This window comes from Nicrophorus vespilloides, unplaced genomic scaffold, assembly GCF_001412225.1.
Source record: "Nicrophorus vespilloides isolate i.1.1-1 unplaced genomic scaffold, Nicve_v1.0, whole genome shotgun sequence".
Lineage (NCBI taxonomy): Eukaryota > Metazoa > Arthropoda > Insecta > Coleoptera > Silphidae > Nicrophorus > Nicrophorus vespilloides.
The window spans coordinates 88332-376689 of record NW_017095699.1 but is presented as its reverse complement, the minus strand read 5'-3'; the positions used below and the strand labels follow the sequence as shown (position 1 = coordinate 376689).

General features: G+C 30.9%; 5 protein-coding genes across 5 annotated transcripts in view; 3 read left to right on the top strand and 2 right to left on the bottom strand.

The window, feature by feature from the left end:
* The first annotated feature begins 61376 nt into the window (after positions 1-61376).
* On the top strand, positions 61377-62378 carry LOC108560239 (achaete-scute complex protein T3-like). Its single transcript, XM_017917702.1, has one exon. The coding sequence runs from the start codon at positions 61377-61379 to the stop codon at positions 62376-62378; it is 1002 nt and encodes a 333-aa protein (XP_017773191.1).
* Positions 62379-77768: 15390 nt separating this feature from the next.
* LOC108560445 (cytochrome P450 4g15-like) lies at positions 77769-80408 on the top strand. The gene is made up of 7 exons (XM_017917999.1): positions 77769-77860; positions 77928-78132; positions 78189-78295; positions 78356-78446; positions 78772-78954; positions 79012-79908; positions 79972-80408. Exons 2-7 carry the CDS (start codon positions 77931-77933, stop codon positions 80139-80141), a joined length of 1650 nt encoding a protein of 549 aa, XP_017773488.1. The 5' UTR covers positions 77769-77860; positions 77928-77930; the 3' UTR covers positions 80142-80408.
* An 11657-nt stretch (positions 80409-92065) lies between these two features.
* Positions 92066-153846, top strand: LOC108560300 (cholecystokinin receptor-like). Its single transcript, XM_017917786.1, has 6 exons — positions 92066-92086; positions 92679-92893; positions 94644-94809; positions 152233-152430; positions 152876-153052; positions 153220-153846. Exons 2-6 carry the CDS (start codon positions 92708-92710, stop codon positions 153729-153731), a joined length of 1239 nt encoding a protein of 412 aa, XP_017773275.1. The 5' UTR covers positions 92066-92086; positions 92679-92707; the 3' UTR covers positions 153732-153846.
* Positions 153847-159501: 5655 nt separating this feature from the next.
* LOC108560283 (cholecystokinin receptor-like) lies at positions 159502-268309 on the bottom strand. The gene is made up of 10 exons (XM_017917761.1): positions 268185-268309; positions 226436-226677; positions 201807-201921; positions 172651-172851; positions 171633-171806; positions 170795-170976; positions 170149-170364; positions 169847-170082; positions 169636-169778; positions 159502-160741 (listed from the first exon to the last, which is right to left on the bottom strand). The coding sequence occupies exons 2-10, from the start codon at positions 226673-226675 to the stop codon at positions 160707-160709; spliced, it is 1542 nt and encodes a 513-aa protein (XP_017773250.1). The 5' UTR covers positions 226676-226677; positions 268185-268309; the 3' UTR covers positions 159502-160706.
* An 18322-nt stretch (positions 268310-286631) lies between these two features.
* LOC108560259 (synembryn-A) overlaps positions 286632-288358 on the bottom strand; it is a 2267-nt gene continuing 540 nt past the window's right edge. The window contains exons 3-8 of the mRNA XM_017917725.1: positions 288195-288358; positions 287979-288147; positions 287574-287921; positions 287278-287521; positions 286998-287218; positions 286632-286944 (exon numbers count right to left, since the gene is read on the bottom strand). The exon at positions 288195-288358 is cut by the window's right edge and continues 67 nt beyond it. Coding sequence (XP_017773214.1) covers positions 286771-286944; positions 286998-287218; positions 287278-287521; positions 287574-287921; positions 287979-288147; positions 288195-288358 — 1320 coding nt within the window. The 3' untranslated portion in view covers positions 286632-286770. The remainder of the gene's footprint in view (positions 286945-286997; positions 287219-287277; positions 287522-287573; positions 287922-287978; positions 288148-288194) is intronic.

The following is a 288358-nucleotide window of genomic DNA, read 5'->3' as shown; positions in this document are numbered from 1 at the left end:
GTAAAGGATAATAAAAAAAGAAGAAAATTAAGTTGTTCCATTAAAAAGGAAGTGTAGTTCCTGGTAAAAGTGAATTCAGTAATAAACAAGAACATCTTCTATAAAAGAAACGAGAAAAAAACATCACTAGAAAGAAAATTAGTACGATGAAGTTAAAGGAAAAAACATTTTATTTTGTTCAGAGATCGTATGTGTGTGTCTGTTTGCTCTAGTATACCCCAATTAAAAACGAGCGAAGATAATTTATGGTTATTAAATTTATAAAAAAAAGGATGCAGTTGAAGAGTGGACAAGACGAGGAGTAGAGTCCATAAAATAGCCGTATAAAACACAATTTAATTACGTTTCAGGGAGCTTCCAAACTTTTAACATTCTCTCACTACTCGAACCAAATTTGTCACCTGATAGTTAAATAAAATATATATAAAATGAATGGAGGAAGGAAAAAGGAGTACACCTATTCTTTGTCGTCCTAGTTGTTTTTCTTTTTTTTTTTCACTAATTAGTGCTGAAATTTCCTATAAAATATTTTGACATTAACGGCGACCTTTCGTTTGACGACATCATTAAAAATACCATGACTTGCTTTACCCGCATCATTACAGCTAAAATGCCTTTAAATCAAGAAACTAGAACGCATGGAAAGCACAAGGAAAGAGGAATGAAATAAAGACCGGCGACGACGGCGGCCACATAAAATGACCTCCTGGATGAAAAGAATTTCATTCTTAAAAACCTCTTTAATTACATCGAACAGTCTACTATCCTTCATTCATATAAGACTTTAGAAACATTAATTTCATTATACTTAACCATTTATTTACTTATATATTGTTATAATCAATAATAATTATGAAATTATCCAACATTTTTACTAACTTATTCAATATAGAAAACACATAAAAAAATGACTAGTTTTATTTAAAATAATTTTAGAAACAGGATGAGAATTGTATTTAAAATTTAAAAAAAATGTTAATTATTCATTCCAATGCAATAATTTCCTTAATAATATATGCCAGAATATCAAATTTGTTAGAATAAATGAGGTTTTCTATTATTACAAATGAAATACTATTCATCTATTATTATTTTTTTAATTATTATTCAGGAATGTCTTATTGTGAATCCTTTCTATACGAATTGATGAAACTGATGAAGTAATCTTATTGAAGACCAGAAAAAATCATTAGTCGCAATTAACCGGAATGTTAAAAAATCTGAAATGGAATTGGAGTCCCTGCAGTTTCCGAAAAAGCTTTCCTGTGGATTTTACATCTATCGGAAAGCTCATTAGGATCGCGGCCTCAACCATCATTTAGCAAACGTCCGGAGGCTTCTTATCCATCGCCGAAGACGAAAATGGAAGATTGCGAAAGATGCTAATGAATGGTGACTCGGGTAAATTTATTATAATTTATTTATTAATTTTCTCGATGTTGTAAATTAATTTTTCAATGTTGCATTGTTCGTTTCTTCTCCTCTCCTTCTCTGATGCGTATGGTTGATGCTCGTTTGCCACAAAAGGCACACGCGATCGACGTTGCGCCGATGACTCCGGCAAAATTGATGGCATAACAATCAATATGCGTATAAATCAATATTAATGGACGAAGGAAAAACGTCTCAATTAAAACTGAATATAAACTCGTCGGAGATGTTTAACTTCGTGATTTATCTTTAAGGGCCGTGAATAATGTTGCAGCTTCTTAGGTTCCACTTGTTTGCTTAGGTAAATTCGACGATTGGAATGGAAAAGGAAGAGAGCCGGCCGGTATGATTATAAATGCATTTGGTACTGGTTCTCTCATTTCGTTTTGGTCCTTATCCTCGCTCGCTTTTGTGTTTTGACAAACGGCCGAATTATCCAATGAGGTTTGCGGCCGCGGCATAGGCTTTAACGAGGATATAAACGGTGATTTTCACTGCTAATTTTGTAGAACGTCGTAAATCCATAGGGCCAAACGAGACCGCAAAAATGTGTCCATATTTTTATATATATGGTTGTAGTACCTACCGCAAGTCGGGCCTGCTCCACCCCAACAAAAAGATTTGTGCGAGAGGAGACTCCTCTCTGCCTTTAGGTTTTATTTTAACGGACGTCGACGCTGATTAGTTAAGGGATGTTTTATGCCACTTCGGGCTCCACTAATAAGAACTCATGTATATTCATAATCGTTCCGATATCTTCATTACTGGGAACCGAAAGGTGGAGGTGGAGAAGGTAAAGAGAAACAGAAAGAAAAAAAAAGAAGAAAGAGTCGCGTCTTCTCAAGCTTCGAAGGTACGATGAAGAGGTGCGCCCGATTACGGAATTGGAATCGGAATCGGCTCCGAAGGTCATTTGGAATAATATAATTTCGGGTACCATCAGTGTCAGATTTATAATGGCAATAGTTGTAAAGCACTTTGGTTTATGGTGTTGTGCCTCATTTGGCCGCAATTATGGAATTTTATTCCTTTATTGCAACGCCCTTTACCTCTTTCATCTCGCTAACGAGATTATTAAATTACATTAACTTCTTTTGTGCGAGAGCGAACGTTGTAAACAGGTGGATATAACGAACTTCAGAAAACACTCCTACATACAACCTACTTAATTAAATATATCTTTAATAAACTACAATATTCATTCCACAATTCGAAAAATCAATTTCTTAACTAAAATTTGTAAAATTTCAGTTTTATTCAAATTTCAAACAAATTCCAACATAATATTTTCATGAAAAAATCGAAACGCAAAGATCATAGTAGGTTAATTGGTTCCGCCAATATCCTGGACTGTTCAAAACGACAATTTAAATAAAATGTGAAATCATTTAATTACTCTATTATTACTTTCAAAAAGAAACAATTTGTTTTTAAATACTGTAAATAATATTCTTATTTTTTTACATAATTGTATATATTTTTAATTGATTGAATGTTGTACTTTCCTTAAATTTGTTTTTCCAATGTTTTTTAATTAAAAAAAACATTTATTATCCAATTTGCATGAGAATACCAAATGGTATTCTTCAACTTTCTTAATGCTTCTTAGGTTGTTTTTTCTTCCTTTGGATTTCAGCGTTTTATAATTATTGGAATAGATTTAGATTGTTAAATATTTGATTTTTGTATTTGAAAATGTTACTTATATCATAATTATTATATATTTTTTGAGTTATAATATTTATTTAAAAATGTTATTACAAAAAATACTTATTTACACAAAATGTAATTATTTACACAAATTACAGAGAAAAAAGTGTCTTATAATAAATTTTTCTGTTCTAAATAAAAATATAGCTTTATAAAAGAAAACATTTATTTTTAAATTTGATTGATAATACTACAAAAAATATTATTATTTTTTACATAATTTTAAATATTCTTAATTAATCGAATATTGTACTTTCTTTATATTTGATTTTTGTAGTATTTTTAATTTAAAAAATATGTATTATCTAATTTGCTTGAGAATACTGGTATTCTTAAAATCTTCAACTTTCTTAATGTTTCTAAGGTTGTTTTTTTCTTTGGATTTGAGCGTTTTATAATTGCGGAATTCGATTTCACCTGTATTGTGAAACGAGAATTGTGTCCTTCCACAGGGCTTCTACAGCTGAGGGACATTTAAAAATTTAAAAGTCCGAAGAATGAACTGAGTTCCATGAAAACCTTGCATGGTTTTGTGCAATTCGAGTGTAAAAACGCTACAATAGCAATGGCCAAAGTCAAAAGAATTATTTTTCCGTTGTGCTCCATATGAAAAACTCAATTTCGGAACGGGGCACATTCAAAAGTCTTTAGAATGTCTTTAAGGGCTGCGAAACCGTCCGATGCGGTCAGCTGAGAAGGGAGAAGACAACCGTCGCACACGCTCTCTCACACACACACACATCCGGCATGGGTAGTGTAAAGGAAAAAAGGAAAAGGCGAAAAAGGAACACAAAATTGTTATTTATTTATGCACCGAAAAATCAATTTTTATTGCGGCCCTACTTTTGTTTCCTTCCCTCAGGCGTGGGACGCCGTCAAAGGAGACGCCCCGACTCCTTCAAACGCTTAATCTAAAAGCGTTTATCGTATTTAGATAAACCGCGGTTATAAAAACCCGAGAAGAAAAGGCAAGTACCAAAAGGACAAACAACAAAAAAGATATTACTGGGCAAGAGCTGAGTAAAAGGATATTAAACGAAAAAATCATAATGTGCCGATGCTTCGATCTGATTACGGTCGGAATTTAATCTCGCTACCGCTGATTAAAGCCCACGAAGGCGTCCATCGATATTCAGCCGTGGCTCGACGAAAATCTGTTGAGCTTAATTAGTTCACTTCACGCGATACCCATAAAATGAAGGGAATGCACAATGCCTTCAAACCTTTAATTAGGAAAACAATTAAAACCACTCTCGTTACGGGTGGAATAGCGTTTATTCTTCGGCTACTTAGAAAATGCATACTTATTTATATTGCAATGCTTCTGCCTACACAATTCCTCCATTAGACAATGATCTATTCAATAGCTGCAATTCCGGTACGAATACTATTGTGGTTTTAATTAAATCTTACTCGTATGGAATCTGCCTCTTTCTTTGTACCTTCTGACCATGTTTCAAGCATTGTTTTGTACCAGCTATAACATTGTAAAAGGCAATGAGAATTGAATTCCTTATGACAATTATATTTTACTTCTACTTTGCACTATAAGGATTATATTGAATTGCTACATTCATCACTACACAAAAATATCCTGTTTATTACATAATTTGATATAAACAATCTACAAATTGTGGAAAAAGAAATGTAAACAAATTATGTCAAAACTTCTTTTTATTCCTTCTTATAATAACTTAGAAACTCCACAAAAATATCCTTAAAATCTATAAATATATGTGCATAAATACAATTATTTTAAATTATCAATAGTTTTGTAGGGAAATATTGTATATTATCATTTTTATAATTCAATAATATAATACAAAAATCTTTTATAAGAGTTTCACAAAACACTGAATTTTCTTAGAAAATGTTCAACAATATAAAAAAAGAAAGGAATAAGTTTTAAATATGTTAAAAATTATATATAAATATCCCAAAACAAATTTATTTTAAATGTGCAAGTCAAATCAATTACACAAATTCACCCATTACTAAAATATTGTAACAAATTTTCTTGGAAGATTTTTTGTACAAACTATACAATGAGTAAAATAAACAATGTTCCTCTGAGAATCTGATACTCTGTTCAAATTTTCTAGAAATATAGTGTTATTTTTTTGCTGTCTAGGTGCGTTCCCTTTTCCGGTCATGCTTTAAGTGGAAAACCACTTCAACGTAGGCGGTGGGAACACTCGAAATTTGCGCGACGAATTGGATTTTGCATAGCGGAAAGAGGAAATCAAGCAAGCAAAACACACAGAAATGCCGCAGTATAAACATTAAGACTATTGCATGGTTAATTGATCCTCCGTTTAAATGTGAAGAAAATTTGCATCGCTGATTGACAATTAGTCGAGAGTGAAACGGTTTCAGTTTCCATCAAGTTGCAAAAATAGAACTATAATATTTCTCAAATGTTTTTCTTGTATTTTTTTTTCCTACAAGTTAATTTCGAGTATTTTAAAGTATTGTCTCCGGTTTTTGCCCAACTTTGGTCATTACCACTAAATAGACCGTTTTTAATTAAATGTTAAACTATTAACAAGACAAATTCAAAACAAACGATTATTTTGATATACGTGGTTAAATTTTGAAATAAATTGAACAATTCCTTCAATTGAGTAAATATTTATATTGAAAGTTGATTTGCATGCATAATTTTATAATTAAAAGATCTTTACAATATTTCTGTTTTTTGAAAAAATATTTTATACTAATGTGATGTAATTTTGCTACATTATTTTTTACATTTTATTAAGAAAACATTAAAATTGTCGATTTGGAAAAAAATAAAGATTATAGGTGTTTTGCAATTGAATTCAAAAATCAAATCTAGAATGCAAATATTGAATCAAAATGTTTAATAAATTCATGCATAGGTAATCCTTTGTGATGAGGTAGAAGTCACTATGACAAAATTGTTTAGAATGTTGAAGTTTGCTTATTATAAAAATTATTAGAGGATAGTCTTGAATAGATGTAGATTATTGCTTTTGTTAAAGAATTATCCAAAGTTATAATATTTATTACAAAAAAAATAGTCATTTACACAAAATATTTACAGATAAATAAATCACTAAATAAAAATATAGCTTTTATTTGGTGAATATTTGTTGTTATAAAATATGTTCTGTGATGTTTTGAAATGTATGTAATATGTTTCATGAAAATCTAGTATTTCATTATATCTTTGTAGTGTGCGATAAGGATTATGCGATGTTGTGTGATACTTTTCTAAGGAAATTACGTGTGAATGGAAGTTTTCTGGATTGCAGTCGGCGTGCTATATAATATACATACAACAAGTCATTTCACAAGTTCCGAGATTTGCATGGCACCGCAAAGTGAAAAATGATTAGGGCATCAATGGTTCATTTATAAGGCGGCAGGGATTTATCTAAATTGTATCTGTCAACGTTATCGAGCAGTTCTCTTGATAAACATTCTGCTAGAACGTGCCAACGTTTGCCATCCTTATGCCCATTTGCAGACGTGAAACTAACCGCCTCCGGTTTTTGTAAGTGTAAAGGCAGGAAGTGAAGTTGGAGATAATGAGGACGAAGGAAAAGGAACTCGCGTGCCATTGTCAACATCGTCGTAGGGAACAATTAAAGGTACACGAGAAGAGAATGAGAGGATGCCCTTTGTCGCAACTGCAGGACACGTTCTCCATTCACTTCACAATGGCAAAACACGAATAAACGCACCACCCCCGTAATTATTGTCCGACCTAACATTTTCGAAGAACGATTATTGTATCCGTTTGTTTTCTGCCGACGGATGGGCGTTTGCATTACCTAACACCCTTTTGTCAACGTTGCACAATATGCGCCATAATTCACACCCCTGCTGTATACAACATACATTTCCATACGTTATTCACTTCTATCTTCTAAACGGCTAGCTTGTTGATTCCCCATGATCGATTCCTTTAAGGCAATCAAAGAAAATGCGGAGATTTCTTGTAAGACACGCAGATTGATTTTGGTCTCCTTGCGGTTTCCTCTCAACTCAGGAGTAGTGCTTTATTGTACTATTGGTGATTTGTTGAATGCATTATTGTGCGTGAATGGGGACAAGGTGTCACCTCATCATTCTCTTTGGTGCTAGAGGGACGGACGAGCCACAATGAGGCTCACGCCTCGATGTCAATGAATGCAATTAGGGTTCCATTCTTGCCTACGATGTTTCCATAGAAAGAAACTCTTGCAAAAAAAGAGAAGAATAAGAGAAAGAATGAAGAAAAGTATTTCGGGAAAAATGCAAGTAGTGTCCATTCATGGATTAATGAGGGAATAACGAGTAGTTGAAAAGCGGGTCATTTTTCCTTATGGACTCCGGTTAATTAATGATGGAATTATTAACTTGCAACAAACCAGCAACGGTTGATCTGCGGCATAAACAAATAAATAAAGCTACTTCGACCCGTAATGTTATACAACGTTAATTAACTTCTTTTTTTTATTCTTTCTACTCCGTCCGAGTTTCATTCTACTCCCATTCTTGTTTCGTAAATCTCTCGGTGAGATCACGAATTTATTAAAGATCCGAAATTAATTAAAGCCACCAACCTCAACACCTTTCGTATTATAAATATGTTATCTCTCAATATTCGTATGTGCTCTTCCAGCCACCCTTCCTTTCCACCGACATCCTTTCTCCGGTTGTCCTTTTTTTTTCATTGCTCCTGAAAATCGATCGATCAGGAACTGTTTAATGAAGTAACGGGTCTTGCGGGAGAACAACCGGCGTCCATTATGGTGTAATTAAGCATTCCGCGATATAATCTCCCTCGGGCCAATAAGAATTAAATTCAAATTTCCTGATGGGGTAATTTACCACCCTAAAGGACCCTCTTATCAGATCCGTTTACAAGAATCATCGCAGGAAATGATGGGCACGGCAATTTCTCTCATCGAATGTTGATTTTTTTTCTTCTTCTTTCTCTTCCGTTCCTCGGCAACCAAATAACAGTGTGTTTGGTCCCCTCTTTTGTTTTTCCGCCATCAATGAAATTGTTAATTCCGAAAAGTGCTCCGTATAATCTGCGCTCTCGCAGCAGCCAACTCGGTAATTATTCCCATAAAGCCCCGTGTTTTACATACTCGAAGTTTTTTTCTCGGTGCCCGGGTTTCCGTGTAAACGCACGTAATGTGTTTACAAATTGTAGTAAGTAACCTTACAATTACTTTTAATTGAAAATGCGCCTTTTTCCCCGAGACGCTTCGCGTTTACGCGTACGTAATTTGCGTAAGTAATTGCGGAACAGATGATGATGGGATCCGACCAATGTGTGTTGGCGCTCGGGATTCGAGCAAGAGGAGCATTAACTGTAAATTTGGGCGAAAAAGGGTGGACAGGAAGGACAGGTATTGGAAGAGTGCGCTAAGGAAGGAAGGTGAAAGAGTGAGAGAGTGCAGATTGCATCGTTTATGGTAATTGTGAAACAATTAAGGACTAGATTCCTGAGGCGCGATAATTTCCCGATCGTTCTTTATAGATTTAGGTCCTCCACTTGGTTTATTGCTCTGACCTGGCGTTAGATTTATTATAATCGCGCGATCCGGATCCATTGAATTTACATGAAATTGCCCACCCTAAACACGTGCGGGTGGGCAGGTGTGAGTTGCAGTGCTCTATGCCAGAAACACCCATGACCATCATCATCGGACTCCCTCATATTCACACATGACCGTACCATGATGTACAATACAGCTGACCACAGAGACCAACAAAAACCGCATCGATGGTAATCTAATCGCGGATATGTATCGCAAAAAAGCAATACCTGGGACCTTGGGCGTACCGAAACCAATTCTTAATCACGTCGACGATTTCATTTTTCTGACAGCCATGGTGTCCCATCTCACCGCAGCTACGATTCTAAGAAGCCGATCAATTAATGAAATTTAGGTCCTTCCTCGCTGTTTGCTCTCCCCTCGTTTACTTAATCTTGTTTATCGATTCGATATGGACATATTCACATTTTTTTTTTCATATATAGCAACTATTTGAATACCTTTATATTTGTGTTTGTGTGGATGTTTTTAATCATAAAATCCTAGATAGGAAGTTGCACAGCTGCCCAAACACCATCCATACAGAAGGGCCTTATTCTGCTTGTATCACTCATAACCTTGCTCACTCAGAATATCTAATTACACAACATTCATTGCATCTTCAAAATCATTCTTGAAATACTTCGTAATTGTTTCCATTCTTCATACTTATAATATTTAGAAATTTTAATTACCATTGTCTATTCACATTCTAACTCAATATTACATTTTTTAAAGTTTATTCTTAAAGTTCTTACTTAAATACTTCAGTTCCTACTTACAAATTTTGTTACTTTTACATTTCTTATGTAATCTATTAATTGTATTTTTTTAAATTATTATAATAATAAATATATTTTCAATTGAAATTTCAAAAACGTATGTATTTGTTAACAAAAAAATCTTTATTGTATTTGAGTCAATTTAAGTAAAATATATTATTTCTCAGATGTAGAAATCTCGTATTTCTTCTTATTTTTATAGTGGTAATTGTATTTAAACTAATTATATAAAAAGCAAGACATTTCTTCATTAATAAAAAAAAGAAGTATTTCCTTCTTGTATTTGAGACAATAAGTAAATGTTTTCTCACACTGCTTTTGTTTTTGTTCATCTTCAGTTTCCAATATTTTTTTTATTCTCATTCGAACTTTTCTTCTAGCATTCATATTTTTTTCTACTGCATCAAATCGAAATGAGAAATGTTCGTTCGGGTAAATCTAACGAGCCGTAAAATCTATTGTTGAACATAGGACCGGGAACCGATCGAGGCTATACGCACGATAGAAAAAAAAATGTTACGTCTTCGAGGTAAATTCATTAATAACGATCATTAATAAGAAAATAAATGCCGCACGTTCGATTCGTGCCTGGAAGGGATGTTCACGTATGCCGACCGATAGACGGATGAAGGCTCATTGAATGATGTGCGCCCCATTAAGGGGTTAATCGTCGCCGATTATTATGGGGCGCTCTTTGTGTTTAATTAACCTCGGATAGATGTCGGCCCTTTTGCTTGCGATGCCCGCCAAATAAAAGTAGAAAGGGCCGAAAAGGGGACCACCAAATCATCATCAATACGTAATTAATATTCCTCACATTAGTCTTAATCTCATTAGCGCGTCCTCTGTCTTCGAAGAAGAAAAGTGTAAGGTCATAGTGTTAAATTAGTTTCACCCTTTTTGTTTGCATGCGTTTAAAAACAACACGCTCATTAGCTTACACAAATTAGTTCACACAAATTTGCTTTAATCATCAATATTTTTCATTAATACATTTAGATAGATATTTTTTATTAAATTCAGAAGATTTATAAACTACAAAATCAAATTCAATATAAGATAAATTTGATCTATAAATATATTAATAATATTCTTCTTTTAGGTAGTCTACACGATGCTGTTACTAAATTTAACCTAAACTAATGAAGTATATTATAACCTAGTTAACCCAAATCAGATAACTATGAAGTTTGAATGGATTTAAATTGAATTAATGTATTACCAAGCTTATGCATAGTTTAACATAGTTTAACACTTATTTAATCAAATACAGACTTAATTTGTACATTCGATTTACATTTAGACCATTTTCCTTAAAAAGTTTTTTTTCCTCACGTGCGTTCATACATTATTATGCAATGTCATTTACAGTGAAACTATATTAATTTTTTTGTTGTGTATTTTCTCTTGTAATATTACCAAAGTACTGACGAAGTTTATATCTTGATTAATACCTGCCATACCTGTATTACATTTATTTTTATATGCAGTGCGCCAATCAATAATTAAAGCAATAATAATAATAACAAAAATCAATTGAGTGGAGTCAAATCAATCTTTAATCGAGCCGCCATCTCGTTGTGGGAACATGCGCTTTCCCTTTTTGGTATTTAATAGGCGTTAATTTAATTTACCCGTGAAAGTCAATCAGCCCATTTCCCATTAATAAAGCCCGAAAACAAAAACTCTTTTCCATCGGACAGGCTATTAACCTAAGAGCAGACCCGAAGAAAGGTCGCACCGTTGTGATTATCCCCGTAAAACATACAAAGTACGGGATTTATGCGTACCCGAAATAAAAACACAACAAAATTGGTCTCGTTATCCGATTTCCTTATTACGATTGCCATTTAAGTCTCCTTTAAAGAAAAAAAGAGCCATAAAAAGCCAATAAATATTTATAAAAAATATATATTTCCATATTTGAACGGTGGTTGTGAGCGCGTGTTGCTGCTAAGTGATAATCTTCATTCTCCCCCCAAACTGCTTCGGTTTGCTTAACTTCTTAGTTTTTTTTTATATCGATAAGACCACGATATCAACAGGTTTCCTCCGCCAACGCACGCGTGTCAACAAATTACCATCCCCCTACGCCACTATCAAAATATCCATATTAGTTTTTCACTTTTTTTATCTATTTGCACGACACACCGTCGTAATTCTGGTACCGTTCAATGCCTTCGGTTGTCCCTTTTCTGGTTGTGTTTTTTCTATGCAATTATTATTTTTTTTCGTTCTAGAAAGAATGAATGGAACCGGAGTGGAGTTGTAGACGACACGCGAATTAAGGGACTGCACACTCCTAATGATAGGACTCCGGTCCGTTCTTAATGGACCATAGGACGGTAATAGGGCAAATTAAATTTTTGTCGTAACGGAAAACGAAATTATTGTTTTTCATTGATTACAGTCGCACGCCACAAGATATCGAGCGAAATTATTGTGTTTTTCCTACAATCAAACTGTCTGTTGACATAACTAAAAGTTTTCAAGAAACACCACTATTTCATTCTTTTTTTTTTTGCTTGTTTGTTTTCTCGGTAAACGCCCTCTTTCTTTGTAAATATAAGAGTCGTGCGACTTAATTACGCCTAGAGTTAATTATTGGACTTTTTTTTGCACTATAAATAACGACATTTATGTGGGACTAGTGCACTGGCTTAATTGATCTTTTAATAGCGTAGAGCACTTCTTAGACAGTTAAACGCCAATAAAATCTACGACGTTGCCAATTTAACGTCGATTTTTATGATCAGAATTACATTTAGATCTAAGCAATATAAAGGCTGCACACGTCGCGATTTTTTTTATGCATTTACTTCTACAAATTACTACATTACTTCAAAAAATGTTTAATAAATAAAATAATGGAATTATTTAAACTAAATTTAATTAAGTATATATCAAATTTAATTGTGAGTTTATAAGAAAGAAAGTAATAATTTTATTAAATAATTTTAAACGCAGTGAAATATTTACATTCCGACTAACGATGATATAAATCAATGTATGTTAGCAACTTAAGTGCAACATCCGTTCTTTAATTGAGCAATTATAATTTGCTATTCAGTGCATACAAATCAAACACAATATTCAATCTACAACTAGCAATTAAATTATATTATTGTAAAAAATAGAACAAAATTATCGAAAACATTTAACAAATATTATTTTAATTACTATTTTTGCCCTTGTTTGTCTAAGGTTAGTCTGTCCTTATTGTAATTATGTTGAACATATAAAATTAGAAATAGTTGTTTTTTCTTGCTAATTATTTTAATTCCGAAAAAGATTTGAAAGATTTTGATAGTTTTATATTATTTGTCTTATCAAAACCATTTGTTATTGACATGTTATCGTTATGTTGAAAGAAGGAAATTTTGTAAATTTTACTTTTTCTACTTAAACTGTTCATTGAAACAATGAAACTGTGGGTGTGTTCATTGAAAACAATGAAACTGTGAATATGTTCTATAAAAGTCAGTAATGATCTAATGATCATGGACTTAAAGATCTTAGCAGTGAGGCTAATGAAAAATACCCGTATTAGTCTGAATTTCGGGAAAATGCTCGACCGTACACGATGATGAATTACATTTCTAGATGATCTTATAATAAGTGTAATAAAAACGTGTCCAAAGTAAATGAAAGCCTTTTTGGTCCCGTGCTCTTGTTTTCTTGCCAGCGCCGGATCGGGGAGGGTGGGGTTCGAAATTACGGGCTTTTTGGGACAATTCATTTCGTAACCGGTGTTTATACGGCCACAAGGAATGCTATGACCCCGTCATCATAACAATTCTCCAAGACGTTTCGCAAAACTATTGTCAATGAACCGGGCGAGATGATAAAGTTTTTGTGTCGGCGTGTGTGTATGTAATTTGTCGGAAGATGACTTGGCCACGCGCATTAATGCCACCAGCTGAAGCAAGAAAAAGAAATATATAACGGAAAATTGCCCCGGGGAGGTTGGACCCCTTTCCTTCATTTCCTGAAATCATATAGTATTTGTCGTCGTAATGTCAGGTGTGAATTTAGCTTTGATGATAGCTCTTCAATACTTTCCTTTTTTTCTTGCATTAATTTTATCAATACAGAATTTTGTTATAACAAAACTTTGATCTTTTAATATTATATGACAAAGTCATATATTGTCATGAAATATTATTATTTTTAAAAATAATAGAATTATTGAATTTTATTCTATCTTTATGTCATTCTTGAATGTGTATAAAGCAAAACGTAATATGTTTTGCAATATCAGTTAATAAATCATTGTCAGTTTCATAGGACTTTGCAAATATAATTTTCAAAAACAAAGATTCACAAAATGTATAGACGTTTCCTCAAGCACTGATGGACACAACAATGCATCTTTTAAAGAAATGTGCGTCTCGCAACTTAACGTAACGCTTACATCGTGCTTTGGCGACCTGAAGAGAGAGAAAAAACCCAGTCCGTCTGTTTTCGTTGTCTTTACAAGTATTTTTAGTTTATGCGAGTTGTCAAGTGTTTACGTCCGCCGCCGCCGCCGAAGATGAAGCAAACTGCAAGAAAAAAAAACGAGAACAGAAGAAGAAGCGGCAGATAAGAGAGAAATTTATTTCCGTTGCATTTTCAGATTTCAAGAAAAACAAGTACGAAACAAATACGCTCAATATATATTTGTTGTTTTATGGAAGGAAAAACAATTACGCGATTGGATTCGGTTCGTTTTTGTAGTTGTCCGGTTTCCTCGGTTATCGTCGTTCCATCGCCGCCTCGCTGCGTTGTATAAGTTGAATTAAAATGATCCCATTAAATAAATAAATAAATTTTGGAGTCTCGTCTTTATCCGCTTCATTCAGACGATGCGAAAGAAATATCTTGATTTATCAGTAATAAATTGATTTGGTAGTATTATTTGGTATATAGAATTAGGTTGAGCTTGGGGCATCTTCAATGGAAAGGAGAGCGAGCAAAAGTAAGAAACAAATAAAGTGAAGAAAAGGATGATGATGAGGAGGAGGTGGAGGAAGGAAAGAGTAAGATGAGGATTGAATGAAGAGAGGAGAAAATCACACGGTGTATTTAATGTTGCATAATGATTTACGGCCGGTTGTGATGTACGTGGATAAATAACGTTCAACGCGAAATCAATAATTATTATTGCAACTCTGATACACGCGTCGATTTATGACCGACCGACGAACATTTAAAGATACATTTAACACTTTAATATATGCGAATGCGTTCGAGCATTTACGATTTCGCGTGGCCGATCGTGTCTTATAAATATATTTATATACGAGTTTTATTGTCTCACCGTTCCATATTAATAATCTGCGCGGTAATAACGATAATCACAATTACGGGCGAAATTCGCCGCCATCTTCATATCTCTTGTCGCGTGATTAGAACCATTGATGACCATTATTTAGTAACCCGTCGAAGTCAATTCAATAAACGAACGAACATGCTCCACATCCCATTCCCATTCCCGCTCCATCGACCGTTCCGTTCCGTTTTCATTTCTTCGATAAGTTATGGCCTCGTCGTCCGATAAAAATGTTATTTACAATTCTATAAATTCTGAATGAACCACAATACAATTCTTGCACCTAAATCAACATAAACTACAGGATATTTTAATGACATGAAATTGTTACTTTGGTCCTTGTATTTACTACAATGAATTCAAACCAGTTAACATCTTGAAGACATTACATTAATACACACTTTGCAAACGAACCAACATCAAAATAATAAATAGATTACTTAAAACATTGATACAAATGATCTCAATCGAAGACAAATTATAGATAATAAATTAGACAACTTATAACTAATAAATTAGAAGATCTAAGAACTGTAGTAATTAAGCCAAGTAACATCATATAGTCCTAATTTTCTTTATATACCATTTTATCTAATTTTGAGCAATTAATAGATAATTAATATTTTGAATAGTTTTAGCTTATTACTAATACATGATGTTAGTGATAAGTAACGATAAAATTGATTTGCATATGTTATTTTGCAAAGATGGGTCAAATATTCATTATCCTATAAGGCTATATAAAATGTATGTTAAAATATTTAGTTTGAAACATTACTTTTATATTGTATTCAATTAGTTGAGCAATACATGCAAGACATAATATTCAGGTTGGCATTTTAATATTTATGAATTTCAATTTTTTGAAGATCCCGACGTTTTTTTTTTATAAAGGTCTGATTACGCGGTTAATATAAATTTACGACGGTAAAAATTGTTTTAAGCTCCCTGAAAAATTCACATAAAATATTTAATGGACTTTCCGACGAAATCATACATTTTTATACATACGCAACACTTTTCTCTTTCTCTCTCTCTTAGACGCAATCTTTCAGTGCATCAATACTCTCTCTTCCACCCGTTCAGCGTCTCTCAAAATTGCGGTGGGAAGAGTTTTATTACTTTATTTTCCAATTAATAACTCAATTGGAGTTATCTCAAAGTCCGCGTATGAAGTAATATTTTTTTGTGGCTTGTACAAGGTTAATCGAAATGGGGCACTAATGAGAAATTAACGTGCGTTATTGAAATCGGCTGGAGATAGGGAAGAAGCGTATACTTAAAGGACGTTATTAAAATCAATTTCGGTATGGTACGACCAACGTAATGGTAACGTACCATCGCGCGTTTTAATGGAATCCAGATTGGCCTGGTCCCGATCGCTAATTATAACGAGGTTTCTAATAACAAGTGTTCCGTAATTAATAATTCTTCTCCGTTTCCCTTGGGAATCGTGGCCAGATTTCCACGAAAGATTTCGATCCCATAAAACGCCCATGGAGTGAACGCAGGAGCGACCATTAAACCTCCCCGTCGCATCATATCGTGGGTTGTATACGAAGTAACAAAGAGCATCTATCTCTTCATTACATCAGCAAACAGCTTCCATTTCGTGAGGGAAAGAGATAAAAGAAGAAAGGGGGGATTGTTTCTGACTTATTTTTTTTTGTGTTGGGTATTGATAATTTATATAAATCAAGGTCAGATCTGGATGGTACGTATCGAAAATTGGTTTGCGTTTCCTCCCGTCTTCTTCCGCTCCTCTCACCATTCTTCTTCATCTTCGAAGATCGTTCGCGTTCCAGGTTTTTCGATTTCGATTTTGCCGGGGCAGGGCTCTAATTAAGAAATAAATTGTATTTTAATTGTAATTACTCGTTCCCCGGCATCGCCGCCGCAGTGCCAATAAAATATATCACTGTCTGATTTGGTCCACGGCTATGATACCTGTAATAACAGCGGCGGAGCAGAGAGAGACCCCTGATTAAAATTTGCCAGTTTACCGATCCCCAGATTAGATAAAGGCCGTAATTAATGTTTAGCGGCCAATGCACGTGCGATCCACGGCCAAATCCGCGGTGGCCTCAACATACATCATAAAGAAACAACAAAAAACATACACACATCATTTTACCTATAGTCTTTTTATTAGTACTTCTTTATTTATCAACCTAAATAAGTATATTTTTTTCATAAACAATTTCTTCCATAAATGTGTTTTGTTGATAAATTTACTTCTGTAAGTGATCAATTTTGTTGTAGGTAATTATGTCAAAGTTGATAACTTGCAGAACATTTTAGATTGTTTTTATAACATTTGTAAGTTTGTAACAGAAGATGTGTGGTATCGGATTATACCGACTTACTAGTACTCGGTGTAAAGCTTTCCAAGAGTCTTGAAATTGGATCCGAAAGGCGCGCGTCTAAGTCCAAGAACCAAAGAAACAGAAATAAAAACTAAGAAAGAAATGAAGAAGGGAAGAGTGAGCGAGGGAGGAGGATAGAATGAGTCTAGGTGCAATTTGAACGGCACGTGCTTATCGAATCTCGAAAGTGAAGTCTTAACGCCGTTTACATTGGGCCGAGATTTTGTATATGCTATGTACTGTTGTGTTGTGCTGTGTGCAAGGAAAGCAGGAGAGAGTAAGAAAGCAATGGATAGCTAAGTAAAGGAAGAGCGAGATGGACGGTGAGGAGTAATACCCGAGCCGCGTCTACTGTTTGAAAGCGTAACCCGTAATTACTGGTAACCTACACGTGCTTCTCAGACCGAATTATTATTTCCCTAGTCGGGAGTGCTTGTGCTTTTACTCTTACGGATGGCAAACAACCGGAGCGCATTTTTTTGCACGCACGTCGAAAGGGCTCGAGCACGTCCACGTCGTCGTCCTCCTCCTCCAAAGTCGTCCGTCCATACGTTCATGTGTTCCAATTCCTCCTCACCGTTTTTCCACGGCCACTCGAGTTTATTTTCAAATTGCAAAACAAGAGAACTATGCAAGGGCACAACCGGGGCGAAAGGAAACAACAATGCCCCCTCGACACTCATTTGCTTTTCCAGCTCGCATCGAAATCAATCACTCCCGATGCTATTACTTCTCTGCTCGCTCATAGACCTTTATTGCTTTCCTGCAATGCCAATACACCGACGCTTTTTATTGTACGCTGCTTAAGTGCTTACTTACGTTGATTGAAATGCTGCTGCACACAGCTGGAGACTCCAAAGACAATACCAAATTCTTTATTCCTCATTGTTAATCAACATTAAACCATTAGAAACGCTCCTAACAGCAGCAGAACCTGAATTCAATTAACGACCTTGTCCAGTCGATACACCTCACTATTCAAATGCAGTTCATATACAAATGACAAACAAAAAATAAAGGAACAAATAGATTTTTTGTATTACACAAGTTATTAACGACTTATTGAAGTAAATATATCTGATCTTGATGTCCTTTAGCATTACACGAATATCTGCAATGTTAAATCTTTTTAATCAATGCATATTCTTAAGAGTTTGATAATAATTGTTGTCTATACAACAATTTAAAAACTCTTATTTGAATATTTTCTGACAAATTAATTACTTTAAGTTAAAAGCTACATTCCAATATAAATTAGAGATGAAATAAGTACATTATTGTAATTTAGGTAATTTTTTAATTATATTTAATTTCTAATTGTATGTGAAATATCTATGCACTACAAGTTTAAATGCAGTAACATAAATATACCAAAACCATTAAACAAGAGTAACAAATTATGTGAGTTACAGTAATTCAGTTGATTGTTAAAATTGCTACTCTGTAAGATACCAAAAAAATATACTAGTCGTTTTGCTTCTCCGGCTGTAAATATTATGGTTCACGAGGGTTGATGACCAGAGGAAAGTAAACTGAAATTAGGTAAAAGTATAAAAAAAAATCGAGAGCGATGTGGGTCTTCTTGCACGCGAAGGAAACGGTCTCGCGCGTGTATCTCCACTGATTAATGCACCACGCTCACCACTTTTCTAACATCTCCAAAATTGCTTCTGAAAAAAGAAAATAAACTAATGCACCGAAACGAACGTAAAAGAAAAGTATATAATAGTCCCATTTGATGTATTCATTTATTTCCAATTTAAATAATTACAAGTATTTATTTTGCTCGAAGATTCGTGCAAAGAAAAGCTAATATTAAAAATTTGATTTATTTCATCTATCTCAGTAATAATAGAATACATTTTTCTTAAAAAAATCTTTTAAAAGAAAAATAGATTTGAAAATAGTTTTGTGCCAAGAAATTTTAATTAATAAAGTAATATATTTTTTGTTTTAATTTTTAACCATAACTGAAAAAGATTTATTTTTTTTATGATGTTTTTTTTTTAATCGTTTAATGCCTTTGTATCGTTTGGTTATATTACAGCTGCCCTCAATTAATTACACCTCCGTTTAATTCATCAACTTATTAAGATTCCCATTATGAAAGAGTATAGTGGAGATTGAGGATCAGAGATGCGATGGATGAGCGATCGTTACGCTGATGAAATGCAGAGTAAACCGATGATGCGTACGGGAATCGCGCCTTACGAGAAACGCGCATCCGACGGGAGAAGCGGTAGCAATCTAATCAACGTTAAATATAAACAAGATCAGAAGCAGTCGCAGATCGATGAACAACACTGTTGTGCAAACATTCCGGATCGAAGATATCTATCGTGGTACCACAGGGCCCCAGTGATAGCTTCCGATAGACATCAGTAATTACATGTTACCGATCATCGCAGACACCGCAATTGCCGCCAGTCGCGGAAAGGAGTTTTGACATGGCTTCAGAGACCCACCTCGAACCTCGATCATCAAAACTTGAGCTACTTCTTGCGTGCCTTTTACAAACGTGCAGTGTTTCTTAATAATTCCTTCAAAAGAACATTCACATCTTTGAATCAATGATATAAATACTTCATTCATAACATTTCTATATCAAATAGTAATCTAACATTGTTTGTAAAAAAAAATACTCAACTAGTATAAACAATAATTTATAATACCAGCATTCAATATTGATAATACTATACAAATTTGAAATATATTATTAATAAAAAAATATGATAAAAAAAACATTTCATAATTGGTATTTAAGATATAAATGAAAAAACTGGTATTAGCTTCACAAAAATGTTTTAGATAGTTTTATTTTCTTTAATAAAAAATAAAAATATGAATCTATTTGATTTTATATTTAACAAGTTTAGTTATGTTTAGTAGATACAATTTATAACACGTTTATTTTAGACACTTGGTTTTGGTAAGAAAGTTAACACCTTAGTAAGAAGTACTAATATGAGATTTATATCTATGGAATAATACTATTTTCAAGATATGAATGTATAGTGAAAATAATATCTAACAAATGTATGAAAATCTTAGAAAAAACTGTAATGATCTTGGAAATAAATAAGTTTGAGACTAAAAAACTATATGAACAATATGCGTTACTTTGAAGATACATGATTGACGGTCAAGGAAGAGTAATCCAAGCATATACTGGTATGTTCTTCCGAAGAGTATTTTGGATACGGTGCAGAAGCCGAGCATAAAAAAGCTAATAAAAGAAGAGAAAGAGAAGACTGCGAACAAGGACTTGCTGTGCATGCGGCAGTACTGCATCAACAGCATCGGCGGCGGCTTTTCATTAAGGTGTCACGCGTGGGCGTCTCGACACCCCCGAAAGATGATATTAATTGCACACGCGGACGCGATTCTTCGCGCGCTCATCACTCATCGCGCATCGCATATTTATGTGGATATTAAAGAGCGGTGGGCGAGGAAGGCACCTGATGATGAAACCCTGATGAACAGATTAATATAATACACATTCATTTTGATTTCGCTCCGAGAAAACCCGACCCAGGTCGTTTCGAGCTCACGCAGATTTTATGGCTCCCGGGTTGAAGCCAGATGAGAAGTCACACGATACCACAAGGCCAAAGATACTTTCTGCCTCCTCTTTATACTCTCTTTCTTAAACACTGCTGCTTCATTAATGCAATTGGAACATCTCTTACAGAAACTATATAGTTCATTCTTACCTTGTATTTTGTAAGTTTACTCATTTTTAACTTCATAATGTAACTACCGTAAGATGTACCCTAATTCTAATTATACTTTTGAATATGTTTATCTTGAATTTAATACAATTTGAACATGTTTCACAATTAGTATAGTTTATTCTTATTCTGCATTTAACATCCTTATTTATTGAGTAAATTGAGTATGATAATAAGATAATAGTATTGATTATTTTTGCTTTGAATTTTACATAACGTAATAAGAAAACAGGAAGCATTGTATAATTCTTCGTATTTTATAAACGATAATATATTCATTATATTGTATTTTTCAAGTTCTGTAATTTTCAACTTCATATACTATTATGAGTCTGGTAAGAATAGGGTAAGAACTTAAATTTAACATTATTCAAATTCATTTATAAAAAAACCTTTTGTGCTTGTAAATTTAAAAAAAATCTATTGTCTCTATTTTGATTGATGCGATATGTTAAATACAAAATGATATAGTATTAATATATTTGATTTACCAACTATGATTTTGACAAGCGGTATTCTACCAGTCATTGCGTTTAGCTTTTGTTTCCGGTAGTCGCATTTGGTATCGTTTGAAATGTAGCCGTTCCTCCTTCTCTGAAGAATGATGCTCTCTCACAGACTGTCGACAATGTCGAGTTTAAATTGTGAATTAGCTGACGTTAATTGTATAGGTGGTGTAGATGGCAGCAGCGTTGGAGTGTTGCTGCTCTTAAGTGTTCTGGGAAAAGAAAGAGTTCACTTAGTATAATTACTGTTTGTCTGGCTGCGAGTGATTGACCCGAAATGTAATATTAATTAATGCGCGCCGTCTCGAATATTAATTAAAATATTAAGCGGTCGGGCGAAAACTGAGTATTGTACGTTGTATAGATAGATACAGAAATGAGAGTGAGAGAGAGAGAAGGAAAGAGATGATTTCTAAGGCTAACGCTTTGGGTGATTAGGGGTAAGGATGCATGAAAGTACAAGCAAAGCACAGCATCAGAAGGAAAGATGAATGTAAAGGAGAAACAAAAAATATATCAATTAATTCATATTCATAAATCATTTGGTCGTTCTCCGCTCCAGAATGCGTGCGTGGATGAGGAGCAGTAGTAAGTTAACTTCTCGGTTACTGTCTGTCAGTTGAAGTCCGTTCAATCATCAGTCAAATGCGGATGCAAACGAAGCTGAGATCCTTTCTCATTTTAACACAAATAAAGCAACAAAGGCGACTTCTCCAGACGGAAAGAAACGTTTATTAGTCTCATTTAACGAAACAACTGGTAATTAATCGTTGCTACATTGATTTTTTTTAGTTGAAATTATTACAAAAAAAAATATTTACAGGTAGTTTGTTTTTACTAAACATATTAATTATGTTTTTTTAAACTTAACTTTTTTATTAATACAAAATTAATATTAGAAAACAAATTATTTGAATGTAATCATATTAGACTTGATAATACCTTGTATAGTGCGGGTAAACGGTTTCGCTAATATCCAGCACTGTTTGCAACCGGATTAATAAAAAATAAACTTGACTGTATATAGGGAAAAATATCATTTATATACATAATTTCGTGTAATAACTTTGTTAAATAGTTAATCAAATCAGCATTATGCGCATTATTCAACATAATTTAAAAGACATTTTTTTATATATACAACATTTCTTTATTAATGTTATCCCCAGTCCAGTCAGTACATCTTTCTTTCAACTGCGTTTTTCTTGGATCAGCTTTCTCCGTGCTCTCATCCATTTACCATATCAAAAAAAGCTTCCTTGTTATGCAGAAAAATAATTAAATTTTAAGGCAGCTGCTCGACTCTCAACTTTTATTTATATCGTCTCGTTCCCGTGTTCTGCCCTCTGTTTCCTACATCATCTTCTTCTTCATCATCATCATCATAATCATCAACAACCCTTCGATACTTAATTCTTCACAAAAGTATTATACAACAACGTTCTTTTTTGCGAGCGAAGAATTATTTAGATTGCAATTTAATCAAATATCGTTATAATCGCACGCCGAGCAAACTAATTTCATACATGCAATTAAGTGCATTTACGATGCTCACGATCTATTAAACTGTTTGCATGCACGTCGATAAATCAAGACCATGAATAAATTCAACCACGAAATCCATCACCCATTAAATCTTCCTTATATTTTTCTTTTCTTTTTTTATTAAAATGCACATAATAAATTTAACTACTTTCTCGTTGATAGATTTATACAATCCATAAAAAAAAGAAGAAAATAATAATGCATATTCTTTTAAAAATTTACTATGGATATGACTAGGTTATTATTTATAGTCATAAACATGAAGAATCCAGATAGTTCGGACAGTTTCACGAGTGTAATCTGATAAGTGTTGAGTAACAACCGCGGGGAATCGTGTTTTGGCTGTTTAAAAGACCATTGTCGTATTTCTAATAGATTTACGAACGGCAGCTATTTTCTGTCTCGTATCAAATATCGGTTATTATTTATCGTTTTGTGAACTGTCGTCGAAACAATATTTTCCTCTGCGTGTTCTTTACATATTTTATACTTCGTTCCTCTGTTTTTTTTTGTATTATTTTAATTAATTTACGGCTACCAAGTTTCTCAAGAGTAGCTGAGAAATCTTTACTGCCCGGATCAGCATGGAGCCACCCCATGCTGTACCCTACATTCCACGTAAATTGAGAGTGGAAGGGTTGCAGCAGCAGCAGCAACAGTATAAAAAATTAATTACTTTAGAAAAAAAGCACGAAAAAAAAGGTTAACGAGAACGTCCTGCATGTGTACATAATTATGAACCGTATCATAGTTTCAAATTGAGATACAAACAAACCTTTTCAAATTAAACAATCTCACAATTAAACAATATTATTCTTATATATCAAATACAACAAAAAATATTTTTTTATAATATATTTTCATTTAAATTTACATTTTATTTACTAAATCTTTAATATTTTTTTACAATAATTTTATATTCCTAAGATGTTATTATAGTTTTATAAATAGTTTTATAAAGAATTTGATAATTATTTTTTTGTAATAGAACTGTAACTGTTCTAACGTAGCAACTGTCATCTAATCCAGTGATTCTCAAAGTGCAGGTCGCAGAAATAATGATGACAGATCAATCCTGGATGTTTTCCTACACATTCTTATTCTTCGGGGGGTCGCAGAATATTTTTAATTGTAAAAAGTTTAAGAAACGCTGATCTAATCCATGATAACAATAAGATGTTCTTAATAAATGTATTAATTTCCATTGTTACCGAAGACGTCTTTAGCTACACTTATTCCATACATAGCTTGAAGACGTTTTTAGTAACTCTGTTAAATATTATAGCAAACAAAGTCGTCCTTAGTAAATTTGGTAATGACTATAGTAACCGGAGACGTCCTTAGCAATACTTATTCGATACATATCAATAATTTAGTAACTGTATTAATATCTATAGCAACCAAAGTTCTTAGTAACTATCATCAAATCCATAACAACAATAAGGTGTCCTTAGTAAATGTGGTAATGACCATAGTAACCGGAGACGTTCTTAGCAATACTCATTTGATACATATCAATTAGTAACTTTATTAATATCCATTGTAACTAAAGTTGTTCTTAGTAACTATCATCCAATCCATAGCACTTAAAATCGTTCTTAGTAAATGTGGTAATGACCATAGTATCTAAAATATAACTAAAATCATTCAATCCATAGCAACTAAAATCGTTCTTAGTATAAGTGGTAATGACCATAGTAACCAAAGACGTCCTTAGCAACATAAATTTGATACAAAATAATAATTTAGTAACTTTATTAATATCCATAGCACCAATATTGTCCATAGGAACTATCATCCAACACATAAGAACAATAAGGCGACCGTAGTAAATGTAGCAATATCCATGATAAACAAAGACGTCCTCAGCAACACTTATGAAATACATAGCTCTAATATGTTCTCTATAGTAATTACGTTAACATCCATAGCAACCAATGCCGTCTTTAGCAAGTATCATTCAATTAATTACAACAATAAGCAGTTTTTGGCAACAGTAGTAATTTTCATACCAACAGTAAGGTGTCCTCAGTAAAGGTGGTACCTTAATAAACAAACGAAGGCGTCCGTAGCAACAGTTACTTTTTTGGAAATCAGTATGAAATTACTAATTTTTAAGAATATAAATAGTTACAAAATAAATAGGCAACCAAATTAACATCAATTGTCACTTAACAACATAATCGTTATTTCTACCATACGATTCATATAAAAAATCTTTATTTTATTTAATTTGATCAGAAACAATATTTGTAATCAATACTATAATAGTTTCAAAAGAAATTAATAATTAATTGAACTAACACATAACTATCTTGTTTTATTTCTTACACAATTTTATGTGTTATTATTATTTTACCTTTTATGATTCAACCCGTTTTATAACTCAATTAATAATTAACCTGCTTTTACGTTTAGGTTTGAGTGCGACGAAGCCACACTAATATTAATTACTCGACTCAATGAGATCGTATAATATGAATATATTAACAATCTCCTCACATAATGTCGTTTCTTTTATTTGATTGTTACTTATATATTTTTTATTATTATTCCTCTGCGTTATGCGATATGACAACGGAATAAAACTGAAGCATTAATTATTCTTTGAACGCAGCGGGTGTTTTAGTAGGTTTTTTATGACATTGTCTTATTAATTGTTTCGTAATTTATTAGCCATAAATTATCTTTCCCTGCGAAAGAGACTATATGTGTGTGTGTGAGACCGTTCGCAGGAAGTGCAATTAATTATCGATCGATCTTCTGTTTATTGGTCAAGCTTCTGTGTTGTTGCTACTTTCTTCGAGTTAAACCATCCGTGACCAAGTACAAACACAAAAAAATATATGTAATACATTTTTTTATTTCTTGTTTTCCATTAATTCTCGTGGTCAATTAACATAAATATTGTCATATGTGTCACCTTAATGACACATTTATTATCGAAGCAAATTATATACTTGTTATATTAATTAACTTTTGTGAGTTTTTATTATTTTTTTCTATATATTTTTATTTGGATTTTTTTTTCAGTATTTAACAATTTTTATTGATCCACTTTGGACTAAAGGGCTATTGATTTCTTATTTAAAGTAATTTATAATAAATTTTCTATTAAATTTCATTGTATCTAATTTAGTTATCTTGTAATGTTAAGGGAAAGAAACTCTGAATAAGTTTGTGGTGGAATAGATTTGTTTGTAATTAATGAAAGTAGAATTATTTATGTGCCACCAACATAGTTAATACCTTTTTGATTGTTACTATGGAAGGACATTAGGCGCTTCTAATTTCGTGGATTTGATAGAATTAAAAGCGAATTAGGAATATGATAGTTTTTGAATATCTCGCGCACATTTCACCCGGAGGGCGAAAGAAGCTGGAACTATCGATAAAGCAACGTCGTCCGTCGTCTGGTATAAATGGGACCTTCGGAATTCCTCGAGGACGGTCACATTCGAGCTACATAACAATGCAAACGGACTTTTCCTTTATTCCGCAAAGATACGATAATGGATCGCACAGCTTATACGTCCGAAAAACCTCTAGTTTCTCCTCCCTTCTCCCAATATAAAAGGAAAAGATCAGTAGCAGAAGAAGAAAATAAAAATAAATAAATCGCGACCGTTACCATCTTATATAACCTACGGTCCGAGTCGCTTGTCATCAATTGTGTAAAAACTTGAATTATTACAGAGTTTCCATTCTCACACGGAGAATGGTCACCTCGGATAAACTATTCATCAAAAAAAGAAATGAGAGAGATTTGAATCTCCTCCTTCTCGCTTACACACAATGCGTTAGATACGCACGCAACGTCGTGATAAATTTTTGACATTTAATGGCGTTATAAAAGTTTTGTTATATAATAACTTAATCCAGTCCCTCGAAATTATAATCCACGGTTAAGTTGCCTCGTTTTTTTATTCCATTCCCCCCGGAACCGTAATTAAAACGCGAACAGGTCTATGTGTCCGAAACTCGATGATGTATCGCCCTTGTACATCTCTCTTTTCTTGTATTCTTTTTTTATTATTTATTAACCGGTGCCCTCAAAACATGCATACGGGGTGAAGGAAAAAAAGATGAAATGTGGAACGATCCTCTCCGAATCCATGATTTATTCCTAATGCCCGGCACCCCAATTAAGGTTTCACGCGAATTATTTATGGGGCGTCCTTATTATTTTATTATGTGCCCATATTAGTAATCGCTTTACACCCATTAGTAGTGCGTGGTACTTCTACTCTACTTTTTTTATTATAATTATTATTGCCATCTCTTTTTTCTCTTAATCATGACGCGTCATGTGATGGCCGTGTAACGAAACGCAACAGATGAGAAAAACGTTAAGACATTTCGCCTTTATCTGCTTGGCTGCTCGTGCTGAAAATACCCAGTTTCCTTCTTTTAAGTAAACATTACATCCATTAATCCAACTGACTTATTTTGCAAATTAAATATATTTTGTACATTTCATACATACATTATTTTGCCACGTCGACAATTCTTTCCACACTAATTAAAACAAATTATGCAATAAATATAATCATTTATTTCCCATATTTTTTTAATTTTAATAATGTATATAATAGTAAAATATTTAATAAAAATACGTTTTCTTTATTTAATATGTAATTTATTTCATACACTTTAATAGATTTAAATTTATTTTTGTAAGCAAGTTTCAAAAAAGTTACTTGGAAATGTATTCAGTTATGTAATAGATTAAACTTGGTAAATGTACGTAATTTGGTAAAAGTGCGTAATTATTTTCATTTTATATACGCACGTTCGTGTCCATATCCATTAAGACAAGCAGTTCTGGAATTCGACAAAAGTGCACAACGTCCCAAAAGAAAGACGAAAACGTTTTGCGTACAATTAATTCGGCGCAAAATTGCCGTAATAAAGTCATAAACGTTTATTCTTTATTTTATTTTTTTGGCGAACCAGGGACATTTTCATCCTTACCCTAGCCGCGCTCCGCTTCTGATTGATGTTTATGGTCCTCTCATGGGATATCATTTGAATTTTAATTGAGACGTTTTAATGGTAATTGCGCCATAAACGGTTTGGTAATTTCGTTGGGGAGATGCAAGAGACAGAGAAAGAAGAGATGAGAGGAGAAAGTGAGTCCCACTCGGATGTATTAATTAAGGTTCCCCGCTTTAATTATTAATCGTAATTCATGAGAGAATTATCAATTGAAGCCGCGGATTAGGTATCGTAAAGTCGCCGATTAAATCGGAACGTCTTAATTATCAGAGTTTTTTGCTCTTCGGCGGTCTTACGAGATTCTTTTTGTTGGACTTCGAGGGAGGCGGCTGAGGGGTTTTTGCTGCAGAAGGGCGACCGCTCTTACAGATTTTTTATGGGAACCGCTTATTCGCAATTAATTCAAGTTTTCTGGGTCTGGTTTATTTTCTTGTGCTCTTGCTTATGCTGTTCAGTTTCTCTGTCTGTCTGTAATGTGTTTGTGTGTATATATGTATATACATATACAAGTATGCGAGTGTGTGTTTGTGTGTGTGTGCGGGGTGGGCCGTTGGTACCGGACCTAAACTAAATTATAGGCAGCACTTTAAATAAATGCCAATGTTTAACGGATTTATGCGGGGACCCGCGATTCGCTTATATATAGATATATAAGATGCCGTAGTCACTGCCAGTTCCTATAAAACAGCCCGGATTGGACATAAACAATGCTCGTTGATTAGGGAATAAATACTCAATGAACATCACCCGTGGTGGTCCATTTGATTCAGACAATTCAATTAAAGCCGGATTACGTTTGACTCGCTCCCGGCCAACTTATAACTAATTTCGCATTATTACCCCGAAAAAAAGAAGGTGAACACGAAGTTTCCGAGAGAGTAGGACAAGGGAAAAAAGTAGGGAAACTCGATTACATTCACTTCTGTCTGCGAATAAAAAACTTTTTTTAACAATCAAAAACTTCATGCAAATTCCTCATTCTTTCAAAAAATACTATTATTAAGCTAATTTTAAATTTTGTCTTATTTTCATTAAAAAGTGCTTTTTAAATTTATACTTAACCAATATTGCATAGTTGGTTTATTTTATACCAAATTTTTATCATAAAAATATATATAATTTCAAAAAAGTCAACTGATACAAAGGGCTATTGACCATAGGTCTTTCTGCCCGTATTATAATAATTTTTATTGTAATAGTAAAAAAAAAACATTTTCATTCACAACAATAATAATAAAACAAAAAAGATTAAACACTGCAAATGGTCTTTCTGGCTTAAATTATTATAATTACCCATTGAACTGAAATCTTCTATTTAATATTAGTAATTGCAAACTGAAAACTTTACATTCGTTTATACTTTACAATTATATTATTATAATTTATTTAAAATATTAGTTGTTCCAATATTCCAATAATATTTTCAGAAATACCAATAAAATGTATGGTACTAAATCGGACCAGATCGTACTAAAATCGGACTTTTATTGAAATTTTCAACTTGCAAACATTTTGCGAATTTACATACTATTATTATTTAAATAGTTATTACAAAAATCTCTATGATCGTCCTCATTTTTAAGACTATTGTCGTTATAAAATTTGGATTAATTAACTAAAATGGTTAATATAAAAACAAATCGTAAACATTTTAATAATAATATTTATTGATTAACAACAACATAAAAAAATAAAAATAAATTGAATTGTTACAAAGGGCCACTAATCATAAGTAAGAAAAAATGATTTGTACGACAAATCTATGTAATATAATAACATAGATAATTAATAATTAACTTGAAGTTTTTTCAAAACTTATTCAAGTACAATTTAAAAACTGGTTTTAACATTGGATCATTAATATTATTTAGATAATTACACTCTTATTTCCGAAGTTAAGAAATATTTATTGTGTATATAAAACGTTTGTGTTTTAAATTGTTCTTTTTCTACTAAATTTAATTATTTATTCAATATAATTATTTGAAAAGTAAATAACCATATTGTAAAAACTGTAGAACCCGCTTTTGTGCGATTTTTTTTATGCGATGGATGAAATCCAACTAATTCCAACGGCATTGGTACTATTGTAATGTTTTCTATCAGTGTGCATATATACAGCCTGTTCAAACGATTTTGTTAGTCGATTATGTATTTTGAAAATTTCTCCATATGTATAATAAGAAATTGTTTTTAAGATGTATCCATGTGTAATTTAATTATTTATTTTGTTTGGATGCACTTCATCATGTATTTCGTAAATCTTTGACGTATTTTCTATGTCCGTTTTTTTATGATGTTTCTGTAATGTATTATACAAAGTTATTTGTTATATGTAAGAATTTATGAAAATTTAGAATATTTTTTTGTGCGGTTTCTTTTATGCGGTCACTATCTACCGCACAAAAAAAATGTTTTATAGTAGTTTACTTTTTTTATATTCTATTTTTAACTATTTAACTATTTATACATTACATTAAAATAAAGAGACTAAAATTAGTTTAAAACTTAGAAATATTGGTACGCAGTCTACATTATTATTTGAAATTGTTGTGTCTACCAAAAGTTGTAAATAATTATTTAGTATATATTTTATTTTAACTTAACAATTGAGATCATGAAAATATAATAGCTTTTTATAAAAAATGAATATAATTTATATCAATATATTAAGATCATAATTATCTGAACAGTAAGTATCTTCTGATTGTATTATGATAAAATTCATGGTACGTTTATATGCCACTTAGCGGTGGTAGTTAACACTGAATTATTGTACGTGCTCGTTTTCTTATTCCTTTATACGTGCTTTTTAATATCCTCTTTGTGCGATGCGAAGAAAGGATAAATCCGGCGATTAATTAATGGGGACCCGGGTCCGAATTAAGCGCGAGTGAAATTCCGTTTTGTCCCCTCTGGGAGGACGAAAGACGTGAGAGACGAGCGACGACCGAACGATACTCGTATGCCCTATAATTGCGAACTGAATTTGCATGTAAATTTGAACCGTATGGTTCTGCATTGCGGACGAGAAATTTCAATTACGTTTTCAAATTTATTTAAAGATCCGCATAATGCGCTTATTAACGAGTTGTTGTTCCCCTTTTTTGTTCAGGGCCAAACTTTAATAACTGAATTTATAATCTAGCATAAACGCTAATGGGGAATTGCGCCAAGACATTTATTACGGTAACACGAAAATTACAACGTTCTTGTCTTCATATCTCCTTTCTTTTACACAATTAATTTACATATACATATATACATTATTATTTTTTTCAAGTTATTGAATCAACCTACTTCAAGCTTGTAATTGATAATGATTGCATTCAACGCGCGTATGAATATCTGAAAAGTATAATGAGAATGCATGTAAAAAATATCTTATCCAACTTACATTTCATAAATTGATAATAAACGAAAACATATTTTATTGCTGAAACAACATTTCATGATACCTCGAAAAACGTTATCTCTGATTACGAAGCTTTGGTATATCAACGTCCGCAAAGTCCGAAAAGTTATTCAGATCACTGAATCAATGGTTTGAAAAATGTTGATGAAGAGTATGTTAGAAATTTATTTAATGCAAAAATTTAAGGTTTCTTATGAAATAAATAAAGACTAAATTAATCATTTTTTTTAGTTAAAATGATTGTGATTTAGAAAGAACTATTATTCTTAAGCGGTTAGTATTACATGTAATTATTAGTCTAATATGTTAAAATACTTTGTATGTAAGTTTTCTACTTATTTTGTTCGAAAAAAAGCCATAGTATTTTATTTTTGACAACGAAGTTTCGCCTAAAGAAGTAATTTCGTTAATCGAGGTATGACTGTACTACATATTAATGCATTTTACTGAAGTATCTCATAACAAAAAAAACAAATCTGCATAACTCTAAGCATTTGTTATAACTTTTGTAAGCTATGCATATTTGAACTTCATTAATTTCCTCAACGTGGATATCTGATTAATTACGAAGTGGCAGAGGCAGAACTGGATTTCCTACCTTCAGCCAACGTTGTACAGGCTAGGATATGCTGCACTAGATGCGAAGATAAAGTCGAAGTAGATAAATGCTACCGTTGTGGGAGCCCCGGAGTCTCGAGGCCTTCACCAGAAGAACAAAACTTAGACAATACGGAATTAATAAACGGCCGCATACATTAACGTCCAATCAATCACTTCCAACGCATAAAGCAAAAGGTAGCAAAGAGAGAAAGAACCGCGCCTACAATTAAACGCTACCATCTCTCCAGTAATTATATCGAATCTGATCGAAGAGATCGAAACCTCTCACCGATTACGGAACGTTAATGCTGCCGCCCACCGCAAAGGGAAGAGGTAATTAGTATGTTAAGGACGTTACGAGACCGTGCATATACTTATACTCGTATTTATATGTATATATATATATATAGGTATAGGTATCTCCATCGCCGACACACGGAGTGTTATAAAATAAATAATGCATGCGCCTCGCGTACACGTGTAATTTGAATTCGATTTTAATACATATGAATGTTACATGGAATAACCCTATGCCACTACCACTTTTATCATCATCCACCTCCCCACGCACAGCTCTGATTAATATTTATTCGAGAACTCCTCAACAATAGAAAATGAAATAAAAGGGCTGACCGTTTCCGTTCGTAGGTATTAACGAACCCTTATAATGAGACTAACTGGACTGGTCACGTTGGTGCGTCTTCAAACGTCGATACTAATTGAAGATCGGACTAGTATTTACTTAAAGCAATCGCGTGGATCTAAATACTTTTTCGTTAGTTCCACCTTACAAATTGATGGACGGTCTCCGATCAATGCTCGTTTTCGGTCCAAGAAAGCCTGTAATCGTCTAATTTGTTTATAGATCTTGTTTCAATCAATTAGAAGGTACAGCCTGAAGCTCGCAAAGAGATACAAAGAAGTGCTGCTTCAGCTTCTGCTTCTTCTCCAGGTCCCCTCTAATTACGCTCCGATCGAACGCGCTTCGGGAATCGATTAATATGAATTACGGCCGAGCCGCCACCTTTTTTACATAATTAAAAAGCGTACGTGTCCATACATCCTTCCCAATTAGCGCCCTAACTAACCTAACAACAAATATATGAAGGCCAGCTGCGCACCTCTAACTTATTGAGTTACATAAAAAAAATATGAAATTAAATTGTTAACTCATTACCGAAGTATAAAGATCCCAAATGGACGCTTCTCGAAAGGTTTAATACAAAAAAAGGGTGAAGAAAAAGAGTTTACAGTTAACACTTTACACGCGTTCAACTCGCCGTAATATTTATTACCAGACCTAATCACATTTTCATATGTGATATTCATGAAATTAATGCCTTCCTTATTTACTCAAAGAGAGCGTGCGGCCGTCTCTTAAGATGTTTAATTAGTGGCGGAGGGACGAATTAGGAATAGTGGAGACCGCCGTTAATGGTATTTAATTTGGGAATCTATTATTTATTGCACTGGTCAAGGGATTACCGCTGAGGGGAAGGAATTTGTCTCCGCATCAAATGTTGTTGCTGTTGTTGTTCTTGTTGTTGTTGGTCACTATATTACCACTTGCATCTGCTTACTAAAATTTACTGGTTAAAGAATGTATCCAGCTGAAGCCAAAAATACTTATGGCGACAATTCAAATTAATAATCTAATCGAAACGATCCAAGGAAACATCATTTTTATATGTAATTAATAACTTCCAACTGGTGGATCCTCTTAGAAATAATAAATACTTCAGAAGCCTCATAGATTAGATATGTAAAATAAAAAAAGTAATGTATAGAATTATTTTAGAAACATATTTTGAAATTTATTTGCTTTATTTTTCTCGTTATAATTCAGAGCTATCAACCGAAGTAATATTTATATACTTACTTAGTGAAACTTGCAATTCTTACATTACCTTTGATTGATTATCGATAATTAATCAATAAAACGATTTTATATATAAAATAATTATAAAAAGTATTATAGTATAAGTGATAATCTTAATAGAATCTATAGAAGTAAATATTAATACAGTACATTGTAATTAGCAAAATCCCTTTTTTGAAAGTTGAAAGTTCTGTGTTCAACAAAAGGTTTAACTATAGCAAGAAATGAGTATCATGGCCCTCTTATTTATTAGGTGCCTAGTACACAAGAGATTTTTGGGACCCACAAAATCCTAGATCTTCATTTTTATCCATGAAAAACACATGAAAATTTTTATACATATAAAATATTGCTAAAATGCCAATATTTGACCAGGCATCCCCAACCTCTTACTACAGTCATGATATACTTTACAAGTGTGTAGGGCCAACGATAACCTTAGTTGAAATTTATTTTAATCTAGTTAATTACTTGTACAACGTATGTGATTTTGCACTAAATATGAATTTCATGTTTTTTTTTATATTTTCTGAAAATCCAACGCTAGATAAGTTCATACATAATTTAAGATACAATTTCCCGTTGTGTGCACAATATATTTTACTAATTAAAAATAATAATAATAATTTGAGAAATATATTTGATATCTAAAAAAAGATCTCCATTAAAAAAACTAACAATCTTATTAGTTGGAAATAATACATATTTGATAATAATGTGTCAATAATGTGCAGCACGTGTATTACGTAAGTATATGTCTTTTTTTTTCTTTATAATATTTCAATCAAGTGAAGATCGTTTAGAAAATGAACATATTTAAAGCTGTTATAAAAAAGGTAATGGGTCTGGTCAAGTTAAAATATTCCCTTTTATCTACTCACAATTTTATAACCACCCCGTGTAAAAACGGGATCGGTTTTTTGTTTTAATTAAAAGCCATAAACCGAAGTATGCGTGTGCAGCAATCAAAGAAGGATCAAGGTGCATATGTAGGGAGAAGGACGAAGGGACGAATGGAAGAAGCTCGAAAAAGAATAAGAATAACAACAGCGCAAGAAGTTTATAGGATTCAGTCGCATTTGTCTATCGGACGGATCTTGTTTTGATTCGACGTGTATAAGCAGCGCTATTAAATTTCTAATTACAGCTGAACGAAGACAGCTGTACTTAAAAATCTATAAATCTTACACTGCTCGCTCTGTAAATCATCCCATCCACGTGTCAAAGACGTATATACTCACTAATTCCATTTATTACGTGCAGTCTACTGATTCAATAGCACATCATCAATTTCGATTTTTCGTTTTATTATTTCAAATATTCCTCTACTTAATTACTACTTTTTTAATCAAGTTCATTAAAACTATATGACTTTAATCTTTTTAAATTTAGAAAAAAAAGTTAACAATAATATTACAAAAAATCAACTGCTACAAAAAACTATTAATTTTATAATTTTTATTTAATTCATAAAACTTAGAGTAGAATTAACGATTAACGAATCGTTGCGGTCCAATAAATTACATCGTAATGTAAAACTTCGTTTTCAGAGATTAAAAACAAAAAAAAAGTTCTATTTAACAGTATGAATAAAATTAGTTTTTTTGTCTTTTTTTATGAACTTCTATAATTTCATCTTAATTTTATTTCCCTTTGTTGCTAATAAGATTTTATATATTTTGCACTGAAAAACTATCATCTTCTGGATTGAATAAATTTTGTAACTATTTACGTTATTTCATAATTATTACTACTATTACTTTAACTAAATCGCAAATATTTTTCTAGATCCAAAAGTTTATATGAATTTTCTTGCAGAAAGTGTAAATATTTTTATTAATAAATAAAAAGTATCAAAATGTGATCATAAAATAAAGAAAAATATTTTTATGATATTTATACGTGTCTGGGTTCGTTAAAGTTCTTAATTATATAAAATAATGGAATGCGATGAAGCTGGAATGTTCGGATATTTACGAGACAAAAGCCGAAAATTCTTGTAAGTGAAAATTAATTACAGCCTTACCGTCGAGACGAAAGAAGAAACAAACAGATTTCGTGATTGATGTGATTTTTATTAAAACACGAATCGTAATTAATTGAATAATTAGGGGATGCGTTGTGTCGCTGTCCAAAGCGGGGAACTCTAAGCAATTAAAACTAATGTTAATTAATAACGCGAAGGATTATGAAATTATATTGAATCAGGGAGAGAAAAGGGAGGGAAAAAAACAAACCACTGTCCGGTAATAAATAGTAAGTAAATGAAGCGTGACAACGGTAAAGTAAGACAGACAGAGATGAGAGGACGTTTCGGGCTCACTCAATGTTTACGATAATGATGAGGTAAAAGGCATCATAATGCATTTGGACGCTCGTAAATTGCGTCGCGCATTTTTTTTTTTCGGTGTCCATCCTGGAAAAAAAAACGACAACAGATTTTCGGTGACTTTTTCCACGGTTCAACAGGTAAAAAAGAGTCCCTTGAGAGTGACGACGCTTATTATTTATTTACGCATAAACATTGTTTCCATAACTGATCGAGACGCCGGAGTAAATTTCATTTTTCGTTAGTTTCTTTTTGAATGAAAACTATGTGTGTGGGCCTTTTCGTTTTTTGATCATCTAAAAGGCGGTGATAAAAATCGTGTTCCCATCTAATTCCATTTGCTCTTTTTGGGGGATTCCCTCTCAAACTTAATAATAATGATGGATCGTTTGGAGGCACTGATTTACTGTTAATTAGGCGAAATTTACGTTTGTAGATTAATAATCTGAAGGCCAGGGAAGTTTGTCCGAAATGTCTTTTCGAAGATCTCGTCCGATCGGATCGCGAGATTTACTTTAGTGTTTTTTTTTTCATCTCTTTCTTCACTTTTATCTGAAGAAAATCTGCTCGAAATATGTCCGAGGTTAGTTTTGCGCTAACGAGATCAACTTCAGGGAACCGCACTATGCATGTATACTTTTGTCTCTAAAACCGATTTTGGGTTATACCAATTTGGTCAGTATTAGTAATGAACACATAAAATACCCAATAACCGATTGAATTACACAGTGGAATCTTTGTTAACGAGCATCTCGCATAACGAACATTTCGCTTAACGATCAAAATAAATTGTAAGAAAAATATCTCGCTTAACGAGCTACGTTTCGCATAACAAGTGACGATGAGAAGACCCGGATTGCGCGCATTTTAAAAATTTATGTACACATATTATGTATATTTTTGAATATGTTTCACTATACGAGTAAATATCCGGAAATTTTGAAACGGATTAAACTCGTTAAGCGAGGTTCTACTGTATCATTTATTGATACTAGTTTTGAAATTCTAACCTAAATAAATCTAATTACCAAAAGAAAGATTTGAATATCAACTATACCAATTTAGTTTGTTTACAAGAATATCATAATGCAAAATAATATAATTAAGTTTTGCAGCAATCGAATTATTATTATTTTTTATTATTGTGTTAAGGTTTTATTTTGAATTTTTTTATTGTTAAGTTTTCGATTTATAATGATATTTTTTTAAATTTCATAAGTAAAATTAGTCTCAAGATATTGTTAATATTGAAGTTAACAACCAGTAGCAATAGTTTATAATAATTACAAATGATATACAAAATTTTACGTAATTATTTTATTCACATTTACTTTGATATAATTATTACAAAGCAATATTTTTATTGTTATTAAGTAAACAATATACAAGCGGTTTCGATTAGTCCGAATTTGTTATAAAAAAAATAATGCAAACTAAATTTTATTTAACAAAATAAGAATAAATAAAATAATGTACAAACATTATGTTCTTTTTTGGGTGTTTTTGGCGGAACCGCACTATACGAGGTATTGTTGTACTTTATTAGCTAATAAATATACAAATAATATTAGAAAAACAATTAATAATTTAAACAAAATGTTTACTAACATATTTATTTATGATATAAATATACAGGTATTCCCAGACCTACGAACTCCCGTACTTACAAACAAAATACTAAAGGCTCTAACTTGTTACAGGTGATAAACAAATAACTGTCCAAACAAAAATTGATAATTTGTTTAATATAATATTTATCTGTTTTGTTGCATTTGCTTCTTTTGACGCTTTTTATTAAATAATTGTGATGACTACATTGAAAAGTATTTGTAAGTATTTTATTTATTTTAATATATTTTTATAAATTTATGCAGTATAAAAGTAAAAACCAATGAACAATTTGACTTACAAACAACTCTTTGGAACAAAACTAGTTCGTAAGTCGGGGAATACCTGAATATGTAAAATACATAAGTTTTTAAGTAATTGTAAGTAACTGTAAATGTTTAGATAAAGCATTTACTATTACTTTCCATATGAAATCAAAATACAAACAAACAATTCCATCAAATTATTCAGGAAAGAGTTTTAAATTAGGTATTGAATGGATTACTTAAAATAGAGAAAAGTTAAAAGGTAATTATTTTATTTTGGATTTATAACATAGGAAAAAATTTGATTGTGAATTTATAATTTTAATTAATAGAAATTTGTAGGAAACATGTATAAATCCAAATTAATTTAAGTTTTTAGATTATTGAATGAAACAAGAGGATTACAACAAGATTGACTCTCGATTTCATTCGCATCAAATTTGACCCATTTCAGTGGACATTTTTCTGGTTTCGCGTAAAACGACACCAGTTGAACGGTAGCAGGTGACCAAACCGCAAAGAATTAAATATTAATATTCTGTGGCCACGCGCAAATACCATACATATATTATATATACATTACTTTTTTTGCACTTTGCAAAACAAAACAAATTAATCAATGCGTGCCGTATTCAGGTACGCAGGTATTCATTAAATAAGAAGAAACAATGGTGTTCTTGGCATTCCACTGCTGTGGAAACCGGTAGGCATAAGATCTTTTTTAATAAACGATAATCTCGCAATTTTTTCCATTCCGTCCGTCCCCGGGGCAATTCCATCGCACACCATACTAAAATCATTAATGATAAAGCGCAACCAGAGGTACGTCCATCGATATTCAATCAATAATTAAAAATTTCGCATGCGACCGAGAAAACTTTCCCGTTTTACCGTTCTTTCTTTTTCAGGTACGCACCGAAAAGACGAAGGAGGATTCGCTTCGAAACGGTAACGAAATAAATATCGCGGAATAAATATATCAATGCGAGCAAATTGAATTAACGCGTAACGTCGTAACTTACGCAACCGTTTTCATTGTATTATCTTTTTAATTTATCGAAAGTGATTCGAGAGGTTTCAATTAAAAATAAAAATTAACGAACAGGCTTTTCCGTCGTATCTTCTGGAACAACAAATCCACTCGCTGTCGGCTCCAAGTAAATTAGGAGGTTGGATATCATCGAAACCCAATTTCCAGTTGCTCGCGTTCGAGACAAGAAAATAACATGTTTGTTCTTCTATTTCAGTTTCGGAAGCCTCTGTTTGTTTTCTAAGCCTAATGTTCTTCCATTTAAACCCTTAAATTCAATTCCCTCTCTAACAATCTGGAAAATACAGTTTCTTCGACAAAGTTTAAAACTTTCTCGGAAAATCTTTTTAATAAATTCATAATACTTAGAGTAGTAACGAATAGGTTGCATTCCAGTGAATTATTTCGCAATGTGAAACTTCGTTTTCAGAGGTTAAAAGCTTTTTTTCGAACAAAAAAGAGTTCTATTTAAAAGTAAGACTAAATTACTTTGTTCACATTAATTTTAAAATCAGGATAATGTTTACTAAAAGTTTGCAATGTCATTTCATCATGTTTATAAATTTACAATTTTTCAGTAGAAACATCTATAATTTCCTCTTAATTTGTATTTTGCACTGAAAAATTATCAATATCTGGATAGAATAAATTCTGTAACTATTTACGTAATTTTATAATTGTTACTAATATTAATTTTACTAAATCGCAAATATTTTACTAGATTTCTGAAAGTTGTATGTATAATTTAAAATCCTGTTAGTATTTCTGAGTTTATAAAAGCAAACAGTGAATTAAATTAGATTTAGATTTGATCTCGTTGCGTATTCTATTAGATGAGCTAGCACGAAATTAGATGTTTACATAAGGTTTTGTGAGGAGAAGAATCGTTGAGGTGTAATTATGTTGCTACCATTTATGTGGCGTTTGGTAATTATGTTTGTTAACAAACCGAACAATCGTATTATGCGTACAACGGACCGTATAATTTCCGATGCTTCCACGTTACGGCTACCATTCAGAGTGAAATTATTGTAGATGTTATTCATTAAGAAGAGAAGAAGTTCATGCGGCGATTGGTTTCTCGGTATTGCGATGCATGTGAAAGTCATGGGAGTGTCATTATTAACAGCATCACCTCTCATTCTTGTTTCAATGCAGACCTCTTCGACTTCTTCGTTTTATAATTAAAGAAAAATTGACCCCGTTCGCAGCATTCGTTGTCCATATCCACTTCAGTCTGGCGTTCAAAAAAAAATTATAAATATATATATATATTAAAATAATAATATAATAAAATGAAGACAAGATGCGACTGCTTTTCCTCCGTTCTTCCTCCACATTTCTTTTAATGTATGTAAATTTACGGCGTCGTATCGAATATTTCAGTGAGATGTTTATTGGCGTTACGATAAAGTTGTCAGCGAGGATTTTAAGGACACTAAACGCAGCGAGGACGTATCCTTTTTGTCCTTCTCCTTTATCCGCTCGTCTCTCTCGCGTCTTCTTTACCATTTTTTATTGTCATTTCGACAATGCGATATTTCTTCGGGCAGTAAAAATGTTAATAAATAAAGCGATATGCGGTCCGGCCGTGGGCGACGCAACTTCTTGGCCCACCGTTCTTCCAAACCATCCGCATTGGGTGGTTTTTCTGAAATTTAATTAAGAGATAAAATCGGATGGGCGCTGTCGAAGACATCAAAATTAACATTAAACTGCGTGTGTCGCGGCGATGACAGTCTTGAAATTGTGAAGGATGTGGTTGTCCTTCAGCGGGAAACCCTATTAGTTCCACGGGCGAAAGATGTCCCTTCGGGTTCGGGAGTCCCACGGGAGCCTTTATGACCTACCACCTACTGCACTTGGCGATTATATTAAGGGATGGAATAAATATTAGGGCCACCCATAATATTGCCGTAGTAAATATGAGGAGTTTAGCAGAAAATCTATGTAAATACAAAACAGTAGGTAGAAGTTATTAATGCAAATTTCTAATCAAACTAAATCTTTTACCCATCTATGCAAATAAATTAGGATAATTTAAGTTGTTTATTAGTTTATTCAAATATCATCAAATTTAACTTGACTTGATTTACTCAGCTACATCATAATTCGATATTTAGGATCATTATATTTATTTTGTCACTTTCCTTATACTTTCTAATTACATCAATACCTCGCATAGTGCGGCTTCGATTAGTGCGTATTTATTATAGTACGGTTTCAAAATATATAAATGATTATTTTTGGTTTATTTTTTATGAAACTAAAGTTCTTTATTAGTACGGTTTCAGAGAGTGCGGGATATTGTAGGAACCTATTACTCGCACTATTTGAGGTACATGCCAAATTTAAAATGTCCAAATTCGTTACTTTCTATTTTATACTAAAACTTATTTTCAATTATATACAATTCGTTTTTCTATATAAGAAAATTTAAAAAATCTTAATATACTAATTACATAACTTATAGCAAAGACAGTTCCGATTAATTTAACCGGCTGTGGTTGCTTTGCATTAGTTCGATGGGATTTTGAAGGCAATAAAAATAACTGTCGATTTTTAATGGATATAAATGAAAGTAGATTCGTTTTAATGATCTTCACTAACAAAATTCCTAGACTTCGTTAACAAGTAAAAGATTAAACTTCTTTTTTTTTCAATATTTAAAGGAATGATCAAACGTGTGGAACAATAGAATATTTCCTGAATTGTATCAAATAAATTTGATTAAATAAATAAAAATCAAAGTAAATGTGTTTATAATAAAAAAAATAACATATTTGTATTAGCTTTTTGTCCTTTCATAAAGGATAAATTGAAAATTAATAATTAATAGCTACTACTTTTAAAACCTCTTATAGAGAATAATTGATGATAAATTTTCATTTTTTTTTAATAAGTGCAAAAATTATCAAATTTAATTTGTCTTGATTTACTGTGGTTATTCGGGTCAATAAATTATTATTATTGTATTTAACCTTCACTTGTAATTTAATTCGAAAGTTTGAATGCAGTCACGATATTAACTGCATCAAATTCGCCAAAACTGTAATTTACAAATGTATTAAATTAAATAAATTATTTATAATGAGATCATTTTGGATGAGTAAAACCAAACAAGTATACTGCCGCATCTGTATGCATTAGTTGGCTTTGGAAGGTAATAAAACTAACTGTCGCTTTTCAATGGAAATAAATGAAAGTAGATTGGTAGTCCTGATCTTCCTTAACGAAATTCCTAGTGATGCTTCTAGTGCAGCTGTGATAGATTTCGAAACATCTTGACGGGCTCCACCAAAGGTCACTTAACATTTCGTTGCGGAGGCGCCCGAATAGAGAAGAAAAGTGTACGTTCATTAGCGCTTCGAACTATCCGAACACAAATGCGAGCCTAAGCTGCTTAGATCTACTTTAATTAATAAAACTGATCGTCGTTGTATTTGTTCTTTTTTTTTTCATTTATTTTTATTCTTCAGGAGACGCGGAGGGGAATCCCCCGGAGCATTAATTAATTGATGGACGCGTGTGTGTTGCTGCGCGCGAGCTTTTTTTCTTGATGTCCGTCCGTCTCTTTTCGTCGGACCGGTCCTTAAGCACCTGTCGAACTCGGGCTAATAATTACCGGCAACGAGAGAACACCATTATTCCTTCGATTTTCAATATTGAAAAATGCTGTACTGGAACCCACTGCGATTTAGCGAAACAGTGTCATTAAGAAGTGGATTTCTCGAATCGATGGATAAGATAAAATCGGTACCATCGATGCCAACCAACGATGGTAGCGAAAAGTAATAGTAATTGAGCTCAAAACCAGTTTCACTTGAAGAGGAAGGCCAAAAAAACTGATGATAGTTAATGATATGGATCTAAGATATCTGAAATATTTTCGAGAAAATAAACAAGTGGAATACTTGTCATCAATCTAGAGGATTGAAGTCATCAAGTAGCACTCATAGTTTCCATTTAAACTAAAGCTGTTAGAAAATACCATTGAAGTACTTTGGTCAATAGTTTTTCAAGAGCTTTTAGATAATAGCAATTGCTAGTTTAGATAATATTAGAGTATTACATACAAATTTAACCTTCCGAACGACGAGTGTGGTCCAATATATATATTTTACTTAAGTTAAGTTACATCTGTCGATTACTTTTAAGAGTAACGGTGTATATTATATATATAGAGAGAAAAAAATAATTAATCAGTAGACTTTCTGCAATTTTTTGTATATACTTTGTGACATATTGTTATTATTAAGATTTAAAATCTATTGAAAATCATCTAATATTTATATTTTAGCCCGAAAAAAACCTTTACAATTACAAGTTCAAATATTTTCAATAAACTTGTAAAGTACATAGTTTTAATAAAAGCACATCATCAATTGCAAGTACTTGCAAAGTAGTTGCATGAGAAGCATGTTTTACAAAACTCAAATAAAATAGAACTGACTGTCTTTTTTTCAATGAGAATAAATGAACGTAGATTGATAATCTTCATCTGTCTTAACTAAATTCCTAGTGGTACTTTGAACATGCTCTTTCAACAATTTGGTCTAGTTTTATTATTGATAATTAATTATCAAATTTTATCGAATGAAATTGAGACCTTTTACTTTTACTATGGTTGTTATTAATGTAGAGATGTGAGATGGAACATAATTTATTATCCGAGAGATATCGTGTAAATCTGACTAGTTCTACAACAATAGTATCAAATATCTAGTTAATCAAATCTTCAATAATTGCAAAATAAGATATGGTAATCATTGATATTTTGGATGTTACAGTGAGAAGCTCATTTTATAAAAATAGAAAATAATATAATTAGCTGTATCTTTTTCAAATAAATGAACGTAGGTTGGTAATCTTGATCTTCTCTAGCAAAATTCCAAGTGGTAAATTGAGTTACAAACATACCAACAGTTGTGATACTACTTAATTAGATATTATCAAGTATCTAGTATTGATATAATTACATCTTAAAACGCAAATACTTGCAAAATAAGGTAAAGCAGTATTGGATATTATACACATAGTGAGAAGCTTGTTTTGGAAGTCGAAGATAATAAAGATCAAGTATCTCTTTCCAATGAAAATAAATGAAAGTGATTTGGAAATCTTGATCTTTCGTAACAAAATGTCTAGTGATGATTCGAAAATATCTCTAGATTAACTATGATATCGCTTAACTAATTCCATTATGACTTATCTAATTTTCTATAGGAAAACTGAAAGTATGGTCAATTTATATTATTAATGTGGTGTTGTGGGGTAGAACTTAATTCAATATCTGAGAGATGACATATAAATCTGATTAGTTACTACAACAAACTTGTCAACTATCTAGTTTTGATACAAATATATCTTCAAATGTAAGCTTTTGCTAAACATGGTAGAGTCATAGATATTATGCACATAGTTAGAAGCTCGTTTTCAAGTCTCGAAGATAATAAAAATTAAGTGTCTCTTTTCAATGGAAATAAATGAAAGTAGTTTGGAAATCTTGATCTTCCCTAACAAAATTCCTAGTGACGATACTGCTAGACTAATCATCATACCACTTAATATGTTTTATGTTTCAATATAATAATTAACTAATTAAATTTTTACCTAGTGAAGTTGAATCTTTATACTTCCATTTAATCATATCTTTCTTTCTGCTATGGTTTATTTGTATTATTAATGCGGATATGTGGGAAGGAACATAATTCAATGTCCGAGAGAACCTCAGCTGCCGAAAATAACCGTGGTAGAAGCAAGAAATCTGATCGATTTTTTAACGAACCCTTTAGCACGCGCTTTATTTGCTCCCAGTGAGTGAGTGTGTTTGCGTTTCCTTCTTCATCTCGTTGTAGATTCTTTTTTCCTCGGCCCGTTTCAGTTTCTCGGGTTCGGTAATTATCGCCCGGTATTTTTTCCCCGGTGAACGGGGTGGGTAACCGTAATTAATGCCCTCCCAAGACGTTCTAACCGGCCGAGTAATTTTTCAAAATTTTTGACAATGTTTGTTTTCGGTCGGTCGACGCGGCGCGACTTTTTCCTCCTTCCAACGGATCACGGGTAAATTGAAAAAGCTATGGTCAAACTGCATGGGTGGAGGCGGTCCGCCACGTCCGCCCCCCGCATTTAGCCGTAGATTAAAACCGCGTTAATTAAACCGATTCCGGTGTTTGCTATTTAATTCTTCAGCGCAAGAAAATGCAAACACTGAAGCGGAGAGGAGAGGTAAAAAATGCTCTCGTTAAACGTACCTCCTTTGTAATTACATCTCATTTATTAATTTTATTGCGTACTCGACCGTGCGGCCATTTTTCCCCTTCTCACAAATGCGAAAGACAAAGATACAAGCATGACGAGTAAAGAGTGAGAAAAGGAGAGAAAGGTAGAAGCAGCAACAGCATTAAATGTTAACTGCCCACATATGATTACATAAATAATTTTAATAAAGCGCTTACGGTTAACGCAACTTTAATTTCTTTTTGCAGTTCGGTTTCTTTCCCATTTACTTTGCTTTCCCGCACCCCGCACTTTCCTCGTTATAAATGGAATAACAGAAATCGGGATTCCACGTTTTTCGTGCGGGATAATGTTTTAATAAGAAAACATGTAAAAATATACTTAATGCCGCATAACTTCGAGGAAATAATTGTCGCGCGGCCGTTTCGACTTTTAAGCCAGTAACTTTGATAATTAACCAATTTACTCGGCCAATTATATATGTGAATATGTTTATTTTAATTAACGCAATTTTGTATTCCGAAATACACGGCAACGTTTGTAAATAAATAAACAGGCAGATGTGTCGATTGTGCTCAAGAACAGTTTCGGAATGAGGAAGATTAAGCGGTTATGACTTCCAATGCTTTTGCTGCAAAATTCATATTTGCATTTCACTTCGAGCTAAAATTAAATCCACTTCTTATTATTATTTCAACCTATTACGTTTTTAAATATTCATTTTAATTATTAAATTTACGAAAACCATTTTATATAATTATTCCCAATTATTCTATATACTTTATCTACAAATATTAGCAAATAAACTGTAATATTTGCAGATATAGCAAATTTAATTTAAAAAATATTGTCCATAAATGCAGTTGAAATTATTTCTAGTAATAAACGATTTTTTAATTACATTTCAGAATCTTCAAAATCTGTATAATTTACTTGAAAAATACACAATAATTAAATGTTTGTATTTACCACATATTAATATTTTAAAATTTATTAATTCATGAATTTTAAAATATAGTTTCTATATATAAAATTTTATGTACATTTGAATGATGATTTATATAAAGACAATTATGTAAATTCAAAAATAGCAAAAAAAACATTGTTTATTGTAAATAAATGTAATTAAAATATAAAAATTGTTTGTTTTCATATATTTTGTATTGTAATTAATTGACATTTGATTTCGTTTAGTGTATAATATCCATCAAGTAATTCGAATTCAATTAAGTTAATTTCGATGGATTAATGGATTAAGTAGCCGTTTCGGTTATTTCAAAAGCGTATAACTATATAGTCTGGAACAATTAAGCGATACGAGACCAAAGCGCAGACAAGAAAAAGAAAAGCCGAGAGAAATAAACAAAGAGCTCTTCTTCACTTAATAATGTCAATGATTGAGTCAAAGAGGCACTTAAGGGCTTGGGAGCCGACAAAGTGGAGCCCATTGTGCGCCCACGCGAAAACTCATCACACATCATCTTAGTTTGGAATGGTATAAAGAAGGAAAGGATAGAAAGGTTCTGATGTGTCTTTCTCCTTCGGCGGTCTAAGAAAAATTCACATTAAAACACTAATACAATTTTTATTGAATAGTGCGTATAATGCGTTGCATGGGGCTATTTATGAAAGTGTGGTACTAATGGCGGGGGTGATGGGGGGAAGGTGAGGCAGTCCATTCCCAAGTTCCAATCCAGCTGCCAACACCTGGAATGGTACTAGCTGGGTACACTCTGCCTCCCACCCCTCTTTTTTTTTTGGCGCGAGCGCAACACAACACGCGCTACCTCATAACATTTACCAGAAAGGAAAAAAAAATGTGAAGTTACCCGCACTCAAAACAACTGCTCTCGAAGCTACGTCTATTTTCTGCTCGTGTTAAAACACAGTTTCTTTAATGCATCGCAATTGCACGACTCTCAATTGTTCGCACCGTTTAAGCTAGAGCTGAAATCATTAAATATGTTAAATTGTTGCCGTTCATTGTTCCCCATTCTAATAATATTCTCTTAATTCTTATACTTCTTAACAACGATATTAACACTGAGCATAATATAAATTGTATAAAACTCTAATTTATAGTTTACTAAATAAATAAAATTATTTTTTTTTGTATTTACAAATTAATATTGTTGTCAGATTAAAAAAGTTAATTTAATATATACTTTTGATCATTTTATCTCAAAATCTTATAACAGCGTTTTTATTATTTTGTACAAAGTTTATTGTATTACCATATTACAGATTTTAATTGGACCCGGTGGCATAGACCCATTGGACCATGTGAAACAAAGTTAATGAGCTATTGATTCAATTTGTGATTCCCGTGTAATTTATTATTTGGGGGATTTAGGTAAATTTTAAGATGTAGACACAATCAAATATATTTTGAGAACCCCCACTTGACGCAACGATCGCCAAGCTTCTGTATATTACTTATATTATTATCATTTTCTAAAAAATGTCCAAGAAAAAGGAATTACCCTTTAATTTGGTTGGTGTGTCAAGGGATGAATTTTGATAGTCCATACCATACGATATTAATTAAGTTGACGAAGTTGTTCGATCTAGAAATTTAGGAATTTCTGGCACTTCGGAGGGTTAAGAAGTTTTTTGTTTTTAATATACTTTCATTCATAAATATTCGTAGTATAGTTAATAATTTACTTTAATTTAAAAATGTATATGATACTTTAAATGTTAGAATAAATATAGCAAAAATAAAGCTGCGTTGGCTAATTTATGACTAATGTAATCCTTATTTTCATTCATAAATATATTTGTAGTAACTCTTTATTAAGATTAATTTAATTTTAAGATTTATATGATACTTTGAATATTAGTTAAGAGTAAAAAAAAGTTTTCTTACATTGTAATATATGATGGAATATCTATCTTGGATTCCGATTAAAAAATGCAATCAGAGTATAGTTGAAAAGATGTCGATGCGAGCAAGTTTATTGCATTAACCAAATAGCCATAAAACAGAATGCTGCGAGCAGCGATGAGACTTAATCGAGATTCCAAAAGGCAGAATCGAAAAAAAAAAGAGGAAAAGAAATCAAGATTGAAGTAGCAGAAGCAGCAGCATCAAGCGCAATCTTGATTTTCTTATAAAATATGTGTCCAATAACTCTCTTGGCCGTAAACTGATTAAAGCAAATTAATAAAGAAAACAAAATGTAAGGGAACCGAAGTCTCTGCCTGCCCATATAATACATTAAAAAAGGGGAGACCACGTTTCATCTAGCTGTGGTGATTAAAAAGCGCAATTGGAGCCATTAAAGTGGAGATATTAAAAGGCCCACCAAAAAATGTTATAATTAAGAGCATCGGCATTGAATTAATATTAAATGAGCAATAATAATAAAAACGGACGATCGTAACTCACTAATGATTTCGTTAAGTACAAAACGCGAGCAATAATTAGCCGCGTATAAATATAATATATAATAACGTTGGTTTTACTGTGGGAAATCGCAAAATAGTGTTCCGCTCCGAATGATGCAATTAAACGGTAAGGAAGAGGCCAATAACAATGAGATAATCTCAGAGGAAAATCAGAGATCGAGTCGACGTTTTCCTATCTCTCGAGAAGACAAGAAGGAATTCACCTCCTGACGTTAAAACACTTGTCCGACAAACGGTGAGATCGGAATCTTTGATCGGTTTTGCTCTTGGTTACGTCTGTCCTTGTAGTTGTCCTCAATGCATCTCCTTTTACTTTTCCTGGAAGACACCAAAATTGATATATCACACGGTATATTAATAGGATCAAAATCCGAAGATAGGTTTTTACTCTGGATCTTTTCTCCTTCAGCATCTTTCGTTAACGGCTCTCTGGCATCCATGTAAATACCGGTTGCGACTGTTTAAAATATCGCTGGTAATAACCCGGCAATTTCTTGGATCGTCTGCACTCTGCAAAATATCTATTATTTTACTGGTCTCTGGAGATGGGAGATCATCGATAAGCTCGGAGGTTAATCGCAATTTGCCTCGCACCAAGCGTTTTCGCGAACAAGATTAATCGAGCAGGCCATTTAATAGAATGCCACCAAACATTAATTCCATTCATATTTACATAAAACTCCGATCTCTATCTTCAGCCGCCGTCGAAGACAGGCTAGAACTAATTCCCGCATTAATTGGGAGCAGCAAAGAAGTCACCAATAACCTCTATGTATGCGAAGAATCGTGTGTGGTTCCTCCTAATTTTCGGTACATTAAACTTCATCCGTGTTTCTGATTTATGAGCTCCACGGACACTCTCTTAATTGATTAATTAATTAATTGCTGTTCCAAGACATTACCATATCCTTTCGAACCAAAAACAACAGGATTTAAGCCAAACTGTAACACATATTTTATATTTGCCTCTCTGTCCATCATTTGATTTTGTATATTTTGAAATGGAACAAATCGAAATAATTGTTGTTTTAATATAAATGATTATTTAATAACAGGGATTTTCATATTAATATTTAAATTATGTTGATAGAGACAACTCTCTTTCACATCAATTTTATAATGTTTATCAAGTTTTGAATTTCCTGTAATTCGATAATCTGATTGGAATTAATGTAAAATTAATTAAATTCTGTGGTTAACATGTTACGCAACTTTTATGTAATAAATTTTAATTGAAATACTAAAAAAAAAATTTCATAGAATTTTACCTCTACTTTCTATATGACAATCAAATTATATATAACTTTTCAATTATAAATAAATTTAAGTTTAATTTATTATTTTCAATGTAATTATACATTCAAAGGCTTCTAATGTCATCATTTCACTTATATAGTAATCTGCAAAGTTTTACTTTTGACAAAACAAAATATTTATTAAGTCAGTATAGTCATATTTTCAGTATGAGATGAATAATGATTATTTTCTTCAGAATGACTGTAGAACTTCCAAAAACGAGACATTTATGTTAATTAAAGTTACCCTTTGTCGAAATCACGTATCTCTTCAATCTTGTTTCGAATGGTCGCAGTCGAAAGTCATGGTAGTTCAAACGGAAATACGTGAATTTAATAAAGACAGTTTCTGTCAGATATAAGAAATGATAGTTTTAACAGATTGAATTAATTTGTGAAATTTATATAATATATAGAAAAGATTACGCTAGTCCGAAATATCCATAGTACGGTTTGAAAATTTCAAAACAAACTAAGTTTGAATTGACAATAAAAAAAAAAATTTAAAAGAAAATATTTTTCATTCATTTATTTTTTTGCTTCATTTATATTTCTATTAGTCCGGTTTCAAACGAAATATTGACGAAACTAATTATCCGTACTATGCGAGGAACTTCTGTATTTAACAAATCTTAAATGTTATTCTTTTGTATAATTAAATAAACATTTAAAAAAAGTTAAATATACTCTTCTAGTTTTAAATAATTATAATATTAATTTTTATATACATTTCTTGAGATTTTAAGTACTGTGATTAATAATAAGGTGAATAATTATGATTAAATATTAATTAGATCGCAGGGTGACAGATTTTGAATGAAAGTACTTGTTTGGTTCGTGCTAAAAGAGACAATAAAAAATGTGAATATGCAATGAAAAAGCATTCAGCATTCGGATCAAGTTGCGGCTGTAGTTATTATTAATGGTTGCAAGTTTAATGGAGTGGCAATAAGCGCATTAATACAATGAATCCTTCCAACGAGCAGCATACGTACTTAGAACATGCACGTACAATCCTGGCTGGCATCCCTTTGGAGCTGCATAGAAATGCTGAATGGATTTATCCGAATGTGCGTCGGCACGTGCACACGTGCGATTCGCACCCCCCACGATTTTCCGCCCCTGCCATTGTGCGTTCGGCGCGGGGTGGACCTCATTTGCTCCGCCAATGTATGGGCATCGCATCAAATGCACGGGCGAACGAAACTTTCGTGAAGGGGTGCATTCATTTAAACCTGATCCTTGCACACACAACAACAAGAATAATCATAATAGTAGTAATAATAGGTCGGCCGAGATAAAACTTAGAATTGATTAGGGCCTGAAAATCAAACAGCACGCGGATAAAGTGTGCATGTAATGGCATGTGTTTCAAGTTATACTTGTTGGATTACTGGGTGGGTCTGGTCTCTGGCATTGTAGAACCACCCTTCTTTGTGCGCTGCGCGCCCCATAATGATAGTATTCTTTATTTCGATGGGGTCTCTTTTGTGTCTTGATTATGGTTAAACTGGAACGTAAAAAAGGAGAAATGTTTAAATGGAAAGAGAGGAGAGAACGGAACGCGCACGTTGGCGAGGGATGTTAAAATAATACCGGGGGTGGAGTGCTGCTGGTCTCTTCAGAAGCATTTGAATTTCAAATGATTTGCACTTTACAACCTGATGACAATAAAAAAACGCAGCGGTTCTGAATGACGTTCCATGTGCCGACCATCGACAAACCACCGCTTTTCATATTCAAATTAGATCTTTACTAAAAAAAGTAGTTATATAACATATAATAAAAGCAATTAATTTTGTTACAACCTACCCTTATTTTATTATTATTTACTTTCAAAAATTTTATTATATTTTTATTTATAATTCAAATTTTTTATTAAAATAGATTAGTCATTAGTCAGATAATTAAAAGTATTTTTCATATTCATTTCAACTATTAGTAAGTAACAATTTTATATGTAATTGCATAAAAGTAGATAATTTTAAGAAAAATAAGTTAATCACAGTTTGTTCTTTACAATCTTAGCCGTAGATTTAGTATTACTTAGGGTTACTAGGATTTTACTAGTTAACTCATCTTAGAATAAGTTATTTTTCACCTTATGACCAAAATATTATTTATGATTTCTTATAAAATTCGGCTTAACTTACGAAGCTGAGAAATGGATTATATATTCCAATAGCTTTAATTCCAAAATTCAATAATCTAGAACTTATAAAGAAAATATAAAAAATTTAACCATAACATTTATTCTATAAATTCTTGAATAATATTAAAATAGTAAATCAATTTAAGTACAAGTAAACTAAAAGGACACTAAAACAAACAGTAAAGTTCTTATTTGACTTGCTAATGCTACGAAGTATAAACTGAACGCTTGTATTTTTTTTGTTTGCGAATCCCCTGTTGTTTTATAACTAGGGATGGAGTTTCTCTTTTCGCCGGTGTCCTTGGTCCTCCTTCCTTTTTTTCCTTGTTCTTCTTTTTTTGGCACGCACGAGTGTCGTAAACGATACCTTGTGGAAGGTCGGAGCAGAGCAGAGCGGAGAAGTTGTCCGGAGCCGGGCGATCGTATTAGGTGATGAGACGACACCCGCTGCGACCAGATAACCATCTTATTATATGCCCCTTAGTTCTTCCTAAATACCTCACCAAAACATGTACACGAAACAAAAGGATCCGTGTCTCACGGGAATTATGATGCGTCGGTGTATGTTCTTTTTTTTTACTCTCTCTCTTTCTTTGTTTTTCTTAAAGACTTTTTTCGTATTTTCCTTTAGCACACTCCCCCGCTCACCGAAACATAATTTATTAAGTAGCCCCCAAATTTAACCCCCAGTTAATATTACCTACTGGTATTAATCACCGGACCTCTGGCAATTATGATTTCGATCACTTTAGAAAGATTAAGAAGAAAAAAAAAAAACGATGCATTGATTTGTTTAAATGATAAAAGTTCTAAATGTGATTTGTTTAGGAAACAAATAATTAATTTAATTATTAAAGTTATTTAATTGTTTGTGATTATTTTAGACAAAAAAAAATCAATAATTTATTAGAAATTTCATAAAATAATATTATGATAACTTTTCTTCTATATTTTTTACATTCTAATAGAAGTTTACAATATTCATTCATTTTAATTGATTCCTAAAACAATAAAATTATTTGTTAATATCTTTAATCTGAATAATAATAATTACATTTTTGGTGATTGATTTCATGTCAATTTTATTAGTATATTTATAAAAACAAAAAAAAACAGCGCAATTATTATTTTAATTATGAAAAAAGTCAATATTATTTTTTAATTTAGTCGTAGATTTAGTATGCTTAAAACAAGTTACTTTTCACCTTGTTACCAAAATATAGTTTATGATTTTTATGGCTTACGATCATTTCAACTATGGACCGAAGTCGCAGAATTTCATTAACTTTAAGACCTTAATTCAAACTTTCAATAATCCAAATAATAAAAATTAAATTTTTGCTTTATACCAAATTAATGCAGGATTAGTTTTAAATGTAGTCATGTTTAATATTACTATTTTCTATAAATTCTTGAATAATATTAAAATAGTTAATCAATTTAAAGACAAGTAAACTTAAAGGACAGTAAAACTCGTATTTCATTTGCATATGAAGTATAAACTAAACGCTTGTTTTTTGTTTGCGAATCCTTTATTGATTTATAACACTGGATGAAGTTTTTCTTAATCTGTATATTTTCAATATTGAATGGAATATAAATTTGAACTTTTTGGGTGGTTACTATTGACTTCGAAATACATCATGTAAAATGTTTCGTAAATCAATTGGTTGTAGTTTGATGAAGAGTCTCGGAGGAAATGCTGTCGATGTTGCATCCTGCGGAGTGTTCGACAAGCAACCTGTTGGTACTTAAAAGGATGTTGGGAATGGGAGCATCCATAAATCAGAGATGGATTCACTCTCTGCATGCAAGAAAGCGAGGGTGTAGCATTCCCAACGAGTGTAAACGTCCGTCGCGACGGCACCGCAAGTAGCTCACCGTCGATTTATTGGTCGTTAAACATCCGGGGACCCACCGTTGAAAGGTTATTTGATATTTAACCAATGTCATCCCTCCTCCCTTCACGAAGAACAAATACGATTACACGACTTTAAATGCTTCCTGTTTACTGGGAACGGCGATTCCAACATCTTCACACTGGCCCAGTCCTCTAACTCGTTCAATCACCTCAACGATCTCAAGGATGAGGATCAAGTTGAGAAAAAAGAAGAGAGAATAGCCTAGCGAAAATCCTTGATTCCTATCGGATTACATGCAACATGCCCCATTCAGCAACTGGGTCAGAAAAACTCGAATTTCAGCAAAATCAAATACCTTTTATTTTATTATATTCTTTCGCTTCGACGTCTCTTCAGACATCAGTGTAAAACCGTTAGGACTCGCATTTCATTTCAGGACAAGCACGTTAAAGGCATTCCAGATTCCACGCGGAGGCCGTAAATAATTTATGTTAATAAAACAACGAGAAGACGTAGAGGATGCACATAAAAATATATCGCGTTACGTATTACCATCGGATGCTAATAACTCTGATGTATTTTCGAAGAGCTGGAGAATGTTTTGGTCCAATTTGTTGGTCCCCCATAGGGTTCGGCCGATTAAAAATACGGGAAAGCTACCACACGGGGCATCCACTAATTACTCCCATAATACAAATACTCCGGTTATTAGGGAGAAAATTATGCGTTTTTTTCCACACGAGGGTAAGAAAATATCGGAGGCAATTTGTCTTCAGATCCGGACCACCGCCGTTGCCCTAATAGTCCTCCTTTTTCTGCTCCAACACTCAAAAAAAAAACAACACACACACTTTTATATATATAGATAGAAATATATGAAGGAAATACGAGTTGATTAATTAATTTACTTCTTTTTATTTTCATTTTACTTTTACCTTTTAATTATTATTATTATTGGGTCGAGGGTTTTTAATGAGACAAATTCATTAATCCCGCGAGGTGCGGCTCACGTTTGGCTTCTTCGACTTTGTCGCGTTTCGTAATTGGATGGAGTAAGTGTCCAGAAGATGAAGAAGAAGTCGCAGAAGTTCGATGGTGTAAAACAAAAAACCGAAAACAAAACAAAAAATGAGAAGAAGAAGGATGGAGATGCAAATTTTTTTTGCGCATACCGCAATGGAATATTTAAAGAAAACCAGTAAATTCTTCCACCTGTCGAACGAGAAGTCGTCGTGTGCCGGACTCTCGATAAGGATATATTATTTCAGACTTTGGAACTTTCTTGCCTGAATATTCATGAGTTGAGATGCATACATAAACCGATACACATATATTTGCAGGTGCCCCCCGATGAATCGAGAAAAAAAGAGAGAGAAAAATATATATGAAAAAATAAGAACGTAACAAAACGAGCGCGAGAGAGACGAAGAGATAAATTACATATTTATATGAGACACCGCGCGTGCAAGAGGGATCAAAATCGGGTCTTCAATTCGTGTCCAGCTCCGACTCGGAGACATTAAACTCATAGAATGGGAATCATAAAATCGCGAATTTATTGAAACAGAAATTAATTTCGAAACATTTTACGGCGCTTCCAAAAAAATAAATTAAATAAATTACGAAAGAATGAGCGCACCGAGCAAAGAATCAATATTTGGTTGTATGTAGGTTGTTAACCAGTGAACTTAGGCAGCTTTATAACTTGAATAATCATACATTAAAAGTTTATTTTTTTTATAATTTGTTGTTGTTCTTGTCTTCCAGTATTTATTTGCAATCCATTTAAAGATACACCAAATTAATTCCAAATTAACAATTAATGAATGGGATTTATTACACGCAACCAACTTACCTTTACAGTTACGAAATACACATTACAATTATTTAAAAATCATATTAAAAGTAATTGTTAATGTTGCAAATTTATCTTTCTAGACTTCAATATATAAGTTTTTCTTATAACTATTATCAATTTATATATAGAATAGTTTCAAAAATTAAATATTTTTAATTGAAATTTGTTTTATTTGTAAGTTATTTCCACTAAGTAATTGAATTTTACAAATGTTTATTTAATATTTTCTAAATTTATGATGATATGTAAATCTTTGTTTTTTTTTTTAATTAAATTTGATTAAAGAAGAAAAATAATGAAATTAATAAACTTTTGATATTGAAAAATAAATTGATATGTAAGAATCACAGTCATTTGTTTGTCAAAATTTGGAATATATTCTTTAAACTTTTGTATAATTATGACGATTTTTAAGTAACTATTAAATTTATGATTTCCAATATTATGGAATATGAAAAATGAAGTTAGTTTATTAATTATATCTGTTTCATTATAAATTTTGCATCAAGTGAGGTAAGGTACAAAAAAAAACAGATAATGCGAAGTTCCTGTAACCGGAAAGTTAATGGTTTTCTCTTAATGGATTCAGTCTTTGTGCGAAAAAAATACACAATAACCATAAATTGATTAAGATTAACGACATACGATAAGCATTAGTAACACACATTTGTGCAGTTGCACAAATCTTACCTTACATTGATTAATTAATACCAGCACACAATTAAAGTTTGATTGTAACACACTTGTAAAAATAGATAATGAACTTTGTTTTGAAAATAATTATTGAAAGTTTAAGTTTAAAAAACTTTGATCATAGTATTTCAATAAATTGTGATTTATTTATTTAACTAATTATTGTTTCTTTTTTTCTTTGTTAACTCAACTTATACTAGTTTAGGGCTTACACATATATCTGTAAATATATATGAATGTGGATGTCTGTATGTGTGTATTGTATGTGTGTATTTGTTAGCCGGAATTTTTGAGCCCGACAAAAGAGGCTCTGGCAGTTATACAGAATAGAAAATCCAAACAATTGTTGTGCAAATCCGTCGGCTCTGTCGCGTGTCAGGGAACGTGGCGGTCTGCCAGACGTGTGGTGACCTTCCGTCTCTTTCTTCACCGCAAGGATAAACGGCGGATAGAAGAGGAGGGAACTATAGGCAGCTGAACATCTGGCCTCTGGTTCCCCCTCGTATAAAATACCTTAACTCTTATCCCTCTGCAATGCATGTATGCTATATACCTCCTTTTTAATAATACCCTTCAGGTTATAGGTGAATATTGCGACTTGTCTTTTAATTTATGGTTGCATCATCGGATAACTGTTGGGCGACGAAGGAATATTTATTATACATATATTGGCCGTCTCCGCATAGAAAAGACGTTTCCTACATCCTGAGGGTCGGAACCTTTTTTTTCTCTCATTCAATCTGTTCAATTTTTTTTTATAACATCCCTTCGTTCCCCCATTGTCTTCTCCACATTATCAGATATTAGCTCAAAGCATTATTAATAAATTATTGTAAATACAAAACATTGGTGACTTCGCAAGGTTTCTTACAAAAGTTTGTCTTCAACAATCTTAACATCTAAAGTTACTTTTATAATTATTCCTTAAATAAAGTAAAATATGACTTATGTACAACTTTAGTTAATATAATAGTTACTTTAGCAAATCCAAGAACTATCAAGTGTTTATAATTAATGAATTTGTGAGATTTGTACACAAAAGCCAACAAATCTGTGACTTCCTTTCTTGGACAATTGTGTCTGTTTAATCCAGAACTAATTGTAATCCACGCATACGTTAACCCTCTCTCCGCTCTAACAAGGAAACAGAAAAAAGCTCATTTTCGTGAGCGAGAATTAATTAAGCGCGGCGAGGGTTCGGCGTGTGCCCAAAATCCACCCCATTTACCAAACAGGCAAGAGAATAAAAAAAATAACACACACACCAAAACCCACTGCAACAGCGCAATTTAATTGAAGGGTTGCGTTTTACTACGAAAAGGGAGAAAATGAACACATCCGCATGGACACATATTTTTTTTCTATTAAAGAAATGAAATAAAATACGAAACGCATTTTTTTGCTCTTTCCGTCATTTCCGTAAAAATGGGGGATTATTCCCCTAGTTTTTCCTTTTTTTTGTAATACCCGAGCGGAAATAAAGTAACGGTTTTGCGGCCCGAAAATTTCGGGATTTCATATCGCTTATAGTTTTTTACGCACCGTCGGATTTAGTTTACACAATTTTACAAGAAAAGAGGAGAAAAAGCGAAATTTATTACCTGAATAGAAAAAGGTAGAAAAAATATATAAAGTGTTTATATAAAAAAAAGAGAGTAGAGTAGAAACTATATGGAAACAATGGTGGAGAAAAAGCTTTTAGGATATTGTTGCTTTTCTGCTGCATTGAACTTTTGGGAAAAAGTAGGAAAGAAAACAGCGCGCTGAGCAAACAACCTAGATTGAAGTTGGAAAAAAAGCAACAAGGATTATTTATTTTAAACATTAATGGATTTGTTATTTCTCTGTTAAAATTGTTGATTTTTGGTAGCATCGGTTTGTTGTTCGATCGGATCAGAAAATACAATACCTTTTCAGTACCGGTTTTTATTATATTCGTTTTCCTTTGATGATACCTTGTTTAGTTCCGTTAATACATTCATAAAATCCACTGCAATTACTGATGAGTGCCAGTGTCGGCAAAAAGCACGGCCTCCAATTACGAGTTGTTTTGGGATTGCGAATAAATTGACAATTATGTTGCAAAAAAAAACATTTTTTTTTTAAACCAATTAAAACTACTTTGTATCAGACGCAATTATTGATTTTTGATGTGTACTCGAATATATGATTTCTTTAATCGATTAGCAATTTAAAACACGTTTTAATTAAACTAATCATATGTTTTAAACCAAAAACCAAGAGAAATGTATAATTTTATTTTGTTAAAATAAACAGAACAGTCAATAAGCATTTTTCATAAATAATTAGAATTTTTCTTATATTTTATAGAATTATTGCAATAAATATTAACAAATGTAATCATAATATTCCAATTGTAAATTATTTTATCATTTATAAATCTCTTTTCCAAATATATTGCGGATTACAATGCAATTTTTCCCACATGGCTTTTTCGCACGTGAGGCCTTCCCCAACCATATGTCGAGTCTATCAAGTTTCATTTTATTTAATATCTGCCCAATTCCAATAAAGAGAAACGCACTTAAATCAGGGTTGTATTACTGGATGCTGCGTAAATCTACATCAGTGCAGAGTTTCGAATTATACCCATTTACGTACACGTTTTTAGATAATCTACGCTCATAATTGATGAGTTTTGAAAACTTTATTTTTTTTCTGCTTCCTTTGGAGTTCCGTAACCAATTAAATTAATTTACTCTAGATGTTGTGTCTACATTTTGGTGGAAATTTATGGAGGAGCAAAAATTTCGGAAATTGGTAGAAACACATGTCACGGAGGGTGAAAGCAAGCTCTGCTCTCCTTCCCTCCACGTATTAACTAAAGGAATTGGGCTAGCGGGTCGTGATGCAACGGCCCAGACAACCACTGCCGTTGCACGTAGGGATATATCAAGGGCAAGGTTTGTTTTGGGTCGATGTTCCGGAGACTGAGTACCATATGGGTCGGTGGTTTCGCTAAGGAAATATCCTGTTGATTGAAGGAAGAAGGCGCTCGCCTACACCGTGGATGCCAAATGTCGGATCAAATGCACTTTCAACTCGACTCCACATAAAAATAGAACGTCGAACCACATGTGCTATAATTGCATGGCTATACCAACCACCGTCGACATGTGGCCTATTGGAACATTGTGTTTTGCATTCCTATACAGACTTGTTATTATTCAGATATTTTTTTCCTTCAGAAATAAAGAAAGTTATTAGAAGCATGTGTCGATATGCGACACTTTCTATATCATAACAATACAAGAGAAAAAAAGTTCTCACTAAAATTAACTTTAATATAACAAAATTGCTAACTTAAAATTTAATTCAAAACTATAAAATCGATCGAAATTTATAAAAATATTTACTTATAATTACATCTAGTACTTAAAACTTACTAATTATAAAAAATGTATAAAATTCAAACAGTTCGTAAGTTTATTGCATGAAAAATAAAAAGTATTTAATTTAAAGTAAATTTGTAAGAAAATAAAATGAAGTGATTAAAAGTTACTAATTAAATGAGATAAGTGTGAAATTTCTAATTAGACTTACAAGAGTTTTAATCAACAAGAAAGATAGAGTTTTCTTGGAACACTTTCTTAATGGAAGAAATTTGTTTACCGTATCTCCTGTGTAACTGGAGACAAATTATTTACGTGCTTTTCCCATTTGTATTTTTTTATCACATTGGACCATTAACCGCAGATTAGATTTCGGAAAAATCTTAAACAAGATATGTTTTTATTCGAAAATAAATTACGCAAATTTTTTCTTATAGTGAACAAACGTACTTCATATATTATATAAATATTTATTTGAATTTTAAGCATAATTTTTATTAGATTTACCGAAAACTTTAGATTAAATTTATTTTTGTAATTGCACAAAGCATTTGTTTTAATTAGTAGTATGATTAAAATATGAGACTTTTGTCATCTTTAAATAATTTAAAATCTATAACTTATACATTTTTTTGGTGTAAAGTTATAAACATTGATTTGAATTTACAGTGTAAGTTTTTTAAATGCGTATTTTGCATTGTTAAGCTGGTTTGAAAGTCAGACGTAAGTATTAAATGCAATGAGTTTGACCCCTCTTGAAATAATGGCTGTTGCATACGAAATTGAGGTCCTTGTCTTAATAAAAGTGCGATTTATGCTGTTGCGCCTTTTTTTATTAACATATTATAGCAACTAGTTGTAAAGCGGTGTAAAAAAGGGGACGATGATTTTTATTGGAGGTTTTGTAGGAGCGAATGCGCTATTAGATTCAATGCAAAAGGGGGACAATTAAAACTCAACCCTTTAGGAGATTTGATGTAGTGGTGGTCGCGCATGTGCGAATTGGATTTGGGATTAACCCAAAGAAAAAAAAAGAAGGAGAGGAAGAGATTGGAAATGAAGGCGTTTGCAAGAGGGAGAGAGTGAGATGGATATGGGGCATGTACCGCTATGTTCCCGATTAATAAATATATTCCCCCTGACCGTGTTTGTCTAAAGGGTCCCCCCTTGTGCAAGCTGGAACAGCTGTTCCACACATACGTGGATATATTCAAAAGCTACCCCCTCTATGGGAGGGGTTTATTTGTACTGGTCTCGTGCCGTGTGTGCAAAAGTTACGTTTGAAAATTGGTAGTTCGTTTTATGTCCTGGCCGCACGCGACATAATAAGAGGAGAATAATCGCGCCAACTCTCTGTGCGAGTGAATACCGTTATCAGTTTTGTTGTTACTCTTGGATGCTTAAGGTTGAGGAAGTAATCGGATAATCAATTGAAAACATCATGTCTACTACAATCAGTGTCGTGCAATACCAAAGCTCTCCGCAGAAGATCCTGCAGCAGACGCAGAACACGCAGCGTGAGATAATTATCCTGCGGAAACAGCAGCAAGTTCTGCCGCAGGGCAAAGAGGATTTGTTGGGACGGAAGAAGTCGCGCGTCGGTCACAAGGAGGTAGCGCAGAATCCGCCGCCAATAGCCGTGGCGAGGAGAAACGCGAGAGAAAGAAATCGCGTTAAGCAGGTGAACAACGGATACGCCACTCTCAGGCAACACATCCCTAACTCTATAGCCGCAGCCTTCGAATCTAATAATGGTCGTGGTGGTAACAAGAAGTTGAGTAAAGTTGAAACTCTGAGGATGGCAGTGGAGTATATCCGAAGCCTCGAAGATATCTTAGCCGATCCTGAGAATCCCGGGAATACCTCGCTGGGATCGTCCTACAACTCATCCACACCTTCCTCACCAGCTCTGACCACCGCAAATCTCACCTACAATTATCAACTCATGTCGCCTAGCAACGACGAGGATGACTTCTCCAACAACCCCACGCCTCCCCCGACCCAGTACCATCATCATCAGCAGCGCTACCACGAGCTGAACTTCTATGATGACAGCGAGAATCTGGAGCCGCTCGACGACAATCTCCTGTCAGATCCGTCCCTAATGGACACCGACATCGAGTTGGGCAATCAAGACTTATCGCTGCTGAACACGATGCATACCACGACGGGCTCGTTATCGCCAGAAATGTACAGCGATAACTCACTTTCACCTATTTCCATCGAGCGGTCCGCAGCCGACCGACAAATGTTCATTCCTGTTGTCTTCAATGCGACGACAAACGAAGACGTCAAGATGATGAGGATCAGCCCCGCCGGTCCGATCATCAAGACCGAACCGCCCGTCCTCTCCCTGCAGAACGACACCGAAATGCCCGTCGACACCAAGGAGAACATGATCCAAGTCATGGCATGGTGGGATCAACAAGAAGTCAGGAGTTAGCTCTGCACATAACCAATGTAAGTATATCATAACATCAACACAAATTATATTAAAAATCAATCCAAAAGACGTATCTTAAGTACAGAAAACCATCAAGTATTGTAGTCGGTATTATCGTTCGAAACTAACTAAAAGAAGTGCAAATTAAATTGAAACAAAACTAGTGATTACAATATAATGATATAAAGTGTTAACAAATTTATATTTTTTTTAATAATTAAAATCGGAAACCATTATAAATGAGTATACTAAATGTTTATTTTAATAGATATAAAATTTAATCACAGATGTGGAAAAGTGCAATTAAATTTGTGATTTAGACAAAATATTTAGCTATAAAAAGTGTAATATAATTCCAAATAATAATAAAATAACCCATAAAATAAAAATAATTAAAAGTACATGATTATTTCATATGCATATTCAAAAGAATTACATTTTTAACCATTAATAATTGAAGAACCTACAGAAATTTTTATGCTAGATAATTAATTTCAAATATGTACCTCAAATTACAGATGAAATTAATAAAATAAAATATATAAATGTAAAAGTATAATTTATTATTATTTTTAAGTTAGGTTAAAATAATTAAGTTAACAATTAATATTGATTAACTTAATAATGTGCTTAGTGCAACTACAGTTAAATTTGTGACAAATTGTTTATATAATAAACTTATATAAGTATAATTTCAATAATGTAGTTAATAGACAAACAATAATAATAAGTTGATTATTAGTATGACGATGTGCGACTAGAATTATAAAGTGTTAAGTCATATCAGTTAAAAAGTGCGAGTATTATTGGATTTCACAATAGCAGTTGAACTTAGACCTGTTTGCTCATTTCAGATTCGTAATACAAAATAGGTTAATTGTGCAACGCAAATCTAAAACGTAAATGATTGAAAGTAAAGTTCGTTGCGTAAAGAAAAACATATTTACGAAATGCAATTTGAAAAGAAAAATAATCATTGTTATAGTCATAGAAGTTTCCCCTAACTTAATATATTAATAATAAAATGAGTTATTATGTGCAAGTTTCAAATCTATTACAGAATCCAGTATTGTGCATAATTTGTATTAAAAGATGCTTTAACGGCTAAATCCAGTTGTGATAAATTGAATTCACCGCTTTCAATACGATTACAGTTGGATCCAACAATTATTACCATTTTATTTGAATAAATTCGGAGTTTTAATAAATGACCATTTAAATTTGTACAAAGTTTAACAAAAGAGATGGTTATTAGAAAAGAAACTTTGTTAGATTCCAACTACGAATCACATTATCATTCAAATTATAATTGAATAATGAAAAAGGTGCTACAAAAACCGATTTTTATGTGAACAGAAACGCGTTCGAAAAGGGGGTTGAAGAATACGTAATCCGTCTGTCCTTCGTTATTCCAGTGTAACCATTAAAAAGTACGTTAAGTAGTTTTTCCACATTTCCCACAGCGGGACGCAATTAATTCATTAATCCTTTCATGAAATTATATGAAGAAAAAAAAAGAATAACGAGTTCCTTTAAGGCGAATCCAGTTTTACGGTTGCGTCGCTCATTTCCAGACGCATCCCTGACCTATTTCGCTGTTTCACGAAAACTAGTTTTCGATTAAACTCTATTTATCAATCGGAGGGTACTAAAAAGGTGAACTATGATCAAAATGAACGGTGGGAAGGAAACTAGTTTTCGGAAGATGCGTTTATTTCGTTAATTTCTTTTTTTCCTCTTCTTCTGCTCGTTCGGCTCCGTCCTTTATTTGTGGTACTTTGCGTTTCCGACTGACATTGAACTCTCGAATGACCTTAATAGGTAGGTACGGGATGAATGCGTACGCAAAGGTTATTCAAGCTAACTAGGTTCCTTTATGTTTCGTATTCTTGAGACCAGACGATCTTAAGACGCGAGCCACGGCCATTCTTTGCACTTGAATGAGGAGAACACTTGCAAAGGCAACTCCGGAAGAAAGGAACGTGTTTTTAATCAATACAATGAATGGCGTATACACATACACATCCACACATAGAGAGAGAGAAAGAGACGCACATGCACACAGAACCTTAGCCAACCTGAAAACGTTGACACGCGTCTCGTCTGCACGGGACCAGTTTCCGTTACGAGATTTTTACCAAATGACCGTTAGACTTTGCCGAAAAAATCGGAGGGTTGTCGGATTGAATTCGAAGACGGAAAGTCGCTACCTGCGAGCTTCGATCATTCATCGATCGTTCGATTGATTTGCACGCCTTGCAGGGTTCACTGAATGGTCCTTGAAGGGGTTGCTCGAGGTACAAAAATATATTTTGGCCTTTGTGCATCGCGAATGTGCGAAGGGCCGTAAATCATTTATAATTAAAATTTATTTCGATCCGCCGAAACCATTACTCAAAAGCAATCTACGAAACAAAAAAAAATGGAGCGCAACTTTAAATCATTGAAAGAAGATGATCTTGTCTGTGCGTATGAGAGGAAGAACGATAGAGGGAAAAGGGAAGCGTTGCTAATGCAAACAAATGTGGGAACAAAAAGGAGTTTCGGTAGCCAGGACAAAGCTTGTACAAGGAAGAGAAGGAAAAAAAAAAGATTTAGGAAGTAAATATTTGCGGGGTTCTTTAATTATTATTTACCTCGGTTGACAAAACGGTCGTGTCCCCATGGCGTTCCCTCTATTTGATCAGGGTATGCGTATTACACAAGACATTCAATATATATTTTTTCCCAAACAGGAAACGCGGCGAAAGCGCAAACAACAACTCCAAAAAATTTAATTCTTCTAAGATGAAGAATACCCACCGAATGCCTTCCATATGTGGCAAAATTTCTTGAGGAATCTAAGTAAAGAATGCACGAGCCATTTCCATTTCCACTCACTATAAATACCACTTGTGTTACGGGAGGGAGTCTTCTCGAAGATTACGCAACATGTTGCCCGAAACGCCATATGCGATCCGTCCCTATCAGATTTATGCGCCACAAGTGGCGAACGACGCCACATGCAAACGAATTTCCTGCATCCCGGAGGAAACAAACGAAACATCTCATCATCAATTTGTTCAGTTCTTCTTCTTGTATTTTTTTTCTTCGTTTTGTTCCCATGAAACCCAATAACAATAAAACACCGGACGATAATGATGCTTTTATCTTTACGGGATGGCGAGAATCGAGTTCACGGTGAGAATAAAACCCCTTACCTTCTTACCTAACTGAACTAACTAAAAGCTTTTATTTGGAAATCTAAAATTCGGTAGTAAATTAATAATGTTATCTTGGCGCGCGGGATAGCAGATCCTCACGCCGCACGTAAAGTTGGAAGGCAATCAATAAAGTGATTGCTCCATCCATTCCGTTGCATCGACCGCAATGTTTAGATTACAATTATCGTCCGGTTACTAATTAAGTGAAACCCTTTTCTGTTTATTCCTCCGGTGGTTGGACTACATTCCGGGGGTGGTTTTATTATCCTTCGGCTCTTGAGAGTGGGAGGTTTACATTAACACTTACCAATAAAGAGCGGGACGAGACAGGAACGTGCCAGATGTCAGGACATGTGGCTTCCTCACGCGGAAGTGCCTGAGTTATGACATAAGGACGCTAGACGCATTGCCAAAATATCTACTAGCAATGGTGATTAACGGAAAACGAAAAAAGAAAAGAAAGAAAAGATGCAGAAACGAAAACACTTTATATTTATATAAATATTGTTCGAATGGAAAGGATGTTTGTTAATGGATTTATAAAGGTGACTTCCTCGGAAGTCAATAGTATCGGTTTACAAGTTGATTTTCTATTGAAACATCCAATTCTCAAAACTTCTACTACCATAATTTTAAAACAATATTTTTCTTTCATTAAGTAAATTTCATATTTATTTTTTTTATTCATTATTAAAAAATACGATTATTTACATATTTGTATTGATCTTAATTTGAAAAAAGAAATGACAAAAAATTGAAAAAAAAGTATTTTTCTTAATTATTTCCATAATTGATTATTGACAATTATTTTTAATAAATTTGATTTAAAATAACATAATTTAAATCATTTAAAAAAATTTCAATTTATTTTATTGTCAATTAATTCTTTCCAGTTTAAAAACAAATTATAATAATTCTAAATTATCTAATAAACATTACAAATTCTAAATAATTTCTAAAATTTCAAATAAAATAAAATTAACAACAGTTAAAAAAAAATATTTTCATAATGTCGCTAAGATATGACTACAATCTGTTACACATCATAAGCTTTCATTAAATTTTTAATTCTAACACCTTCTCTTCTTTCGTTCCGAGCATTAATTTCCATTTTGATTTCATTTGGGATATATTTAAATTTCCTTTAATTTATTCTAATTATTTCCTTTAATTGATATTCTTATATTTTTTTTGTTGAGAAAGAAATTACATTAGTTTTGGTCCGCCCGTAACCACCAGCATCAGTTTTCTTTAATTAATTAAATCCAACTTCCGAACATTACATCATAAGTTACGTGTTTTCTCTTTCACATCAAAAGCACCATGAATTTCCTTCATTAAAAATTAATAATAATTTTCATTTAAATATTAGATACGTACTATAAAATTCATAATTATAAAATGGATAATATTGAAAAAAAATATAGTCAATAAATTAATTAAACAAATTATTGTTCTAAATTGATATTTTTCACAATTAATAACAAGTATATGATAAATGCTTTTGTTTTCTTAATAAGAATATAAACAATATTTAAATCTTAATAAATTGGTGTTTTAGTTGATGTCATAAATTGTCCATCAGATATAACATTTCTTAAAGATCAAAGTGATGTTATTACATGTTTTGCATCATAAATACGCCTAATGACATGTTAAAGTAAATAAATCTAATGTACTAGGTTCTAGTTTGTGATTAGGCTGTTTGTTCATGAAGTATAGGAGCTTAACGAACGTTGTTTAGATTGCTGAAAGAAAGAACGTTAGAGTGTATTCCGGATTTTTAAACAGTCCCTTCGAGACTTCGCATTTTTTTCTACACGTCTTGCTCGGTTGTTTGGGAAAAATGTTGTCATGCAAGCGTAAATAAGTTTTAATTAAACCTGGGCATAAATCTCGTCGTGGAAATGACGTGACGGTTGGTGGACTTGAGGGAAGATCCCCGACAGCCGTTCCCAAAGCGCACCACATTATGTAATGTGGAAATTATGCAAATGCGGCCGTCCCATTATTCAATGGGACCTCTCGAAAATCGGCCGATAGATGCGGCGTACCTGAATCTAAATAAAAAGAGAACAACAAGACGATCTCCCGATATTTTCTTTAAATTAAAATTCGTTATACATGCACAGCCTCCTCTTCGATCCAAATAAAGTGCTTTTCTGGGGCACGGAATAAGGGGATAAGGGTGGTTTTTGCTCCGCTCGATGGATCCCTCTCTTCATCACACGTCTCCGTGCGTATTTGTCGAAGAAACCTTGGGACGAAGAGCGAGAAGGAGCCAGGCCATTTACCTGTTATGAGCGAAAAACAAGTTCCAGGGATGTGCGTGCATTATTCATAACGTGGGAATATGTGTGAGTATCCCTGTACGGGCCATGGACGATCTTTCTCTTTTCCCCCATTCAAATCAACAACGTTCGTTACACACAAATCCGGAATTCAAACGAATGAAAAAAAAAAATATATAGAAGCCGAGAAGAAGAAAGACTGGCCCGGGACGGAACACAACTTCGGGATTTCGTTGTAATCACAATTGTCCACACGGTTGTCACAATATTTAGACCCAAACGTCAGTTTATTTCCGATAGAATTAACGCAATTCCCGATAACTCAATCATTGATTTCCACACGACATTAAAGATATAGAAAAATTTATAAAATTCCTTTACCATCGGAATTCAGGAATTCAAATATAATCGAAGATTTGAGATACTAAACATACTTTTTTAATCAGTTCCAATCTTTTCTTTTTTGTCGCCGACTTTATTAATCATTCTTCTGATTTATTTCATATATAAAATCTTACTATTTATATACTAATCTATATACTTTTTACAATTATATAGAACTGCAAATGCAACTAGATTGTAAAATTAAATACAAATATGTTTTAACTCTATTAATTACATTATTTCTTTTAACAATTAGAGTTAATTAACTTTCAATAAGATAAGCATAGGATTGAATTTATATTAACATTTTCAAACTCTCATCATTTGTATAAGTGATTGTTATTGAAATTTATAACATATTTTCAAGAGCAGAAATTATGAGAAATAAATATATGTAAATACATTTGTATTGCAAGAAATTTAATACTTAAAATTAATTAATTGTAAGATGGTCATTCATTCGAAAGCCATAAAACGAAACAGCATGTATACAAAGTGTAGAAACTGTTTTCACCTCAACTTAAATTATGTTTCCTTTTCGAGTATTTCCAGCTGAAATTACTGTTTAATTTACTTCAAGTTATTACAATGCAGCAACAACAAAATTACAACATCCTAACGTTAATCCCGTTTTTGTGCACCCACGAACCGTTGATTTATATATGACATCGCTTCTTATACACATACTTGATCCACATTCAAATTCAAATATTGTACATATATGAAGAGAAAAACGAAAACGTTAACAACAGATGAAAAGAAAGAAAGAAGAAAAACGTCAAACTATAAATCAGTGATTATGTAACCGAGCGCGATTCTCCTATTGACCTGTCACAATATTGTGACCCATGCATCAAGCTTTTCCGATAGAGTTAACACTTCTGTTAACTCAATCCTGGAGTACGTGGATAACAACGTCTTCATTTTTATGCATCGAATTTTGATTATATATTCTCTTCTTTCTCTCTCTGGCATTCATTCGTTTCCTCCATCGAATCCTTAAAGGAGCCGCGGACGTGAGGCCGGACAATTTATAGACATTACATTGTGTCACTTGATTATAAATAATAAATCTTGCTTATGAAAATGCGATGGGAAAATTCCTCGAAAGATTTTGTGAACAAAAGCACACGCACACACACATATGTTCATCATTAATATTTTTCTGTTCTGCTTGTTTTTCAGATGCACGAGAGAGCGACTTGTATTTCAGGAGGCGTCAAGGGTTGCGAAAAAATTGTGATTTACGGCATGGACGTGTCCATCAACGGTTCAACTGTTGTTAATTATTTTACTATTGCCAGTTATTATATATTACATTATATTATTATTATTTTTTTAATATTTTCGGCGAGACTAATTGAAATTGCATTTTCTTAAAACATTTCTTGAGGTATTAGAAAACATGTATTAAATATTTATTCTTTTTTATGTATATAAAAAAACAAGCTACGCTCACACTGTGCCATTATTTATTATATATTTATAGAAATTACAATTATATATTAGGATTTAAGTTTATATTATAAGTGTAAATAATTTTATGAAGAGATCTCATTATTAATTTTATATATATGCATATTATTTATTTGTGTAAACCATATTTTGTATTCGTCATTTGTATATCAGCGTTTCTCAACCTTTTAGTCACAATATGATTGTTTGTAGTTGTAGCTTATAACAAATTGTTTTGACACTTTGACGTAAGGTGACTGCTGTCATTTCGCGACCAAAAGATTGAGAAACGCTTCTTTATATTATTTGTGTCTTTTTATATTGTGTTGAATTTGTTTTTTTTTTTGAGAGAGAGACCCGAAATGACTTTTGATACTTCGGATGCCATCAGGATTCAAGGGTCATTTCGCGTGGTTCGGCTCGTTTGTCGCGTGAGTGGGTCCTTTGATTTCCATCCACATCCGGACCCACTCACGAGATCAATCGATCCGCGCGCTTCGATTGCGTAACACAATTTGCTCTTAATGATCGTGTATATAGACTGAAGAGAATCGGTGAGGACCACTCACTGAACTCCCCCATTGTGCCTTTTGTACATTACTTTCTTTCTTTATTTTCTTTATGATTATTATTATTAACAATATATTTATGTATACATAGAAAAAAAATGATCATGCTGCGTTTTTGTTGGGCTTCGCCCTTAATTACCAGAACCCTAACTCCTTTTCGCCCGCATACTGCACAGTCCTTAGGGTGAGAGACGAAAGGGAATGTTAAAAACTCTTTTTTTTTTTGGAACTCGGTGTGTGGCTAATCGAGCGTTCCGAAATCGGTAACCCCCCGCGATTTTGTGTCGTTTCGAATTTGCCACCGTATTAATTCGTACGGATTAATTAATGGCATTTTAATTAACCACTACCACATATCGCGAACCACCCTAATTAGAAGAACGAATCTTGGTTCAACAAATGGATTCATGCTGCACGCTATTTAGTTAAGCATACATCAAATAATCCGATTTTAAATGGGAATTCACGTTTCTTTAACTCAGAATTCATCAATTACAAACTTAAATATTATTCATAATAACAAAAATACATACTGTGAAATTTAAGTATTAATTATTTTAGAAAGATAATTAAAAATATTTATGCCTAAACCAAAAAAAAAATAGCAATTAGTTAATTAATGTGAAAAAAAAGGAAATGTAAGATATTTTGTTCCAAAAGAGTGATAATATTAATTTGCAGATAGAAAAATATGTCATTATATTAACGTTATATAATAAATATTCTTATTTATATTGTGTTTATTCTTGATTACGTAGATATTTCTCACTGGAGTCTTGAAAAAATGATTATAAGCGAATTTTTTATTGATTACATAACAGTTTTCATTAAATTATTTCAATATTGGAATTACATACAGTTGAATTTATCATTTAAAACACAATTAAAGAAGCAACAAATTTACTTTAGTGAAAGATTGAAAATATTTGAATTAATTACAAATAAAAAAACATCGAAATTAATAAAGTTTTTCTTAGTCCTAATTTCAAATATTTTCACCTAATTGTATGTTTACATTTAATTGTAATTCAGTCAACTGTTAATAATTTAATGATTAAAAAATAGAAATAAAAACACTACAATTAATTATTAATAAATCATAACGTTTATTTATATGCATTTACATTCGCAATGCATCAAATATTATTTATATTATTATTTAACCACACAATTTAATTACATAAGAATGCGAATAAAAACAAATATTAGTTGGGTCATTCTGGCCCATCCGTAGTACTTACATTTTTGTTTACTTTAACTTAATTAGAACTAATTTATTTTTGTATATTCTCAATTTTATTATATTTATTAATAAAGACTACGGTCGTTAACCCTTTGTTCTAAAGTTGGGGTCAATAATTATTATATTTATTTGCATGATTAAATATTTATGAAAAATTCAGATATTTTAATTTATTGAATTGCAAAAATCAATTATAGGTCACATTTCGAAATGTAAATGCATAATGTAAGACGTAAAGTAAAGAGTATAATATTTTTTTAAAACAGAAGCGGTATATTCTTTTGATGTAAGCAGTTCCATCAATTGGGCATCATCCACGGATGCGATCTCAATTGGCCTTTAAAGATCTCACGTAGTATCCAGCGGGAGGAGGATGGAAAAAAAACACAGGGCTTCGGTGGTCACCAACCCAAAACGTAATAAAATAATAACAAAACTGTAGTAGATGTTGTATAATCCATTGAGGCGTAACGTTTTTATCGGACCGTGAGGTCACCGGAGGAGGAATTGTGTCTCTCACCTGTCGTCGCCGAAGAACCGACCTCTGTTTATTGTTTAAATGTGGAAAGAAGAAGCGGAGCGTGCCGATCCATTCGACCGTTTCCGACGCGTGCATTATGATTACCATCGTTCCTTTTATTTATTTTATTTTTTTTCAATTTTCATCATTTCGATAATTCCTCACCTCATTTCATACACCGACAAACATCATAATTACATCGTTACCAATTACAAACGTTTGTAATTGGTTTCGTTTAGGACTTTATTAAAAGTTTCTCACATGACTTCATCCAAATTTTATTATTTTTGGGACATTTCACAGCTGACGTTTTTTGCGTCACTACACATATATTACGACACATTATTTAATACAACAACAAGCACATTTCTTCTAACTGCATTCTGCAGTGGACTGTTTTATTCTCATTCAATGTTTTTCAATTAAAGGTTTATATAATTGGAAATATTATAATGATTTAAGTCATTAAAAACAACAATAAAAACACAAAAATGTATTTTCTTCAAATATTTTAAAAATTTAACTTTATTAAAAGAATTTCTTACAAATAATTTGTGACAGAACACACACACCGTGCGGTTAAATTTGTTGTTTTATTGTTGTGTATAAATTTTTTTTTTTGCAATAAAAATATTATTATAGTAATTTAGTGATTTATTGCTAGATATTTTATATTAATGAGACTTTTCATACCATTAACATGTGTTTTTTGTTATTTCTTGCTATACTTGAATTTTTCTCATAATACATTTTTTATCTTAAATTTAAATTGATCTTAATGGATTTTTTAATTAAAATTAACTGTATTGTCCATTTTACTAGAATTTTAAATAAACATATCAATTTAACATTATTTGATTACAAAGTACAAAAAAATATTGTTTAAAATTATCTTTATTTTCTCTCTTTTAAGTCAAGTGTCTTTTGGTACATTTTATTTTTATGCGGTTTCAAAGACCTTGATTAGTCCGATTTTAAACAATTACCCGCACTATGCGAGGTATTACTGTATATAAATTCGGTTAAGTTGATTGCTTTTTAATAATCATACACTTGTGTATGAAACTGTTTAATTTTTGCAATAAAAAGTACTATTAGTAATACTAATTTAGTGATACTATATTAATAAATTACAAGACTTTTCGAACCTCCAACAATATTATTTTGTTATCTTGTTATACTAGAATTTTTCTCATGATCCATTTTTTAATGAAATTGAACTTATTAGTTTTTTAAATTAAAAATCACTAATTAATTTTTCTCTTTTATAGAGTCCAGTTTATTTTGATGGAGCTTATTTTTATGCGATTTTAAAGTCCTCATTTAGTCCGTTTTAAACAGTCCGCTATATTGGCTGAACCGATTACCAGCACTATTCGAGGTATTTTTGTATGTTAATTTGGTTTCTTTGATTAGTTTCTATATTAATCATTTACTTTTTATAATCCTGTATAATACACAACGAAACTTCCCATTAAATTGTGATATAAACGATACATTTTTATCTATTTTTTAGATAATTTTTATTAAATCTTATTATTAAACTTCACTATATTATCCATTTTACTGCAATTTTAATTTAAAAACATATCAATTTATTTGCAAATGAAGTGGAGAGTGATAAAGTTTGACAAGTGTTACGCGGTATTTAAGAGTCGAATGAGCAACAGAGTTATAAATCGATGTCTTGCTGTTCACACTGACAATCTATTTTCGTATAAATAGTAGATAAATTTTGTCGGAACGACGACGAACATATTATTACTTACTACACATGTATTCTGAATAAAGGAACCAATTACGTCGCCCGGGTTTTATGTAAGTCGGCATAATGATAATAACGTTTTCATAAGGTCCCAAGAGCATAATTTAGCTGTTAAGGAAAGAGTTTCAACGAGTCCGGACTTTCATTAATTCATCTCGAATGCCGACCTTAGCCGCGGGTTGGGACGGTGCCATTGTCTTACTTTATGATTATTTTCATTCAGAGCAATTGGCCATCGGGAACTTTTCAACACCGCAAGAAAGGGAAATCGACTGAGCGGCATATCCTTCACGTGTACTCATTAAAATCCATTAACATCAGGTCACTTTACTACTATTCCATATAGAACTCGCTGCGAGCTACACCTAATTTATGTATTACATGTAAATATTTACCGTTTATTTCATAGATTCTCAGGTAATTAACATTTAGATAAACACAATAAAATCATTCATTTAATACATATTATTTGAATATAAAACACTTTGTTTGTATATTTTCAAACGAACGTTATTAATTATCTGAAAAACTATGATGTAACATATATATTTTCAGATAATTAACGTTTAGAATAACACGATAAAATATGAGTTTAATATAAATAATTTAAAACTAACTATATTTTTGGGAACTATATTATTTATTTAAAAAAGAATACTTATGAGTTATGTGGACTTAATAAATACAATCAAATTATTGATTTACATGTATAATTATAAACACTTTGCATTTTGTTTTTTAAAAAGTTTGTTATGTAATAAATTTAAATATTTTACATTGTGTCACAGCTTTGTAAGCAATAAACATAACAGAATTAATAAGTTTTTTTTTTAATTATTTTTCGTTTCTACAATAAAGTAAACGTATTGATTCAAATAACATGAAGTTATGTAATTACAAAATATGTAATTTTATATATGGTTGAGAGTGGAACAAAAACGGTTTCTAGTGTGAGGACGATCCATTCTCTGCGTGTGTCCTCGATTAATGGGCCTGATTAGGAGGTTTTCTCTTAACTTTCTGGACTGCCGATCCTTATTTCTTTTCGGTCTTGTTAATAATTTACAACTTTCCGACTGCGTATCACCTGCGCAAGGTGTCCAAAGCAGCGCGTTATCCTTATTCCTTCGGACGTCACGACTGGCCACGTGCATTCCGAATTATCCACTTCCGCGCCGATTATGTCACGCATTAATTGACTTCCTATGGGGCGCGTGTCCACGGGGGTGCGTGAAAATAATCATTCGAAAAATCCAACCATCCCCAATTGCGCGCAATTTCCTGCCGCGAAACTACGAGAGCGTAAAACTCGACGTTTTTTCGTTTGTTATTCCACTACCCTCAGAAAAGGGTTTTTGTTGTTTTTTTTCGTGATTTTATTCAAAACCGTCACGGTTTCATGAAACCATTGTTTTGAAATTTCGTTTATTATTCATGTATGTTAAAATCCGTTACTTTATAGAAAAGTAAATAGGGGATTTTTGATGATATATGCATTTACTTGTAGACTACCCTTACATATACCAGAAAATCATTTAACTGTGACATCATTGACGTGACATAATTTGAAAAAAAGCATAACAATTATATAATAACTGAAAATATACATATTTAATAGTAAAATAAATACCTAGCATAGTGCGGCTTCGATTAGTGCGGATTAACGGGTTGAAAATTTCAAAATAAATTAATTGACAAAATAAAAATATATTCTAAAAAAATTGTTCACAAAATTATTTTTCTTTATATAGAAATAATCTTCTTTCCTCTTTTATTTTTTTTTTGCAGTTTATGCGGTTTTAAAGTATATTTAGTTTATTTGCTTACTTTCTTATAATTATTAATTTTTAAAAACTATTATGACATAAGAAAATTCATTCATGGAAGTAAGAAATTTTACAAATAGAAGAATTCAGTTTTATTAATAACAGGTCTAAACTAAATATCTTTAATTTACAAATTTTAATGTAAATTCGACTTAAGATTAAGACTTTATCTTCTTTAATTTTTCATGATTGAAAAAATAAATCTATTGAAAGTTTTGTATTCAATTTATAGATTTAATTTTTCTGAAAAAATATTGTATTTTTAGATGTTTGTACTGGTTTAATCGAAGCCAGTCACAAGTATAGCAATTTGATTGATATATTTCTAAAAGAAAGTCTTTTGTGATCATAAATCTATTTTGCTGTGGAAGGTGTCTGCAAACTCGACGGACCGTTACGGGTCCATGGGGAGAATTGTGATATTTAGAAGAATAAAATTAAGAGCATTAAAGCTCCCCCTCGGATGGTCGTATTGTTTGCAGATTAGTGCATCCAAAATCCGCGCGAACAAATAAACCTCCCCCAGACGAGAACGATATAAATTCTCGATTTCCGTCCACCAAATAATCAATTTTCCATCGAAGGGTTCGGAAAGTAAATAAAATCTGTGCAAACATTAGATTTTTCAAACATTACACGTTAATAAATAAAAAAAATGGAAGATTAAATATCTCGCATAGTGCGGCTTCGATCAGTACAGATTTACGGTTTGAAAATTTCAAAACAAACTAAATTTTTATTGAGTAAAATAAAAACAAACACACACCTTTTTTGTATATATAAATGGTCGATATTTCTTTTATACAGACTTGTTTCAATTTGTGCTGTTTATGTTTATGTGGTATTAAAGTCCTCGATTAGTCCGGTTTCAAACTATATTGAGGAACGAATTATTCGCACTATGCGATTGTTGTATTGAGTTTTGATTTTAGCTAGAACAATTCTGTCAATTGCGTGAATAATAGTTCTGGAACTTTTTCTATAAGTTGAGCAATTTTATATAATTTTGATAAATTTATTCTGAATGTGTGAATAACTATATTTCTGTGAATACAATTGAAACATGATGTTGTGAAAAATCAAACGTGACGTAAATTGAAATTGTGACTTGTTTAATTGGTTAAAACTTCGTTTTAAAAGTTGTCCAAGGTTAAATATTGGAATGTAATTAGAGCAAGTGATCTTCATCCACTTGGATTTTCTCTCGAAGATGACTGGTAATATTTCGAAAAAGTAAATGAAGAAAAGAAAGGTCCCTTGAAATATTGCAATTAAAATATTAACCGCGTTGCGAAAATCGAGCGAGATGAGGAGAAAAACGAGAGACACGGAGTTATTACGAGCTGTTATTGTTTATAGATGGACTTGTTTTCGGTCCACGACAGACATTTAAAAGTATTAATTGTCTGCGCTTATTAGGGGGAAGAAAAAGTGTTGACCCAGATGCGTTTTTTACTTTTTTCAAAAAAATAAAATAAATTATAATGTCGAAGTCTTAAAAGAGTTTTAGTAGCGAATAATTGAATGTAATTGCCTGCATTGCAAGAGGCCCGTGCATAATTACGGGAACGGAAAGCGACCAAAAACGGGCGAGACGAGTAACGAGCTTCAAAAAATCAATTATTTCACACTTTACTTGTAAATGCGGGTTAATTGAAAAGTTTTATTGCCAGGCCACAACAACCCGAAGCTAAGAAGAAATCAACCAATTTCCGGTGATCTCTTTCCTCTCGCGTACAACGAACACTGTGCAAATCGCCAAATTGGAACGAAGTTTACGCTTTAATTCGTTCAAATAGTTCATGAATAATTTCAAGAAATGCTTCTTGGATTTTTAAGAGCGAGATATAAAGTGTCCACGACTGTGGCGACCTCTGTTCTTGAGTGACCCAAGGTGATGCAGCATCCAGGCAACCCAATCTCCACACAATATACTCTAATCTCTAATCATTGAAATCGATGCATTTAAAAATTTGAAATTTATAACTTACTTAAAACATTGTTTTGATTTATTAAAAATGCACCATTCAATTTAAATTGCTTCCGTGATCGTGCTAGTCATGGTTTATAGAGAATGCAATGAAAAGAATAACAAATATCGGAAAAATAAAATCTACGCAGACAATCGCTCATAATTTACCATATTTTAGGACGGTATAAAGGGTGATGGTATTGGAACTGTAGATGCATTCAGTTCACACACCGCTTTGTGTGAACTAACTGAAAGTAGGTTTTTAAAGTTTAATATTTGTGAATATTCGTGAATAACCTTTTTTTCTTTTGGTTTGTGCAGAAGATGACTGCTTCGACAAAGGTATCCGCCGCTTCGGCGGATAGTAACACCATTTACTTCCTACTCTTCATCTTTGGATTTCTCTTCGTTTACACCTATGGCAGGAAATTCTTCAGGCAAATCCAGTTGGCTTCCAAAATTCCTGGACCATCCACTAAAACTATGGTCCTTACAAGTTTTAAAACCATCCACGCTGAACCCGTTGGTAAGTAAAACCATACAAGTTGAGTATGTATAGAAATTAAGTATCAACTGTTACAGATATGTACAAATTGGCTATTAAAATGAGGGAAGGTTACGATGATATCGTCAAGGCTTGGTTCGGACCTAGACTCATCATTTTCTTGTACCACCCAGCTGATGTTGAAGTAAGTATATCTTATGCAAATAAACAAATTGTGTAATAATTTACTATTTTTAATTATTAGACCATCCTCAGCAGCTCTGTACACATCGACAAGTCCACAGAATATTCCGTCTTCAAACCATGGTTTGGAAACGGATTACTTATTAGCACTGGTATATAATTTTTAATAATTAACTAATTATAATTTACTTAATGCAATTGATTGATTTAACGTCACCATAATAGTAATTAATTTTGACATTGATGTTGTTTTGACTTTTGAGCAGTGAAAATTAAAACAAATGGCAAATCACAATTTGCACAGGAAATGACTATTAAAAACGCATGAAAATGTATAGAATCATTGTTTCCTGCAAAAACAAAACAACTAAATTTATTAGATTACGTTCCAAAATAGCAAACTCATTTCTATTCAAATAAGTATTTATTTGAATTAATTATTCCATCTAATTGTCATTGGTTCGTGTGTGTAAACAGGGGCCAAATGGAAGCACCACAGGAAAATGATTGCGCCCACTTTCCATCAAAGTATCTTGAAGAACTTCATCCCGACTTTCTACCAAAACAGCTTGAAGGTTGTGGAGAAGATGAAGAAAGAAATCGGCCACACTTTCGATTGTCACGAGTACATGAGCGGAACCACCGTTGATATCCTTTTGGGTAATTACTTATATATTTGAATTAAAATTAATATGTAATGAATTCTTTGTTATATAGAAACTGCTATGGGATACAAGGAGCCACGTAGCGAAGAGACCGGTTTTAACTATGCTATGGCTGTGATGAAGCTGTGCGACATCTTGCACAGACGCCATTACAAAGTTTGGTTGAAGCCCGAGTACATTTTCCAAAAGACAAAGATGGCCATCGATCATAGCAAGTTATTGAAGGTCATCATGAATTTGACGACTCGCGTAGTGAAGAGCAAGAAGACCGAATATGTCAAGAAGATGGCAAGCGGAGATAGTTCTTTCGAGAAGGTGGAGAAGGTTGAAAAGCAGGAGGAAGATGTCGTTGAAGATTCGGGTTTCAGATACGTGCGTGATGATTTGGATGAAATCGATGATAATGATGTTGGAGAGAAGAAACGTTTGGCTTTCTTGGATCAGCTGACTGCCAATGCTCAGCGTGAAGATGTCGATTTCACTGAGAAGGAAGTTTTGGATCAAGTGAACACCATTATGTTTGAAGGTCATGACACCACCGCTGCTGGTTCCAGTTTTGCCCTGTGCTTAATGGGAATCCATAAGGACGTTCAAGAGAAAGTCCATCAGGAGATTGAGGAAATATTCCAGAAATCTGACCGTCCATGCACCTTCGCCGATACTTTGGAAATGAAGTACTTGGAGCGTGTGATCATGGAAACTTTGAGGATGTACCCACCAGTACCAATCATCGCTAGATTGTTGCAAGAAGAAGTCAAATTAAGCTCCGGTGATTACACTCTGCCAATTGGCGCCACTGTCGTCGTTGCTCAAGCACTTCTGCACAGAAGACCCGACTCTTTCCCGAACCCTGATGTCTTCAATCCTGATAACTTCTTGCCAGAGAGATGCCAGGAGAGACATTACTACAGCTACGTTCCATTCAGCGCTGGTCCAAGGAGTTGCGTTGGTATGTATTTTTAATAATTTACTATAATTGTTTGTTATTTATATTGCGTTTTGTGTAATGTAGGTAGGAAATACGCTATGCTTAAGCTGAAGGTTCTCCTCTCGACCATCGTGAGGAATTACAGAATTCATTCGGACGTGACCGAGGCTGATTTCAACCTGCAAGGTGATATTATCCTTAAGATTTCCGGAGGATTCAACATTCGTCTCGAGCCTAGAGCCAAGGTTCACTAGATGGAGCAAACGGATTTATCGAAGGAACAGACGGGGTTCGAGTCCGCACTAGCCGACCCGTCCCGCCATCTACCCCACTAACCCTCTTACTAAAACGTACTTAATTTATTCGAATTAGCGGTGATTGGATCAACCCCGTAACCCTCCAGCCCCGATTAATGTTAGCCCGAATAATTCAACTGCAAATGGAAATGAAATTGTATATATGGGAAATATATGTAGATTACCATGTTGGTTTTTAAAATAAATGAGCAATTTCGTGGCGCACATTCGAGAAGACATTCCAAAACCCGAAACTTAATTAGACATCACTAACAGACACGCACATTCCGCTTTTTATACGACTAGCAGATTTGCATCCACCGTTCGTTTTGTTTCTGATGCTGAAAAGGGGGGTGGAAATGAGGACGCATCGGGGAAGCAGGGCACGTAGCCAACTTTTCTCCGTTACGGCTTTCGAATCAGTTTTAATTTGCCATTGTTGAGAATGCAAAACAGCCGACCCACACCTCTTGCCTTGCAACGGAAGATTATTATTAACAATGACATTAATGTTGTCGGAGGTTGCTACGGCCAAGAATGTGAATAGAGGCGGTTGAAGGCGGCAAAGCGGTATTTACGGGATAAACACCACACCATTCTTGTTAACCGCCGCTCTAATGAACTTTAAGTTATTACATTATTAACCAACTATCCTTCATTATAGAGTTTCACATTCTCAGCCGTAAAAAACAAATATCTTGATTACTTAATACTTCAAATTTGTCAATAAATTTGATGATCAATTCTTCAAATTAATACTAATATGGTAATATGTAATAATGACGTAATGTATTATTTAAACATACATACAAGTTGTCAACAGGCCTGATCCGGCCTTTTACTAAATTGATCCGGCTCTGATCCATCTCATGAAAGTCGTATTGTGCATTTAAATTATCAAATTAAAATTTCCATAAAATTATAAAAATTTCACATAAAAACTACAACATAGTTTATAGATTGAGTAATCATGCAAATATTTACGCATATTACTACTAGGATTTATTTCTCAATTTATAAAAGTCATCAAGTTACATTTATCTTCATTGTTTAAAACGAAACTTTGTTGATAAATTTTCATCAAATCCAAGTTTTGTGGGATTTTATGTGAATAGATTTACATTCAAATTGATTACAAATAATATCTAAAAATAGTAAATTTTACAAAACTGCAGATTCTTATTATGAATGTAAGCTGTGTCATCACTATCCGCGTCAACTTTTTATTTTTTCTCACTTTTCCGCAGCTCTTGCTATAATTAAATATTAATAATTATGAAGAAAAGAGGGTCGAAGCGAAAGCAATGAGCCGAAATGTAATTGTTTTGTGTGACTTAAGGCCCACCGTTTCGGATGCCGAAGGATTGGTCCCGTGTATATTATTCGTATATATATATAGATGTAAGTAAGTATCCCGAGCGACGAGGGCGTCCTTTGTTTGAGAGGGACTAAAATTAAATTCCCCTTTGAATGGAAAATTCAATTCATTCAGTTCGGTTGTTGGCGAACGCCGGAGGGCGTTGTAGGAGAAATATAAGAAAAAGAAAAGAGAATTGTATATACACACTCAAAAAAAAATAAGTACATAGCTGTGTAAGAATGAGATGAGGATAAACATGGTCAGAGCATGAACAATAGCGAAATGTCAATATTGTAGTAATTCTCAACCAATTCAGTTTTCGTTTTTAAGTTTAAATAGTTTATATTTAAAATCCGTTAAAATAATAAAGTTTGCTACAGAAATGAGTATTAATTAAAAATATAGTTTCAAATAAATATCTTTTTGAAATATGTTATTATACTGGTATAAGTCCACTAGAAGCTAAAAACGTTTATATTCTTTAACAATTTTAATAATTATAATTGACTAATAAAATTTAACAGTTTTAAAAACATCACACGAATTGATTAGCGTCTGACGAAATTTTTAAATCGATTCAAACGCAAATATTGTTTGCCAAACGAATTCCGATTTCGTGTTTTTGATATTTAATTCGATAGCCGAAAGAAAATTAATTTCATTTCGAAGGGGTGGAAAAGCAGAGGCTCCTCAAAACGATCTTCGGTTCCAGAGGAAACACATCAAACTGAAGGAAAGAGAGAGAGAAAGAAAGAGAAAGAAAGAGAGAGAGCAAAAATTGGGGGTGAGAATTAATTCCACTCTATTGATGGAAAACTGATTCAATTTCGATTAAGCCCTTTCGCCCTCCTGTGCGATTTGTAAACCCCGTCGACTTATGATTGACACGCGTCGATCCATTCCGATAGTAGAAAATTGTTTTTCGCGCCAATCACCAACGTCCCCCTCCCCCACCGCCGAAAACTACAATTGCAACTTTTCACCATTTTACACCCTCCGCCAACCCCTAAACAACAGATATTAATTCTCCCTCCGGTTTGCTTCATTATCATACCCGTAATTTTATACACGACACGAGCTTCATCAATCTTCACGAACTCCGCGATTTATCAGTCGAAATAATTGCTCCCCCTCTTTGCACACATTTTATTTCCAAAGCTGAAACAAAACAAAAAACACGCATTAATGAACGTATTATGGCTTTGATTTGCGGCGATCGCAAATATTCGTTCGAATAAAAAGCCAAAAAAAAGGTACACAAAAATAAATGAACGAAAAACGCGTTAGCCATTGTTATTTTAACTCTGTTGTGTTTTTATTTGCTCCCAATGTATGAAAAAAAATAACAGAAACATAACAAAAAAACTAGCGGCGCAGCTGAACCGTAAAGTATTATTTAATTCGATTTTAATCCGTGGAAAAATTTAAACGTCGAATGGTAAATTTTTGTATGTACAAAAAATATACAATAGTAAACGTTGTGGTAATTATTATTTGAATAGACTCGTGAACAAAATGCGAATGATACTGAATACATGGATGGAATTAATATGTACTTTTGTATTGGACTGAAATTGGTTTGGTGGATGCGCCGGTTTTTGTTTTAATTTACAGATTTCAAATACTAAAATGCAATTCATGTTTTTTAATTTAAAGAGTAAATTTTATTTATTTTCCTTTATTAATCTATTAATTTAAATATAAAATAATTATATTATTTTGAATTGTTTCCATATATTCATTAAATAAAATAATTTTATACAATTAATTGATGTAAATTAATTGTAACAATTTCTATTTTATTTTCTCTTCAAAGAAAATTTTCTGATTTAAACTTTTAATTATTATAAATGAATGTACTTTTTTAATTAATTATTATATTGAAATAAAATGTTTAAAAATATTTGAAGTATAATTTATTTAAAATATAGATTTTGCATATCAAATTCTAATTTTCAATGAATTGTGTTAAAATCAATAGAAAAAATAAACTTTTGCAAGTATAATATTAGGCAGTATTATCGGTAAGCAATCGTTTCATTCAATTGGGATGTTCATGCTAGAATTAACGTAACAGGGTTGAATATATTTATCTCCAAAAGTCCCCAAACCCACTCATGTATATTTCGATAAATATATGTGTGTTTCACAACATCAACATCGTTCCATCCCTTCCAACCCTTTGATAATACCAAAGTTTATTGTCTTGCAGAGGATACGCAACTGGAGATAAACATCGTAAGTAAATCTTGCACATTAATATATATATATATATATATATCATAGTCATAGTGATTATACATAATAATCCAATTTTAAATAATAACTTCATTTCTAGGTGAAATTTTTGAAAAAAAAGATTTCCTTCTAATTTTAACTAAAAAAACGACAATAGAGTTTTTTTTTAATTTATTTTTATTTCTTATAAACATTAAGTTTTTTTTTTACAAATATACATTAAAAAATTTAATTTTGTATCGTATCATCTTGAATGTGTGTATTTTATTGATTTTCTCTAAGAAGTTCTTCACATGTAGATTCAGTTTGTTACCATATAACCTTCGAGACATAAAAATTATATTTTTGTATAAATTTTAGTATTGATTTCATCTTTGTAAGTATCTACAACAATATTGGTGTGTGAATACATTGGACTTTAAACGTTTTGCAAAATTCATCGACCTTGTGTTTTGTATCTTTATTTTTATATTTGGAGACAGTATGGTTACTTTCTCCAAAGTATTGATACCTTATTGCCAAGTTGGTGGTGCTTGTTTCAGCTATGATATGCTCCACACTTATTGCAAGTTTGATGTTTTTTTTTGCAGTCATTGTTCGATGATCATATGTCTTGTGTTTACTAATTTTTATCAAATGAACAAATAAAATACAAGAAAATTAATTTTCAGAACTTTAATATCAATAAACTTTGATATTATAAAGTATAATAAAGTTATAATTTTGTAAATTTTAAATTGTATGTGAAGCTTTAGTTTAAATCCATGGGCTAAATATATCTCAATTATATTGTGTAATAAGGCATGTTATATATAGGCTTTATAATAAAAAAAAAGAAAACAGAAGTGGTAAATAGGCAATTACAATGGTAATTATACCGTCTCAGGGCTGCGTTATCTTCTGGAAAATGTTAAAAAAAGGATGCCAGCTTATTTAACTGAGCTGCCGCCTCCATTGGTCCTCCAATTAAATAAAATGGTGCATTTATCCTCTTTTGCGTGTAGAACCTATAAGAATTGGCTCCTCTTCGAATGCCGACGTGAGGGATCGATATGGACCTAAAGATGAGAAGTTTTGCATGCTGTGTACGCACCGCACCGAAAACCTTCTCTATACACATACATGGAGCGCACAACCATTGTCATTCAAAACGTAATCATTTCCCATTTGGATCCTTTCTTACGTAAATAGAAATATGAATGGATTTCAATGCGTAATACACCCGACGCATCCATCAAATAAAACGGACGGACGAACGAAACTTTCGCGCCGACCCCGAATTAAGTAAAACGTTTAATTAATTTATGCAGGATACGGCCGCGATGGTAAGATGAGACAAGGATACAAGAGAAGAAAAAAGTGTGTATATATAGATGTGAACGTCCTTCATTAAAGAGATTTGGCATAATGGCATAATAAACTCTGATTCGGTTGGGTCTGGGTTGGGTGGCGCGAGACATGGGCTCTAAATTCTGTTGTGTCGGTTGGTTTGGCGGTAGTTTTTTTCACTACATAAACTTCAAATTAACCCTCAGACAAGAACTCCTCAGAAGGTGGAACAGTGCCGATGCCGATATTTATGCCCGCTCCGGAGGATCGCTGTGAGTTTGATTAACTAAACGTGTAAATTACGGCGGGAGGGATCGGGCCCTCGCAGCCCCTCCAGCCCTTCAAAAATTCCCGAACAGCCCCCTTACGTCCATAAATTATTCACTCTCTGCGAACGCAGAGCCCTTAAGATTTCGATAGTCCGCGCCGCTCCTATTCATTTCAAACTCTGCTAATTCATAAAATATTCAAAACCAAACCCTCATCTCTAACATTTTTTAGCTTACCCTTCTATTTTTTCGCTTCTCATATTCATCTCCGATATTCCCTTGCCACTTTTTAACAATCAGTAATTTCGGAACTGTATACATTATATAAACTATAGCATAAATCATATAATTTTGTATGAAATTTGAAGTAATTTATTATTTTGTTCAATTTTAAATCAAATTTAAAATAATATTGATTTAATACAAAAGAGATCTAAAATTCTTATACAGAATTGAAATAATTATAAAAGCAGTGGCTAAACAAAAAAGTGGATGAGTGTAATTACGAACAAAGTTCATGGACTTTTAATGGACATAAGCTTATTTGAAATTGTGGGCCCAAAATGTGAATTTTGCCTTAGTTATCAAGACTCTATTATTAAAATAAAACTTGTTCTTTGCATGATGTAGGCCCCTTTGGTCCGTGGGCCCGTATTTATTGCACTTAATGCATCCCCGATTTTTAAGCAATTTATTAACATATCTTACAAATACTTTAATTGTGTTTAATTTTATACAAAATTAAAAATGATATTGATTTTTATACAAAAAAAGTATATTTTTTAATGTAATATAAAAAGATGTTACTATAAAAGTAGTGGCAAAACAAGAAGTGAATGGGCCCTTTTGCGATCAAAGTTCATGGACTATATAATCGAATGTGTGGGACCCAGGACTTAAACTAATTTGAAATCGATGGACCCATGAAATGTGGGTCCCTTTGGTTCGTAGGGCCGTTTTAATCGCACACAATACACCCTTAATTTGAACCCTTTGATTCATTATATGGAGTCCAGGAATCTTTTTTTGAAGTCTTAGTATAATTAGAAATCAAGTGTCTATTATTATAATACAATTTGTTCTTTAGGGTTTTATGTAATAGTAACAAAACTGTTATATTCATTTCATCACATCCTCAATGTAAATAATACGTAAATAAAATGTACTATTTCCAGTGTATATACATACATTGATTAAAGTGAATGCGAATTGAAGATGTTCAATGTGTATTTTAAGTGCATGAGTAATATTCAATTCCACTTCTTACATGTGTATAAATGGTGAAACGCAATGGATTGAATTTAGTCTAGGAGCGTTACGCTATTTTATCCTGTTTCGTTGCGATATTTACGTACGGCCATTGGGTTTTATGTCGGCTCGGTCTGAAGAAATTCAAATCAACTTCGGGTCCGCTTTAAATATTTATATTTATATACGGAAATCGTTGTTTACTGATACTGCCGATGCGGTCGTAAATTCCATTCCATTCGGAAACAACAATATGTTTACTTGCAATCCCGGATGGAGTATGGAGAACTCACTCTCTATTGTACATTGCGCTAAGTCTTTATGGATGGAACGATTTGAATAAATTCCTTTTATCGGGCCGATTGCGTTTTCGGGATTCAAGCTGTTTAAGATACATTACCGGAGGCTTTTATTCATACCGATGGCTCGACGTAATGGCATCATAATTTTGATGATATTACCTAAGGATTTGCTCGAGGAATACGACACCGGTTCACATCCATTAAATTGATATAATATTACATGTATTATAACAACATCAATTACTTCAATCAATAGGTTTCAAAAATGTCGATGAAAAGGATGTTAAAATTATTGAATGATCTTCTACATTCATAGCTTTTCGGTGGAAGAATTAGAAAATCTGGTTAACAAAAATACTCCGGATTTAGAAAGAAGTGTTAAGCGAAATAACTTAGATTAAGAAAATTTTAAATGAAAGAAAAAAAAGGAGAAACAACTAACTCTAGACTTATATATACACAAGTACTATCTATGGGTCAAAATGACCTTTTTTTAAATATATAAATAAAATAGAAGAAATTATTATTCTTTTCAACAAAAACGTATTAATACTTATTATTTAATGAATGTATTTATCATCACTTAAATGTATATCATTTCTATTGCTCGAAGTAGAACAAAATGGTCTTTTGTCATAAAACGTTGCTGTTTTCTTGTCGGTCTTGGACAAACAACACCTCTTTCTTTTGTATGTAGGAATCCGTTCATTAGGTTGTGTTTTAATAGGAATTTTAACCTGCATGATATTTGCAATTTTAAAATTTTGGGAAATCTTTTGGTTGCACATTTGATCAAATATATATGGTTCACACAACGCACGTACTACTTGCTTATGAAAGATACCTAGAATTCTTCTTTCCCAATGCCGAGGATTCATATATAACTTTACTGTTGACACCAGCGATACTTAATAGATAATGAAACAAAGCCATTGCCACATTTTCCATCGAGTACATCCTCATCTGCTTTAGTCTCATTAGAGAAATGTATGATATCAGGTGTTTTTGTATACATACATTACTGATTTTCCTCGTTTTGGTACATGGTAAACCAAAATTATTCTACCTTAAAATCCAAATAATGATGATATTTCTAGAACGTATTGGGTATAAAGGGGTCACTTTGACCCGAAATAAACTCTAAAATAAAATAACTACCGCGACTGTTTTGCTTCTGCATAACAATAGAATGTGAATTTAAAAAAATATTAAGTGGGTCATTATGACCCATCCGTAGTACTTACTTAAAATGTGATTTTACTTTGTATGTAAGTTGAGTATTAATAAAAATTTTCTATGTTTGAAACTAAAAGGTTCTCATTTTCTCCTCTCATATTATTTTAAACTTTCTAAGTTAATCTATTTTTCTTTTTTTATATAAATAATATATAAAAATATCTATATCAGTAATCATTATGAAATAGAAATGATTTATTGAGTAAATCAACAATGAGATTTATACAAACAAATAATCTATTTTTCTTTTTTATATAAATAATATATAAAAATATCTATATCAGTAATCATTATGTAATAGAAATGATTTATTGAGTAAATCAACAATGAGATTTATACAAACAAATAATAATAAACAATTCCCTTTCATTTGATATTTTTTTTAAACCAAATAACTAGCTACATTAGCCTACTGGATAATGTGTTTATGTAGTCGCTATTCATGACACAGTAATTGCGTTAAAATAAAATATAATGGACACGTGCTGCTGTACAAACAACTTAAATTACAACAACAACATAAAAAACTCTGCATGTAAAGTAAATTACCATTAAATCGGACTCGTTGTTCATATATGCTATATGCAGAGACGAAGCAAATCGTTGAAACTATCTAAACTTTCATAATGTAAAACTTTCCTTGCTATAAAATAGAATTTTTCTTTCAAGAGAGATAATAGTTAATGTAAATTTATAAGCAATGAAATAGTAATGATATTTTTAAATTTTAAATAAATACGACGACCAAAATATAAAGTTTACGGGATAAAGAAAATTGCACTGCTTTAACATAAAGTAGTAAATAATTCATGTTTGCGACAGACGTAAATTTCCTTAAAAGTAAAATACGCTCCAAATTTATGCTTTATTATTTATATAATATTCGTAATAATTTTTAGTTCAAATTTAATAATAATAATAAATATTTCAGCAATAAATTACAAAATAAAAACTCAATACAGCAATAATTATTTCTGGCCTTATAAAAGTATTTTAATGAAAATAAATATTATTTAAGAAAAAAATTAGTTATTAAAGAAAAAAATAAGGATTTTTCTGTAATTATGATATTACGTAATTCTATTATTAGTTTTTTTTGTTTGAAGAAACTCTTGGATTACAATTATCGACTTGAAAGTTATGTGCGAATCGTGCGCAGAGCAATAATGAGGATGAAACTTGGAGTCGGCATATCTATTTTTATTAAAAGTGATTGAAGTTATGTAAATTCTAATAGAAAATATAATATAAATATAACTTCATTTTGTGTTATATAAATAATGAAATAATAATAAACATAAATTTTTGAAAATTACAAATTGTAGTAAAAAGTTAGATTAGTGGCTAGACAATTTGTGCAAACTCGATGCGACACTTTCGATGTTCTTCTATAAAACCTATTTTCGTCTTCTTACTGATCAAGCACAAATTTGAACCTCTGTCTCATTTCTAACTTAACACAATTTTTATGCGACTGTCGTCTGCATTTGTATTTTTGAGAGGCTTACCTCTTTTGGAATCACGTCTAAGTTGTAATAAGATTTGATAAACAAATGCAGAAGATCTTTCAACAGTTTTTGCTATTTGGTGCATATTTTGGCACTCATTTCGTAGTTTTATTACTAATTCTTGTTTTACGTTTAATTTATGTAAATACCTTTGGTTTAAGTATTACCAATAATACATAAATTTCATCCTAATCTTAAAAAAAAAACATTTTATTCCACTGTACTTATTTTATTGTCCACCTTCACAAGCTTCGCTTTAACATTCGCCGGGGAAATCTCCAAAATGTATTCAGCTACTGCGTTGCAACCATGCCATACTCTTCTCCAATAAAAATATTTGAAATAAAAGTTGCCCTAGGAAAAAAATTATTATGGTATTGAATGTCAACGAGTGTTCTTATTTTTTGTCTGACACTTTATATATAATATTTTATTTATTAGTTAGCATGCGGCTCGCGAGCTACAGTTTGTCCACTTCTGTTATAGACAATACGAACATTTTCAGTAAAGAAAACCAGAAAAAAAATGTTTATATTTGGTCTATAAATTAATACATAATTAATTTACTATTGTTTTTTTGTAATATATACTCAAGTGATAAAACTATTCACATTTATTAAACCAGTGCAAACTCTTCGCACATTCTGTTTTTCCTATGCCAATCAGCATTTTCGCTCCGCTTCGCAACTTTCCATATGAGGCGAATTACACGATAATTTTCATAACTTTACAGTTTCAAAAAAATTACGATACTCGTCGGCAGAAGTTCAGTTCGGTGCGGATGATGATGCTGCTGCTGCTGCGGTGGCGTTGCGCAACCGTCCGCGAGATAAAATTCTAGTTAAATTTAAATAATTTCGCGATTTTCATGCCGACAGACCACACTAAGTCAAGTGAAAATTGCACAGAGCTCAGTGATATCCACTCACTTTTAATTAATTTTTATGCGCACCTAGACCGAATTACGTAACGATTTACATTTGTGCTGTCATTCAGATTGATACATTCTCTGCGTGCTAAGGTAGTCTTAATTGCGCTTAGATAGTTGAGGAATTCTGTGAATTATCTAATACTGAAATACTTCAGTGATTTCAATTCAAAATATTTCTTGTGATATGTATCTGACAGTGTTGTAATTCCATACAAATTGTAAATTAACTATTGTTAATTTTTTGTGATTTCTTCAAATACTCTAGATTTCTATAAATTTAAAAAAAGTCGGGAAAAAACTATAGTCAGTTCTTTATTTATGCCTAATTTGGATAAATAACTCAAATTTGATTCAAATATCTGTCAAATAATACATTTATATTTGTTATTACTTAATACTTTATAGAAACTTTATATATAAAACCTAGACTTAAAAGAAATCATATCTATTTTAATAAAATTTATTTCATAAATATTGTATAGTATGGTTCAAGTGATTCTGAAAGTAGTAGAAAATATTTAAAAAATATTGTCTCAAATTTCAGTCAAATAATAATTGTGTCTATCACTATGACAATAGTTTTTTTTTATCAATAGATTCTAAATCAGCATAGATCTAAAAGAATAAAAATAAACTCTTCGGTTATTATAATCAATGTGATCGCAATAACCGACTTATGCTGTATTTTGTTATAGAATGTACCACGTAACGTAATGCTTTTGCCACGTATGTAATAAAATATTTGGGCATAAACATTGAACAATTCAATAACAGCCCTTGGAGGACTAGCAGAAAGAAGCGGTTGAGTGGATAGAGAGATGGTGACAAAAAAAATATAGAAAGAAGATGATAATAATAACGGCATGTGAGAACATCAAACGGTTTCTCGAGTGTGCGAATATGCGTTTTGAGCCACTCTCTTCCCCAATCCCCAGGTTTTTCCCCCGCACCACAATATTTAGTTTCTTTTTTCATCTTATTCTTCTCTTTTCAGCCCTTATTTATTTTTATGTTTTTCTGTTCTCTCCTCTTACCAAACACCTCGATCCGAAACGAGGCCTGTTTTTCAGTTCGCGCCGCATTCACAAATAAGCCCCGCGGTTGTCGAGTGATCCTCCGCTGGTTTTAGGAAGAGGCGGCCGAAACGACGACGCCGGCGACGGGATCCGCTGGAAGCGCGCTGGCGTCGCGACGCCCCGCGTCGAAAGCTTTCGATTTCAGTCGTTTGCGACGCTTTCAAACGGTCACAGTAAACTGTTGCGCGCCCAAAACATTTCAAACGCCAACTCTTTGCAAAACTTTACCGAAATATTAAATAGAATATATGAATACCAATTAATTTCAATTCAAAAGATTTATTTGATTTATATATAAATATATCATATTTGAAGTGAATTCACGTGAGTTGATATTAGTTAATATCGAGAATTATTTCACATTTTATTAGGAAATAAAATAGGAAAATAAATATTATAATTAAAGGTAATTAAAAAATAAATAAATATTTGATTGCCATAATTTTATTATAATAAAAAATGAGTAATTTAATATTGAATTTTTATTTAGTTAGAACTTTAATATAGCTTCAATGATTTCAAGTTGAGCGTTAAATTAGCAATTAATATTTGTAGTATGGACTAATTCAATTTTTATTACGTCTCGTACGGCACTTGTCTACGCGTTTAATTGAAGTTTATTTGGAGCTCGTGTGTTGAATGGCTTTTAATTTCATTCAGACGTGCTTCAATTAAGCATTATTGCTACCAAGTAAATATGTAGCCAATTACGAGGTGACAATAAACACGTTCGCGATTTCCTGCCATCCACCGACGGGGCAACATTTTTATTTTCTTGATATAATAAACCGTGTATGTCCAATTAGAAAGTTCGCGCCGAGTTATTTGAAAAATTTCACTTTCGTGGTTAATTAAGTTTTTCGCTCCCCCGATTCGCCCCCTGATATCTCAAGCGATCGCACGTCCTTTTTTTCTTCTCTTTCTTCACTTTTTTCTCATTTTCTTTCGTCGGGTTCTCTCTCATACTTTTTTTTTGTTCCTCTCACTTGGACGCGTAGCATTGGGGTGGAGATAATGTGATCTCGACATGGAGGCGAATCTGAGTTTCTTGGAGGTGTCGAATGGGACATTAAATGCTACTTCTGACGGTGACGGCCTGCTCGGAGCAGCTAGTGTTTCGCAATGGTACGAAATGGGGAAAGTGCAGATACCATTGTACACCGTGATATTCCTGCTCGCTGTCGTTGGGAACACATTAGTGATCGTCACTCTGGTATGTATGATATGTATATTAAATTAATTTCCTCTTTAGTTTTATTTTATTACAATCATAATAATTCTTTTGAAAAAAAAAATGGAAAATCGATACGCAAATGTGTATTTTAAATATAAAAAGTAACGAGGAAATCTTTGAGAAAACAACCACCAGGACGTTATTTTATATAGCTTGTTTTTCGTAGATAATGGTATGTTGATGTTCAGTAAATCTTTATTTTATGCTTTTTTTTCTCTTATTTTCTTTATTGCGGAGTACATTATTTACTATTTATCTTAGCCGACCCGAATCGATAAAGGAAACTCAAGAAACATAAACATTAAACGACACCCTATTGGAAAATCAGTAAACACTATTGAGGTTTTCTATTATTTCTAAAAATACTTTATTTTGTACAATAAATCAATTATAATTTGTTATAACATAATTAAATTGTATTTACCAACATATTTTACTTACTTTAAATTAAAATTTATCAAATACGTTTGAAAATAAAAACTGTCTAGCATAGAAATTTATGTAATTCAATTGCATTTTGAAAAAAATAGAAACAATTCAATATTGAAGTACAACATCTTTTCAATACAAATCAATATTTTTTATTTCATATTTATGTCAATTATAGTTAAATTTAATTTTATATTTGCTCATTTTTGTAAAAAATATATCAATTTAAGAACGAAATTAAAAACAATTAAAAATTACTTACATAAAGATGATGCCTTGTTTCTATTTTTTTTTCTATATGGATTTTATAAAATATTTGGAATTATTAACGATTTTTTTTTAAATAATTATGTAATTCTTATTATATTGACAAATACATTATCGAGACATCAATGGAAGCATTGATTCTGAGGTGTTTTTCTGGAAATATTAACTTGTAAACTTTCGTTTTTCAAATCATCTTACATAATTTAATCCTTAATTATTAAAAACAATATTTTTTATGTAGTTTTGTATAATATTTAGTGAATGTTATATAAGGTGTGTACTGTTAAATCGAAGGTCACGTTTGATTTATTAGGCTGAGTTTGTGGAAATGAAGTGAACCAAAAAAAATATAATGCGAGAGGCTCGTCCAGGTGTTGGTGAATAATGCAAAAGGATTCCCGATAAATCTGATTCGTATTTAATTACCCATTCCGTGTGGGACAATGTTTGCAGCGCGCCAAAAAGGGATCACGCGAAAAGTCGCGCCATATATTTCGTGATTAGGGCGCAAATAAATTGGAATACAAATATTTGCCAAATGTATTTCGCCCCTCCGAATGTTATCTTCAATCCGTCCACTCATTCATTCACAAAACCCGCCACCTCCGCTTTATTTTGCTCAATTGCGTATAATCTTTGTAGATCAAAGAAGTTTTCGAAATAGCGCATGATTTCACCACCGCCACTCTTGCTATTTTTACTGTTTTTATCTTCTTTTCCATTTCCTTCAATTCTCTGGCTCTCTTATGGAGGGTTTCAGATTATAGGTTAGTTTAACGCTTTTTGCATGCTAAGCAACTGGGATGAAAGAGATCGAGATTTAAGAATCGGTCGAAATGTTGTTATTGATTGATTACTATTATTGGGGATCATTCCTCACCCCGGAGGAATTTCGAGGGGATACGGCTGAGGTGCGTCTTCGCCGTCGCCGCAGACACCCTCAGGCCATCGTCCTCCTCGACGGATGGACGGGGTGAGGGGACCCTTTTCTATCCAATCTACATAAAAGGTTTCGCATTATCGTGTTTTGCAGGTACAGAATCAAAGGATGCGAACGATAACCAACTTATTCTTGCTGAACTTGGCCATATCTGATTTACTACTGGGCGTCCTCTGCATGCCCTTCACGCTCATCGGTGCCCTCCTGCGAGACTTTGTCTTCGGCGAAGTTATGTGCAAACTTCTGCCCTTCTTGCAAGGTATGATTTATTATTTCGCACCTTTTCTCGCGCAACATCGCCGAAAACTAATAACTCCTACAAAACAAGAAATACTTCCATGCGCTTCGCATTCTCTACCTCAGTTCAATTCCACTCCATTCCACAGCTAAACTATCTTCCTTTACACCATTTTGTTCTTGGATTTTTCTTCCTCCCAAATGCACCTTCCTGTGCTCACAAAGGGAGCTTGTATTTCAGTGCGTTACAAAGTTTCTACACTTCCACTGGCTTCCAGTTTCTTAAACACTATTTTAATCTAACTTTACTAATTATAAACCTTTATAGATACTTTTTTTACTCATTCCAAAAAAGTATACTGTGCTATATTTTTTAGATAAAATTAAGAAGTTTCACAAAACAAAATAAATTTCACACTTGAATTATTTAATGATTACATATTTACAACTTAAAATAAATTTATTTTATTTAGTAAAAGAAAAATAATAATATTAATTTTCTTGTGTTTGTTTAAAATGAAAACGTGATGTTGAAATAAATCAAGTAGGAGTAATAAAACATTGCCATAAAGCACACCATTGAGTGAAATAAAAATTATGATTAACGAGGATAATAAAAGAGAGACAAATAAAGGGTGGCCTCAAAATGGGTATCAAACAATGGAAATTCTGTGCCTCAACGAAGAAATTGCTCTTTTCTTTCCGAAACGAATGTCGTACGCATTAATGAATTGTTAGTCGGGTTTTTCGGGCCGTAAATTACTCATGGCACACGAACTTTCCCAGTCCCGAGAACCCCGAGAAGGGTTGAAGCCTCCGGCACCAAATGCAGATAAATGTATTAAGATCGACGTGGGAAAGTATCGATTGGGACATGGGAATGACTAAATATGTTGTACGTAATAATTTATGGTAAAAGTTTCCGGGAAATTTATAATTACTTTATTGAGAATCGCAGGAAATTATAAAAAAAATGAAAAGAAGTAAAAGAAATAGTAACTAAAGATCTATTAAAATGTTAAAAAAAATCCTGGTTTGACACTCACTAAATTAATTTTCTTTTTAAATATTGTTCAGAATTAATAAAAACAATAAAATATTGTTATTTATAGTAATATTTATAATTATTCCTTAGGCCAGATTATTAATTATTTATATTAGAATGTTTCTTATATATTGGATTTACATATTTTTTATTATTATAAACATATCATCGATTTTGATTTCTGAATTAGCAAGCTATAAGTACGAGGGGTCTAGGAAAAGTTTGCTAAATTAGCATTAATTCATTTGTTTCTGAAAAAACAAAAGTTATTTCTCAATTTGTTAAATTCATGTAAAATTTCAAGAAGATAGGTAAGAATGGATAGGAGAAAATGCAAGATTAGTGATGTAATTTTAGTAGAAATTACACCACCAACACGGCACAAAATTGTTTTGCCATTCTCTATGGATTTCGACGTCAACTCAATCCTATGCAAATTTTCCGAGAATGCCAAAATTTATATGCGAGTGAATGATTCAACGATTTAGAATTACGACCAAATCAAGGACATGTTCGTTTTGCCGTATATTTCTTGGAAAATTTTGAATATGGGGATTCTAGCACTTTTAGTAAAATCTTAACACATGATGAATCTTCTGGAAACCAAGCAGCGGTCACTGGTAAGGAAGGCAGAAGGCGCAAATTCCTCAAGTTAAAGCAGACATAAAAAATCAGCAACAAAAGTGATGATGTCAATTTGATTTACCAGGGTAAAAGTTGTAGCTGCTATCTCGCTCGAAACTGATCAGAGGGTAACTGCTAAGTAGTACACATAAACTTGATTACTACAAATTTTCAAAAAATTGTTGGGAAAGCAGAAAAAAATGAGAACTTCATTGCTACTTTTTCCATCACGATTCCTGGCATGAATGAAATTCGACCAGCACCTTATTCTACCGAATAGCGCCTTGTGATTTCTGGCTGTTTCCTAAATTTAAAAAAAAATGAAGTAAAGAGTCTTTAGTTGCAATGAAGAGATCATTAATTAAAAGTTGAAAAGCTACAAAAAGCTGATTTTGAGGAATGTTTCGAAAGGTGGCTCTACTGACTATAAAATGTATTGAAATAAATAGAAATTAAAAAGGGATGAAAATTAAAAATATTATAATAAAACTGTTTTTATATTGTTTTTTTTTAATATAACTTAGCTAACTTTTGATAGACCCTTCGTGTAACAGTTTTTTTTTAAATTTATTTATGCCACTAGAAATTAGATAAATTTTTAAAATCGGCAGGAAATTGCAATAATTATACTCTAGTGTATGTAATAGATAATGTAAACGAATAATATAATTCGATAATTGCTTTAAAAAAAAAATCAGAATAGGAAAACATCGCTGTCCACTTTTGCGCTTATCGTGCGGTTTAGGGTTCTGACTTTATTTTTTTTGTACACTTCGTATCTTATTTTCAGCAAAGTTCGTTGGGGTCGACGGAGCGGAGCAAAAAGAGTCGGGAGTTATTTATAATAACCTCCGAAGCAGAGAATATAAAAGCGTAGAAAGTAAAAAAAATATATATTGTACATAAATATAACTATGATGTAATGACAACGGGTATTTGGTTGTTTTGCATCATCTGGTGCGAAATGAAAATGCATAACTTTTCGGCGGAGCGATACGGTGATGGAAGGTAATTGGTTTTGCACATTTCAGCGCTGTTTTTCGGCCTGGGACGAATTTATTTGGACTTTATGCAAATCCCGTGGAAGATTGTATTCCGTGCGTGTCGGACGATAAGAGCCGTACGACACACAAAAAAATTGTATATATATATATATGTGTGTATGAGTATTGCGGAGAGGGAGAATATGAAATCGGAGACGGCTAAGGGAATTGATTGCCCGGCGCATCCACCCGAAAATAGATATTCAAATTGAGCGGAATGAAAAATGCGCTGTGTACATTACAAATTAATTTCGTGACGGTTTGCCCAGAAACAATATTCCATTAAAATTGATTGCGAGTCGAAGGGGGGATGGGTTTTAGGTAATGATTGCTGTCGCAATCGAAGAGGAAAATACCGAATGGGAATAGGAACGTTCCACTTCGAATCAGAGCACCACTCGACGAAACTATTTCCCCAGTTTATTTTTTTTTACATTTTTTTTATTATATATATATTTGCTCCTCCGCGTTTCTTATTTCCTCGCAAGAAATACCTTTTCAATATTTATACAAAACGTTACGACAAAAGGAGACTTTTACGAGCTACGAGCTGGCAATTCGAATATAAAACTGAGAAAATTTAAGGCTGATATATATATAAAATGTACGAACGCATTTTCAATCTCATTTCGAAGGGGGAAAGGTTTATTATGCGAGAGAATGGACCTGAAAATTTGTTTCATTAAACTGAATTTGGTCCATACATATCTATTCATACTACAAACAAACACGATATTTGTATTACTGCTGTAGCTATTGTCCGGATAATGAAAACCTAATTAAATTAAATTGCATATGATAAACAACTATATCACCAACATTGTTTCCAATTACTGTATGATAATAATTAATTAGAGGGGGATAATATTGTCGAATGCTGCCCGGATTCCTGATGCTGACGCTGATACTATCACGGGATTTTATGTAATAAATCACGAGCATCGTTGCAGTCACGCGGACGGAAAGACGGGAGCGAGTAGAATATTAAATTACTTGTGGCAAAAAAAATGGGATGTACAAAGATGCTGGGAAAAGGAAGAAGCGGGAAACTGCATACCGCTTTACGTAATATGCAAGCCCATGCATTTCATTAAGGTGATTAAAATAATGTACCTCATATTTTAATTAATATTAATTACGAACTAGAAAGATTCTTAAGAATTTTGTTACGTATAATCATTATCAAAGATTTTCTTCTATAACATTTTTTTAATCATTTGCTTGTTTGATTTCTTTCTAAAGATTTTAATATATTAAGATTTATAATGTCAGATTTTTAATTTAAGTATAAGATAACATAATTTGTAATCTTATTTTTGAAAGTTTTACAAAAAAATAATTAATTGAAAATGTAAACTAATTACCCAATTCAAAGATTATAATTTCATACAATTTATTTTGGTTAAAATATTTATCTAATTCTGGTCATTTAAGATAATAATTTATAAATTTCTCATTTAATTCACAATTTAGTACTTTCTTTAAAATTATTATTAATCCTTTGTACATATGTACACTATATTCAAATGATTTTTTTATTGTAATATCAGAAAAGAATAAAGTAAAATCACAGTACAACACAGTTTGTAAATATATAATAAATAAAATCTTTATTAAAAGAGTCAAAAACAAAATTTAATATTTTCATTTTAATAAAATAAAAAAATTTAACTGCTGCAAATAATAATAATTTCACTTATTTTATATAAATTATGAAGAAATTTCAACAATTTTCATTTTTGGAATTGTATTTATTTTTCATTATACCTTAGATCAGGGTTTCCCAAATTATGTTCCGCGAAAGTTAAGAGGTTTTATGTAAAATCTAGGATTACAATTATTACTAAATGAATGTTTTTCTCATATGTTTAAAATTTTATTGATTATGTGTTTTTCTTACCTATACTATAAAATAAACAAGGTGTTTCGTGAAAATTTCTAGATTTACAAACTGTTCCGTTTGAGAAAAAGTTAGGGAAACCCTGCTTTAGATTATAAATAGCAAAGCATACCATTATTTATGGTTTAGAATTTTCATAGCTTTTGTTAAAAATAAATAATAGCATATTATATGGTATGAAACGTTACCAATGTGTGTATTAATTAAGATTTAATAATTAAGCACGTCTGTATAGACGATAATAATAAGATTAAAAATTAAATTGTTGATGAATAATATGTGTACTTAATTATATGTCATAAATATGTTGATTAATATATGGAAATCCATTAGTAGTCAATTAAATGGAATGAATACTAAAAGCATTTGACTGTCATAACTTATTCAACAAAAAACTACGGGCCGGAATCGTTCGTTTTAATAATCTGGTTGAGAATAAAATTACAGCTTAAGTAAATCCGTTATTAATTTACGATTGAGTATCGTTCAGCGTTCCGGCTAAGCTCTTCCATTCGTGCACATCTCTTCCATCCACTATTTGCATATCGTTATTTGCAAATCGAAGCACAAGAAACGCAGGTATTTGCACTAGGAAAGGGGACTCCCCTAATTGAAGTTGACGCACCTCGTTCCTCTATTGTTTATCCAAGGGAAGCGCGATTAGATAAACGGAAAGGGGAGAGGGAAATCCCCGCTTGACCGGAGGTAAAACGGATCCTGGCCGGCTCTTAATAAGTCGGCGGGTCCTTTAATTCGCTGATAATTGATCTGTATAATTTGGCTCTGTAATCCAGCAATTTAGTTGCGGCCCTGGACCGGCGCAGGGCCACGTCTTAAGCAACCAAATAATTACACGACGACAGCCCCAAATCCCGAGAACCCTCGGGAAACCCTTCCAGCGCAGAAAAGAAACAAAGGATCCGGATCCGATCCACACCCACTTTGCCCTCTCGAAATATTTTGAATGCATATCCAAGGACAACATTCGTCCATTATCCTGTACTAACTCAATTCCACTCTCTCACATACAATATTTTTCGCTTAAAAAGAACCGACTTAATAATATTGTTAATATTATGTGACGCTAATGGCGGAGGTGGACTAAAAAAAACTGGAATTATATTATTACCAAAAGCCGTATCAACCGCGCGCACTTATATAATATATTTTTTCTGCTCTCGCCTCGTCTTTTTCTTATTCTTTTACACCGTGAATAATTTAGTATACAAATGAGCCTCGACGAAAATATAAATAAGCGAAAATTCTACTCTTCTCATTCTTTCACCTCTTTTGTTTTTTCCCTTCGCTTGTCTAATTCCAAAGCAACCGTAAAATTTGCCCGACGCAAATCAAATTTCTGGGCTTTACTCCCTCGCACTGCCAACAGACCCCCCAACATAATCGCCAACTTCCTTCGCGCAATTCAATAGCAAATAGCCGAACTTTCGTCCTGTCTGTTTATCATCCCACATTGTTGAAAACTTTGTAATAAGTTTTTGTGTATTTACCGAACGAAAAATATACACTTGCACACGCGATAAATCAAATATTAATAGAATCAATACGATTTCTTTGCACAATTTTTTTTTCTGCCCACTCCTCGAGCTATTTTCGTCTTCATAATATTTCTCCTGAATGGGGAAACACGGCCCGAGGTAATGTCAGTAATTAACTTGATTAAATCTAGTCTACCAAAAATAATACCAATTTCAGTTTATTTAATTATATTAATTATTAATTAGATATAGAAAATACAAACAAAAATAGTATATCTGAAAATTAGATATACTCTATTTGTTAAAAGCAAAGGCGCATTAATCGTGGGGGCGCAAGAAATTGTTTTACCTTTTTGATTTTTTGAGTTGTTTGACTCCGGTCAAGCATAAGTAGAGTGGAGTAGCTAATCTGAATAAGATCTTAAATATTAGTTATCAAATGTCATTTTAAAAATATATTTAATTAGAAATCCTAGATAGATTACAACAAAATACTAGTATGTTTTTCTAACAAATAATTACATCTATACTAATTGTCAAATTCCAGTAATCAGATACTCTCTCCGTTCCAAAATAAGTGTCTGATTTTAGTTTATTTAATGAATTATTGAAATAAGATAAATAATAATGAAACATTTTATTTATTTAAATTAAACATGTAAAAAGTGAATCTGGGATCCTACTGAAGTTTGACATTTCTGAGTATAGTTTTTGTTTGGAGCAAGTAAAATTTGGTAACAATAGTTAGTTTGGTTTTTTACGGTTAAATTATTACGGTTATCATGGCAAAAACTACCCAAAAAGTGAAAAAAAAACAAATTTGTATAGCGGCCAGCGGCAAAGAATTCTACAATCCTCCTCAAATCCTTCCATAATGATAAACTAGACTATGGTATCATCAGTACGCATTTCCATGTTCACTCAAAAACTATTAATCAAAAACATGTTATGATTCCGGATCTTTAGTAGCTAATGTGGAATCTAAGAAAATAGGAAATTCAGGAAAAAAACGTAAAAATCGGTAATTAATCTCGATTATTATTAAAGTGCGGGAAATTCCACTGTCACAAAGATCAACACTTCGTGACCTGTGTACCAAAGGATCTGTGTATGCTAGAAACTATACATCATGTCTTAAAGTACCTTCCAGTATGAGAACTAGAAGTCTAGGTTAAATGTTGAAGTACATTCATTTAGACGAAAAATGGTTTTACTTAACGAAAGTGAAAACTAACATTTATGTTGCCCCTGACGAGGAAATACCAATTCGATCTTGCAACCGCTGAAAAACTTGACAATGTTTTCATTACATTGAACTGTATGGAATTGACCATGCTTCATAAAGTAGCAACAATTACAAGTTTCTATATATGAGCATGGAAAAACTGCGTTTGCAGTGAACATTGTTACGCAATGTAGTTTGTTCCGAACCCGCAATTCAAGTAGAACATCTGGAACTTGACTTGATAAGTGGTAATTTTCAAATGTTTTCTATTTTATGTTATACTTTAGTTGTGAAAATACACGTTATGAAATTAATTAAATGTCATTTTTTTGATATAAATTTTCATATTCTATAATTAATAATGTAAAAATATATAAAGTTATACTTCCATAATAAATTTAAAATATTTATGATTGTAAATTTGCCTTGTCTGTTTTATTCCGTTTCCTTTTTACAGTCAGCTCTAGATTCCAAATATATATTTCCTTGATGGCGTAATTTATAAAATTCTTTTCCATTTCCTTTTGGTAATTATTCATATAACAAAGAAAGTCATTTCTTGTTGATAACAGTAACTAAAGTAAAAAAAAAGTTTTTATTAACTCTTAAATATTAAAGAACTGCGACAGAAGTTTCCGACGTCACAGAACTATATATTCATGTAAAACTAATGGAAAAAAGTGGAGTTTCTCCCAAGTATAAATTTGAATGAAGTTTGTGACTATGGACTGCAGGATGGAATTGCATTTCGCAGAGGAGCAATTTCGCATAATTAGAATGTAAACGAATTGGTGAGAAAGTGGAGGCATTCCATCCACTTGAAGTATGATCAGATTAAGCGGACGTATCTTTGCTGCGAATTTAAATTGCGATCGGTATCTTAAATCGTTAATTTAAAGGTTCAAATAAGATAGGTCAAGTGGATTTGGTTACGTATTTAACGCACTGTATTAACCGTACAAGATTGGATGTGTTATTAAGGGCTTCGGTATACAAAAGGCTAGAACTTAATTAACTTTGCGGCAAGTGAGTTATTCGGGAATTAGAAGATTGATGTAGGCGCACGTTGCTCATATGAGAATAATCAAATTTCCCGCCGCATATTTATTGCTGAAACTGTGCTAAACCGGGAGTCCCGAAACTTTCACAGTTAAGAACTTCGTTGACCGTACAAACTTTTTTTTTACTCTTCAGTTCTACCAAAAACGATGGCGAAATAAATACGGCAGATTTTTTTTATGAGGCACGTCGTTTATCTTTGACCGGAAAAGTTTCTGCTTTAAATATAACCACTTTATTAAAAACTTAAACTTATTTAATATCTAGGTGAAAGCTAAATCGTCGGGAATTTTGATATTCCCTTGAACGTTTATAGTATACATTTTTTTTACTTTACATAATGCTATATTATTGTAAGTAAGTTAGCTAATACGGATGTAATATAAGTAATTAATTATCCGGCGAATCCACCATATTCATATTGCATATCAGTTGCTGCAACTTACTAAAATAATTAATTATTATATAATAATATAAAATTATAATTAAACTTAGAGTATTACGTTATAATTATACAATATCCCTCGTGCGAGGTGCGATTATTGCTAGTTGAAAACTTTAACAAACGTACTAACAACTACAACTAAAAAAATCATTCAATCTATGGGTGTTTTACAATTGAGTACGAACTATTATTGTTGGAGTATTGATTTTCTAATTTCTTTTGGTATGGCGCACTAAACATCGAGATTTAACTGTGGATAATATTGTTTGGCACATATCAGGGTATCAACGTTAAATAATTTCAATGTTTGAGTTTACATTTGTACCTCAAAGCTCGATGCTGTGGTCTTCACCGGTTTCAATACTGCCTTATATATCAATATTTTATTTTACAGTGCTAGCTGCGATCTTTTTCAAAGTAACTAGTATAATTTAGTGAAAATGATTGCGTCTGTTTGGTTTTTAAGTATTTTTTTTCCATGTGAGCCGGCGATCTTACAGCATACTTAAACATTTTCCGTGTTCAGATTCTTGAATAATTTTATTGTTTATATATTATCTCTGTAGGTATATTCACGTTTTTTCTTGAAGTTGACTGGAAACCACAAACTTTCGTAACATTTGGACTTTCAACAGAGACAGGATTTTATTCATTATCCATTAACATAGCACATGGTTTATCCGTTTTGTCTTTAGGTACATCCATTTTTTTTACTTGAAGCCGATTGGAAACCACAAATTTTCTTTACGTTTGGACTTTGGACATATTATACTGTGATATCAACATAAGTGGCTACTGTGGTTTCCATGCTCTTCGGTAGATCAGATGTGTAATATAGTATTGGTTCGAAGATACTTCCCTGCAGTACATGTGATTCGATTGGGTATAGCTGTGTTACCTAGTTTTCCATCTTTCTTTGATAGAATCTATGAGATCTAGTCAATTTATGGATCTGTTCAATGGCGAAATTATGTTTTAAAATTTATTTTTCGGAATTATATTTTCTCCAGATAAAATTGAACGTAAGCCATAAGTAATTGAATTAAAAAATATTACAATCTTAACATAAAAAAAGTTACTTTACAAACAAGTTTATACAACAATAAAGGTTTATTATATAACATGATTAATTATGAACGTGTAATTATAATAGATGCATGCACTGTAATTTACATAATTATAATAACAGACAATGTAATTATATCACTGCGCTATTGGAATTAATTAAAGGTACTTAACTAATCAAATTAAACTGTAACATATAATACACAAATCCCGCGTGACATTTCAAATGTAAAATTAAAACAATTAATTGCTGCTAATTCTGCTGGCCAATTCTGTAACAAAACTAATCGAGGACTTTAAAACCGCATAAAAATAAACATCACAAAAAGAGATTATGTAAAATTATTTTGTGTACTAAATTTTTAGAATTTATTTGTATTTAGTTCAATAAAAAAAATAGTTTGTTTTTAAACTGTTAATCCGCACTAATCGAATCCGCAGTTTTACCATATTATAATTGTAGACTATTCCTTTTGAATAGTGAAATATAATTGATAAAAATATATATTCCATTTTTATTTTAATAATTACTTAAACGTTTTGTCGTGGGCCGAAGATGAAAACGCACGAATTGGGTTCTCTCTATAATCCCTTTCCCATCATTTTTTTCTTGCGTCCTGCAAGAATTCCCTTACAGGCTGACACCGAGCATGAATTATTAATATCCAGATATATACATATATACAGTTATTGGAAAAACATTAGAAAAACTTGTTTGAAAGTCTAATGGACGTTCGCGTAACACGACTTTCACTTTAGCCATAAGTGAACGCATCCAGTTTCACTCGTTGATTTTTTTTATATATACATATATTTCTGATACTCTTTGTTGTCGCCATCTCTTTTATACTAGGCAGTCGTCACAGAATAAGTAATTCTATTAATAATATCAACTATTTTTTGAGGGTGGATATAATGGTAGCAATTGGGGTAAAACTGCGTTCCCATTACTTTCTTCATGGAAAATAACGGTGGGATTAAATAAGAGGTACGGTTGTTATTGCCCTGTCGACCCAAGAAAATTGAATAACTTTGCAATTTCCTTTGGTAATTCTTTCAAGGTTAATTTTACATTTATTTTTTCTTCCACTACTGTATTATTTTATTTAACAATTTTTATTAGACTAAAGGACTTTCGACCGTAGTGTTTTATATTTATACGTTTTGCGTGTCTTTAAAAACCAGGATTTAATTAAACATTTATGGATGCAGGACAATTGCACGACATTTCCAACTACGAGTAGCAAACCAATAAAACTTTAATAATGTACTTGGTTTTTAATAACTTCAATATATAGCTTCCATCTATTGGATTATTACAATTGATTTGTCCAAAACCATTTCCATAAATGTTCAGTAAAACTATAAAACCAAATAAATAAAATCAAATTTGATAAGAGTTAATATTTTTATGTTTTATATACGTTTATAATATATTTTAATTAATTAATTAATTTATAATTCAACAAATAAAATACAGTGGAACCTCGCTTAACGAGTTTAATCCGTTCCAAAATTCTTGGATTTTTACTCGTATAGTGAAACATATTCAAAAATACACATAATATATGTACACAAGTTTCAGGGACTTCTCTTCCCATCGTCAATAGTTATGCGAAACGTCGCTCGTTAAGCGAGTCATCTTTCTTACAATTAATTTTACTCGTTAAGCGAAATATTGTATATGTATAACAATATATTCATTAACCAAAGTTAACCAACTTTCTGGTCAACCTACTAAAGTTTATGATGACCAAATCAAAGTCATAATTCAATCTCATACTTGCACAAGAGAATAGAACTGAAAATTACTTAAATGTGAACATTGAGTAAATTTTTGATTGCGGTTGACATTAAATGGATAATCTTTCCCGGTGGATAGTTACCATTATGATGATTTTTTTAAACTTATTAATTTGTAGGTTGGCTGTCGTCTTGTAGGTCAACTTCAGTAGTGTATTGATGCTCTGCGATTCCATTATTTCCTTTGACTGTGAATCTGCTGCTATCCTTAACACTGTCATTGTCCATCGACATGGCTGAAGACCCATATACTGAACCTCATTCATTTGACTCACAAAGCTCCTGGCTTGACCAGGATTCGAACCGACGCCCACGAAGTCGTGGGTAGGGCGACTTGACCAGTCGGCTATTTGCATGAATTAAAACATATTTACGTAACACAACGAATGAATATTTGCAATAATCAATTTTTAAACGAATCATCACTGGTCATGAAAAATGGATCGTCTTCATTAATATCAATCAAATAAACGAACATGATCCAAACATCATAAACCAGCACAAACCACATCGAAAGCTGAATTGCTTCAAAAACTATAATGTTATCAATTGCTTGAAAACATTAGTTGAGCTTGGTTGTGAAGTAATCTTGTATCCCCCATACAGTCCTGCAACATTAGATAACCATTTATTTCGAAGTTTGGAAAACTCTTTGAAGTTCTATGAGAACGGAATCATGAAGGAATTGAAAATATATAATTCCTTATATACAAAAAGTTATATTTCGCACTAATTTCTTGCTTGCCAACTCAATTGATTGAATTGCTGAAAGCATTTTGTCGACAGTGAAAAACAAACTAATGCATTTTGTAATTATAATAGTATATAACTAAATATTCTTGAAATAAAAAATATTTTGAATGTATTAATATTTTATATTATTTTCAAAGTCAACAGACTGTAATTAATTATGTAATTTTATGCTTGTTCTACCTATAAATATTCCAATTATTATTTTTAATTATATTGAAATGTAAAATTTAAATGCAGATAATTGAAATATGCGCTTATTAATATTAATTTATATTTTAATATAATTATTAAATTAAATATAGATGTTAGTAGGAGTAAGAAGATGAAACTTGATCGAAATAAACAACTTAAATCTGATATAATTGATCAAGCATTTAATTTCTTTGAATAAAATTTAATTATTTATTGAAGAGTAAAATATCATTTCTTTTTTTATTATTTTGAACATGAAAGTTCTTGAAAACAAGTCACTAAAAAAATGTTTAATTGAAGTTATGCGAAAAACATCTTTTTTTTTAAGAAAAATTTATTTATAAGATATTGCTTGTCAAAAAAGTCTAGGAAACACGTATCATTATTACTATCGCTAGTTTTATTACAGAAATGAATTTTCCCATCCGGAGCACCTGATTGTCGACCCGTGGCAATGTCAGAAGTTATACTAGAAGAAGAAAATAATATTAAAGAAAATAGATATGAAATTATCCAGTTTCTTCAAAAAATGGATTTACTCATGATAATTTATTGATATGATAATTTATTGAATGCAAAAAATGATGTTGTTTCAATGTAAGATTTAGAAAACCTTGTTAACAACGAAGACAAAGAATATGAAGACGAAATTAAAGAAATTCCTGCAGAACAAATGTGTTTTTTTTTAATGAAAATGAAACAAGTATTATTTTTAAGCAATCATTGTTAATTATTAAGCTAAAGAAAAAAAAATCATATTTTAAAATGTGATTAAAACTTTTGTTTTTTCGAAAAACACTTCATTTTTCATTATGAAGAAAAGTGTCTACATTCTGGCCATAGTATTTTTATCTCTTAAAATTAAGTTTCATTTAACGAAGTAATTGGAACGCATTCTATTCATTAATTGAGGTATGAATGTACTGTGAAGTTCTGGGAAACCTGAGCGGATTAAAAGGAATAATCCTTCCGCGTTTCATTAAATTTAAATGCGCGTGTACTGTTTTAATTGCTTTTCCAATGTGTTTAAAATTAGTTCATATAAATGTGTATTATTATAATTAGAATTAAAAAAATATGTCTTGTTAACAATTTATAGTACATAAATATTCAAGAGTCTAATAAATATTCGCTAAATAGGCGTTAATTCATTTGTTTCTGTAAAACTGAAGTTGTTTGTCAATTTGTTAACGATATTTCATGTTAAATTTAAAGACAATACCATCTTGAGGCATGGTTGCTTTCCATCCTAATGGAAGATAGCACAAATTATCCTTTAACAATACTATCAAAATTGTTGCTTGAATACAGTAAAATAACATCATAACGGATCATCAGTTCGGCTTTCGAGAACAGCATGGCACGGTGGAACAGGTGCATAGAGTGGTTACTGGAATCAATAAGAGTCTCGAAGAGAAATATTACTCGTTTGCCTTACTTGACATATCTGAAGCTTTCGGCACGGTTTGGCATGACGGACTGCTGTATAAAATAAGAAAGTGCTTTCCTCATGTATTACTGTATTTTTAAATCTTACTTAACAAGAAGGCAAAATTATTGAAGACCTAACCTTATTGCACTTCATTTCTTCTGGTGTTCCTCAAGGTAGCATATCCGGGCTCCTGCTGTATCTACTGTTTACTGCGTATCTACCAACATCAGATGAAGTGACTGTGGCTACCTTTGCTAATGACACTGCATGGCTTCACAAAATAACACAACAATTGATTCAGTAATGATTAACAAAAGTTTGAATAAAACAAGCTTATGCAATTTTTTTACGAATAACAAAATGCATATGGAATGAATACACCATTCCTTGTGACTATTTCCAAATGGTTTCAAAGATTCCTGACCGGACATTTTCTGTCGATACAAATGTAACTCTCATTGGTGAAGGTGATGAACTTATTTGTTTTTTTCTAGCCAACTTAGTGAAGTTTTTTTTAGAGCGCTCGTATATGTGACTCTTCATATGACTGAAGATATAAAAAGTTTAATTTCCAAAAGGCATTAATTTAATTAAATCTTATAAGGAATACTTTTTACATGCTAAATGTTATTCATTCGAAAGTTTATTGAAAGGACCGTAGAACAATATGGTATAATTAATGAATTATGGCTCCGATTAATTCTCTTTAATTAATTTTGAGATGAGGGAGACGGCGAAAACTTGCGAATCGAAATCATCTCTCCGACCAGACAGAGCGCAATTAAAAATGCCGTTTTTAAAAAGATCAATTTTATCTCACTCGACGATTTGCGTTAAAAAAAATAAACCTGAAACCGTGGGAAGCACAAAGTGTGTAGTTTAGTTAATTGTCAAATGGGGATTTTGAATTGAATCGTTTGAAATATGATTTTTTTTTGCTTGCTCGTCATTGGAGGTAAGGGATGAACCTTTGATCACGGCATACGCGATAAATAAAAGCCGTAATTGCATAAAGTGGATACGAGTTCCGATAAACCGTTTCGCCGCGGGTTACGGGCTTTGCGGCCTTATGAAAAACGACCCACCGGATTACACGTAATGACACGTAACAAATGGGGCTCTTCTTCGTCCGTCAGCCAAAATACACACATATCCTGTGAGGGAATGCGCGAAACTTTGTATCTCTTTGCTTCGGAATGTTAAGGGAAACTTTGTTTAAACTATAGCAGTTATTACATCTGCGGATGGGCGAAATAAGATGAAATACCTTTGGCTATAGGAGATGGGATAACTGTGCAAATAGCAGCCAATTCGCAGCTTCCATCACACCAAGAGCATTTATTTAATTGGATTTCTTGATATACTTTAGAGAACCAACATTGCGATGGAAGTGTTTGATAGCACCTACGCCGCAGAACAGACGCAATTACCTTGTTAATGCTGAAAAGATGTATAAAAGTATAACCAAACATTTACATTCTATAGTTGAAAAACACTGAATTTATTTAAAACTATTAGATTTTACAATATTTCTCATTTTATATAAATAAAATAATAAAAATTTAAAATAATGCATATTTGGCTAAAAATTAAAGACTTACGAACAAGTTCCGTTCCAAAGAGTTGTTCGTAAGTCAAATTTGTTCGTAAGTTGGAGGAATTTTAATAATTTCAAAATATACTTATATTACCATACTTTTTACTTTTATATATGTTAAATTCCGTATTTTATATATATTAAATTTGTAAAATTAAATTACTTACTTACAATTACTTTTCAATGTAGACATAATTATTTAATAAAACAGAAGAAAAGAAACAAATGCAACAAAACAGATAATACATTTTCCAAAAATATTGTATTTTATTCATGAAATTATCAATTTTTGTTTGGACGTTTAATTTTTTCTATCTCCATATATGTCCTTGTAACAAGTTAGAATTTTGTTTGTAAGTCGGGTGATACCTGTATTTTAGTTGACAATATTTCTTCAAAAATACATTTAACTAAAAATATTTAATAATGGAATTACAAGAAAAAACAAATATTGTAAATTCTTTGGTTGATTTTTTTTTTGGTAAAAATAAATGTTTTATATATTCGATGATAATAATATAAAATTATTTCACGAAGCATAAAGCACGAATTCGTGAAATTTTATGCAGCGATATTGAAATGTCGGGAATTTTACTGTTCGGAACATCGTCGAACGCGATATTCGAGAAATCGCAGTTAGCTTTATTGGGTTTAAACCGAATACTACAATAAATCCAATAGCTTATATCACTTTGATATCATATACAATATTATTAATAATAAAACAAATTATATGTATTTTTAGATTTATGAAAACTATTGTAGTTATCATTATTAAATTTATTATAAAAATATACAAAAAAATATTGGAAAATTTCATAAATTCTAACAAAACAAATGACTTTGTACAATATATTACGTGCATTTTCTTGTGATGAATTGGTTCAAAAACGACTAACAGAATTGTTTGAGCAGTATGTACATAAACACACTGATAGAAAACATTACAATGGCTGTTGGAATTCATATACCGCATAAAGAAGGACCGCACAAAAGTTGGTTCTACTGTATATATTTTTTTCAAAATGTTCTATTATATTTCTAATTAATTTTTTTTTTATGTAATAATGACATTGTACCAGTAACCACTAGTAATACTTGGCATAGTCTGGGTAAACGGTTCCACCAATATTCCAAACCGCACTAATTGAGAACTTTAACAAGCAACTACTACGGACAAAGAAATAAGAACACAAGTACAACCTATGGGTCAAATTAACCCGTTTATTATATATGTTAAAAATAGAACAAATTATTGAATGTTACAATAAACACATCCTGCTTGAATTCAATGAATATATGGAATTCTTCTCTCCAAATGATGAGGATTCGTATATAACTTTACTGTTGATATCAACGATATTTAATATACAATGAAATAATTATTGGCACATTTTACATCTATTTAAAGAAATGTCAGAAATATCATTTTTTGTATATACATTCGCAGTATTAGTGTGGTGCATATTGGACATCAGAATTACTAATTTTCCCCGTTTTAGTATAGGGAAAACCATACTTATTACACGTTGAAATTCAAATATTGACTTGCAATACACTCTACAATAAAATAAGTACCTTTTTGCCGCAATTGCTTTGCTTTTACTGAAAAGTGCATTAGAAAATACTAAAATAGCTAGGTCAGCACAATTAAATTAGAATAGAATGCGAATGAAAATCTGGGTCACTCTGACCCATACGTAGTACTTACGGACTAAATAAATAAGCACAAAATGAGATAAGATGACTTTATAAAAAACGATAATTTAGTGTACATTTTTTTTCAAATTAAATTTAATTTAGCTCAATTAAAATTAAGTTTGTATTGAAATTTTCAAACCACACTGATTGAAACCGTACTATGCGAGGTATACTTTGTATGTTTTAAGACAGATACGTATGGTATCAATATGCAATTATTTTGATAACTTAAAAGCATATTCAAACTCTATTAAAAAAATTACGTCAATATTTCGATATAATATAAATCAGTCGGGCAGAAAGACCTATGGTCAATAGGACTTTTTATCAGTTGATATTATTATTATAAATCATTTGGTAATGTAATTAAATTTATTGATAAAAAAAAATGCAATTTTCAATAAATATATTTATGTCAACCGCATCTTTGCATTTGCATACATTAGCAGTAATAAATTTAAGATTTCACCCAATCCTCGAAATTGAAATTGTAAGTGACTGTTTCCAATGGAATCAATAAATTAGGCATTAAGTAAAAAAAAAGAATCCTTCGGAATTCGCGCCCGGACCTAAAGTGTTAGACGATTCTTTTAATATAAAACAAAACTTTGCGCGTTATCTTAATTGGTTTCGAGAACAAATGATTTATTGTCCGTACTTTTCTGGTCGGGGAGCGGAGGCGGCTGTGGAGGCGGCTGTGAAGGGAGATCGGCGGCGACAGTTGGCTTTATGATTTTCATTATAATTCTGGAGCGTTGAGATCGCGAAGCCACGTAATAATTTATAGCGTTTTAAAATAAAACCGTCCGGCGGGGATTCCCCTTCCTCACAAACGAGTAAACTATATATGCCAGAGTAGCTCCCTCTATGCCTCCTAATGCGATTACCATAATTCAAACGGCCACATACACACATATCCATAAGGCATGAATAAACATTAGCCTGAAATATGTCCAGTATTATTTTCTAACAAAAAAAACTACAAACTATGAAAAACCTAAATAAAATTAATTTCACATGCAATTTCCTTTCGACGATGCGTTCGGGGCTCATTTGTAGTTGCCAGAATGTTAGGCAGATAGGAAATAACGAGGCGTGCAGTTTAAGTGCTGTTGCTAACTCGCTTACACTGTAATAACGATTACAAATTTCACTTATTCGTACTATTAATTAAGCAAGTTCCTTGTATCCTACATGAAACTAATCCATTCTTAATTGAGTATTATGTGTACAATTACCATTATACATAATCCAAAATTCTATGAAACTTCGAATACGCAAACTAATTTTTATTAACTCTGAAAAAAAGGACGTTTAAACTATTACAGATTTTTAACAATATGTGATAAATTTTGTCACATTTTAGAACAATCGTTATACAATTACAAAATCGATAAATACACATTAAAAATACCCTAAATATTTTGATTAATTGCAGGAGTAATGATACTAATTAGTTGAATATTTAAAGATGATAAATTCGGAGTGATCTGTTTCTAAACTCTAATAAATCCAGAAACATGTACAGTAAGACCTCGTTTAGCGATTTAGATGCGTTTTTTAAAAGAGCGCTAAACGACATAGCGTTATAAGAGGGGATTTTAACACATAGCAAATAGAAAAACGGTAATACGCGACCAAAACTAAACAAATTTTACTTTAATTTAAAGTTTTATTTATAGTAATTTTCATTACAATATATGTTTTCTATAACACAAATATTTCAACACCAAAATAAAATCGTCTAGTCATTTGTCGCTTTTTTTTCTTTCATTAAGCAAATGTTAGTAGCAGGCGTTCGCACCCAAAACTCCTCTGATTGCTTTTGCACTCTTGTCAAAATTTGGATCATTTGCTACAATTTGATCAACGATTTCGGTTATCGTTTCTAAACTTTTTCATCATCACAATAACTATTTTCGCGTTATTGAATTCCTTGTTCTGCCAGTTTTTGAAAGTCGTCGTTGGTATGAGGGCCTTACCAGAAACCCAGAGTATCTCCTTAATAACCTGCTCATCTACATCTCAAATAAATATATATTCTGGATATCAAAGCGCTACGTGTTCGTATTATATACAATTCAACGAAATGCCGCGATAATTTGAATCCGGGTAAATGTTAAGCTTTTTTAAGGTTCCCAGCAAACTGCGTTATAGCAAATCAGCGTTAATGGAGGCAGCACTAAACGAGGTTTTACTGTATATTAATCGATTGAAGCTTTATGAATTAGGAACGTTAATCCTATTCGTTTGTTTCTAGATTAAAGCGTTGCATTCAATTAAATTTTCCCGTGAGTTCATCATATGGAAATCTGCGAAACTATTAAAGTTCCTTAACAATATATAATCTACTTTGCAGTTGTGCAGCGTTCGAAGTACAGAACAAAGTGCAGTTTAAAAAGCGGATTTGGCTTAACGCAATAAAGAAGAGATCAGTGCTTGATTTATACATTTATTCCATGCAGAGGAAGTCAGATTGAGATGGATGTTGCAAGAAACGAGTAAAATAACTGCAATAATTTTTCAATAAATGCGTTACAACGCGACGCTTGAAGCTTTTTCAAGCTCAGTATCCTACAACATCCGTGCATCCTGTCCGAAGATTTATAGTGGAAATCTAGCAGTATTTCACCTAGATCTAGATATATTATACCGGAAAGTCTAAAGATAAATATCTATATAAGGAGACCGGCGGGGGATTCTAGAAAACCTATTGTTTCCTCATCGATGGCTACAAGCAAACACCAGTTTCTCCAAGATTTTCCTATCCCGTCTCTCAATTCCCTACTGCAATTGACGTCTGCCAATTCCCTTCTACGTGGTAAACGCAATCGAAATTTAACGCGACCTTTTAATGAATTGATCGAGTATTTCCAACTTGTTTTAAATTAATATTTATTTTTTTTAATTAAAGCATTCTCCAATCAAATAACGCTTTGCATCGATTGCATTTAATTTTAATTTGTTGTGATGTTAATATAAATATTAATAAATGTACGCTCGAATTAATAAAATTAATTATTTCCCTCTGATCATTTATTATCTATAGTTTAATTAGTACAAGTGTTGGGTAAAAACTAATCAATTGGTAATTTTCCACATAAATTTAGGTGAACCGTAATGTGAGACCTTTATTGATTGCCTATTTAATTCAATTATTATGTTGTAAAAAAAACAATTTTAATTAATGCAACATAATGAATATTAGTACATCAAATTTAATTATTATTAAATTATAAATTATGGAAAATAATACCAATTATTTCAAATAAATAACAAAAAAATTATAAGATTTTTGCGTCATGTCTAAATTAACGAATACGATATGTTTCGCAAAATTACTTCGTTAAGCAAATCTTCGTAGTCAGAGGTAAAAAAATACTATGGCCAGAATAGGGATATGTTTCTTCATATAGAAGAAATTTTTATTAAATACAGTCAACTTACAGTTCAAAATATGAGCTTTTAACAGTTCATAATCAGAATTATTTTCTCAAAAACAAAAATTGTAATATTTTCAATATCATTTAACTCTCCGTTATTCGCGCGGAATTTCGTAACATCATTACTCACGTGGCGTCTGAGCAACTCATTAAATATAAAGGTAGCAATTAAATTAAATAAATATATAATTGATTAGATTGAGGAAAAAATAGAACTATTACCTTTTGAGCATTTCTTTCATTCCATTGATAATTTTTGTAAAATCTATTTTTTTCGATATTTTTAATTACTAAAACTTACTCTTTTTCATAAATGGTAAAGTAATATATTATAAAACCCTTGCTCGCGTGGCGTCCGATAAACTCTGCTAAGAATATTTTGCTTCAATTACTCGAAAATGACGTGAAATGCTTTTACAAATTGTCAGTCAATATGAAGAAGGTACATAAGAAGGTACCTTCTACCTACTTTTAAAAGTTATGGTGTTTCATAGACGCGATTAATGTCATGTTTTCAACTAGAACTTCTACATTTTTGGCTTAATTTGCTTTGTTTTCTTTGCTAGAAAGATTCATTTTTAATATTCCACTGAAAAAAAAAACGACTTTATCAAAATCTATTGAGTCATTTTCTTCTTCAAATATAATTACTAGCCACATTTAGTCGAATAATAGTTATATAGAAGCTTTGTTATCAGAGGTAACATTCACCAAGGTATGTTATTAAATAATGTAAGTTGTACTAGTAATATAAATTGAATTTCAAATGGTACTAAATAACTTGTTAAGTGGTCTAAAACGTACGGATACAAATATCAAATTAGTGTAATCCGGTGCAAATTTGTAGTAGGTGAACAAGAGAAAAGCGCTAAAGATAATTACAGATTTCCCATGGAATTTATGACATGTGCTGCGGTGGAAATTTTCCATGTAATGGAACATTTGCGTTAGAGTCAGAGCAGTTAATTTCTATTATGGCAATGTGCATGCGGTCGTGGATCCGAATGCAAATTTTCATGACAGTTCTATCCGGTCTCCAGTGGTTTACGAACCTCGTTCCTATTACTACACTAATCTTAATTTGCAATTACAAATATTCATTCGATTACGACGAACGCATCCCAGCCAAATCCAAACACCCCCGCCAAAAAAAAAAACAACCCAAAAATATACATATTCGCTGTATGATCGATGAATAATGGAAGTTTTTTTTTGCGTGAGTTTTCAAACGTACTTCAAAGGACTTTAAAATAATTAGTGGTGTGCCAGCAAACAATTACCAATTTAAATCAATTTTTACAGAAAAGCTTTTTGCACGCAATGACGGATTTGCAACGTAAAACTTCATTACTGTCCAATTTTAATGTTACGAGAAAAAAATGTGAAAAGTATTTCTGAATGCAGCGTTTCCACAAACTTATATTAATAATTTCCTATGCGCTTTGACGCAACTCAGCCTGAATAAGCTGAATTCAACAACATATTTTCATTTCAAATATAACTTTACAAATCATGTTATTTATTTAAAAAAAAATGAAAAAAAAAATATTTAATCTATTTCTAATTAATATTTTAGTTAACATCTAAAATACAAGAAAAGTAGAATATTTAAATCATGTATGAATATAATTTCTTATTTATTAATTAAAAGTGATTAAAAAAATGAGAATTATAGTACAATTTCTTATATAAAATAATTAATTTTTACATATTTATATGATGTAATAACCCTAAACTTTGATGTTGAATTAATTAAATAATTATAAGCTAAACTGAACTTTAAGTAATATATATGTATTAATACTTTAATTAATAGTAATAGAGTAATAATTGAAACGAGTGAACGCTCGAGTTTCAATTACGAATTAGGCAATTATGTCATTATTAATGGTAACAACGTTTGTTTCATATTCAATCAAGTTAATCAACGCACATTTAGTAATTGTCTCATGTACCCAAACAATGAACGTGTGATTAGTATTGTTTTCATGTAATAATTAATATTAATTAATTTATATATGAAATTACCGAATTTTTCGAAGACGCACCTTTTTACATAGAAACATGTAGGAAACAAAAGGAACAATTAAAACTTCTAAGAAAGACAAGAAAACATTCCGTTTGCACTTAGAAAAATGGACTCACATTTTGGGTTATAAAGAAAAAACATTTTTTTGCAACATACAAAAATAATACTAATAAAACAAAAAGTTAACTGCTGCAAATGGATACTATAGGGTTTTCTACCAGGAATTGGTATTAAGTTTCTTATTTTTTTATTTATTTAGATATAATGATTTTTATTAGAAAATAATATATATTTGTATTAATTTAGTTTGATAATTCAATAAAAAACTACTTGTAATTAAATTATAATTAAAGGAAATTTACATTTGAATTCATGTTAACAAATGTAATTTAATCCAGTAAATAATTTAATTAAATAATTAAAAACAAAATATACAGGTACATTTCCTAATTGTAATCCAATTAGTTTTAGTAATTTCAGTTTAATATCAATTAGCATTTGGGTGACTAATTTAAATTCTATGCCGCATTACCCCCATTATACCGTTATTCAGATGCCGAAGTATTTAAGCATTTCTGTTTATGAAAATGATTTAAACCGTTATTTTGATAACTAACAAAAACAAAATATACCAAATATAAGTAAGTAGATTTTTATTTCAAAATGTCCACAATTTGATATTAGTAATAGAAAAACTAAATATAGTTAAACAAAAATATGTGTTCAAAATACGTAAGCAGATTTTTTGTAAGAAAATTTTCACATTGAAAAAAACTTTTTATGTTAATAGCAAAAATAAAGTATATTTTTATTAGAATATTTTGGCAAATTGTTATTAACCATTGAAACCATTTGTTTATTCTAGCGAACATTGAAGTGTACAAAATGTGCAGATTTTTATTTGAAAATATTAAATTATGAACTATATATTTTTATAACAAACAAAAAAGAAGTGAACTATTTACGGAATAAACGTAAAAAAATGTATATAAATCCATTGGAATTTTTGTCCCGTGTAGTTTGGGATCTCCATTCATCCATCATCTGAAATAATCTATCAATAGCAAGATGAAATAAATAAGTTGAGAAAAAATATTTTGAGGTGAAAGACGAAGGGTAGAAAATTCGACACACGACTGGTGGAAAAACATAAATAACATCCAGCATTTATTCCGATTTTTTTTCTGTCTTAACAGACTGAAACGGCTAAAAGTGTCGAATGATTAATTAGCGAAAAATGAAACAATGAATTTCTATATTTTTTTTTAAACGAAACTTTGCGATCGTATTTTTTAGAAAGAGTTGAAAAGTTTTAATTGATTAACTTCTCAGAGGATTGATGAATACATTTAATTGTAGTTACACATTCTTTTTTTATATATACATTTATTATTACAAAAAAAATGTTTTCATTTTAAGTAAAATAACGTAAGAAAGTTTTTATTCTAAGTTGGATAATATTTAACAATATGGAAAAATTGTATAACATGTTTTATTACATATAAAGTATTAATTTTTCAATACAGTAAGAAAATCTTGTAAATTTTTTTACCAAAGTTCTGAAGGCTAAAAATAAAAAATCTTCAATATTTCAAAAACAGTAAAAATCTAATAGAAAAACGAAAAAACGCTAATATAAAAAAAAACAAAATCAATTATGTAATTTAGTAGATTAATTCGTATAATGAATAGCGTAAAGTACCGTATTATGAAAATGACTAATTGTAGGTTTATCATAAGCTTTATATATTCTATAAATCTAAATCTGCGGATGATTTGTCTATGAAGTTTGGAGCATAATCCATTGAGGATATGAAACTACTGCACTTTCCGTATTAACGTTGAGCTTGCAGCGATTAAGACAAATGACGTTTTGATGAATTACATTATCGTTAGCGATGATATTAAAATTTGTAGAATTAACTTTAAAAATAAAAAAAAGGTGATATGAAAAATCTTGCATCTTGACTATAAATTATTTGATGTTTAATTTAATTAATAAAATATAATGTACATTAAAGCTGTTAAGTAATCAATAGTTGGTAAGTTTGATTGAAATGTATGTTTCATGATCTAATGTAGTTGCAGCAAAAGGGATTACTGAATTGAAGTTAAGCTTTGCTTCGATTGATGAAATACGTAATCAAGTGCGAGTCTTTTTTATCCTTTTTCAGTCCGTTTCGTTCACCGGTGAATGCGACATGAGATGTTAATCGCATCTAATAACTTCGGACAACGGTTGAACGTGACCAAAAACTGGTGAATTAAGACGTCCATGTCCTAGATTAATTCTGGTGGCATTATGATGTTCAAGTAGGGATTCCAGTCTCTCTCTCTCTCCACTCTTGATAAATCGCGCGCGGGTCTCGTGTTCGAAGGGACGCAGAGAAAAGATTAAATTGTGGCTGTTAGTGGAATCGTTGTCGGATTTTCGTTTGGAGGGTTGGTTTCACAAGTTTATGGAGAGACCGCACCGACCGTATTGTAATATAATCGATTTAGGGACCGTTAAAATTTTGCTGTTTCGTAACGTTTGAACCGCATCATCCGTTTGGGTCCTGCGGATATCCAAAATATGGGGAGCTAATTACACCCGGGACAACTTTTAACCTAGTTATGTCTATAACTTCCAAAAGCATCCCAATCCAGCCAGGTATATGTTGATACAAACGCGGACACATAATCAAAAGCCAACCATGTAAACTGAATTAGTAACGAACATCTCAAAATCATTTATTCCCACACGCTCAATCAATTATATCTATAAATCAATTTATTGGGTTTGCAAGAAAGTAATTTTGGTTTTCACAAATAAATATTTGTTTGTTTTAGGGCGACTCATAGCCGAATGGTTAAGTCGTCCTACCCACGTTTTTATTCGAATCTTCATCAAGCCAGGCCCTTTGTGAGCCCTCACGGTGCTTGCAGCAATAGGGCCATCGTTCATCACAGATGGACAGTCAAATCAATGAGGTTCTGCATATGGATCTTCAGCCAAGTCGATGGACAATGATAGGGTTAAGGATAGCGGTAACTATCCACCGGGAAAGATTATCCATATTGATGAACAGGTTGTGAATAAAATTATACTTGGACTTGTGTCCTGTTATTGGAGGTTGGTGGAGGTTTCGCATTCCCATATAGCTCTGACCTTGCACCATCATCATTACCATTTATTTCGAAGATTGTAAAACTCTTTGAATGGTAAAAATTGCACTAATCATGATAATCTGAAATTACACTTGGTTCATGTTTTTGCTGATAAGAACCAGACGTTTCATGAGCATGAAATCATGAAATTGTCATTAAAATGACAAAAGTCATCGGACAAATTTTCCTTCTCAATAAATGAATAAATGCATTACATAACTTTCATAAGCAATCGAACTTTAAACAATCGGTTGTTTATTGGTAGATAATGTAAAATACTATAAAAACCAAATATTATTAAACACAAACATAACTAACTTGTTAATAAACTTAAAATTCGTATTTACGACAACTCGACTTACGATTAATCTCACGTACGCCAAAAACGAATAATAAAACAGGCCTTGAAGGACTATTGGAACTTTGTGATGGCGCATTCCCATATAGTCAGGACTAGGAATAGTCAGGTCAGGACCTTGCACCATCATCATTACCATTGATTTCGAAGTTTGCAAAACTCTTTGAATGATAAAACTTTCACTTATTATAATGATTTGAAATCACATCTGGATCTGTTTTTTGAAGTTCTATGATCGTGAAATCATCAAGTTGCCATTGAAATGACAAAAGATCATCGTACAAATAAGAAAATTTCTTTTCCTTTCTTGCTAACATTATAAATAGTTGTTTTTACTGCTGTAATAACAACTTTCAAGAAAATTTGTTATATTATAAGTTAAAATTAATGTAATAAAAATAGATAACATGCAAAAACAGATAAATTATATTTGCTTTAGTGAAGTTACTAATATATCATTTTATATATAAATTAACTAAATTATCTGATCAATTTATATTTCTAATGAAGAAATAGTTGATTATAATTATACAATAACAATTATAAAATTTTACATCAAATTATTAAAAAAGTTGTAGTTCTTGTTATCATCATTATAACAATTAAGTAAATTACCAAATTAATATCTATTCAAAACGAGAAATAGTTACATTAATCCTTTAACATATTAGATAGAAACTACAGCTTTTACGAATAGTTAAAAAAAAGTCATAGTTGAAAGCAGACAAATTTCATTTACATTGTGAAGTTAATTATATATAAGTAAAACAGCAGACGCCAGTGCTTTAAGACCAATAAAACTGTAGCTGTTAAAATAAATAGTTACAATTTAGTTAGAGTTAAAAGGAAACAAATTGCATTTACTTTCAGTGAAATTAATAGGAAGCATCTATTTATTGTATTTATTTATATAATAAAATTAACCAAATTACCGGATTGCATTAAAACTTGGAAGTGCATTAAGGAAACTTTTTAAACGAAGTCACGTGCGCCGCGCCGTATGGAAAGAGCAAGAGGAAGGAAATCGAATCTAATGCAATTTCGAATTAAAGCAACTGCACCCTCTTCCCTACTTCATCTCGTTCGTTTCGCTTTACGAAAACTAATAAAACTTTTCTGCAGATGCACGACATTTGACGTTCAACGTAAATGCAAAACCCATTTACATGGATACACGCGCTCAATTAAATAACAAAACCTAAAACGATGTTCAACATAATCCTATTAATTCTTAATCATCTTATTTCAGCACTTCCTAATTAACTTGATAAAATATTTTTATTAATTAACAATTTTTATTTTTTTTAAATTTAAAAAGTTAAATAGTAAAAGAATATATTTTTTTTTTCATTAATTTAAATATTTTTATTCGCCTCAATTCGAATATTTCTGTCCGATAATATAATTATATGGAAAGTTTTAATATAAAACAAAGCAAATATATTTTTTGCTAAAACTTTCAAAAAAAGTATCATAAATTATTCTATGGTCATAATATTGTTTAACGTACAGAAAATTGTAAATGACCTTATCTAAAAATAAAGTTTATTTGCAAACAAGTGTAATTTTTATGCACGAAAATGTAGTATATATTTAATCGCTATAAAAATCTACATACTAAACCTTGTAGTGAGAAATGGTACAAAAAAAAACTAATAGTCTTTGCGTATACCACTTTTGGCGCATAATTTTCATTAGCCCAATCGAAACGTTATTATAGGAAACACGCAACAAACAAGAAAAAAAAACATAATTTGAATGGAAATGTTTTGATGTTGAAGCATATGTAGTAATATTGTTAATAAACAATTTCAGTTTTAATTTATTTATTAAAATGTATTAGTTAATAAATATAATTATATTTTTTATGTTGTATAATTTTATTCACAATCTGTTCATTAATGCGAACAGTAAGTAAATTTAAGATCGCGGTTGACATTAGATGGATAATCTTTACCGGTGGATAGTTACCCTTATGATGATTTTGATTGGTCTATTGCTGCAAACACCAAGAGGGCTCACAAAGGGCCTGGCTTGACCAGGATTCGAACCGGCGCCGTTTCGATCGTGGGTAAGGCGACTTAATTATTAGTCGCCCTAAATATAATATGGAAATAAAAAAAAATCATTTAGAAACTTTATTTAACTTTTATAAGCTGTTAAATTACAAGTAATATTATATTTTTATGAATGAAAATGAGTTAATTTTCCTTTTCAATTGAAACAAAAAATTCCATATAAATATTTTATAGTAGACTAATGTACAATAAAAACCCAATATAGTTAAAGACAAATTTAATCTTTCGCATTTTAGATGGATCATAACATTTTATATTATTGTACTATGTATCTTTAATAAACTTAAAATGAGGATTTACGAGATTCTCGACTTACGACTCTTGTCACTTAAGGATTATTTGTTATTACCGTAAATGAGAATAGTCGTATGTCGAAATTGTTATAAAAATAGTTTTTTTTATACCATTTATTAATTATAAATTTAAACAAAATCTCTTTTTGTACATTTTATGGTATATATGAAGTATATATGAAGTTTCAAATCCCTCGATTAGTGCGTTTTCAGAAAGTCAGAGTTATTGGCGGAACCAATTACCAGCACTATGAGAGATCTTTCGGTTATTCCATAGGTTAGTAGACATATTCTACAACATTTTTTGTATGAAAACTTACGACGAAGAGACTATTTTTTTTATGATTTATGTACATTTTATGTATAATTGAAATATATGTAATTTCTTTTGTATTTCGTGCTTTGATTTTAATCCGTTTGGACATACTGGACTAATTGAATTTCCCGCAAAACATGGATCGATGAATGGTTTAAATGTAATTAATGTGGAAATGTCGCGTGAGGTAAAGGGGGAAAACTTTATGAGCTATGAAAGAAGCTCACGCACGGCAACTCCTCGCATTATTAATGGCATAATTAAATCAGTCCTATGTTGAAGAATAAATGAATTCGTGTCTATAACACGAGTGTTTCGAAACTATTTCAGGTTGGATGAAGACGAAAGGGTGGCAATTATACGTGTTATACGGTAATGGGCGAAACGTCGGGACGGTTCAACCCACGCAAAAGAAAAACCTAAATAAATATTTGCTGGGGGTACGTGCGGGTTCGTCCTTTTAAAACTTAATGCCGAGACTTTGGGCAAGTCTAATCCATCGGCTTTAACTTATTTGACTAAAAAGTATTCCTCCGGCTTTAGTAGATAGAGTCGGTGTTGCTGCTACTACTGGTGCGGTCGAATTATATGTAGGGACGGCGCGTATAAATTTCGACCCTATTTTCTATAAGCGAAGGGCGCGAACGTGTATATATAAGAAGGGCCCTTCTCGATCCGCAGACCTCAAGGCATTCAATCGGAAAATAAGAAAACCATACTAATACATTTCCCTTCAGCGATTTTCCAACTCCTATTCTAGATGTATGCGTTTCTTTTTTCTCCTTCGTGTGCCTCTTTATCTTCTTCCACTTATTTTCTCGAAATGTCGGACACGCAAAACGAGACATCGAACCTCGCATTAAAGTCGGCTTCATTAAAGCTCCCAGATTTCGTTTTTCAATTTATATTTGCGTGAAACGCGTTGGTATTCATGAGTCGATTTATGCAAGACACACACTGTTAGCACGAAGGAAAAAAAAGGACAAGCGGGAATACGAAGTGGTAGAGCTTTGAAGGAGTTTATTAGAGATATTGAAAAGGGTCCTCCAAATTCAACCGTCCCCAAAGGATAATTAGCACTCAATTAATTATTAATCATATCCGTTTGATGATTACCCCACATCATATACACATACAACTTGTAAACACATAACATCTTCATTTCTTACGGAATTTCATTAATAAACAATTTATTAAAAATTTTCAGTACAATTATGTATGTAAAATCAATATTTTGTTTCTATGTTCATTCAAAAAAAAACTGAACTATTATTGATAAATGCATACAAAACATTATAATTAAACAGAAAATATTTTATGTTTTATTTAAAAAGTCAATTTACAAAATATGAATTAAAAATAATAAATTACGTTTCATAAATATATTATCATAAATGATACAATTTTCATAATATAAATGGTATTGTTTACAACAGTGATTTATGCAACATCGATAATGTTTTTCATTTTACCCCCGGTAAAAAGGAAACACTAAAAACATTGATAAATGTGAACGGTATAACAAAAGAGTAGAATTAAACACGGTCATTCGATACTTTAAAATATTTTGTGGGTAATAAATTGCTCGTTATTTTCAAACCACCGGTTTTGTTTCGAGCTTCATTTACCAGACGTAACATCGAAATGCTTCGTGCAAAATGGAGACGTATTTCAGCTATCTATCTGAGTTTCTACATCCAACAATGACAAATGTAGTTCAGCTTTCACAACTAGAAATCATGTGTTTAATGTAATTATAATTGATGTCGTTATTAATGACAGTAATTTTCATGTCAAATATGACAAAATATGAATTTGCATATTATCTTGTACAATATATCTTTTATCCACTAATTTTTTGGAGCATAGACCTATTTTTAAAGTATTGTCATAATATTCATTGTCAATGTTCATCTAAAGAGCCGTATGTGGCTCCGGAGCCGCGGTTTGCCGACCTCTGATGGGGGATAAATGGTGCGGTTACGCATAAGGAAATAAATTCAACACGATTATAAGTCATTAGGTAATGTTGTAGTTATTTATAATGATGTATAACATTAAAATTAAGTAACATACAGTTATAGCGGATGGGCCGCAATAAAATCTGTTTAGGGTTTTTTGCGGCCCGTGGGCCATGTGTTTGACATTTTTAATTTATACGAATCAATAATTGTATCTTTCTCCAAGATATAACAATAGTGTACATGATTGCAATTCTACTATTTTTTATCTAGATTGGAAAGGATTAATTGTGGGAGTATATTGTAGTGTCACTTGTACAAACAATATAATAGAGTAGGGAATTGGCGCTGCTTCAAACAAACAGGGTGGACGCTATAAATTATGGCAACATCTACTGATATGTGTTGATTTAGAGCCGAAGGCTGTATTTGTTTTTGTATTGTAGCTCATTTAGAATGAGCTATCAATTTCCTTTTAGACTGCAAAACACGTCGAACGCATCGGATGTAACAATTCAATGCATTATTAATAAGGTTTAGGAGGATACAGTAAATGGATAATTGAATAGTTTGCTGCAAACAGAAATAAAATAATAATAATAGAAAACTCGATTGAATTTTCCGATGGAAGCGGTATTTTCAATAATCCCTGATCGCATCTGGAATATCAACACGACGATAAAATACCGAGGAAAAAGATGCATCCGCTGTGCAAATATTTAAATATTTTTCACTCGCTTTGAGGAAAATATTTGTCTGAAAGGTTTCTTTTATTATTTGCGGTCATCCAACAAATGCATCCAATGAAAAACTTCCGGTTTTATATTAAAAAAAAATTATAATTAAAAAATCTTTTCTAATAAATCAAATAAACTAAATTTACAAAGTCAGTTGATGAAGGATAAATTCAAGTCAGTTTTTTTTTATCCTAATGTGAAAAATATTTGTCTAGTGTACGGAAAAAGATGTTTCAATGTTCCTGTTTTATTTTTATAAAATAAGTTTAGACACAAATCAAATGAAAGTTAGTTTTTTATTTTCGGAGAAATAAATTAAGTTTTTAATAAAATCGTTTTAATTAAATTGTTATAATTTGTAAAGTAAATCTTTTTGAAACTGTAGTTTTTACGATCGGTTTGTTGTAATTATTGATCCGTTTTTGGTGAGGAATAGAAAGGCCGTGGAAGGTGGGCACGTGTGGCCCCGTGCAAAATAGAAATCGCAATCAAATTAGTCGACTCGTAATTTCATTTGCTCCGATAATGGAACCACTCTCTTAAAATCCCGACCCCTTGGAGGAATCTGACAAGAATCAGCCAGGTTTCACCGACCTCGAACTCCCCGTTTCGTTCACCTGGGACCTGACAAATTATGGTAATTCGCTCATCAAACGTCTTTGCAAATACATTATTCCATTTCCATTTCATCCGAGTAGTTTTACTCAAACTTTATTTCAAATAAAAAAAAATGAAATAATGAAGAAGACACACACAATTCAAGTACAAATCACGTCTCTTTCACATGAAAAATTTGCATAGTTCTAATTCATATTCACAAAATTTAGTTCATATATAAAAAAAAACAGAAAATATTGATTATTACAAAATTCAATTCCCTAGAGAATATTATATATGAAGTTAAGAATTACATGTAGAAATATATCTTTTGATCAAAGCAATAAATAAATGATTAATTAATACATAAAAATTACATTTTTATATTATATTAGCAAAAATGGACAATTATAAATGTTCTCAAAAAACAATTGCAATATTTTGACTCATCTATAAAATATTGTTAAAATTGTGTGATTTTTATTACTAACTAAAGGGTGTCCCAAATGTACTGATTTTTTATTTTTTTTAATTGATAATAATTTTGCTTTATTGGAAAGTAGAGACATGGAGGTTTGTGTTACAAAATATCTAACAAATGTTCTGTCAAATTTCATTTGAGGTCCTCAATGGTGTGTGCTTTAACATAATCCAAATTTAACCCCAATTTTAACCCTAATTTTAAAGAAAGAAGTTTAATTTATTCAATAAATTAAACTTCTTTCTTTAAAATGTTCAGCATACTTTAAGTGAATTTTTACAATTTTTTCACCTCAATGTTTACTAATGATAAAATAATCTCTACTCAGGTTTTACCAAGAAAAAAATTACGTCAAATTTAAAATGTCACTTCATTTTGGGACACCCTTATTTGCTTTAAATTTAGATTAATTTTAATATTCAATTTGAACTATTATATAAAATTAATGAAAGATTATGTAAGTTTTCAAAATAGTTTAATTCTAATTAATACATTTATTTAAAGTAGATGATATAAAATTCCCTAGAATATACACTTAGAAGATTGGACATGTTTTAAAAGAAAATTTTGGTTAAATTTTACTATATTTATATTATTTTTTTTATGTCGTATAATTTTATTCACAGTTCGTTCATTAATGAATTACATTGACTAAATTTAATATCGCGGTTGACATTAAATGGATAATCTTTCCCGGTGGATAATTACCATTATAATGACTTAATTTTTAATTAGTTGGTTGGCTGTCGTCTTATAGGTTAACTTCAGTAGTATATTGATACTCTGCGATTCCACTATTTCCTTTCACTGTGAACTTGCTGCTATCCTTAACACTGTTATTGTCCATCGACTTGACTGAAGGTCCATTAACTTGACTGTCCATCTGTGATGAACGATGGCACTATTGTTGCAAGCACCGAGAGGGCTCACAAAGGGCCTGGCTTGACCAGGATTCGAACCGGCGCCCACAAAATCGTGGGTAGGGCGACTTAAACATTCGGCTATTAGTCGCCCTATTTATAATAAATTGATGAAATATTTATTATCATAAGTAAATAAGTAAGTAAATATTTTTTATCCAAAATTTATATTTATTTCTGAAACAATTGAATAAATCCTGCAGTTGAATATTTTATTTCAGAGATAAAATAAGTAAGAAGTGCTGGAAATATTTGTGGAAAATTTTATAAACCCAGACGAAACTATGAAAGTTTCCTAACTAATAATCTGACATCCTCGATGACAAAGTTTACGACCATGCCGAGTTCCTCCACTGAATTATTCCGTACACAGAGAAAACACATTTTTCGATTAAAAACAACGAAATACAAAAGGAGCAACTACAAAAAAAAAATATATTAAAAAAAACAACAACTAGAATATTCGAGACGACTAAAACTTCTTCAAGAACTTATTACGTAATGCATGTTTTCATGTCGCTCCGGATATGTCGATCGATAGTTGTTGTTGTTCGTTTGCTAAAAATTTCTCAATTCGCGGCTCTGCTTTTCACCCCCATTTTTCACACTGAAATAAAAAAAAATATTGTGCTCGTTCGGGCGTGGAAAATTTGAGGCCGTTAATGTATTTGACGAATAAATCTGCAGACGTTTCATCCCGACCGGAACTTTAATGAGCCGAATTTCAGACGGATTGTTTTTCGCCGCGGCGCGTTTAACATTTTCGTTGAATGAAAGAATCCAAATGGAATGAAAGAGCAATGGAAACAAGAACAACAAAATGTATATAAAGCTAAGCTAATTCGGCCACATAAATTTGGGCAATTAATTTCGACCTAAGTTGGTTTATGAAAAAAAAAGCAGACAGAAAGATATCTAGGGAATTTCCAACTTTGTGACCGAATCATCGTGGCATCAGCAGCATGATTTTTTTTTTGTAGGGTGGATGTTTTTGACTGTGATTAATTCAATTTGGTGAAACCGCTGTTATATTTCTGCTACCCACCCATTTTCGCACTCAACCTGCAAAGTGATTTGCGATTGTAATTCAAATCAAACACTTTGATTTGCCGCAGTTATTTGAAAGTGTAATTTCGATTCGAGCCAAGTATTTATTTCTGATTTTCCCAACTCGCTTTCATTCCATTTACAACTTTTATTAGTCAGTTACAAACAGAAACGTTTGCATTAAATCAAAACGTTATTAAATAAATTAATTAATAAAAAAATCGTTACTATTACAATTTTTATTAAATTCCGCTCTTATTGAAAATTTAAAATTACAACGAACAATGAAAAAAAATGAATTGAAAACGATTGGTAATCAATAAATAAATGTACATTTATAAGGTTTATCTTTCAGAATTGATTAGTGTTGATAAGTGGAATCGGATTGCTGGATGGATTAGCCATTGAAAAGTTCGATACATCTATCCAGCTTACAGAAGAGCAAACTTTTCCTTTAATACCCTTATCAGGAAGAAAAGAATGCGGAGCTAATGGTTGGTCACTATCTTAGGAAATTAACCGGCGGAATGCTGCTGGAATATCGGAACAAATCGATCGAAAAGTTCCATTTAAGCAGAATCGATTTTTTTTAGAGAGATTATTCAATTAGTTTCTTAATTATAATTAAACTTTTTCATGTAAGATATTAAAAATGTATATATGAATTTAAACATAAATAAATAATAAATATATTTTGCAAATTGCATTTGAGATTTTTTAATTGGATTGAAGAAATATATTTAAGAACCAAAATATGTTTGAAAGTTAATATCTACTTTTGATAATAATAAATAATTCTTTAAAACAAATAATTAAATTGGGAATAATTAAAAAAATGCAAAGAAAATATATACTAAATAACTTTTTATATTGGATGATTTGTTAAAACATATCTTTTGTTTTAAATATTGTTGTAATAATAATCTTTATTAGTCAGAATTGTAACCAAAGGGCTATCGACCTAAGACATTCCGCCAATTTTTGTATTTTATTTTAATTAAAAACAGACGCAGAGCTGTTTGGAGCTGTTCAAGTGAGATAAAAGAATTTTTTGCGTCGGTAAGTGACGATGGATGAATCATAGATTCATTACTACACACCTGAATGCTCCAGCGAAAGAATTTGGCTTAAATGAAGAAGTTCCGAAACTGAGGCCTATTTTGAGAGCAAAAACAAATCGTTCTACAAGAAAGTCATCGAAAAATTAAAGGAGCGTTGGAATAAAGAGTATGTTGATGAATGCATTCGAATTTTAAAAAAATATTTTTATTAGTTAGAGCGGAGACGTGTGATGTGTTATAGTCAATATAAATGCGTTAAATATGTATTTTAATATGATGCTTACAAATTACAACTATTTTGGTGAAACAGATTTAGCTTATAGTTTTTTAATATAATGTGAATGTTTAATTGTATTAAAAATATAATAGTTGAAGTTAAATCGTGTATGAAACGTAATCGGTCAATTGGCAGTGACAAGTAAGGAACTGGTAATGATGTGATGTGGATGATGATGGAGGTGGAGGTGGAAGTAATCCCCGTAGGGCATTTCGAAAGAATTCGCGTGGGAGTAATTAATCGGACGGCGGCAGCACTGCAACTTTATTAAACACGTTACCCCTATCCATCTTCCCTACCAGCGCGGAAAACACAGAATCCCGTCACTAAATTGATTTACACAGCTCCGACGACGAGTGTATCTCCAAATTCCCACCAAATTCCAACTAAAGTTGATATTTCAACTTAGAACCAAAAACTGCAAATGTTTCACTTTAATAACAGTTATTTATTTTTATTTAATAAAATTCCTGAGAAAAAAATAGATTTTTTTTACAACATTCATAATAATCCATATCAGTCGCCACACTTCCTTAACAGGCGACACTTTTATGACTTACACCCACACTTATTTTAATATATTTTTTTATATCGTATAATTTTATTCACAATCTGTTCATCAATGTGAACATTGAGTAAATTTAAATAGCTAATCTTTCCCGGTAGATAGTTACCATTATGATGATTCGATTTTAATTTGTTGATTGCCTGTCGTCTTGTAGGTTATCTTCAGTAGTATATTGATGCTCTTCGATTCCACTATTTCCTTTGACTGTGAATCTGCTGCTATCCTTAACACTGTCATTGTCCATCGACTTGGCTTAAGGTCCATATGCTGAATCTCATTCATTTGACTGTCCATCTGTGATTGCTGCAAGCACCGAGAGGGCTCACAAAGGTCCTGGCTTGACCAGGATTCGAACTGGTGCCCACGAAATCGTGGGTAAGAAGACTTAACCATTCGACTATTAGTAGTCCTTTATTTTAATATATATGATAAATATGATTCCCTACGCCAAAACCGACCATTAAAAATATTATATCAACCACTGAAAGGTCGATATTGACCACTTTGGCAACCACAACTTTATACTAAACCTATAAATAAAAATTTCATTGATAGGTGCAAATTTTTTTGTTAAAATAAATTTAGAGATTGGTAATAAACTCCATCTTCAATATTCTAAAACAGTGTTTCTCAAACTTTTTGGTCCCCTTTTGTACTTAAAAAATTGAGGGACCTCCCAGTGTATGTATAAAAACATAGAGAACCATATTATCCCGTCTGTCATCATTTTTTTTGAGAAATAGAACTGTGTTCTAAACGATACTTTAGATAAATCAGAACTTATTTCCCGTTTCCCGGGAACCAAAAAATCCGGTAAGAATAATACTCCTATATATTTACAAGATTATTATAATTTTATGTTTGTATTATTATTGCTATAATTATTAAATAAATGTAATTATAAATAAAAAGAGTAGTAAATAATATTAATTAGCAAATAAATTAATAATGTGTTTGCATTCATTTTTATAGAAATCAAGAATCAATTGATTAATATGACTGTTTCCAATCATTTTTAACAAGCACTGCGTATTCTCCCCGGACATGTGACCTACTTTTCTCTCACGTTATTACATGTGACATTTACAAGTATCAGACAGTGGTGGATAGACATCTATACTGCCTTCAGGATAGAAATAGAAGAAGCAAATCTGACCCCTACTAAATCGCAATTACGTATATACACATTTATTTTATTTCTCTTGGCCCAGACCATCTATCATATATATAGAATGTTCATCTCCAATTTACTATATCGCAACATTTTTTCCACGCGAATGTTCGTCCGGATTTTCGATAGGAGATCGAGATTTCGGGAATTCTTGGATCGATTCGGAAATGGTCCGAAGTTAAAAGCGTGCCTTTCCGCACATTATCTCCGGTAAGGAGATGAGAATGAGAACGGCAATCGGAAAAGTTTTCCAAGTGATTGATACCAATTTCGTTCTATTTCTTTTATATATATTTTTTTGGAAGAGAGAGCCTGCTTGTACTTTGGATAGTTTGTACACTCTAAAACACTTCATTTGATGAGGTACTGTTAGAGGGCGGAGAGAATTGGAATAATGAAGGCGATTCTAAGAACAGGAGACCCGGCGCTTCCACCGGATCGGTTTTATTGTTGTGTCCCGGCGTCCCTTTCATCCTGGCGACGTTTCCAACATTTATAATCGGAATAAAATCAGCAGCACGATTTTAATTAACTCCGAGAACCGGGTTGTAGTTCAAAGGGCGTTTATTCGGTGCGAGGTGAAATGTTGCATCAATAATTACCTTTCGCCGTATTTTGTTTGGGAATGGAAACGAACAAAGAAAACCAGACCTTCATTTTCTCGAAACAATAAATAAAATAATTAAATTTAATTAGCTGATTGCAAAGTAAACCAATTTTAGTTTGAAGCATTTCAATTACTCTATGCTACAAAATAAATTGCACTTTGCTGTATTTATTTGTCTCTCAATTTCATGAAAATAATTATTTATTTTACATTAATTATAAACATGCAGAAACGTAATTACAATCAATTAAACTAAATATGTTGTAACTTTTCCAATTTAATTTTAACAGGATTGTAACTTTATTGCTTTAATTAAACATTTGTATACATACATTATATATTTATGAATCTGAATATACAGATTACCTAAAGTAAGAATTAAATAATAGTAATATTTTTCTCTTCATTGATAATATATAAATTTTGTTCAAATTTCAATAATATTAATTGAATTATCAATGAAGTATTTATTTTACAATATAATATAAATAAAGTGTCTGTAGAATCTGTATATAATAAATATTTTGCACTCTCCGTTTTGTAAGAAACTAGAAATCATAGATTGAAAATATATCTCATTCAATCTGCAAAGAAATTTTGGCACATATTTAGTTTCACTAGAATGATAGCAATATAGGATCAAAGCACTAGAATTGAATACGAGCAAAACGCTACCTTTTGCACATTCCCAAATAATACACAGACATAAAGACGTATTGGCTCACATTCGCGAGTGAAAATTATCGCATTAAGTGGCCATCCATTCTACGTGACTTTGCCAATTCGTCCCTTGCTAATCCCCATCCGATGTTTAATTTCGTCCCATCCTCTATACATACCACTCTCCGCTCATTCTTGTACTCGTGCTGAACAGCATGTGTTTATACGAGGCCGGGGCATAAATATGACTTGGCACGCCGTAAATAAATCGAGGGCTGAAGTCGAAACAAAGTTTATTCATTAAATTCATGCAAATTTCCCATTGTTTTTATCCCACCGACCCAAACAGAACGTCGACGCATTACAACAGCAAAAATGAATATAATAGCCGTCTATGTTTACACGGCCCTAATACAGTCCTCTAATGCCTGGATTTCGTCGAAGGATTTTGGTGGATGCGCCGGGTACATACATAAACAATTTCAGTTATATAGAATTAAAAACGCGTTCATTCACTTTATTTTATTAATTTAATATTATTATATAATAATTTATTTTAATATATTATTTTCTTTTCTTTATATATGTTTAAATCAATAGATTTTTAAGGAAATATTTTATGAAAATTAGAATACAAATAAATAATGCATATAAATCCTATTGGAATTGCTATTACTAAGTAAATAGCTACTTTACAGTTAAATATATTCATGAGGACTTGGAAACTTTGTACTTTGAACAGAGATTTTTGTAATTTAAAGTTGTATGATAATTTTGGATGCGCTTGGAGCTATTCCTTCAGTCTAAATGCCGTGTAGTCAAAATATTTGCGCAAATGCAGCTGCGGCAAATTTACTGGGTAAATATTGTATTACCGGATTGGCGTGTGAGTTTCTGCTGGCGCACTCAAAATCAGTTTCGTCCTTTGAAATCGAGCACAAACGATGACAATGGGATACGAACGCACACGTAGAGTATATACCTATGTATAAGAATGAAAGAGAGCGAGAGAGGCAGATCAACAAGAAAATTCGGTATGAAAGGAGGCCGTACACTACATATCAAGATGGGTGTGAAAAGGATTTTGGAAAAAAAATGGAAAATAAAAACGCAGCAGAGGCAGAACACATCATTAAATTTTATTGTATTTTGCAGCCAAAACATGAAAATATTTTCATTGGGAATAATGGAATCGATAGATGCGTGTTTTGCAGATTTTTATTTCGTTGTTATTTTTTTAATGAATAATTGGAAAAACATGTTTTCTTGATAATAAATAAATATGTTATTGTAATTTACATGTGAGTTTCGTTATATTTCGTATATTTTAATAGTTTTCATTTTAATAAAATATCTATAATTATTTTACTTTTATTTTTAATAAATACAGATTCAATCCTGTTCTAGGTCGAAACTATAGGATTGGGTATTCTCGGGAAATTTAAAGATTTACATTTCCCGTCTTCCCGAGAAAAACATTACCAGGAACTAAATTTACTACACCCATAGCTTATTAAGTACTTTATTAATAATTGAATTGAATTTGTCTATTCAAAGCAAAATAAATCAATTGCTGAAAAATGTGAAATCTGTTTATAACATTTTAAAAAAGAAATTCAGATTTCTCAGATCTTATTATTTATTCTTTCCCGGGAACAAAAAAGTTCGGGAAAAGTGATCCTAATTGAAATAACGATGCAAATTCAATATTTTAACTTCAGTTTTCAACCAAAAATTGACTTGAATTGTAAATAATTAGTTAATTAATTGATTAATTTTTGACAGTATTTATTTAAATGTATTTATTCTTGGATAATCTTGAAAAATTTCATTATTCAAATATTTTAACAGAAAAGCCATTGCCACGATTATTAAAAAAAATCATATAGGATTTATTACAACCAATGGTTATAACTACCTCTTTTATTATTTTTTTTTCGTCCTTTTTGATAATGTCTATTTGTCTGTTGGAGGACAAACAGATGCGTAGCATGGCACGAGAACATAAATCTTTAATCGGCTGTAAAAATGTTTCGGTTCACTCCCTATTTTTTTTCTATGTAAATTATGAGCGGTCATAAAATGCGATTAAAACGCGTCTAGGACGTGAGTGTATCTCAACGAAAGCACACGCCCGTCTACTTCACTCCACGTCCTTCCACAGGACTTCTACCAGCAATGATAAATCGCCCACACAACGCACGATACGCCCACGCACATAAAACAGGGACTACACTAAACGCCGCGCTTTCTACCGAAACCTCTAATGCGATTTGCTTATAAATCATCCTCCTCTCTACGTACAAAATATGAACAGATAAATCAGGTTACTGTGACTTGTTTCTTTTTTTATTCTTACAGTGCATTTCATCATTTACTTGTGTGTCCACCTTTTACGGAATCCTGAAAATATTTGCAACGGAATGTGAAGGACGACAAGCAATAACTTATAAGAATTCTGATTTATTAGCAACAGAAAAAAATTCCTGATACTAAAATAATATACAATCCCAGTAATGCAGAAACTTTACAACATACATTTTCAGCGAGAAATTTAATAATAAAAAACTTTTATTGCAACAGTTACATAATTATATTAGCAAATATAACATAATAAAATAAATATTGATTGGAACAGACTAGTGTTGAAAATTTTACAAATTCCTATAAATGCATACAGTTTTATAGAGGGATTACATAAATCAATATTATATAAAATTATTTCTATTTTTATATATAGAAAATCATTTCTGTTTTGTTTTTATTACGTAATATTTAATAGGAAATAATTAATCAAGAAGGTCGTATGTTAGCAAGAAACTTAATTGAACTTTGTTGTTTGGTAAACAAGACTACTCGTGAAATCATTTTTATAAAATGTCCTGACATTTAATACTCGTCCAGAAATGCATATATATGTAAAACCGCAGGATAATCCGGCTTCAAAAAAAAAAGACGATGACAAAAATGGAATTTTATAGGAAGATATTTTCACGAGGAATGCATCAGTCGCAAAGGAGCTTTACATATTTGATGTTTATATATGTACATTACCTATTCTTTGTTGGCTTAAAGGAATTTTAAGAAAATATAAAACTTCGTAGGATTTTCTTGTTTTCATTAATACATCAAAGATATATTTTGATGTTTCTATTTGAAGTTTAAACGAAATATTTTATATTTATTTTTATTTATTATGTCAAAAAACATTTATTTTACAATATTTTTCTGCGAACATTAATGAAAGCTCATGGCGGTAAATATTTCTTTTTTTTTAACTTTCCATTGCAAGTTTTTACCATTGTTTTCTTCTTTTAATTTGTTGATTGGCTGTCGTCTTCATTACTATATTGATGCTCTGCGATTCCACTATTTCCTTTGACTGTGAATCTGCTTCTATCCTTAACACTGTCATTGTCCATCGACTTGGTTGAAGGTCCATATGCTGAACTTCATTCCATCTGTGATGAACGATGGCCCTATTGCTGCAAGCACCGAGAGGGCTCACAAAGGGCCTGACTTGACCAGTATTTGAACCTGTGCCCACTAGCACATGGGTAGGGCGACTTAACCATTCAGCTATTATTCGCCCTATTTTATAATTTGAGATATTATTTTTTAAATAACTGAAAAAAATATATTGGTTCATAAAAGCACTTATTTACTTTATAGTATTTAATCAATAAATCCAATTTGAAATTAGAATACAAATATTAACTAAATTCAGGATATCATCATTGCTCTGCAAACAAAGCGAAGTTCATCATTTGAAGTAAACTATGATCAGATGTTATACTAAAAGAAGAAAATAAAATTCAATAAAATAGAAACGAAGTTATTCACGTGGCTTGATCAACAGATTTCGAAAATGTATATATATTATGTAGAGCAGTGTTTCCCAACCTATGTAACATACATAATACGCCATACGGTTAAACTCTAAATGTGTATATTTTCAATTTGCCTTCAATTAACAATCAAATTGCCCTCATGTTGGGAGTGCACCTCACGTTGGGAAACATTGGTCTATAGCAAAAGTCTATTATAAAGATACAAGCAAAATGTTGAATAATCTGAAGATGTATTTTTTTCATAAAAAAGTTTTTATTCATAAATAACAGTAGTTTTTTGTATACAAATTTTCTCTCCATTAGTTTATACAAAAAAAATAGAGAGTCACTTAACACTTTCACATATATTTCACTCGTTTTCCCCTTCCTCTTTCCACTGTCTCTTCATATAAAGTTACAGTCGTACCTATATTTATTGCAACCAGCAGGGGTGAATTATGTCTGTATGTCGTGGCTGCTGCCGTAGAATGTGAATATATGCCACGTGATGTCCTACTCCACAGGACAAATGGCTTCGTAACATACGACTAGAATCTCCAGTAGACCTGTCACCAACCGGATAATATATTTCACTGTCTTTTGTACTTTCACGCATACGAAATCCAACGTTACGAGACAAAACTATAAATAAATTTCGGGCAGCTCATTTAAAAAAAAGAGAAGATTTTACTGTTTAAAAAAAATTGAAACATTTTCCGCTGTCATAAAAAATTCCCACTCACAAACAGCTAATAACAATGATATTCTTTATTTCGTTTTCAGTCAGAAGATTTAGCAAATGATTGCATATACAATTTATTTATTGTATATGCAATAATTTTCTGCAAACTTCCAACATTAAGTAAATTTAAGATCGCGGTTGACATTAAATAGATAATCTTTCCCGGTGGATAGTTACCAGTATGATGATTTTTAGGTTAACTTCAGTAGTATATTGATGCTCTGCGATTCCACTATTTCCTTTCACTGAGAATCTGCTGCTATCCTTAATACTGTCATTGTCCATCGACTTGGCTGAAGGTTCATATGCTGAATCTCATTCATTTCACTGTCCATCTGTGATAAACGATGGCCCTATTGCTGCAAGCACCGAGAGGGCTCACCTATTTTGACAAGGATTTGAACCTGCGCCCACTAGCTCATGGGTCGGGCGACTTAACATTCGGCTATTAGTCGCCCTTAATAATAAAAATAAAATTAAAAAAATGTCAACTGCTTTGAAGGGCTATTGACCATAAGACTTTCTGGCCTTGAAATTTTAATTAATTTAAAATATTTAATTATTAATAATAATAATATTTAATGCAACAGTAAAAAACAGATTTCATTCAAAATAATAATAATAGTAAAACAAGAAAAGTTGCTATTAACCGAAGAAGTTCTACCCTAATTATTAATCTGAACATAATACGTCGCTGAAATCTACGAAAATCACGTAAATTCTGGGTTTATAACTATTAATATTTGTTGTTTTTGTTTTGCTAATGTTTATTTGCGAATATAATTATTTAATTTAAAATACATAGTTGAAAATTCAATGAAATTTATTAAAAAATAATTATTACTCAAATTTTAAACTCAACGGAAAAAGAAAAACTTTAGTTTATATAGTCTTTTAGTGCAAATGTATATTAAAAAAAGGTTGTAATAATTCTTACTTATCCTTGCAATGTAAATTATATAACAAAGGTATTAAACTCAATCAATCGTTTTGAATTATTTTTAATAGCAACTTTTTTAATGGAAATTGTTCACTTTCAAAATTTAATACAGATAAAATTAATAAATTCATAACTTTTAAATTGAATATATAATTTTTTTGAAAATTTCATTAATTTCATTATTTATAATCATTTTTTTCAACAAATATTCTAGCATTAAACAAATCATTTTTATGTTTATTTAAGAGATAAATTCAGACAAATAGTTGACAATATAATTATTAAAAAAACACGTTTCTGTTTATAAGCATTATTTGTATCTTATTTACCTATGGAGGAAACCAGCTTAAACTTGAGAATATTTAATAATTTAATAGAAATTCTCATTCAAATACACAAAACGCTTAATACAATGTTAATAATTACTATATTATTTAAATGATATTTCGTCAATACAAAATTAAGAATATGAGAATTGATAATTGATTGTTATCAGTTCATATTTTAACGGTCTTTTCAAGTGAATTTACATTTGTAAATGAAAAATAAGCCATACAAAATCTATTCCACAGAATCAATGAAACCGAAAAGAAAAGAGCCGCACATCTTCACTGACAAATCTGTGATGAAGATATCGTTTGAAGTGCTCTATATTGGTTATGGCTTTCTTTATGTATTTATTTAATTTAATTTCGATTCGATTTGGGCGCAAGGAACACATCGTATCGATCCTTCTCACAAATTGGATTTCGTGGAACGTGTTCTCCGGACGAGACGAAACCAACAGAGACTTGCGAAGAAGACGACGGCGTGGGAATAAAAAAAGGACTGGTCGTATTCCTGCGATTGGTTGTAGCGAGTTTAATGAGTTGCATAACGGTTCGAAGCGCAAAATTTATGACTTTTTGAAACTGTAAACGGCCAATTTGCTTTTATCTCCGGTTAACAATAAATTGCTGGCGATTTATAACGTTTCGGGTCTGGACCGGTGCTGATTGATAAATCGATCGGACACATCCATGGGGATGGCGGGCAGACGGCATTGATGTCCTTTTGTTTTGGATCAAACCCTTCTTGCTTTCTCGCAAGAAGCAAGTGAGGAAAATCTGGAGATGCGCATCCTACGTTTTCGGTGCCCCACTATTATACGACGTATTCGCGGCACGCGCAATCATTTATCATTTTCTTCTCGCTCACCAGTTTCTTTCCATTTCACTCTGACTCACCTTTTTTTTCTTGTTGTTGTACTTCTTCTTTCATCCATTCCTCTCACACCGAACCCAAACACATTTTTGATGGCGGAAACCCCGCAATCATAATAAAGCAACCTTTATTAGTTTACCCTCTCGCAATTTACAACTTCATCACTGTTCCTTTAATTCCTTAACAGTAGTATATAGCAATACCTAGAATATTATAGCAATATCCCGGACTGTTTGAACTATATGAACTAAATAAAAAAAAAACTTCACTGTATGAAGGGGGAAACAATCATTGTTGTATATATAAAAATTGTGTACTATTTTTTTCACAATTTATTTCGCTTAATTAACTGGAGTGATGGAATCTGTATTATACGAGATATTTCTGAATATACATGTGAATTTAGACTTTACCAACTGGGAACAAATATAATGGCAATTCCAATATGAAGCTGATTTGCTGAAGGTAAGTATACCAAAAAAATAATTATAACCCAAAATTATTTATAAATAATTTTCAAGCAATATTGATCGAATAATAAATAAAATTGATTAAGTAGGTTCAATATTTTATCATAGTCTGCAAGATTCACATGTCGTTTAAAATGATAATATAACGTTACAAGTTATTGCACTTAAAATGTACATAAAATAAACGTAACTCTTCTTTATAACTTTACTCGTTTACTTCAAGTGGGCATCCCATAAGCAATAAACACCACACACGACCTTATTAAAAAATCTATACTATCATCCGACGCAAATGTATTCAAGCGATTACAAATACTTAATGTATCACCTACTATTAAAATGTAGATTGTTTAATTAATTTTGTAATATATATTTTTTGTAAGAAAACACCTATTTATTAGAATTCAAATAAAAATATTTGGAGAATACATTTTATAAGACCATTTCGCACTGTAGAAAATATGATATTTCATGCGAACCTTTATTATACGCGATTTATCAGATTACATATAGAAAGTATGAATCATCGACGTTCGTATTGATTTGGGTACTTGAAGTAATTCCGACGATCTTTCACGTCCTACAAAAAAAAAAGAGATTTATTCTTAACTCGGAGCGTTTTAAATCGAAATGTATTAAAATGTATTCGAATCACAGTCATAAACCAGAATCTTACATAATACAAAAAGAAAAACGGGCAGATCGAATCTTTTAAGTACCAGAATAATTAGTTTTCCATTATAAACGCTTTATTTCTTACAGTGAAAAAAAAAGTTACTGCATTGATTGTGTGTACTTTTTACATTAACGCATTTCAAACTACTTTCTAGGTATAATTAATTTTAGTGGTGATTTAAATGTAATTAAGAAATTGAGATTTTATTTTTTTTATCTATATAATTTGAGTTGGATAAGTTTAATAAGAAAATTATTTCTTGCTTATAACATCTGCAATTGTCCTCAACTGTTAGTTCACAAAGCTGGACCTTTGTGGCGGGGGGTCACGCAGAGTAAGTGTATTAAGATCTTGTTAATCCCTCATCCCTGTCCACCCATTAAACCCTCTTCAAAGTCCCGAACATATTCTCTTCTATTTACATGCTTTTGATTTTAAGATTAGTTGTTACAACCAGATAAATGGCACAACGAGACAGCCAATTTCATTCATCTCAAAATACACATTTTAATTGATGAGAATATTTGTATTCTCATTGTTTTTTTTTTCTCTCGTTTTCGGTTTTACGCGCGTTTAAATCGAATTTAACCTTTTCGTCCCAAATTTTATAGGTAATTACCACAAAATAGCCAGGCGAACTTTACGATATTGCCCGAGGGTAATAGAATTAGACCGAATTCCAATTCCCTCTGCAGCAACTATAAACTGTGGAAACGGATCCAGTTAATAGATATATCATATGTCTCTCACGTGAAGTTGAGTTTCAAATAATGTTGGATACTAATTACATCTCAATTATTCCAAACCTTTTACTAATTACATTGTTCAATTATACATTTTATTTATTTTTTTCGGCAAATATAAAGTTTATTAATATATTGAAATTGTTGTTGACTATAATAAGATTTATTGCAACAATTATATTTAATTTTTTTTATCATTTTATAAAGAAATCTAATCTACAAAGCAAAAAGAAAGAAAAACAGACAATAAGCTACAGTTTTACATTAATTGAAGAAAAAATAAAAATATATACTAGATTTTGATGCAGCGACCAAACTCTACAGAATTCTTATAAAATAAACACATATACGCAAATTAAGCTTATTTTAAATAAAATTTAGACATTACTAATACTAATTTAAAACCGATTAGGGAGGTCCTGTGGTTTAAACCGTTTCAGTCTTCGACGATGAGATTCAGTATATGTTAACTCAGTTGCAAGTTGGTTTGGATGGTCCTCCAGCCGATATTGTATTTACTGCTGAGTTCCGTTATCTCATCCTTCACAAATCTGACTTCAGTGTATTGGTGTATGTACTCGTTAATTGAGAACCAGGGAGCATTGGCAATGGCTCTGAGAATTTTTGACTGAAACCGCTGTATGACGTCAATACTTGTATTTCAAGCAGATCCTCATAGTTGTAATCCATAAGTCCATATCGGTTTTATTATCGTTTTGTATATCAAAACATTGTTTTCAGCTAAGATGCAATCCGCCAATACAATCGTTTTACTGTCAGTCCAAACTTTGTTCGATCTAGGTGCATACCAAGATACTTAGCATCATATGCCTGTGGTAGGGCACAGCCATTCAGTGTAACAGATGGACAAGTTTGTCGACGCATTGTTTATGTTACCTGCACCGACTTGGTTTCTTTAGTCTTAATTCTCCACTTTCTGAACCAGTATTCGATGTATTTAGACAACACTGTCATCAGAAAATGTGGCTATGCTGAGGAGTTGGTAGATCAGCCGTAAATATTAGATACAGTAAGGGTCCAGAAACACTTCCCTGTGGAACACCAAACAGGATTGAGCGTAGGGAAGTCATTTGATCTTTGTACTTGACCTGAAAGTTCCACAAAATCCGAACTGGTATTCCGGAATGAGATGACTATCCAACAGCTAGGGCTTCAGTCTCCGCAGCAAGATGTTTCAAAGAGTTTAGACAGGAGCGGCAGGTCTATATGAAGACGCCGCGTCCGTTGGTTTTCCAGGTTTGGCGATGAGTATAATAAAATTATATTCGTTATTCGTTGAGTTATATTCTTTTTAAGAGTAAAAGTATTATCCAAAAATGTGAGTACGTTATTTCGTAATTTAAGCACCTTTTTAAATCTTTGGTTGTTAACATTTTTTGGAAGGAAGTTCTTTAATTTTCTCATAATTTCTCTATCTTTTTTACTAGCAAGGACTTAGAAATTTTTCACTGAAAAATTCTCTCAGCGTTCATTTTCAGCGTTCTAACAAGTAATTATTAATAATTATATCTAAATTTAGTAAAAAGGTCAAATTGACCAGTTGACTTACTGGCCAATTGCGAATTTCGTTAACCGAGATGTGTGAATTATACATATTTTATGTAGTTCTCTTTAATTTCTCTCTTCTCATGAAATTACATGTACCTACTAAGATTTCAACTATCTATTATATTTTTTAATTTGTATAAATTTCATCTATCTTTATAAAATTTTGATTTCTACTTCTTAAATCAAATTAAATTTTAATATAATTATAATATAAATTATAATAAATATTATCAATTTGAAATTAAGAAATAATGACATTTCTTAAATAAATAAATCAAAAGTAATTTGTTTTATTTCAAGTTTATATTACAGATATAAATAATCACATAAAAATAATAAATCATTTTATTGTTGACTTTATGTCTTTGTCAAAGATTTGAATTTCCCGCATAAATTCCTAGGATTGCAACTGCTCTAATAAAGTACGTGCAGCTTGCAGGTGCGAAAACAGATGTGTTATTCCAAGATTTGCATGCTGAATTCGGAATGCTGTTAAATCTGAAGCAATAAAAATGAAAATTGCATCGCGTACAATCTGAAATGTTTGTCGCGTTGGTGAGATAAATTGTTATCATCTCATAAAATGAAATGAACAATTTTTTTTCCTTCTCTTCACGAGAATTTCGTGTAATAAAAACCTCAATTATTCATCCAAAATATATGTTAACTGTTACAAAGAGCTATTGACCATAGATCTTTGCGACCTGTAATTAAATATTTTAATATAGCAATTCTTATAATTGATATTTTGTATGTAAATTAGTTTTGATACATTTATCATCTAAATGTTAAGTAATGAATTTTTTATGTAATATTCATTGATTCAAATGTTCGTTCTTTTGTTACATATTTGCAATTTTAATACTGATTTCTGAGAGTAAAGTGATGGATCGTAACATTTCCGTTTTTATGCGGAGAGCATTATTATCTCAACGCACCACCAAAGATTTTTCAAATATATCTCGCTCGAGATTTATGGGTCTTTAACTAATACATAAAAACCGCAGCAGCACCCTTTTTTTTCTATCTCCTAATATTCCCGAATATCCTTAAGGATCACATTTGTCCGTGTCTCTGCTGCGGTTCGCACGCACCGTTTACTCTTTTTTATTTGTAACAGAAACCATCTCTTTTGTTTCGTAAGCGGAAATAAAAGACGAATCGATAAAATTGCTCATTACGTTGAGTAAACCGAGCGTCGGGGCTAATTGCTCTCCCATTCAATTGTAATTACGACTTCGGATCGTAAACGAAACAAGTCCAAGAAAATGGGAAAGAGAAAAAACATAAAAAACATTGTGGATACAAAAGTTGAGTTTGGGCAAGAAAGCAATTCCACGAAACAATTACAAATTTCGCGTTGTTCTTAATTCAAGTTGTAATATGCTAGCAAAAATAATAATTAATCAACTTAATTAATAGCGTAAGTTTCGAAATTACTCGGTTATAAACATACAGATTGGGCGTTTTTAATCCCTGTTAAAGAAAATATATATTTTGGAGGGTTTCCATTTTGATTGTCCGGGCATCATCATCTTTTCCTTTTTGGTCGAAGTGTAAGATAAAATGCGAGAGTTTCGACGCCCTAAATTTATTATGGGCTCGGAGGGAAAAAATGGGAAGTCTGGCGATGCTTACTTGCCGGTTGGTGAACTTCCCAAAGGAGAGCTATATTTATAACTATCGTAGATTTATGACTGGCTGGATGTAATAATACTGTGGATACTTCGGTTATTGGGAAACCTACAATAGGAAACGCGAGAAATTGTGTTCGCGGCGATACGGGTACTTGCATTATTCGTTATGAAAAATGGATTCATTGCATCACCTCTATTTCTTTGTTAAAGAGGAAATTGATTTTATCAATAGGAAACAATCTATTGAACTTCATAGGGCAACCATAGCACTTCATCATCTATAAACTGTTATTACAAACACAAAAGCCTTAAATAATTTACAGTTTTATCTGAAACATATTAAAACTAATACATTTTTTCATTTAAACTTTTCAATATACTTTTTTACTAATAAAGTTAGAAAATGTACTGCAGTAAAGTGGATTTTCAGTTACAACACATTTTGGACAAAGGGGATAATTAAAACTTTTGCGGAAAATGCTGATATTCGGATAACGAACATTTACAGAATTGTATTTTCTGAAACATGACTTTAACAGTTGTATACATAACCTTTTTGAGTGATTTTTGTCCTCTGAATTATTTTAGTTGTTTTTGTACTTTTTATATAAAAATAATTTATATTTTTTTCAATTAAATATTTAACAGGTACATATTAGGACAATTTTCTTAAATAAAGAAAAGGAAGTGAATTGTCAAGAACAATGCGCACTATAGAAACCAAACAAGAGATACTAGCCAAGATAGATGGTGAACAGAATATGTCTTATGTTGTTAGGCTATATAGCTTCTTGAACAGGTCTAGAGTGGTCAGAATCTTAGCTAAGATATAATCAATAAGACTCAAGTAGCTAAAGGAGTAACGAAAATCACATCTGAGAAACAAAGATGTGCTATCGATGTAGAGATTGCTTCAAGAGAAATTTTTGAAAAACTGAAGAAACAAACTCCACATTTGTCTCTTGATGAGGTAGATTTCAAGACTACCACTGCCAAGTTTAAATGGAGATCTGACATTAAACATGTGCTAATGTAGATAAAGAAGAAACAGAAAAATTCTTTCTCAAATTTCAAGAATTTATTACAAAATTGTTTACAAGAAATTTTTAATTTCCTTGAAACAGGTTTACTTTGGAAGCGTCATGAAAGATGAGAAAATCATTCCTGAGCTTGAACGGTCATTGAACGATCATAGAATTGTATCCAAATCTTATTGATTAATCACTTTTGAAGAACAGATTAAAGAATTCCACAAACGAACAGAAAAACAAGATAAATAAACGTAGTATTAACAATAATTGTTATTTATTTTTTTGGATTTCCTGAACGAATCAATCATATTCTCATAGAAATTTATGGTAAATCGATAATCCGATAAGTAAATAATACAGTATAAATATTTTTTCCGTTTTTCATATAAATAAATACAAAAAAGTATGAAAAGAATCATAATAATCATTCCAATTAAATAATTAATATTGACATATATTAAAGTTTATAGTTGTGAAAATTTATATTAAACTTTGAATTAAATTTATTTTCTTATTTATAAAAGACATCGCTTTAAACGTTCAGTTCTTAAAGAATTTCGCTCCATTCAAATAGAAACTTCTCCAGATCAGTTTGGCATTTCTCCAAGGTATCAAACTTCATACCATTAGGGAATCTCTCCAAGAAAAAGCGGAAGCAATGCCAATTTCAATAAGCCAAGAGCGTTAAAAATAAGTTTATCGAACATTCTCTAATAGTTTTCTATACCTGCACTTTTTCTCTTTTTTTTTTTGTATAAAACTTACAAGTATCATAAAATAATGGACTTTCCTAAATGCAATTTTAATTTGAATTTATATGACTTTTTTGAATGGAAATATTAATAGCCAGATGAAATTATTCATTCTGTTTTTATTAATTAACTTTTATGAATGAAATTGAAATATAGTTGTTATTAATAAATTTTATATAATAATGTATTTTGTAGATGCATTATTAATATTTTATGAATAGAAATGAAGGAAAAGATGGTAGAATTTGTTAAATCTATTTTGAATGACCCAAGGGATGTGACCCAATATAGTTTCCGGAATTGGACGTATAAAGAGATTTACTAGGTGTATTCAGTTATATGGAAATCTACTTTGAATAAATTTTATTTTATGCAACAATCTTCCCATTTATAACCATCATTTTATAATTTATCAAATACTTCATGAAATGCTTTTGTAAAACTTTTGTAATGTTACAATTTCTGCTTTTAAAAAAATATTACAATATAACATTCTAATTTGATTGTATATTATATGAATAAATATTGTCGTTTGTTGTGGGGTGGAATTAATGTTATGGATTTATCAAAAATTATATTTCTTGTTTATCCCGGGAAATAAACAGTGAACGACATCAATTTGTTATTGATTCTATTGAAAAGCAAAATTTTTAATATAACAGTTTTATGTAATTAAATTTTAATTTATTTTTAATTTTCTATTCATTTTGTAGTTAATATCTAATTTATCTTAGTTGTAAATAATTTAAAGAAGGCTAAAATGTGAAATATTTACAATATTCAAATGAAGTTAAATATTATTTTCCATCATCAATCCCAACCATCAATTGAGAAATAAATTGTATTTTATTTACAATTTATTTTTTATAAAAAGTAACCCTCTAACAGTGATATTGCAGTTAAGTATGTATAAAGTTTAGAACGATTTCGGTAATTAGTATTAAGATAATTCAAATTGATGAAGCGTGTAGTTGTTTCTTGTTGCACCATTAGTGTAATTTTGGTTTTCGGGATGTGCCATCAATCATTCGTAGCGGCGGAATTTTACCGCCCCCAAAGGGTTTTGCGATTAATAATCCTACCCCGACTGGAACCTCTCGCAATCTATTAATATTGTGTTATGGCGAATGTCCCGGGACGCAGAGACACCTTCTCTTCTCCTCATCGAAGAGTTCGCATTTTCATTGCCACGGGTATTATGCAAAATCTGTAAATTGCTATAGCCTGCTACGTGATGCGGAGACTCCTCCGCTTTTAAATTAATTCTTTTTCCGCGCCGCAAATGCAGTTTGCATAACAAAAACACGCGGCACGGGGGCGACAGAAGCCTTTATGCAAATAAAGTTTAATTGCTGCTGGCAGTTCGCAAGAGGCGTGTAAAAGTTTTCACTGTTTTTAGAATAATAATAAGTATAATAATTCAGTCCGAAATTTTTCATTAGCTCTGATGCGTCCTTAAAGCTGGAAAACAACTGCGAAAAGAGAGGCGTCAAATGTTTCGCTCCACATTTCCTTTTATATCGCAATAAATCCGGGCGTCTGGAACAGGAATAATAATAAAGATAAAATTAGAAAGAAAAAAAATAGAAATGGGGGTTGAAGGGTGTCTGTAATTTTGAGCTCTTATCCTCGCACTGGTTGAGGTGTATTACACCCTGCAGACCTCGACGCAAACTGCCGGAGGGGTAAGTTTTAATCGGGATGAGAATATGGAGGAACGCTGTCTTTCTTCCTTCCTGCGATAATCCAATTTCTTAATACGAAAAGAATATTGAAAATCTTTCTTGCGTGTAAGTAATTACGCACGTGTGTGTCTGGATGTTTGGTGAGGAGGAGAGGTTATTGTTGTCGTCGCGTGTCTGGAACAAGATGCGGGACATGATGAATGTCTGCGACCTGATCCAAACTCGTCTCCAAACATCTCGCACATTCATCACGAACGCACATATCCATACACATACTCTTACACACGGTCGTTATCTCCTCGGAATCACGACGACTTCGGTATTCCTCACACGTCCAACTGCAGATCTCCAGCTCCAAGTCGACCCCATTTTATTGATAACACTCGGATACACACTTCAAACACGCAAACCTTATCGTCGACTCACGACTTCACTTTCAAACTGCACAAAATACTAGACATTTACTTTCTTTCCCTCATCTCTTCACCCATCTTCTCTTTTTTTTTACTGTTATCACCATTCCATACATTTTCACAATTATTAACATCTCAATGACTAATTTGACAACATAATTACAATTAATTAAACAATTCAATAAATAGAAAACAAAAACATTCTTCGATTATTAAATTTTAAAATAATTGAAAGAGATTGTATTTACAATCTGTCAAAAGTTTTATCTTCAAATTTATAAAAAATAGTTTTCATATTATAACTATTTAATAAAATAATTTCTATTTATTTATTAAGAAATTTTTATTTGGGAAATTTAATGTTACGACAAAATAAACTAATAAATAATATTATTATTAGACTAAACTAACGACAAACGATTTCACACGACAGAAAACATGCTTTGAACGACAGAAAATGAGATTGCACGATAGAAATATTGACAGATATTTCTCTTAGCAAGAAGAAAATGTATTTGATTTGCGGCACCTTCAACCATTTCCACCTTAATTTAGTTCCTTGGTTTTCTCAAGTTTGGTTTTGGTTTAAATCAAAGAAAACAGTCGCTAGTTTTCATTATAAATCAGACGTTTGAACGTTCTATTTTGAAGTGCTAGTTCAGATATGGTCGTGCTAAAAGAAATATCAATAAATATTTCTGTCGTGTAATCTCCTTTTTTGTCGTTAATTTGCCGATAAATCCAACTCATTTATATTTTCACTATTTATGCCAAACGACTACAAATCTCTGTCCTGATATTATTTCATTTCTGTATTATATAATTATCCCTGAATAACAGTATAATTTTCAGAGGTACGGTATTTGCAATTTAAATGTAATACATGACTAAACGTAGCTATTAGATATGACACTTAAAAGTAGTTTTCATTTTATAGTGATTTTTCTCAACAATTATCATTGTTTTCGAATAATTGTGGAATTCGTTATACTGGAGCTTTTTTAACAGGAGTAACGTTAACCAAGGTATATATTAAATAATAAATTAATAAATGGGTGGTCAATAGCTATGATCTGATACGAAAAGTGATAAGTTTGAATATCACCTATAATAAAATCCAGTGTGTAGTATATAAGTACCAAAAAGGTACTTATCGATAGAAAAATAAAAGAAATAAAATTCAAACATTCTGATGATACAATAAATACACAATAAATAAATAACTAATACAATTTGCATATAATATTCAATCAATTTTTCATCGAAAATAAATTTGTGAAGGACTTTATCCATTATTCAGAAATTAATTTCCCTTATTTGTATTTCATTTAGCCAATTATGCCGCGCAAAATTGTGTACGTTGTATAACATAACATTCACATCAGTTCATTTAATTAGTGAGATCAAATTTCTATAGATTTACAGTATAAGCAATGTTAACAAATTAATTACAAATATTTAGTATTTCGCATAATTTAATGAAGTTCTCCTGATATAAAATATAGACAGTTTCATATAATTCGATATTATTAACATCTGTTATGCCTTAATAATAATTTATTTATTGAGTAAAAAATATGAAGAAACATAAATTTTAATATTAAATAAAATCAAATAATAATTGAAATACAAGCTCCGATCAGTATGAATTCACTATAGTACGGTTTGAAAAATTCAAAACTTTAATTAAACAAAATAAAAATAAATTCTAAGAAAACATTACACAAAATTATTTTTATACGTTTTGACGGTAGATAGTCAAGACTCTTTTTATGCGGTTTATTGTTATATGTATTTAGGTCCTTGATTAGTCCGGTTTCCAACAATCCATGAAATTGGAGGAACGTAGTACAGGCACTATGCGAGCTATTGCTGTATATACGTTTGTTGAGTTTATAACATTGATATATTTATTTAACACTTATTAGTATTTAATGGATCATATTATGTGCTTGTTTTTTATAATAAATTCTGTATATATTTGTTTTTAACGGTATTTATTTCTCTCAAATACAATATCATGTATACAGGTTATTTAATTTGATATTATGATATTATAATTTTAATATACCGTATTTTCTTGTTATTGTTTTTGTTAGGATAATAGTTTGCAATCCTCATACTGATCTACAATATCATCAATATTTCATTTACATTACTTATGTTACAAGCTAATATTGTAGCAATTTAATTATAAATATTATAATGAATGGGTCACCCTATTCGTGGTGAAAGGTTGAGTAATATAAGTTTCAACAATGGTTACAGGCTAACAAAAGGACTAAACCGGAATAAATCGTATGCAGAGGAAAAAAGGACAAAGTAGATTGTTTAAAGACCGAGATTTATCGGGGTTCTATATATGTTTTACGACAAAAATTCTCGCCGAAAAATTCTAATAAAATGATTTGGAACGGCATTAAAAGAGGATTTATTACTCACGTTTTCAATTCCCATGCTCCGTATGTGTGCTGGATGCGCTCCTGGAATTGAGTAAGTGTGTGAGAAAGAGAGAGAGAGAAAAATATATGGAAAATGAGGTATATAGATCGAGTGAAAGGAGGACTGGTCGTAGGGTATGTTTTCTAGTATGTAGCATCATTTTTATTATTTTTTACAGCGTGTTCCGTGTCCGTGGGAGTTTGGACGTTGGTCGCAATTTCTGTGGAGAGATATTACGCCATATGTCATCCGCTGAGGTCGCTCAGATGGCAGACCATCAGCCATGCCTACAAACTCATCATCGCCATTTGGGCGGGCAGCGTAATCTGCATGGGACCCATCGCCTTACTCAGCCAGCTGAAGCCCACAAATCAAGGTGACTCTCGAAAGCTCCATTAAACTAATACACCTACATCAGCATAATACCTACTTTATATAATGTAAATACTCTTCTAAGTATCATTTTTTAGTTGTATCACTTTTTAATGTCACGAATTTGAATTCCACTGCAGGCGCATATAATTTAAATGATCCTGTATACTTTATTAGTCATATGTTTTTCAATATTTAAAAAATAGGATCTTACAATTAATTATAAATTTTATAAATTATGCTGAAAGATTTAGTAAATTGCTGGAGTTGAATAGCCAATGACACTTCATAAAAGAGACTCAGGGGTAAACCTCAAGTGGTGGAGCGAGGGTATCTAAAATTCTTGGTGTCCAACTTCATAACGACCAATTATGCAAGAGTTAACTCACATAAATTCCTTAAACTTTACTATTAAGTTTTCAGAAGAAAATTTTCTTTATTACTCGCAGGGAATCATAAATGCAGGGAAGATTGGCACACTTTGGACTACGAGAAGGCTTTCAACATCTTCCTCGACGTGGTGTTATTGGTGGTTCCCCTCTTCGTACTAGCAGTCACTTACTCCTTAATTACAAACACGCTATGCAAAGGAATGCAGACGGAGAGAACTCTCCGAGACAGCGGAGGTAAATAATTGGTTTCCAATTAATTCGATCAATTAACAGTACATTAGACGCAGTTAATTAACAGACTGTGTATCCATTAATTATCTTGCGTGTCTCTGTTGCTCCCACGTTTTTTTTTTTTTTTACAAATTTGTTAAATGTATTTAGTTTTCTATGTCGTTTTGCAGCTGGAGGTGTAGTTGAGGTGTACATTAACATGCAGAGCACGAGCAGCAAACGGTGGAGCCGCACTTCACGAGGCACCAGCCTACGCCAATTACGCCAAAATTGGTCGCAGGATTCGACCTCTCCCATTGGCTCCCAACGCACGGGTCTCAGACGATCCAATGCCGAACGAAGCCTCACCAACAAAAAGCGCGTCATCAAAATGCTCTTCGCCGTAGTCCTGGAATTCTTCATATGTTGGACACCCCTATACGTAATCAATACGATCGTCCTCTTTGATGCGGAAATCGTGTACAACAATCTGGGATACACGGTTATAGGATACTTGCAGCTGTTGGCCTATTCATCGAGCTGCTGCAATCCCATTACATATTGCTTCATGAATTGCGGCTTCAGGAAATCCTTCATGAAATTGTTCCGGTGTCATCGGGAGGCGCAATCGAATAAAAGCCTTCTCAATGGCAGCGAATTCAATATGGATACGAAGTGCGCCATCAGGAACGAACCACTCTGACGGACCACCTTCAAATCACCTGTAAATATACAACGCTGTACATATTGAAACTTACGTGAACGAAGCGAAACGCAATTTTCAGTGTTATTCATCTCATTGCGACATCTTCAGGCCTAAATCCTTCAAAGATAATCCTAACAAATGAAGGAAATAATTCAAATTGAATAATACATGTTTAGACAATCTAGTTAAAACGCACTTCAAATTATTTCCATTTCATTTCCAAGAGAAACATATTTTTTTACACGTATACGAATAAATTCAACACTTTTATTATATAGATTATATTTTATTACTTATATAAAACCTTCAGTTGATTAAAAATACATGGAATTAGAATCATTATAAACAGAATTAAGAATCTAATTTATTTATACATAATATATATTTTGTTATATTAAATATGTACAAAAGAAGTTTTATACATTTATTTAAATAACAATTTATTTTAAAAAATCTTTTAAAATTTCAATGCTTTTCAATATAAATATAATTTAAATATGGATTTTTCCTTGATTTTCAACATTTTTTTTTAATATGAATATTATCATAAAGAAAGCTAATAGTTATTAACAAAACTAATTAAAAAATATATATTTTTTTTACTTATTTTGAAGACTTTTCATATAAAAAACATACACTTTCTTTAACAAGAAAAAACACTTAATGTAGATAATTGTAAACACTGTAAGTATCCAACGAATACAGTTTCGTTTATTTTTTTTTAATATTTATTAACCTCGGCTCTTCACTCCTCAACTTTTTCAACACTTTTATTTTCACATCTTATTATAAACTTGCTGCCTTGCTTTTTTGGCAGTATTTACATTAAGTGAAGCTGCCACATTTCCACGTTTTAAATTATGAACTAAAAAAAAGGAGTGGGCCGAGAGGAAGGTGAATGTGAGAGAGAAAAAATATATATGAAAGAAGAAGCAGAAGAGAAACCGAAACTTTTCGCAGAGGCTAAATTACTTAGTGTATATTTTCTTAATTAAGAAGTTTCCTCCTTAGTAGATTACTACAGCGGATTGTTGTTAGCAAACTTTTTTTTATATATATATTTATAAAATAATTATGCTTTCTTTTTTATTACATTTTCTTTGATTCACTTCGTTTTATATATGTAAGAAATTATTAGGGATATTTTTGTAATTAAGCTATTTTTGGAAACTTTGAATAATTTAAATTTTATACTTACTATGAAAGAAGATTTTAAATTATACAGCAACGAAAGTAACAAATTTCTGCATAAAAATTATAAAAGGAAAGTAATTACAACATGTATAATAAATATATAATCAATTTTTAAATATATAAGACTGAAGATGTTTAAATTAAATGTAAATATCAATGGAATAAAATAGTCAAATTCAAAATACGTACTAAAACTTAGAAAATAATTATTTTTTGCATTTAGTCGGTTTATTAAAACATGTAATATTTTTTATACACAGTGGATATTAAATGATTTATTTTGTCAAATATTTTATTGTAAATGTTTAAATTAAAATCAATCAAAGAAAATGAATAAATTGATTAGTTTACGTTACAAAAAATATATTTCTTTTTGCAGGGTGTCCAAAAAAAAATGTATACACAGTTTGAATAATTATAATTTTTATTCACATTTTAATTGCAAAAGTATCTACATAAAATGCATCATTTTCTATCCTACCACACAAGTTCAAAATTATTACCGTTCTAATACACTGCTGATTACGGTGGCATTCCTTCTTATTCAACTGTTAATTCTTCTGGCGTCATCGGTTTTCTAGCATAAACTTTATGTATCAGGTCCTTGAAACAGACTAGTATTCTATTCATATGGTTGGAAGATTTTTATCAAGATATACTCTTACATCACAATGATAGGTGCTTCTTCCATTCTTGAAATGTTACAACGTCTTAAGATGCAATAGACACTTGATTTGCTGATGCCAATGTCACGATTTGTTTGTCTTATTGATTTTATTGGATGTTTCGCAATAACTTTCCAGTACAATTTCTTGGCTGGTAAAGCTCGGTGATGTTCTTGGTCTTCAGGAACGTTGTCTATGAACATACTGAATTGTTGCATTCGTTTCAAACTTATCTTTTATCCAATTAGGTGGTTCTTAATGTAACTCCCTACGATATAGTCTTTGTACTTCTGCTACATTTTCATACTTTCAAATAAATTTTCTTTTTTCAAAAGTTAATATTGGTCCACTTATTATTTCCAATTAATTACAGCCGCTAAAGAAAGAAACAAATATGACATGTTAAACAGAATAAACATTTTTTTGGGACACTCTGTATTTTATGAATATGGAAAAATCTAAATATATTAATAATAATGTTTAGTCTTAATTTGGAAATTTTATATGTAAATATGGTAATAAAAAGATGTATAATAGCTGCTTAGTGTAGATATTTAAGAAATCTTAGATTAACTTCCGAAGATATTTATATATAAAACTAGTTATTAGTATTGCCTAAATGGTATAACAAACGTGAAATTTCAATATAATATCAGTGTTAAGCAACTAGATTTAGTATGAAGACTTTAATCTATAATTTACCCTTAAAATATGTTGAAATGTTAGGACGATTGTTAGGTTTGATAATATTATCAAATTATATAACAGAATTTGTTATTAATGGATTTTATTGAAAAATTTCAAAACATTTTCTATTTTTGATTAACAGTCTTTCTGATAAATATAAATATATATAAAATAATTTGGAAATGCAATCATTTAGATGATAATAAAACAACAAATTTAAAAAACATTTAATAGAAATAAAATATTTACAAAAAAGGGAAATGCATTTAGTATACAATAACATCGATAAGTAAAATTACATATTTGTGTATTATATTTAAATGTAGTTATTATATAATTATATAAGTGTGTGTTAAACAGACATAATCTTAGATTTATGTAAAGAATTACGTCTATGTACAGAAACCTTTCAATTTCACGTATAAAATAAATATTTGTCTTTACAATAACAATCAATTAACAAATAAATAATATTACACAAAAAAAAGCTTAATCTCTTATATTTTATAATATATCAAGGACGATATTCAATAGACACACTCAATCTACAATAATTTACATAATTTAATTGGACGATCATTTTTTTAAACCTAATTAGATTAAATTTTAATGTATTTATATTAATGTCTTTATTATAAAATATGGTCAAACGTATTAATTATTGATGGATGCGTCTGGCGCAAAATTTTCATTTTTTTTTTACAAGTGTTTATAGTATATTTGATTATATAATTAAAGTTTGTTTAATTATTTATTGGTAAAATGTATTTCTTTTTTAATGAATTAAATAAATGTTTGACCAGTTTTTCTTTTAAATAATGTAGCGTATCAAAAAGTATTGTAATTATTCTAACATTCACAATATCTTATTTTTTAAGTAACAATTACAAAAATAGTTATAAATAAATAAAGTACACCATTACGATTTCTGCCTTCAATATAATAAATGTATACACACGTATTTACACTGTGTCTATGAAATACAGACTAGGAAATAAGTTGCATCAATACAAGTAAATAGCGTAGTCTTTTGTCTTCTGGAAAGTAAGAAACAAAGTTGCGGAAGAATGCGAACTATTTATGCTAGTGACAGGGCCATAAAGTTGAACTTAAAGAGGCAATCTAGATACATCTTGGAATTTATCAAACCTATACGGAGAGGAGCAAGTAAGCTGTATTTATGGCAGCAAAGCTTACCGTAGATCTTGTATAATTATTAATTAAGACCGTCATCCTTGGAAATTCAGACTCTCCCCTTCTTGAAAAACGGAACCGCCAATTACAAACACTTCTTCCTTCTCCAGACTCATCTGTTCCGAGGGATGCAAATTACGGTTTGCGGGTCTTAATAAATGTATTCAATAAACCGCTCAAACGTCGACGGTTTCCAATAATGAATTTGAATAACTTCCAAGGTGATTCATCATCAAGAGCATCAGCATGAACATCTTCCGTATGCAAATGAAACAATGCGAATGATGAATGCCTCGCGCTGCCCGCATTCTTATCGTTACATAATTTCAGGCGAACGCTGACGAAGATTTAGTGAAATGCATTTCTGTTATATATTCTCACGGAATTCTTGTATGCATCGTTAATGTATATGTTTATCTGTGTGACTTGTAAATACAGCATTAGAATTGTTAAGTGTATTCCATTTTATGTGTATATTAAATTAAATAAATTAAAATATATTTGCTTATCATTCATTCCTCTTTATAAAATCAATTCCTAAAATTACTTAATTAAACATCTTCATATTATATATTTTGATTATGTAATAATATATTTATCTAATTATAAAATGCCTAATATCAATCACCAACAATTTATATTATTTTTAATATAGAAGTTACAATTTTATCAAGTTTTATAATTATTTACGTGCACTGATAAATATTTTATTAGTGCTGTAACCATAAATATTAGCATTTTATATAGATTCATTTAGAGTTGAAATGTTTCATTCTAGTCACATTTCTTACAAAGATACATTTTGAAGCCACTTTGCACGTAGCGTTTTCCCCCATGCAATTGAGTACAAATGCAATCAATAGTGATGTGTTGGAGTGTGATATGTTATAAAGAATGCACTTTTCGATTGGATCCAGTAAAATAGTACTACACATCCTATACCACAATCAATCTGAATTCGAGAAAAACGATTTACAAAAAGTAGCTTAATATTTATCTTGGATTTTTCAATTTATTCAAATGTATTTATATCAACTTTAATTCTTAAACTATTGGTTTTTATCTATAATTTAACATATTTACAAATATTATTACAGTAATTAAATATTATATTTTTTAGTTTTCTATACAATTTATTTTCTGAATTAATTAGCTTCACTCTTTACATTTATTTTTGTAAATTAAAATAATTTATTAAACATAAGCACATATAACAATACCTCGGATAATCGGTTCCATCAATATCGAGAAACTTAGTAAAATAAAAATGTAAAAAGTAAGAAAACCGATCATTTCTGTCGAAATAAATATCTTCTTAAAATTTATTTACACAATCCGGACTGATCAAAGCCGCACTATGAAAGGCATTACTGCACAAACAACAATAAACAGCACAAAAAGGTCTTGAGTATATAAATGGAATAAATCCATCACTCCGCTCCGCATTTATCGAATCTGCACTATGCGAGGTATTGTTGTACATACACATATCAGTTTTTCAACCCTTATCTAAATTAGTAAAATATTTATTTTTTTACCGCATTTTTTACAGAATTAAAATTAAATTTCAACTAAGAAATATAAAATATTCTGACAAAAAATCTTTTTGTTTTTTTACAGTTCTTACAAACTAATTTTGACTATTAATTAAAATATATAAAAATATATTTGTTTTCAGTTTTGATAGAATCATTAAAATTATATAATTTTTTTATTTACAAATGTTTATTAGCCCATAGCAGGACTAAAAGGCGATCGACCTTGTATCTGCATTAGATCAATAATTTTTAAGAATTTATTATATATTTAGCTTTAACTATTTGATATAAATCATTATATTAATAATTGAATTTATAAATAATATATATATTTTTACGTTTTTTTTACATTTACATATTTACATTAAAAATAATTGATTAAAAAAAGTATAGTTATATATTTTTGTTTTATACAGTAAAGTGTACAACGAACTTTCGCTTTTAAAGATATTTTTACAATAATGCAAAAAACTGCAAAAACCATCCGGAATATATCGAATTACGTAAGCATCCATCGATATTCGACAAATTCGCAAATTGCGTTTGGGAGCATTTCTTGGAAAGGGATACGGAAATGCAATTATTCTCTTCCGCTGAGCCGCATTTGATATTTACAAAACTGCAGGCGGCTGCAGGAATATAAGAGAAAGGAGTCCAGGTGGTAGGTAAAAACTTCGTTTGGAGCGCGAATTATATCTTCGGATGGGAAATATTTATCTGCTAGTAGTTCTCAAAAGAACTTCCATAATTCACACCTTTGAAATGATTACAAGCGAAACGTTCGACTTTCAGTTCTTTTCATATCGCCGCCGCTGGAAAACTGGAAAGTTTCTTTATGTACGAATTAAATTATGAAGCGTATTTCACGTGGCAGACGAAACTAACCCGAGAGAAGGTATTAAGCATTTCTTTTCTTCTTTTTTTTCAGTTTGTTTGTTCGTTGCGTGCAGATGGTAAATCTTGAGTTTTATTTATGTGTATTTAAAATGCGTGTTTTTTTTTTGTGTTTTTGGAGACAGTTCGAGTGGCAAATATGAGAATAGGCGTGAGAAATGGTCCCGGGACGAAGTTTCGGGGAACCCGAAGCAGATTTTATTCCTCTCATTACCGACAGCCCAGCCCCATTCCGCGCCACCCAAGAAATTTCTTATCTTAAACCCATGCCGTATAATGGAACTCCGTAATAATTTAACGCCTCCATAACACAATGCCGCCACGCTACATAATGGGTCTCGCAAGAGAACGATCTTACATAACAAATACCCTGAAAAAGGGCCCTTTAACGGGGTGCACATTTTTGTTTTATTATCGCATCGGCATTCTATATAAATCACCTTGGAAGTTAGTCCTTGCGTCCACCTTAATTACCTTGTCCTTAACAGTTACTCAATCCAATTACAAAATCTATTATCACACGTTCTCGATGATCTCGCTATGTACATATTTACATTGAATACATTGCGTTCGATTCATGTGTAAAATAAAAATTATGTTCTTTGTTTGCAGCTGATTAGGAGTACAGACTGGAATCAGTGTGGTTGGTCACCGAATTGTGAGACGCTGATCCTGAAGGATTATATCTGGTCCAGGTAATTCGGTACCTGAAGGACTCGTCGTCAGGAGCCGCTGCGATCACCTGGACTAGGCGACCGCCGCTTGTCGACGATGATCCCTGTACGTACTCCGAGCCGCTGCTAAACACGATCCTCGCCCTCCAGCACCACCACTTCTACAACCAAACCAACTGATAAACCAATAATGCCTTTACCAAACAATTGATCACATCAAACGCAGAGCACGCAGAGAGGAAGCCTTACAAGCCACAAAGGGAATCCACAAACTTGTACAGATGAACAAACAAAATAAAGAACTCATTGCTGGAACATGCATCTACACTACAAGCAAATCTCAATTACAAATAAGAAATATATGTCTAAATCAGGTATTCCCAATCTTTTCTCTACTTCTTTTTCAAACGACTCCTATATTGTAATGCACAAATATAGACACAAATCAAATTTCTGTTGGAAAATCTATTCAATAACGTCTGGAATTTTAACGACCCTTTGCAAAATTAATGACCCCATTGGAAATCCCTGGTCAAATTGAAGTTTTTTATAGTTTTCACAGCATAATTAAAATTAAAAGACAAAATTTATCAATTGAATGCACATATATATTATTACACAATATCTAATAAATTCCACATCAAATCTAGAGAAATGAAGTTATAATTGTGATTTATTATTTTCTAAATTTTAATAAATTTATGATGGTGAGACACAATTTATAGTTCTCAAAATATGGTAAAACTATTGAAACTTATTTTTTTCCCGTGCAGGAAGACCTAATGTCGGTAGCCCTTTGCAGCAGATCAATTTGGTTTTAATTTTCTTGTTTTGTTGTGTTCGTAGTATGATGATTTGTTGCAATAAATGTTATTATTCTATTAAAACTGTTTAAAAATAAGACAAATTATTATTTAATTAAAAAATATAAATTGTTTACTTAATTCCATAGGAAAAGGTCATCAAGATAAGAATAACAACTAATTATTTTTTACTAGAACATGCAAGAAAAGTAACAAATTATAATTATAAATACACATTAATTAGCTAATAAAAATAGAATATTTTACTTATCATGTGTGTAAATACTATATGATACATTTAATAATAATATAATTATCATATGAAATCGCACAAAAAGAGACTTCATTGTAAATAGTGTCCCAAAAAGAACTGATATTTTAAATTTGCCACCAAATTTTATTCTCGATAAAACCAAAGTAGAAACTTGTATTTGTTGTCATTAGTAAACATCCAAGTCCAAGATGGAAGAATTGTAAAAATTAATTTATAATGATGTGATGTGAATTGAATTGACCGCCAGGGTAATGTGACTTGACACCGTTAGACTTTTTTCTTTGAGATTACATAAAGAGTACAACAAGAAAATACTCAAAAATGAAATTTGACACAACATTGCAGCCATTTTCCAACAACTATGTAAAAATGTTATGGAAAAAATCATCAAGAGTGAACATTCAGATGTTTTGTATCACACATAAACTCCATGTCTCTACTTTCTAACACAGCAAAATATTTTCAAATAAAAAATGTGTTTTATTAAAAAAAAATATCAGTTCATTTTGGGATACCCTTTATAAAGAACAAAACTGTTCAAGTGTAAAAGTAACAATTTAGGCGGAAGAGCCTGAGATCAAACTTTCAAACCGTATTATAATAAATCTGGACTGATCAAAACCGCGCTATTCGAGGTATTGTTGTATTGTACATCTGTTAAATGATCACTGAATACCTAAAATATATGATGACATACTTTTAATGATTAATTACTAATCTAAATATATTTATTTATTTATTGATCATTGTAGATAATTGAGTAATTGAAATATTTCAACTAAATCGTAAAAGTTGTCCTGCTAAGAATGTCTAAGTTGTGTCTAAGAATGTGCTGCTTGGAGTCTTTTACTTTTTTTCTTTTTAAAAAATGTTTTCAATTTGGTTCTAAATAATCTAGTTCTTGCCTCTTTTTTATTTCATTTGGGAAGCTGTTGTATATTTTGACCCCCTTCGTAATTATGCAATTATTTAGTGCATCCGTCCAGCTTTTCTCGTTTGTGAAGTTTTTTGTTTGTTTCTTGTTTCATATGTGTAAGTCTCCACTCATATGCGGTTTTAAGACAATTTTGTATGTTTTTAATTTGTGATCTATAACTCACTTTTGTGTTTGTATTAATGTATCCCAGTGATTGCCAAACATGATTTTCTTCAGCTTTGTTTGTTCTCTCCCAATTTTGTGTGTATTTATTTGTATTTCCCCATATCACCAGTGCCTACTCTACATGTAAAAAGGGAATGATACAGTGGCGCCCTACTTCCACCCGGCAAATTCCTTACCGACTTGTACATAAAATGATGAAACAATAAAAAATTTACATAAAGTTATTAAAATAATATTTATTTTTGATTATTATTTACTTTTGACTGTTGTAATAAATATTATTATATAATATTAAATTTCAATAGCTTTTTATATTTTATTGTACAATGCATTTTATTTATTATTAATAAGTTACATATAATAGAGATTATAAATTAATTCAAATAATATCAAAGAATAAAAAAGGTTGATAATTATTTACATAATGTAAAATATTTAAATTATTTAAGTAACTCGTTCAAACTTCTCTGTACATTAGTTTTTAAGAAAATACTAATTGGAATTGCAAGGAACCCAAATGCACGCAATTAAAAATGAATCAAATATAAATCCACGGCACAGATGTTCTGTATACCAAATATCATACAGATTTCCCCCTCAAAGAAAATAAAACGTTTCCAAGATATTCCCACACAAACAATATAAGCAAATTTCATATTACCTCAAATATATAAAACAATACTCATACACTTTTATATACAAAGATTCAATATCACTATAGATTACCACAATGATTTGAATAAAATATCTTTTTTTTTTTGTTTCATATAATCAATCAATTCTTATGTATTTCAAATTATGATTAAAAAAGTTTATAAATTTGAAATTTAAAAAAAATCGATAAGAAATACAACAATTTCAAATTATAAGCGTTATAATTAATTTGTAAAAGATTTATAGCTTTAGTATCGATTTCTAATTAAGAATGTGCCAGTTCGGAAATGTATATATATAATGAGAAAGAGGGGAAAAACATAGAGAAAGGAAAACTCATTTTACAATTTAATTTGACGTTCGAATGAAAATAGAAAACCTATTTATAGTAGACTTCATTTAGCAGAATATGCAATTTGCGTTGTATTTATAATAACTTTTTAGTCTCTCCTTAAAATAGTAATTTACTTTGTTATAAGGAGATAAAAAAGAAAAGTATGATAGTAAAGGTAAATTGCTGGCGGAAAATGATTAATAGTTATTTGTAACAGTTGCTTTTTGTTGCAATAAAAGTAGTTTTAAATGATATTAAATTCATTAAAAGACAAGAATGTGTTTATTCTAAAATTCAATCATTTTGTTCTGGTTCTGTAATATTTAAAAAACAGGTCATGTTGACCCATATGTAGTACTTGTGTTTTTTTATTTGTCTGTAGTATTTGCGGGTTAAATTCAAATTGATTTTATTTTCTTTCTAATGTATATGGTTTTGAGGATGATGGAAAATATTTTATAATATAAAAGTCCGCACTGTCGTTTCTTGCTCTATCGTTCTAAAATAGAATAATATAGATTGTTTGTTATGAGTATGATCAGTTATATTTTATTTTATAGTAAATAGTGAGTTTCTAAGACTGTTAAAAACATATTAGGTGAAATAAAAAGTTCTGAGCGTTTTTCGTTAAATGGCTTTAGTGAGTCATATCTCACGATGTATACATTGTATCTTGTCAGTCTATACTGCTACTTAAAGGCGACATAACGCTTTAAAAAAGTTCTTTGACAATTTTGTGTTTAGTGAATCCAGCTGTGTGTTAGAGCGTTCCAAAATGGAGGTAAAAAAAAAGAAAATTCTATACATTATTCAGTACCACTACGATCAAGCGGAAAAGCGGAGCTGGCGGTTAAAAAATTGTGTGTTATGGACCGAATACAGTATCGAATGCAACAGCAAAGCGTTGGTTCCAATGCTTCCGTTCTGGCAATTGGACGTCGAAGATGAGACACGCTCTGGTAAGCCAATCTTCGAACATACTGATAAAATCATGGAAATCATCGAGTCGGTTTGGAATACGAGCACTTATTCCATTGCTCAGGAACTGAAGATTATCTAGTAAACCGTTTGGAACCATTTTCATAAGGCTGGTCTCAAGAAGAAGCTCGATGTATGGGACAAAACGCTCAAAACTTTTTACTTTACCTAATATAACCATCCATCCATAAATGCTCAGATATTTGGAATTTTAATATTCGATCATTTTTTATTCGAATTATTTTAACTAACCAAATGTGAGTAAATTTTTGTTAAATTTATTGTTTTATAAAACATTCTATACATAATACATGTATAAACTTTCAAGTTTTTAAAATTTAAAAAAAATCTTTAAAAAAACATATTGATTCATGAATTTTCAATTGAAAATGAGAGAGATAGTATTAATGAAATAGAATAATGAATCTAAAAAAATATAAAATCCCGGCGTATCCACCCAATGCATAGAAAATGTAGTTATTTGGAATATTCCATAATTATTTTACCAAACCAAATTTAAATTAATTTTTATTAAATTTATTGTTTTAATATAGATTCTGTATATAAGAAATGCATAAACATTAATTTTTTTAAAGTTGAGAAATTAAACAAAAAAAAATTTAAACTATTCACAAAAGTTTACAAAACTTTTGAGATTTATTAAAGTAACTAAAATATGCTCAAATAATATTCTTTTATGTAATTCTTTGAAGTTATCTAAGATAAATTTGACCTAGCAAAAAAAATAATATCTCACATCTCTGAGATCGAGCAAATAATAAATTTCATGATTTTTCTCAGAACCTTAATGAATTTGTACGTTCTCTTCGCCTTATTTACCCATCTTTCCATCTCGTTTACACCGGTTGACTTCTTTACATTCGCCTTGCGAAACAACCAGAATTGCGTGTCCCGTTTACTAAATTCGAATCTCGAAATTAATGCCGTTAATTAGATCACGTGCAAGAATTATTCCATTACTTTCTTTATCCACACATCGATTTCGCCTGTCATCTTCGTATATTTATTTTTTTGTTCCCGCAAATTAATTCCCCTTGTAAATTAAGCTGCTGGGATAAGTAATGAATGTTTGCGGCCGGACCGGTCTAAGTGATCGGTCGCTTCGATGGAAAATCGATCGACCAGTGAAAGGAATTGAATGTTTCCTTCCAAGATTATATAACATACCTCACGCGTCGCAGATTGTCGAGGCGCCGTTGCGAATTGATTAAAAATGGTTTGTGAAATGCGTACACGAAATACGAACAAAAAAAATTAATACGTAACAACAAGAAAAAAACGTTACATGTAATAACGGCGTGGGGTGGGCGAAATCCCCTGCGGTTTTTGTTTCGTTCAATTTATTTCGGATTTATTTCCTTGGTGTCTACTAATTTTGGGATTTACGTTTTGTGTGGGTCTGGTTCTGTGCGTGGAACCGTGTGTACGTTCCATCAGCAAATAATTGGCGATGCGTGCGGTAGAATTCTATCCAGTTAGCAGGGTATTTAATTGCCCCAATTAGAAACGCCCCAGATAAATACACTTGAAGCCTTCACGAAAAAAAAAACATACTCGCAATTTCGATTGCAAGATCTTTGGTAATTGTCACTAGGTACGCCTTTATCTCTAATTTCGCTTACGGTATAAGCGTTTCTCATTTACATTACAACATAATTATAATTTTCTGATGTTAAGTCTTTTCACTTTGAATATTCTAATTTAATTGTACATTTTGTGAAAAGATGTAACAATTATTTCAATTTTTTACTACTATATTTTTTAAGATCTGTATTTCCAGTTTACCGAGAAAAGCTAACTAATTCCCGGGAAAAAATGAAAAAATTCTACTCTCTATACTAAATTGCAATAGATAATCCTAATCTATTAAATGCAAAGTTTTAACAAAAAAAAGCAATGATTAACAAATATAGAATAAGTTTTCAATATTCTAAAGTGCGTTTTTAAGAGTATAAAAAATATAACAAATTATGCCCTTCCATCAATACTAAGAAAATGCTGATATTTGGATTTTCAATCTTCCTTCATTTTTCATTCGAATTATTTTAATTAACCGAAAGTTTACTTGTTAAATTTATTACTTTAATAAATACATAAAAGATCTATAAACTTTCTTGATTCTAAAATTTAAAAATTATACAAAAAAAAAATCTGTAAAGAAAATATATTGAGTAGTTCATGAATTTTCATATCCAAATGTGAAAAAATGTAGAAGTGAAATGGAATAATCAATAAGATTAAAAAATATAAAACCCTGGCGCATCCACCCAATGCATATAAAAGGTAGTTATTTGGAATATTTCATAATTGAAATTTTAACAAAAAAAATAAAATCATTGATAAATGTGGAATCTGTTTTCAATATTGTAAAGAACATATCAGGTCATTTAACATTTGACGTTATATAAATATATTTGTTTTCTTTTCTTTTGTATAAGGAACGAATGGTTGCTTGTCTACAATTGCGTGCGAAACATATTTAATTGTACATTTTGTGAAAAGATGTAACAATTATTTCAATTTTGTAATCCTGAATTTCTTAAGATTTATATTTCTCGTTTTCCCAAGTAAAAATAACATAATTCATTCGGTTGTTGTACTAAATCGAAAATCAAAATTTTAATCTATATTCTATAGTCTAAATGACACATCAGATAATTTAACGTTTATAATCATTGTAATGTGTATACTTGTTTTAATTTCTTATACATACGAGATTCTCGTAAATTTCCCATTTCTCTAGAACAAAAAGATGCTAGAGAAGTTTAGTATTTACGTTTTTATTATGTATAATTATAATTATTAATTTATTATAAACATTATAAATCTATTTTAATTTAAGTTATAACTTAGAAATATTAAATTCTAAATTAAATATTTGAATATTGATCTTTAAAGAACTGCATCAACTAGTATACAAACAATAATAATTATCAATGGAAGGAAGTTTTCATCTACCCAGGATGTAAACGAAGATGTTGCTAACACTTCAAAAGCAATTTCGGCTGCTTTTAATGCAAATACATCATAATTTATGCTGCGTTTTATACGAAAAGTCATTCGGAATATTATGCAAATAACGATTAAGGACTTCCATTGTTTCCTCAAAAACTATATCTTTGCACTCTCACATAACTGGAATTAATTCAATCGAAATTAAAAAAATAAATTAAGTTGTAAAAATGAGCACACGATAAAATTATAATTTTACTCCATATTTATGAATTACGGTTTTTCTTTTATTACACGCTTTAAAATGTTGTCGTCTAGTCTATCAGCAGTCAAGATGAAACACATAAAAGTTTCGTCGTTTAATTCAAACCGTAATTGATCAATAAAGAAATGTATCTCTTTTATGATCTTTTTTGTTTTTTTGGGTTTGTGGTTACGATTCCTGCCAATCAGAGGGATCATGGAAGGCAACCGGAAACGGTTGTTATTAGGGCGTGGAGATATATCAAAGACCCTTCACGCGAACCATAATAACGGGAACTTGATGAAAAGAAGTTATGTCTTTCCGATACAATCAAACTCTGACCCTAAGTAAACCGACCGGAATCCTCGACAAACAATGCAGCAGCACTGATAAAACATATTTCGGTTGATATTTCTTTCTTCGGATTTCACCTACTGAGGAAGTTATTTCATTTTTATTTGTTTATTTTATTTTTTGATCGGTTCTACTTCTTTTTCTTTATGAGTAAGGCCACTTTAAAGCCATCTTTATCCGGGGATGCGAGGAAACTTTAAACAGGATTAGGGCGAGGTAAAAACGGTGGCCTTCTGTTGTTCCCAGCACTCGCAAGCCGATACTAAATAGGGCGTTTACAGTACAAAACCGATTCTCGGCCGCAGCAAAAACCCTTTTGCGTCTGAGACCTTCTTCGAACAGGTTAACTGTAATGATAGCACTTTAACTACACAAAACATACATCGTTTTATTATATCTATTTTCAGTCTGTTATGTATAGAAAACTTACTAAGAAAGTATCCTTCTTGTAAATAAATCTAATATTTAATTCAGAAGCTGCATAAGTTAACAGATATTCCGATCATAAGAAATTCACATTTGTGTCTTCTAAATTTCAATTTCAGGCATGAACAAATAAAATTATTCTTTACAAAACATAAATGAATCGTAAATTCTATTATTTAACAATTATGAATTACTGACTTCACTGAAATATTTTTCAGTTTTTTATTAGCCGTAAGTGAATATAGATTAGGTAAAATGAATATTAATAATGGGACAAATTTCAGACAACTTTTCAGTTATAATCTACAATACCGTCAAACAAAATAAATATTAAATTTCATGCAGATCTAAAAAATAATATCTAATAAATTGTATTTATTTATTAATTGTTTATAATGCTTCAAAAGGGTTCAGACAAAAACACGCAGTAACAAAAGAACGCAACAATAAAAGCTCGCAGTAAAACAACCACGTCAAATGCACGCATAATATTCACTCTAGTGCCTTAGTTTGGTTTTGTATGTATTTTAAAAATACGTACAAATTCTCGTGTATTTGGCGTGGTTGCTTTTGTCCTGCGCGCTTTTGTTATTTTCTTGGGTTCGTTACTTTCTGCATAAGTTCAAATATGAATTTTCAATTGAAAAGTAATGTAAACCAATATATAATTTAATATTGAATTAATTAAAATTTTTCTTTTATGTTATAAATTGATATTTAAACAAAAAAACACATTTTATAAATTTGCTATAATTTTAAAATAATATCATTTAATTATTAAAATATTTTGTAATTTAAATTTTATAGTGAATATAATTGTTATGAAAACAAAAGATACGAAGTGCAGGAATGAAAGATTGATAATCTACAATCACAGTCTTTATGCAAATGCGTGCGAAACAAAAGAACTTACCGGAACGTCCAAGGGTGCTGGCCCTGCCTGGATAAATTGTAGACTCGTTAATCGAAACATCTGAATTATTGACGATCTTGATCTTTCCATTGTTTATCAGAGCTGTCTTCTTCTCGCGAGTGCGCTTGCTGCAGAATGAGAACCTACGAAAGACATCAATAATTAAATCCTCGCGTACACACTTGGTTAACGAATTTAAGAATAAATATACCCTTTGGCGCAAAATATCACGTAGAACGCTTGCCGGAATTTCCGGTTCATGAAGCAGTACGTAATAGGATTGCAGCAGCTGTTTATGTATGCCAGCAGCTGGATCAAGGAGATGCCCATCGGCCCTATAGTTTTGTATAGAGCTTCAGGGGCGTAAAGGTGAACAGTATTCAGTATATGTAGAGGTGTCCAGCACAGGAAGAACTCCAAGACAATTACGAACAGCATTCGAATAACCTGAACGCATATAACAAATGAATTTACACCTTTTTCATAAACATTTTTTCAGTGATTTAAGTTAACCTTCTTCTTGGCTTCGATGCTTTTATCCATGTAGTTGGATCTGATGGCGAATCTCTTGAAGACAACGGTATTTTCCATTGATCCGTCATCGGAAGAATGCGTAGTGAGGACGCTCTGATCAACAGGCATAGAGTATAAAGTTTCGCTTCGCGTCACCAGCGTCGTCTTGGTCTTGTTGTACTTGCTGTAACTTCTTGCTCTCGACCGGAAGTTCACCTTAAATAGTACAATGCATAAAATATATGTGTAACGTCTATATTGAGGAAAACTTTAATGCACTTTGCAAAAGATTACCGGGAGCTGCAGACCATTTTCGTGAATGAAAATAAATAATTTAAAACGTCTTTTGTACATCTCGCGACATGAAACTGGAGACCCTGATGAATGTGCATTGCATTCCTTCCATGAATAATGCATTGCTCTTAGGCAATTAATTTTAGTTTCTCGTTGTCTCAACGCGATTTTGAAGAACAAAGGCAGTTACGAAAAGAAATATAATAGACAGAAAAAAACGTAACTGCTATAATTATAACATTAAATTTAGTCAGTGTCAAGGGCCCAAAATGGAAGATGGAAATCGTTAATGTCTGCTGCAACGTACAAAGACGCGAATTGCATAGAGCTAATATTAATATAATTATCAAACCTTTCTACCGATCCACGTTGTTATAGCTTTGGTTTTTGTGCTGCTCTTGTTCCTTTTACCATCCTGCACCAGTTTCACGTTGGTCTGCAGGAATTTTGTTGACCGGAAGGATCCGCCTCCGTTCAGGACTCGGTTGTTGTTTTTTCCGCAGAGGTCTTTCATTTCCATGGTGCCACGAGATACTGGAAAGTCATACGTGAGCATTCTCTTCTCATTTACCACAAAGAGACTGTTAATTAAATTAGAATTACTCGAGAGTAATTTCAATGTCGGCATCAAATGACACTCGAGCTTGAGATCAATAGAACGTTTCCATTTTATAATCCGTACGTGATTCAGGAAAAAATAAATAAAAGATGAGATTTTCCACAATGGATATCCAATATTATCGCACGTATCCACTAGTGCCAGTGTGCTTCCGGGAATTTAAAGTTTTCGTGCAATTACTTATTATTCAGCGATAATAACATTCCAATCACTTAAATTTATAGACAATAGTAGAAATCTTTTAAAATACTATATTTTAAATATTAGATTTTACAGTGCTACAAAAAGTATTTTATTACTTTAAATTTTACAACACTGAAAACTTATATGAATTTTATTTTGTTATAGAGTTTAATTGTAATTTATTCTATTCTGTATTATAGTCGGTGGCTTATTATGGTCTAATTAAATTGGAATTTGTAATCTTAGAAAAAATGTTGTTGTTTTAGTTTTCAGGTGTCAATATATAAAAAAACAACTTATGGGTTTTGCATCCTATTGGCTCGTGGGCCCACGGTACACTTTGATTGCTTAGCCGCTGATTATCCTCATTCGTATACTAGAAGCTTACCTGGTCTAACTGTATCAATCTCTCGTTGTAGTCCTTTCCATAGCTTATTAACGATGAGGGAATAAGATAAGCTCATCATGCCTAAAGGAACAAGAAACATGATGCCACTAAGGAACAGATTGTATGCGCGTTCACTAGAAGTGCTGGGCCACTCCTCCCTACACCTAAAAGTATCTGAAAACAATCGAAATCTGTGAAATCCTTCACTGGTAACTAGATAATTACTGAGAAAAGGGAGCAGGAATGTGCGTAATGAGATTTGGGTCCGAATCCTCTCCAACTAATAGAAACACAACTCAACAATACTCAGGCTAATGGCATGGCCCACTTAATCGCATCAAGTCTCGCCCTCAACTCAAAGGGAAAACGTCAAGTAGATTATTATATATATATATTTGCGTGGGACGAAAATTATCGAAACAACGAAAAGTAAATATTCCGGATTGATATTAATGGCTTTTCGTAAATTCCCCCGTCATTATTGTCGATTTTATTCCGGCGAGGCGAATGTTATTGAAAATCCCCAACTGATGAAATGCAATTTGCTCCCTTTGTCCGACCATCCCGCTTCCGATCTTCGGTTTACAATTAACGCCGAGCGCGGATTTTCTGGTGCGGAAAAAAATGAAATAATTACGAGCTCCCTTCCATTTTGTTGTTGATGTAGAAAAATATGAAAAAAAGATGTACAGATTTTTTTATTATTATTCTTTTACTTTTCTTTTCTTTTGGTGTATTTACGATAAATAAAATTGAGGTCGTGTTGGTGGCGACGTGAACTTTTGGTTGCGGAAATGGCTCGACCTCCGGAAGTGGTCGTACACTCAAACACACATAGGGCAATAGAAAAGAAGAAAAAGTAAGGATAAAAAGAAGGAATCGAATAGCTGGAAATCCAATTGAAGTGGCTGGGGTCGGCACATCCAAGTGCATGCATATATATTGGGTGTTTTATGGTTTAGTGGTTGCTAATCACTTCTCGTGCATTTGGCCATTCTCCAGTGCATGAGTTATTTACCTTTCAGTCTGGTGGGCTGCAGGGCGTACGTCCATAAAAGGGGGCAACCCCATAGCAAACTGGTGATCCACACGCAAGAGATCATCTTATAAGCATGGAACTGCGTCTGCCAACGGCGAGACTTCAGTGGGCTGCATATGGCGAAGTAACGTTCCAAGGATATTGCCACCAATGTCCACACTGACACCGATATTGACACCACTGAAAAAACATAAGAAAAAAATAAATATTCATGAAAATCTAATTGTACAGTGACCAAATGTAAAAACCAGTTCCTCGCTTTGACACAAGGTGACTCATTAAAATTTTCAGTTTGAAAAATACATCCACTACATTCACACTAACTCAATTTCTATACCTGAAACTTTAAAGTGAATATCCGAGAAATAAAGACAATTTTGCAGATCTTCCAAAATCAAAGTTCACTTTTGTGTAATTTTGTTAAATAACACTACAAAATATTATATTTACATTAAATATGTGATAAATTTGCTGGTAGTCAGTATTAATTATAAAGTATATAATATCAATCAGTCCAAATCAAAATAAATAGTTTTTATTCATAGTACAAAATAATGTAGGTAAGTAATTTCAAATTATATTTAAACTTGAAATGTATTTAATTAAAGCTATACGTAAAGAGCACATTTGTCATATAAGTGAACTGAAAATACTGAAACTTAATACCTTAGAGCAAACAAGGCATGTTTAACGTTGGTAACTAAGAAGTGAGAGTGATGGGATGAGGATGGCACAAGAAGGCCCAAAGATAATGAAGTATCCTGCAAACAATTTTGGTGAATAAGTGTGTAAAAGCATGTTACAGAACCCAAGACAAGAGAGGAGATAAGACAAACAAGGAAGGGCGAACTTTTCCAGCGACATACATCAAATGTAGTCTAGTGGGCCTTTCCGTGCACGTGACACTCCCTGATTTGAACAAAACCCTTGCAACACTAAACAATCATCACGAAAATTACAAACACTTATTTATTTTTCTGAAAAGTTTAAGATTATGTTCATTATTAACAGATTATGTTCATTATGTTCACTACATTGAATATGTCAAAATAAACTAAATTTTAAGTTATAAAAATGAAAATATATTGTAATTAGTACAAAAAAAAATATTTTGTATATATAAATAATGATTTTAATGTCTTCGATTAGTACGGTTTTAACCGCGTTATGTGAGGTATTTCTGTTTCATTTCTGATGCAGTTCGATTTGACCCGGTTTCAAGAATTATCCGACTTGAAATTACGACAGGCAAGGGGTTAATGTGCCAGTTTGAAAAGCATTCGTGAGACGACTGATGTATTGGAAAAGCATGCACATGCGGCCGCAGTTTTTTTTTGTTTCTGCCGCCCCTCTCTCATTTTTTACTTTTGTATTCATGTATGCATTGCATCCGGCCCATAAAATGTTAACGCGAATTGCAAATATCGGTGGAAATAACTGCTTTGCGATTACTGTATGCATGTTGGACCAATCAATCACGGAAAAATAAATTTCGCAATAATAATAACAACAATAATAACAAAAAAATATTAATGGAATTTAATACAAACAAACGGAAATTATTCTATATTAGTGCGCGCAAATTAAGCAGAAATCAAACGAACGCTGATTGAAACGTAAAATTTCGTGTATAAAACCCAATTAATATACTGATAGTCGAAATATGAAAATTACATATTTATTTGCATATAAATATACGGATTATTAAAATAATATTTATATAGAAAAAAAACAATAATTATTACTTAACATTTGATACTTTAATGAAATGGACTAATAAACTTTATCTGGTAATGAAGCACTACTATGTATTTTTATTATGGATCAAGAAATCCATGAAGATCTGCATTTTGCAAGGACTTGGACAACAGATCCGTTTATCAAATATAATATCAATATCATATCGTAATGTCATGTTTGGGTGCTATCATGGTTTTATAAACAAAATATACCCAAGGTATTTGCGATTTACTGCGTCATCCATCGACAACATTTAGTTGCAATATCTTAGTGGCAGATTGCATAAATCTCTTCAAATCGTCAAATAAAACAAAATTTGGAGTAACACGTTGAATACTAGGTTATTTGCAGAGTTCTATGAAGAAATTGACAAGAAGTTTCCTGGATTACTCCACTTCACACTGAAGTACAGTGACTGTTAAAAGGTTTATTTTTGACTTTTTTTACTTTTGACAATATTGAACTGACAAGATGATAACGTTTCAGCCTGCATTCAATATTTAAATGTCCTTCATATAGACTTTAAAACTAGGTTTGGAAATCAATTCATTCGATGACATCAATATTTGGAAAGCTGAGGGTCTACCAAAAACAAGAAAAATCGGCACGTAGACAAATAAGTTTGGGGACCTTTGTTTTAGATAGAAGATTGACCTGAAATGATTACATTCAAGCAAAAAGTGAACAATTCAAAATTCCAGGAAACTCTACTGGCTATTACGGTAAAACTCGCCAATTTCAAAACAAACTGCTGGTTTATATAGTAATTTGAAAAACTAAATATAATAGTGAGGAGTTAATAGCAGATCTAATATTTAAACCATACAAAGATTCTAGCCGAATAGTCTAAGAATGATCGTTGATGCTACCTGGTATATTACGAATAGAAGAACTCATGAGGACCTTCAAATGGAGTCAATTATGAAAAACAGGAAAAATAAATTTCTTATTGTATCTTTGCAGGCTTTATTTTCTTAGTAAATTAAGTAAAAATTAAAATTTTAATTATAAATAATTTAAAGAAAAAAAGCCTACACAGACGAATATTTTGTATAAGTAATAAAATACTTAGTACTGAAAGTTTGTTTTGTCTATTAAAGAGTATTTATCAAATTATCACGCTCAGTTTAGTTTGGTTCTTAAATAATTTATCGTACAGTTTATAATCGTGTTTAATGGGAGGCGGTTTAACTACGCTCTCTGTAAATGTTTTTTTTTGTATGTATACGTAGAAAGGATATAAGGGATATAAAAGGTAAATGCGGGCAGTGCGTTTGTCATTACTTACTTCTTAATGAACAACAAGACCAACCATTCGAGGATTCACGCAATTCCCTCAAAAAAAAAACAAATATAACAGGAAAAAGGAAACAAGGGAAGAATAATCTACATAAAATGTACAATTCCTATATACAGAAATGCGTATTTACATAAGGGATGCGAAGATCAAAACGTAACCGACATTTGCTGCAACCATACATAATTCAACGCAGGAGAAACCCGGTTTTTCGAAAGTGCCATTATTCAAGTTTAAAACAGGTTTCGGAATTTAATTGCGAGGAAATGAAAAAAAGAAACAGACGGTTTAATTAATTGCGGTACGGCGTGTCGCTCTTAAATTGAATTGGCTTTAAGTTTGCTGCTTGCAGAAGATAATTTCTGTGATTGATTAGATTGAGTCGATAAATAAATCAAGATAATTCCTCCAATCGTCGTTTATACAACACGAATTACGTTTTAGACGAAATTAAATCGATGCGTATATGGTTTGGTGTTTGAGACAGTTAAGTAATAAGATGTGTCTATTATTTAGGTATTTGCTCATAAAAGAGCGCCGCAAGGGCGTACGTAATGCGGTTGTAGTACTACTACACAGCGCACGTATCTCTGGTTAATATTACATCGATTGTTGGAAGTTATCTTCAAGATTTAATTAGATTCGACAGCATCGAAAACGTAAATAAGCCCAGCTGCTTTTGGATGAGGAAAGCAGAATCGCGGTTTCTTGTTAGGCTTCATCCTGTTAATTGGTTCTCCTGTTGTTTTGCAAGAGCGTCGAGCATGCAAATGCACCACTTCCAAAAATAAAGAGCACGTCTGCCTTTGTCAGATGACGAAGGACTAAATGCATCTGCTTACACGGAGGCAAATCGATTGCATCATCATCTTGACAACATCTGTATACCAAGAGCTGCTAATTATCAACATCTTCTTGCTCCAATTATTGGATTACTCTGCAGTTTCCACTATGCATTTCATTCTTCAAGCAAAGTTCCAGAATGCGCAGTAACAACTGTTAAGGCAAAAGAAACTTCTCCGAGGATGCATGCACTCGCCTTAAATTTATTGCCGGTGATTAAAACTTTCCCAGGATTTTCTTTATTTTTTATACAAGAACTACATCGGATATAACACTCTACGTGCCGCGCGCTGTAATAAAACGCGATAACAACCACTTTCTAGGTAATTTTTCTAAAATTTATTACCTACTTTTTTTACCTTTTTTTAACACTTTACAAATTTTCTGCAAAGACACAATTAATAAAATTACAACAAAACAATACATTTTTTACGATTATTTACAGGAAATTTTATTAGTAAAACTTTAATTTCATTCAGCATTCTGAGATTAAATAATCCTTAAGCTACGGTTGACCCTAAGCCGGAAATCCGAATTAAATGAATTCAGGTTTATAATATTTGCACGTAAATTTGAAGTTTATTTTAACGTAATAAATCGGATTATATTTTTTTTCTTTCTCTCTGCAACTTCATCAATACTAATTGATCCTGGGCCGGGTGGAATTTACGGGATAATTTCATCCAACTCCACCGGTCGTTTTTTTTAACCCTCGCTCGCAAATAAATTCCCTTTAATATCATCCTAAGAGAATTGAAAGTTTATGATTAGAATCGGTTTATTGATAGAGCGTGGAATTATATTATTATTATTTCAGGTCCTTTCTTCTAGCAACGAGCACGTTTCTCGTCTACTCATTCATATTTTTTTTGTCGTGTGTTATTCCTTCGTCCGCGCTCGATTGTTGTGTCGAAAGGACCAATATTTACATTCGCAATCGATCATGATTTATTCAGAGCTTCGACGATACGGACATTTTCTATTGTTATTATAATTCGCCTCGTTACTTTAAACCGAAACTTTTGAGATGCCATACACTCGGAAAAGAGCAAGTGAAAAAAAAAAGGAGTAGCTGGAAAAAGGATAACTGCCAGTTTCTTACCCTCCTACGCGTTTTCAATGCTATCTAACACTGAATCTCCGAGACAACTTACTACTACGAAGCCCATACCCTTTTTCTTTCGATTTCTCCATTAACAAGGAAAAATAATAAAAAAAGATATACGAATTCCTTTTTAGATATATATGATTTGCATAAAGTAGCCAAAAAAAAAACTATTTATTATTTCATTAAATCGAAATTTGCATCCCCGTTCGGAAATTGATTTGGAAATTTATAGCGAGAGAAAATGAACGTCACTCGCGTTTTATTAAGAAATATAAAAGATAAGAATCTATTGATTTAATTACATTAAAAGTAAAAAATAAACGTACAGAAATTTAATAGGATAATGAATTCGATGGAGACGAAAGTCTTGTCTTGAATTACACTCGAAGTTACATGCATTAGTCCGGCAACTTTGTTGTTTAATTAAGCGTTAAGTGTAATTTAAAACTTTCCGTTAATTATTTAATGTAATTTAACTTTCCCGAAGATTGGCACAAAACAAACATGTTTACTGCGAATTGTATGTATAATTATTATTTATTTAATTTGCACATGCACAATATTAATTATATTTTCTCATTATAACTTGCCTTTATAATATTTTTTAGATAAACATATTTTAGCATTATGTTCAATTACATATATACCTCGAATAGACCCGCTATCAACAGTATTCACTGGCGCCGTAACAAAAGCGCGCAAACAAAATGCACGTGAATTTCTATGTATTTTTAAAAGAAATCCAAAACTAAACCTAATGCACTAGAGTGGATATATCTATATCACTAAATTGTTTGTATGAATTTTCAAAATACATCCAAAATCTAACTCCTCGAATCTAAATTATTAGAGTCGGTGTGGAACAATTTGGTGATATTGTTTGGTTTTGGATGTATTTATAAAAAAAACATACAAACAATTCGGAGATATGAATGGAAATTTCCATATTTACTCTAGTTTATTAGGTTACTAACTGCTGGGTAGGGTTTGTATTTTAAAAATACATTCAAGCATTTGACGTGGTTGTTTTACTTTTGTTACTGCGCGCTTTTGTTACTGCGTGCTTTTGCCCTCCGCGCTTTTGTCGCTTCAACGTATTTACTATGGTTTAGTTTGAAAAAAATAAATGTTACAAATGGTTGTTTTCTCTACCTTTATATAGTCAAGTGTCTTTTTGTATGCTTTGTATGTATTTAGTACCTCGATAAATCCGCTTTCAAACATCCGGACTATTCGAGGTATTGCTGTATTTGTGAATGTAGTGAAGTTGATTGAAGTAAAGGGATACACTTTAGGGCGAATTTTCCATCCCACGAGTTTTCCTTTTTTCGTATTACAATGAAAACTGGGATATAAATTCGCCTCAGACGCGAGGCAAATCGACGTGTCTGAAATTGATCCCGTAATTCTGAACAATTTCATAGAACGGCCGACCGAAACGAGAGAGAGAGGGAGAGGGAAAGACTGAAAAAAATATTAGAGTATAGTTAAAAGCAGAATCAAGGCGTTCCAGTTTATAACTGAGATTTAATATTTATGAAATTATTTACTTATTAAATATTTGATGAAATCAATTCAAGCTTTATAATTAATTTATTAATTTTAAAGTTTTTTTGTCTCTAATATTTGTTTTATTATTCATTATGGAAAATCAATTTAAATGTACGTGAAAATCTAGATATTCAAGAAAACGTAACCCTGATTTTACACTTTTATAATTATTTAGTCATTGAAACATTGATGAAAATAATTCAAGTTTTTTTTTTAATTGTAGCAAAGTTTTACTGTATCTAATATTTATTTGTACAAATTAATTAATTTTTCAAAATAAAATGGTTTTATTAATTATTCAAATTAATTGTATGTGTGAAAATGAATATTTGGCCCATATTTTATTTTTTTTTAATTATTCATTTAATGATATTTATTTTTATTTAACCATTTTTTTAACTCACGAGTTATTTTTATAACTGGAAAGGTGGAACAACCCACCTTTTGTACATTCTTCATACTGACTGACCATTTGTAAAAACATATCACAATATTTTAGAGGAATGCGTTGAAGTATTAACAGCAAAATATTCTTGGCAGAGTTTATCAGACACAACGCGAGTAGTCTTTTTATAATATTTTAATTTACTATATTCGAAAACGGGTAAGTAGAAGGTAATATGTTTAATTGTTTTATCAATCTACTCAATTAAATATAACGGTATAACGGAATTTCTCAGACGCAAATATTGTTTTTTTAAACTAAAATTGTTTTTTTTAATTATCCATCGAGATAAATCAAATGGATTTTGGATGACTAGCTAAATATAATTGAACGAAAGAAACGCTTAACTCTGAATATTTGACGTGCGTCACGAAGTGAGTATACGTGTATGTTTATTGTTGTATATGCAATATGATTAATATGATTTCGCATATGCGAAACAACATGAATATGCAATGATTTCGGATTCACTCGAAATGCTAATTGGATTGACGATGATTTTCGCGGATAGCATAAAATCGCTGCAGCTGTGATTAAACGGCTTTAAAGGGAAAAACACTTTTCCGCCTTGTAATAAGGGTAGACGCGGAAAGTGTTCGCTATTAATACGAAACTGGGTGAAGGTTTTCTTCCCTTCGTTCTGGCCATCTGTTCCCACCTGCAACCTCGAACGTTCTCAAGCAGCTCTTTTAATGAATCGTTTCTTTGTGCTGAACAACAACAAAAATAAGAAAAAGAAAATACAACAGCAAAAAATTCACCCATTTTAATTTTTATCTAGAAAATCCATATCTTTAGAGGATCCATGTGAAGATTTTCTTTGTAAGATGGAGGCACACACGGCACACCCCTACTCGCCTAATTTATTTTGCTGTAGACCAAATCAAAATCCCAATATAATACACCCTATGAACAAATACTTTAGAATCAGGACAAACAACCGTTTTATGCAAAAACTTGTTTAATTAAGCCCTAAATCGCAAGCATATGTCAATTTTATCAAAGAACCAATTTTGGAATAGAAGAGCCCTCCTCGGACTCCTCTGAGACTGTATATCTTTTCTCAACTTCATAAACAGTTGATCTTAGACACCCGAAAAATTTAATAATTTCGATGGACATTCTTCCGGCGCCAAGGTTTTCTACAATCGCTGTTCTTCTGTTCTACTCCATTCTTGGATTGATGAACTCTGTCCTTTTGAGATTATAAAAGTCTTACTGACATATTTAGATAACTTTAGCGCCAACTACTACTTATCCCTCAATTCAAATATAGAGAGTACAATTTTGTCCGGAATATTTCGCGGCACATCTGGAATTTGACACAATTCGGCAAACACTCCATTAGATCCATAGATATTTACAATTTTCAAGCAGACACGAATTTTCCGAATCTCGAAAAGACAGTTTTTATGTAATCCCCTAGTATTGACAGCGCGCAAATACGATTGTTACATAAAATAGACTTCTTTAGGTCAATTGTGCATATAGAATGCGGATGGCTTTCAATTTTTCTTAACATCGTAATCTTTGTAAATAATAATAATGTGATTGTTTTGTAGGTTGGACCGGTCGATACACAACTTATTGTTATTGCGATTGCATTCGAGCGTAGCGGGAAAGGAGAAAAACTTGCAGAAAACTTTCGGAGTTTTCTCTCGCCGATTTTTATTGGACCAGATATATTTCTCGCCGAATAATCGCACTGGATTTACTCTTTTTCCACACTTTCTTGGATTCAATTGGATTTGGGATTTATTTCTATATTTTTTCTTTTCCTATAATTACATTACTATTCCAAGTAGGACAAGTACACTTTTTGCGGGAATTATTTCTGTATGATATGTTTACATTCCTTGAATTTGAAACAATAATATAAGTTGGAAGAATATTATTTATATTTTTACATGAATTAACTATTAAAATATAAGATCATATTTTATCTTAATATACATTTTGTATACATCATTAAAATTTAAAGTAAATATTAATATTATTTGCTGTAAAAAATATATTGTATTAGCAATAAATGTGACATATTTCAAATGACAAAAGGAAAAAAATATTCAAAACTATCATAACGTTATATATTTGTGAAAACCGAAATTATCTTCTTATCATTACATGACAAATAAGGAAAATAATTGTTTTAGGTCTTTTTTTTTTCAGTTTTCTATTAGTTTGAAGTTTTTGAAATATTTCATTATTAAAATCACTAAGAGACTGTGTGTTATATAATAATATTGGTTTGTGATTGTCTTTATAAATAAATATTTTATGTAACAAATGTTTTGATTGTTAAATTAACGTTATTTTTCAATCATTTTTAAATATATTATAAAATATACATTTTTTCTTTAAGTACAAAATGATATTAATAAAATGTGAATATGTTATATAACGAATATTGCTGAACGATTTGGATTTGTGGTATACTTGTTAACACTTGGGAAAAAAGTGATAGATCAGAAAAATGAAAAAAAAAACTAATGAATTTTCCATGCATTTTAATAATACATTATTCGGTATAGGCATGTTCGCAAAGTGTGAACATCTAACCAGAAATTTTGATTTACATGCTTCCAGCCTTCACCTCACCAGTATTATCGATTTACATAAAGCGTGCGTAAAGAATTATTACTTTTTGTAACATCAAATCGTTAAAGATAATTAATATAATAAAAGCTACGTAGTAATATAATTTTCATTCCATCTTTAATATAACGCAGTGCTCGAAAGTTAAATGCAATTAATTCAAAACTGGAGTAGAAGCATAACAGCAACGCTGATGGATATTCCATGCATAAAATGCATCGCAACGTGATGTCAACCAAAATTCGGAGCAAACGTAATGCGGCATTGACTTAGTGGATTTATCAAAGGCAAAGGCAATCCCCGCTAATTGTATGAAACTGTGCAAACTTCAGTTTAATTCGTATTACGGCCTCGGATCGGTACAGCTCCATCTCATCCGCAAATTTTTCAAGGACCGGAAATGCTGCTTTAACCGTATCGAGGATTTTCCTGCAATATATACGGAATCGTCCGTTTCTTCCAGTTTCGTCCCCATTCGCTCTGAATGGGAGAGCACATGAAGCGAATACTAATTCTTTCGAACTTCTCCCAGGTTTAGATATTTTACGAATGCAAAACATAGCAAAACTCTCTACTTTCCTAATTACATTTTACGCACTTTATGACTTGAATCCATATAAAAAAATATATATAATATCATATCTCATTTCCGGGTATATTATGCAACATTAAACCGTGACCAGAATATTATGTCCCTTTTTTTATTACAGCCATCTGCCATTTCTTCTTTTACATCCGTTGTATATTATAAATTTACATTTTTCTTTGTTTTAAAATGTATTAATTTTTTTAGTGTTACACACGTTTATACAATATTTTTTACTTTAATTTAACCCATTGCCATTAAATAACGGAGAATTTACAAATTTGCACTTTCAAAAACTTTTAAAAACTGCTGTGGTGTGGTTATTATGTTGTGGTGTATTTCGATAACACATCTAGCGTCAAAACATTTATGGTTCTGTCTGAAAAAGTGGCTTATAACTAAGATTCGTTGACTATTGCCTTGAATTCAATTTTGCATAAGGATAGGATAGGGCGAATATATTCGCCGCTCGTTCGCCAATTTTTAATATATATATATATAAAATGTACATTCTAAATGAATCTGTTTACTTGGCTGAGTGTGAGGAGGAGGAAAAAGTATTTTCTTAATATAGAAAGTTAGCAAACAAAGTTTTTTTTTACATTTAAATTTTTAATGTTATGAATATTCATTAATCGCCGCAAAACAAACTTTTTTTATATTGTTAAGTCCTTTAAAACAACGGTTTTTCCTGGTAAGACATCACTATTTTTATAAGGATTTCTGAATTAGAAATACCCCAATACCTCGCTTTGACCAATCCGGATTCACATACTTTGGTTTGAAAATTTCAAAACACACATAATTTTAATTGAGCAAAAAAAATCTAAAAATACTCTAAACAATTATATTTACTTCAAGTCTTTATTTATACCGGACTATGCGAAATATTACAGTACCTTATAAGGTTTTCCATTCAAATAAAAAAAAAAGAAATTCAATTCATTTCAAATTACTAAATATCACCTATATCAATTGCACGAAATATACTGAAATATTATCATAAAATGTAATAAATAAAATTAATCAAATTACATAATTACAAAAAACAATCAATTTCTTTGATTTTAAATGATAATACCAAAAAATTAGTTAAATACATAAACAAAATAAGCATATATAATAATTTTACGTAAATTAAACCAAGATTCCACTTAGAAACTTTCTGATAACGTGACGTTTATATGTTATCTTACAGTTAACGTTTACACATATAACGTTTCATTAAAACCTACAATGTTCTTAATAGTTTCGATAAACGCGTGTATGCGTATCAAATATGCAGACATCCAATCTCTTAAGCGAGTCACTTCGATGAAGCGCATTTACAAGCCTGCTAAATTGAAAGTATCTCCAGACAGATGTAAGAAATACCAGTCAAAAAAAATATGTGGATACGGGAAATTCCTCAAGTCGAAAGGAAAAGAAAAAAACATAAAAATAAATATAAAATAACAAACGTGCTGAAATTTACAGTGCTATTTCAGTGACGCTCGTATATTCGTTTCGTGTGCGTTCTTCGCTCTCTTTTATTTCTATTCTTCTTCTGTTTCCAGCCCTTCGCGTTAGGGCACTTAAATTTTACAGCTGGAATCTTGGTCGAAATTAATAGATTTATTTTTAAGCAAGGGTTGAATTTCTTTTCGTTCGATTTTTTAATCGCAATTTTTAAACAGTTTAATATATTTTCTTATTTGATTTACTTTTATAATTTTTATTAGAAACGCTTGATGTAAGTATAACAAATATATTATTCACAATGCATTTAGAATACATGTGAATTTTGAAACTTTAGTTTAGTTTTTGTATTTATAAATTGATTTGTGTAAGAGAAAAACTCATTAGTAAATATATTTTTATATATAATTATAATTGGTTTCGTCCGACTGTTTGAAATCAGACTAAACAAAGACTTCGATCCGGGCAGATCGAAACCGCACTATACGAAGTATTACTGTTACGAAGTATTATCGCTTCATGACTCAATGAGCTCTGATAAAAGTGTAGTATATTATTGAATTTAATTTTAGTTATTCATTGTAAAAATGCATAAATGTATTAAAGCTTATAGTTTTATTGAATTTATATAAAAGGAATAGTATGTATAAATTGTATAAACTCGGATTAAAATATTGATTGTTGGAAGCTTTAACAAATAAAAAAAAACAAGTGGCGTACAAATGAGAATTTTCTCGTTTGGAAGTCGAAAAGAGAACGTGTTGAAATTTTTGTGTGGCTCGTACATTTATTTTGCGTTCCCGTTTGGTTTTTCTAGTGTTCTTTTTCTCTTGCCATGTTTATTTAGTTTTTTTCCTCTTACATCAAATTTTCCAAGTGGAAAAGCAAGGCCAAATTTAATACGTTTTTTTCGTCCTCCTTCTCCTTCTTATACAGGCGCGCTCCTTTCTTTTTCTCTTTTTTCTTTTCTTCGTCGGATGTGCGCGCCAGGAATCCTCGAGCCGCGTTCCTTCAGCCTGGTCAAGGCATAAATAATAATAAAGCGGAATCTGTTCTTTTAGCATACAGAGGTATATAAATATAAAGCGGCTCACCGGTGGAAAATGTAGGTGTGTTTGTATATAAATTCAGGATAAATGGAGATCCCGAAAACGTGACCACTGTAGCCGACGAGTGAGTGGTTTTTATTTTGTACGAAATACTGTTTCTTCTGAGGACGTCTAGATGAGAAGAGGACCATTCACATCATCGGTTCGATGTCATGCCACAATATTTCCAACCCGAAATTGGGACGCACTATTATTAATCCCCTGGACAACGAATTCAGGCTGCGACGTGCCTTCGAACCTAATTCGCGCCTGTAATTTACAAATCCCCAAGCAAATGTTTATGCCTATCGACATTATTACAGACGCAAATAAACTCAATCTCATTTACAACCAAAAACATCGAAATTGTAAATGTTACAAATGTCCTATACATGACCTACTATAGTTTCTACAATAAATACGTTTGACCTTGATATACAAATTATTGAAATCTATGATTCTCCTTTTAATATCAATTTTATCTTACATAATCATATATAAATATATAGACTAAAAGTTCACAAAAAAATTACACAATTGATGAACATTTTATAGATTAATTGTATTTTGCAAATAAACTTTTTATCAAATTAAGGGAAAAAAAATTATTTCCATAGCTCTTTGTAGCAGTTTAATTTAATTTAATTTTTTTATTATATTAGTGTATTGAGTTCATATTTTGGTAATTTATTATTACAGTAAATATTATTATTTATTTACAAAATAAATATTGATAATTGCCAGTTTAAGTGATCTATTGTATTATTTACAATAAAGAAAGAGATGTTATTTTTATGGCAATAAGTTTCAGACAATCATTTTTTTGTGTGAATCCATCATGTTTAAACAGCACCACTATCGGCATAGATCTTAAAAAATATATTGAAAATAAGTATAGAATACAGCATTACCTTGCTTAGTGCGGGTAATTGATTCCCCACTGTTTGAAACCGGACTAATCGAGAACTAAGTTCATAAAAATATTCTAATGAAGCAGCACCACTATTGGTATAGATCTTAAAAAATATATTGAAAATAAGTAAAGAATACAGCAATACCTCACTTAGTACGGTAAATTGGTTCCCCACTGTTTGAAACCGGACTAATCGAGAACTAAGTACATAAAAATATTCTAATGAAGCAGCACCACTATGGTATAGATCTTAAAAAATATATTGAAAATAAGTATAGAATACAGCATTACCTTGCTTAGTGCGGGTAATTGATTCCCCACTGTTTGAAACCGGACTAAGCGAGAACTAAGTAAATAAAAATATTCTAATGAAGCAGCACCACTATCGGTATAGATCTTAAAAAATATATTGAAAATAAGTAAAGAATACAGCAATACTTCGCATAGAGCGGGTAATCGGTTCCGCACTGTATGAAACCGGACTAACCGAGGAACTAAATACTTACAAAATTAAACCACCTTATAGAAAGAAAATAGGTATATAATACAGAAATACCTTGCAAATAGCGAGTAATCGGTTCCCCACTGTTTGAAACCGGACTAATCGAGAACTAAGTACATACAAAAGTAAACCACCATATCACAATCATTAGTCTGTTTTGAAATTTACAAACCGGACTATAGTGAATTCGCACTGACCTAAGCAACACTGTTTGAAACCGGACTAATCGAGGAATTAAATACTTACAAAAGTAAACCACCATATAGAAAGAAAATAAGTATATAATATAGAAATACCTCGCTTAATGCGAGTAATCGGTTCCCCACTGTTTGAAACCGGACTAAACGAGAACTAAGCACATACAAAAGTAAACCACCATATCACCATCATTAGTCTGTTTTGAAATTTACAAACCGAACTATAGTGAATTTGCACTGATCTAAGCAAAACTATGAGAGGTAGTACTACACAAAATATATAGAATCATTAATTAACGCAGTAAATCAAATTATCAAAAAGTAGTATAAACCTTCAAAAGAATAATTTTCATACTAACAAATACATAAAAATATTCTAATGAAAGAAACATAAAATTACCTCAAGCAAAACAAAGAGGTAGAAATGTACGTATAAATAAAGTGAAGACAGCAATAAAGATCTCTAGAGAATCTATAAAGGTTCGCTTGGTAGGAATTGCAGTTATCGATAAAAAAAAATGTAATTTACCAATATATTTCGTATTTGCTGCACCACCGCATTTCTTCTTCTCTTCATTCAAAAAATAAAAGAATAAAATCATTTCCGTATAAGAAAACATCTCAGTATTTTCATTATTATTTCATTTAAGTTCTCTTTTATCTATTTTTTAATAAAACATCTACAATATTTAATTATTATAATAAGTATTTATTCAGTTTTAGACCAGGGGTCGGCAACCTGTGGCTTCGGAGAAGCATGCGGTTCTTTTGATGATAAATTGCAAGTGCCAACTGCTTAAACTTATTTAAATTGTTCTTTGTCGATCCCTAACGTAGACATTAATTACATTATCCATTTGTTAATTTAAAAATAATGTTAATTGAAAAATAACAACAAACAACAAAAGAAAACATAAACGCACTATAGAAACAAAACTAAAAAAATAGTGTTTGGAAGTAACTGAGACGCATTTATACCGAATGTAAAGACACTAATAACTGCACAAACCAACATAATAACCCACAAAATAATAATAAAAACTCAAATAAATTTGCTTTCAAACCATGCCCATGGCCACGGAACAAAATGAAACCAATATCATGAATAGTGAAAAGCATTGTACATTACAACAAGATTCCGGAGGAAATAAGGAGGGAAAAGGATACTAAAAAATAATGATAGACCATTTACACGTACAGACATTTCTTAAAACAAAACACCAGCAATACCGGTTCTAAGGAACTTACCGAAAAAACTAAAGCTGAAACTCATAAATATTGTATTTTGTATATCAAAAATGTAAAAAACTATTGTATAAATTGTATTTATAACGAGTAGAAAGACTTATAGTTAGTAGCCTTTTGCAGCATATGAATTTTGATTAAATTTTCCTAATAAAGCTGATTTTTTTTATTTATAGTAATTATTTGTAAATAAAGAAAATTGTTATTTTTGTATATATTAAGAATCATCATAAGACTAATTTTCTAATAATTAATTTTCTTCATATTTGCAATTTGAATTAACAATTTGTTTATAAAACAGAACATAATTTTGAACTTTGAACTGCGATACAGGTGCAAACAGCACACATGTTTATCTTGAAAAGTAACAAATATTCACGCTACATAAACAGGAACGGCGAATTATAGCAAACTGTAGTATTTACCTTTAATTATATAGAGTAAGGAAGAGATATGTAAGCGGAGTGAATGTAATTCAAGTGAGAGAGTTGAATGAAAATTAATTAAAATATAACACGGAATTGTCTAGTTCTGTCGACGCGGGATTATCCGGCGGACGAGCATAATAGAATTTTCATATAGAAGATGTGCGTTTGTTCAAATGCATCGCATGCATTATATTATATTTATATTGGTATTAATACTGTGAATGAATTAACAATGCAGCGAACCACTGAAATATGCATTCAGCTTCGTGTTAACGAATATACGAGTTGTCGGAATAAATGAGCGCTGCCACACAAACAAATTTATAATTATTATCATTTTTTATATTAATTTGTTGTTTTATTTACAAAAAAAATGTATATAATAATGCTCGCAATTATCGAATATTTTTTTTTAAATAATAACAATAAAATAAATATAAAAATAATACTCAAAACATTCATGAAAGCTTTTGCTGCAAAAAATGTACGTATATTATGTTTTTATTCTGAAACGTATAACCTAAAATTGTATTTCCGTGAAAATAAAATCGTTTAATGTAGTCCAACTCTTTGAAAGTATTTCCGAGCTCAAAGCAGACTTTCGTATATTTCCATGGCGAATCCTTCATGCCCCTGTGGCCAACAAAAACTCTTAACAACTTTCGCCCCGTTACCATCTATTGAAGCCGCGCAATTAGCGATATTAGTAGGAAAACCGTCAGTTTTAATTTCGAAACTTCTACATCGTAAAGCAGCTTCTGAATAACGGCGGGATTATTGGCCGGAAATACTTCGTCCCTCATGTGTGGAACGCGTTTCAGCTTTTTCTTTACGAGTCGCCGGAAATAACGAGAGCAATTAAATGCTAACTGCCTGAGCAGTTTGTCTAAGCGTTATTGCTTCTGTGGAACGCAAAAAAAAATTCGATGTACATAAATTACTCGCAGCAGTTGAGTATAGGTTATCGGAAGTCTGCTTTGACACAAAGCGACAATTGGTGTCGTAATTATCGCATCGAGCATATGAAGGGATGAATTCGGTGGTATCGTTTTACATTGGAATTAATTGTAACCGAGGCCGAAGATCTGAGGGCGAATTACATTGTAATGTGAAGGGAACGTTCGTGTATCAGCAAAAACGTTATAAACGAATTAAAATAGAAGGTTTGTTTAATTAAAGGGCAATTAGTGGGTCTGGACTTTATGCATTAGCTTGTAGTTTGTAATAGTATTAATAATATGTTTGAGACTGATCAAATATCTACCGTGAATAAAGAGAATATAGTTTATTATGTTTACAAGTAAAGTATGTTAATTACCAATAAATTACATTCAATTATTCGTTTATTAATTAATATTTACATATTGGTTAGTTTGGAAGGACTTCTGTTAATGTTATGATTTTTCCTTTTGTTAATTCAAATATAAGTGATATATTTGAATTGGGCGACTAATAGCCGAATGGTTAAGTCACACTACCCACGATTTCGTGGGCGCCGGTTCGAGTCCTGGTCAAGCCAGGACAATAGAGTCATCGTTCATCACAGATGGACAGTCAAATGAATGAAGTTCAGCATATGGACCTTCAGACAAGTCGATGGACAATGACAGTGTTAAGGATAGCAGCAGATTCACAATGAAAGAAAATAGTGGAATCGAGAGCATCAATATTCTACTGAAGTTAACTTAAAATACGACAGCCAATCAACTAATTAAAAATCAAATCAGCATAATGGTAACTATCCACCTGGAAAGATTATCCATTTCATGATCAACCGCGATCTTAAATTTACTCAGATTATGAATAAAATTATACGACATAATAAAAATTTATTTGAATTAACAAAATTAAAAATGCTTCCTTCAAAAATCAATAACTCGTAATTTTAACAGGAGTACAAAAATGAACATTTTCGGCACTTTTTACTATTTTATTTCTTTAAAGTCAAGAAAGCTCTGAGGCTAATAAAGCGATATGTGAAATTTCTGTTATTAATTGATTAACAGAATACACGTGTTAGAATAGGATTTCAAAAATTTTGACAATTTTCGATCAAATATGACCAACATTCTGGTCGACCTACAGAAGTTTATGAAGTACCAAACCAAAGTCACAATTGAATTGGATCATAATATAACTGTTCAAGAGATTACAGACTTAAATGTATTACACACAATAACTAAAAATCACTTAAATGTCTTGGATTCGTTAAAAAAGTGTTGTGTATTTTGAATTACATCAAAGGAACCAAACAATTAATGCAGATGTTTACTGTCAACAACTAATGAAACTCGTCGAAAATTATTGGAGTTTAGTTGTGAAGTAATGTCTCATCCCTCATATAGTCATGCCATTGCAACATCAGATTACCTTGATGTTTTCAAAACTCTTTGAATGGTAAAAATTTCACTTCCTATGATGACCTAAAATTGCACTTGGTTTAGTTTTTTGCTGTTAAATACCAGGAGTTTTATGAGCGCGGAATCATGAAGTTGCCAGAAAGATGAAAAAAATAATCATTAAAAAAAATGGAAAACAATATTGGAAACTTCTTATATCTTAGATATTTTTGATTTTTTAGTAATACAAAAGTGTCAAACTCTAAAATGCATATTATTTTTTTCTAATTTCAATGCTCACAAATCCGATGACAACCAAATATACTAAATAATGCGATAATAATTATTTCTTTGTCGGTTTCATTATAACATTTCAGTTAAGAAGTAACTCAATTATAGATAGCAATTATAGATTCATTGAACTGAATTACAATGTACTGATATGGCTTAACTTAATCTACTTTCTGTTATGTATTACACAATTAGTTATGATTATGTTATTAAAATATAAGAATAAATGTAATTTCGTTACATTTCGTTCCATTTTATGTGTCAGCTAAACAAATGACCACAAAGAATACAGTGAAAAGCACAATGATGACTGTTAAATCAAGTCTTTGTTGCCTCTCTTTTTTTTCTGTAGCACTTTCAGCCAACTACGCACACGGGACCATAAAATCCTCCCTCGGGTATTTTTTTCTACTACTAAAGCACTTCCGGCTTCCCTTTACAACTCTTATCAAAATCAACTAATAACCATTTCCACTTCTACTTTCACTGCTTCGAATTAAACCATATTCAGATAATGTGAAAGATCGTGCAGAATCCCAGATATGTTTGCCACTGTTACTTGGAATTGTGTTCTGAATATAAATGACAAAGACTCGAAATATCCTCCAATTTAGCCAATTTAAAGTTTTTTGTACTAAGAAATATAATCCTGAAATCCTCTCATGGAGAATTTGCAAATTTAAAACAATACTCCGAGTAATAATTAATTTATGTTTAACTGTTAAAAAAAATTTAGGTGGCCCTAAAATGTATTACATAATATCTTAGTATATACTGAACATGGGCCTTCAAAATAAAAACAATATTATTTTCTTTGCTAAGTACAGTAAAACTTTTTATAGTATTGCTTCGATCAGTCCGAATTTCAAAATAAACTACATTTCGGTTGAGCAAAATAAAAATAACAGAAATGATTACATAAAATATTGTTGTGTACATAAATTATCGTTTTTCTTTATACAGTCAAATTTCTTTTTGTGTAGTTTTAAAGTCCTCTATTAGTTAGGTTTTAAATAGTCAGCTGAAACAGATTACCCGGACTATGTGAGGTCTACATTTTTTATTGACGACAAGAAATATGAATTAAATAATGAAAGCAGAAATTATTTGATTCACAAAGCTTAAATGTTAAAATTTACAACTAAATAAAAGTTCAAATTTGCTTAGTTTAAATTTAATGTAATTACTCATGTTTAAAGCGTGTTGGATTACGTAGGAAAATAGTTGTTTCATGTACTTCGGAGAGGAATTCTAAGACTTTTTTTTATTTGCAATTTAGTCAGTATTTATGTGTGTGTGTGTTTTAATTGCATGTCTCGCGTAACTTTATATTGCATAATCGAGGCACGTCGCTAATGACTCGACTTCCTTTGTAATATGATAAGCATACTCCTTATGCTTTCTTCGAGAGACAGTTTAGAAATTAACCGTGCGAAAAGTCCTACTCTCGCTCGACAAGTTTTGGTCGTAGGTAGGTGCAAACACAACCATTTCCTGAAAGGACTGAATCTGTCGCTGTTGTTGTTTCCTCTCAAAATGAGCAACGCGTGGGTGTATTTACCTAACACCCGACCGACTTTGTCGCCGGAAATTAGATCCAGTCACTTGAGCGCAAATTTTCGTGGTTACTGTATATTTCCGGTACACATTTCACGAACCGATTCAAACACTTTCAACTGAAATTTATATTTGTTTCTTTTTTACAAAAAAACGTTTTAAAATTATTAAGAGTAAATTAAAAACTACTAATTGCAATATATTTTATTTTTTTTACAACAAATGTATTAAAATTGTTATTACTACATTAATGTATATTGCTAACTACTAAAATAATACTAATTGAAATACATTTAAAATCTACAAGAAATGTGTTAAAATTATTATTAGTAAATTAAATACTCTAACCAATTAGAGTGATTAATAGAAATAATATAAATAAAGATCAAAATTAGTTTTAGAAATATTTTTATGTCGTTTTTAATAAAATATAATAGATTGCTTTCACAAATATTTAATTAATCTTTTTTTTTTAAATAAATATACAAACTGATAATATTTATGTTTGTCTTTCTAATTTAAATATTTTGCAGTCAAGTAAAATTTAACATAAATTTTGAGGAAAAAATCAAAAACGAAATTTTGTGTCAATACAAAATATTTTATGTTGATGTAAAAATTAAAGCAAATTTTAATCATTTATCAAACAAATAATGTATTTTTCACGTTGATGTTTAAAAAAAAATAATTCAGACACTTTGATGTTGTATAAAAAAATACTGGCTTCAAATTTGGATAATTTTCCACTAATTATTTATTCTTGTATAGAATTATTTCCTTTTCTCAAATTATATAAACTTATAAATCTAAGTTTAGCATACTTTATAAAGTTAATTACATTTTGTTTTCAAAATTATTTTAACTATGTTTTGGTATTTTAATAACCTGATTTATATGCTTACAAAATAATTTAATTAAATAAATTCTTGTATCGATTTTAAAGTTATAAAGGGCGGCGCGTTGAAAGATTGAAGGGTTAAAAAGTCATAATTTGTTCAGATAAAGAGCATCCTTGGAGATTATAATGACTTTACAAATGATCAATTATTGAAACTGAAACAAAATACCGGTAAAATTTTCCAAGCAACAAAATGATTTTGCAGATTTTGAGATACTGCTAATATCAGAGAATTAAATCAGCATCAATTGCATTCCCCAAAAGTGCACTGTTTTAGGCTGAAAAAGTTATCGCTATTTCTTTGAAAATGAGAAACGTCAGACAGAAATAATCGTCGGTGCCCTGAATGGGAAATTGTATATGTCTATCGGTCGAGAATAATCAGTGGAGGTATGGTTCTTAAATGATGATGCTACTGCCAGAACGTCGATAGACCTTCGAGAAATTTTCGTATTCCAATGGTTTGACGGCAGCAGACTTCTTTTTGAGTTTAACTCTTTGAGGAGGGGTGGGACATGTAATGTCCCAACTTTTGAACATGCCTTTATTATAATTTTCTAATAAATGTCCAGGAAAACGTAATTATCCTTTATTTTGGTTAGTATGTTAAAGGATGAATCTTGATAGGTCATACCATCCGATGTTGATTCAATTGTCTAGAAATTTAGGAATTTTAGGAATAATTGAAGAACTCCAGAAGAACATTCGAACTGAAATCCGACATTTACGACCTGAAACCTTGCGTACTGTCATAGACAATGCTGAGAAAAGATCCTGAATTTGAGGACAGGAAAATGGTGGTCATTTGATGGATGTTGTGTTTTACACATAATACCACTTTTTTTTATACAAAATAATAAAAAAATTAAAGAACATGTGTTTGTAAAAATTATATTTCTTTTATATCATTCAGTCTTTCCGGTTTCAGGCCAACCTTTATAAAGTGGTTAAATTTAAATAGGAAATCTCCATCCTTTACAAAACACCCAAAGACAAAATCCCTCACATCCCTGACACCCAGCACGCTACATCGACCCCAACAACCCGATCCTCATCATAGAAACCATCAACATAAAACTCTTACCCTTAGTCCCAAAAAACCTAAAATACAAATAACAGATTTTTTTTTGTTTTGTGTTTTTTTTATTATTTTTAACTTTATATAAACTCATAATGTAAACTTCTCTGAATACCACTAGAGACTTAAGTTCATTCCGGTCTCTACAAACTGTATAAAATAAATGTATTGAATAACAAATAAAGATTATTTCAATTTAACTATGACATTTACACCTAACATTTAACAATAAATCTGCGACGTTATAAATACTGTTTGGTCGCTGTTTTCATAATAAATCCGGGCAACCGCGAACAAAAATGTTAATACGCCTAGTGTACACTAGTTATAAATTACCGAAACACACCATTTGTAACGGTCATATTTCAAGCTGTGAGTACAAGAATAAAAAAAAGTGTATTCACTTTGCAGAGGTCAAATTGGTTTTCGTTATTATTTCCAGTTGCATCCTCCTCGTTCGGTAGTTTTAAGTCTTGTTGTGATCATTAAAAATAATTGGACGTTATTAGATACTTTCTGTGTAAAAGTAATGTACGCCTATTTATGCCTACGAGCGCCGGTTGCATATTGTTTTCCTCCGGTTGTTGCACCGCGGAAACAATCACGTTTTAAACAAATCCACTTCGTAGGATTAATAACAAAAACGAGAAATGCAGCAAAAAACAAAGAGAGAAGTATTTGCACGGGCCGAGTGCTCTGTTTGCTGAATAACAACATCAACCAACAAAAAAGAAACTTTTATTTACGAGTTATATAATACGAATGTTTATATACATTTTACATATTCCCGAGTGAATTATTTGCACATTTGTCATCGTAATTATAATAAACAAATGTAATTTATTTACGCTCGTTATTTAAAGCATCTTTTTTTTGCATGCACAGTAAGAGTATAAAACTAAATGTGAACTAACCAACAAGTTTGTTTTCACCGCAACAAATTTATAACTATAATGAAATTCAGTGTTTTCATTGTTAAGTAACAAAAGTGCTGTTTTTTTATTGCACCTACATTTCTTTTAAATTTATAGCAGAGTAAAGTTAAATAATACTTCGCATAGTGCGGTTATACGCCTTTTTTGAAACCTCACTAATCGAAGATTTTAAAACCGCATTCAAATAACATCCAGAAAATATGATTTTTTTATTAAATTTAATTTTTTCTTCAATTTTCTAACCGCACTGAACGAAACCGCACTATGTGAGGTTTTTCTGTAAATTATAATTAAAATTAATTAATATTTTAGTTAATTCAAAAATTGATTTTCAACAGATTCGTATTTTATTATAAATTGTTTCTATTTAAAGTTCAAAATCTCAATCATAATTTGCTTCGTTTTCATAAAGACATAATAATAATATCACATCATATTCATTAGTCATAAAACGTACAAAAAAACATTTTAATTTGAAGAAATTATTCCACATTGTTTCGATTTGAGTTTTGAATTTCAATGTTGGGATTGCAGTAAACTTGTATTTCCTACAATCACAACTATTTGAGAATAACTTTATAAACAAATAATTGGTTATTTCAAGTTAGTTGCAACTTTCCTTCTATATTTATATGCAACTCTCTAAACTTTTAATTCAATCTATTATTTTTTATTAAAAAAACAACTATTTATTTATTTATTTATTGTGATAAAATTATTCTTATATCATTAAAAAATTTATAAATTATTGTAAAGTACAATTTTGAAATCGGACTAATCTAGGATTTTAAATCTTCATAACAATAAATTTCACAAAATTAATTGACTGAAATAAATTTGTGTAGTGAATCCGGACTGATCGAAAGTTTTATTAATTTCTACTATATTAGAAATTAATAAAACTTTTGATCAGTATAACACTGTTAATACGTTACGCGTTGTATAAAATCGCGTTATAGAAATTGTATAATGCAGTTGATTATGCGGTAGATAGGGACCGTATAAAAGAAATCGCACAAAAAAAATCGAAATTATCATAAATTGTTACATATAACAAATAATTTTGTATAATACATTACAAAAAACTTTTTTTATGCGGTGTATAGGGACCGCATAAAACAAATCGTACTTAAAAAATACGTCAAATACGAAATACATGAGCAAGTACATCCAAACAAAATAAATAATTAAATTACACATGGAAAATTTTTAAAAACATTTAATTTCTCATTGTACATATGGAGAAATTTTCAAAATGCTCAAACATAATTAACTGCCACTCCAAAACGCGCAAAATTGGCTAACAGAATCATTTGAACAGGCTGTACATATGCACACTGATAGAAAACATTACAATGGTGCCAACGTAGTTGGAAGTGGTTGGATTTCATATACCGTATAAAAAAATCGCATAAAAAAGGATCGCACAAAAACAGGATCTACTGTATATACAACATATGCTTAAATTATGTGTTGTACGAGAATGATGTTACATCAAAAAGTTGTGTCAATATTTTTAGTGCGTTGTGGGAACTCGCGTTATATGTGAGCTTTGTCTTTTCAAGAAACTGCATTGATGCATGCAAGTTCACCCATAATATTCAGGATATTTTTATTATAAATTTACGACGTCGCTGTTTCGCATAAATTTGGATCAGAACATTGCACAATGATAATAGAAACAATATATAGAGGACGCACATCCATTTTATATTCCAATTCGTACTATTTGAAATATTCGACAATATATTTGTGATTTGATTGTATTCCAATAAATCCAACTTTATATGGAATAGTAATAAAAAAATGCATTTGAATGATTCATTGTTATTTGCATATAATAAATGTTATTATCATAAAATGCATAAAAATTATAAATTTTCATTTAATTACTTTATTTAAGTGGGAAAAACCTATGGTCACAGTAAAAGTTAGTTTATTTTTGCCATTATTAGGATTATAAACATACAGCAATAACTCACATAGAACCGTGAATATCCCGGACTGTTTAAAACCAGACTAATTAAACTGCATTAAAAGAAAAAGCACAAACAGAGACTTGAATGCAAACTTAGGATAAATCAAAACAAATTGTGTAATATGTTATTTTATGATTTAGTTTCTTTTGCAATTTTCAAATCGGATTATAGTCAATGCGGACTGATCGAAGCCGCATTAAGCGAGGTATCGATATATATTCTATTTTTATTTATTTTATAATTGCCGCTTTTTGACTTTAAAATTTTAACAAAATATTGCTTTTTCTCAATATGCATTGAAATAAGCTTATGGATAATGCAGTAATGGTATCGAATTGGATGGATTTTTAAAGTGCAATATAATGGAAAAGGGAGAGTGTTTTCATATTGTATTCATAGAATTCATAGTGATGTGAATGAACTACTTTCATATCTGCAGTTATTCACTTCGGTTTTCACCATTATTACAGAACGTTTTTTAAAATCGATATCTTTCGTTGATGTAATGAACATATGGAAAAGGCTTTGTCATGAATAAATTGTCGAAAAAAATGGGGTTCAATCGATGCAACAGATTGCTTTACTAATATCCTTACTTTTTCCTGAAATTAAAAAAATAAACAGAAAGATATTACAATGAATGAATGAAAAAATGTAAATATAAGAAATATACTATCAATGTTTGAGAGAGTTAAACAAGTCTGATGGATGATTAAATGTGTATTTCTTCTTCTTCTTCAATGAGGGGAGGCATCTACTGTTTCCCCCACTACACTTAGCCTGTGTCACACTGACACAATTACGTTAGGCACGGTTTTAATATAAGTTCACGGATTCTGAAAACAAAGGAGAGACAATTCAAGCCGGGGTTACTGCGGCTCCGATAAATGTGTGTTTAATATACGGAAATTGAGGAAGTTGGACAAAGTGACACTAGTTGCATAACGTTCATTATAGATGAAATTCCAGAGACTATTTTTTCAATAGTTAAACATAATTACAAAATAATGAGAATATTCAAAATTGTCAAAAAATAACGTGTTCATCATAATTTATTTAATTTGATTGATTGATTGATCTATTTAATAACTGAATGCTTTTGAATGATTCTTTAAGTTTTAAAATATGTTTGAATTTCTTTTATTAACTTATATAAGAAATTTAAACACTTGTCACATTTATATGAATGTACAAGTCACAGAATATTTATGAAGTTGTAAATGTATAGAGTTAACTTTTAATGTATAAATAATAACTGATTTGACAAATAAATATATTCATAATCAATGCACATCAATAAAATCTAGAAACTAAACAAAATTCAAAAAGAGACTTCACCATATAAAAGGAAAACTTGATAATTGACTTTTTTTAAATTTAAACTTTCAATTGTTGAAATTTACAGAATATTTTGCATTTTCCAATTTACAGTTTTTTTTTTCGGAATTGTTGAAAAATTTTACAATATTTTTTTTATACATTTTTATTATTATTTACTTATGTGTATGCCCCTCAGGTTCGGTTCTTTCGGTACGCTCCTTGGAACCGGTATTTTGAGCGGGCTTGTTGGTTTACCATGTTCTATATCTTCGTTCCGCGACCCCGCATCCAACACATCATATTTGTTTTAAACTTCTTTATGTCATTTTCTCTTCTTATTTCCTCTGGAACCATGCTGTATTGTGCTACGTCCTGCACCAGCAAACTCCTGTTCCTTATGTTGGTTGCATTTTGTTCCATTCTAATATTTCCTCTCGCTCTCGTGTTATAATCGTGTGTGTCGCAGCCGAAAGACAGGCCTATCCGGGTCCTAATATGTTTTTTTACTATTTTGTGTATCAGAATTTACACTTTACTTTCAATATTTTTCATAATTTACATTAACGGTATATTTTAAATGTATGAAATGTGCGATATTGTTTTTTAATTGTTGAAATTTTTCAGTATTTTTTTAATTGTTCAAATTTACGGTATATTTTTAATTTTGTATTTTAAGGCATTTATTTGAATGGTTGAAATTTACTATAATTTTTGATTTCTTGAAATTTAATGTAAATTTTGATTCTATAAAATTACGGTATTTTTGTTGGTTATTTTTTTTTTTATATTTGAAAATTACGGTAATATTTTGAATTGTTGAAATATACTGTCTTTATGGAATTGTTTAAATTTATTTATATATAGATTTTTTTTAAATATATATATTAATGGTATATTTTGAATGTTTGAAGCATTTTTTTAATTGTTAAAATATTTTAATTTTTGGAAATTTGTGGTAATTTTTGAATTGTTGAAATTTCCGGATTTGGAAGTATTGATTTTTTTATAATAATAAAATAATCTTTATTAGTTACAATGCAACCAAAGGACTATCGACCTAAGTCTTTCCGCACAGAGACACAAAAAACATAAATAGTCACAATAAATCATATAAAAAAAATGCATTCTGAAAAAAAAGTAAGCCAAATAAAAGTAAATCTGAAGAATGATAAAATTCACCCCTTCATGATGAAAGACCCGGCCGTCCCCTGATTCATATCCCTAGGAGACTCCCGCTCCCGGTCATCCACATCGAACATTAGAACATAAACATGATGTTTCGAAAAGCAGACGCGTGTTTCAACATTAAAATTATCTATAAATCGTTTTTTCAAGCGCTGCAGCAACTCTGCGCGATTTTCTGCATTATTTGGAGAGTTTAATTTGTTAATATAGGTGTTAACTATATGGTCATGTATTGTTATTAGCCTGTGAATTCTGCTGTCTTCAGGTAGATCACACGTTTTTTTTTTAATTTACAATTCATTTAAAGAGAAATAATCTTCAGTAAATTATTTAGCGGTTAACAAATACACATAAAATTGGCATACATTGTATGCTAGATTTAAAAATACGTTATTTAAATTAATATATAAGAATTAGTAAGATTTTAAGAAGTATTAACATATTATTAACTTATTCTAATGAATCCTCTTTCTATAATTTTCTACAATTTTATGTAATTTTTATATATTTATTTATTCAAAAAATAGTTTAAATTTGTTCTACAATAATATTTTATGTTGGTCAATGTTTCACCAATAAATATGTTAAAATAAATAAATAAATGTTTATTATTTTCATCAAGAATAAAAGATATATTTTTTAAATTTAAATAAAAATATAAAGTATTACGTAAATAGAAACAGTGTACTTCTTGAGTGAGATGACAACAAGTTTAGATGAAGATAATAAAATTGCAAGAGCTATCCGTTTTCGAGTGTTCTTTGGTCCCCAAGGCGATGACAGACATATTTAAACAGTGAGTTCAAGAAGTAACTAGTTTATAATCCAATTTAAGATTCAATTATTCCAGATCATACAAATTACAGTGTAATTAATTGCTCCATCTCGCGTCCTCTTGAACACACAACAAGAAACAACTGGAACGAATTCCTCGGAGGGCGTTAAATCTAACGCAATCAACGTTCGCAAAATCCGAGTCGAAATAAAATATTAACAAGACAAAAATGGTCGTATTCAATGTGTGTTGCAAAAGACGGGATTTAAATAAACCCACGATAAATTTCTTTATATTTAAAGAAAAAAGAGAATATTAGCTGCCGGGATTTTTGAAATATTTAACCGAGAGATAAGGAGTCTGAAAAAAAAAAGAAGAAGCGAAGAGAGAGCAGCGGTTTGTGTATACAAGATTCCATCAGAGCTTCATCCCACGGGAATAAGTTATTCAGTGGGAGAATTCCGGGCTACGAACGCACTTTCTCTCCGCGAAGAGCTCGCAAATTTAATTTTTACGAGCTCTTCGCCCACGCACCCTTCGGGCCATAAAGCCCCTAGTTTTATTAAAGGCTCGGGTAAAGGCAATGATTCTGCAAGGCAGCCACCAGTTAAAGATTGATAATATTCCGTTTTTCTTTCTTTCTTTTTTGAAAACAACGCGATCTACGTGTTCCGACGCTTATGTAATATGCACACAACACTTTGCATTCAAATATGCAAGCTGGCTAAAAAGTCGATGAGATTCCGGGAATTGTTATACAGAATTAGATGGGATGCACTCACCTTGGGAATACGCTATGAATTTGCACATGATTATACCGAAGATGAAGTTCCTCAACAGTTGTCCTATAAGGGTGAACGGCATACAGAATACACCCAGAAGTAAATCTGCAATCGCCTGAAATAAAAATTTAAAAAAAATCAACATACAACAATATATATTAAATAAGTTTATTTCAAGGAACAATTTATGAAATCGATTTTCTTTTTATGTGAAATACATTTAAACATACGTTTAATAGTTAGGACTGGGAAAGTTGTAAAGATGACATCGGTTATTGCTTATTGCGTATTAATAAGCCGGCGGAAGTGCGCATTCGAAATGCTCTCTCATAAAGCTTCAAAGAGGTCTGCAATAAAACTCAGCCATGCAAGAAATAAAAAATTTCAATAAAGCTCTCTCCGCTCATGCAAATTTATACTTTTTGATTTGATTAAACGTACTTTCTTTCGCACACAATCACATTTTTTCGTAAACGTACATTTTTTTTCATTCAAAATCACTTGTATATATTTTGTAAATACGTAAACTCCTCCTAAATCGCTTCGATTAATCAAGTCAAATGTGAATTGCAATATTAAAAAATGTATTCGTGTATATTTTGAATAACAAACACTGTATATAATATTGGTATAATAATAATTTAATGAACAGATACATATATTACATTATATAATAAAAATAACAAAAAATTGTAAATTTTGATCTAAATAAATATTGGGGTGTGTTGAAAGTTTGAGTGGATTTTCACTATTGGCGATGCCTGAACACGGTGACAATCGAAATCCCGACAATCAAAATCCTGACATTCGGAATTTTGACAACTATAATCCCGACAGTATCAAAATCCTCTATTTACGAAGTAAATTATTATTACTGGGTAATAAAATCCTCTAAAATCTTCGAAATTTTTATACTGTAAGGATTTCGATTGTCGAAAATTTAATTGTGAACATATAGGAATTGTTAAAGACAATATTCTGAAAATCTTTAAACAAAAGTTTAGTGAAGGGCATTTTAGACATTAATACTTTTCTAATTTAGGAGAGCCAGAAATGCCACTAAAGTAATTATAAGTAAATATTCTGTTGACAGATAAGTTTTTTAGCTGGTGATTTTAACTTTATAGACTAAAGTTTCAAAAACTTTTCTTACAGCGGAACACTTAGTAAATACTGAAATTTTATTTATTGTATAGTGTAGGTAAGAATACATAATCGATAAAATTTAAAAAAAAATAAGAAAAAGAGATCTAACAATTATTTTATTTTTAGTTTTTACAGATTAACTTTCGCGGAACTTTTACCAGTTATAAACCATGATTGAAAATGCACAATACGTGATTTAACAGAGGTATTGCAAATTTCATAAACCAGTATTCATTACTATATTGTGAAGCTTAGTTAAATCGTGGAAAGGAACTCTTAATTATGAGCTCTTGTTAAATAATAAGTAGATAATTTCGAAGAAGTATTGCTAACAACAGTATTCAAGAAAAACGTTTAGAATTAGCAAATCAGATGGGCAACAATGCATTTGATAAAACATTAGAAATTATAGATCTAAATAATTAAGTAAACACATTTTTTTTTAAGTCGTTTAATTTTATTTAAAATATGTTCATCAATGTGAACATTGAGGAAATTTAAGATTGCGGTTGACATTAGGTAGGTAATCTTTCCCAGTGGATAGTTACCATTATGATGATTTTTTTAACTTCAGTAGTATATTGATGCTCTGCGATTCCACTATTTCCTTTGACTGTGAATCTGCTGCTGTCCTTAACACTCCTTCAGTCATTGTCCATTGACTGAAGGTCCATATGCTAAACCACATTCATTTGACTGTCCATCTAGCACGTGGATAGGGCGACTTAACCATTCGGCTATTAGTTGCCCAAGTAAACATATAAACTTATTGTCTTTGAATTTGTCTGACAAATCGGTACAAACTATTCGGACAACTCAATCAATATATTTGACCAAATATATCACATAAAATTATTAATAATTATTGAACTAAATTTTACACAAAACATAATAAATTGTATTAAATGTACTAAATTTGAATATTAAAAATGTATATAATTGTTAAAATCGTTTATTGTAATTTGTAATCAGAACTAATAAAAATTTCATTTTTGTGTGGAAAGACCAAGGTCGGTAGATAAATTTATTTATATAGAGATGAATATTAAATTATTTTTTTTTTCTAGGTTTATATGTACCTAAGACTTTCCGTCTAAGATATTTACAATAGTTCTGTTAATACGTTCATTGCATTTGCAAATACAATAATATGTTAAAACTGTATGTTAACAATTAAAACAATTATTCATAAATAATATTTCGTTATTAACAGATTTAATTAAATTAAAATTTGCGATTTACATAATGTAATTATATATTATATAATTGATTTTGCTATAAAATAGTCACATTTATATTAAATTATTTAATATTTGTATACAGAAAATGCAACATATGCATGTAATAAAAAAAAATGAATACAATGGATTTAACAATGTAATTAGCAGATGTAATTAACATTTACGCAATTAAGAACTAAAATATGTAATTGCTTAATCCTATAAATTTCTATTAATTATATCAGTATTAAAAAAAATGGAGTTTAAAATTTGAATGTTAAAAATGTATGAAACAGATGTAATCCAGTCTGAAAACTGACTGATTCATGATCAATCAATCACATTTCTCGTCACTCGTCGATGACCCACTAATATGATCGCATTTTGATATTACGAAAGCACGTTCAACCGCAACACCGCAATAATTTTTCTGTTCCAAAAAAAAAATGTATTTTATGTGATGCCTCCATTTATTTTCTGTATAGATTTATTATTGGAACAAATAAAAAAAACAATTTAAAATTTGTTAAACAAATATTGCTGAAAAAAAGTCCATTCTGTGACATCAAAATATTTGATTTCATTGTTGATTTATTCATTGGAGTGATTTATTCTGAATATAAAATTTGTGACTATTGCAATAAATACAAGTTAATAAATTTAAGATGACCTAATTTTATTTTTAAGTTCTAATAAAGTTTTCGTTTATAGTTATATACAAGTTTTTATTATTAATAGAAAACCAAGTTAAGAAATTGAATAAAACGATTCTAAAATTTGAGTAATAAAAAATAATGAAATTTCTAATGAAAAGTATTATGTCAGGACAAAGGGTATTATATATATTATTGAGTTATATTTTATATATAACCACTTAGTTTTCTATTGTGTTAATATTACTTATATGTATCACTATCCTCTCACACAATTGCTATTTTATAATATAAACTGAAATTTGTACCCATGGCTTCTACAATGGTCAATTATATTAATAATGTGTTACAAAGTAAATCATCACCTCACACGATTAATTGGTTTCCAAGAAAAACACTAAATTTAGATAAAAAATATGTTTTAGTTTTAAATGATAGGTGAAAGTCCAATATATTTATATATGCACACTAGATAATATTATTTATGACTGTATTTATATTTGTTTAGAATTTTTCCATAGCATTTTTATTCAAATAGGTTAGATAAATAATTATCCATAAATTACTTTAGAGAATTAGCTTTAGCTCTGTTAATGAATGTTAGATATAACAAAATACGTAAGTTTAAGCTTTAAAAGAAGTAAAAGCTATTCCAAATCAAGGCTACTTATGTTTGACAATTATCAGACGAAATACAGGAAAAATTTGTATTACAAGAAAAAAACATCGAAGAAACTTGAAATTAAGTTAACGAATAAATAAGTTTAAAAAATGTAGTTGAAGAGAATGTTCGAAATTTATTGAATGCAGAAGATGCTAGTTTTTCAGTGCAAGATTTAGAAAACCTTAACAACTTTATAATGGCATTCTGGTCTTAGTGTAAAAATCGAAGTTTTGTTTAATTAAGTAATTTTTTGGAATGCCCATTAGTTAATCGAGGTTACTGACTATTGATTTAAAATAAAATGGTGGATGCGCTGGGTATAACTAAAAAGTTATAAATGATTATTATTTGTCTATTTTCTTTATAAATTTTTGATCAGAAAAACAAAAGGAATGGACCAGAAACCATCCGTCACTTCGAGCATTTTACGCTTATATTATCAATAATTTTATAACACGCATAGTTTACACAGTTATTAAAAGCGGTTTGGCAAATCTTGTAGTTAAATCGTTTGAGTCACCGTCGATGTTGGTCAATCCTGTTGCTAGATAGTTTGGGTTGATTTCCAGTCGCTGATTGTAGTTTGTGCTGGCATTTCTGATGTCTCATTTTAGTAGCATGGTGTCGCTAAACAAAATAATTGCTTCGGTGGTGCAATACCATGGTGCATCAGCCTCAATGTCTTCGATTCCAATCTTTGTATTATGTATATTGTTAAGATGCACTTTATTTTCTATTAGATATCTTTAGTTTTTTTTCCCAATAGCCAGTATAATTGTAATGCAAATTGCTTCCTCTTGGCATTTACGTGGTTCTTCCAACTACGACGACCTAGGTGAATTCCCAGATACTTGGCTCTTTCAGCTTGAGGTGTAAATAAATGTCAGTGGGGTGTATACTTAATGTAGAATATATTTTTTGTACCATATTGACCAATTAATTATAATTGTTCTTCTTAAGTTGGATTATTTTTTTATACCATTCTATAAAAAAATAATCTTCTTATTCATAAGTTTTATAGACAGCATTTGTTTTGGCATATGTTGACAATGTTCTCAATTATAATATATTATCCGGACTGAAATACCTAGGTCGGTTGCCTTTCGGTCGAATAAGTATTGTTAACGACACCAGGATTCAGGAAAAGAGTTCAGAATTAGCAAATCAGAAGGACGTCGTCTTCCACCACAACAATGCAAGGCCTCATCTCTTTTTGATAATTCTAGAAACATTATTAGAATAAAATGTGCTTAGGTCTTTGAAATTTAGATCATATTTGACTTATAAAATAAAAATAAAATAATATATTTCTTACAGATAAATTGAAAATGAAGTCGCTTATTAATAATAAATTTGGAAGACCCTTGCAATTTTTTTATTGAGAAAATTGAATTTTACAACAAATATGACGAGCCAATATTTCTATCTTGGAGAAATATATATTCCCCTTTTTTATTCGACGTCGACAAACGTGTTTGCGACATTGACAAGTCTCTCTAGATCTATTGACGTTAATGCATGACTGAATAAACCGGAAATACGGAAAGTGTTTTTCCATCAATATTTTCATATCAACCCAATAGAAATATTTGAAAGTAAAAGATATTGTATAAAAAGTGATTTATATATAAAAAATATTTCAATTTTTATTCTGAATTATATTATTTTTTATTATGATTAATATAGAATTTCATTATTATTAAGAGTTAATAAAATTATTTTATTGTAAAATATATAAATTAATACAGGTATATCATAGTGCGGGTAAACGCTAATATCCCGGACTAATCGAGGACTTTAAACTTTTATTGATTTTTTTTAGCAATAAAATAAATAAATTAATATCAAATGATTTTTTTATATAACTTTGTAGCCAATACTAAATATAAATGCAAAGTTTGATACATGTGAACCTTACTGTACAAGAAAAATATCCTTCAAACTTTAATATTAACTTTGCTACAAAAAAAGTAAATATGAATTCCTCAGTAAAGAAAGTGAAAACGAACGAACGCGTGTGTTACATCAGTTGGTAAATGGAGCCGCTGGCACAAATCAATAAAGAGCGAAAGTATTCCTCTTTCCTTCCTCTCTAATAAAATAATGTTTCCTTCCGGTTCGCAAAATCCTATAAAAAAAATGAGACGTGATCCTTCGCAGTATTAGTTTTTTTACACTTTATGTCATGTTATATTAAAATTCAGGTATCACCGCTTGACTTTACTGCTTATCAGAAGCTAACAATGCAAAAACCGTAAACAATGTGTGTTAAAACAAACAAATCACCGTTTCAAATTAAAAATTTGATGATCGATTCAAAATATCTTTTACGGGTAAATATTTTAAGTAAATATTAAAAAAAAATCAATAGGTATGCATCAATTTCTAGCTAATAACCAGTACAATTTACTGACTTGCGTTGCCACTAGACGATTTAGATCAGTGATGGCGAATCTATTTTGGGTAATACGCCAAAAAGTGTTATAAAATTTATCACATATGAAAAATATTGGGAGTCAAGCTCTCCCCCCCATCATCATCTATATATCCAAGTAACACGGCTCCCCAGTTATGCCACGTTTTTTTAATTCCCAAAACGTTCGCCTTCACTGATCTAGATGCATTCTGAGGTACTTGGTCTCGTTTGACTTTATCCTCCACTTTGGTTTCTGGTTAGGCTTTCTTGGATCAATTGTGAGGCAGTCATTAATTAGATCAACGTGGGATGCTAGAAATGCAGTATCGTCCGCAAAAGTAGTAGATGTAGATTTTTATTGTGTAACGTAGAACCTCTTACCACACTCTGGGACACCTCAAGGGTAGCAGCAGAGCAGTACCTCCACAATAACTTACTACTCTCTAAAGCGGAACTGGTGGTATTATTAAGTTATTTCCAAAAAGCTAAGGTCCCAATCTACGGAGTAGCAGCCTCACTTACAGCTTCAACAACACCGGCAAATTACTGATCGGCCTATAGGTCACATCGGCCAGCATATTGGACATTGGAATAGGGATTATCTCCGTTATAATTAGGTGTAATACTCTAGAATTTAGGAATATGCAAAGGAATATGTTAAGGTTTTTTTTTATTTCGCACACCGATCTTAAAAAGTTCACAATCACTGGTGTAGAGGACATTGGAAAACAATTTTGTGCGTCACTCTTGAATACCTACAATTAATAATGATTTTAATTTTATAGTAGTATTTTGTTACTCAATCGACATTAAGTAATGTACAATTAGCTGTACCTAAATCTTCTACGACCAATTTTATGTGTTAATAATCTGAATATCTGCATATCAATTTTGATACTTGGGCATTAACGCCATAAATATGTCACACTAACTGTTAATGTACTTAGGTATCAAATTTGAAACTTAGGGTATTACGGGTTAAAATTTACCGATAATTTACCGGTAATCATATTGGTTGGTAATATCGGTTAACCGTTTACTTATAATTAAAATCCTGTTCTTACACAGTTAAAAGCATAGAAAATAAACAAAAATCAAGATTATAGTATGCAATTTTACATATCAACGCAGACAGTGAATTAATTCTCTGTAATTATATACCGATCGATAATTCCATTCCGTTGCGTGGAATAAAATTATTATTAAATATGCAGTTCCATTATTCGGGCGTGTTTTACAAGTGCAAACGCCGAACAACAAATTCCAAGCGAAAAAGGAATAATATATTGAAATAAATTAAAATTGATTGAACCTCTAATAATTCAATAATTAAACATTTATACGTACGTGCATTATTATTTTTTTATATCGTGTCCATTACGTGCATTTGCAATTTAATATTAATTCGCGCAATTATTTTTCACTTTATTTTAAATAACTAATTTAATTAACAATGCTTTCAGTTGAAATGTTTGATGTCCCAAATATTATGTAATTATAACAAAAAAAAAATTAAATACATTTTGCCCCGCATATTTTCATAAATTACACGCTTTACATTTTGTTCTCTCGTTTTTTTTTTTGGATTAAATTTAAATACTTTTCTTTGTTTATCAAAGTGATTTCTTCCATTCTTTGAAGTTTTATGATTTGTTCTTCAAATCAATCCGTGATTTATAATATAGCGTATAATTGTTGGAAACATGACATTTAAAAATCGGATAATGAATGATAATGTCATTAAAAATGCGAAGGAATCCATAAATAATTGGGAAGCCGGAAACAAAATTTAATTTGATCGTTTTAATTAAGATTTCCGCCTGAAATAAAAAAAAATCCGGCACAAAACTCTCGTGGAACCGACTTAGCTGATCTTCCTTTTTAATTAAATTACGTTCAATTAAGAGAGTTTACTAATTATTGCCTTGTCCTTGATTAATTTTCATTAATTTCTACATTTTTAAATTAATTTAAACATATGTGAATTGAATTTATTTGCAAATGTTTGAAAAATTTGATACATTCCAAATTATGCCATGTGTAGTCATATACAGGTATCCATCCACTTACCGATTCCCGACTTACGAACTCCCGGACTCACGAAACAAAATTCTAAAAGTTCTAACTTATTACAAGGAGATATACAGTGATAAATAAAATTAACTTTACAAACAAAATTGATAATTTTTTTAATAAAATCTGTTTTTTTGCATTTGTTTCTTTTGACGTTTTTTATTAAATAATTGTGATGTCGACATTGAAAAGTATTTGTAAGTAAGTATTTTGTTTATTTTAATCATTTTTTTCAAATTTATGCAGTTAGTAAAAATCATGATAAAGTGTGGTAAAATAAGTATATTTTGAAATTTTTAAAATTCCCCCTACTTAAGAACAAATTCGACTTACGAACAACCCTTTGGAACGGAACTATTTCGTAAGTTGGGGGTACCTGTATTATTTATTTTTTTTTTTTTTAAATATTGTATTATTTCTATCTATTTGATTGAGTTTGAATTAAATCGGGATGGAGAGGGTTAAATAATTAAAGTGCTAAAATCTTAATCTTTTTAGGGCTGAATGACTAATTGGCCAATTTATTTCTTTTCTATTTAATTTTATGGAAAATTTAGTTTTTAGTTGATAAATATAATATTTCTCATTGGCCAAAATTGACTAATACAAATTTAAAATTTTTATTAATTTTTATATTTTTAAATTTATTTTAAGATATATTAATAATTATTTTTTTTAATTTATTAAATCACGATGAAACATAAATAAAAATCAATAAATTTAATTATTAATTAAAGTTTTTTAATTAAATTTAAGAAAAAGATAAAATTCCTGTTAATTAACTTTACTTATTTGTATTAAAACAAGTTTCTCGTAAATTCTTTTTAGTTTTACACATTGATAAGGATCCCACAGTTCTCTATTCCTTTTTCTCCAAGTGTTATCTGATTAATTTACCTGGGTTAAATTGCATCGCTGGGAAATGCCGTAGAAAAAGGTCCTCGTAACAAAATACGAGGATCCTTCAGTAAATTAATTTTAAATGAAATAAGTATCGTAAAGTTCCGTTTTACTGTGAAATACAACGTATATACATATATATTAAATATAGAAAAATATGTGTAATTTTGTCGCTCGTTACAGGATAATAATCTCCACGCAATTTTACCTAAATGTAATCCAGCATTACGTGAAAAAAATATGCATGTAAAAAGCTGCTGCAAAGAATTACAGCGTATTTATTATGTAACTGGAGGAAAGGGCTAACGGCCTTTGATGTTTTCAACTGAAACGTAAGTAAATAATGTTAAGTGGAATTTGATGTTTAATTAAGTTTTACTGTGATGGAGTACGTGTTTTTATTCAGTGTAAAAAAAAACTATGATTTATAATTATTTTTATTAAGTTCTGTAATGGCAATTAGTTGATCAAATGATTAATTCAAGGTTAATCGAAACAAAAGTTAAAATACTAAATAAAATATTATTGCATAATCAATACTTCATATGGACCTGTACTACGTTTCTCTACTATCCCGGACTGTTGGAAGCAGGACTAATAGAGAATATACAAAAATAAACCGCACAATCAAAGAAAGAAAAATATCGATAATTTATGTATAAAGCAAATAGAATTGTTGTTTTAAAATTTTCAAATCTGACTATTGTAAATCCTGATTGATTGAAGCCGTACAATGCGAGGTATTACTGATATTATATAGCTATACCTCTCATAGAGCAAAGCTATTGCTCTAGTAATGTCAATCTTTTAGTAATCATATTATAAGCTCTTCACAGTTTAGTAAACTGAAACTGTTTGTATAATGTGCTATGAATTTATCAAATCTAAATAAAATTTGGGGCAGTCGGGAAAACTCTCCTCCTTTATGTAAACTGGGGTTTGGAGCAGCAAAAAAAGTCTCGCACTGGGACCGATCAGAAAAAACGTGTACGCGTCTTTTGCGGATGATAAAAAATGGCAAAGAATAAACTCTTATCATCCGCGCGGTTGGCTTCAAAACTTTATCAGAATTGCAGAGATTCTATGCAAAGTAGGGGAAAAAAGCGAACGCCAAAAAAAAGTGTTACGCATTTCCCAATAAATCTATTCATATTCTTATTCGTTCCAAATAGGACAGACGTAGTATGTTCAATATTTATTTCTATTGACATTTTTGCTTGCTTTAATGTTTATTTCATTGAAAATTAATAATATTCATATATTATTATTATTGTAAACTTTCTTAAAATTAAATATAACTGTATTTTTCTAATCATTTTATTTAGACTTTTGTTAAATTTTTTATTTTTATTGCAATTTAGATGTTTTATATAATTAGAAATTAAAATAGATTTTACATGATTTAATACATTAATACTATTATAAAATATGTGTGTATTTTTCAAATTTATTTGATAATTGTATATGTGTTTTTTCAATAATTTTTATTTTACATAATTTACTACACTCATATTTCGTATATTTTAAATACATAAGAGAAATTTCACATGTTTTCATCACTTTTCTGTAGATTTTAAATAAAAAAAAATAAAAAAACATAATTATTTACCTTTTATCAAAACAATATTATTTTCCACTTTAGAATAGTCTAGAACCGTTTTTCATTGTGACATGCAACAATTTTTTGTGTAATAAACATGTAAAATTGCGTGAACAGCTTAACAACTTTTGACAGTGTTAACTCCTTATTAATTATACAACTTTACAGGAGGCAGCGAGTCCCAATGAAAATTCTAATTGAGACAAATGAGATTTTAATTAATTTTCAAATACGTTCTGCTAACAACGACGGATTTACGCCCGATTTAAATTTGTGTATACGCATTCGCAATATCGGCGATTTATATATTACGCGAAAAAAATCCGTTAATTTCGGACTAATCCAACAAGATTTAAATTAATTTAAATCCAAAAAGGGGGAGACAAGAAACGATTCAGGAAATTAATTTACATCCTGCCAATTACTTTTCGAAAGCGAATAACAAAGTTGTAAAGTAGTCTAAATTTATTTCAAATTTGAGTTTTATTAAACGAAAGTTTCTTTAAGCTTCTAATATTAAAACATATTGTACAAAAAATGGGAAATTGTTTCAAAATTATATATAGAAAGTCTTCAACACAACTAGAAAGTCTTCACTATAGTACGATTTGTAAATTTCAAAATAAATAAAAAAAAATAAAAATAAATTCTAAATAATTAATACATTCTTTTATGTATAGAAATGATCGGTTTATTTCCTTTTAATCTATTATCTAAAACTGGAAATATAAGAAGAATATGATAGAGATTCAATGACTATAAAAGAGAGGCTCAGAGACAATAGGTCTTGCGCCTAGTGGAATACATCAGCCTAGGCTACAACTAGCAAAACCACACGTAAGTAGTATTCTTGGACATCGCAAAGCCCTTCGACAAGGTTTGTCAGAAGGGTTGATTTTCAAGATGCAGAAAGCTAAACATTTGTGAAGTTTTTATCTGGAAAACGGGTCATTCCAGATACAAATTGTTGATACCAGTTCCACAGTTAAAAGAATCTCCGCAGGTGTTCCTGAGGGCTTATTATTGTTTTTCTTCATCATCTACATGGCTGACGTCCCAAACCTACAGAACAAGTGCATCTCAAAGACATAATTTGTTACTACCGTCCTATAGGATGCTGTAGATAAACTGAAGGAATTCCATCTCTGGCAAATAGATATTAACACGAAAAAAGCGTAACTCTACTTTTCACCAGAAGAGTTGAAGGAAACGAGCGCAGGATTGTCGTAACTACAGGTGAATGATATTCAACACAGTACTTGTTTGGAAGACAAAGGCTAAATACCTTGGATTGATGCTGGACAAAGAACTTAGGTCAACCAGAAACAAGAGTGCGGACAGCTAACTTCTACTGTGTAAAATTATTTTTAGACCGGTTCTGCTGTATGCTTCCCCTGCTTGGGGTTATGTAACCGAAACCCACATCTTCCAGTTATAAATAGCTTAGAACAATCTTCTTCAACTACTGTTTAACGCTCAGTGGTTTGTCAAAATTTTCGGTGCAGCAGTACGATGAAGATCAGGATTACCACATAAGGCCAAAAATGCTATTAAGCGGCTAAAGTTAATGACATTCAAGCTTGACTCAAAATATATCAACAATATATGTAGTTCTTCGCATTTGTTAGTGATGAAAATATATTGTTAACCGTGTACTGACCTAGGTTGTGATTATTATTTTTATCGCCTTCACCTCCATTCCAAAATGTAATTCTTAGATTAGTCTGGTTTCAAACAGTCCGGTATATTGGCGGAACCGATTAACCGGACTATGCGAGATTTATGTAAAATTAAATTCATAGAATTAACAAATTAAATATTGAATTAAAGAAACGATTAGATAAAAACTATAAAACGCAGACCTGTGAATTTTGGATCTAATATATTTTAGTTTAATAAATTGCTGAAACAATTATTTCCTCTCGTCTATTTATAAATGAATAGTAAATAAAGTAGATGTTAAAAACGGTATTGATTACACATAATTAATAACGAAATTATAATAGTAAATAATGTAATTAATACAAAATTATAATAATTAATAACGTAATAATCCTCATTACAAACACTAAGATTAATTATGATAATTAATTAATTGCAAATTAATATAACGACTTATCAATATATCAACGCAAAATATTGAACACTGCGATACGCCGTAATAAACCGTACTCGTGTTATTGCATCACTGCTATTAATTAGCTTCGAACGAAACTCCATAAGCAAATAAATACGAGTTCGCAACTCTGTTGTTGATATTTCTCCTAATTTTTTTTTCTCCCCATCATATACGTGTTATTTATTAGTTGGCAAACTGCGGACAAATTAAAATATGAATTATAAATTAATTCGAGTTGTTGTACTGCGAAAAGTAACGAGAACAATAATTACAAACAAAAAAAAAGTTTGCCACGAACCGAAAATATTGAAAATTACAATTACCAAATTGAATTTCGTTGCGGTAATATTCATTTACTGGCTAAGTTCATTATTTATTTATTAGTTTATTATTTATACGGTTTACGGTCGCAGCTTCTTCGTGCCTTGAGCTAAAGTGTAATAAATTTCCGTTAAAGAAGACATCGGGAATAAATGAAACTTATCTCTTGTTTAAATATACACACAAATATTATTTATTATACAATGTATTACGCTGAATTTTCTATAAATATTGATATTGTTTTATTCAATTGTAAATGAAACAAATAATATTTATACAGTGGAACTTCGCTTAAGGAGCAAAAAAAATTGTAAGAAAAATGAGCAAAATGGAAGGCATTATCGTATATTTGATTAGTTTATATGGAGAAAATTGTTTCACTATACGAGTAAAAATTGGAATGGATTATGCTCGTTAAGAGAGGTTCCAGTGTATTTATTTTAACCACTTTATATTAAACGTTTGATTTCAGAAAAACGCAGAGTGAGAAGATTGTGGCCAAATTACAGACTACTAGAAGATAAATCAAAGTTAAACAGTTTACATCTAAATTGAAGGAGTAAAGTAGTACTGACTGAACCTGACGATCAATGAAGCAACAGATTTCCTCGTGGAAAAATAAAAAATCTGAAACAACCGCAAAAAAAATTCCCTCCTATACGCAATGGAAATTGGGCAAGGACATCACGTGGTAAAGCACAAGTCTCAACGGAAAAAGATAAGGTAGTTTCAGCTTATTTATCTTCATCATTACAAATGTCCAAAATTTTGGTCTATTAGTAGTCAAATAAAGCCAAAAAAAAATGCCAGGTTATGATGCCGGAAAACTATTGAAAGAACTCAAATTGAAAGGAATTGCATTTATCACCCAAATATACGTACAGATTACTTTCCAGCGCAGTGGAAAGTTGCACAAATTATAATAATAGCCAAAGCAAAGAATTCAAGTCGTACAGACACATAAGTCTATTATAATATCAAAAGTTTTCGAAAATTTTCTTGTTAACCGATTGCAACCAATTATAGCATCAAATAAACTAAATACCAGACCATCAATTTGATTTTCATTGCAAATACGGCACCAAGACCTGGAAAGTAAAAAATACTGCTTTGTTGCCTTTTTGAACATATCACAGGCATTTGACAAAGTTTGGCATAACGGACTACTATACAGAATAAACAAGAACTTGCTTTATAATTATTTTAAAATAATAAAATCATATATCCAGATATTATATAAAATGTTTCAGGTAAAAATTGAAGACGTTTACACTGATTTATATCCAACAAAATCAAGGGTGCTACATGGAAGTGTTTAAGAACCACGGTTATACCTTATATACACGGCAGATATTTCTAAAACTAACAATACTACTATTGCAACATTCGCTGATGATACAACAATATTGACATCAGTGAGAATCCGGTAGAAGCATCTGAATATCTACATGAAAATTTAGATAAACTAAAGGAATGGGTCAAGAAGTAGAGAATAGCAGTTAGCGAAATGAAATCCACCTGCCCAACTGTAAGGGACAAGATGTGCCGAAATCAAGAAAATTAAAATATCCAGGCATGCAAGATTACATTCAGGCTAAGAGAGAGAGCAATTAGAAATAAAAAAGGACGAAATTATTAGTGGAAAATAAATTACTTATATACAATGTAATACTGAAACCAGTATGGACGTATAGTATTCAATTCTGGGGTACAGCCAGCAAGTCGAACATATATATCATAAAAAAGTTCCAATCAAACTGCCTAAGAGATATTATTAGGGCTCCGTGGTTCATCATCCTCTTGATGACACTACCAACATTTAGTTGTAGATACCTAAACAGACTGGAGTTGCATCCTAATTTTTGGGTTATTGGCCAAGCAAAAATCAATAAATAGACTGATACGTTGCAAACCACTAGATTTAGTAGATCATTAATGTTCAAAATCATCATAATGGTAAATATAAACTGGGAAAGTGTAAGTCAACTGCGATTAATTTCATTATTCATATTGAATAGATTGTAAATAAAATACGACATAAAAAATATATTTAATTTATGAAAATTGCAGAGAATTCTAATTTTAATTAAACTTTAGAAATTTGACGAAATTCCCGATGAAATTAATTTTAAATTTACTATAAAGAAAAAAGTTTTAATTAAAATGTTATTTTAGTACGTATTTTAAAGATCAAAGTAATGTAATTTTAATTGTGAAATTATATTGCTTCTTGGTAACCTGTGGTTACATAAAAAAAAAGAATAATGGAACGACACATTTTTCAACTGAAATTGTTAATTAAAATTTGTTTCTCTATTATTATCGCGCACGTTTTGTTGTGTGTGCAACAGCACACAAAAAAAATAATCTGTATGGAAATTTCATAGTGTGGTAATGCACGTGAAGATGCAATTTCAGGTACAACGTTTGCACAACTGATGATTGTAATCGTTGCGGGGTTAATGGCACGACATCAGCTAATTTACAGCATAATGAGCGCAGATAGAACTAAACCGTGTTTTCTAGACACTGCCTTCTATCGTTTACTCGATCTGTGTTAGAAATTATCCATTAACGGGTATAAACAAACAGATATCCAATGCAATTTATCATATAGTGCAGTGCGATGAACTATAACCTCGATTTTAAACTATTCTCTATGTCTTTAGTTGTAATGTAATAATTTTATCTATATTCAGTTTCATTTATTGCAGTGCAATGAACTATAACCTCTATTTCAAAATAGGTTTATATTTGTAAAGTAATAATTAGAACTTCACTTTCATTATTACAATTAGTATTACAATTTTAACTTCATTTTATTAATATGCATTTCAAGAATCGAAATTGAACTTCTTCAAATCAGTTCTTTAACTTTGAACTTTTGTATGTGAACCACGAATTACTATTTGTTTATTTTCTAAATTATTTAATTAAGTTCATATAATTAATATAATTACCTCGCATATTGCGGGTAATTGGTTCTACCATTATCCAGGACTGTTCGAGGACTCTAAAACCGCATAAATATAAATAGTACAAAACAAGACTAGACGGTAGACAGACTATTTAAATGAAAAACAACGATAATTTGTGTATACATATAATTTTGTGTATTAATGTCTTAGAATTTTTAATTTTGTACAATTAATATATTGTTTATTTGTTTAATGAATCCGGACTAAATAAAGCCGCACTATTTTTAGGTATTGATTCAAAGTATAGCAAATTTAAATAAAATTATATATGGATTATCAATCAAATCTAAAAATCTAAATATAACTAGATAGATATGTATTGAAGGTTTAGTATACAAAAGTATACATCAGCTAAAAGCAGAATAAGAGGAAAAGCATGTTACCTTAGTATTTCAAAGAAAAATTATATTGACGTAAGAGTGAGGAACTTCTTCGTCCATTAATATTTAATATATTTACGACGTGGAAGGTGTTTTAAACGCGCGTATATCCTTTGGTGGGAGGGATACTTCTTTCGTGAGGTGAGTTCTAATGGTGTATATTCTTCCGCAATGTAAATATTATGTGTATTTTTTCCCAACAAATTGAGTTTCATTAATGCTAATTAAAATATATTCACAGAAATACTTAACAAGATAATGATCAAACAATTACAAAAAATATATGTATTGTAATTCAAATTATTAAAAAAATAATGAATTTACTAAAAAATATTAAAAATTATATATATTAGTAGTTTTTTTTTAATAAAAGTTATTATTAACAAATTATTTTTTAATTTTTTCAAATTGGATGAAACTACTATATGTTTGTTTGAAATTGTAATTTTTTGTCGGATATTTGACCATAATTTTGTTAGTATTTGTTGTTTAAAGTTATTTCATTAGCTGACCCATAGAAGGGAAGTTGAGCCTTTCAGAAGATACGACTAATTTTGACGAGGAATATATATTTTATGTAGTGTCCAGGTCAAAGCGCCGGATTTAGGTTTTTGAATGAAACACATTTATTCTAAAAATTATAATATTTTTAGTTAGTTATAAACTACAGATGTTCCTATTATGTATGGTATGTTGGTTTAATATCTTGAGGTAGTTGAATCTTGTATCAAGCACATCAATATTTCAAGAAAATTGAACTGAAATAAACTACTTCTTGAAACATTTTTTTCTTATTTCATCTAACATTACTTATATCAAGAGACTGTCCACTAAAAGGACTCATAGTTTCCTCATTTTTTAAATAAATCCGGAAGATGGACTCATTTGAACCATTATCTCGACAGAAAATTCGATAAAAGTTTAGTACCTGTAAAATTCCCAATGTAAAAGGAATTTTAACAATAAGTACGCGTTGTTATTTCCTATAGCAAGATTTTATTTCATATTTGAAATTTAGCAATAGTAATAATTACAGAATATAAAATAAATTATTTGTAACTCGAAAGGAAAATCTACTTTTTCATGATTGCAAGGACTATTATCAATTATAAACTCATTAATCAAAATTTAACCCTCCGCGATAATATAGGTTCCGCATCCCAAAACATCCCACGCTCAAAAAAAATCCATAAAACGTTGGTTTCCGAAAGCCATACAATCCCTCAACTTACGAACTAGTTCCGTTCCAAAGGATTGTTCGTAAGTCGGGGGAATTTTAAAAATTTCAAAATATACTTATCTTACCACACTTTACCACACTTTATCATGGTTTTTCCTTTTATAATTATTAAATTACTGACTGCATAAATTTGAAAAATAGATTAAAATAGACTAAATACTTACTTACAAATACTTTTCAATGAAGACAGCACAATTATTTAATAAAAAATGACAAAAGAAACAAATGCAACAAAACAAATAGTACATCTAATATTATATTTTATTAAAGAAATTATCAATTTTTGTTTGGATAGTTAGTTTTTAATCACTATATATCTCTTTGTTAGAGCTTTTAAAATTTTGTTTGTAAATCCGGGAGTTCGTAAGTCGAGGGGGGGGTACCTGTAATCACCTACTCGAGTGGCGTGTTTAGTGAAATAAAAATGATAAGTGTATACCTGAAAACGTTGCGGTTTAATTTATGAATTATGTAAGACGATGAGTGTATTATAAAGCGTTTAATGCCTTGAATAATGCAGCCGCGAACGTTGATATTAAAAGGTCTCGCTTAGAGAGCAATGGAAGGGAACAATCCAGACGCGATTTTGTACACCACGTCAACCTTCCCTTCTGTATATTACTTTGCATGTGCGTGTATTTATGAATGCGCTGTCTGTGCGCGCTTTACGATGGGGTTTCCACGTTTCCGCTTTTTATTAGCTGCGATAACAATGTTTTACACGGGTAGGCGAACTTTTAATTTACAACCACTATTTAAAAATGCCATTCCTCCTCGCAAGTGTTTTTCCGACGGCCAAGCAGCGATAAAGCGTTACGCGATATCCGGTAAACAAAAGATCGCCTTTTAGCCGCGACGCTAAAGAGAAGAGGGTACAAAATAATGCATTATGCATTATGAACTCCTTTTTCTTCCTTTTTTTTTCTAATATTTTTTTCTGTTTCATAATATGTGTATGAATCGACCAGGCCGCTGAATTTATGAATATTAAATGTTCATTACTTTATGGAATTCATTCAGAATTTGCCATTTAATGCTGAAAAATGTGCGAAAAGGAAATTAATGAATAAATATATACCAAAAAAAACTCTCACTAACGATTCCAGGAAAACACCGGAAGCGAAGAACTGTGTATAAAGGATGGCTTCGTAACACCGGAGAGCCCTTGGGGATCAGGACCTGATCCAAATTCGAGCCCTTCCTCGTGGTCCGGCTTCCACCCTATTGATCTTTGTGTCGATATGCGACCGTGTTAACACCATCGAAAACCCACGCAACGCCAACGCGAAACGTCAAATAGGGAAATAAAACTGCAAAACCGTAAATTAATTAATGAATCACAATTCGATTCATTTTCGCAATTTAAACTAATGGCTTTAACATCTTAATGTACAGAATAAAAAGACGCTATAATTCTTTGAATTCAAAGTCAGAGATGTTTTTTTTTTAATTCACGTCTCTTTGAATTCAAACGTAAAGTACTTGAGATTTATTTCAGTAAAATTGTGGAAACGTAGCGGAATGAGGGTGAATGATTGCGGATGCAAATCTTGTTGGATGCGGATCTGCTATGAGATGCAGTCCTGATAAGACATGCATATGTAAATTGGTTCAGAGCTCGTAACCTGGCTGCAACGGCTTTACCATCATCTTAATCTTGACAGCCTTACAAATTGACTTAACATTTTTTATCCTTCAATATAAATTTCTTAGTTTCATATTATAATATTTCCTAATTTAGATTAGGTTATATAATCTTCAACATGTAAGATGTAAATATTGCTTCCAACAGAATTTATTTTAAACTTTCTTCTTATGAAAATATATACACTTTTAACATGAAAAATATGTTATGATTAATAATTCCTGTTTTCTCTAGAATAAAATAACAGAATTCTTGGTCTGTTTTTTTTTACAATTTTACCACTTAGAATTTTGAAAATTTTCCTATTTCCCGGATTTTTATCCCAATCCCTCATGCAAATAATTGCAATTATATTGGATATTCTTCAAAATTAATAGATTTATTATAAATATTTGCAATATTCTATATCAGTGATTCTCCAAATATTTGGAGTTCGCAGAAAAATTGATGATAGATCAATACTGGATGTTTTTTCTACACATACCCAATCTTTATGGGGTCGCAATTTTTTTTTAATGCAAAGGAGGTCGCCGACCAAAAAGTTTGAGAAACGCTACTCTATATGAAAGAATACATTTTAAAAAATTGTTGCTTTTATGATGTAATAATATTTTTTGAATTAAAATGTTGCGTTTGTTTATTCCTCGTAATTGAATGTGCAAGTACAGTGATGCGAATTTATGATCGGCAAAGGCGACGTCGTAAATTTATAATAGAAATATTCAATAATATACACACATAAATATGCATACGAGGGCCCTCTTTATACTCGGTGGAAGTCTCCTAAGACGGAGCGTTTATTGAAAATTTATAGCGGAAATCAATCCGAAATTGAGCAGCCTCCATCATTTACCATCTCAGCGTTAACGTCGAAGCAACGTTCCATTATTCATGATGCAATTAATGCAAGTAATAACGACATCAAACTATGATAAGCATACATTTTAAAATAAATAATTTATATTTTGTAAAATTAAACTGAATTAAAAAATTATCATAAGGAATATCTCCAAATAAATACCGTTTATCCTTTATAATCTATTTGTAGAAACATTAAAATATCCACACTTTGCGAGGTATACATCCGGGCTGTTTGAAACCGGACTAATCGAGGAATTTAAAACCACAAAGTAAGAGACTTGACTGTATTAATGGAATTACAAATTTAGTTTGTTTTAAAATTTTAAAATATGAAAGAATCTAGATTGTTCGAAGCCGGACTATTCGAGGTATATCTGTATTGATTTATTAAATAAAATAAAGTTAATTTTAAAATAAACTTTGCGAAAATTCCGTCAATATCCCGTACTGTTTGAAACCGGACTAATCGACGAATAAGAAGATTATGACTCTTGACTGTTTCAATGGAATTAAAAATTTAGTTTCTTTTGAAATTTTCAAACCTGACAATATTGAATCCGGACTATTCGAGGTATTTATGTATTGATTTATTAAATAAAATAAAGTTAATTTTAAAATAAGCTTTGCAATAATTCCGCCGATATACCGGACTGTTTAAAACCGTACTAATCGAGAAATTTAAAACCGCAAAGTAAGAGGCTTGACTATATAAATGGAATTAAAAATTTAGTTTCTTGAAATCTTCAAATCTGACAATAACGAATCCGGATTGTTCAAATCCGGACTATTTGAGGTATTTATGTATTGATTTATTAAATAAAATAAAGTTAATTTTAAAGTAAACTTTGCGAGATTTCCGCCAATATCCCGTACTGTTTGAAACCGGACTAATCGATGAATAAGAAGACTAAGAGACTTGAATGTTTCAATGGAATTAAAAATTTAGTATATTTTTCAATTTTCTAACTATATTGAATCCGGATTTTTCGAAACCGGACTATGCAAGGTATTTCTGTATTGATTTATTAAATAAAAGACAGTTAATTTTAAAATAAACTTTGCGAGAATTCCGGACTGTTTGAAACCGGTCTAATCGAGAAATTTAAAATCGCAAAGTAAGACGCTTGACTGTATCAATGGAATTAAAAATTTAGTTTCTTTTGAAATCATCAAACCTGACAACATTGAATCCGGACTATTCGAGATATTTCTGTATTGATTTGCTAAATAAAATAAAATTAATTTTAAAATTAACTTATCGAGGTATTGAAATCACAAAAGACACTGGAATTAAAAATTTAGTTTCTTTCGAAATTTTCCATCCAGATTATAGTTAATCCGGACTGATCGAAGCCGGACTATTCGAGGTAATTCTGTATTGATTTATTAAATAAAAGAAAGTTAAATTTAAAGTAAACTTTGCGAGATTTCTGCCAATATCCCGGACTGTTTGAAACCGGACTAATCGAGGAATTTAAAATCGCAGCAAAAGAGTCTTCACTGTATAAATTGAAATAAAAGTTAAGTATCTTTTGAAATTTCAAAGCCGGACTATAGTGAATACGGATTGATCGAATCCGGACTATGCGAGGTATTTCTATATTGAAGAAAGATATTAAATATTATTACATAACTCCCATTTTCTTCTGATAAATAGTAAACATTAATGTTACATAACATTGTATAAAGATGTAGCTAATAAATAATGCATTTTGGCTTTTATCATATCGACGTTTTATCTCTCCTTTTGAAATTTAGATGGTAGACACATATATACGTACTTGAAAATATGCGGGATGCTTTAATAATAAATAAATAATGCGTTTCAGTGAATTCACGTGTCTCTTCGGAAATGTTATATACGTGAGGGAAATACACATGCCTTGCTTGTTTATATAAACGCAAACGGACCTTAATTAGGGCACGGATGGAACGTATTTGCTATGCTCACACGTCCTTGAAGATTTATCCCTTTGTTCATCTTTGATTGCTAATTAGAGCATAATAAAACAAATAAATAATTGATCTAAAGACAAATGTTCAATATTATATTCTATCTAATTAAATATTGAACATATTAAATATTAAATTTATCTATTTAATATAATACATTAAATTACTTTAATTTAATTAATTAATTTAAGGACTTAATTAATTCAATTCGTTAATAAAATAATGAAACTTTCTTCAAATTAATTAATAACGGTGCAATAGTAATGTAATATTAGGATTCAAATTTGCATTAATTTTTTTTTAATCTAATAAATTTCTATGAAAATATGGACAAAGTATGAAGAAACTATTCTGTAATAATTACAATTAACCTTCGTTAATGTATACAAAGTTTACCCTTTTCGTCTGTGATTAAAGCTAGCTTTCTTTTGATGGAAATGGAGACGCAAATTTGCATGGTAATTGTCCCATTCGAAATAAACTTGGGAATGGGGGTTTGTTAAATTTTAATTAACCGGTATAATCACGCGGACTAAAACATACTATCCGTAAAGAGACACAAAATATGTCCACATCCATGGTCTGGAAACTTTCCGCGATTTGCATAAAGCAAATCCATACATTAAATATTCTCTTTCATCGGTTACCGCGATCCCAGAAAAAAAAATGTTCTGCACGTATTTGCGTTTATATTATTCGTGCACAATGTTTGCAATTTATGTTCGTTCCATTTTGTACGTAGCGCATATTACATGTAGTTTTTACAAAGAATTACGTGTGGTTCAATGGGCTATAAATATTATATAACTATTGCTCACTGTGGCAGATTAAACTCGTGCAGAATCCGGGCACTTTTCGGTAGATTTTTATAAAATCAAATGAAATTATTTTGTACTTTAATAAGAAAGTAAATATCTTAGAAGTAACAATTTACAATCTTATAATCATCTTATAATACAATAAAAATAAGAAATATTTATAATATAAAATTGTAATGATTGTAGAAATTATATAAATTCTTGCCAACGTATAGATTGTATTTGTTATTTGCTTGTTTTATCCAATAAAAAAGTTCCAATTAAATTTTAACTATCAAATAAAATCTGTGAATTGTTCGTTAAGTTGTAATTATCATGATCATAAATAAAAAATAAAAATTTAATTTAATTACGGGAATTAACGGTCAATTTTAATTAAATTAAATTTTAATTGAAGCTAAATATCTTATAAGCAAGTTCCAATTAAGTACTTAGTTAATAATAAAAAGATTTTGGGAATTCTTTATTAAATATTATGCAACTGTTTTGTAAAAATATCATGAATATTCGTTAATATTGAAACTGAATGATTTTCTTTTTGTAAAATGATCATGAATACAAAATGAATCTCCACGAAATAAGTTCTAATTTAAATTCTTAGTATCAAATAGAATCTAAGAGATATTTGTAAAATGTTGTAGAACTCAATGAAAGTGTTTTGTAGAAAGATCCTGAGAAGAAAATAAACATCTTTTAACCTTTAACTACTGAAATTTCAATGTACTACTGGCGCGGTGTATTTTATACACCACATCACACCAGCGTTTAATAAACACTTTGGGCATAGCTTATGTTAAATGTCATAGATTTAGGAAAGACAATATAGATTTGGTATCATTTCTTAGGATATTGGTATACTATTTACACCGACTCGAGTTAGTAAAGTTTAAGTAAGTACCAACTATACTCTTACTATCAAACTGAAATTGAGAATTATTCATAAAATTTTATACAACTTAATGAAATGAATGCAAAATAAATATCTCAGAAGTGAGTATCGATTTAGTTCTTACTATTAGACAGAATATGAATGAAATAATTTTGTAAAATGAATACAAAATAAATATCGCATAAGTTTAGATTTAATTTTTACTAGATTTTTGCTGTTAATCCTTCAGCACATTACTTTGAAATGACTAAATCGTCAGTTATTATTATTATTAGGTTTGGGTTGCCTCACCTTTTTAGTTTTAAAAGTTATGGGTCGTTTGTACCTACTGGCTTCTCACAGACACCGCGCGAGTAATTAAGGTTTAATATATTAACTAAGTTAAAATTAAAATCTTACTTTCTAACAGAATCTAAGAGATATTTGTAAAAATTTTGTAGAATTAAATGAAAGTATTTTGTAAAATTATAATGAAAACATAATAAATAAGTAAGTTGCAATTAAATTAATTTCAATTAGTACAAAATCTAAGAATTATTTGTCGAATTTTTCCTAGTAATTATAAAATTTAATGATCATGGAAAGTAAATATCCTATAAGTAAGTTCCAATTAAGATTACTAACAAATTATGGATTTATTTCCATAAATTTCATGAAACTTTTTATAAATATTATATAATGATAACAAAATTAATAATGATATCTTGATAACAAAATTAATAATTAATAAGTAAATTTCGATTTAGTACTTACCAAATTAACTAAGTATACATTAGTAACCGTTCTCATCCTCTTGTTCTGGATGAGTGTGATCAGAACCATGGAGTTACCGATCATGGATAGCACGAATATTGCCACATAGAGAGGCACGACGATCTTTGCATCAAAGTTTTCCGAAGATGTGCTCGTCCTGTTCACAGCGGTGACATTCAACATCGCCGCAGTCTTGTTTTCGGCAGTTCTTAGACACAATAAACCCTCCGAGGAGCTCATTCCTGCGAAATAAAAGGGCATTTAGAAAAAGGGAGAAGACAAAAAATAAAAGAAGAAACAACAACGTGCGTTTGGGCGGGGTGATTTTAATTTGTTTGCGAGCGTCTGGCAAACATTAAACCGAATAGCTGAAAGGGTTCGTTATTGAGGGTGACAATTTTGATAATCCAATTTTCTCGTAGGTGTGTATTAGGATGGGAAATTATGCGTAGACCGAATTAAATCGGATATACATATACGCACGTACCAAAAAAAAATAAAAATAAAAGAAATGTTTCAATGAAATTGCGTATCACGTAACCGAAGACTTAATTCAATGAAAGTCCGGAAGCTGAAAGCTTTCTTTTTGATTGTATTAAAATACGGCTCACTTTCGGATTCCCCTTCGGCTGATGCGAAGAGAACAACAGCAAAAAAGAAATGAGTTATCTCACGAGGACCACTCAACTTTTCAGTAATTTATATCAAAAGGACAAGAAGAAAGAGAATCAATATGAACCAGTAACAAATCCTTGATGATTCTTATTGTCGTCGTTAAACAAAACTAATAGTCCCATTAGGATTTGGACGTTTTTTGCGACCTCTTGATAGGGCTGTATTTATGCTGGGTCTCGTCATCAAAACTATTGCTAAAAAGAAAGGATTTTAAGGGCAATTTAATAGCAAATAATATCAATTCCAATATTTACTTAAATTCCTTATCTTGCTTGGAGTAGATATTTAAATTGCGTGTACAAAGTGGAATAAATTCAATACGTAATAGTATTTGGAAGTGATGAGATGTTATCCATATAGAAACAACATAGTGCATACTGTATACACATAATATAGGCGGAAAATCCGATTTCGAGAAGCTCCCAACATTTTTCCCCGGAAGTGGTGGGACGGGAGATGGACAAAAATGTTTAAATGAAAAATAAACTGAGCTGAAAACATATATTTACTTGTACGCTTCGGAACGCGAGCCGACGTTCCGAGCAAAAGCAAATGAAATGTCCTCCACTCTAATCGAATCACTTGCATCACTTTTACCAGTAGTCTGCATTTTTAATAAATGCGACGTTTTGATAACATCCTGCAGATCTAACATCTCGCTAACGTAATGCTGATTAAAATAGATGAGCGCAATGCAAATCGCTTCTGCTGTTGACGTAACTAAACAACCTGCAACAAAAACTCTTGAGATCTCTCATCAATCATAACACACGCGTACCATCAACTACATGCAGAGTTGTGTTCATATAAATGGGACACTCGTCTCTTCAATTATGCATGAACTTTCGTAACAAATTCTTCTTTTTTTTTCAAGAAAACTACATGTAAAGAAATTAAGCTATTGATCTTTCTATGCAAATATCAATTACGGAGAAACGCAAACTCGCAACAAAAGCATTTTTATTTTAGTTAGTCAACTTTATACCATTAATATATGTAATAAAATATAAGTAAAAACTTTTATGAATGCGAGAATATTGTTAAAGAAAGTTTTTGTAAAATGAAGAAAAAAATATTTGAACTAGTTTTTAAGAAAACTTCATTTTCTCCACAAAGAAATTTACTTTTATCAATTACTGAAAATGATCCTAAAATTATTTAAAAATTGACGAAAAAAAGCAAACAAAATTAATAATATAACAGTCACATATAAATAAGTAAAGATTAACTGTTACAAGGAGCTATTGACTATAGGCATTTCCACCCACATTAAAAGAACAGTGGAACCTCGCTTAACGAACAAAATAAATTGTAAGAAAAACGACTCGCAAAATGGAACGCATTATTGTATATGACGTTAGTTTATATGGAGAAAATTCTTTCACTATACAAGTAAAAATCCGGAAATTTTGGAACAATTCTTATAGTTTTTGAAATTGCTTAAATTAAATATAATTAAATACTTTTATGAATTCGAAATTATAAAATTATCTAAAGAAAGGGGGAGAAATAAGAAAAACTAAATATTATATTTCGGTTGAAATGTTTCTATAAATGGTAAGATATTTTGTTAAACGAAGAAAAAACTATTTTAATGAATGCCGGATTTAATCCACTTTTTAAGTATCTTTCTCTCACTAAAAGCAATGACGGACTCTTGAATAAACACTTTTGACTATAATCAGATTTAATAGGATTTCCCCTTTTCGGACGAATAATGGACCATCCGCATTTAATTCAACTAAAGGATAGATTTTAACTAATTTATATATGTCTGTCCCAAAGCTTTCAGTGAAATTTTGCTATTCCATCGGATTTCTTTTTTCATATGAATTATATACTACATTAAATCAATATTTTTTTAAAATTAAAACTTCAAATGTTTTAATGTATATTTTTATATGAGACTAAATATTAATTAGATTTATTTTATTAGTTTAAATATATTTAATGATCAGAAAGCTATTATTTAATAATTGATAAAAATCCGTTTAAATACTATTTTTTTTTAATATATGTGTAGAATTTAATTCTGAATCTAATAAGAAATACTCTGCATATCTGGAATTTGTCACAAATCAGATTTCGTTGAATTGAGAAATGATTTAAATCTTTTGGCATTTTGAAATTATAAATTTAAATTATCTAGCAACAATGCTAACAAATTGAAGCACGCGAAATGAAAAACATAATGGAGTTGAAAGTAATAAACATTTTTTTTAAATACTTAAATTGTCGGGTTATTTGCTTTTTGTTGTATGGTTGTATAATTTCTTCTGGACGTTTCTTGCTTGATTTTCTTGTAGATTTGGATCAATGTCTTGTTAATCGCCTTCTTTATGATTTTCGGGTCGTACTTTTGATAGATCGGTTTAGGTTTATATGTATTTCTTTATTAAAACTGTTTAACGGCTTGATTTGTTGTAAAATTGTTGAGTTTCTACACACATTTGTAAAACTATTTATTTCTTGTTTCTGTAGTTTACTTTGTTCTTGTTTTTAATATGAATACAAATTAATTTATTTTGTTATATAATGATTTTGATTAAGAATTGATAACAATTTAGTAATTATAGAACAGGTAGTTGATTGGATCCAGAAATGGTTACAAAATGGACATAAAGTCAATCAATCTTTTTTATCGCTTCAGTTGCTAAACTGCTGGATTCAACAACTAACTAACAATTAATGGAAAATTACCGAAGGTCAATATCCAATGAAATTCTTTTACTGGATGTTTTTCTTATAAAATAAATTGTTAATAAAAATGACGTAATATGAGTATAACAACTAGCGTTCTAAAAAATTATTTAAAATTATATTTAGTTTCAACTGTTGTTTCCAAATTGTATAACACTATCGTGTGTATACAATGGAGCATTGGTATTTGTTCGAAACGTTTTCTATTAGAATCACGGAAGTATTCAATGAACCGTATTACATTCAACCACACCGAAAATATATTTATAAATTAGTTTGCTATTCAACGATACTTTTCAAACTTCAAAACCTGTGATTTATATAAACAAAATATTTCTAAAGATCAGAATACATCAGCAATCATTTATATTACTTCACCTTTTCTGTTCCTAGTCCGCTTGACCTATTGACAAATTCGGAATAAGTCATTTGTAACCCTATCTAACATATATTATTATAAATTTATTACATATTTTATAATTAATTTAAACATTATTGTATGATATTGAATCTTCAATACTTTAGTATTTCCATTTAATAACTATTTTCTTTTAGTAAATTTTACTTTTTTTCTTTATTTTTTTGGGTTTTACTGTTTACAAATTATTGAAGAAACTAACGTTTTTAATCAATGTAATTAATCCACTTATGTGTTTTGTAATCAATATTAAATAAACCTTTATTACACTATAGGTACTAAGTAGCTCGTGAATTGTTCATAGGATATTGATTTAGAGAATCCTAGTTAATTGCCTCAATTAACACCTGTCAATAGTTAATTAATTCCAATACTGTTTATTCATGCTTCATTATTATAGATTAAAAATTAGAAAAGGATTTCGACCAAATATTTATTCAAGAGTTTATGTAATATTTTATATGTAAGCATTAAATTAATTTAAAAAAAATACACCTAATTTTCAACCACAATAATAAATCAACCTGGAAAAGTTTGCGGCGAACAAAAAAAAGATTCCCACGGAGGCTGATTTATTGAAAACTGTTTAGATGGCATGCCGTTATTTTTTTCCCTCTTCATTATCCTTGATACCGCACTTTTTTTCCTATAATTTTCCATTAAGTGGAGCGTGGGTATGCGTAGGATTATTTCAATAAATTTATTTACAGGACAAAAAAAGGAAGAAAAACAAAGAAGCAAAACATATAAAATTGGTACATAATAATAGTGGTGTTAATATAAATCGTGCGTGGGGTTGAAATAAATTGGTTTCGCGCTGTTTGCGTGTTGATATGAAGAGTCTTTAAAATACAGTCTGCGAAATGAAAATAATGTATAGAAAAATAAAATAAATGAGTTATATAAGACCCAAATAACAAGGTCTCATTTTACGACAGATTTGTCGTCTGTATTGTATGAAGTTGCTAGAATTTACATCACTTTTTGTTAGTAACTCAATTACTTGCAGGAATTTGTAATTTCGGCGAATTGAAATTCCAAGAAACATAGTTTAACTCGTAATTATTACGATCTAGTCAATTTTACCATATCATTTTTTTAAATTTCGCTGTGAACTTTATAGTTGCGTTTTCTTTCGATTCTGTGTTTTTCCATTACATAAATTTCAATCAGCAATAGTATGGCCTTTCAAATTGTTAGGATTCCAACTAGGTCAATTTGACCGTAAATAGTAAGTACGTTATATTTATTATCATATAACATTATATTATATTTATTATAATGGAATCACATCCTAGTAAATCCCGACAAGTAAGTCTAACTGAAGATTACTTTGATTTGCAGGGAATGTATTTGAGATTTGATAATTTGTAGATATTAGTTTGAAGGTTTCCTATTTTTTCTTATTTTAAGGGTATAATTTCGGCTAATTGAAATTCCAAGAAACATAGTTTAATTCGTAATTACTACTATCTAGTCAATTTGACCATTTCACTTCCGTTCCGCTTTCTTCCGTTACAGTATTTTCGCATAACATAAATGTCAATTAGTTGATAACCATGCAATACTATAGACGTGCAACTTATTAAGATTACATCTCGGTCAATTTGGCCTTAAGTAGTAAGTAAGTACGTAAGTAGTATACTTATTATCATATAATATTTATTATTGGAATTTGTAGGCCTTTTATAATGGAATCACATTCTAGTTTATTCCGACAAGTAAGGTGACTATGATTTGCAGAGAATGTATTTGAATTTGAGATTTTCTAAGTTCGTATAAGATATGATTCATCAATAAATGAAGGCTTGCTATTTTTTATTTGTTCTTATTTTAAGGGTGAAGTTTTGTGTGTTTTAAGGTAAAATTTGAAATATAATTATTAATAATCATTTGTTAGAATGTTGAGAATAAATTATTTATATAGCCGGTCAATTTGACCTGTTTATGGTGTGAGCATACCTAATTTACCAAAGTATCAGTTACAAGTTAAAGTAAAGTTAAAATGTGTAGATATGAATTACTTGTGGTTATTTAAACAAATATTATATAATACTTATTACGATAAAATTTTATATAAATCGAAGAATGCAAAAGATAAATTGTTTTGTAATTATCGACACTTGAATATTAAGGCAACAACATTTTCAGAGGCTCCCAACTCAAATTTGATGGGTATATTCAAATTTTCCTAAGTTCTTCAAATAAAAAAAATTCATAGAAACCCACAAATTCAATCAATTTTGTAGAAATCATTTCTAATTTGGTGGCACACTTAAAAGGTTTAACTTTAAAATTTTGCATTCACCGTGCGGATTAAACAAATGCAACCAGAAGGATTATGCAAACCTCCGCGTTTTTTTTTTAATATTTTTAGGATTTTTTTTTGTATTTGCATGTGAGAATTATATAGATTGATATGCGTGCACCATATTTTTGTCGGTCGTCGTCCCTCCGTCGCGTTTGTGTCAATAAACAGGTAACAAATGGGTTTTGCGTTTCAGGGTGAAAATTGAATAAAGCCGAAACGAACAAATGTTTCAATCTATAGTGAAACGCTATAGGATATGACTACGCTTTCCACGAATCCGGTTTAGTAGTCTGTTGCAGCGCAGTGCAAAATTTATTTTTTTTAAACATTGTTTTTTGGATTCATGTCATAGAAAACGTGTATTAGGATTCATTGTGTATTGACTTCGAAAGAGCAATCTGCCGTTGGCATTGCAATCCTTTCGTCTGATGCAAGAGAACAACTTGCAAGAAAACTTTGATTAAATCCGGGATTGTTTAGAAATATCCCAGCATTTAAAGTTCACAATGATGGATATAAAGCGCTTTTATCTCTCAGCAGTAAAGGAATATAACTATCATAATGAAATATCTAAGATTATCTTAAGATTTAGGAAATTAGTTTATAATAATTGGGAATTAAACTACAAATTTAATATATTAATACTAGAATAGTCAGATTTTCACTAAGAAAATAATATCAAAGTTTTTTTTCTTTTAAAATTTATACACTAAATATATTTTCACTAACGAAAGATAATAACTAACAAATACTTAATAACTCAATGATTAAACACATTAAAGAAAATACTGACATCGTATAATTTGTAATATTTTATATAAAAACTTCAACTCTCGATTTCTTATGATTTTTAATCTGAATGTTAATTAAAAATACATAAAGATAAAAGTAAAATAAAAAATCAGAATCATTGCAATTACATGTTTTTTTTATTATCTATTCATTATATTTAATGTCTGTTCTTGTTGTTTGTAATTGCTGCTAATAAACATTTCGTAAGTGTTTACCGCTAATTTAGTGTATTTATTATCTCGGCTATAGTAAGATAATGTTATGATGTACAATTAACTTAAATGTTAGTAATTAAACTCAGTGAAATATAACATTGTTTCTAATTAAAATTACACAATTCACTTGAACTAATTAAGATCTTAAACTAAGAAAATTAAACAAGTAGAATTATTGTTCTTCAATATTCTTGTAGTTTTTTTTTATATTAGAGATTCGTGGTGGAACATGTGTTACAATTAAATTAACTTATAGTAATAAAACTTAGTGAAATGTAACGTTATTCTAATTGAAATTACACTATGGTCTTGAACTAACTTATAGATTAAATCATGTAAATTATATAAGTAAAATTATTGCTAATCAATATTGTTGTAGTTTCTTTTTTATTATATTAAACTCACTTAAATATAACAATAATTTAATGCAGTTTCTAGTACAAAATAGACTTAAACTTAAACTAAGTTAGAGATTAAATTAAGTAAATTATAGGTGAATAAATGATTATTATGTGATTATTGTGTGATTTGTTTTTATATTAGCAACTCGTAATGAAACATCCGTTGTAGATGTAAAACATTTTCACGGTAAACTGAAGCGGATCTCAATAGATCCTTTTCTTCGTCCCCGACACCCATTTAAAGTTATCCGCAAACGGTTTTATCCCTTCTGCGATTTCAGCGGATACCGAAAGCCAGAATGTTGCTAATGGATCGAGGAAACTTTGCAACATCGCCGACGCTACTTCAAGAAAACCCGAACGCTTCTTGTCGTCTTATACTGACGCCTACTAGCACATAAAACGACGCTTGTCGCAATTATGCGTTTTTTACATCAACCATTTCCTCCGCGTTCATCAATTAAAATATACAGAGTGAAACAAATCCCCATCAACGCACTTTACAAAAAAAATTCTTTAGAAACAAATATACTGTATCGACACAGTTTGTAATATGATATATACATGTCTCGATTAACCAATAAGATCCGCTCCAAATAATTACTTCGTTAAGAGAAACTTTGTTTTTAGAAATAATTAAGGGCATAATGAATATATGTTCATCAAAAGATTGAAAAACTTTTTATTTGACAAAGAAAAAAAATGATTATAAACAATAAACTCACATATAACAGGAAATCACATTTTGAAATAAAGTCTAAAATTGATAGTTCATTTCACAATTTGCACTAGAAAAATTGAAACAATGTCACTGTTATTTAAGAATAATAATCCTTAATTAATTAAGCCTTCTGGATTACTACATCTTGCTTTCAAATGGTTTTATAATCCAAGATATCCATTTTTTTCTAAATCTTTGTAACAAACATTGATATCTTCATTTAATTGTTTCAAGTACTCCATTAATATATCCGCGTTAATATTATATTTTTTAACAACAAACGGTTGCATAAATTTATTGAAATATCTAAAATCCATCGAATCTAAAACAGAGATTCACATTCACAGAGGCTCAAATTTGATGGGACCCACATATTCAAATTTGCCTAAGTCCTTCAAATGAAAAAAATCATAGAAACCCAGAAATTCAATCAAAGGGCTGATCCATTTCTAATTTGGATGCATTCGAATTGTACGCTTAAAAGGTTTAACTTTAAAATTTTGCATTCACCGCGCGCATTAAACAAATGCAACCAGAAGGAAACAAACATCCACGTTTTTTAGGGCTTTTTTATATTTGCATGTGATTCCTCCGTATAAGGAACAAATTATTATGAATTTCATTATTATTTTTGCATAATTGCACAAAAAAAACAATAAAATTTTAAAATTCTCTCAACTAAAAACTAATAACAATGCATAACAGTAAAACTAAACGATGTTATTTGTTTCATAATCGTTTGCAGAAATTCACAGCACTTTTCAAGTAATTTACTATTTGTGAAGTATCGCTTACGTAATTGAAAAAAAATACAATGATTATATTAATTAAAAATAATTGTTTCATGTAATAATTTAAAAAAAATGTTCATTATACTTTAGGTAATTCTATACTCAAAAAATTTACCTCGAAATGAGATGGTGCAATTAGATCATCATGAAAACAATTTCCTAGGCCATTACCCGAGCGAAGTTTTAAATCCAAGGAAAAGAAAGAGGAAACGGAAAATTTAATCCACGATATTTCCGCGTTAACGCGGAATACGTATTATAATTGGAATCGATTAAAGCTTGAGTCTTGGGACCGAGCTTTATAATTCTTTTCTATACCCGCTTTTTTTCCATCATTTTTTTGTTCAGCAACCCCCGAAACGATATAAATCCCGCTCTCATTACGTTTAGTACATCTGCGAAACGCATTCTTTAATTCCCCCCATTTTGGAAACCTTAGGATGGAATCAATCTAATGGAAAATTCTGCACCAAAGTCCATTGAGATAATCGTCATTCCGATCACATAAAAAAAACTACATAAGAATATTAATGAAGCATTTGTTATTGACGCTTTCCTATAATTAAAACTTTCGCTATCTACTTGTAATTTAAAATTTAAATTTCAGTATTCGTAATTAATTATTTCATTACAATATATTAATTGAAAGTTTCTAGCCATTTGTTACATTTATTATATATCTAGCTCATTTGTAAAAGTAACAAATAAAAAAAATGTAAATAAGTTCAGTTAAAATCCATTGTAGTTACATGATCATAAAGACAATGCGTACTTTGTAGCGAATTTTAAGGAAGTAAATTATTCTGGTTGATGTAGCCTCGTAAAGTTTATGGTCTGGAGGCGCCTCGCCACCTGAAAATTCAATTTTATTTTTATCTTGCAGAGATTTACGACGTAAGAACTAAATTATTTTTATATATTATAGTAATCAATTGTAAAGTAATTTTGTCTTACTGGAATGTTATTAAAATATCTCTGAACACTGAGATATTCCAGTTCCTAAGAAGTATAGGTTCTAGGTTCATTACTAGGGTGCTACTAAGACCAGCGACTATCTATGTCTCGTGAGAACTAACTAGAATTGGGACTAATACCATAACTACAAGATATTCCACTGTATCCAGAGATATTTTAATCCCCAGGCACGAAATATTGAAAAACGGTATGGTGGCAGTATTAATCGAACTTTCAGCGTGAAACTAAAGCAGAAGTAAGTCAAATCAGCTCGATGTCGTTACACATTCATGGTCGAAGTCTAAGAAGATTCAAGTCAATTTTCCGGTTTCTCTAAGCAGCAGAGGCTAAACCAACTCCAGGTATCACAGATGGAAGTGTGAACACAACAAGAATACAAAGAAATAATCGTGTTATGGAAAGCTTATGAATGTATCATTAAGAGGAGATATATTAATATGAAAAAAATACCCAACACTTATCAACGTTTAGTCTTGTAAAATTATTGATGTTAATCCATGAATGCTCTTTATTTATCCCAAGACATATCCATTTTTCTTTCAACTTCCAGCAACTAAAGATTAAGAAGATATTAGAGTAAATAGAAATAATATCAAGTTTATCAATTAGAATTACTTTTTAAATAAATATATTAGTATCCACGTAGTATACAAATTGTAATTGTGTTTTAGTACAATTATCATTAAGGCTAATTTGCTTGCATTTGATCGATTCAAATTCATTAGAGAAGTTCACGGAGATTTAGAAATTTGTAGAAGTTTGCATGTCTCTTTGTGCTTAGTTCAGTCGACTCGAGTAACTGAACGCGGTGGCCCCCATTATACAACAGCAATTCACACAAAACGTCTGCCCAAACGCCCATGCACGAGGAGCCCCTTGGCCCGTCGCAATTTCCGTAAACTTTCATGCAAAAATAAAAAAATTAAACACCCCTCCGAGAGTTTCCTCTTTCCCGTACGATTGTAGGTCATCTAGATAGAATATGAAAACCGACCCCACGTTTTCTAAATTTAAGATGAAAAAAAAACTGAAAATTTCTTGAAAATGGAAAACACTTTAATATTAAAATTTTAGATAATTTATAGATTCATTAAACAGTATTGTATTCAAATAAATTGTATTTATATTGAAAGAAAAAAAAATCTTGAAGAATTAGTTATTGAATTAACTGATGTAATTAATTAATACAAATAATTGAATTTGTTTTTAAAGGTGCCATTTGTAAAAGTAGTCTTTCTTCAAATGTTGACGTTAATATTAAATTCAGTTCGACTCAAGATACGGAGCAGTACAGACGTGTTGGATAGCAGCTTGTGATAAGTAATATTTCTGTTTTTTGGCTTCGTTTGGAATCGGGTGTGTGCTGTGTAATCGCAGTTCATACTGGTGACTATGGAGCAGGAATCAGAGGGCACCGACTCATCATCTTGCCCTTCGGAGGTCACGGGTTAAAGTTGGGAGAAGGGAAAGCGGAAGCGCGGAAGACCGAAGAAAGAATTTGCAAAAAAAAATACTACAAAGAAAACCAAAGAAGGCAGTGCCGAGGTCTTCAAAATACCACAAACACCTGCTATCTCAACGGATAAGTATTTTGCAAACAAAAAATCTTTGAACACTTTCAAGACAACCCTAAGGCTGTGGTCGTTGCGTATCTGACCTATATGCGGGATCGTCGCCACATCTCGTCCTTCGTCGAGTGCGTTCCTCCGAAGGAGCCAAAAAACCACGGCCACAACGCGTCTCTGTCTTGTGTTCTCACATGGATGGACCTGGACATTACCGACGCTGAAATCAACAAGCATCTCAAGTCATCTGGGGTAGAACACAGGTTCTGCAAGAGGATCGTATCCAGGGCGACGGGACAACCAACCTACAAGATACGCATCATTACCGGGTGTGCGTCGTCCTTCCAGAGACTCCCACATGCGGGTTTGTTCTATATGAATAAGCACTTTCCGGCAGTAGAGAGTATTCCACCGCCTCCTATACCTGTGCCTTGCGCCAGGTGTCAACAATTCAGTCACGTAACGGACGCATGTCCGAACAAGACCAAGTGTTCTAAATGCCAGGGGAAACATTCAACAAACCGATGCACTTCGCCACTTCCCCCCGATGTATGGCATGCAACTCGGAGGATCATGCTGCATGGTCTTCCAAATGTCCGAAGAGGCCAACAAACCCCATACCGGGTATATCTAACATCAAAGTAAGGCGACTCAATAAAAAGACGTGTGACCTATCTAAAGACCTCCAGAACAACAGAATCCACAGGCCATTATCAATACATGACCACATAATTAACACTTATATCAACAAATTATACTCGCCGAAGAATGCAGAAAATCGCGCAGAGTTGCTGCAGCGCTTGAGAAAACGATTCATTGAGAACTTCAATGTTGTGACACACGTTTTTTTTCGGGACATCATGCTTATGTTTTAATGTTCAATGTGGATGACCGGGAGCGGGAGTCTCCTACGGATGTAAATCAGGGGACGGCAGGGTCTTTCATCATGAAAGATGGATAGTCCGTGTCCGGACGAATTTAGCATTCTTCAGCCGAATGATGCTTTAGAATATATTATTTGTTTTATTCAAGAATACATACTTCTATTTGGTTTATTTATAATTTCATATTTTTTATATTTTCTTATATATGTAAGTTTCACATTTTTCAGAACGCCATTTTTTTTGTAAGATTTATATTTTTAGTGTCTCTGGGCGGAAAGACTTAGGTCGATAGCCCTTTAGTTACAATTGATGACTAATAAAGATATTTTTTATTTTATTAAATTCATTCATAATTATATGAATAAATTTACAATTATATTATTGTATACAATATAATAATAAATACAATAGTAACTATTATAAATTAATTAATTAGTTTTTCAAGTTAATTCTGAGGTGAACTTTCATGAAAATATGATTGGTTTTTGGTCAAAAATTGGTCTTTATATTTAATTTAATTATTAGTTAATAAATAAAATAGCGACTAAATTATTGAATTAGATTTTTCAAGTTAATTATGAATCGATCTTTCAATCAAAGCTGATTTTTTTCCTTCACTAATTAGTGTTTGTATTAGATTCAAAAATTATTGAAATAATTCAATTGATTGATTTAATTAGGACTTTCCAAATTATGTCTTGCTTAACTACAATATTTCTAATTAAAGTTAAATATAATTGGATAAAGATAATCTTGGATCTATTCATATTTTAATTCAGTATAGAATCTAATAGAAATTGTATCGCTTGCAAGCATATACCCGGCGCGATCCTCTACAAAGGCGATTTTCTTCGATGATTGATTAAGATGGTACTCGAGCCGCCCTCGAGACGGTTTCAGACCCTAATTGTTTATTATTCAAAGCTGATAAACCATCATACACTTGACATGTTCTTCGAACTCCTCTTCTGTTTCTGAGCACACGTTTATATCAATATCAAAAATATCATATATTAAACACATTAAATACTTATAGTTAATTAATTATAATAATTATTAAAACTATCAATAATTTCGAAAAGTATTTAGAAATACATTGGAATGTACGTCCGAAAACGATTCAATTGCAAAGAGGTGGAATAAATTGAGTGGATTAATCAAGTACACTCGAAACGAAATTTCTCTCGATACGAAAACGAAAATTTAGCGAAACAGACATTCTTCCAGTCGATTGCGTCAAAGCACCGGCAAAAACCGATGTCTTCTACCGCAATTATTTGAGTCCGCAAATTTCAATTAGACTAGAAATAGTTCGGATGCTGCAAGGGATGAAACAATCAGACAAAACATGTCTTTGGGAAAAAACAAAAAAAAAATGTCGAAGTTTCTATCTCAATTATAAACACGATAAGTTTATAATGCAGTTCTGCATTCCCATTAAAATTGATGAAGTTCAGACCTTAGCAATCTTGCAACTGTTGATTCATCCCTCTCTGTATATATTGACGGAGGTGTACAGAGTGTTAAGAATACGGCTAACGAGGTTAGTTCGCCGACGCTCTTTCGCTTCGAACCGTGACGGTATAGGAAAACCCTTAAGTAAATTCACACTAATCCACCGACGCCCACTTTGCGAAAGCTCATTAAAACTGACGAAAAGTAACAGAATTCAATGCAGTTTCCAACTTTAATTTGTACCATTCGAGAGAGCTTTTATTTTAAGCTTAAAATAAGAAAACATCAATCCTAATATATCCCAAAAATTATCATATTTAAACACAATTTGCGCAAAAATTTACTTGTTAATTAATTATAAACTAAAAATATATAGTTTTGACAAACTTTCAAAAAAATCCATTCCACAATTAAACGAATTATATCATAATTGAATTGAAGTTATTTCATTTCTTTTCATTGTTATGACTGTAAAAAAGTTAGATAAGTTTATTTTGGGATTTAATTACTAGCATTGTTTTTTTTTTAATTTCTCATTGCACGTGCTGTAATTATGATACGATACATTTTTCATTACTTCGCAATGCACAAAGTTGAAACAACAGTTACAAAAGAACGCAATCGCAATATTTGTCGGTTTTTAATAATACCGCGGCGTTCTGGGGCATTCAAAAAAATATGCAATATATCCAGCTTATTATTGTTGGAATGCATTGCGATGTTGTGCAGAGAGATGTTGGATCTGAGTGTATGCATATTTTATGTAATACTCTCGTTAAATTTTTGTATAAAACGAAAGCGCATTTGACATTGCATTCATAAAATTTTATTGAAATGCAGGAAAGATAAACAGAATAATCCTTATATAATACATGTGTGCATATAGATGTATATTTTAACTATTATAATTGTTCTGTGCATTTTTTTATTTGAAATTGAAATTGTTGACAGCTAAACAAGCAATAAAACAACTAAAAATGTATATGTTTGTAAGTAATATATTATTTATATAGAATTGTTGTTTTAATCGATTAACGATTGAAATGCGTTTCACAAAAATCTTCATTAAGTGAATTTCAGAAGGAATATATTATGGACAGAATATTGTACGTATGTATGTTCCTATACTTACATACACATTGAAATCACATTTTAAAATATTATCCTAAAGTTGATTATTCGTGGTTTTTTATATTTTTCATTTAACAATTATACAAATGAAACATGATTTTTATTATATAGTTTATTACCTTTTGCCATCTTTCCGTCTACTTCTGGTCTTTATCAGCAAAAAAACGAAACTATTTGTAATTTCACAGCGTTGCCATCATTGAAGGTTTTAGCATTCAAGGAATATTGGATGGTTCTGAATAAGTGGTAATCCGTCAGGGCTATACTGCGGATTTGACATTACCCAACCAAGCGTCAATAATTTTTGGCACGTAACTAATGAGGTGTATGGCCTAGTGTTGTCATGGTGTAATACAACACCTTTAAGATTCACCAACTCTGATCGTTTTTATTGAATTGCAGAGTTTAATCTGTCCAATTGGCTGTATTGTCGCCAATTGGACGGATTAATACACATTGAATTAATCATTTGGTTACTAGGATACAGCTTAAAATACACAATACCTTTGTAATCTTTTTTTGGTGCATTTCAGCCTTTGATGTTGTTTTGCGCTGGTTCATTTCCTTTAGACCAAGACCGCTTTCATTCGATATTATGATAAACTATCCATTTTTCATCATCAGTTTTAAAAAAGGTTCAATTTCATTTCGTTTGATGGAAATCACAAATGTTAATGTGTTGGGTTTAATGATATTCTATTAATTCATGAGGAACCCAAATATTGAGTTTTTTTAATTAATTCAATATGTTTTAAATGATTTTCAATTGTTGTGTGCGAAACATTTAATCTTTCTGCAATCTCTCGAATATGTCGATCCGAATCAATGATGGCTTCGATTTGAACATCTTGAACTTAATTTGGTCTACCAAATCATCATCTTTGAGTAAGAAATCATCAGAACGAATTTATCAAATTAATTCCAGCACTGACTTTCTTTTAGAGCTTCATCGCCATACATATCGCTTAACTTTTTAGTAGCTTGTGTTGCGTTCTATACTTTTCGGAAATAATAAAGCAAACTTTGACGAAAATGATCGCTTTTGTTCTCCACGTTAAAACAGTACCCACGCAAATAAATCTCACAAAAAATACTTAATTTAGTTTATAAAAAAGCTAAAGTTCACAGATGATAAATGTCAAAACTATATAATTGTAACATTAACAGAAGTCATTCCAAAGAAACATTACTCCCATCCAAATTTAAAATTGAAAATTACTTTATTTTCTCTAACAAAAAAAAACGCTATCAATGTCATTTAAACATTCTTTTAAATCTTTGGTTTAAACATATGTGGCACAAACATCTTTAATTTTGTCTTCATTATTTTTATTTATGCTTAACATGGTTTTCTAAATCTTCTATCGGTATAATGATTTCTGCATTCAATATATTTCCAACATCTTCTTCATCGACATTTTCTAAACCTATCTAACTTTTACAGCTGAGTAGAAGAAAACTAATTAATTTTATTTGTTAATAATAATACTTGTTTTTTTCCAAAAAAATATCCTTTTTTCAAATATACAAATTACGATTTATCAAGTAAAAATTTATCATTTTTTAATAATATTTTGTTAAATGATGACATGATATTGAAATAAATATTACATAATAAATCAATAAATGAAATTGTTTGGAATGATGTGGTGCGGATGCCGTGTCACCAAAGGTCGGATAATCTGGATGCTATTGTATATGCATTATATAAATTGAATGTCTAAATCGATTTGGACGAATACATATTTTTGCCGATATTATGTAGCCAGAGCCTAACAAGTTAATAAAAATAGAACGAAAGCGCCCTTCGGAGGGTCCAATCCGTGTTCGGATTGACTTGACGAAGCAAATTTTCGGGGATCCAATTTCAATGGAAGACCCTACACTTCTACTTCGATCTATTATTTTTTTCCACTCTTTCTCTCATCTTTTTCTTTTGATTTGCTTCGCGGCATTACGTGCCTCGGATTAAGTATGTAAAGAATGTCTTTGCACAGATGTAATTATATGTCTATTGTGGATTCATTCCTTTTCGTTTCTTCTTACCGTAGACATAAAAGTGCGGAATAATATAAAACCTGAGATCATTTTGATCATTCCATGGAGTGGTCCGGATGCGACAGGATTTATGTGCCTGGTAAAACTGAAATGCGAGCTCATAAAAAATACCAAAAATAAAAGAAGGAAAACAAAGCAAAGGTGGTTCTAATACACTTTATTTAAATTACTTTATTTAAATTAAAAAATGTTACCGCATTTTTTTTTATACAGTATTGTTTTAATACCTTTTGCAATAATTATGTTGTAGCTCTCGTAAACTGTAGAAAAAATTGCTTTGAATAAAATATGGGCCGTAAAGTCACTCGTAATAGACGAGCATAAATAATAGAGCACTTTTATTAGCGCATCATGAGATAAAAGCGATTTAACGCTAGCGATCTGAACTATAACTTTCCGAATAACGGGAAACGTAATCACATCATTTCTCTAAATAATGTTACATAGTCGTTCATTTTATACATGCAATATACTATGAGGTTCGTTCATATTGACATTTAGTAATAAAATATATTTAAACATGATTTAGTATAATTTCTTACATAAAATAGTAATAATATAAATTAACGAAGAAATACATAAAATAGAAATAAACCGCACAAAAAGTAAATTAATGTTTAGAAAAATAATAGTTTTTAGAATTCATTTCTAAATTGCTCAATTAAAATATAGTTTATTTTTAAATTTCAAACCCTGAATGATTTATACAAAAAATGACAGTTTTAAAGTTTTCAGAGAAAGATTTTTTAAAATTATTTTTAACTTAAAAAAATCTAGAATATTACATAAAACTATAATATTTACTGCATAGAACTATATAGAAAAACGAATAATAATGATAATGCCAATAAAATACTACTTTAAACTACTACAAAATTTCGAGAAATAGAAAAAACAATCTAATGTTTACATGTCTTTTTTAAGGCAAACCAAGTCACTTCTTTAGGTATCAATTATTTGTCCATAGCAATCTTTAAGGAAATTTACAATTTTACTATACTCTACTTCATTGCATATGTGAGAATCTCCGATGTTGTTAAGTATACAAATATTTCAGAAATTGCCTCTAAATTCTCATGTTGGCAGTTATGAAAAATTATATTTCGAATTATCTAAACTTCTACAAAAAATCGGGTTTTCAAAACCGACAAACCATAGTACTAATTGAAGACGAACTATCCGAGGTTTCTTCAATTTAGTGACAACAATTACAAAGAGTTCTAGCAACACAAAATAGTAATTTAAAAGCAAAATAAAAATATTTTTATCGAAAATTAAGCTTCGCGAATCATGAATATTAACTTAAATTCCATTTAAAAGTAATATAAAGAAAACGATTTTATAACTTTTTATACTTAAAGTCAATCAATTTACATTGTTTAAATATTAATTGATTAATGTTTCTTTTGATACAACAATTTTATAAATTTTTCTACTAATTTTTCGTTTAATTTAACATGTCATATTATTCTTTTTATGATTTTTTTTTGCCGAAACTTCTGGCGCATTTTAACCTCCGGGTTAATATAGACGGAAATTAATATTTTAATTATAATAAAGCCCTTCCTTTTACTTTTTTCTTGTTCTTCTTTTGCTTGTTATTCCTTTTCTTTTTTTATTCTCTCAGGAAACGCCCATGGAACTTCCATTTAATACCTCCACCTTATATGTTGAGATTTCGTATTGCATTGTTTTCCTTAATTAGTTTGCATTTACATAAAAATGAATTGCATTTATAATTAAAACAAAAAACTATGGTTTGTTTAAATTAAATAAATTACTTATATTCATCTATTGTACTTACATTAATTTATTTTCAGTATATTTAAATTTTATTAAAATGCTCAATTAAATTTAAATTGTTTGTAAATTTTCAAACTGCACTTTAGTAAATCCGGACTCATCGAAGCCCTAGTATATGAGACATTGCTGTATTTACTTAATGTAATTAGAATGTATTTTGTCAGAGACAAAATATACACGGTTATGCTATTGTTTAAGATTAAGGAGGAAGACATTTTCTTTTGGTATATGCAAAGCACTTTAAGTTGAGGGTTAGAAGCTGTTTATGGAAGAGAAGTGGATGGACATTGAGGAGAAGTATTAAAGGCAAGGAAGGATGAAGGATCGTAGAGAGTTTCGACCATTTGGTCGACGGGACTCCATAAAACGAAAGGTTCAATTTAGGAAGTTGTCGAGGGTGCCGTGAACTGGCAATGATGGCTGACTCTTAAAGAGATTTATACGAATATGGCCAGTAGCATAAGTCACTCCGGCAACAAAGAATCATCTATATACTTTCATTATACTTATTAAATGTAATAATTTATTTCATTTATTTTTATTTTTCCCTAAAAGTACATACAGCAATACCTCGCATAGTACGGCTTCGATTAGTGCGAATTCTCTATAAACAAGTTTGAATAATTCAAAACAAACCAAATTTGAATTAAGCAAAATAGAAACATATTGGCAACTCGCTTAACGAGTTTAATCCGTTCCAAAATTTCCGGATTTTTACTCGTATAGTGAAACATATTAAAACATACACATAATATGTGTGCACAAGTTTTGAAAATGATCTAACAGTCGCACAATCCGGGACTTCTCTTCTCCTCGTCATTCTTAATACGAAACGTCGCTCGTTAAGCAAGTAATTTTTCTAACAATTCATTTTGCTCGTTTAGCGAAATGCTCGTTAAGCGAGGTTTCACTGTACATTAAAAAATATACTGCAGAAAATGAATAAGTTTATTTTTACTCTAGTTTAGGGAGCATTTAAAGTCTAGGAAGCCAACATACCTGTCACTATTTCCTTGTGAATTATCTAACATGGCTGTGAGCGTAATTTCTCATCAAGAGAGCCACATGCGGCTCTGGAGACGCCTGCTCTATATAGACCAGTTTATTTTTTATATATTTAGTTCCTCGATTAGTCCGGTTTCAAACAGTCCGAGATATTGAATATACTATTTTTTTTCCTGTTATTGACAAATTACTGTTACTAGAATTGGATTATTAGAAATGCGAACTCTCAAATGCATAGATTTGATTATACTTTATGTCATCGCTAAATTGGTATATCACATAAAATATGACATATGACATGATGAAATTGCATTTTCGAATACAATCAATTCAGAAAAATGTACACGATTTTATAATGTATGATTTGAATACATATAACTTATTGACTTAGGTTATTACACAATCCTAAATTTATAATAAGATGAGGTGGGTCAATAATTTCAGACCTTTATGTCCTCTACTATTATTTAATCATACATTTTGTACGGTTTCACAAGCAAAGCAAATGCATAACTAAAAAGTTGTACGTGCATGTAATCATACAATTTAATATGTATTTACCTTGAGCTAAGCGTATTTAAATAAAAATTATCAATATACAGTAGAGCAATTCCTGGTATAATGCAGCTTCGATCAATTCACTGAAGTCCTGTTCGAAAATTACAAAACAAACTCAAACTAAATTTGAAGAAAAAAAATAGCACACATAATAGTTTATGTATACATAAATTATTTGTTTTCTTTATACAGTCGAGTCTCTTTTTGTGCTGTTTTAAAATCTTCGATTAGTCTGTTTAAAAACAGTTTGAAACGATTAACCGGACTATGCAAGGTATTGATGTATTTAGAAATAATAATTTAGTTTTATATTTACATAAGCGACTAATAGCCGCCGAATGGTTAAGTCGCCTTACCCGAGAACCCTCTCCCATCCAACACTATCACTCCTCTCCTACATAAACAAATGATAAGACCATAGAGGTCTAATGCATTTGAGATAAAATAAAGTGTTTTTCTCGCGCAAATTTAGAAATATAGAAATAGTTGTATATATGTATTAACAACCATAGTTTAAAATTTTATATCTTAAGTATCCTAAACACTTCAAATGTAAATAATTGCTTCGGCAATTATCTCCATAATATTGTTAAAAGTGTAAGAAATATAAACCGATGCAAACCTAAAACAACTATGTTGAGAGATTTGTAATTAGAAAAATGTTTGTGCCCTTGAAAATTGTATAAGGGACAATAATTATGTATGTAAATAAAGTTATTTTAGAATTGCTTTTTATTTTGCCAAGATTTTGCCATCGTTCATCACAGATGGACAGTGAAAGGTTCAGCATATGGATCTTCAGCCAATGGACATTGATAGTGTTAAGGATACCACTAGATTCACATTGAAAGGAAATTGTGGAATCGCAGAGCATCAATATACTACTGAAGTTAACCTACAAGACGACAGCCAACCAACAAATTAAAAATCTAATCATCCCTTTAATGTCAACCGCGATCTTAAATTTACTCAATGTTCACATTGATGAACAGATTGTGAATAAAATTATACGACATAAAAAATATATTTACCTAAACTATCAAATTCATTTAATATTATTACACCTATCCCCCGATTTACACGGTAGATAGGTACTTAGAAAATCATGTAAATCGAAATGTATATAAAAAACGCGTAGGATAGGTGTATTTAAAAATATTTTATGTTGTCTATGTAATTTAAAATTATAAAATTTGTACAAATATAATGGACAAATATTTGTAAGCATTTAACACAAATAGTGGGAATTCAACACAGGAAGAGAGTTAAAGGGGAAACTACATTAAACATGTGGTTTAAACTTGAAAAGCGGAAATACTGATAATACCTATTCACAACCAACTGCTTCAATAGTAATTATAGACTGCCGCTGCATGAGATAACATTCATATCGCAGTCAAAACTATTACAACTATTACTATTACGAAAATAAATTTTATTTTTTGTTAGTAAATTTATACAATTTCGATGTTATTTATTCAATATATAAACTTTATCACTAATGTTGGAATTCATGTTATTTTCTATTTTTTTTTATTAAAATGTATGTATAACAATATATATTTGCTACATATTTATTATATGTAAATTATTAATTATAAGCATTTTTTATTCATAAATTCTGAACTAACATTGTTTTATCAATATTGATTACAATAATTATGTAAATAAATGCTTACATAAATAATGAATTAATGGATAGACTATAAACTATTTTATATATTCATATAAAGCAATACCTCACATAATGTGGATAAGCGATTCAGTCAATATGGGATTTTTTTTGAAACCGAGAACAATAAACATATAAAAATATTTGTACTGTTTTTAATATCATTTTCTCTCAATTTAGTTTGTTTGAAATTTTCAAACCGTACTATTATCCATTTGCACTGATCGAAGCCGCACTATGCGAGGTATTGATGTACTAGGAATCAGCAACCTTTTTAGAGCAATTAACCATTTTTAAGATATTGCTTGTTACAAATATTTTAGGAACGCCACGTTTACTATTGAAATGAATTTTTCAACAAAACTAAGAGCCGCAATTTATCATCAAAAGAAACGGATGCTGCTCAAGAGCCGCGGATTGCCGATCCCTTTGTTAAACTTAAATCGTTTTTGTCAAATTATGAACTAAATATATTTGAAAAATAATAATAAACACAATATATTGTATAACAACATACAAAGGGCTGAAGATAATATTTTATTATAGTAATTGAATTTTTTTTGTAATATTTTAAGTATTTATATATTTCAAGTCTGTTAAACTTAAATCATAACTTACAAGTAATTTCTTTTTCACATATTCCGAAACACGTAATCCGCTGTCTTGATACGCATTTATATAATTTTTTTTTTTGTAATTTGAATGTTCACCGAAGCTAAAAATGATAAATTATTCCCATGCGATGCGCTTCTAAAAATAATAGTTTATAAAGAACGTAGTAAAAAATAAAATAAAAAACAATCACCTCATTCCCTGCACGTTATTTTCGCCCTTTGTTTCGTCCTTATATATATCGTCTCTCTCATACTTTTTTTTTATTCTTCTGCCGAAGAAAAGGATGGTGACGACAAACAAAAAAGAAAACTTTCAATTTGGGCACGTTATTTAAAGTACAAGGCAGTGATTCCTCTCGGCTCGGATCTTTTTGAAGTCTCCGAGAATCCCCGTTGCCACGTAATTCGTGGGAGTGTAGAAACTTTCATCGTGTTCGCGAAACAATTTTTCACCTGGCCACCGATGTGTGGGCATAATAAGATTTTTTTCGCTGCCTCACGTCGCAAGGGGAAGACAGTCGCGTACGGCATACATAAACAAAAGCGTGCGGCGTGTGCTACTAGGATCTGGTGGGAACATACAGAATTGACTTTTAGGTCTATAAGTTTATGGTGTACGGTGTCCTTCGGGAGAGGAGAAAGCTTCAAACTTTGTTGCCGATGAATGGGGACTACGATGATAACCTTAAGCATGCGTGTGTTTGTTAGACGCCAGGATAGGATTCAGCAATTGATACAACTAGTTATTAAGTTCCTTGTTAAGATTAAGTCAATATACGTAATATCAAGTAATAATGTGCAAAACTAATAATGAGCAATTAAAATATTCTACAAGTCTATTTATAATTGTTCCAAACTGGGTCTAATAATCTAAACTTTTCAATAAGTTCAAACATTTCACTTAATATAAGCAATTATAAATAATAATTAACAGAACCAGCAATGAACAATTAAAACGTTCAATATCCATTGCATCCATTTAGTATGATACAAAACTAGTTCTAATATTATAAACATTTTTCAATAGGTTAGGTTAGGTTATTTTATTAATTCAGCAATTAAAAATTGAAAATCACTTAGAAAAACCCTAATGGTTTGTGATGACAACTTAAAAATGTACATAAGGCCATATAGCCGAATGGTTAAGTTGTCTTTTCACAAGTTTGTGAGCTCTGGTTCAAAGGAAAAAACTGTTTAATGTTAATAAATATTTAATTACATTCAAATGTATTTAAGAAAAGTGACCTATTATTGTAAATTATTTTTGCTAAATTTCGAAGTTGCTAACTCCGGTTCTGGAAATGTGAGTGCGAAAATGAGGTGAACGAAGGGCTATTCGATGCTCTCAAATTAACACACGATTGTTCGCTTGGGTAAACTTTAATGATACAATACAAGTGATTCTATGGTAGGAACGAAACCGAAGTAATCGAAATATACAAAGTTTTGGGCAATTCAAGACCATTCGTAGACTAAACTATTATTATCCCATGTATCGTTCTATTTAATTGTCGTCGAATGATCATGCATTAATATCTTATTTTGTAATTGTTTCTTATTACATCATCATTAACGTTCAATCAATATGAAGTTATTAGGTTAGAAAGCCAAATTACACATTTGTAAATTAAAAATTAAAATAATATTTTGAACGCATCATATGTGTATTAAATAATTTTAACTTACATTTTGAATAAAATTCTTGTAAATGAAAAAAATTGTATCATATAAATTCGTTACATTTTGTAGTAAATAATATACAGTAGGCGGAAAGAATTTGGTTGATAGAATTATGAGCAACAAAAATTTCTTCTTCTTCCTTCCCCATCTTCATTTGGCTTCCGCATTACGCGCCAATAAGCCAGCCTCTGGCTGTGTTCTTCGGATTTCTTCTTCCGTCCAAATAGTTAAGGCAACCAACTTCTTCCAATTTTCCTCTTCAAAATAAATAATCAAAACAAACGACTTCTTCTAACAAAACTAAAAAATAACTATTAAATCCAACTTAAACTGACTTCTATAAAATATGTACATAGGAGAGATACGGCAAGACAGGTAAAGACACTAAAGGTAACGGATCGAACAAAACAAAAATTTGTAACACCTCACTCAATAAGTTCGTATGATGACATATAGATGGCGCCTCTATTAACAAATCTATATGATTTAGGAAGTGCCAACCTTCATACGACGCCTGTCAAAATTTGATATCAATCTGACGTTTAGTTCACAAGTTACAGTGGTTTTAGTTAAATAATAAATTAAGTCTAAAATGATCATCGATCATAAATTTAAAATGGTAAATTTGTATTGAACTCTACAGTAATTACTAAACTTTACGATTAAATCTATAATAATAAAGCAGAAATAAATTACATATATAATTGTAATTGATATTGCATAATATTATTTGTATTTGGGAATTTTATATGATACGTAATGTACCAGAATGATATTTACTCCTGTATTTAGGTACGTAAACATATACCACAAATATATCAATAATAATATACTAAAGTGGTTAGAAAACAGGGAATTTTGTTGTTTCGCATAAAAAACAGATTACGTCTATCCTTGAACGAGAACTTGCTTCTAACCCATTCAATCTAATTATAGAAACACATCTATTTGTATTCATGAAACTAAGTGGGGTCTAATAAAAGTTAGCTAAGTGGCATTAAATCATTTGTTCCTAAAAAAACAAAAGTTGTTTTTCAATTTGTTAAAGTCTAACGATATGTCATGCCAAATTAAAAAAATATCGATAAGAATTGATAGGAGAATATGCAAGATTAGTGACGTAAAGTTGGTAGAAATTCCACCACCAACACAGCAAAAATTTGTTTTGCGATTCTCTACGGATTTTTGACATCAACATTTTTAAGATGAATAATTTGAGCCATCTGGTCATCTTAATTTCTAATTTATTGGATGCTAATTTTCTATCTTCAAGTACAATTTTTGGCAGTATTTTTCTTATAATTGTAGACTTCGTTAGTTATGAGATGTAACGTTGATCGAGGTATATATTGTAAGTGTTATAAATTGAAATGAGCAATGTAAGTATTGTAATTAGAAATGAGCTATTAATATTACCATTTACAAATGCGTTTTATGTTAGTAAATTGCTTCTTTTATAGAAATATTTGTACATTACATGTAGTATATTTGATATTAAACACATTAGTGATTAGTCAATGTTACTTATTGATTTATATTTGGAAATTAATGAATAAAAATGCAAAACATCATTAAGTTGAACGATTAATCATATGATGACATGAAATATAACGTACTCAGTTGATATAAGTGAACTGTTACATTATTGTAAATCAATAAATTATTTAGCAAATATTATTAAAACTGAAGATATATGGGAAGTTTGGCTTACAACATATATTGAGATCTCCTAAAATATGCATACAATAATTTTGTTCATTTCTTCATTTTTAGCGGAATAACCCAATTATATACATGCATGATTGAACATATGAATCAAAGATGCATAGCGGGTATTTACACTATTGTTATAACTTTCAGTCGGGTAATAGAATACAGTTTTATAACTCCAGGTGAGAGTAGTAATTTAGACAAAAATATATATTATTTCCTTGAATTGGATGTAATAAGGAATAATTGTATTTCCATAAAGTCAATGAAGTGAATATAATAGTTATTAGACAAAAACGCATACGAAAAGTGATTTTAAGAGGATGATACTTTAGACACATACTGTTATATAGAAATGTTTTATATAATTCCGACTGATTTGGAGGACCAACTTATTAAAATTTATATTTAATTGAGCTTCTCAGACGCCTACTATTTATTATAGAAAAATAGTTGTTAAACTAATTAGTCAATAATGTTTATAGTTTTTTTATGAATAATAATGTAAATAGCGCCAATTATCATTTGATGATATTAAACTTATTAATTAAAAAAAAATATAAAGAGTATACGATTGCAGAAATGCAATTAGTTGATGTAATTGGTAATAAATTGTGTACAATATAAAGAGATGAAGTTTCTAGAGAATTGTATATCATGTATTACGTGGAAGAAAATTGCAGTTTGCGTTCGTTCCATATTAAATTCGGAAACAAAGTTTCTCGTCTCTAAAGAATTCCTCAACGTGCGTTATACGTTGCACAAACGTCGGAACAGAAGTTCCCAAATCCTGGGGGAGATGTGCAAAGAAAGAAAGAAAAAATCCGCGTGAGACTTTTCAATGTCATCCGCACCTAACGTACAAAAGCAAGCATCGAAAATTTCCATTTTTCTTCGCGGTAAGAATATTAAATAAAAAAAAAACAAGCAAGAAATTAAGCTACGTTTCTACCCCATCTTACAATATACATTTTTTTTAACAACTTCTGCGGTTGTAACTTTGAAGGAATCGATTAAATTTTTAATTACCCCATCAGAAAATTGTTAATTGCAAATTGGCCTCGCAGTGTTTTCATTACTTAGGCCCAACCCCCTCCCTTTGCGCGATATTCGTTGCGAGCCTAAAAGCCGATGATGAGATTTCAGCCCCTCGTCGTTCTACACTCTGACCGTTTTATTTCGTGTATTTATTTCTCTCTCTTTTTTCTCTAATTAAAATGCAAAATAGTACAAACGGCTTACAACTGTCGACGATCATTACTTCGCATTCTCCATTCGAAACAAGTTAATTAGTTGATGCTCGTAGGTTAATGAAAAAGCGTGTGACCTTCGTGTGCATCTAACGTTTAGACGATTCAGACGAATGAGAAGATAATTTTGTGGGACAAATTAAACGCGTTTTTTTTAAATGCGGCGTGTAATTGGCGGCAAATTCAAATTACTATGATTTTTTTAGCGCTGTCTCAATCACATGATATTCAATGCACGTACAATTACCAATCTAATAGACGGATTACTCAGTTTCACACACAATATACGCAATCAATTATGATCCAATTTATCTTCGGAGCTCGTCGTCTGCGCGTTTAATTGCATCCAACGCTCTACATCAGAGCGACATGATAATGGAAATAAAAATCGGCTCGTGGGGGATTGTCTTTTGATGTTGACGACCTTCGATGCATTTTTATACAACGCTAATAACGTGTCGTTATTTTGTGACAGCAATTTTCTATTGAAGAAACTGACCTGATTCCCACGTAATTGCCTCTTCTTGCCATCAACTCCAGTTTGATCACAAACTAATTTTATTTAACCTATATATGATGTAATTTACAACAAATAACTTTACACTTACTGAAATAACATTGCGGCAATTTCAAATACCCGTATTATTTGCAAATCGTTTGAAGCATTGCTAATTAACAGTTAGTTATTTGAACAGCCAATACATTATTTTGAACTACTTCATTTAACAAAATATATAATTCTACATACATTATTTAAACTTCATTTTTATTTACATATTTACCCAAAAAAAGTAAATTCCTAATATGTTATTACGTAAATATTTACTTCATTTAAGTGTATGGTATTAAATGAAGTAAATATTTACTTTAAATGTAGGCGATTTTACGTGTAAATTTGCCTTATCAAAATAAAAATGTCTATTATTTAATTTTGCTTAACTAGAGAGCTAGAATTAATCGTAAGAATTTTCAAGATTTCTGTTTCCTGGGAAAAAACTGAAAAATTTCCCGAAAAAAAATGTATACTATGCTCTAGCTTCCTATACCGCAAGTTTTTACTAAATCGAAAATATTTTATTATTTTTGCCTATTTGATAGAAAATTTTAACGAAAAAAAATTCAATGTTTAATAAATTTGTTTTCTGTGTATTAAATATTTTAATGGGAATAGAAACTTAGCTTAATATATCTATGTTCACAATTACAATAAAGTATATTCCAAATTTATATATTTGGTATCTTTTTTTTTTGTAAAAACAATTGTGTGTAAATTACTACTATTACTTTTTAATTGTGTACTTTGTATATACAGTAATACTTTGCAAAGTCCGGGTTATCCGTTCCGCCAATATCCCGCACTATTTGAAACAATGTTAATCGAGGTTTGATTTGACTGTATAAAAGAAAAAAGACGATTATTTATAAGTTAGTTTGTTTTTAAATGTGAATCCGAGGAGGAACTGCGCGAGGACTGTACCTAAGTATTTAAATTTCCTGTTTCCCGGAAACAAATAAAAAACTAACAAAAATTACCTTCTATTAGTAATAATTTAGGAGAGATCGATATGTGTTGGAAAATCCTATTACGTTGTTCAATTATGAACAGTTTAAGATGTTATCAAGAAACTTGAAATACGTGAGGTAGGTAGGTAGTAATAATATAACCAAATAACCGATACAAATAGTTTTCCTTGAAGCTATCGTTTCGAACCACTGATTTTCTCCCCTTTCCTTTAATACCGATCAATTTTAATAACATTTACGTGGTACGGATAAAAAAATTAAATCGTTTGGAAAATGTACGTGTAGCGTATTTATAGCCAAAGTTTTAATTCTAAGTGGATGAAAGAAATGAAAAGAAAAAAGGAACTTTAATGAGTACTTGAGTGATGCTTAGTCGTAGCACCAAGAATATATAATTCATTATTGATGGCGACATTAAAAGTTCTTATTAACTCCTCCAGTCTGCCGTGAGCCGATAGTTCCTTAAAAGTGGAAATTAAAATAATTATGTCGCCTGAAATTGTGTCGACGGAGTTCGCATGTCGACCGCATGCGAAGCCATTATTTGTTATCATTACTATTATTATTATTGTCATCAATTACAAAACTGATTAATCTTTCGGTCGGGCAATAACCATTTCTCTTGCTACAACAACTGCTGCTATCACACAATACACCTACTACTACAAAATACTACGGCCGTTCCAGTTTCAGAAATGGAAAACTATCGTGTGCAGGTCGCTTACAGAAAATAGCAATCATTCATTATTAAAAGTGCATTAAGACTTGCCGTTGTAAACAATTGCCTTTTCAATTTTTCAAATTTTCTTTTCCCTGTCCTCAATATTATCGCAACCTCAAATCTTCAGCTTCCGTCAATTTTTTCAAACGTTTTCCATTCCCATCCGTTATTCATAAATAAATATTCATTAAATCCGATTAAATTATTATAACTTAACTTTACTTCTGGTAAAAATAGATTTACTCATGTTTATTTTTAACCGAACAAGAAAACGTATATGCATACATTTTAGTTTCATTCAATTATCGGTACAAATCCAACGATTTTGTACGTGCCCTTCGACTTTCAATTTTCGCAAAGTAAATTACCTTCTCTACATGATTAATGTAAACAATTTGTGCAAAACTCTTCTCCGCAGGCCTACAACAATCTGAACCTAAATTGAATGACTCCATCCGCACGAGGACCGCAGGAAATTGCAATTTGGGCATACTAATCAACATTCCGTACACGAAAACTGTCTGCGCCTGTATTTATTTTTTGTTTTTTTTTGTACTAAATTAAAAACGAAACACAAAAAACATAATTTACCAACAATCTGAATCACTTCTGCTCCAATAATATAATAAAAGCATAAATTTTTGTTTCCAACTGAATTTATATGCAAATTTTATGAAATTGAATTCTTTTTAACTAAAAAAAATGTACACAATTCATAATTTTGACCTGGATTTATCTATATTTTTTGTTGTATTTGAATCATATTGAGTTGTGTTGAGATATGAACTATTTATTTTTTTATTATTTATAAACACAGATTTCATTCGATGGTAGATAAACATTTTAAATCCGCTACTGTTGTTTTAATTTGCTAAAAAATATCCCGGATTAAACAAACGAATCTGATGCACGTTCTGCGATTCGATTAATGGTGAAAATGAAATTACGATAAACAAAACAATGAAACAAAACAACACAACAGCAAAAAATGGACAACGTGCAGCGAAATTATAATGGAATAAATGCATGCACGTGTAATTGGCTTACACAGCTTTGCAATTAGGTGATACTATGTATTCAGCATAGTTCAGAGAAAAAAAAGACTTCCTGGTAATTATCAAATAACGTGTTTATTTACTTATTGTTATTTTCTCGTGAATCAGAGCATTTTAAATAACCTAAAGATCTAATCGTCCTTTCCATTAAATCTTATCACGTGGATGGAACAGCTTTTTCTACTTTCTTCTCCCCAAATGTATTGCCGCTGTCTGAATATCCGTGAAAGTAATTTCCTTGTTTTCTGACATCCTTTCGATCACCATTTTCATCTGCCATAGTCCAATTTATTCACATTTATTTTGTTTTGTATGTTATTTTAAAAAGGATCCCAATTTTATCTGCGTATCATTATTTCTCCGAGCATTTCTTTAAGCAAAGTTTATGAATACATCTTTTGTTAAAGCCCACCTTTGTAGAGTGAAATAAATCTACGTGTCCCATTTTTTTTGCACGTTACTTTTGTACGCAATTATCCTCTTGCAGCATAATTGAAACGCGCCTACATAAAACACTTGTAAATAAAACGTATCTAATTATAATATCCAGAAACAGAAAATAAACTTTACGCTTTTCTGTACCCGGATTTAAAAGTAACGTTATTTCTGCGGATTGCAAATATTGATCGTTTGGCTAATTGCTTTAATTTACTTTTTAAATAACTTTTTTCTGAAAAATAAAGTATTCATTTTTTTGTTGATGTAACGACATGATTAATAACTTGAAACCAATTACCAACAGCAGCCCCAGGGGAGAGAAAACGTCGTGTAACGAATCTCGTCCGCCGCCAAACAAAACAGGTATAAAAATAAAGAATTAAATAAATTTAGTGGACTGATCTTTCGTACTTTCGTGACTTTAACTTCTGAAACTTTCTCTTCCGATGAATCAATTATTCGGATGCGGATCTTTCCCGTGACTTAGCTCATCATTCATTCATCGCTCAGTTCTTACCTGTGCTAACTCATTTTCCTAAAAGTTACCCAACTTGATTTCGTTCGGAATTAAATGCGAAAGTCGCAAATGAAAAAGGTAACGAGGATCGAGTCTGTCAATGGGATTGTGCAAAGTTGTGCTACTTGTTGAATAAAGAGGAGACTCTGACACTAGACGGGATTGAAAGGTTTCGACATTCCGCAATGGAAGACGTCCCAAACCTGCGGAGACCCGAATGGAAATGGACGTGACAATGGGTCGTTCGCAGATCATTCGATTCCGGAACCGGAACTGATCCAATCCCAATCCAATTCTACCCGTGTCTAGTATAAACAAAAATTTCTGTTCAGATAAAAAATGTTGTGTTAGACTCTGGAGAGAAAAACTAAAAAACTGTAGAATATTTCCAAAAGTGTAAATATTTAAAAATAGCAATATCTCACATACTTTCATCTTTCATCTATCCGAATTCGGTTTAAATGACAAAATTAAAAAAGTATTTATTACATAAAAATGATCGCATTTTTTTTCCTTTTTACAGTATATTTTTATATACAAAGTCCTTGATTAGTCCGGTATTTTGAGAAAACTGATTATCCAACTATTGCTTTAAATTTATACATGTTGCTTAATAACTTCTTCAAATCTTATAGAAAACCGTTAATTACATTTCTTTTTTAAATTCAATAAATAAAATTTATAATTGAATATATATAATATAAATATTTGATACTTATACCAACTATAAATTAACATAAAATGTATTAACTCCATATAATTCAACTCTCACAGTTTACATGCATTTTCATATTTTTTTTAAATCTTTACATTCAACAATGTTCTGTTGGATTCTAGAGAATAAAGCTTATAATTTTGCATGTGTTTGTAACATTCCAATTTAAGTTAACAAAAAATAGCTTTAGCTAAAAAAAGGCATAAATCTTAATTTTCTTTATCATTTATATAAAAGATTAATGGCACGGGAAACATTCTTCTGATTACATCATGTTTAAAGGCCCGCAGCCAAAATCGTATTCCATTTTCTAAATTAGGAATTTGTGCTTAAAACGTTGTAGCAATTTGTTACCGCATTTAGTTTTATTATTATTTTTTTGTCCTTATTTTATAATTTATTATTTCTATTTCCGCAATTTATTGCATGTACGAACTTCCAAATGTGGCGACTCGAATGCGATCGTGCCCGGCGCTTCCACCCACGTCCATATACCAACAATGCGAAGTTCCTAAATAATTTAGTTACATACATCCGACATAGAACAATATTTGTTAGAGAAAATCAATAAACTTTGAAGTATAAAACTTGAAAGCAATTTATATGAATCAAAAGAGATGTGTGATTATTCTTGATTTGTATTTGTTTTACTGTATGATCCGAATCGATTGAAGTTATTAAATATTAAATGTTAGGGGGAAATGGATAATGATAGTGGTTGGAAGTCTTTCGTGGAAGTTCAGTGTTGGAGTGACGGAGGAGGAGGAGAAGGAGGAAGAGGAACACAATGGCACCGTAATTAATTAAGCATCGGGATAAATAGTTTCCACTTCGTCTATAAATTTCAAAACAAACCGATGCCATTTGGGATTCAAACTTCCGAATGATTACACTGGCAAAAGCCCGTGCGGAGCCCGAATCAGTTTGCTCTACAAATGCGAATCATTTAAATCCCGCGAAACACGATCATTAATGCAAGGATAATTAATAGATAACATGAATATCATTTTATTTTTTTTTATCAATATTTCAATTAAATAATATTTTACGTATTAAAAATGTATATAATCATAACTTAGTTCTCATAACGAAGTTCACAATTTGTATGCTTATTATCATTAAGCAATTTAATTCAACTGAAGGATAGACAACAGTTTGAAAACTGCATATTTGAAAACGATATGAAAACGATTTTGAAAACAAGTAAAAGATATAAAAAAAGTTCATAGCAACGACTATAAAGAAAATGAAGACAAAATTAAAGAAATTCTTATCAAAAAATTAAAAAGTTGCTTAACTCGTAAGTACTGGTCAAAGTAATCCACTTGATATTTGTTTTCATTCACATTCTATTGTAATTTAATTGTGGTGTTCAATTTTCTTGCTATTCTAGTATTTGTAAGTGCACTTTTCAGTAGGAGCAAAACAGTCACGGCGAGAAGTACTTAGTTTATTGTAGAGTGTGCTTCGTATCAAAGTGACGTTCTTGAAATATCATTAATAATTGAATTTCAAAGTGGAATAACTTTGGTTTCCCATGTACCAAATGTCAGTAATGAAAATCAGTAATTCTGATATCCAGTTTGCTCCACACTAATAGAATTAATAAAACTAAAAAAACCTAATATCATGCATTTTTATAATGAGCAGGTCGATAAAAAATATGCAATGGCTTTATTTCCTTGTATATTAATATATAAATATCGGTTGTGTCATCAGTAGAGTTATATATGAATCCTCAACATTAGGAAGGAAGAATTCTAGGTATTCTTTGATAAAAAAAAAGTAGGACGTGCGTTGTATAATCGAATGTGCAACCAAAAGATTCCCCGAAATCTTAGAATTCATATTGCAATTATCATGAAAGATGTCTGTTGAAATACACCATGTTTTGAGCAATAAAATCAGTTTTAATAATTAATATGTGTTTGTTGTAAATAATTTGTTCTATTTCTTCATATTTAATAATAGGGTCATTTTGACCCATATTTTATCTGCTGGTAGTAGTTACGGATTAAATGTTATATAATTTTTTTTTAAGTGAAAATGATCCTTTATTAAGAACATATTTTATTATTAATCGATTAGTTGATAAATGAAAGACAGTATTTTATACCTATAAAAATGAAGTTTCGCTTAAAAAAAGTGTTAATCAATGTATGACTGTATATCGAATTGAGAATATTATGCTTCTTGCATCAGCCAAGAACCGTGAATAAACCTGTAATTGATTTCAGAGCTAAAGTCGAAATCGAAAAAGTTTCCCATTTTCGCGAAGAGAGAGAAAGCCCACGCGCGTTCCGCACTTCAGTTTTCCGGCTGTGCCTTTGCCGCCCTCGCAAATATTTTCCACCCTTCATTTTTCCCACTTTAGATATATATATATGTGTGTGTGTGTATGCATGCGGTAGCGAAAAACAAATATAAAGCAGGCCGCAACAAAATCCGTTTCGCAAATACGAAAGCGCACACTATTTGTTCTTAGTTTTTGTTATTTTCCATCATTTTTTATGTATATATATATATGGGTAATGTTTCCATTCGTTTCGCTGCAGGCTTCCCGAGCGCGGTTCTCTGGATTTCCTGTCGCCTTTTGCATTTTTTGCAAACGCGCGCGTCCCTTTATGCGCTTCTAGAGTGTAAAGCATTTATATGGCTTGTCCTGCGATGGGAATACGAAACGGGTCTTCGAGAAACGGTATAATGTTCTCCACGGAATCGTAGCTGGTTGCGGTTTTATTTATCAGCTTGGGAAGTTGAATTGGCCGTCGTTCATCATCAACAGCACCTTCCTTGCGTTTTAGTCGGCATTAGCATAATTGGCTTTGGGGGGGATTGTTTTCCAATTAGAGCTTCCGTCACTCCTTCTGACAGTCGCTGACTTGAAATATATGCACGACTCTATACCGCGCTTAATTCTCGTAATTCATCATATCGTTTGTTACCTGCTTCGCAAGGGCTTTAATATTCATTTCGGAATATTTCTGTTCAAATTATTAACAATATAAATCCACGTTTAAACAAATCCAACCAAATATAACATAGTTTAACTTTAGCTAAATTTTATTTAAATTGATTTCCATTAAAGAATATTACTATTAAAGAGTTATTCTCAGGATTTTGCGCCTGTGCATTCTCGGGAATTTTAAATGTACATTTCCCGTTTTCTCGATAAAAATAACAAAATTTCTTACTTCACTTAAATCACTACACTAAATCGAAAATCAAAATCTCTAAAATATTATTACAAAAAAAACAATAGTTTATGAATTTTGTCTATTATTTGCAACGAAAAAAATCTAATTAATTTGTAGCATTTATTTTGTTTTCAACATTTTAAAGAACTATTCAGACACTTCACATCAGAATCTTTATTCTCATGTCAACTTTCATAATTCCCTGACCAAAATACTGCGGTTAATAGCAATTTTAGTATATTTATTTAGATTTGTTTCATTTTTATAATGTTACTCGATAATTTAATATTCCCGGGAATTCTTGGGAAATTAATTTGAAATTTACCGGAGAAGTAATCATCTAATTGCTAAATTTAATTTGAAAATTCTTATTTCAATTTAAATAACAAAACTAAAAATAATATTACTTGAAAAAATTTAGCTTAATTTGATTAATTTTGAAATTAATATTTAGTGAACATTGATATTATGACATTTTTTTAAAATAAAATTATAATAATTAAAAAATAAGCAAAAACAATAATTCAGATATATTTCATGGATTTAATTTACTCTTGTTTTTATATTTTATTAATATTATATATTATTATTGAAAGTAGTATAAGCTAATGGAGCTAAACAAACGTTTATTTTCTTTAACAATTTTAATAATTATTATTTCATACTCAAGTTTAACAGTTTTATAGTGTTAAAAACTTCACCCTAATTTAATAGTGTTTACCAATATTATATATCTATTTAAACGCAAACACTTAAATATCTCAATATCTCAAAAAATGGACATAAATAATATTTTTGCGCTCAAATTATTTTGATTAGTTTATCAAGAAATCGTGCTCCATTGAATGTATAATTATAAATATAAAAAAGAAGATATCTATATCTTACTAAAAATTACTCATTTTTTTTTTCAAAAGTGGACTTATAACCCTTTATACTTTATATATATATATAAAATCGTATCTTCGTATGATTATAATCAGATTAATTTGTACAGCGTTCAGTGAAACACATAAGGAATATATCGCATAGTACGGGTAATCATTTCCGCCAATATCTCGGACTGCATAAAACTGGACTAATCGATAAACTAAATACATACCAAAAATAAACCATACAACTTCTTCTTTACTGTGGTTTTTTACATCCTGTTGTACACTCAGTGTGTGTCGCAAAGACACAATTACGCCAGCCTCGGTTTTAGTACGAATTCACGGGTTCTAAAAAACATAGGAGAGACAATGCAAGCCAGGGTTCCTGCGGCTCCGATGAAACTATACATAAAAAGACTTGACTGTGCAAAGGGACAAGAAACAATCAATTCAACTATACTCAACTATTGTTAATTCTGTGATGAAAGATGGGGCTTTTGCTGCAAGCACCGAGAGCGCTCACAAAGGACCTGGCTTGACCAGGATTCGAACCGGCGCCCACGAAATCGTGGGTAGGGCGATTTAACCATTCGGCTATTAGTCGCCCCATGTAGATATAAATCTAATTATTGTTTAAGGAATTTAAGATTTTATAACAACAAATCATATTTTATTTTGTAATCTCCGCTAAGCAGTTAATGGAGGAAAACTACTTACGCTAATTAAGTTATATTATATACAAATCGCAGTTACAATTTATTATTTATTTATATTTTATTTATATAATATTGCATTTTTGAGTGATTTTCATAATGTAAATACAATAATTATATACAAACTGTGAATATTAAATCAATCTGATTATATAGATATAGTAATAAATTGAACTACAAAATTCACAATGTAAAGGTCCCTCATTATCAATAGTTAAAGGTAACGTCTTCGTATCAGTATTCGCGCTTTGATTGCTTCCGTACGAAACTGCTCGTTACACAAACAGACTTAGATATGCTACGGTTTAATTACTTTAATATCTGCCGTTGTAGATGGATTTGCTTTATGCAAAACGGAATCCCGCCGCGGTTTAATCATGGCCTCATGTATAGCATAGCAACATTCACCTGAAGCGGATTCCTCGACCCGTTTCCTCCTGCAATCCTGCATCTCGAAGTGCATGTCACCAGATACATTGATTGATATCGACCTCAGCGCTGATTAGACACGTCTGTCTTCATTGCATAATAACCCGCAGGCAGTAGTAACCCATGACTTAATCATCACATTGCAAATGCGCCTGAATTGAATCTCCACTTCCACCAAAAAGAGTGAGATTACGCAATATATACGCCTTTTTAATAGGTAGTCGCTAAATACGTATAACACATAATCCTTCTTTTATCCACTAATTCCCATCCGGCGTTGAGAATGAGGACGCTTGCTTTCAGATCCTGAAAATTCGTCCGAGCTTAGGATTTGCGATCTGAATATGAAACTCGATCACTGCACGTCCGGTCCAAAAAAAAATTGGCGGATCAATCAACATATTTCTTATTCTTTCTATATAAAAGTTTAAAGAAATATGAAATTTTGTTACAAGAAACTACATATTTTATAAAATTATAAGTACAAGCACATTTCAGCAGAATTAATAAATCTTCTTCAAAGCTTACAACTGCACCTCTCTTCAACAGAGTTCCAATGAAGCATATTAATCAGAATCAATATCGCATTTCCAAACATATTATTCATTCTTCCGTGCAGCTTTACGAACATTACGGAATTTCTTAAGAGTTTTGTTCAACTTCTCAGCTTATATTTTTTTTATTCACGCTTCTTTTCCTGTTTCATCATAGACAATTGAAACTTTTATTGATCATCGATTATGTATTACGACATGACGCTTCTATTATATAAAGTTATCACACTTGAACAAATGGAACTAAAATTATTGAAATCTGACGTTTTCGAATAAACTTAATGGAATCAACGGTGATTGGTTTTTATTGTTTCGTTCGGAAATTACAACGACGGATGGTGATAATAATTCAAGTGGGGACGTACGTAAATCTCTCGATAAATTTGAACGATGTTACGGGTTCGGGTTTAAAGCCCTCGACCAAATGTGCATACCAAAAGGGAAAGGGTAACGGCGCTAAATCTTTGTCAGTCTTTTACTCTTTTTTTTTAATGGATTTATATAGGTTTGAATCGTTATTTCTGCGTTACAGAAGATGGAAATCGTATGCTTCACGAAGCGAAATCTCATTTTAATGAAGACTAATTGCATAACTCTATTAGATAATACAGTAAAGTTATTATTCAATTAGGAAAATTGCATAATGAAATAGTGTAAATTAATTAAACAGTAATTGGTATTTCTCTTATTATGTTATTTTGTTAAGTTTGTATTGTGTTTGTTGCAATCAATATTATTATATTATTAATATTTTATTGTTTTGTAATAAAAATTTAGAACTGGAGCTATTTTTATGGCTACGCAATAAATATGAATGTCTCTTAATGAAACAAAGAAAAACTATAAAAAAGCAATATATAAAGAAAGCTTTATTTCTATTAATGGAATACACTACTTCCTTTACAAAGAATCGATAATTTTTAAAACTCCTTACACTTACAGCATATATTATCTAATATTAATACTTTCCAAATGTATTGGGTTAACAAGAAAGTAATTCCTGTTTTAACAAATAGATAGTTTATGTTAGTTTTGAAGGGCTTCAGTCAATGAAGTCAATGATTAGTTATGATAATTTCGGCGCCGTAACAAAAGGTCACAAGACAAAAGCGCGCTGACAAAAACGCGCATTAACAAAAGCATATAGGGCAAAAGAGCGCTGTGAAATAACCACGTCAAATTCACGAGATTTTGTATTTATTTTTAAAATACAAACCCTACCCAGCTGTTAGTGAGCTAAGGCACTATATTCACTCTCGTGCGTGCATTAGGTAAGTGATGTCGCATCTCACATATAGCTCTGACCTTGTACCATTTATTTCAAAGTTGCATCATAAAATTTTCACTAATTATGATAAATATATATAAATATAATTTGAAAATATATAATTGTTAAAAGTTTATTCTTTGAATACAAACAAATAATACTAAGTTTACTTATACACACTATATTAAATCATAAATCAAAATTGCTTAGATATATGTGTATATAAATGATATACATTAATTTTAAATTTCCCAGGAACAAAACCTAAAATCCAAGAAAACTGGTTAATATCTCTACTCTATATTAAAATATGATTTACATCTAGAAAAAAAACAAATGAATTAAAGGTTTATTTATAACAGAATATAAAATAATGTGAGTAATCTGCATGATATTAGGGCATGTAACATGTGAATTATGAGCCTCGAGATTACCAGAAATAAACCTCAACCTACTTTCAATATCAGTAAATGATTTCCTATATCAAATACGTGCGAAATAAATGAGAGAATTGCAAATTTATATAAAAAAAATAATAATAACTTAATAAAACGCAATGAAAATGAAACGCCGCACATAAATCAATACTTATTTGCGCATATTAAAATAAATTTTATATATGGAAATATGCAAGGATTAATGGTGTGCATTTGCCAAAGCTTTGTTTTTATTATGTGTTTTCAGTCGGTATTTCCATATTCAATATATTAATAAACTTAATAATAGCATTTAAAAAAATATACACATAAAAATTCAAAATCCAATAAATGTATATAAAATTGTTATTTTTGTTATTATTTATTGTCAACACATTAAACAAATAATTAATTCACATTTGTGGTATTAATAGAGTTAAGATTCTAAAGTTTCTTAGAGTTCTACCGTTATACCAAAACTCTTAGTACTTGTGAATAAGAAGTTCTTTGAATGTGATGAATGTCGCCATAAATTTGGTATATGTGCTTGAAACTATAACTCTCAAGGGTATTATAGAACGTACATCTGCAAGAAGTTACAATGCTCAGGTATATAGAGAATTTCCAGAATAACCAAAAACCAAACTGCAAAGCAATTGACAAAGAGATTTTCATCTTACTCAAAATAACATCATTTTTTTTATGAAATAAACTCAAACAAGTTTCATAAAACATACTAAATAAATGCTTGTGCAATTATTAATTAAATGATATAATTACAAAGTAAATAATTAAAATATATAAGAAAAAGTGTTTATTTACTTAAATTCAATTCAAAAACAAACGAACATAAAAAAGCAGTGATTTTAATTATTTTTTTCGAAAGGATCAAATTATTATGAAAGAGTTAAAGAGAAATTAGTTTACTGAACCTATTTTAAGTTTCCTATTCAAGATTTAATTGCATTACATTCTAGTTTATAGCAAACGATTAATCATGTCGATGTAAGGTTGAAAAATTGTATAAAAGATGGATGTTTTTTTTTATAAATAAATCTTAGGTACTACAATGGCTAATGACCACAGATTTTCATCCTAATATTGTAATTTTTCTAATTAATTTGATAAAATAATTTCAAAACTTTATTATTATTCATATGATATTCATTAATAAATATTTTATTATCATTAATAATTTATTTTGTTATAATTTTCAATTAAAATCAATATTTTATTATGTATGTTATGTATAAATAACAAATTTAAATAAATTATGTATTCAATTATTCGTATCAATTCAATCTAGTAAATACATGATAACAATTTCAAAATAATATAGTAAGTAGTATAATTATATCAGAAATATATTTTTTATCAGTTTTAATAATTTATTATTATCAATTAAAATCAATATTTTATTATGTATATTTTGAATTAATACCAATTTTAGTTAAATTATTTGTGTAATCATTTGTAACAATCTAGTAAACACATTAAAACAATTTATGTAGTAAGCAGTATAATAATATCAAAATTATCTTTTTTTTATTAGTCAGTATTTTATTTTGTATGGTTTATTACAATAACAATTATAAATAAAGCATTCCTTCATTAAAAGTTGATAAACACATGATAATAATTTGGAAGAAATATAGTAATCAGTATAAGTATATCATAAATCTATTACACATTATTGAATAATAAAGCACAGTCATTAAACGTGGACGTGGACCGGAAATAAAGTTGGATAAGTCGGAGACCATAAAAATAACATAAATTGTATCAAGCTGCGATGTCGATTTAGGAAAAAAAAAACAACGAAATGCACTTAGGTGCAGCGCTCAGACTATTTCTTCTGAAACGATTCGATTTTGAAATAACAAAAAATATCAATTACATTTAAATTGTTTTAGATTGTTTTGTTGCTGTAAATAAAAAAATGTTTACCTGACGCTTCTTCCAATTAACTTTCCCACTAGTTTCACTAACTTTTTTTTTTTTGAAAAAAGTTCTAAGTCAACATTTCCATGTAGCGAGACGCGTCTATTTTCCGGAGGATTTTCCAGCCGTGGTTTCCGTTGGACGACTGAATGGAAAGCAGCCGCGCACTTCTAACCTAGGAGTCATGCGCTCGCGTTCAAGTTTGGTCTGCACTCGTCCTCGCGAGGCTAAGAACCAGAGGACTTCGCCCTTCCTCTGGAATTATTAAAAAGCAGCAACAAGTACGTTGAAATTATTATTTAGGGGGGGAATTGAAGAATCATGGATTTTTGGAAGATTGTAGTCCTAATGCGAAAAGCCTGTCCGGTTCGCGTGGCAAATCCCAATAAACCCGTTAACGATTCTCGCAATGAAAGGAAATTGATATTTCCACTCTTTCACAATGCTATGATTATTACCCGACTAACCGAATCAATTCCGTTTATGTACATGTGTGAATGAGAGTGGAAAATTTATTATACCTGGCGCATCCACAAAAAAACGTATTATTGTATTATCGATTTGCCATTATCGGCGATAATTAATTACGTTTTTGTCCGATCCATGAAAACGTCGATTCATTAACCTAAAATGCCCAATTATTGCGTTGTTGAAATTAATTGTTGGACGGCTTACTTGTAGCGGATGTTCGAATTCGTTTGGTATAAATCATGGTGTCGACGAACCTCGTAAATTAATTTTAATTTCGAAACTGCAATTAATTTTAATAAACCTTTTGTTGACTAGCTAAAAATACAAATCTCTTCGAATATATAATGATACAGATTACATAATGCGCACGAATCTACCGGATTACTCAACCTCGCCGCTCGTACGCTCATAATTATAATCATTAACGAAGCAGGCTTAAAAATATGTATTATGTATCCAGAGATATATTCTATAAATACAGTTTATTTTGTTTATTATTGTTAAATAACAAATAATAAATCTGCATTAACAATAAAATTAAATATTTAATTTATTAATTTTCTTAATTAGTTATTATTTGCAGAACATAATAGTATAAATTATATTTATTACAGTAATTATACGATTATATAAATAGGGCTACTAATAGCCGAATGGTTAAGTCAGGCCCTTTGTGAGCCCTCTCGGTGCTTGCAACAATGGCCCTGTTCATCACAGATGGACAGTGAAATGAATGAGGTTCAGCATATGGACTTTCAGCCAAGTCAATGGATAATGTTAAGGATAGAAGCTGATTCACAGTAAAAGGAAATAGTGGAATCACAGAGCATCAATATGCTACTGAATTTAACCTACAAGCCGACAGCCAACCTACAAATTAAAAATTTTAAAAAATCATCATAATGGTAACTATCCACCGGGAAAGATTACCTACCTAATGTCAACCGCGATCTTAAATATACACAACGTTCACATTCATGAAGAGATTGCGAATAAAATTACACGACATAAAAAATATATATATATAAATATTTGGTTGCCAGTAAAGTTCGTTTTTTCACGAAAATTCTAAACTTTTATATATTGAAATAAAAATTTAATCTATACATCTTTCAATCAGAATTCAGAAGGTTTTCGTTAAAAAACTTTATTAGACGTTCTTGCAGTTAATGGAATTTTGCGAATAAGTGAATAGTGCGTGTGGAATAATTCAACTCAGTCCACTCCAATCATTTTTGTTCTCTATAGTTTCTTCTTCTTTTTCCTTCCCCCTTCTTCCGCATTACGCGCCAATAATCCAGCCACTGTCTGTACATTCAAAACACAAAAACCAAAATAACTTATTCTTCCGCCCAAATAATAAAAAAAACAGCTTCAACCAATAAACCAAAACTTCCTTCTTCAACACAAATAATCAAAATAAAGAACTTCTTCTAACGCAACTAAAAAATAACATAAATATATAACGAATTTCGGTTCAGTACTCAGGTTCTTGGAGAGACCTCGGGTATAAATTAGAAAGGTTAACACGTTAAAATCATATAGAGGCATTAGATGTTTTAAAAAAACTTTAGAACTGCTCTGTAGATTCCAACGTCCTCGGATTGGACGAGACACCGTATGGACGTGGGCATGGGAATTCTATTATGCAGCAATTGCTCATAAAGAACCCCGAATGCCTCACTATTCTATATTTTTAATATATCTGATAATTTACGTGTTGTAACATTTGATTGCTTCATTATTATTAACAGACTTTTAAAGCTGAAATATCACTTCTGAACTTAGCAAATTTCTTTCGCACAGTTATTTTAGCTAAAATAACTTCACCGCAAACATAATATATCTTAGTTATTGTTTTAGTAGCAATATGGACTTTCCAGTAATAGAAAAGTATCATGCACTTTCTTTCTTCCTTCTTTCCAAAGCTAAACTTTTCTAAAAACTGTTGAAATGTTACCTGTATTCCCAACGGTAGGAAAATCGGTACAAACATTTCATAAGTACAGAGAAAACAGTATTCGATAAATAAAACACAAGAATTATTTTAATAGACACTATTCTTATACTATTCTTTTTATTCTCAAGATTGTAGTTAAATTAGCACATTCAAATCAGTAATATCCTGGAATAGATAATTATTTTATTGTACAATTAACGCATAATTACATAAATATAAATTAGTTTGGAATTACTCCCTATTAATGATTGAAATTTATTAATATTTTTCAGAAATAAGTTATTTAAAATATACTAAATAAATAATATTTTGTTTTATACTTATATCAAACATAACCAATTTTAATTAATTAGTACCAATTCACTATAGTGCGTTTAGAAAATTTTAATTGGTCAAAATAAAAATAAATTATATAAACTAAGTACACAAAATTATTTTTTTTAACTTAACTTATCTTCTTTTTCTTGTATACAATGAAGTCTTTTTTGCGGTTTTAAATATCTCGATTAATCCGGTTTCAAACTGTGCTGAATGTTGTCGGAACCGATATAACCTAATATACTAACTACGTCAATACCTTTATTGATATAAAATTCAAAATACGCTAATTAATTTAATTTTAATGTTTAATTTACATAAAATCTTAATAAATTTGCTAAGCTGTAATAAAAATAAATAATGTATTCCTCTCCAAATTTAATAAAAAATAATAATTATTAACAAATTACCATATTTAGCATATTCAAAATATTGTTTTAAAACTAGTGTGCAAAATACTATTCCTTGTGGACAATGTCAGTGAATGTGTATGAAAATCGATGGAACTAGAACCGCAACTCGCAAATATTAATTCCCTCCGTCTGTCCGTATGTCTCTCTTGCTCCCACACCAGCTTTTTAATGCATCCCCATTGTCTACATCCGCCCTTCTTCCATTAATGTTTATTCCATGCATTCTGAATCCATTAGTGCACTTCGTGACGTTTTATGTCGCCCGATCATCCTGTTTATGAACGACCGAATGAGCTCTGATGTATAAGCGAGCGAGTGTACGATCTCAGTTTCACCAGAAATTTATTTTTAACCATTTTTTATTTGTTTTTCTTTCATATTATTATTTCAATTAATAATTTTCTTTTCATAATTACATTTGAGAAAATACGTAAATAATTTTTTTATATTTGAATATTCTATACCGGCTTTCAAATTTAGGGTTATTCCGCATTGTAAATGTTATTTGTTTCTGTTATTGGATTGTTTAGAAAATAATTTAGTTTTTTAATCTAAATATCTATTGATCTTAAAACAAAACCACATGAAAAATACGAGAAATTAAATGTTTTATCAATTTCTCGTATTGTTATTCAGTTTCAACCAATACCTTTACTTTTTCTTCATCAGATTAAACTAGCTTTCGAAATCGTGCAACGTCAGCACGAAATTTTGCAAACCAGTTGTGACATTGGTGTTCTATTAACACAACCTGCGGCTCCGGAGTTAAATGTGGCTCTTTTTATGGCATTTTTTTTCACCAAAAAATGGCGATCATAGCGATCTCGTGTTAAAACATCTTCTCCATACACTTCACACAACATTTAGATAAAACAACGAACATACGTAAATACATTCAGAACAACCTTATATATTAGGAAGGAAATATTAACATTCTATTATAGTACTCATTAGAGAATAATAAAATATTTCTGTAAATCAAAAATATTAATTTCACATTGATTTAATTTATGTTCATAGTCATTTATGAAACTGAGTTTTATTACTAATAAAATATGAACAGTAAAATAGAAAGCAGTAAAGAAATTGTAGTTGAAACGCGTTGAAACAGTATTCCGTGGGCGTAAGGAGCCATCAACATTCGATCACAAATTTCAAGAGCAAACATACTGAAGTACGCGGAAAACCTATAAAAATTTCTTTGAGTATTGCGAAAAATCAATTGAGTGCAAACGAGAAACAAATAAATTTAGAAAATTACTTACTTAGAGCAAAAAAATTTGTAATAGTTATGTTATATTTATATAATTAGCAACTGCGGCTGCATGCGGCTCTTTTGATGGAAAAGTGCGGCTCACAACAATGGTTGCTATTAAACAATATTATTCCAACTTAAACACCGGCTTTAAAGTTTAGTTTTAAAATATAAATATAAAAATGAATTAATGATTTTAATTATATCATTAAAAACATAAACATTTTGACATAAAATTGTCTCTGGCATAAAATATTTAAATTTTAAATCCTTAGTTTCATGAAAAAAACGGAAAATCGAGATGGAGTTAAGTCATATTATTGAGTGCCAAACTAGATGGAATAGAAAGATGTCTATACTGAAAAAAATGTGATGTTTTAACTCTCAATTTCATCAGTAAATGTGCAGTTAGAGTAATTTGTCGCTTTCTTGTCTCCTCTTCTTGCTTTTGCATTACTGACAAAATTCGCTATAATTTGATCATCGATTTCGGTTCTAAACTTTTTCTAAGAAAATCTGTATCAAGTTCTTTTGGTAAATCATCTTCAGAATCAGTATATTCGCGTTCTTAAATTCCTTGTTCTGCCAGTTCTTGAAGATAGTAGTTGGTAAGGTTCTCACCAGAAACCTGCAGTAACTCTTTAATATCCTGCTCATCTACATCTCATGCATTGATTCTGGAGAAACAGAATTACGTGTTCGGGAATAATCGTATTATATACGAATCAATGAAATGCCGCGATAATTTGAATCCGGGTAAATTTTGAGTATTTTTAATGTTTCCAGCAAACCGCGTTATAGCAAATCAGCGTTAATCGAGGTCTTAAAGATAGCTCTTTGCTACAAAAAGTTTGCCGACCTCTGAACTAGACTAATTATTGTATATAATAGCATAATTGTTACAATAATTTATGATTAGGTAAGTATGTTTTAATCATATTATTGTATTTATAGTTAAGAATGAATTAAGGTAGTGAATTTCTGTATACGGATCAGCATCCCCGTAACGTATTAAATCATTCAATTACCTTTATTATCTATGTAGCGCGAAAGTTGTTCTTGTAAAGAGGGGGTGGAGTACCGGAGTACATGTTAGAAGCGCCGTCTGCAGCTGCTCTAAATTTAGCTTTGGGCACATGCTTCGCATGCATCGCCACGATTTATACCGAGCCCAAACAATGCAATATTAATCGCAACCTACCTTTGTGCATTTCCAAATTTACCAACTCACAACTGTTACAACGTCGAATCCGTTATCTACCTCATATAACTTAATTATATACGATACTCCACAAATTAATTTTGTTACTATCTATAAACAAGGCTTTAAAAAAAAATCAAAGTTATAATAACTTTGCTACGACGAACCAATCAAAAGTTTGCATTTTGCTATCTCTGATGTTGGCATATTGTGAATGAACTTTTTAATGGAAATATATAAAACAAATCGTATTTGTGATGGAACTGTGACAGTTTACACATAAAAAAAATCAATTTTCTATTTCGAAACTGTGCATGGTGCAGTTATTAAACGTTTTGCTTTGAAGTAATAAAAGCGAGTTTAATGGACTTCTGGTGAATCTGTTACATCGTATGCAACAGTTGGCTTACTGAATTTAAACACGATTATAGAAATATTCATGTAATATGTTTATATGCACCAAAGCAGTTATCAATGTATAAATTAATATTAAAAAAATTGTCAAATTATTTGTTAAATAAAATATTCCTAAAATTTTCCATAAATTTACATAAAAAAATGATTATTTTTTAATAAAACCGTAAATTTATATTATTATTTTTATTTATTCTATAACAAACTCGTTATTTGCATTTATATACAGTGCGTTTCGCAAATATAACGGATTGTTTGAAACCGGACTAATCAAAGAACTAAATAACTACAAAAAAATAAAGCTCAAAAAAGAGAGTTGACTGTATAAAATGAAAAAAAAATGATAAAATATGCTATATTTTTTTCCTTCTGGACAAATTAACAAAACGAAATTACTTCTTTAAGCGATACTTTGTATTCAGAGGTTAGAAATATAGGTAAACGTCGTTTTGCGTCGGTTAGATTTACGCCGATTCACAATAACGCTTATTAATTGCTGATTTTACACTTACTATAAATAATGTTTCATTTTACGCCGATTCGATTTGCGACGGCTATTGTAGGAACGGAACTACGGCTATCTGTACTTTGAATAGAATCTAGTCAACTTACGTACAAAGTGAAGTCATATTTTAAAATGTGTGTCTAAAGTTGATTGTGTTTTTTCTATTTCGTTCATCAATAGATCGATTAACAACAACATTTCTTCCTAAATTAGGATCCTTTTCAAATATAAAAAAAACGTTTTCAATGTCATTTAACTCTTTGAGGGGTGGTGGGACACGCATTATACCACCTTTTGAACATGCCTAGTGGAGCATTATTATAACTTTCTAGAAAATATCCAGGAAAGAGGAATTACCCTTTAATTTAGTTGGTATGTCAAGGAATGAATCTTGATAGGTCATATCATCTGATGTTGATTCAGTTGACGAAGTTGTCTGATTCAGTTGTCAAGAAATTTGTCGGGTCTAGAAATTTCTGGCGCTTCAAAGTGTAAAGTACCTTATTCGATAGTTAGTTGTTACTTCTTTAATTTCGTCTTTATTTTTTATGTCTTCGTTCCCAACGAAGTGGCCTTCATTATGTAGAAGATTTGTTATCAAATGTAACGTTAATCGCAGAATAATTCGTACACTAAAAACAAACGTAGGTGGGATAACATTAAGAGATTTGTATGTAAATAGCTTTTAGCTATTAATATTGATTTATTTTTAAATGAAGCAATCAGTGTGTGAATCTCTATATTTAGGCCTACGCTATTAGCTTCGGGAATTAATTTGTGTGTATTTGTATTAATTAAAAGAAATTATACCGACGGGACAAATTTCGCCGGGTGCGCGCTTATAAAGTTTTGGGTTAAATTGTTCATAAGTACATTATGCGGGCTCTCCAAATTGTAACGGAAATGGAACTTAAGTTATATTGTTAAAATCTATGGGTGTGGTGGAGGCAAAAGCGGCGACGACGACATCGACAACTTTCCCTTTTCTCCACAAATCGTTGGCGGTGGACGGAAATTTATCGAGATTAGCGTGGCCATCTCCTTTCGAACAGAAAACCACCCTCTCGGACTGCACGGACATTAAGGCCGTTATCCGAGAACTGTATGCAGATTAAACAGTCGGAATCCCGTCGCATCACACAACATCCCTTAACGATTAATGCGCGACCGAAGATTTGTGCACAATCGATACGTGATGCCGTTTACCTTGTTTAAATTCCATCGGGGATGTCTCGTGTTTTGCCGTCGAGAAGAAATTAATTAAATCATAATTGCCTGAGAGCTCATTAAACGAACTGATTAAATTGCGATTGACTAGACATTACTTTAATTGACTGTACATGATGCGATTATCCTTTAATCTCACGAAACCGATTAACCGAAGATTGACAATCACAACAAAAGGAGAAAATTAAACGAGAAATAAATTATACATTTTTCAAAAATATAAAGTCATATATGTAAATATTGGATGTAAAACAAATAAATTTGTCTTAAATGTTACAGTTTATAAAATTGTCAAATTAAATTAATCATTTTGAAATTTATTTATATTGAAATTCAGTTTTTCAATGAATTTTTTTTAGTAAAATTTAACTTCTTTCTCAAAAATTAAAAATAATGTTCAGATATAAACTTTAATATTCTATATATTTTAAAATTCTAAAATATCAAGAAAGTTGGTTATTTCAAATACATGTTTTTCATAAAAATATTTGAAAAATACTCAATATAAAAAATAATCATATATTCAAGTACAAATTCATAATTAATAATACAGATTTAACTCCAATAAGAAACATTAGTAAAATAGACCATTTTTCTGAAAATAAAACTCAAATTCTTGCTATAAAGCGAAATATTCTATAAAAATAATACTTTTATTTATTAATATTCATTACAATATAATATTGACACATTCAAATTTGTGTTAAATATAAATTGAGAAAAAACTATAATTTTTCAGAAACTGAAAATTTGTATTCATTTAGAAAAAACTATTCATATGAAAATATAATATTTACAATGATAGATTACAATGTAACAAATACAAAATACAACTTAATTTGTGATACTTTGTGCAATTTGGTAACAACTCAATAACAGGACAGTTATAATATTCCGTAATAACATATTATATGACCGATAGTTAAAAGACACTCCCAATTTTGACTACCCTGTAGTAAACAATGGAACTGAAAATGAATTTCTATATATGCACATAGGAAGAAGGTAAGAATTTATGGATTTTACGTATTACTATCTATTAATGCAGTGATTCGCAAAGTGTGGGTCTCATAAAATATTTGGGGGGTTTTAAAAATATTAACGATAGATCAATCCTACATATACTCATTCTTCAGGGGTCGCAAAAACTTTGTATCTACAAAAGGAGATAGTAGAAAATATTTATGTCCAGACCAAAACGTTTGAGAATCACTATATTAACGTATACTTTTGACACTATAAAGCTTTATGAGTATTAAATAATCTATGAAAATGGTCTCTATTATAAACTACATTGAGTATATACTGAATCTTGTTAGACTAAAATAAATCATATTTTGCATTTTGAATTAACACATTAAATTATATTTTTATGTTTAGTAATAACACGTATTTCATATTAGTTTAATTATTAACTATAATTATATATCAACTTATTTATTTACAAATATTAATTCAACTAATTTAAGATGTAAATTATTATATAAATATACGTTTAAATTTATTTTCTGATAAATATTTTCTATTTTTGTTTTATCATTTATAGTTTTATTTCGTGCAACACGAAATATATATATTTCCAACGAGTTTATTCCTTCTTTAATTATAATGCGTAAATTTCAACGCTGCAAGCAAGCATTTGCAGATTTTCCAGCATATTACCGCCCACACTCTCACTTCACCTTTCATATTTATAATTTTTTGCTTGTCCTTTTGCAGCGAAACTTCCGTAAAGTAGACTTGTTATTTTTAAATTATAATTTTTAATTAAATTTAATAAATTTAATAGCGCATTGCTCTCTTTGCCGTAAAGTGTATTTGAAGTTAAAATTACCTTAACATTTTACACATATTTCAAAGTCAACAACTACAAATTAAAAATTTAAAAAAAATAGAAATAAAAAACATGTTTATATATAGGCGAAATAGATGAAGTAGAAGTAAATTAAGATTTTATTTATATAATTATTATAACTATGGTCAGAGCCTGAAAGAGAGGAGGTGTTGTTTCGCCGATTTTCTGAACATAGCGCAGGCGTTTGATAACGTGTGTTATGAAGACCTGCTTCACAAAATTAAACTGCCTTCCGCATGTGTTGTACATTATATTGAGATCATACTTGACAGAGAGGTACTTTAAGGTCAAGCACAGCGATGAGGTGACATCATTACGACCAATTTTTTCCTTGTTTCCCAGTATGCCCAATGCTGCTACTGGCATTGCCTGTATTCACTGTTACTGACGACAATGCGGTTATGGCATCACACGACAATCCGACAACAGCCTCGCCAGTTCCTAGCATACATAAAAAAAATACAACGTTGGCTAAAAACTTGTAGAATCAGAGCGAATGAAGCCAAATCTATGCACATAACATTAACAATGTTTCCACAAACCTATGACCCTCGACAAGTTGTCACAAGCGCTTGAATCAAAATATCTTGGACTGCATCTTCATCGCCGACTAACCTGGAAGCAGCTGGAATTGATAACCAGAAAACTCCACAGGCTACTAGGTAGGAATGCGCATACCTTCATCGAAAATAAGTATTGACCTACGTCATACTGTTGTGTCCAACCGTTATTATTACAATTATTATTGTTATTATTATATAATGTATCTTATTATATAAACCTTCACCGTGAGACCGATTGTAACATTCCTTCCTATTTTCAACTGAGAAACCAGACGCAGAATAGGCAGTTTCATCGAGACCAGCTACTGATAAGAACATCGCTCATATTTTCAACCAGACGCAGAATTGGCAAAATCCGTATAGGTGCAGTGACCTGAAGCGGAGCGTCTTATCAAAACCATGCCCTACTCCTCAAACTCCCACCCCCTTGCTTAGTTAATTTTATACGTAGAATAAGGATTTGTAATTAGTCTTAGGAAATACGCAAAAGAATCAACTACTGGGTGAAGAACTACAATAAAGCAAAAACTTTGAAGAATATTTTAATAATAAACCGAAAGTAAAACTCGTTCAATTTATTATTTACCAAACCTAAGGCTCTACAACAGACAACAGAAGAAGATATCCCACAGTGTCCAGTAAACCATCCCTGGGACACGACAATACAGCTTTGTTGATCTGCCTGCAACTCAACGATAGACATCATACATATTTAAAACCTGAAGAGAAATAACCAATGTTTCATGGTATTCCATGACTGATAAAATACATGATCTTACGAACGTCAACTTTGTTCGGGAAGAGATAGTTGAAACCAGCACAAGATTTCACCATCTGGAAATCTACACAAATCAATTTGCTGAGGAGCTGTTGAATACAAACAACTATATTAGATGACTAGAGAGGTTCAAAACCCAAGATTTGCAAACAGTCTCAGATTTGAATTTCTCGCATAAAATTCTACGATTGTATAAATACATGTATTATGATTATATAAATTGTAAACTAGTACACTTCTTTGATCAATTATATAATTGTATTAATACTATTGATTAAAATTAGTAAAAATAAGTTTTTATTACGGAGGGAGTATTGTTCCAAAATAAGTTTCTGATTTTAGTTTTTTAATGGATTATCGAAATAATGAAATAAAATGTATCTGTATTTATTTATTTAAATTAAGCATGAAAAATGTGACAAGAGTAGCCGTCTGAAGTTTGACATTTGTCTAAATAGTTTTTGTAGTGATCAGGTAAAATTTTGTAACAATTGTTAGTTTGGTTGTTTACCCGCCTACAATTTGTTTAAGGTTAATTTGAACAACTACAGAAAAAATAATTCCCGCGATAAAAGAAAAATGACCTAATAGAATCATACCAATCAAAATACAGCAAGATAATGCTAAACCACATTGTAGTGTCGATGATGATGAAGTTGTTCACGCTAGTACTAAAAATGAGTGGAACATAAGAATGATTTGTCAACCATCAAACAACTCCAATTTCAATGTCCTCGTTTTGGGTTTCTTTAACACCATTCAATCATTACAACACAAAGAATCCCCTTCCAGTATTGATGAACTTATTGCGGACGTGTATAAAGCACGGAAAAACTAGACAGTGTTTTCATTATATTGCAGAAGTGTATGGAATTGACCATCCTTCATAAAAGAGACAACGATTACAAGTTTCCTCACATAAACAAACTAATTACTAATTTGTTAAATGTTACTCATAAGTGTTAATTTTCAAATGTTTTCCATTTTATGTAATAGTTTTGTTGTGAAAGTACACTTTATATATCCTTTTGCATATTTTTTTTATGAAATTGGAACAATATAGCACATTTTCTATATTTAATAATATTAATAACCATAAAAGAATAATAATTATATGAATAAAAAGTTCAAACATGTTTCAAAGGTATTTCTTATATTTTATTGAAAACTTATAAAATATAAATAGTATAAATTTGTAAAAACCAGCAAATTTCTTTGGTCAATTGCTGGATTCATGTGATTATAGTAATAAATAAATCGGAATGAGTAAAAGGGACTCGAGGGAAAGGCAATTATTGAACATATTGCGGAATATATAAAGGCTTTAATGATTCAGAATGTAACGGCGGTCCTAATAATAAAATAGAAATCGCAGGTGGGGCGTCACTAAAAACCACCCTAAAGGTATAAAGAGACAAACGTAGAAAAAAGGCGCAACAAAACGGGATCAAATAATAAAACGAGAGATAGGTTATACGGCTGAATCGATGGCAATTTAAGTTGGCAGCATGGAAATGAAACAGGTATGCAATTCGGATTGGGATTCGCAATCCGACCCTGGCAAATTTCCAGTCTGCACGAAATCCATCTCGAATATTATATAACAAATATAATATAAACTGTAACAAGTTTTGGAAGCGACACCGGGGGGCAACAATAAAATCCGCAACGACGTGCGGAAAAGTTATTAAAAACCCTGTGCAAATAAATTGCGAGACAAAAAAAAGGAAAATATTAAATTAATATATAAACAGAGAGAAAGATATATTTGCGTGTAATCAGATGTGAACATCAATTTTAATGTAGTCCACGTTTTGGTTGCAATTTAAATATGTGCGCAGGCGGTTTTAAAATGCATTCGCTGTTTACTTTTAATACTACGAAAGAGCGGCTAAAAATTTAATTAAATTTTTTTGCTGATGACTTTTATTTGAAATTGCGATTGCTTGAAGCGTCCCATGTTTTGACACTACAATGGCCGCAGGCTTACGAAACATTGTTGGATAGGATTCTGAAAAGCACAAGATAAAAAAAAATGAAATCCGGTAGACGATCAAAAGGATGCGCCGGATATAAAACGCATTTCATGTATAGCTCGTGTTTTTATACTTCCGATGTTAAAGGTTAGATTTAAAGTATAAAGTTTATTAATTTTACTAAAATATATTGAAGTTCTAATAAGAAGTACTCCTATACCTCGCAAAGATCAAAATAAAGTTTTATAAATTACTGTTTTATAAAGATAATAAAATAAATATGTAAACTATTTTTTTAGAATTAAATTTTATTTTAATCAATTTAATTTGTTTTGAAAATTGAAATTAATTTGGGAGATTATATATTGAATTGGAGGGTTAAATAGAAAAATGTTTTTTTTTTTCATATTTTTCCTAATTTGAGATTGAAAAAATGCGAGAAGCTCACGTGCCTGAAATATTGTTTTCGGTCGAGTTTATCGATTGGGTCGGATGTGAACAATTTTTAACTTTCATCCCTTAATGATGTGTGTTTGTTTGTGAAACCCACCAGTCGCTTTTAACAAACCACAACAAACATCCACCAAATAATGCATTTTTAATTTATTGACTTTTTTGACAAACCTTCAGCGGGAATTAACATATGTATACAGTTTTTTTTATATATATTAATGTTGCCTTTATTGATGGTTTTATTTATATATACATAACAAAATATTTACATAACAAAAATCAACTCCATTAAATTACACTTGTTTAAACTGTAAACAATATACAAATTTAGGTAATTGGAGTGTTGATTGTATTTTTACTTAATAATAAAATTAATTTTTGTTTAAACAATTTGAACTTTTAACAATAATTGTGATAGTATTAATGCAAAATAAAATCTAGTCTAAACTAAAAAAAAATCTGTTGTTATTCATAATTATTACTGAAGTTATGATTTGATGGTTTTGATCAAAAAAAATATGGATTTTGAAAAGTACAAATATTAAGTCTAAAGGATTTTTTTCTTTAAACTTTCTTAAAATAAAAATTCACGAGTTGAGAGTTTTTGGTATTGAGTTTATAAAATCATTTTTTATTGCTTTTGTTCTAGTTTTAAACTGATAAATTGTGTAATAATAGGAACACCATATTGTTAAAAAAAAAACTTTGGAAATCTAGAAACTTGTGCTCGAGGGTAAATTGTGCTCGAGGATTTCCAAATAGCGGGCAGGTTTATTTAACGGCTTCGGGCAGTGTTTAGGTAGGGAAAATGGGGTTCGAGGGCGCCGGATTCACACGATCCGCACTGGAAACCGGAGATGCGAAAAATGTGTCGATCAATTAAACTATGTCAAATTCAAACATAAGTCGGATTTGGGCAAACAATGGATGAAATGGAAATCACGAAGCGGGGGTCGGTTAAGCTGGAAGGTATTTATAGACAAACAGTGTTTGTGAGTATACCGTTGTACTAAGGGCCTATACACATCTCAGCCAGACGCGTAGTCGAGACGTGTGCATATCGAAAATTATTTACATCCCTCCCTTAAAATTTGGGTTCATTATTTATCGTCCATCAGGCAAGGATTTGCGCCGGAAGAAATCCGTCGATTTCAGATGATTAGTTTAATCGATGGATTGGCGTTCCTTTTAAAGCATACTGTAATTAAAACATTCACAAGCCACGGATTTATGAAGCCGTAAATTACGCAAAGCGACTGTAATTTATTTGCAATTTTAATTGACAACGCCATAGCGAAGATACTTTTTTTTTACTACGATGCATCGCATTTTTTTCAACTCATTCATATTAATGAATAATGCAGCTTTATTGAATATGATTTACATCTGAAAGATATTAAATATGAAACGGAAGTATTGATTAAAAAAATTCCATTTGCTGAGTATGTACTTAAAAGTATTTGGAAACTGTAGAAGTATCGATCGAAGAAAGAAACAGCGTGAAATATAGATGACACAAGATCAATCGAAGTACGTGTATGTTTCTCATGAAGAACGCTTTTGATACTCCAAGGTTTCGGTATAAGATCAGATGTTATAGAAGAGAGCATTTCTTAGATCTTGTAAGAGGGCGAAAAGTGCTGATTGTGTCAACCAAGAAAAAAATAGCAAAAGAAAACCGGAAGAAATAGAGGACAATAAGAACGTCGATTTAGAAGTAAGCAATATTAATTAAAGGGTATTACTTTCCACCCTAAATCCCGCATCATTTGGTTGTTACTATCGCAACCTGCTTATCTTCTTTCCCAAATGAAACCTAATAAGGTTGATGAAATGTATTTATTCGTCAGTCTTTACGACTAACCTTGTTCCCTCTCCGTACATTTCGTTGCATAATTCCCCATACGCACATAAAAATAAACAAGTACAGAATTTCATTGCTTCCTGTTTTACAAACCTAATAAACGCATTCGTAAATCTAATCCGGTCATCAACTCATGTTAATTCCTTAAATGAGTTGCGATTAACAACAAGCTGGCTGCAATTTAGACGCTCGGAATTGCTTTCGCATCGTAATGACAACGTGACCATCGCGGTTGGAAACGATTGATGGAAAGTGGAGACGAGCTAATGGAAAAATTCGATTCTTCGATGCATAATTTATACCAATCGAGTCTTTTCAAATTGCGCGAAAACTAAAAGCATTCCCAATTTTTTTTTTTTGCATCCCTAATTTTATTTTTTAGAGTAGCCGCATTAACACACCCCGAAAAAAATTGACACTTAGGGTAGAAGAATGGGCGCGAGGGAAAGTTCGGGTCTAATTATCTAAGGACGTGTCTGTGGAATCAAAGTGTCCGCATTTTATGTGTTACGTAAAAGGGGGAAGACTTTTATGAAACGTCTCGTCATACAATTGGAGCGAATAGGGAAATGTGACATATTTATTTTCCGGAACGCGTGTTGCCCTAAAATAAAGTTGATAAACTTTATAATTAAAAAATCCCTGCATTTGATCACCTACCACCATCCTGTAACGGTATTTTCAGAGGAATTTGGAAACAATTCCAATACTGAATACACTAAATATTACATTATCTTTACCATTATTAGATAACTTAAGGTATTTTGTATACAACTTTTCAGTGAAAATATGACTACAACATATAAAACTATTTGTACGAAAAAAAAAATGTAATTTATAAACAAAAAATCCAAATTGAAAGTTGTTTACGTCGTAAGAAACTGAAACGTAATTGGATTAAAACAGAAAAAAAAAACGAGAAATGTTATATAATAAATTTCGAGAGAGCTGAAGTCGGGAAACAAAACAGAACAAAACAAAAAAGTTTTGATGAATATAAATTCATTAGGTGTACTTTTCAGCGAGGTGTGGTGTTTCTCGGCGATTTACTGAATGCGGGCTTTTGCTTCGTGTTGTTTTCATTTCCGTGGATTTTCGGTCCATTTAAAATGATTCAATAAACATTTATTATTAATTATGGAGGAGTGTGTAACGCGGTTCGCAATTTGCGTTCGAACATATAAATTAATGATGTTTTAGCGCTCCGATAGCTCTTCTGTATTGCGAACAAAATAATCCACCGTTCGATCTTTTTGTTTTACGTCATTCATATATTTAATGTGTTATTAATAATCGGCGAATTTTCAATTCAATATAGAATAATATCATGATGTTACGACGTAGGTGATTCCAGTGTTGGAAATTTGATACGAAACAAGGTGTGTCGTTAAATGAAATTATACGAAATTAATTACGTTCTATCGATAATAAATCATTTATGACTAAAATTGACATAAAGTTCTCGATATTTCGTAGTATTCACATTTCTAATGTCATTTACATCTTCCAAATCAGTTTGATAATAGATTTTTATAATATTATCTAATATGAACTCTTCTTTATATAATAATAACTTCCACCTCCAAAACTTCCATTAGTTCAGAAATGTGATCTAATTTCAACTAAACAAGAGCGGTTTATTTTTTCATACATCATTTTTCAGGCACAACACAAATCCTGTAAGATTCCTATAAAATAAAGGATGTAATTTCAAGTAACTTAAGACGGAGTTTAGTTAAGAGGGGTCTATATCGCAAGCCTGATAACCGAAAGACCGTCTATTGAAATCTCGGCTGTATCAAAACACCGACGTTCGAAATCCCGACTATATCAAAATCTCGACAACTATAATCCCGACTATATCAAAATCTTGACTATATCGAAAATTGTTACAATAACATTTTTAAATTACTATACTTTTATTATTAATAACAATAAATTATTATTAATTTATTTTATTTTGTTGAATTATTCATAATAAACCTTAACATTATAATAGTTTCAAACACAGTTAGATTATTAATTGTTATTATTTATTATTAATAACAATTTAAAAGTCACTACGCTCCGGAATAATTTAAAAATGTTATTGTAGACATTTTCGATGTAGTCGGGATTTTGATACAGTCGCCATTTCAAATGTCGGGATTTCGGTTGTCGGGCTTGTGATTGCCACCGAGTTAAAAGCACTACAAGAAATACACAAACACACTTATAGAAAAAATTTAAAAAAATGAAGAAATAAAAAACCAGCATAAAGTTATATATAATTGGAGAAACAGAAAATAGAAACATTTATAGAACAGAGAAAAGTAGAAAGGAAGCATTGAACATCAGCATAGTAATGAAGGGAATAAAATCTTATAATAGGTTGCCCAGGGAAATGAAGGAACATAATGTTAGAGATTCCAAAGAACTGCTGCAGCGAGGCAATAGCAAATTCAATTAAAAAATTGTAAATAAATTGTATATAAGATAAATAAATAGTAAACATTCTTTAATTCGGATAATGCGTATTCGTATTTATTCCTCAACAATTCGGCATCTATTATGGATAGAGAGCAATACTTAATCACTTATTAATCGGCGACCTAAAGAAATCTAGACGTCTGCGTCAATAATTGTAGAATAATTGAACAATGAAGTTTCCGCACTCTATTTCGTAGGAACGCAATTAGCTTGTCTTTTCCATAATTAATCACGGTTTCATCGTGTATTATTGACATTTCGTGTTTAGCTGAGATATACAATATTTCTTTTGATCATTCTTTCAAAAAATATACAGACTGCCTCAAACATTTCGTAAAACCACATCATGAATTATGCATGTAGGTTTTATAATTAAATAAATGAAGAATATCATATAAAGTTTTAAAGATTGAAAAATATATATTTATTCTTAATTTTCTATTATTATCTGCTTATTTTAATGATTTTTTAAATTTCTAATGTAGGCAACCATTATTACACATAATAAATCAACTATCGTGCATTAAAATGTCTTGTCTTTGTATTTAAAAATATTATATAATATATCGTGTTTCTTGAAGCCACATATAAGGTGCACCCAGTTTTTAGACCTTTTTTTTGTTTAAAAAGGGTGCGTCTTATTCTTGTAGAATTACAGTATATGTTTGTTATATATAAATACATAATTTTAAATATATTTATTAAACAAAATTTACAGAACCATACAACAATTAAATAGAAATAAATACAATTGATTTAAAATTAATAAAATGCTAAATGTTGTGAATATTAATAAGTACTACTAATAATCATGAGAAAACGCAAATGCTTCTTCATTCTGTCCAAACCATACAATTCCAATGTAAGTCATCAATCGCTATCATCTTCCATGCGGACTTGCTGTTTCTGCAACCCTTCTTGCAGCTGCAGTACATGTGCGATCGGTTCCGGGCGTCCATCCTGCCCTATCCTGCAGGGTTTCACAACTCCTGTCCTTGTCAAATTGTCCATCATTTCTACTAATTTCATGGCCTCATATTCTTTCTGAAATCGATGTATAAGGATTATATTTTCTTTTTTAAATATTGCATATTTACTTGTTCTTCGGTCATATTAGCTATTGGATTCGGATGCGGCGGTTCATAGCATCCCATAACTGGATTAATACAGTGCTTTAGTTGTTTGTATTCTTCGGTGTCGCTGTCGCCGCTATCAGAGCTATACTCGGAAGTGTCCGTCTCCCCAAGACCCAACAAACCGCGGCCTGCGAGTAGTCCTGCAGCGTTTCCGTAACCGGTATACTTCACCATTCGATTAACTGGACAAGGAAACAATATATCAACTACTTAATACTTTTCTTTTCCAGTCAACAATTACCATTTTCTTTGCAAATCACAAAGAGCAATTCAGCAACTACCTGATGGATCTGTTTAATAGGACACGTTAAAAGTCGGCATAGGTGATTTCTCAAGGAATTTCCTTGCTCCGGTCTGTTTATAACATCCTTGAGCGGCGGAAGTATATGTATCCGCAGATATTTTCGCATGAAACGATCTACCTGTGCCGCCTTTAATAATACTGCTAAAACAGGCGGAAGCGTATCTCGCTGCTTGCTGAACGTCTACAAAAATGTTTATAATACTCGCAAGAAAAACAAACGACAAATCTCTTACATCCGCTTCATCGAGTTTACATTTTAGATAACTAAGAATTTCATGTAAGGCCGTCATGTTCTGTTCCTCATACTGCAACTCTTTGGCAACGATTTCTCCATCTAAAATTGGCGTCCTCAATCCTTTAAAACTATTCATTGGCATACAAGTCATCAAGTTGATAATGTGATTATGCAATTCCAATTTTTTCGCAGGATTGCATACATCGAATACCAAGTAATCGTGCAAAATAATCACGAGCCTCATATGACAAGCAACTTCTTTCTCGTCCATGTAAGATTCGTGCATAGTCGCAGATAAATTAAATAAAACTTTTAAAATTTCACAAGCCAAATTGACTTGATCCTCCTACATCAAAAAAAAATTGTTACTACTTCTTTAAATGAATAAAATAAAAGCAATTACAGATAGTTCCTTATTGGATTCTTTCAGGATCAAATCCAAAGTTTCAATCAAATATGTAGATCCATGTAAATCCTTTTTAATTTTAGACCGGACCTCTGAGCAGAGTGCAGTGATCAAGAACAGTATTCTCATATGGAAGAACTTTATTTCTGTTGGCAACATGGAATCCCTGAAAATTATATTTAGTTTAAATGTAAATATTTTTTACGTTCCAACCTGTATGTGCGAAGTCTCATAATTATAGCCTCAATAGTTGCATTTTTGCAGCTCATTGCAACAGCAACTTCACTATTGTAAATGATGTTTGAGAGGCATTTTAAGGCCTCCACATTCAATTCATAATTTGGTTCTGCGAATTGATTGGCATCTTTACTGAGATT

Excerpts from the sequence above, each read along its gene's own strand:
- LOC108560239 (XM_017917702.1), top strand. The coding sequence starts at position 61,377 with ATGTCTACTACAATCAGTGTCGTGCAATACCAAAGCTCTCCGCAGAAG.
- LOC108560445 (XM_017917999.1), top strand. The coding sequence starts at position 77,931 with ATGACTGCTTCGACAAAGGTATCCGCCGCTTCGGCGGATAGTAACACC. Across the intron at positions 78,296-78,355 it reads ACCACCCAGCTGATGTTGAA|ACCATCCTCAGCAGCTCTGT; the intron begins GTAAGTATATCT and ends TTTAATTATTAG. Across the intron at positions 79,909-79,971 it reads TGGTCCAAGGAGTTGCGTTG|GTAGGAAATACGCTATGCTT; the intron begins GTATGTATTTTT and ends TGTGTAATGTAG.
- LOC108560300 (XM_017917786.1), top strand. The coding sequence starts at position 92,708 with ATGGAGGCGAATCTGAGTTTCTTGGAGGTGTCGAATGGGACATTAAAT. Across the intron at positions 92,894-94,643 it reads CATTAGTGATCGTCACTCTG|GTACAGAATCAAAGGATGCG; the intron begins GTATGTATGATA and ends CGTGTTTTGCAG. Across the intron at positions 94,810-152,232 it reads ACTTCTGCCCTTCTTGCAAG|CGTGTTCCGTGTCCGTGGGA; the intron begins GTATGATTTATT and ends TATTTTTTACAG.
- LOC108560283 (XM_017917761.1), bottom strand. The coding sequence starts at position 226,675 with ATGAGCTCCTCGGAGGGTTTATTGTGTCTAAGAACTGCCGAAAACAAG. Across the intron at positions 171,807-172,650 it reads GCAGCCCACCAGACTGAAAG|ATACTTTTAGGTGTAGGGAG; the intron begins GTAAATAACTCA and ends GATTGTTTTCAG. Across the intron at positions 170,977-171,632 it reads GATTGATACAGTTAGACCAG|TATCTCGTGGCACCATGGAA; the intron begins GTAAGCTTCTAG and ends ATGACTTTCCAG.